At 44.0% G+C, this 285,155-nt stretch overlaps 15 protein-coding genes, 1 long non-coding RNA gene and 1 pseudogene across 34 annotated transcripts; 9 read left to right on the top strand and 8 right to left on the bottom strand.

Moving 5' to 3' along the window:
* Positions 1 to 1,062: 1,062 nt before the first annotated feature.
* rph3aa (rabphilin 3A homolog (mouse), a) lies at positions 1,063 to 22,885 on the bottom strand. Its single transcript, XM_064977640.1, has 15 exons — positions 22,742 to 22,885; positions 22,419 to 22,548; positions 19,429 to 19,512; positions 18,466 to 18,721; positions 18,105 to 18,317; positions 17,745 to 17,909; positions 10,888 to 10,967; positions 10,509 to 10,583; positions 9,943 to 10,052; positions 9,171 to 9,297; positions 8,241 to 8,297; positions 3,953 to 4,101; positions 3,728 to 3,809; positions 3,495 to 3,591; positions 1,063 to 3,299 (listed from the first exon to the last, which is right to left on the bottom strand). The coding sequence occupies exons 1-15, from the start codon at positions 22,870 to 22,872 to the stop codon at positions 3,163 to 3,165; spliced, it is 1,893 nt and encodes a 630-aa protein (XP_064833712.1). The 5' UTR covers positions 22,873 to 22,885; the 3' UTR covers positions 1,063 to 3,162.
* A 32,356-nt stretch (positions 22,886 to 55,241) lies between these two features.
* On the bottom strand, positions 55,242 to 75,223 carry ptpn11a (protein tyrosine phosphatase non-receptor type 11a). 3 transcript variants are annotated; one of them, XR_010456795.1, is made up of 17 exons: positions 74,995 to 75,223; positions 71,269 to 71,391; positions 70,810 to 71,004; positions 68,052 to 68,244; positions 67,586 to 67,705; positions 67,329 to 67,442; positions 66,804 to 66,900; positions 66,585 to 66,682; positions 66,100 to 66,258; positions 65,823 to 65,954; positions 65,568 to 65,722; positions 65,354 to 65,421; positions 59,578 to 59,729; positions 59,391 to 59,509; positions 58,274 to 58,373; positions 58,077 to 58,151; positions 55,242 to 57,974 (listed from the first exon to the last, which is right to left on the bottom strand). XR_010456795.1 is itself a non-coding variant. In XM_064977637.1 (16 exons), the coding sequence occupies exons 1-15, from the start codon at positions 75,006 to 75,008 to the stop codon at positions 58,304 to 58,306; spliced, it is 1,809 nt and encodes a 602-aa protein (XP_064833709.1). In that variant the 5' UTR covers positions 75,009 to 75,223; the 3' UTR covers positions 55,242 to 58,151; positions 58,274 to 58,303. The 3 variants fall into 3 exon arrangements, 2 of the variants coding, with proteins under 2 accessions (XP_064833709.1, XP_064833710.1); XM_064977637.1 differs by having other exon boundaries at positions 55,242 to 58,151; XM_064977638.1 differs by lacking the exon at positions 67,586 to 67,705 and having other exon boundaries at positions 55,242 to 58,151.
* A 41-nt stretch (positions 75,224 to 75,264) lies between these two features.
* tmed2 (transmembrane p24 trafficking protein 2) lies at positions 75,265 to 79,173 on the top strand. Its single transcript, XM_064977639.1, has 4 exons — positions 75,265 to 75,643; positions 76,251 to 76,443; positions 77,251 to 77,358; positions 77,515 to 79,173. The coding sequence occupies exons 1-4, from the start codon at positions 75,464 to 75,466 to the stop codon at positions 77,637 to 77,639; spliced, it is 606 nt and encodes a 201-aa protein (XP_064833711.1). The 5' UTR covers positions 75,265 to 75,463; the 3' UTR covers positions 77,640 to 79,173.
* A 159-nt stretch (positions 79,174 to 79,332) lies between these two features.
* Positions 79,333 to 83,825, top strand: ddx55 (DEAD (Asp-Glu-Ala-Asp) box polypeptide 55). The gene is made up of 13 exons (XM_064977634.1): positions 79,333 to 79,496; positions 79,630 to 79,680; positions 79,825 to 79,911; positions 80,038 to 80,129; positions 80,259 to 80,321; positions 80,753 to 80,902; positions 81,083 to 81,272; positions 81,697 to 81,779; positions 81,968 to 82,099; positions 82,179 to 82,386; positions 82,476 to 82,644; positions 82,771 to 83,069; positions 83,273 to 83,825. The coding sequence occupies exons 1-13, from the start codon at positions 79,389 to 79,391 to the stop codon at positions 83,462 to 83,464; spliced, it is 1,824 nt and encodes a 607-aa protein (XP_064833706.1). The 5' UTR covers positions 79,333 to 79,388; the 3' UTR covers positions 83,465 to 83,825.
* On the bottom strand, positions 83,773 to 89,075 carry LOC135548247 (translation initiation factor eIF2B subunit alpha-like). Its single transcript, XM_064977635.1, has 9 exons — positions 88,771 to 89,075; positions 88,428 to 88,529; positions 88,096 to 88,232; positions 87,737 to 87,853; positions 87,484 to 87,596; positions 87,308 to 87,376; positions 87,140 to 87,215; positions 86,914 to 87,039; positions 83,773 to 84,033 (listed from the first exon to the last, which is right to left on the bottom strand). The coding sequence occupies exons 1-9, from the start codon at positions 88,799 to 88,801 to the stop codon at positions 83,878 to 83,880; spliced, it is 927 nt and encodes a 308-aa protein (XP_064833707.1). The 5' UTR covers positions 88,802 to 89,075; the 3' UTR covers positions 83,773 to 83,877.
* Positions 89,076 to 97,670: 8,595 nt separating this feature from the next.
* Positions 97,671 to 104,531, top strand: LOC135547914 (B-cell CLL/lymphoma 7 protein family member A-like). Of its 2 annotated transcripts, XM_064977121.1 has the most exons (6): positions 97,687 to 97,848; positions 99,239 to 99,323; positions 99,908 to 99,992; positions 100,250 to 100,396; positions 102,798 to 102,898; positions 103,113 to 104,531. In XM_064977121.1, exons 1-6 carry the CDS (start codon positions 97,757 to 97,759, stop codon positions 103,185 to 103,187), a joined length of 585 nt encoding a protein of 194 aa, XP_064833193.1. In that variant the 5' UTR covers positions 97,687 to 97,756; the 3' UTR covers positions 103,188 to 104,531. The 2 variants fall into 2 exon arrangements, with proteins under 2 accessions (XP_064833194.1, XP_064833193.1); XM_064977122.1 differs by lacking the exon at positions 103,113 to 104,531 and having other exon boundaries at positions 97,671 to 97,848; positions 102,798 to 103,103.
* Positions 104,532 to 119,609: 15,078 nt separating this feature from the next.
* Positions 119,610 to 164,390, bottom strand: LOC135548244 (CAP-Gly domain-containing linker protein 1-like). Of its 3 annotated transcripts, none has more exons than XM_064977631.1 (20): positions 164,268 to 164,390; positions 158,991 to 159,241; positions 158,432 to 158,919; positions 158,152 to 158,276; positions 153,391 to 153,592; positions 153,105 to 153,302; positions 152,739 to 152,842; positions 152,595 to 152,655; positions 150,739 to 150,843; positions 149,719 to 149,880; positions 146,734 to 146,829; positions 145,960 to 146,017; positions 145,790 to 145,887; positions 145,165 to 145,239; positions 131,857 to 131,963; positions 129,920 to 129,976; positions 121,677 to 121,737; positions 120,551 to 120,769; positions 120,264 to 120,376; positions 119,610 to 120,116 (listed from the first exon to the last, which is right to left on the bottom strand). In XM_064977631.1, the coding sequence occupies exons 2-20, from the start codon at positions 159,076 to 159,078 to the stop codon at positions 119,882 to 119,884; spliced, it is 2,652 nt and encodes an 883-aa protein (XP_064833703.1). In that variant the 5' UTR covers positions 159,079 to 159,241; positions 164,268 to 164,390; the 3' UTR covers positions 119,610 to 119,881. The 3 variants fall into 3 exon arrangements, with proteins under 3 accessions (XP_064833703.1, XP_064833704.1, XP_064833705.1); XM_064977632.1 differs by having other exon boundaries at positions 158,991 to 159,214; XM_064977633.1 differs by lacking the exon at positions 150,739 to 150,843.
* LOC135548927 (very long chain fatty acid elongase 5-like) lies at positions 153,882 to 155,936 on the top strand (annotated as a pseudogene).
* Positions 164,391 to 165,777: 1,387 nt separating the features above from the next.
* On the bottom strand, positions 165,778 to 168,375 carry LOC135548242 (hydroxycarboxylic acid receptor 2-like). Its single transcript, XM_064977626.1, has one exon. It carries the CDS (start codon positions 167,752 to 167,754, stop codon positions 166,744 to 166,746), a length of 1,011 nt encoding a protein of 336 aa, XP_064833698.1. The 5' UTR covers positions 167,755 to 168,375; the 3' UTR covers positions 165,778 to 166,743.
* A 101-nt stretch (positions 168,376 to 168,476) lies between these two features.
* Positions 168,477 to 177,243, bottom strand: LOC135548243 (density-regulated protein-like). Of its 4 annotated transcripts, none has more exons than XM_064977630.1 (7): positions 177,047 to 177,243; positions 174,920 to 175,038; positions 174,510 to 174,614; positions 174,322 to 174,402; positions 169,357 to 169,473; positions 169,108 to 169,247; positions 168,477 to 168,789 (listed from the first exon to the last, which is right to left on the bottom strand). In XM_064977630.1, exons 2-7 carry the CDS (start codon positions 175,026 to 175,028, stop codon positions 168,745 to 168,747), a joined length of 597 nt encoding a protein of 198 aa, XP_064833702.1. In that variant the 5' UTR covers positions 175,029 to 175,038; positions 177,047 to 177,243; the 3' UTR covers positions 168,477 to 168,744. The 4 variants fall into 4 exon arrangements, with proteins under 4 accessions (XP_064833702.1, XP_064833699.1, XP_064833700.1 ...); XM_064977627.1 differs by having other exon boundaries at positions 174,322 to 174,412; positions 174,511 to 174,614; XM_064977628.1 differs by having other exon boundaries at positions 174,322 to 174,412; positions 174,511 to 174,614; positions 177,078 to 177,243.
* A 10,839-nt stretch (positions 177,244 to 188,082) lies between these two features.
* On the top strand, positions 188,083 to 190,207 carry LOC135547913 (uncharacterized). Its single transcript, XR_010456749.1, has 3 exons — positions 188,083 to 188,418; positions 188,610 to 188,668; positions 189,303 to 190,207. It is a non-coding gene; the product is annotated as an uncharacterized LOC135547913 (long non-coding RNA).
* A 3,458-nt stretch (positions 190,208 to 193,665) lies between these two features.
* On the top strand, positions 193,666 to 207,796 carry LOC135548240 (RILP-like protein 1). 3 transcript variants are annotated; one of them, XM_064977622.1, is made up of 10 exons: positions 193,666 to 194,277; positions 196,655 to 196,802; positions 199,372 to 199,490; positions 199,905 to 200,003; positions 200,110 to 200,256; positions 204,215 to 204,265; positions 204,359 to 204,513; positions 204,683 to 204,790; positions 205,120 to 205,207; positions 205,961 to 206,042. In XM_064977622.1, the coding sequence occupies exons 1-10, from the start codon at positions 193,990 to 193,992 to the stop codon at positions 205,964 to 205,966; spliced, it is 1,209 nt and encodes a 402-aa protein (XP_064833694.1). In that variant the 5' UTR covers positions 193,666 to 193,989; the 3' UTR covers positions 205,967 to 206,042. The 3 variants fall into 3 exon arrangements, with proteins under 3 accessions (XP_064833694.1, XP_064833693.1, XP_064833696.1); XM_064977621.1 differs by lacking the exon at positions 205,120 to 205,207 and having other exon boundaries at positions 205,961 to 207,796; XM_064977624.1 differs by lacking the exons at positions 204,215 to 204,265; positions 205,120 to 205,207 and having other exon boundaries at positions 205,961 to 207,796.
* A 28-nt stretch (positions 207,797 to 207,824) lies between these two features.
* On the bottom strand, positions 207,825 to 209,366 carry snrnp35 (small nuclear ribonucleoprotein 35 (U11/U12)). Its single transcript, XM_064977625.1, has 2 exons — positions 208,977 to 209,366; positions 207,825 to 208,883 (listed from the first exon to the last, which is right to left on the bottom strand). Exon 2 carries the CDS (start codon positions 208,850 to 208,852, stop codon positions 208,034 to 208,036), a length of 819 nt encoding a protein of 272 aa, XP_064833697.1. The 5' UTR covers positions 208,853 to 208,883; positions 208,977 to 209,366; the 3' UTR covers positions 207,825 to 208,033.
* Positions 209,367 to 210,184: 818 nt separating this feature from the next.
* On the bottom strand, positions 210,185 to 216,100 carry LOC135548238 (N-lysine methyltransferase KMT5A-A-like). 4 transcript variants are annotated; one of them, XM_064977617.1, is made up of 7 exons: positions 215,852 to 216,100; positions 214,157 to 214,313; positions 213,356 to 213,638; positions 212,706 to 212,793; positions 211,704 to 211,763; positions 211,310 to 211,500; positions 210,185 to 211,118 (listed from the first exon to the last, which is right to left on the bottom strand). In XM_064977617.1, exons 1-7 carry the CDS (start codon positions 215,858 to 215,860, stop codon positions 210,908 to 210,910), a joined length of 999 nt encoding a protein of 332 aa, XP_064833689.1. In that variant the 5' UTR covers positions 215,861 to 216,100; the 3' UTR covers positions 210,185 to 210,907. The 4 variants fall into 4 exon arrangements, with proteins under 4 accessions (XP_064833689.1, XP_064833690.1, XP_064833691.1 ...); XM_064977618.1 differs by having other exon boundaries at positions 213,356 to 213,635; XM_064977619.1 differs by having other exon boundaries at positions 214,163 to 214,313.
* Positions 216,101 to 218,017: 1,917 nt separating this feature from the next.
* On the top strand, positions 218,018 to 250,934 carry LOC135548237 (protein strawberry notch homolog 1-like). Of its 3 annotated transcripts, none has more exons than XM_064977616.1 (32): positions 218,018 to 218,283; positions 219,752 to 219,868; positions 221,670 to 221,756; positions 222,112 to 222,348; positions 222,574 to 222,712; positions 223,278 to 223,375; positions 223,535 to 223,625; positions 223,823 to 223,983; positions 233,927 to 234,060; positions 234,165 to 234,255; positions 234,444 to 234,605; positions 234,798 to 234,933; positions 238,076 to 238,181; positions 238,517 to 238,670; positions 238,781 to 238,963; positions 239,209 to 239,306; positions 242,573 to 242,718; positions 243,011 to 243,214; positions 243,296 to 243,472; positions 243,674 to 243,843; positions 244,041 to 244,172; positions 244,404 to 244,539; positions 244,982 to 245,094; positions 245,188 to 245,259; positions 246,218 to 246,317; positions 246,749 to 246,823; positions 246,907 to 247,053; positions 247,241 to 247,335; positions 247,458 to 247,544; positions 247,712 to 247,926; positions 248,083 to 248,276; positions 248,529 to 250,934. In XM_064977616.1, exons 2-32 carry the CDS (start codon positions 219,752 to 219,754, stop codon positions 248,690 to 248,692), a joined length of 4,221 nt encoding a protein of 1,406 aa, XP_064833688.1. In that variant the 5' UTR covers positions 218,018 to 218,283; the 3' UTR covers positions 248,693 to 250,934. The 3 variants fall into 3 exon arrangements, with proteins under 3 accessions (XP_064833688.1, XP_064833686.1, XP_064833687.1); XM_064977614.1 differs by having other exon boundaries at positions 218,018 to 218,333; XM_064977615.1 differs by having other exon boundaries at positions 218,018 to 218,399.
* Positions 250,935 to 251,142: 208 nt separating this feature from the next.
* Positions 251,143 to 253,787, top strand: LOC135548236 (cyclin-dependent kinase 2-associated protein 1). 2 transcript variants are annotated; one of them, XM_064977613.1, is made up of 4 exons: positions 251,143 to 251,370; positions 252,633 to 252,736; positions 252,878 to 253,004; positions 253,172 to 253,787. In XM_064977613.1, exons 1-4 carry the CDS (start codon positions 251,337 to 251,339, stop codon positions 253,237 to 253,239), a joined length of 333 nt encoding a protein of 110 aa, XP_064833685.1. In that variant the 5' UTR covers positions 251,143 to 251,336; the 3' UTR covers positions 253,240 to 253,787. The 2 variants fall into 2 exon arrangements, with proteins under 2 accessions (XP_064833685.1, XP_064833684.1); XM_064977612.1 differs by lacking the exon at positions 251,143 to 251,370 and adding an exon at positions 251,900 to 252,070.
* Positions 253,788 to 254,465: 678 nt separating this feature from the next.
* LOC135548235 (M-phase phosphoprotein 9-like) lies at positions 254,466 to 272,764 on the top strand. Of its 3 annotated transcripts, none has more exons than XM_064977611.1 (23): positions 254,466 to 254,576; positions 255,380 to 255,660; positions 255,765 to 255,912; positions 257,048 to 257,137; positions 257,227 to 258,078; positions 260,594 to 260,666; positions 261,152 to 261,255; positions 262,456 to 262,572; positions 262,645 to 263,132; positions 265,450 to 265,599; positions 265,799 to 265,886; positions 265,961 to 266,176; positions 266,448 to 266,495; positions 266,583 to 266,647; positions 267,117 to 267,218; positions 267,352 to 267,564; positions 267,687 to 267,823; positions 268,322 to 268,555; positions 268,746 to 268,863; positions 269,016 to 269,089; positions 269,176 to 269,381; positions 271,288 to 271,356; positions 271,607 to 272,764. In XM_064977611.1, the coding sequence occupies exons 2-23, from the start codon at positions 255,416 to 255,418 to the stop codon at positions 271,706 to 271,708; spliced, it is 3,939 nt and encodes a 1,312-aa protein (XP_064833683.1). In that variant the 5' UTR covers positions 254,466 to 254,576; positions 255,380 to 255,415; the 3' UTR covers positions 271,709 to 272,764. The 3 variants fall into 3 exon arrangements, with proteins under 3 accessions (XP_064833683.1, XP_064833682.1, XP_064833680.1); XM_064977610.1 differs by having other exon boundaries at positions 267,687 to 267,868; XM_064977608.1 differs by having other exon boundaries at positions 267,687 to 267,892.
* Positions 272,765 to 285,155: the final 12,391 nt, after the last annotated feature.

Here is a 285,155-nt window from a genome sequence, read left to right as displayed (position 1 = left end):
AGAGCACTTTTTGCCAGTCCTGTCTGGTCCAGCGACGGTGGGTTTGTGCCCATAGGTGACGTTTTTGCTGGTGATGTCTGGTGAGGAACTGCCTTACAACAGGCCTACAAGCCCTCAGTCCAGCCTCTCTCAGCCTATTGCAGACAGTCTGAGCACTGATGGAGGGATTGTGCATTCCTGGTATAACTCGGGCAGTTGTTTTTGCCATCCTGTACCTGTCCCGATCCTGTGCAAGTGTTGTTACACGTGGTCTGCCACTGTGAGGATGATCAGCTGTCTGTCCTGTCTCCCTGTAGCGCTGTCTTAGGCACAGTACAGACTTTACAATTTATTACCCTGGCCACATCTGCAGTCCTCATGCCTCCTTGCAGCATGCCTAAGGCACATTCACACAGATGAGCAGGGACCCTGGGAATCTTTCTTTTGGTGTTTTTCAGAGTCAGTAGATAGGCCTCTTTAGTGTCCTAAGTTTTCATAACTGTGACCTTAATTGCCTACCGTCTGTAAACTGTTAGTGTCTTAACAACCGTTCCACAGGTGCATGTTCATTAATTGTTTATGGTTCATTGAACAAGCATTGGAAACAGTGTTTAAACCCTTTACAATGAAGATCAGTGAAGTTATTTGGATTTTTAGGAATTATCTTTAAAAGACAGGGTCCTGAAAAAGGGATGTTTCTTTTTTTGCTGAGTTTAATGAACACAATTGTTTCTACTGGATGGATGATCAATGAAAATTATTACACTTGCTATCCTTATCATATAACATAAATTATGAAACATTAAAATGCTTATCTTTTATCTATTGGCCAGCTTCCAGAATATGAGGTGTTTCTGAACATGACAGAGTCAAATTCCGCCAGGAAGTAAACATAAAATCGATCTAGTTTTATAATTGTATCCTCCAATATTGACCAGAAAGAACCATTTCATTTATATTTCTATCTATTAACTATTTTTTTCACTCTAGGCCTATATTGTTAAACTAAATTATACAATGTCAGCATTATATCATTGAATATTATTAAACCATCAATGTCTCCATGAATGTCAAGGTGTGTTATACTGCACAGTGGAGTTCAAGTCTATACAGTCAGGCAGACTAATCCTTCAGAGGCCAACAGGACTGTGAACTTTCAACCAGTTGGAAAAGAAAAGAGAAGAGATTCACTACTGTGTTTATCAAGAGAGCCAAAGTCCACCTACATCCCACTGCGTGTCTACTCAGGCCACCAGTTCTCAAACCTCACCTGATTCTCACAAAGGTCCTGCCATGTCACAGACGCTGCTTATACAATGAGCGAACTTCAAAGAATGTCTATGCATTAACAGTGGTGGAAAAAGTAGCCAATACAGTATTGTCTGATCATTACTTCATCAGGCTTGGAGTAACACTTTGTTCTATGAGTGAGAGCGAGAGAGAGAGAGAGAGAGAGGGAGCGAGAGAGAGAGAGAGAGTGTGAGAGAGAAAGAAAGTGAGAGAGAGGGAGCGAAAAAAGAGAGCAACATCTAAATCAGTGTTTCTAAGATATCCCATGGTTCTTAGAGGAATGCTTCAATAACATGCAACATGTAATCAACCAAAACAGCTAGCATGTAATCAACCTAAACAGCTAATACTATGTAAATATCTTCATTCATAAATAACATCAACATATGTTCCATAACATCCAACACATGCTCCTTTTAACAAACTGTTTGTACATACAGTAGCACAAGTGAAGATCATATGCTTTGGCAGCACAAACACTAGTCCCAAGCAATCACAGTATAGAAGTGTACAAGACAGATTACAGATGTGGGAATTTAATTTGAGTCAATTTGCTACCGCAGGAAAATAATCCTGCAGCAACAGGAAATGTGAATTATTATGTGGATTATAATTAATGGAAATTTTGTAGAGATTGATACATTTTCCATTAGAGCAAATGTCACGTTCTGACCTTAGTTCCTTTGTTTTGTCTTTTGTTTTAGTATGGTCAGGGCGTGAGTTGTGTGGGTTGTCTATGTTAGTTTGTCTATGATTTTCTATTTCTGTGTTTGGCCTGGTATGGTTCTCAATCTGAGGCAGCTGTCAATCGTTGTCCCTGATTGAGAACCATATTTAGGTAGCCTGTTTTCCATTGTGTTTTGTGGGTGGTTCTTTTCAGTCTTTGTGTGTCTGCACCAGACAGAACTGTTTCAGTTGTTTCTTTGTTGTTTTGTTATTCAGTGTTCAGTTTACTTTATTAAAAAGATAAACATGTACCACGCTGCGCATTGGTCCTCACCTTCTTCCACCAACAACAGCGGTTACAGCAAATCAAGTCTGACATTTCAAAATGGAAATTACAAACTTTAGAAGCCTTTTTAAAACTCAAATACACTACTGCATAGCAGGATAATTCTCAGCAACAAAAGAGTGATACAATTAAGATCCTACATCTGTATGACTGTGTCATAACATCACAGTATTGAAGTATAGAACACAGATTATGACCACATCATAACATTGTACAGCAAAATCCAGGGTGGGGGTCAGAGACAATGATGCAATCTATATGATGTAATCTATATCATGTCTATGGTAAGAGAGGAGGGGAATTCCTTGCGTTGAGACTGAGATAGGTAAGGATGGTGTAACAACGCATTGTTTAACAACATACTTTAGCACCCTGTTCATTGAAATCCGGTTTCCAGGTTTTAGAGATAAGTGAAAGAGATCACTTTCCCCCAGAAGCAGTAAAGCATGCCTGAAATATAGGAGATATTCTGTTGCAGTTTCTTTTTGTTTCACTGGAAACACTGTGTTGATAAGTACATGAATCCAATAAGATTTCTGTCTGCACAAGAAGAATGAAGTTGTAAAAAGTGTGAGAGCCTTAATTTGCTGCTAATTCAGGTTCACATTACTGAAAGTAGGAAGACCTAGATTATGATTTGTGATTTTATTAGGATCCCATTTGCCGACGCCAATGGAGACAGCTTGTCTTCCTGGGTTCCGACACATAACGAAAAAACATTAGACAAAAATACTTTACAATTTAAATACATTTAAAAACAATTGGATGATTGGAAGACAAAATATTATATTTAAGAGGAAATTAGAAAACGCTATTTAGGAGGGAGGAGGAGGAAATGGGAGGAAGAAGAAGACAAGGGAGGAGGAGGACGAGGTCGTCTCTCAGTCGTCCGTGTCTTTGATGGTGTTGTCATTTAGGAGGACGTGCCAGCGCTCAATCTTCTTGTCTTTGTTCTTGAGACATTCGTACCAGTGCTTCAGACACTCCCCCTTGGCTGTGATGCCCAGCTGGCATCCACCTGGATGGAGATTTTTAAATATATTATTTTGAAGTCGGCTTAAAATCTGCACAATATTGTTTGTTAAGTATAAAAATCAGTAACTACAAGTACATTCATTATGCCATCTCAACTGAACTCACCAATTAAATTGCTGGATTTCTCAACTCACCAATGAAAAACGCTGTGTGTGCCCATGTTATAGACCCAACTCACCAATGAAATCGTTGGATGTTCCCATGTCATAGTCCCAAACGGAGATGTCCAGGATCTTCTTGGCCAGCTCACCATGTTTGATCTCATAGCTGAACTCCTGCCACACAACTTCAGCCATCAGACTCCATTTCTCAGTGCATAGACAAAGACTGCCATTAGACTCTGTATTAATAAAACAATGGCCTGGAACCTGATATTGTGCTGTTAGAGACAGATATGGAGGGGACACTAACCTCATTGAACTCTGGGTTGAGGGTCTTCTTCTTGATCTGTGTCTTGTTCTTGGCTTTCTTCCCCATGTCTGGTTTCAGGCAGCTGTAGGTCACAATCACAGGAAATAATCAATCAATAAACCAATCAATCAATTCATCCATCAATATTTTACTGCTGTAGGAAAAAGAGATATTAGAGAGAGGAAACATAATCCGTCATGTTGAGAGGTATGTTAGAACATGTACATCTTGACGAAAGGGTCTGAGTATCCATTAGAGTCCATAGCTGCCAGGTGAGCACAGCGCACCACTCCCACTATCAGACGACCCTGCTGGGTGCTGTAGGTTAAAGAGACCAGGATACGACCCCTCTCCTCGGCTTCATCCTCCTTTACCTGTAGGACACACACAGGCATGAACACACACACAAAAAGGTTTACAAGTACATTTACATCCACTACCATAAGAATTTTTCCCATAGAGATTTACATATCAAAGACAGTCATGTACAGTATGTATAGATATAATCTCTCTGCTACTGGTCATGTATTCACCTGGTCAGTCATGTACACTGAGTGGACAAAACATTAAGAACACCTGCTCTTTCCATGAGACTGACCAGGTGAATCCAGGTGAAAGCTATGATCCCTTATTGATGTCAACTGTTAAATCCACTTCAATCAGTATAGATGAAAGGGAGGAGACAGGTTAAATAATGATTTTTAAGCCTTGAGACAATTGAGACATGGATTGTGAATGTGTGCCATTCAGAGGGTGGATAGGCAAGACAACATATTTAAGTGCCTTTGAACAGGGTATGGTAGTAGGTGCCAGGTGCACCGGTTTGTGTCAAGCACTGCAACACTGCTGGGTTTTTCATGCAAACAGTTTCCTGTGTGTGTCAATAGTGGAAAGAAAGAAATCATGCAGATGACACCAGAATTCAGCTACTATCTTATGTGTGAACATCAAGTTTAAACCCTGAGTGCTGTGTCAGGTGTGAACATCAAGTTTAAACCCTGAGTGCTGTGTCAGGTGTGAACATCAAGTTTGAACCCTGAGTGCTGCGTCAGGTGTGAACATCAAGTTTAAACCCTGAGTGCTGTGTCAGGTTCCGACCTTGAATATGTGGACACCTATAAGTACCTAGGTGTCTGGCTAGACTGTAAACTCTCCTTCCAGACTCATATCAAACATCTCCAATCGAAAATCAAATCAAGAGTCGGCTTTCTATTCTGCAACAAAGCCTCCTTCACTCACGCCGCCAAACTTACCCTAGTAAAACTGACTATCCTACCGATCCTCGACTTCGGCGATGTCATCTACAAAATTGCCTCCAACACTCTACTCAGCAAACTGGATGCAGTTTATCACAGTGCCATCCGTTTTGTCACTAAAGCACCTTATACTACCCACCACTGCGACTTGTATGCTCTAGTCGGCTGGCCCTCGCTACATATTCGTCGCCAGACCCACTGGCTCCAGGTCATCTACAAGTCCATGCTAGGTAAAGCTCCGCCTTATCTCAGTTCACTGGTCACGATGGCAACACCCATCCGTAGCACGCGCTCCAGCAGGTGTAACTCACTGATCATCCCTAAAGCCAACACCTCATTTGGCCGCCTTTCGTTCCAGTACTCTGCTGCCTGTGACTGGAACGAATTGCAAAAATCCCTGAAGTTGGAGACTTTTATCTCCCTCACCAACTTCAAACATGTGCTATCTGAGCAGCTAACCGATCGCTGCAGCTGTACATAGTCTATTGGTAAATAACCCACCCATTTTCACCTACCTCATCCCCACACTGTTTTTATTTATTTACTTTTCTGCTCTTTTGCACACCAGTATCTCTACCTGTACATGACCATCTGATCATTTATCACTCCAGCGCTAATCTGCAAAATTGTAATTATTCGCCTACCTCCTCATGCCTTTTGCACACAATGTATATAGACTCGCCTTTTTTTGTACTGTGTTATTGACTTGTTAATTGTTTACTCCATGTGTAACTCTGTGTTGTCTGTTCACACTGCTAAGCTTTATCTTGGCCAGGTCGCAGTTGCAAATGAGAACTTGTTCTCAACTAGCCTACCTGGTTAAATAAAGGTGAAATAAAAATAAAAATAAATAAAAAAGATGTGAACATCAAGTTTAAACCCTGAGTATCAAATCAAATGTTATATGTCACATGCGTCAAATACAACAGATGTAGACTTTACTGTGATATGCTTACTTACAATCCCTTAACCAACAGATGTAGACTTTACTGTGATATGCTAACTTACAATCCCTTAACCAACAGATGTAGACTTTACTGTGATATGCTTACTTACAATCCCTTAACCGACAATGCAGTTTTAAGAAAATATGGTTCAGAAAATATTTACTAAATAAACAAAAGTAAAAAAGTATTATAAAAAAGTAACACAATAAAATACCAATAATGAGTCTATTAAAAGGGGGTACCAGTACTGAGTCAATGTGCGGGGATACAGGTTAGTCAAGGTCATTTGTACAGTCGTGGCCAAAAGTATATAGAATGACACAAATATTAATTTTCACAAAGTTTGCTGATTCAGTGTCTTTAGGTATTTTTGTCAGATGTCACTATGGAATACTGAAGTATAATTACAAGCATTTCTGTCACGCCCTGACCTTAGAGATCCTTTTTATATCTCTATTTTGGTTTGGTCAGGGCGTGAGTTGGGGTGCGCATTCTATCTTTTGTGTTTCTATGATTTTCTATTTCTATGTTTTGGCCGGGTATGGTTCTCAATCAGGGACAGCTGTCTATCGTTGTCTCTGATTGGGAACCATACTTAGGTACCCTTTTTCCCACTTGTGTTTGTGGGAAGTTAACTTCGCCTTAAGCTTCACGGTTTATTTTGGTATGGTTTATTGGCGACATCTACTATTAAAAGTATGTATGCTCACCACACTGCACCTTGGTCCTCTTCTTTTGACGGCCGTGACAATTTCATAAGTGTCAAAGGCTTTTATTGACAATTACATGAAGTTGATGCAGAGTCAATATTTGCAGTGTTGACCGTTCTTTTTCAAGACCTCTGCAATCCGCCCTGGCATGCTGTCAATTAACTTCTGGGCCACATCCTGACTGATGGCAGCCCATTCTTGCATTATCATTCTTGCTTGGAGTTTGTCAGAATTTGTGGGTTTTTGTTTGTCCACCCGCCTCTTGAGGATTGACCACAAATTCTCAATGGGATTAAGGTCTGGGGAGTTTCCTAGCCATGGACCCAAAATACCGATGTTTTGTTCCCCGAGCCACTTAGTTATCACTTTTGCCTTATGGCAAGGTGCTCCATCATGCTGGAAAAGGCATTGTTCGTCACCAAACTGTTCCTGGATGGTTGAGAGAAGTTGCTCTCGGAGGATGTGTTGGTACCAGTCTTTATTCATGGCTGTGTTTTTCGGCAAATTGTGAGTGAGCCCACTCCCTTGGCTGAGAAGCAACCCCACACATGAATGGTCTCAGGATGCTTTACTGTTGGCATGACACAGGACTGATGGTAGCGCTCACCTTGTCTTCTCCGGACAAGCTTTTTTCCGGATGCCCCAAACAATCGGAAAGGGGATTCATTAGAGAAAATGACTTTACCCCAGTCCTCAGAAGTCCAATCCCTGTACCTTTTGCAGAATATCAGTCTGTCCCTGATGTCTATCCTGGAGAGAAGTGGCTTCTTTGCTGCCCTTCTTGACACCAGACCATCTTCCTAAAGTCTTCGCCTCACTGTGCGTGCAGATGCATTCAGACCTGCCTACTGCCATACCTGAGCAAGCTCTGTACTGGTGGTGCCCCGATCCCGCAGCTGAATCAACTTAAGGAGACGGTTCTGGCGCTTGCTGGACTTTCTTGGGCATCTTGAAGCCTTCTTCACAACAAATGAACCGCTCTCCTTGAAGTTCTTGATGAACCGACGAATGGATGATTTAGGTGCAATCTTACTAGCAGCAATATCCTTTCCTGTGAAGCCCTTTTTATGCAAAGCAATGATGACGGCACGTGTTTCCTTGCAGGTAACCATGATTGACAGAGGAAGAACAATGATTCCAAGCTCCACCCTCCTTTTGAAGCTTCCAGTCTGTTATTCAAACTCAATCAGCATGACAGAGTGATCTCCAGCCTTGTCCTCGTCAACACTCACACCTGTGTTAACGAGAGAATCACTGACATGATGTCAGCTGGTCCTTTTGTGGCAGGGCTGAAATTCAGTGGAAATGTTTTTGGGGGATTCGGTTCATTTGTAAGGCAAAGAGGGACTTTGCAATTATTTGCAATTCATCTGATCACTCTTCATAATATTCTGGAGTATATGCAAATTGCCATCATACAAACTGAGGCAGCAGACTTTGAAAATTAATATTTGTGTAATTCTCAAAACTTTTGGCCATGTCTGTACATGTAGGTAGCGGTAAAGTGACTATGCATTCAGGTGTAAATCTTAGGCTTGAAAGTCAAGTGTAAACCCTGAGTCCTGTGTCAGGTGTGAATCCCGTCTCAGGTGAGTCTTACCTCCTCCTCGTAGAGAGCCATGCCCCGGGCTGAACCTCCTGTGCCTGCCTTCTTCACCTGGGACAGGAGGGAGTTTGGGGGTGAGATCACTTCTATCAGTATTATTAACAGTTGGATCCCCAATGTACAAGTGGTTCAGTGGTTAGACAACCGTCTCCAGACATCATGGACACCCACTGTTGTAGTTCCTACCTGGACCACCCTCTCTAGACACACGCTGTTGTAGTTCCTACCTGGACCACCCTCTCTAGACACACACTGTTGTAGTTCCTACCTGGACCACCCTCTCTAGACACACGCTGTTGTAGTTCCTACCTGGACCACCCTCTCTAGACACACACTGTTGTAGTTCCTACCTGGACCACCCTCTCTAGACACACGCTGTTGTAGTTCCTACCTGGACCACCCTCTCCAGACACACACTGTTGTAGTTCCTACCTGGACCACCCTCTCTAGACACACACTGTTGTAGTTCCTACCTGGACCACCCTCTCTAGACACACGCTGTTGTAGTTCCTACCTGGACCACCCTCTCTAGACACACACTGTTGTAGTTCCTACCTGGACCACCCTCTCTAGACACACACTGTTGTAGTTCCTACCTGGACCACCCTCTCTAGACACATACTGTTGTAGTTCCTACCTGGACCACCCTCTCTAGACACACGCTGTTGTAGTTCCTACCTGGACCACCCTCTCTAGACACACACTGTTGTAGTTCCTACCTGGACCACCTTCTCTAGACACACACTGTTGTAGTTCCTACCTGGACCACCCTCTCTAGACACACACTGTTGTAGTTCCTACCTGGACCACCCTCTCTAGACACACACTGTTGTAGTTCCTACCTGGACCACCCTCTCTAGACACATGCTGTTGTAGTTCCTACCTGGACCACCCTCTCTAGACACACACTGTTGTAGTTCCTACCTGGACCACCCTCTCAAGACAGACGCTGTAGTTCTTCATCTGGTTGGCTTTGAGTTTCTTCAGAGCAACACGCGTCTCTCCTATGAACTCATTGTGTCCAAACTTGTCCATATCACTCACCGACAGCCTGGAAGCAGGAAGAGGAGTTTTAATCTCTTATTATTTTGTAATTTTACCCCCTTTTTCTCCCCAATTTTGTGATATCCAATTGCGATCTTGTCTCATCGCTCCAACTCCCCAAAGGGCTTGGGAGACGCGAAAGTCGAGTCATGCTTCCTAACACCTGCTCACTTAACCCAGAAACCAGCTGCACCAATGTGCCGGAGGAAACACTGTTCAACTGACGACAGCTTGCAGGCGCCCGGACCTCCACCAGGAGTCGCTAGAGCGCGATGAGCCAAGTAAAACCCCCCCGGCCAAACCCTCTCCTAACCCAGATGACGCTGGGCCAATTGTGTGCCACCCTATGGGACTCCTGGTCACGGAGTCCCATAGGGACCGGTGGGATCGAACCCCAGGCTGTAGTGATGTCGCAGGCTGTAGTGACGACCGCTCCGCCACTCGGGAGGCCCAGGAAGAGGAGTTTTATTCTCTTCTTGCATCACAGAACAGTTTTTATTCTCCTTCTTCCCTTTAGCTCTGGGAAATCGTACTGATTTAAATGGAGAGCCACTGAACAAAACTGGACCAATATCAACGGAATCATTTCAGATGGCCCAGTGGGTCACTCATACAGTATATCCAGTAGTGGTATGGTTGAGGCTGTTATTACCGTAGTGTTTTGCGCTGCATGTCGTCATCAGTGATACCGTGGTACACCAGAGTCTCATTCCACACTGGGTTCAGAGTGCCCTTCAGGGTCTTAGTACGCAGCTTGTTAGACTGGAGGAAACGGGGAGAGGGGGAGGGGAGAGACAGGGGAAGAAATAGAGCAGGAGACAAAGGGAGATAGATGGAGAGAGACAGAGAGAGAGAAAGATTTTTCTTATTTTCACTTAGTGCAAAGTTTGTTCGACTTTTAGACTGTCTAACAGACTGTGGAGAGAAGATGAATAGATATACAGTACATGATTACTTCACCGGGGGAACGTCTGTGTCAACAGGAAGCAGGAGTACAGGCCTACTGTGTGGTCCAGTGGTTAAAGATCCCAGCACAGATGTACAGCCTAAGCTACCAGAGTCGGTATTGGGTTCGAATTCGACCCTTGCCCTTCTAGCATACAAACTCTCCTAGTTTTTCTGTCTCCTCTTCACTGTCATATCTCATTAAAAAAATACATCAAACCAGGGCTACAACACAAAGACAAGATTATAGGAAACCAGAAGTGTTGAAGTTACCTTACTAGCTCCAGGTAAGAGGTGCAGCTTGACGTAGGGGTCTGCTAGTCCGTTAGAGTCCATCGGCTTTAAACCCTGTGAGAAAGAGAGAGGGGGGGGGGTGAGAGAAAGCGAGAGCAAGATGTCATCAAGGCAAAGGGTGGCTACTTTGAAGAATCTCAAATATAAAATATATGTATATTTGTTTAATTTGTTTAGTAACTTTTTTGGTTACTACATGAGTCCATATGTGTTATGTCATAGTTTTGATGTCTTCACTAATATTCTACAATGTAGAAAATAGTACAAATAATTTTAAAACCCTGGAATGAGTAGGTGTGTCCAGAATTTTGACTGGTATTGTATATGCGTATCCACTGTGTCAAGTGTGTGTTTTTACCTTGGCTTTGACTATGTTGCAGTGCAGTGTGTTGTTCCCCTGTTCATAATGCAGAATGAACTCCAGCAACCCCAGCGTGGCTGATGGACAGAACAAAATAATGACAAAAGAAATTCAGATTGGTTTCTACTACCAACAAAGAGAGAGGGAGAGGGAATAACAGAACCACAGAGAGAGGGAGAGGAATGACAGAACCACAGAGAGAGGGAGAGGGAATAACAGAACCACAAAGAGAGGGAGAGTGAATAACAGAACCACAGAGAGAGGGAGAGGGAATAACAGAACCACAGAGAGAGGGAGAGGAATAACAGAACCGCAGAGAGAGGGAGAGGGAATAACAGAACCACAAAGAGAGGGAGAGTGAATAACAGAACCACAGAGAGAGGGAGAGGGAATAACAGAACCACAGAGAGAGGGAGAGGGAATAACAGAACCACAGAGAGAGGGAGAGGAATAACAGAACCGCAGAGAGAGGGAGAGGGAATAACAGAACCACAGAGAGAGGGAGAGGGAATAACAGAACCACAAAGAGAGGGAGAGTGAATAACAGAACCACAGAGAGAGGGAGAGGGAATAACAGAACCACAGAGAGAGGGAGAGGGAATAACAGAACCACAGAGAGAGGGAGAGGAATAACAGAACCGCAGAGAGAGGGAGAGGGAATAACAGAACCACAGAGAGAGGGAGAGTGTGTGTAAATTAGAACACGTGTATTTTATGGTTGTTCTACGCAAAGGAATTGTCTGTAGAGCTCTGAGACAGGATTGTATCGAGGCACAGATCTGGGGAACGGTACAAAATGTCCGCAGCATTGCCGGTCTCAAAGAACACAATGGCCTCCATCATTCTTAAATGGAAGAAGTTTGGAACCAAGACTCTTCCTAGAGCTGGCTGCCTGGCCGAACTGAGCAATCAGGGGAGAAGGGCCTTTGTCAGGGAGGTGACCAAGAACCCGATAGTCACTCTGACAGAGCTCCAGAGTTCCTCTGTAGAGATGGGAGAAACTTCCAGAAAGACAATCATCTCTGCAACACTCCAATCAAGCCTTTATGGAAGAGTGGCCAGACGGAAGCCACTCCCCAGTAAAAGGCACATGACAGCCCACTTGAAGTTTGCCAAAAGGCACCTAAAGGACTCTCAGAACATGAGAAACAAGATTCTCTGGTCTGATGAAACCAAGATTGAACTCTTTGGCCTGAATGCCAAGCGTCACGTCTGGAGGAAAGCTGGCACCATCCCTACGGTGAAGCATGGTGGTGGCAACATCATGCTGTGGGGATGCTTTTCAGCAGCAGTGACTGGGAAACTTAGCAGGATTGTTTCCTAATCAGGAAAGATGAACAGAGCAGTACAGAGAGATCCTTGATGAAAACCTGCTCCAGAGCACTCATGACCTCAGACTGGAAAACGACCTTAAGCACAAGTCTCAGAATACCCTGGAGTGGCCAAGCCAGAGCCTGGACTTGAATCCGATCGAACATCTCTGGAGAGACCTGAAAATAGCTGTGATCCGGGTCAACAGCATCAATGTAACAGTATAATTTTAAACCGTCCCCTCGCCCATACCCGGGCGCGAACCAGGGACCTTCTGCACACATCAACAACAGTCACCCTCGAAGCGTCGTTACCCATCGCTCCACAAAAGCCGCGGCCCTTGCAGAGCAAGGGGAACCACTAATTCAAGGTCTCAGAGCAAGTGACGTCACCGATTGAAACGCTATTTAGCGCACACCGCTAACTAAGCTAGCCGTTTCACATCCGTTACACATAGTCTATGGCTGCCTGAGGTGATTCTCAATCAGAGTCAGGTGATTATCGTTGTCTCTGATTGGGAACCATATTTAGGCAGCCATATTCTTTGAGTATTTCGTGGGTGATTGTTCCTGTCTCTGTGTTTGTTGTCACCAGATAGGCTGTATAGGTTGTCACGTTCCGTTTGTTGTTTTTGTATTGTTCGTGTTTTTTCGTCATCATTAAACATGTATCAAAAATACCACGCTGCATTTTGGTCCGCTTCTCCTTCACCAGACAAGAACCGTTACAGCTCCCCATCCAACCTGACAGACCTTAAGAGGATCTGCAGAGAAGAATGGGAGAAACTCCCCAAATACAGCTGTGCCTTGTAGCGTCATACCCAAGAAGACGCAAGGCTGTAATCGCTGCCAAACATGCTTCAACAAAGTACTGAAGAAAGGGTCTGAATACCTACAGTTGAGTCTGAAGTTTACATACACCTGAGCCAAATACATTTAAACTCAGTTTTTCACAATTCCTGACATTTAATCCTAGTAAAAATTCCCTGTCTTGGGTCAGTTAGGATCACCACTTTAATTTAAGAATGTGAAATGTCAGAATAATAGTAGAGAGAATGATTTATTTCAGCATGTATTTATTTAATCACATCCCCAGTAGGTCAGTAGTTTACATACACTCAATTAGTATTTGGTAGCATTGCCTTTAAATTGTTTAACTTGGGTCAAACGTTTCAGGTAGCCTTCCACAAGCTTGCCACAATAAGTTGGGTGAATTTTGGCCCATTCCTCCTGACAGAGCTGGTGTAACTGAGTCAGGTTTGTAGGCCTCCTTGCTCGCATATGCTCTTTCAGTTCTGCCCATAAATTTTCTATAGGATTGAGGTCAGGGCTTTGTGATGACCAATACCTTGACTTTGTTGTCCTTAAGCCATTTTGCCACAACTTTGGAAGTATGCTTGGGGTCATTGTCCATTTGGAAGACCCATTTGTGACCAAGCTTTAACTTCCTGACTGATGTCTTGAGATGTTGTTTCAATATATCCACATAATAAGCACCCCCACAACATGATGCTGCCACTCCCGTGCTTCACGGTTGGGATGGTGTTCTTCGGCTTGCAAGCCTCCCCCTTTTTCCTCCAAACATAATGATGGTCATTATTTTTGTTTCAACAGACCAGAGGACATTTCTCCAAAAAGTACGATCTTTGTCCCCATGTGCAGTTACAAACCGTAGTCTGGCTTTCTTAGGCTGGTTTTGGAGCAGTGGCTTCTTCCTTGCTGAGCAGCCTTTCAGGTTATGTCGATATAGGACTTGTTTTACTGTGGATATAGATACTTTTGTACCTGTTTCCTCCAGCATCTTCACAAGGTCCTTTGCTGTAGTTCTGGGATTGATTTGCACTTTTCGCACCAAAGCACGTTCATCTCTAGGAGACAGAACGCATCTCCTTCCTGAGCGGTATGACGGTCCCATGGTGTTTATACTTGCATACTATTGTTTGTATAGATGAATGTGGTACCTTCAGGCATTTGGACATTTCTCCCAAGGATGAACCAGACTTGTGGAGGTCTACAATTTGTTTTCTGAGGTCTTGGCTGATTTCTTTTGATTTTCCCATGATGTCAAGCAAAGAGGCACTGAGTTTGAAGGTAGGTCTTGAAATACATCCACAGGTACACCTCCAATTGACTCAAATTATGTCAATTAGCCTATCAGAAGCTTCTAAAGCCATGACATCATTTTCTAGAATTTTCCAAGCTATAAAGGCAGAGTCAACTTAGTGTATGTAAACTTTTGACCCACTGTAATTGTGATACAGTGAATTACAAGTTAAAAAATCTGTCTGTAAACAATTGTTGGAAAAATGACTTGTGTCATGCGCAAAGTAGATGACTTGCCAAAACTATAGTTTGTTATTAACAAGAAATGTGTGTAGTGGTTGAAAATCAAGTTTTAATGATTCTAAGTGTATGTAAACTTCCGACTTCAACTATAAATGTGATATTTCCATATTTTTTTTACAGATTTGCAAAAATTGTAAAAACATTGTTTTTGCATTGTCATCATGGGTTATTCTGTGTAGATTGATGAAGGGAATTTAAAAACAAATCTATTTTAGAACAAGGCTGCAACGTAACTAAATGTGGAAAAAGTCGAGGGATCTGAATACTTTCCGAATGCACTGTAGGTCGGTGTAAAGTGACGAGTCAACAGGATATATAATAAATAGGAGCAGCAGCGTATGTGATGTGTCAAAAGAGTTAGGACAAAAAGGTCAATGCTTTATGGCTTATGGGTAGAAGATGTTTCGTGTCCTGTTGGTTGCATACTTCGATACCGCTTTAAAAATATATATTTTATTTTATTTCACCTTTATTTAACCAGGTAGGCCAGTTGAGAACAAGTTCTCATTTACAACTGCGACCTGGCCAAGATAAAGCAAAGCAGTGCGACAAAAACAACAGCACAAAGTTACACATAAACCAATGTACAAATAGTAACACAATAGAAAAATATATGTATAGTGTGTGCAAATGTAGAAGAGTGGGGAGTTAAGGCAATAAATAGGCCAGAGAAACAAAATAATTAAAATTTAGCATTAACACTGGAGTGATAGATGATGATGTGCAAGTAGAGATACTGGGGTGCAAAAGAGCAAGAGGGTAAGTAACAATATGGGGGTGAGGTAGTTGGGTGGGCTATTTACAGATTGGCTGTGTACAGGTACAGTGATCGGTAAGCTGCTCTGACAGCTGAATCTTAAAGTTAGAGAGGGAGATATAAGTCTCCAGCTTCAGAGATTTTTTGCAATTCATTCCAGTCATTGGCAGCAGAGAACTGGAAGGAAAGGCGGCCAAAGGAAGTGCTGGCTTTGGGGATGACCAGTGCAATATATCTGCTGGAGTGTGTGCTACGGGTGGGTGCTGCTATGGTGAACGGTGAGCTGAGATAAGGTGGGGCTTTACCTAGCAAAGACGTATAGATGACCTGGAGCCAGTGGGCTTGGCGACGGATATGTAGTGAGGGCCAGCCAACGAGAGAATGCAGGTTGCAGTGGTGGGTAGTATATGGGGCTTTGGTGACATACCCAATGGCACTGTGATAACTACATCCAGTTTGCTGAGAAGAGTGTTGGGGGCTATTTTGTAAATTACATCCCCGAAGTCAAGGATCGGTAGGATAGCCAGTTTTATGAGGGTATGTTTGGAAGGAGGCTTTGTTGCGAAATAGGAAGCCGATTCTAGATTTCATTTTGGATTGGAGATGCTTTATGTGAGTCTGGAAGGAGAGTTTACAGTCTAACCAGACACCTAGGTATTTGTAGTTGTCCACATATTCTAGATCAGAACCGTCCAGAGTAGTGATGCTAGTCGGGCGGGAGGGTGTGGGCAGCGATCGGTTGAAGAGCATGCATTTAGTTTTACTTGCATTTAAAAGTTGGAGGCCACGGAAGGAGAGTTGTATGACGTTGAAGCTCCTTTGGAGGTTTGTTATCACAGTGTCCAAAGAATGGCCAGGTGTATACAAAATGGTGTTGTCTGCGTAGAGGTGGATAAGAGAATCACCAGCAGCGAGAGCAACATCATTGATGTATACAGAGAAAAGAGTCGGCCCGAGAATTGAACCCTGTGGCACCCCCATAGAGACTGCCATAGGTCTGGACAACAGGCCCTCCTTTGACACACTGAACTCTATCTGAGAAGTAGTTGGTGAACCAGACGAGGCAGTCATTTGAGAAGCCAAGGCTATTGAGTCTGTCGATAAGAATGAGATAATTGACAGTCGAAAGCCTTGGCCAGGTCAATGAAGACGGCTGCACAGTATTGTCTTTTATCGATGGCGGTTATGATATAATTTAGGACCTTGAGCGTGGCTGAGGTGCACCCATGACCAGCTCGGAAACCAGATTGCATAGTGGAGAAGGTACGGTGGGATTCGAGATGGTCGGTGATCTGTTTGTTAACTTTCAGAAAGGCAGGGCAGGATGGATATAGTTCTGTAACAGTTTGGGCCTAGAGTGTCTCTCCCTTCGAAGAGGGGGATGACTGCAGCAGCTTTCCAATCTTTGGGGATCTCAGACGATACAAAAGAGAGGTTGAATAGGCTAGATTTGGGTGAAGGAGAAGCGGGGGGGGGGGGCAAGTTGCTGCAGGGGGTGCTGAGATGTTGGCCGGGGTAGTGGAATGCTTATTGTAATTAGCAATTGCCGTGTGGCAGCAGAGAGAACAGTCTATGACTTGGGTGGCTGGAGTCATTGACAATTTTTAGGTCCTTCCACGGACACCGCCTGGTATAGAGGTCCTGGATGGCAGGGAGCTCAGCCCCAGTGATGTACTGCGCCGTACTCAGCACTCTCTGTAGCACCTTGCGGTCGCGTGCCTTGCAGTTGCCATATCAAATGGTGGTGCAGCTCTCAAAGGTGCAGCTGTAGAACTTTTTGAGGATCTGAAGGCCCATACCAAATCTTTTCAGCCTCCTGACGGGGAAGAGGCGTTTTTGTGCCCTCTTCACAACTGTGTTGGTGTGTGGGGACTATGATAGGACCTTAGTGATGTGGACACCTATGAAAGTGAAGCTCTCGACCCGCCCACTTCAGCCAAGTCAATGTGAATGAGGGCGTGCTCGGCCCTCCGTTTCCTGTAGTCCACGATCAGCTCCCTTGTCTTGCTGACGTTGAGGGAAAGGTTGTTGTCCTGGCACCACACTGCCAGGTCACTGACCTCCTCCCTATTGGCTGTCTCGTCGTCGGTGATCAAGCCAACCACCATTGTGTCGTCAGCAAACTTAATGATGGTGTAGAAGTCGTGGGTGAACAGGGGGTACAGGGACTATGCATGCACCCCTTACGGGCCACCGTGTTGAGGGTCAGCATGGCGGATGTGTTGTAACCTCTAACCCCTAACCCTAAATCTAAACCTTAACCCCAAACCCCTAAACCCTAACCCTAACCATTTTAACCCTAACCATCATTTTAACCCTTAACCTAACCTCTAAGCCTAAAATAGGCTTTTTCCTTGTGGGGACATTCAAATTTTCCTTGTTTTAGTATCTGGTCCCCACAAGGATAGTAAAACCAAAAACACACACACACACTCACTTACTGGATTCATCAGAGTCGTATTCGTTGTCATTGTCTTTGTTGGGAGCGGGGCCTGTGCGTGATGCCATGCTGGGTTTGGGGGCAGGAGTGGGTTTCTCCTCCCTGACTAGAGGTGGCGCTCTCTCCTCTCTCTGCTGTGGGCATCTGCTCTTCTGTGGTGCAGGGGCTGATGAAGAGAAATACAGACATCTAGCCAGTCTCAATTTCAAAGTAGAAGCGATTATGCAAGTTAGTCGTTGGTGGCAATTGGTAGGTTAACAAAACCAAAGTTGTTTCTTCTTATCCATTGACTGCTTTCAGAGGGGAGAAGGCAACACATATGCCATTTTGTAATTTGGGTGAAATGTCCCTTTAATCATACCCTGTGCTGTGACTGTGTCAGCTGGAGCTGGTGGGTTCTCTCTTCCCCTGGCTGTGGGAGGTCTGGAGCCTAACTGTCTTTCCATCTTCACCACCTCCTCCACCACGGCAGGGCTAACCTGGGCCTCAGCAACACCCTCTAGTGTCTGAGCAGAGCTATTGCCCTCTGGGTCCTGTTGCTCCGAACTGGAGTATGGGGGCTCATCAGTGGGCTCTGAGACGAGACAGAGAGAGGAAGATGACATTTTGAAATATATATGTCCTCGATACCCAACATTTGAGACAAACTGAAAGCTTTTGCTTTTACCTCTCATACAAGTCCAACTAGTAGTGAAATGGAAATGCTTGTTTCCACTGCTCACCTTGGTTTTGTATGTTGGAGTAGGAGTTATCCTGCTGCTCCTGCCGCTCTGTGTAGTCCTCTGCACCAGGGTCTGGCTGGTAGCTGGGCTGGGTACGGGGATAGGGCTGGGCACTGGGCTGGTGATGGGCATGGGTAGGGGTCTGGGTACGGGGGCTCTCTGTACCTGTCCCTCTGGGCCTGGAGATGGGCAGGGGAGCAGGGAGGGATTGCTGGGGTTGTCCCTTAAAGAACCATGCTCCAGAACGCTTCAACATCTAGACATAAAATGAGAGATGGAGAGACACAGAGGAAGAGAGAGAGAGAAGAGATGTAGAGAAAGAATGAGAGAGAGATTGTGGGAGATATAGTGAGAGAGAGAGGGAGAGGGAGAGAATTAGATGGAAGAAGAGAAAATGAGATGGGGGGATAGCGTGCTTAGCAGATGAGTTATCGCACATTGATTGACAAGTAGGACCATTTAATTAAAGGGTCTGAAACATAGTGACTGAACCAGCTGAACCCTCATCTCCCTCCTTCTCTCATCTACCCATTCACTCTCTTCCTCTCTCCCCCTTCTCTCTCTTCCTCTCTCCCCCTTCTCTCTCTTCCTCTCTCCCCCTTCTCTCTCTTCCTCTCTCTCCCCTTCTCTCTCTTCCTCTCTCCCCCTTCTCTCTCTTCCTCTCTCTCCCCTTCTCTCTCTTCCTCTCTCCCCCTTCTCTCTCTTCCTCTCTCCATCTGTCTCTCCATTTAGATTTTGAAGGGACAAACAACCACAATCGTTTCTCATAAGAGGGAATATTCAATGAAGGATAATTAGAGGGTACTGAGAATTATTATTAAAATGATTAAAGCTACTGACTGTCACTCCACCCCTTCTTTCCTCCCCTCATCACTCTCCCCTTGTCTCCTCCCCCTCTGCCCCTCACGCCTCTCCTCTCACTTCTTTCCTCTCTCTCTTTCCCTCTCTCTCTTTCCACCTCACCTCTTGATGTTCACTGCAGATCCTACAAACCCACACTGGAGATGACGAACGGTTGTTCTGAATCCCACACTTACTGCATATGTGCTGGAGGCAGAAACACACACACACACACACACACACACACACACACACACACACACACACACACACACACACACACGCACACACACACAGGTCTCTTGAGGCAGTGCAGGTACACACACAATTTTACAGTTCATGTTGTGAATGGACAGGATAATCTCTAAGTAACAAGAACTAGAAAATAGAACAAAAGAAAGTAACAGAATAATGAGTTACAGGAGTTACAGGAGTTACAGGCAGTGAAAATACTTCAAGGTACTACCTAAGTAGTTGTTTTGGGTATCTGTACTTAACTTTACTATTTGTATATTTTACTTTTACTTCACTACATTCTTAAAGTCAATTATGTACTTTTTACTGAATACATTATCCCTGACACCCAAAAGTACTCGGTACATTTTGAATGCTTAGTAGGACAGGAACATTTTCTAATTCACACACGTGTCAATAGAACATCCCTGATCATCCCTACTGTCTATGATCTTGTGGACTCCCGAAACACACATGATTTGTTTGTAAAGGATTTCAGAGTGTTGGAGTGTGGCCTTAATATCTGTTTAAAAAACAAGAAAATGGTGCCATTGGTTTGGTTAATATAAGGAATTTGAAATTATTTATACTTTTAATTTTTATATGTAAGTATATTTTAGCAATTACATTTACTTTTGATACTTATTATTATTAATTTGTTTATTTATTTTTTAACCCTTTTTCTCCCCAACTTCTTGGTATCCAATGCAACGTTCTGAGTGTAGTTTAAGTGATTTAGAATTTATCCAGAGCGACTTACAAATTGGAATTCACCTTCTGACATCCAGTGGAACAGCCACTTTACAATAGTGCATCTAAATCATTAAGGGGGAGGGGGTGCACAAATCCTATCCTAGGTATTCCTTGAAGACATGTCTCCGGAAGGTGGTGATTGACCCCCTGGCGAAAAGTTTGTTCCACCATTGGGGCCAACAAAACAAACGCGGGAACTTAAACCTCAGTGGTAGGGAGGCCAGGCAAACCCCCTTGCTTGGGTGTAGGGCCTGAAATGGGAAACACGTAACCCACAGCTCCGTGCACACCATGGTCTTGTACATGCAAAACAAAGTGGAGAGAGCGGAGGAGGTCAGAAGGTGACATCCAATCAGGCTGCGTTCTGGATGAGTTGTAGGGGTTTAATGGCACAGGCAGGGAGCCCAGCCAACAGCGACAGTAATCCAGACGGGAGATGACAAGTGCCTGGATTAGGACTCAGGAGGGTCGTAGGTGATGTTGGTCGAGCATGAACCTACAGGAACGGGCCACCGCCTGATGTTGGTTGAGAACGACAGGGTGTTGTCCAGGACCAAGCCAGGCTGCTCTGGGAGGAGGACACAATGGAGTTGACATGGCAATGCCCAGTCCTTAGGAAGAGCAGCTCCGTCTTGCCAGGTTCAGCTTGAGGTGGTGATCCAATGTGATATGGAGACATGCAGAATGCGACCGCCACCTGGTGACCGTGTCAGCTGCATAGCAATGATAGGAGAGACCCGGTTATGACAGAGCCAAGTGACTTGGTGTATAGCGAGAATCCCTAGGAGAGGGCCTAGAACAGAGCCCTGGGGGACACCAGTGGCGAGGGCGTGGCGAGGAGACAGATTCTCCCAACCTGGACGATGCTGGGTCAATTGTGCGCCCCCCATGGGTCTCCCGGTCAAGGCAGCCGATAGGTCTGAAGGATGAGAGCCTGGACTCTAGTGGCCCAGCTAGCACTGTTGTGCCTTGAAACCACTGATTTGGATCCATTCTGAGAGAGATAGCGGGAGAGCTGGCCAACGGCACGTTCAAGAGTTTTAGAGACCAAGAAAGAAGGGATACTGGTTGTAGTTGTTGACATCAGGGATCGAGTGTAGGTTTTTTCAGAAGGGGTGCTTTCTTGAAGACGGAAGGGACGTAGCCACGGTCAGGGATGAGTTGATGAGCGAGGTGAGGTCAGGGAGAAGGTCTTTAATGGTCTGGAGAAGATCTTTACCTTTACTTTCATCTGGAGAGAGTATGAACATTAGGGCAGTGTGAGCAGAACTTTTCGTTTGACTTAGCAAACGAGTTATGTCACCTTCGGAGTGTAGTGGGTGAGAATTCAGGCGGAGGAAGCAGAGGTTCAGTTACAGGAGCAAACATAAGCCAACAGGAGATAAAACAAACGGAGTTACAGGACTAAATGGGAAACACGTAACCCAGGAGTTACACAAAACAAAGGAACTAAGGTCAGAGACGTGACATCCAATCAGTAGTTACAGCCTTGTTATCACTGAGTATGGACAGGAGAGGTGAAGGTCGAGGAGTTACACAACCCAACCAAGGCACTGCTTACACAATGCCCACTTAACCCGGAGCCAGCCGCACCAATGTGTTGGAGGAAATACCGTACACCTGGAGACCGTGTCAGGAGATAAAGGAGTTACAGGAGATGGGACAGGAGATAAAGGAGTTACAGGAGACAGACAGGAGATAAAGTGCCTTAGTTACAGGAGAACTTTTGATACAGGAGATACTCAAGTTGTGTTTGAGTTAGTCAGAGACTAAGATCTTTACCTTTACTCAAGATGAACAGGAGTTACAGGAGTTACAGGAGATAAAGGAGTTACAGGAGATACAGGAGTTATAGGAGATAAAGGAGTTACAGGAGAGACAGGAGATACAGGAGTTACCGGAGTTACAGGAGAGGAGGAGTTACAGAAGATAAAGGAGTTATGGGAGATAAAGGAGTTACAGGAAATACAGGAGTTACAGGAGATACAGGAGTTACAGGAGATACAGGAGATAAAGGAGTTACTGGAGATACAGGCATTACAGGAGATACAGGAGTTACAGTAGTTTACCCCTGCGGGTCCAGTCAATGTGTTGTAATGGTCTCTGTAGGTAGGTGTGTTTGTTACCTTCTTGCAGTAGGAACAGAGTACAGAGGTGACTCCCTGCTGTCCAAACGTCTCTCCACACAGCAGACAACGAGACTGACCATCTCCACACGCCGTCTTCTTCATACTGTCCAACCTAGTGGCAAAACGCCTGCAGTACACACACACACGCACACGCACACGCACACACACACGCACACACACAAAGGAGACAGACTGTCCAGACAGGTCGCCAACCGCCTAGAGATCACACAGTATGCACACACACACAGTTTTCTATTTCTCTCTCGTTCCTCTCTCTCTCTCTCTCTCTCTCTCTCTCTCTCTCTCTCTGTCTGTCTCACCCGATCCTCTCCTGCTCCATGGCCTCTATGGTCTCAGCCCGAGCCAGAACACTGTTGATGATCTCCTTCTCTTCATCTGTTAGCGCGACCTCCTGAGGACCTCCTCCATGACCTCCACCATGCTGGTACATCCTGCTGACTGACCTGACAGACGGAACAGACACACCGGTAGAATTTGCCGGTCAACAGTACTTAACATCAGATTTGGTCCAGACCAGAACAAAAACCAATATCCGTGGATGTGGAAATCAAGACTAGTCTGGACTGCACCAAGAAAAAGATGTCCAAAAGGCTTCGGTGTTGGTCTGTGCTTACTGAGGTGTAGCCTACAGTACTGCCTGTTAAATCATTTTATGAATGCCCATCCATGTGGTCGGCCCACTGTTTGTAAAACAGGCCGTTGTATTGGCTTCATTAGTCCTGATTCCTGTGACTAATCAATGTGGCTATTTAGGCTCTGAATGTCAGCTACCCAACTTTATCAGGAGTTATTGTGAGCATATTTGCAATGTGACACAGTGGGAAATGCAGAAGTATGTTATTTTTTCGCTACAATCAGCTTGTCCAAAAAAATGTATGGATACAAATTTGAAACCACTGATTGTGACAATGGGGTGAAACTCCTGGCCAACAGTTGTTATGGTCCATTCCATAGTGTCCATTCTACTTTCACCTGTCCTGTTTTTAGGATATGTTGTTTGATAACATGACAGCAAATGTTTTGTTTGATTGAGCGCCATTTACTGTAGGTTAGGCTATTTGATGGGAGAAACCTGCATGATGTAAAAAGTGTCTGTGTCATTTGTCATCCATTTTATCTCCAGGGCTACAGAAAGGTGTCTGTCTCATGATCCATTTTATCTCCAGCCTCTAACAGAAAGGTGTCTGTCTCATTACATTGTCATCCATTTTATCTCCAGCCTCAAGGCTACAGAAAGGTGTCTGTCTCATTACATTGTCATCCATTTTATCTCCAACCTCTAGGCTACAGAAAGGTGTCTGTCTCATTTTGTCATCCATCTTATCTCCAGCCTCTAGGCTACAGAAAGGTGTCTGTCTCATTACATTGTCATCCATTTTATCTCCAGCCTCAAGGCTACAGAAAGGTGTCTGTCTCATTACATTGTCATCCATTTTATCTCCAGCCTCAAGGCTACAGAAAGGTGTCTGTCTCATTACATTGTCATCCATTTTATCTCCAGCCTCAAGGCTACAGAAAGGTGTCTGTCTCATTACATTGTCATCCATTTTATCTCCAGCCTCAAGGCTACAGAAAGGTGTCTGTCTCATTACATTGTCATCCATTTTATCTCCAGCCTCATTACATTGTCATCCATCTTATCTCCAGCCTCTAGGCTACAGAAAGGTGTCTGTCTCATTACATTGTCATCCATTTTATCTCCAGCCTGTCTGTCTGTCATTACATTGTCATCCATTTTATCTCTCCAGCCTCATTACATTGTCATCCATCTTATCTCCAGGCTACAGAAAGGTGTCTGTCTCATTACATTGTCATCCATTTTATCTCCAGCCTCTAGGCTACAGAAAGGTGTCTGTCTCATTACATTGTCATCCATTTTATCTCCAGCCTCAAGGCTACAGAAAGGTGTCTGTCTCATTACATTGTCATCCATCTTATCTCCAGCCTCAAGGCTACAGAAAGGTGTCTGTCTCATTACATTGTCATCCATCTTATCTCCAGCCTCAAGGCTACAGAAAGGTGTCTGTCTCATTACATTGTCATCCATTTTATCTCCAGCCTCAAGGCTACAGAAAGGTGTCTGTCTCATTACATTGTCATCCATTTTATCTCCAGAAAGGTGTCTGTCTCATTACATTGTCATCCATTTTATCTCCAGCCTCAAGGCTACAGAAAGGTGTCTGTCTCATTACATTGTCATCCATTTTATCTCCAACCTCTAGGCTAGAAAGGTGTCTGTCTCATTACATTGTCATCCATTTTATCTCCAGCCTAGGCTACAGAAAGGTGTCTGTCTCATTACATTGTCATCCATTTTATCTCCAGCCTATCTCCAGGGAGAGGCGAAGGTCTAGAGCCGTACAAACACAACCCAGCCAAGTCGCACCAATGTGTCGGAGGAAACACTGTTGGCGATTGTGTCAGCGAATTGCGCCCGCCATTTTATCTAGTGCGCGATGGGACAAGAACATCCCTAGGCCAAACCCTCCCTAACACGGATGACGATGGGACAATTGTGTGCCGCCCCATGGGTCTGTCGGTTGCGGCCGCCTGGACACACGGATCTCTAGTGGCACAGCTAGCACTGTGATGCAGTGTCTTAGACCACTGCGCCACGCAGGAGGCCACATGTTATTTCTACCATATCCTAGATCTGCTACATGATTTATGTTAGATTCATTGTGGATCCCTCATTAACAGAACCTTGTCAACAAGCAAAATATTTAGCGCCCCTGCTCTTGACAAAGTAGGCACTGCTTATCACAGGGCTATCAGCTCTTACCTAAAAAGCCCATATGCCACTGGTCTTGTTTTGAGGCAGAATTATGTGAGGTTTTATGTGTTGTTGTTGGAGGTGCATCTTGGTCAGTTTTATCAGAAAATGCCACCCTCATTAGGCTACTCCAGTTCTAATGAGGCTTTGTGGGCGTTGTAGAGGGAAACAGAAGACATGTTTCCTGAGAGTCTTATCTTTCAGTTATGAGGTCATAATATTCTATGAACCAAGAGCCATTATTGTTTTTATTCAGTTTTTCCTCAAGACACCATTTTCAAATCAGTGTATTATAGTGTTTGCTGTGGGTCACCAGGATCAGGGTCACGACCCCTCATTTGGGAAACGCTGCCCTATCCCCATACTGGGCTCAAACCAGTGAACCTCTTCTCGCAGACACACGTAAACGTCCTCCTTGACAGCGTACCAACTGATTGAGCTATACAACAGGTACCATTTAGTTAGCTCCATCGGCGACATTTCAAGCTCGCTGTGGAGTGAATTTAACTCGTTACAGATGCATCAGTCCTGTCTGTCTCAACCCTGATCCTGGTGACCCGCAGCAAACACTGAAATACACCAACCTAAAGGATACACGGCTGTAGATATTCTACTTGACAGTGTTCTAATCTAGCCGATGATAATGATGTGTGTCTCTGTTCCTTGTTCAGTGAAAACATCTAGAGGCATTTTCAGTTCCTGGTAGCAGGGTATTGAACCCTGAGTACAGATCACTCCAGAGGCGACGGTTGACTTGCCTTCTGGTGTGTGTTTCTCACTTTCTCTCTCTCTTGCCTACTCATTCTCTCCCCTCCATCTTTCTCTCCTCTCCCTCTCTCCTCTCTATTCTTTCTGTACTGTCACAAATGTTCTCTCCCTGATGATTAGAAATGTCAGGGGTTACTGTGACCGCCGGCGGCATGGCAACATGACTGATTGCTGTCACAGTGTGTGTGTGTGTGCATGCATGCATGAGTGTGTTTGAGTGACATTGGTGGGTTGAGGGGGCGAAGTCAGGGGAGGGGTCAGGGAGAATGTTCAAGAATGGCGTGACACTCTCACCCCATGAGACATCACTCATCATCACACACGCTCACGCACACACACACACACACACACTGTATGACATCAGTCTACAACCATAGAATGGTGCAGATGGAGAGAAGAAGAGATTAGTATATTGTGTAATATCTGTGGTGGCAGCCTTCAAATGGCTTGATGTCTCATGAACAATATGACACGGTCCCCTTGACTTGGTTACAAGGATTACAGATGTTCTAAAGAGGCGAGCCCTGCCCACAGTAGCTCTGTGTACAGAACACACACGACATGACATTACATCAGCTTCACTGCCCCCCTCCTACCCTGACACACACTAGCACACTACCATGGTTATATAGTCACCTCCAGCTACATAGTGGCTCATTCAACCCCACTTCTCTCCCCTCCCCTCCTCTCCACCTCTCCCCTCTACCTCTCCCCTCCTCTCCACCTCTCCCCCTCCTCTCCTCCTCCCACCTCCCTCCTCTCCTCTCTCCACCTCTCCACCTCTCCCCCCTTCTCTCCTCCTCTCCCCCTTCACCTCCTCCCCCTCCTCTCCTCCTCTCCACCTTTTCGTCTCCCCTCTCTCCTCTCCCTCTCCACTCCTCTCCTCCTCTCCACCTCTCCTCCTCTCCACCTCCCTCTCCCCCGCTCCACCTTTCCTCTCCCCCTCTCCACCTCTCCCCTCCTCTCCACCTTCTCTCCTCCTCTCCTCCTCTCCTCCTCTCCTCCTCTCCACCTTTCCTCTCCCCTCCTCTCCACCTCTCCCCTCCTCTCCACCTTTCCTCTCCCCTCCTCCTCTCCACCTCTCCCCTCCTCTCCACCTTTCCTCCCCCTCCTCCACCTCTCCCCTCCTCTCCACCTCTCCCCTTCTCTCCTCCTCTCCACCTTTCCTCTCCCCTCCTCTCCACCTCTCCCCTCCTCTCCACCTTTCCTCTCCACCTCTCCCCTTCTCTCCTCCTCTCCACCTCTCCCCTCCTCTCCACCTCTCCCCTTCTCTCCTCCTCTCCACCTCTCCCCTCCTCCACCTCTCCCCTTATCTCCTCCTCTCCTCCTCTCCACCTCTCCTCTCATCAGCTGATTCAAATGTAAAATCTCCCATCCAAAGCTGAACAAACACACGTACACACCAATGTGAAATGAGTTTGCTCTGAGTGGTTTGTATATAAACACTTGCACATACACACACACACACACACACACACACACACACACACACACACACACACACACACACACACACACACACACACACACACACACACACACACACACACACACAGTGTGCAGGACTAACGGGGCTGAGATCAAAGCCAGTCCTGTGACTAAAGGAAGTAAGTCTGTTGGAGAACCTGAAAGTAAACATGATATTAAAAACGACCGTGTGTGTTGATGGGAACTCTTTTCAATCAACACCTCTTCTCCGCTGACCCACTCAAAGGACACTTGCCACTAGAAAGACTTCTGTTTGATTCACACTTTTCTAATAACATGGCTGGGTCAAACAGGGACTGGTGTTTGCTTGTCGACAGTAGAACATTCTTTCATCTGGGAAAGGAGAATGAAAACTGTACAGAAAGTTACATTTTTCTCTCTTTCCAAACATTACAAAACAAAAACAGTTTTCAGTTCACATCTGGTTTGAGTCTGATTAGGAGATGAAAGAGCCAGGTCGTTTTAAAACAACATGCTGTGTGGTGTGTGTTGGTATGTCTGTGACAGCAGCTGCAGAGGCCTGCAGTGGACAAACAGACATACAAACACACACACATCAGCACACCTCCCCCTGCACACACTGCACACGCAACACCCACACACAGCAAGCTGAGAAAGAGGACCTGTCACCATGCATCTATCGACTGACACTTTCACTGGCCCAGGGAAAAACACACACACACACACACACACACACACACACACACACACACACACACACACACACACACACACACACACACACTTCAGGGAACTGCAGTCCAAGTCTCTGTGTGTGTGTGTGTGTGTGTGTGTGTGTGTGTGTGTGTGTGTGTGTGTGTGTGTGTGTGTGTGTGTGTGTGTGTGTGTCATCCCTGCGTCATCGTCCTGTTTCCCTCGTTTCTTTACATCTCACAATAGAATTCATTAACAAATGCTGTGGAAATAGGACATCAAACTCCATTCCATGTCATAATTTGGAGAATGTATGATTTCATGCATAAACAGCTGCAGTTATTTGTAATTTTCTACATAATTTGAGATGAGACTGTTGTTCTATCAAGCAGGGAACGCTGCATTCATAGAATTAGAATTAGCAGGAGGGGTATTCCCATTCCAATCAGTTCTAATGCAATGGATTGTCCACTGCCTGAAGAATCCCAACAGCTTCCGAAAACTCTCTGTGGTTAATACATACAGTTACATTCAAAAGTTTGGACACACCTACTCATTCAAGAGTTTTTCTTTGTTTTTACTATTTTCTACATTGTAGAATAATAGTGAAGACATCAAAACTATGAAAGAACACATTTGGACTCATGTAGTAACCAAATAAGTGTTAAACAAATATATTTTATATTTGAGATTCTCCAAAGTAGCTTGATGACAGCTTTGCACACTCTTGGCATTCTCTCAACCCGCTTCATGAGGAATGCTTTTCCAATAGTCTTGAAGGAGTTCCTATAAGGGCACAAGGTGAGACCCAAATGTAGACACAGGAGGCAGATGGTTGAGCTCCGATATTTATAATAACAAGAGGGGTAGGCAAAAGGCAGGTCGGGTACAGGCGAAAGTTCATAAACCAGGTCCAAACAGTACCAGACGATAGGCAGGCTTGAGGTCAGGGGCAAACAGAGTGGTCAGGCAGGCGGGCTCAGAGTCAGGACAGGCAAGGGTCAAAACCAGGAGGGCGAGAAAAGAGACACTGGGAAAAGCAGGAGCTGAGACACCACAAAAATGCTGGTTGACTTGACAAACAAGACGAACTGGCACAGGGAAACAGGAAACACAGGGATAAATATACCGGGTATGGGGGGTGGGGGGGTGGAGACAAGCACAAGAACAGGTGAAACAGATCAGGGCGTGACCGTTCCCACATATGCAGATCACTGCACCTGTTCATAGCCCATCTGTATAAAGCCCATCTATCTACCTCATCCCCATACTGTATTTATTTATTTTGCTCCTTTGGCACCACAGTATCTCTACTTGCACATCCATCTTAATGCACATCTATCATTTCAGTGTTTAATTGCCATATTGTAATTACTTCGCCACCATGGCCTATTTATTGCCTTAACTCCCTTATTTGACCTTATTTGCACTATAGACTTTTTTTTCTTTTTTTTCTACTGTATTATTGACTGTATGTTTTGTTCATTCCATGTGTAACTCTGTGTTGTTGCATGTGTCGAACTGTTATGCTTTATATTGGCCAGGTCGCAGTTGCAAATGAGAATTGTTCTCAACTAGCTTACCTGGTTAAATAAAGCTGAAATAAAAAATAAGTAAATACCTTGTCACAACACAACTGATTGGCTACAAACACATTAAGAAGGAAAGAAATTCCACAAATTAACTTTTAACAAGGCACACCAAGGCACGTCAATTGAAATGCATTCCAGGTGACTACCTCATGAAGCTGGTTGAGAGAATGCCAAGAGTGTGCAGAGCTGTCATAAAGGCAAAGGGTGGCTACATTGAAGAATCTCAAATATAAAATATATTTTCATTTGTTTAACATTTTTTAGGTTACTACATTATTCCGTATGTGTTACTTCATAGTTTTGATGTCTTCACTTTATTCTACAATGTAGAAAATAGTAAAAATAAAGAAAATCCCTTGAATGAGTAGGTGTGTCCAAACTTTTGACTGGTACTATATCACAGGCAGCCGGTGGCACTTTAATTGGGGGGGGACGGGCTCATAGTAATGACTGGAACGGAATTATTGGAATGGTATCAAACATGTGGTTTCCATGTGGTTGTTACGATTCCATTCACTCCATTCCAGCCATTATTATGAGATGTACTCCCCTCACCATCCTCCTGTGATATACACAACGTGTACCAAACATTAGGAACACCAACCTAAAATTGAGCTGAAAGCCCCCCTTGACACACACCGGTGCGCCTGGCAGCTACTACCTTAAACCGTCCAAAAGCACTTACATTTTTTGTCTTGCTCATTCACCCTCTGAATGGCACACATACACAAGCCATGTCTCAATTGTTTCAAGGCTTAAAAATGATTTTTTTTAACCAGTTTCCTCCCCTTCATCTGCACTGACTGAATTGGATTTAACAAGTGACATCAATAAGGGAGCATAGCTCTTACCTAGATTCATCTGGTCAGTCTATGTCATGGAAAGAGCAGGTGTTTTTAATGTTTTCTATAGTCAGTGTATGTACACTCAATGGCCAGTTTATTGGGTACACCACCCTGTTCACAAATGGTTCGCTCTTACAGACAGTGAGTCACATGACCGTGGCTTGCTAAATAAAGAAGGCAGACAGGCATCGAGACATTCAGTTATGGTACGATTGAAGGTTAGAATGGGCAAAACAAGTGACCTAAGCAACTTTGAGTGTGGTATGATCAATGGGTACCAGGCACACTGATTCCAGTATCTCAGAAACGGCAGGCCTGGGATTTTCACACACAACAGTGTCTAGGGTTTACTGAGAATGGTGCGACAAACAAAAAACATCAAGTCAGGAGCAGTCCTGTGGGCGAAAACAGCTCGTTGATGAGAGGTCGAAGGAGAATGGCAAGAAGAGTGCAAGCTAACACACGTTATGTCCCCAGATACCAATTGAGCAACGCTTCCATTCCCCGAAGAATTATGGCTGTTCTGTAGGCAAAGGGGGGTCTGTACCTAATAAATTAGCCACTGAGTGAATATACTCAGTATATTCTGAAGATATTCCACCTTTTTTATTATATTTCTTTAGCTTTGTTTTAATTTTTGCCCCCTTGGGAACCTTATTTGCCACACTGCTTGTCCTGGATTCTCTGCTTGTGGTATTATATTCTGGACTAGTAGGAGTCATTTCTGGAACACAGAACATTCTAGAGAATTCCATTCCCTTAGGATTCCATTTCTCTCCATCCTTATATCTCCACCCTCTTCCCTCTCCTTATCTCCTCTCCTCTCCTCCTCTTCACTCTCTCAGTGGAAGCAGATTATAAATCTTAGAGCTGTCCACATCACCTCCTTCTATCCCTGTTGATGACTCTCTGTGGTTACACACACACACGCGCATATGCACACGCACACACACGCACATATGCACACGCACGCACTCACACACACAAGTCTTATGACGCAAACACAGATTCACACTAAGTATTAAGTCTGCAGAAAGCACACACACACAAGCTAAAATCTCGTATGTGGCAGTGCTGTGGAGGAACATCTTCCTCCGTTGGTGACAGGAGGAGGTGACGGCACACACACACACACACACACACACACACACCTACTTCAGTGCACTAAAGGAGAAGACAGCGAACAAACATGTTTATAGGAATAGACAAACGGCTTTTAGATCCTGGTACTACGCAGTGACATCAGAGGGTTGTACATGGGGGAGGGAGAGAACACATACTGTGTACATGTGAGTGTGCGTCTCTCGCTCCCTCTGTCTCTTTCTCTCTCTGCGCTCGTGCCTGTCTGACCATCCGTGTATGAGTATGTGTGTGTGCATGGTTTGGGGGTGGGTTTGGGGGCCAAGGGAGTTCACAGCCCTCTTACATTTACATTTACATTTAAGTCATTTAGCAGACGCTCTTATCCAGAGCGACTTACAAATTGGTGAATTCACCTTCATTAGCAGAGGGAAGGCTACAGTACTCATATGCTGAGAGAGTGAGATAGTATGGGTGTGTCATACACCAGGGGCAGCAGTTAGTACGCCACAACAGCAACATAGGCCTTAGTGCCTAATTAATGCTCTCTCTCTCTTTCTCTCTCTCTCACCCACTCTTCCTCCCCTCTCGCTCTCTCCCCCTGTCTCTCCGCTCTTGCTTCACTCTCTCTCTTTTCTCTCTCCACTCTTTCTTTCTCCCACTCCCTCTCACTCTCTCAGACAGACAGCCCTTCTGCAATCACAGGTTGTATGACCTGAGGAGGTGGTCAGATAAAGGAGAGGAGGAAGGTCAGGAGTGGGTGTCCACTACCTCTCCAGGGACACATCTGCAGACAAGACAGGAGGTGTTAATGTCTTCACTCCTTCACCTTCGCCCTCCTTCAAACACCTCCACTCACCCCCCTCTTCCTCTTATCTTCATTCTTCCACCTGTTCCCCTTATCTCCAAACTGCCACTCAACTCAGTGGCTGCATTCCAACAGGCAAAATTGTATTTTGCTTCGTGTATTTCGAGGTGGTCAAACCCTACTCATGGGAGCGAAAAGTCCTGCGCATTCCTGCATAGTAGCTCTTCAGGAGGAGGGTTGGTCACCCTTGAAGGGTAGTTCTCAGAACCAGTAGGGTATATCTCTGTAAGACATGGGGTGTTCAATAGAGGAGTTATTTGTCAAAGATGTTCTGCCCATAAGCGTTCTTTGGTCACACTTTATTTGGATAGTCCAGACAGTCCATCTGTAGATGCTCTAAAGATGGTCATACTATCAACAAACTATATGTTTATAAGCAACTGCTTGCTAAGGTTACGATTAGAGATAAGGTAATGTATAGATTAAGGGTAAGGGTTAAGGTTAGGATTTGGGCTAGGGTTAAGTTTAGGGTTAGCATAAGGGTTAAGGTTAGGGTTAGGATAAGGGTTAAGTTTAGGGTTAGGATAAGGGTTAAGATTAGGGTTGGGATAAGGGTTAAGGTTAGGGTTAGGATAAGAGTTAAGTTTAGGGTTAAGGTTAGGGTTAGGATAAAGGTTAAGGTTAGGGTTAGGATAAGGGTTAAGGTTAGGGTTGGGATAAGGGTTAAGTTTAGGGTTAAGGTTAGGATAAAGGTTAAGGTTAGGGTTAAGTTTAGGGTTAGGATAAGGGTTAAGGTTAGGGTTAGGATAAAGGTTAAGGTTAGGGTTAGGATAAGGGTTAAGGTTGGGATAAGGTTAGGGTTAGGATAAGAGTTAAGGTTAGGGTTAGGATAAGAGTTAAGTTTAGGGTTAAGGTTAGGGTTAGGATAAAGGTTAAGGTTAGGGTTAAGGTTAGGGTTAGGATTAAGGTTAGGGTTAGGATAAGGTTAAGGTTAGTTAAGTTTAGGGTTAAGGTTATAAGGGTTAAGGTTAGGATAAAAGGTTAAAGGTTAAGGTTAGGATAAAGGTTAGGATAAGAGTTAAGTTTAGGGTTAAGGTTAGGGTTAGGATAAAGGTTAAGGTTAGGGTTAAGGTTAGGGTTAGGATAAAGGTTAAGTTTTAGGGTTAAGGTTAGGGTTAGGATAAAGGTTAAGGTTAGGGTTAGGGTTAGGATAAAGGTTAAGGTTAGGGTTAAGGTTAGGGTTAGGATAAAGGTTAAGTTTAAGGTTAGGGTTAATAAGGTTAGGGTTAGGTTATAAAGGTTAAGGTTAGGGTTAGGATAAAGGTTAAGGGTTAGGTTAGGGTTAAGGTTTAAGTTTAGGGTTAAGGTTAGGGTTAGGATAAAGGTTAAGGTTAGGGTTAAGGTTAGGGTTAAGGTTAGGGTTAGGATAAGAGTTAAGGGGTTAAGGTTAGGGTTAGGATAAAGGTTAAAGGTTAGGTTAGGAAGGGTTAAGGTTAGTTAAGTTTAGGGTTAAGTTAGGGTTAGGTTAAAGGTTAAGTTTAGGGTTAGGATTAAAAAGGTTAAGGTTAAAGGGTTAGGGTTAGGGTTAGGGTTAGGATAAAGGTTAAGGTTAGGGTTAAAGGTTATAAGGGTTAAGGTTAGGATAAAGGTTAAGGTTAGGATAAAGGTTAGGATAAGGTTAGTTAATAAGTTTAGGGTTAGGGTTAGGATAAGGGTTAAGGTTAGGGTTAGGATAAAGGTTAAGGTTAGGGTTAGGATAAGGTTAAGGTTGGATAAGGATTAAGGGTTAGGTTAGTTAGGATAAGGTTAAGGTTAAGGTTAGATAAGGTTAAGGGTTAGGATAAGAGTTAGGATAAGTTTAGGGTTAGGGTTAGGATAAGGTTAAGGGGTTAGGATAAAGGTTAAGGTTAAGGTTAAGGTTGGGATAAGGTTAGGGTTAGGGTAAGAAAGGTTAAGGTTAGGGTTAGGATAAAGGTTAAGGTTAGGGTTAGGGATAAAGGTTAAGGATAAGGGTTAAGGTTAAGGTTAGTTAGGGTTAGGATAAAGGTTAGGGGGGTTAGGATAAAGGTTAAGGTTAGGGTTAGGTTGGGATTGATAAAGTTGAAATGTTACTGATAGTCTGTAGAGCATCTCCAGATGGATTATGCAAATAAAGTGTTACCCATTCTTTTTGTTGCTATATTTCTGTCCAGTTTATTTGGATCTGTGTGTAATTCAGGAGGCCATGCAGCATCCGCTCAGGTCTCAGGCTCAGAATGGATATGTTGTTATGGTTCTCTTATAACCACATTACTTTTCCCAGCCAGACGACTGACATAAAACACATTAACAGTAACTCAGAGGGAATGGACATGCTTTAGTATTCACTAGGGATATGAAACAACCTGATTCAGCATCAAACACAAACTATACCATCTGCTACCACAACCACAACCCCTTCACGGTTATACACACTCCAAACATACTCATGGTGCATTGGTTATCAATCACCTCTGTTCACACTTTGTTGAGCGCATCTGTTTTTCAAAGCCCGTCATCAGAGAGAGCAGCCAGGGGAGTAGTGGATGGTATCACTGAGACAGGAAGTAAATTACTTTAGGTTCCAACTGTGTCAAATTGAGGAAAAAGGCATTCAAATATCCTGGATGAACTGAGGTGGAAAATCATAATTGAAAGCAATGGGAAACTGTCCAATTCATTAAAGTTGAGATGATGGTTAAGTGGATTTGGTTGGAATTGAGTTGACACCAACCCTGACCTCCACAGACCATTTCTGTCTGTTAAGGTCTGAAAGAGCAATGGCAGCAGATCATCCTTTGGCATTCTCTTCTACATAGGTGTGTGTGTGTGTGTGTGTGTGTGTGTGTGTGTGTGTGTGTGTGTGTGTGTGTGTGTGTGTGTGTGTGTGTGTGTGTGTGTGTGTGTGTGTGTGTGTGTGTGTGTGTGTGTGTGTGTGTGTGTGTGCGTGTGCGTGTGTGCGCGTGTGTGTGTGTGGCTATAACCTACAGCATAAAGCTTTCACACTCCACTGTATTCTGCTGAGATGGAGAAGATAAGGGGGCAAAGCTGCTGCAGCCTATAAGGAGGTATGACAATACAGAAGTACGAGTAGTTATAATGGTAGAATGAGAGTCTAGAGTAGTAGTAGTAGCATCAGTGTTAGTAGTATTAGTAGTAGCAGTATTAGCATTAGTAGTAATAGCAGCAGTACTAGTATTAATTGTAGCAGTAGCAGCAATAGTAGTATTAGTAGTAATAGTATCAGTAGTAGTAGTAGTAGTATCAGCAGTAGTAGTAGAAATAGTAGTAGTAGGTAGTGGGTAGTAGGTAGTAGTAGTAGAAGTAGAAGTAGAATTAGTGGCCGGTGACTGAATTACATTTGACCTAATTTCTACCAGCATGTCACCTGTGCAAGTAGAGGCAAAAAAACTCTAGACCACCTTTACTTCACAAACAGAAAAGCATACAAAACTCTCCCTCGCCCTCCATTTGGCAAATCTGACCATAAGTCTATCCTCCTGATTCCTGTTTACAAGCAAAAAGTCAAACAGGAAGTACCAGTGATGCGCCCAATACGGAAGTGGTCCGATGAAGCAGATGCTGAGCTACAGGACTGTTTCACGAGCACAGACAGGAATATGTTCCGGGATTCATCTGATGGAATTGAGGAGTTTACCACATCAGTCACCGGCTTCATTAAAAAATGCATTGAAGACGTTATCCCTATAGTGACTATATGTACATATCCCAACCAGAAGCCATAGATTGCAGGTAACGTCCACACTGAGCTAAAGGCTAGGACTGCAGCTTTCAAGGAGCGGGACACTAAACTAATCTGGGATTGGCAGATGCCAGGAGAACACTACCTGCCCAAATGCATAGTGCCCACTGTAAAGTTTGGTGGTGGAGGAATAATGGTCTGGGGCTGTTTTTCATGGTTCGGGCAATGCCCCTTAGTTCCAGAAAAGGAAATCTTAACGCTACAGAATACAATAACTTTCTAGACGATTCTGTGCTTCCGACTTTCTGGCAACAGTTTGGGGAAGGCCTTTTCCTGTTTCAGCATGACAATGTCCATACGGAAGTGGTCTGTTGAGATCAGTGTGGAAGAACTTGACTGGCCTGCACAGAGCCCTGACCTCAACCCCATCGAACACTTCTGAGATTAATTGGAACTCCGACTACGAGCCAGGCCTAATCGCCCAACATCAGTGCCTGCCCTCACTCATGCTCTTGTGGGTGAATGGAAGCAAGTCCCCGCAACAATGTACCAACATCTAGTGGAGAGCCTTTCCAGAAGAGTGGAGGCTGTTTTAGCAGCAAAGGGGGGGACCAACTCCATATTAATGCCCATGATTTTGGAATGAGATGTTAGACAAGCAGGTGTCCACATACTTATGGTCATGTAGTGTATAACTAAGTTATCGTTACTTACTGTGTATTTATTATTACTCCTCTATTTTCTTTCTCCGCTGCGTTGTTAGGAAGGGCCCGTAAGTAGACATTTATTATTAGATTTTTTTTTTTTGGCATTTCACTGTTAGTCCACACCTGCTTTTTACGAAGCATTTGAAGAATAACATTTGATTAGTAGTAGTAGTACAGTAGTTGTATAGTAATAGTAGTATAATTATTATTATTAGTAGTAGTATAGTAGTAGTCGTAGTAGTAGTAGTAATAGAGTAGTAGTATAGTAGTAGTATAGTAGTAGTATAGTAGTATAGTAGTAGTAGTAGTAGTAGTAGAATTAGTAGTAGTAGTACTAGTAGAATTAGTAGTATAATAATTAGTAGTAGCAGAAAAAAAGTCCTATTAGCACCACTTCTCCCATTTAGGAAGAATGTACTTATATGACTTGATATGTGGTTGTCTCACCTATTTATCTTAGGATGAATGACTTGATATGTGGTTGTCTCACCTATTTATCTTAGGATGAATGACTTGATATGTGGTTGTCTCACCTATTTATCTTAGGATGAATGACTTGATATGTGGCTGTCTCACCTATTTATTTTAGGATGAATGCACTAACCGAAAGTTGCTTGTCTCACCTATTTCTGCTTAATGACTGAATGACAATGTAAATGTAGTAATAGTAGCAGTAGTAGTATTTTATAGATGAATAGTAGTTGATATGTGGTTGTAGTAGCAATATTTATCTTAGGAATGAATGTACTTGAGTAGTAGTAGTGTTGTCTCACCTATTTATCTGAGTATGATATGACTTGATATTGTGGCTGTCTCAGGAACACAATGTTACATTTTGCAGGAGTGAATGACAGGAACACAATGTTACAGGTTGTCTCACCTATTTGATCCTAATACAGGAAGACAATGTTACTATATTGCAGGCTGAAACAGTCCTAATACAGGAAGCAATGTTCACCTATTTATCTAAGGATGAATGACTGTGATATGTGGCTGAAACAGTCCTATTTATCAGGAAGACAATGTTACAGGAGCGCTATGTGCAGGCTGAAACAGTCCTGTCTGTTACAGGAGCCTATTTATCTAAGGATGAATGACTTGATATGTGCAGCAGTGCCAATCAGGAACACAATGTTACAGGAGCTATTTATCTTAGGATGAATGTTACAGGACTTGATATGTGTGGCTGTCTCACCAATGTTATCTTAGGATGAATGACTTGATATGTGAAGACAATGTCTACAGGAGCCTATTTAGACTGCTCCTAATACAGGATGAATGTTACAGGATATGTGACTGTCTCACCAATGTTATCTTATTGCAGACTGCAATGACTGTGATATGTGGCTGTCTCACCTATTTATTTTAGGATGAATGACTTGATACAGGAAGACAATGTTCACCTATATTATTTTAGGATGAAATGTTACAGGAGCGCTAACAGGCAAAGTTGCTCTGGATAAGAGTGTCTGAAACAGTCCTAATACAGAACATGTACAGGATGTAAATGTAGTAATAGTAAGACAATGTAGGAGTAGTGAAACAGTCTAATAGTAGTAATGTAGTAGTAGTAGTAGTCCTAGTAGTAGTAATGTAGTAGTATTAGGCTGTAACAGTAGCAGTAACACAATGTTAGTAGTATATAGTGCAGTAATACAGGAGACAGTAGGAGTATATTGCAGACTGAAACAGTAGGAAGACAATGTTAGTACTGTATTAGTAGTAATAGTAAGACAATGTTACAGTAGCATATGCAGTAGTATGTAGACAATGTACAGTAGTCAGGAACACAATGTTACAGGAGCGCTATATTGCAGACTGAAACTGTCCTAATACAGGAAGACAATGTTACAGGAGCGCTATATTGCAGACTGAAACAGTCCTAATACAGGAAGACAATGTTACAGGAGCGCTATATTGCAGACTGAAACAGTCCTAATACAGGAAGACAATGTTACAGGAGCGCTATATTGCAGACTGAAACAGTCCTAATACAGGAAGACAATGTTACAGGAGCGCTATATTGCAGACTGAAACAGTCCTAATACAGGAAGACAATGTTACAGGAGCGCTATATTGCAGACTGAAACAGTCCTAATACAGGAAGACAATGTTACAGGAGCGCTATATTGCAGGCATTTTGTTGCCCTGGAACTTGATGTTCTAGTAGATTACCCCAGGGGAGAAAATACTGTGCATTTGCTGTATGTCTGGTTGAGATCTTCATAGTGCAGGTAACATATCTCTAACTCATTTCACATGAGATTACATACACATCTGCCCAGACCAGTTCTTTGCTCAGCAGCAGTGTGGAGTGAGTGATGTAAGCAGTCAGTCTCAGCAACTAAGTTAGAGCCTACCTCCCCATCCCAACCAACTATATATACACACACACACACACACACACACACACACACACACACACACACACACACACACACACACACACACACACACACACACACACACACACACACACACACACACACACACACACACACACACACACACACACACACAGCCCTGGTCAATGAGGCTGATCAGGGAATAATAATATATATCACAGGGGATTGTAAAGTAAAAAATAAGAGCTGATCAATATACTGCAGCCATGTTGTGGAGGGAATCATAACCTTATCATTGACCTCTACACACAGGAAAACATGTATTCTCTGGTTCTCCTCGCTCTCACACTGTTCTGTATCTGGAACTTTCTCTGCTGCAACTATGTGTTATAGTTAACAACTGAAGGCTCCGTCACCCCATTTACAGACTGACTGACTGACTTCAGTGTGTGTGTGTGAGACTGGTGACTGTGACTGACAGAGTCCATGTGTGTGTGTGTGTGTGTGTGTGTGTGTGTGTGTTGAGGATAGACTCCACACTGTCCGTCCTGACTCCCAGTCTGTTTCTGCCATAGCTGACTTGTCATTGTCTTGCCTTTTTTCTCACTGCAGCTTGACAGCTGGCAAATGCAAATAAGTCGCTAAAACCTGTATAAATAAAATATAAATAAATAATGAAAAGTCATAGGAAAGCAATACATAACACAATAGCATTGTTAAATAGAGTAACAGTCAGCTGTAGATGTCAAACAGTAAGAATAAGGAACTGAATAGGGAAACATGTATTTAGTATCTTACTCTCTGGAGAACTATTCTCCTTAGCCTCATCAATAAAGACTAATATAATGTAACACCAGTCAAGTTCAGACTAACACCACAGCACGGTTAACCTGTGAGTCTACATTGAAGGGAAGGGGGAGAATATGGCCTGAAGATATCTCAGCAGGAAAGCTGTGCTTTGTATATTGCCCCCATGAGAACCCTGTTCTGCTTCCTGTATTCCCAGGAGAGATTAAATAAACTATATTCCCATGAGCCTGGAGGTTGAGGTTACAGACATCAACCTCTCCTGTCACGACAGCTCAATGTAATAAATGATGTTCTGTCGTGATGACAGTGGAAAGTATGAACAGAATGAATAGAAGTTATTGTTTATGCTTCACTTAACTGGTTAACCAACAATTCTGTGTAAGATTTCACATTTTCTCAGAAATAGCACATGGTGATTATTTACATGCTGAATGATCGAGTCATGCAATCCATATTGGCTAAGTAATTAGTAGTCGAGTCCTTCCTTCTGATCTACTGTCATCTTTTTTTCAATCAATCAAACACAAACAGTTAAAATATTCTCCCATCTCATACCTGACATTCTCCAACAGAAGAGTTTGTGTTTTTCTTGCTCTGGCAGAGAGACTGGAGATGTGGTAGCCTATGAGATAAAGAGAGAGTGGAGAGAGAAATATATATATAAAAAAGCGTCCTCCTGGCTATGTGCTTCTATAGAAGTGCTCCTTCCACCCTGATCCACACACACACACACACACTATCTTCACTGGCACTCAACCTACTCATTTAAAGCTGTGAGCCCTGCACTCTGCCCCCGCGCGCTCAGTCAAGCGCTGAACGGAGGAACAGTGGAAGAGAGAGAGGAAGAGATGCGCTACTTGGGAGTGGAAAATAATGGAGACAGAGGCAAGTCCACACGACACAGGTGGGCTACCCACTGGAGGGAAACCCCTCCTACACAGGGGATGAAGGGTTCTTCTGTGAGGAGTGGAGGTGATCCCTATGACAACGGGGATAATAGTGAAGATGCCTTATAGTGTCTTACTTGTGAATTTATAGCCTAACCCTGGATTTTTTGTTATTTTTTATTTTGATGTTGCTTAAACTTGTGCTATTTATTGTTCTACCACAATTAACTATGACAGGAGGATGGTGAAGATGGTGATCATCCTCATCATCATCATTGCAGCTGTAACCTAATGATGATTCCTTGACACATGGTCCTCAACCAATCATGTGTATCTAACTGTGCAGTTTATCCATCATACCATATGGGACCAGACTTTCTATTTACTAGACTTCTATGTATAATCAGTCCTATTCTCTATTTCCCTCTGTGCAATGCAGCTGCATGCATCACTCTGCTCCAAACAATCTGAATACAATAATCCACAAGTCAAAATCACAGTCATATTCTGGTTCTGGAATGTTCTATTTCATTACTCAAAATAACCATCTTGACAGAGGCTGCTCATTCACTGATTCTATCTGAACAAAGAATGTCCTTACCAATTTGTGTGTGTGTGTGTGTGTGTGTGTGTGTGTGTGTGTGTGTGTGTGTGTGTGTGTGTGTGTGTGTGTGTGTGTGTCAGTGGAATGGAATAAATGGAATGGTATCAAACACATCAAACAGGTGGAAACCCCTTTTGACTCTGTTCCTTCTATTCCAGCTATTACAATGAGCCTGTCCTCCTTTAGTTCCTCCTACCAGGCTCTGCTGGTGACAATGTTACAGTTGGTGTGTGTGTGTGGTGTGTGTGTGTGTGTGTGTGTGTGTGTGTGTCTGTGGCCCTCTTGTGGATTTTATTGACCATGGCTGAGTAGTTCCAACACTACACTCGTCCCTGCAGTGCTATGGCATCTACAGGTGCATTGGCTGCCTAAATGACTCGGCATTTTGTTCCTATGGGAATTAAATGCAAGTGAATTACAGTGCCCCCTTGAAAAGCCTACATCAAAGGTGCACATTCCTGCAACACACACACACAACCACAGCTGTGACAACATGGAAATTAACAACAGGACAGACCAGAGAACGGACGCAACTTTACATAAGGATACATGATATATGGAGGTGGATCACATGCAATGTGTTTGAAAAAACATGACTTACACATAACACATTTTATGATGAAAGGCTTTGAGGCCGATACGTAAAGCTTAATAAAGAACAGTTAGACTAGCAAGAGCAGCATTTCTCTTTTCTCTCATGATGGAATAGCTGTCAAATAAATCAAAAACTCTCACAATGAATTACCCCATAATCATGTGGGGACATATTTTAGGGTAACACTGGCTCCATCAGGCTCTCTGGTTTCCTCTCAGTCTGACTAATACCCTGTTGGGGGGCAGTCTGGCTTCCCAGCATCCTCTGGCCACAGGAAGTGGAATCACCGCAGAAGAGTGACCAGGAAGAGATCCATGCGTGCCAGCAGCTCCCAGTCACATGACAACCTGACACACACACACCAGATTATGAGTTACATTTTGATTGCTGAATACAGTGTATAGTAGAGTACGAAACCTCACTGGTTGACGCTCCTAGTTGCATCATATTTCACTGTTACTGTTCTCTTTGTCTCTCAATGTTTGCTTATTAAAACAAGCTTCTTGCCCAGAGGTGGCTGATGCCTGACTTGTCATGTATACATTACTAACAAGTTACATAAAGTCATAACCAAACGCCAGTGACAAACAATTTACATAGCAAACCTCAGACACCTGTAGACCCACTGAGCAGCTCAGTTTCTCTTTAGAAATAAAGATGACAGTATTCCTGGACTCACATTCTAATGTGGCCATAGCCTCTCGAACCTTAGTTAGGTTGCACACCAAACCTTAGTCTGCATCTCAATAGTTTCAGTCTCCTCTCATTCAACTGCAAGGGTGTGATTGATAGAGCTGGTGTCAGAAGCTATTGATTATTAGTTGTGCCTGCGGAGAACGCTGAAGACGTCTGGTTTCACAAACTCATCGTTCAGGAAGTGGGCAGGTTAAAGTTATTGATATGCTCCCATTGGCTGCTCTCGAAGAGCATAGTGAGGTTGGTGATAGAGAGAGAGGGCAGAGAGAAAGAGAGGAGAGATAAGGAGGACAGAGGGATGGAGAGAGATAATGGAGAGAGTGAGGAGAGATAAGGGAGAGAGAGAAAGAGAGAGAACGTGAGATAGAGGAGAGATAAGGGAGAGTGAACGAGGACAGAGGGATGGAGAGAAAGAGCGAAAGAGAAGGGAGAGTGAAGGAGGACAGAGAGATAGAGTGATAAGGGGAAGACAGGAAGAAGAGAGGGAGTAGGAGACAGGGGGGGGGGAGCAAAAGAGAGGGTTCTAGAAGGGTTAATAACAGGATAAATGCCAAATTCATGACCATACTGTCAGGACCCGGTTTGAACCTGGGTCTCCGGAGTGAGAAACAGTCACTTAACCAACTGAGCCACGAATAGACAGCAGAACCCAGAAGATGAGGCTCAGACAGCAGTACTTAAGGAGTGTATTTAATAAAGAAAAAATCCTAAAAATAAAAAATGGCAAATCCAAAAGGTGGAAGGTAAAACACAAAAAGACCTAAAAAGAAACTCACCAAAACTAAACAAAAACAAAAAACAGAATACCACAAGAACGTTACCCGGAATCGACAAAAGCACACAGAACACTAGGGCAGGGTGCTAACATACAAACACAGAGCACAGAACTGAGGGAAACAAAGGGTTTAAATACAATCAGGGGAAACAGACACAGGTGCAAACAATAATGGGGATCAAGGGAAAAACACAGGGACAAAAAGCACAATGGGGACATCTACTGACAAACAACTGGAACAACCCTGGCCAAATCCTGACAGAATCCTCCCCCTAGGAACGGCTCCTGACGTTCCTACCAGCTCTCTCAGGGTGGAGGACCCTGAACTGACGAATGAGGTCAGGGTCCAGGATGTCTTTGGCAGGAACCCAGGAGCGCTCCTCAGGACCGTTGACCTTCCCAGTCCACCATGTACTGCCAGGACCGCTGCACACTGGGAATCCAGTATCCGGTGGACGGTATAAGCCGGCTGGCCTCCAATGACACGAGGCGGAGGGGGAGGTCTGTCTGCCGGGACAAGGGGAGAAAAACAACAGGTTTTAACAAAGACACATGAAATGTGGGATTAATCTTAAGGGATCTGGGTAAGTGTGGCGATAAGAAACTGGGTTAACTCTCCTGGCAACCTTGAAGGGACCGATGTATTTTTGGGACAGCTTGCTGACTTCCACCCGTTGAGGTAAGTCTCACTGGAGAGCCAGACTCTCTGGCCGGGGCGCAGGGTAGGCCCGGGACGGCGACTGTATAAATTGTTGTTGATACCTCTGTGAGGAAAATCAGATTAAGACGGGTCTTCCTCCACATAACACAACAGCATTGTTAAATCTCAAGGCTGAAGGCACTCTGCTGTGCCTCCTGGTCCGGGAACAATGGAGAGCATAGCCAAACTGACACTAAGGGACATACCAGTGGAGGAGGATCTTAAGGTGTTGTGCGCGATTCGGCCCAAACAATAAAGGATGACCATGTGGACGGGTTGTCACGAGTCATACATCGGAGGGTGGTTTCCAGCTCTTGATTCATCCTCTCTGTTTGGCCGTTGGACTCCGGATGGTACCCTGAAGATAGACTGGCAGAAGCCCCCATGAGTTGGCAGAAGGCCTTCCAAAACCTTGAGGCGAACTGGGGACCTCTGTCAGAAACCACATCTTGAGGAATGCCGAAGACTCGGAACACATGATTAATTACCAACTCAGCCGTTTCCTTGGCAGAAGGTAACTTAGTCAGAGGGACGAACCTGGCCGCTTTGAAAACCTGTTGATTATGACTAGGATAGTAGTATTGCCATGGGATGGAGGAAGTCCAGTAATAAAGTCCAATGAGATATGGGACCAGGGTCTGTGGGGAACAGGTAAAGGGTGAAGAAAGTCCTTGAGGGGCGGTGAGAAGATTTGCCCTGGCAGCACACGGGGCAGGCATTGACGAAAGTAGAACGTCTTCTCTTATGGTAGGCCACCAGAACTTACGCTGGATGAACCAACAATTCTGTGTACGCCCGGATGACAGGTGAGGCGAGAGGAGTGCCCCCACAGAAGAACCTGAGTCCTCACTGCCTTGGGGACAAACAATCCGATTGGCAGGGCCTAATTAGGGTCCGGTTCCTTCTTGAGCACGTCTCACGGTATCCTCAACTTGCCACGATCGGAGCCACAATCTTAGCAGCAGGAAGGACAGGCATGTCCGTGTCATCTCGAACGGCAGGAGCGTAGACTCCACAGGGCATCCGGTTTGAGATTCTTCGACCCGGGCCGATAGGTGAGGATAAACTGGAATCGATTGAAGAAAAGAGACCATCTAGCTTGTCTAGAGTTCAATCGTCGCCTGCTGGATATACTCCAGATTTTTGTGGTCCGTAAGCACTTGAAACGGGTGAGAAGCCCCCTCTCTTTCAGTGTCTCCATTCCTTCAATGCCATCTTAACCGCTAGAGTTCCCGATCCCCCATCGTACCTCTCAGTCGGGGTAAGCCGGTGTGGAAGAAAGAGAGGATGAAGCTTCTTGTCTTCACCCCTCTGAGACAGGACAGCTCCAACACCAACCTCTGATGCAACCTCCACCACAAATGGTTCCCATCCGTAGTCGGTAGTATCAGGATGGGAGCAGAGGATGCGCTGCTTGAGTCCTTGGAAGGCCGTATCAGCTTCTCTTCCCCAAAAAAACCTTGCATTGCCACCTTTGGTTAAAGCTGAATTTAGCTGCCACCAAACTGAAGTTCTTGATGAATTTGCGGTAAAACTTGTGAAGCCCAGGAAACGCTGAACATCCTTAACGGATTTGGGGGATGGGCCAATCCGCTGACCGCCCCTACCTTCCTAGGGTCCATTTGATGATTCGACACATGGTCCTACAAATCCCAGGAATTGTACCCGGGATGAATGGATCATTCCATATGGGACAGATGGCTGTCCAGGAGGCGTTTGAGTACTTGTCTGACATGCTTAGTGTGTTCTGTGAATGCAGCTCGAAAAGATGAGGATGTCATCCAAGTAAATCTGAATACAAATATGTCCACATATCCCTAAAATCGTTTATATTTGGAACACCGCTGGGGCGTTGGTCAGGCTTAAGGGCATCACCAAGTATTCATAGTGACCAGTAGGCGTGTTGAAAGCGGCTCCACTTCACCAGGTCTGATCCGCACAAGATGGTGTCCGTTCCCAGGTCAAGCTTTGTGAAAACAACTGCTTCCTGGAGCAGCTCGGAATGGCCATAAGGGGTATGGTAAAACACATCAAACGGTTATGTCATTGAGTCCCCGGTAGTCGATGCAAGGACGTCCCACCGTCTTTCTTGGCCACAAAGAAAAACCCTGCTCCCGCCGGGGAGTGGATGGACGCATGAGGCCTGCTTCCAGAGAGTCCTTGATGTAGGTATCCATAGCAGCTCGTTCGGGTGGAGATAGGGAAAAGATCCGACCCCTGGGGGCAAGTGCCCGGAAACAGGTCGATGGGGCAATCGTAAGATCTATGGGGTGGTAGCATGGTGGCCCTCTGTTTGCTAAACACCAGTTTGAGGTCATGGTAACATCTAACTCGGGTCAGGTCGATGGATTCTAAAGACTCGGGATTTTGAACTCGGGGAATTCTGGAAAATACAAGTAGCTTGGCACGTGGACCCCACTGCTTGATAGTGCCTACAGACCAGTCGATGTGAGGGTTATGGCTGTGAAGCCAGGGGTATCCAAGGACGAGAGGAACTCGGAACAGGAGATCAAATGAAAGTTCATCAATTCCTGGTGTTGTGAAACTGAAAGTCTCAAGGAGGTAGTGACATGAGTGACAAGTCTAGATCCCAAAGATTCCATCAATGTAGTAACCCTCATGGGGTCACTTAGGATTCAGATGCAATTCTCCTTCGCCCAGACACCATCCATGAAGTTACCTGCGGCTCCATGAGTCTAAAGGCTTGAAGGTGAAGCTTGTGGTTGTCCCAGGAGAGGGTGACTGGAATGAGCAGACGGGAGTTGGACGGATGGGAGGAGGTTATGCATTTCCCATTACAGTTCCCCCGGTCTGTACGGGACAGAGCGTTTCCCTGGAGCCCGGGACACGTGGAACGGAAATGGCCCGGTTTGCTGCAATATAGACAGCGTCAGCTCCCTCATCCGGTCTCTCTCAGCCTGGGAGATGCGTCCAATCTGCATGGGTTCCGGTGGAGCCAGTGATGATAAAATGGGGACTCGGAACTGGGATTGATAGGGGCTAGATCTACGGTTGAGTTCTCTCTCTCTCAGACGCTGGTCAATGCGTGAGGCCAACTTGATCAGGGACTCGAGATTGTCCGGTGGTTCCCGAGTGGCCAGTTCATCTTGGATAGTGTCGGAAACAGGCCTTTCAGAAAGCACACCGTGAGCGCCTCGTTGTTCCAGCCACTCGCTGCTGCCACCGTGCGGAACTGGATGGCATAGTCCGTCACGCTGCGCCAACCTTGGAGAGTCAGGAGCTGTTTGGCTGAGTCAGAACCACTGCTGGGCCTTGAAACACTCGTTTGAATTCCTCAGCAAAGGCAGAGTAGCTGGCACAGCAGGAACTATGGGCATCCCACAGCAGTAGCCCAGGCCAGGGCTTTTCCGACAGCAGGGTGATGATATATGCGATCTTAGACCGGTCGGTGGGAAACGACGAGGGTTGCAGCTCAAGGAGAAAGAACATTGAGTGAGAAACCCTTTACAAGCACTTGGATCACCTGAGAACCGTTGGGGAGGTGGAAGACGAGGTTCAGCCAGGGGGTTAACTGCCATGGGTACGTGAACTTGAGGTACTGGGACGGGAACTGTTGCCGGGGTAAGTCGATCAGATATTTGCTTAATGGAAGTCAGCATCTCCGACAGAAGATGAGAATGTCTAGCCATTAAGGCCTCTTGCTGAACCAGGGCGGCATGGCGTTGGACAGTGGTGGGACAGCGTGGCAAAAAGGTCCTGGGAACTGGCTGCCTCTGGGTTCATTTTTGGCTCTGTGTTTCTGTCAGGACCCGGTTTCGAACCTGGGTCTCCGGAGTGAGAAACAGTCACTTAACCAACGAGCCACGAATAGACAGCAGAACCCAGAAGATGAGGCAGACACAGCAGTACTTAAGACGGTGTATTTAATAAGAAAAAATCCTAAAAATAAAAAATGGCAAATCCAAAAGGTGGAAGGTAAAACACAAAAAGACCTAAAAACTCACCAAAACTAAACAAAAACAAAAAACAGAATACCACAAGAACGTTGGAATCGACAAAAGCACACAGAACACTAGGGCAGGGTGCTAACATACAAACACAGAGCACAGAACTGAGGGAAACAAAGGGTTTAAATACAATCAGGAAACGAGACACAGGTGCAAACAATAATGGGGATCAAGGGAAAAACAGGGACAAAAAGCACAATGGGGACATCTACTGACAAACAACTGGAACAACCCTGGCCAAATCTGACCATACATGTTGAATGCTAAAGGTTGACCAGATCTGCACCTTGTGTGCACTCGTCTGTGTGTGTGTTTATATGCATAGAATGACATATTACAAATAATGTATTAGTAATTTAATTGGATCTCTCTCTCTGTGTGTGTGCACCTCTGGTATGTCATAGCCCATGAGCTTGGTGGGTCTGATGGTAGAGTGGTGCGATGTTGGCTAGACGCTGGGTGTCGTGGATAATGGCCAACACATAGAGAATCCTGTCTGTCCTCAAACAACTCTCTACCTCTCCCCAGAACACTATCTACTGTATCTCTGTCTGGCATTGGGCTGGGGAGGGAGAGAGGGAGGGAGGGGGAGTCAAAGAGTGAAAAGACAAAGGGAGAAACATTTGTTTTAGTCTCCTTTGGGAGACTGGCTGCCTTACACTAATGATGTCCTGGCCTGTGTCACACTGTTCATGTAAAAAGAGTTTGCAGTGATGACAAACATAATAATAATCATTTACAGAGCGCTTTTCATTTACAGATGTAAATCAGAAAGCTCTGGTGTCAATACCACAGTTTGCCATCACAGCAGCAAGATTTGTGACCTGTTGCCACAAGAAAGGGCAACCAGTGAAGAACAAACATCATTGTAAATAAAAGCCATATTTATTTATTTTCCCTTCTGTACTTGAACTATTTGCACATAATTTGACAAAGGATCTCTATATTATTTTGGAGCTATTGTGAGTGTAATGTTCACTGTCCATTTTTATTGTTTATTTCACTTTTGTTTATTATCTAGTTCACTTGGTTTGGCAATGTTAACATATGTTTCCCATACCAATAAAGCCATTAAATTGAGAGAGGGAGTAGGAGACAGGCAGAAAGAGAGGGAGGGAGTAGGAAACAGGCAGAAAGCGAGGGAGGGAGGGAGTAGGAGACAGGCAGAAAGAGAGGGAGGGAGTGAGTAGGAGACAGGCAGAAAGAGAGGGAGGGAGTGAGTAGGAGACAGGCAGAAAGAGAGGGAGGGAGTGAGTAGGAGACAGGCAGAAAGAGAGGGAGGGAGGGAGTAGGAGACAGGCAGAAAGAGAGGGAGGGAGGGAGTAGGAGACAGGCAGAAAGAGAGGGAGGGAGGGAGTAGGAGACAGGCAGAAAGAGAGGGAGGGAGTGAGTAGGAGACAGGCAGAAAGAGAGGGAGTGAGTGAGTAGGAGACAGGCAGAAAGAGAGGGAGGGAGGGAGTAGGAGACAGGCAGAAAGAGAGGGAGGGAGTGAGTAGGAGACAGGCAGAAAGAGAGGGAGGGAGTGAGTAGGAGACAGGCAGAAAGAGAGGGAGGGAGTGAGTAGGAGACAGGCAGAAAGAGAGGGAGGGAGGGAGTAGGAGACAGGCAGAAAGAGAGGGAGGGAGGGAGTAGGAGACAGGCAGAAAGAGAGGGAGGGAGTGAGTAGGAGACAGGCAGAAAGAGAGGGAGGGAGTGAGTAGGAGACAGGCAGAAAGAGAGGGAGTGAGTGAGTAGGAGACAGGCAGAAAGAGGGGGAGGGAGTGAGTAGGAGACAGGCAGAAAGAGAGGGAGTAGGAGACAGGCAGAAAGAGAGGGAGGGAGTAGGAGACAGGCAGAAAGAGAGAGAGGGAGTAGGAGACAGGCAGAAAGAGAGAGAGGGAGTAGGAGACAGGCAGAAAGAGAGAGAGGGAGTAGGAGACAGGCAGAAAGAGAGAGAGGGAGTAGGTGACAGAGGGGGCAGGCAGAAAGAGAGAGAGGGAGTAGGTGACAGAGGGGGCAGGCAGAAAGAGAGAGAGGGAGTAGGTGACAGAGGGGGGCAGGCAGAAAGAGAGAGAGGGAGTAGGTGACAGAGGGGGCAGGCAGAAAGAGAGAGAGGGAGTAGGTGACAGAGGGGGGCAGGCAGAAAGAGAGAGAGGGAGTAGGTGACAGAGGGGGCAGGCAGAAAGAGAGAGAGGGAGTAGGTGACAGAGGGGGCGGGCAGAAAAAGACAGAAAAACAAAAAGAGAGGGGGAGAGAGGAGAGTCAGAGGGTTAATGACAGCTGAAGGATAAATGCCAATTTCATGACCATACATGTTGAACGCTAAAGGTCAATGAATTTGTGACGTCTGGTGGCAGAGCCACATGTTTTGATCCCCACCCATTTAGATAAAACATGTATTAATTTTTTTGTGTTTATTTTACCATTAATGTGTCACACATCAGTTTGCAATGTAAAAAAATAAATAATAATCATTGAGTTAATAAAGCTGCATGCAAACATGGTCTCTTTTTTGTTTTCTTGAGTAAGGCAGCTCCAAACTGCAGGTGTTTCAGCCGAGCTCAGTGCTTTCTATAGTGGTGGGGCAGCCAGTGAAAAATACAGAGCGTGGGGGTTAGTAACGTTCTCTAGTTGCGCCTTGATTGGCTCAGTGTTCTGTCACTCATGGGGACACTACGTCGCTGCAAAATCTACCGGGAGAGCTCGAAAATGTAAGCCCCTTGGGTGCTGCCATAGAGTCCCATTAGACGTACTCTACCATGAAGGCTCAATCAATGTCATTAGCCACAGCTAAAATTGCGTCAAATCACATACCTACGGTAGCTTTGATTGGACTAATCATGTCGACATCATACTTTCAAAATCTTAGCTAGCAAACTAGCAGTCATCATGACAATCTACTGGCAAATCATTTTCAATACTTGTCATATTAAAATAAATGATCAAGAAAATTACAGATAAAACATATCGGTGCTCATCAGCCATTCGACATAAACATTACACAAGTTGTAAATCTCAAATTCAATTTGGAAGGAATCAGTGGCTAACTGCAACCATTGCAAAGAAGTCACTAGCCTGCTATTCAGTGGAGTAGGTGTGAGGTCCAAATCTGGGTTTAATGGTCTCTTTTCTAAGCTTAAGGGAGAAAGATTGATCAAATTCATTTGGGACAGATTGACTGTCTCATGCTAATGATGTCCTGGCCTGTGTCAGACTGCAAACTGTTTCTACATGAACAGTGATGGCAAACATAATAATTTACATTTATAGAGCACTTCTCATTTAGACGTAAATCAAGGAAGCTCTGGTGTCAGAAGCTATTTATTATCAGTCTTACCTGTGAAGAACGCCAGGAAGGCGTCTGGTTGATAAGATGGTGCCGGAGAAGAAGGCTGACGTTTTATGTGTCCCCAACCAATTGTGTTTTTTTGCGTTGTTTGGAACTTATTTTTTAAAACTTATTTTGTACATTATGTTGCCGCTACCGTCTCTCATGAACGAAAATAACTTCTGGACATCAGGACTGCGATTACTCACCACGGACTGTCAGAATCCGTTTTTCCCCTTTAATGAGTCTGACGAGCCCAACGTGAAGGATATACTGCTCTCCCAGGAACAGGCCCAGATCCCTGTCATTTGCGTGAAGAGAAGGTGGAGAAAAGGGGGCCAAAGGGCAGGTGGCCGAGAATTTGTAGGTGACTGAATAAACCCCCACTTCCTTCCATTCTGCTAGCATACGTGCAATCTTTGGAAAATAAAACAGATGACCTACGCGGAAGATTAAACTACCAACGGGACATTAAAAACTGTAATATCTTATGCTTCACGGAGTCGTGGCTGAACGACGACACTATCAACATACAGCTGGCTGGTTATACACTGTACCGGCAGGATAGAACAGCTGCGTCTGGTAAGACAAGGGGCGGCGGACTATGTATTTTTGTAAATAACAGCTGGTGCACGATATCTAAGGATGTCTTGAGCTATTGCTCGCCTGAGGTAGAGTATCTTATGATAAGCTGTAGACCACACTATCTATATTTTCCGTAGCTGTTTACATACCCCCACAGACTGAGGCCACATTGAATGAGATGTATTTCGCCATAAGCAAACAAGAAAACTCTCACCCAGAGGCGGCTCTCCTAGTCGCCGGGGACTTAAATGCAGAGAAACTTATATCCGTTTTACCAAATTTCTATCAGCATGTTAAATGTGTAACCCGAGGGGGGAGAAAGAAAAAAAAACTCTAGACCACCTTTACTCCACACACAGACACACACAAAGCTCTCCCTTGCTCTCCATTTGGAGAATCTGACCATAATTCTATCCTCCTGATTCCTGCTTACTAAAATTAAAGCTCGATGCACCCGTGAATCGATCACTAAAAAAGTGGTCAGATAAAGCAGATGCTAAGCTATAGAACAGTTTTGCTAGCACAGACTGGAACATGTTCCGGGATTCCTCCGATAGCATTGAGGAGTACACCCCATCAGTCATTTGCTTCATCAATAAGTGAATCGACGACATTGTGCACACAGTGACAGTACGTACATACCCCAACCAGAAGCCATGGATTACAGGCAACATCTGCACTGAGCTAACGGCCAGAGCTTCCACTTTCAAGGAGTGGGACTTTTGAGAAATCTTGCTATGTCCTCTGACGAACTATCAAACAGGCAAAGCGTCAATACAGGACTAAGATCGAATCGTACTCCACCGGCTCTGACGCTCGTCGGATGTGGCAAGGCTTGCAAACCATTACAGACTACAAAGGGAAGCACAGCCGAGAGCTGCCCAGTGACACGAGCTAAACTACTTCTATGCTTGCTGCGAGGCAAATAACACTGAAACATGCATGAGAGCACCAGCTGTTCCGGAAGACGGTGTGATCACGCTCTCCACAGCTGATGCGAGTAAGACCTTTAAACAGGTCAACATTCACAAGGCCGCAGGGCCAGACGGATTGCCAGGACATGTGCTTCGAGCCTGCACTGATCAACTTGCAAGTGTCTTCACTGACATTTTCAACATCTCCCTGTCCAAGTCTGTAATACCAACATGTTTTAAGCAGACCACCATAGTCCCTGTGCCCATGATCACTAAGGTAACCTGCCTAAATTATTACCAACCCATAGCACTCACATCTGTAGCCATGAAGTGCTTTGAAAGGCTGGTCATGGCACACATCAACACCATTATCCCAGAAACACTAGACCCACTCTAATTTGCATACCGCCCCAACAGATCCACAGATGATGCAATCTCTATTGCACTCCACACTCCCCTTTCCCACCTGGATAAAAGTAACACCTATGTGAGAATGCTATTCATTGACTACAGCGCAACATTCAACACCATAGTGTCCTCAAAGCTCATCAATAGGCTAAGGACCCTGGGACTTAACACCTCCCTCTGCAACTGGATCCTAGACTTCCTGACGGGCCGCCTCCAGGTGTCAAGGGTAGGTAACAACATATCCGTCACGTTGATCCTCAACATAGAGGCCCCTCAGGGGTGCGTGCTCAGTTCCCTCCTGTGCTCCCTGTTCACTCATGACAGCACGGCCAGTCACGACTCCAATACCATCATTAAATTTGCCGATGACACAACTGTGGTAGGCCTGATCACCGACAACGAGTAGACAGCCTATAGGGAGGTGGTCAGAGAACTGGCCGTGTGGTGCCAGGACAACAACCTCTCCCTCAACATGATCAAGACAAAGGAGATAATTTTGGACTACAGGAAAAAGAAGACAGAGCACGTCCTCATTCTCATCGACGGGGCTGTAGTGGAGCCAGTTGAGAGCTTCAAGTTCCTTGGTGTACACATCACCAACAAACTAACATGGTCCAAGCACACCAAGACAGTTGTGAGGAGGGCACAACAAAACCTATTCCCCCTCAGGAGACTGAAAAGATTTTGCATGGGTCCTCAGATCCTCAAAAGGTTCTACAGCTGCACCAAAGAGCATCCTGACAGGTTGCATCACTGCCTGGTATTGAAACTGCTCGGCCTTCGATGGCAAGGTAATACAGAGGATAGTGCAAACGGCCCAGTAAATAACTGGGGTCAAGCTTCCTGCCATCCAGGACCTCTTTACCAGGCGGTGTCAGAGGAAGGCCCTAAAAATTGTCAGCCACCCTAGTCTTAGACTGTTCGCTCTGCTACCACACGGCGAGCTTGGTGTCTATTGTTAGCTAATCTAGGGGTTAAGGTTAGGGGAAGGACTAGCTAACATGCTAAGTAGTTGCAAAATAGTTAAAAAGGTCGTAAGTAGTTGCAGTTCCTAATAAGCTAAAGGTTGTCTGTGATGAGATTCAAACACGCAACCTTTGGTCTGCTTGACGTTCGCGTAATACGCCCACACATCCACCCAGACCTACCATCCTTTTTGCCATAGGTATCCTGGTTATGTAACCATACCAAACGTAAGATATCGTACTAACTTGAGGGTCCTGGATTTAAATGTACCCTGTTAAGTCTAGTCTATGACACCAGGGTGATTTTCTCTAACCCTAAAACAGCCTTTTTCTTGTGGGGACTGGCAAAATCTGCCCACTTTTTCCATTGTAAAGACTTCTGGTCACCACAAGGATAGTAACACACACACACACCTACACCTGGTTCTAGGCACGCCACAAGATCAATGATTGCTCAACAGTGCTGGCAGGTTTTCACAGCAGACTGAATGTAAGCATTACTGTGCTGCATTCAACAGCTCTGAGAAAATAATCAGTGGAAGGTGTTTATTATCATTAAGAGCCAACATGTTTCAGCATCAAGGTGCAGTTTCTTAAATTAAAGCACTACATTGCCACTCAGCAGGGGGCTTCATCAACTTGGCTGCATGGTTCTGTAGAAACAAGCCCGACCTAGAAAGACATCCTTGTAAATGCAGAACTGAAGCTTGGGGGCTTTAACTCTTTAATCAGTGTGTAACTATCAAGTGACATCATTCTATTCATTGGAATGATCTGCCAATAACAACAGGAGGGGGACTGAGGCATGAGCTTGCCGTTTATTATTGTTATCAAGAAGTTACCATGGTTACCTGCATTGAAATACAATACGATAAACCTCAAGCTTTGTGAGAAAGCTCCAACTCCATGACATGGGGTAGAGAGCTACTGGATTATTACACAGACAGTAAATCTTATTGGCAATTAGATATGTTTAGTAAGTACATTCTCCTCTACAAGATATTCATGTACAATATACAAGTTAAAAAATATAATTTGTTTGTTTGCATTGAGTTCAAAAAAATGTTGTGTTTTTTATGCTTTCCGGTTGACAAACTGTTTTCAGGTATGGAGAGCACTGGTTTGTCAAACAGAGTATAACCAACACATACTGTATAATGCATAGGGAGTCAGATCTATGCATGTAGATGCTTTACGTGACAGAAAGACAGGAAATAAGAGATGACGCCGTTTCATCATGAAGAGAAGACCAGGCATTGAGGAGCAGGCAGCTGAAACAGCAGTATTCTCTGGACACACACACACACACACATCCTTTCACACACAAATCCTAACACCACGATACATAAAATCACCAGAAGCAGGCCAGACTAGTGTTCGACAAACAAACACACACAATGAAAGGGCACACTACACACAGCAGATACTAAGGATCCCCTAACTCAGTCAATGGAGGGTCTCTACCCAGCAGAGAAACAAACAAACCATTCAGAAGAACAACAACTGCTGTGATACACAAGAAAAGGATGAAGACACTGATCTAAAGTGTTTCCCAGCACAGCTGATCCTAGATCAGTGGTTAGGGGTAACCTGGAGCCCCAGAGAGGCTGAGAAAAGGGATGTTCTCGTCCTCCCTCGTTGCTAAGGACGGCAAACTTACATCGACCAATCCAATAGTGTTTATATCATGAGGGGGAGTGAACAAGTGCACACTTCTGAGAAAAAGTGTGGAAAATTAGTATGTCCAGAGTTACATTCTCAAGACCAAAACAACTTCCTCCTCAACCCTACCTGCGTTACACAAAGGGCTGATCTGAAATGGCACCCTATTCCCTATATAGGTTAATACTTCTGTCCTCATAAGGCTCTGGACAAAAAGTGTGCATAGCATTACATTGGGAATAAGGTGCAATGGCAAACAAAGACAAAGGGCTTTAACCAGTAATCATGTGTACAATGGTGTGTTGTGTGTTCTCAGTGAAAAAAAGCTAATGTTAGATTGTTACCATGATAAAGTACATACAAAACACATATATTAAATGATTGTATCAACCTGGAAACAACCCTTTCCAGAATACTGTAGTCGACAATAAGCACTTATTTCCATATGGACAACAGACTGAGAAAGCAATGTGGTTAAGTGTGATGCAAAACTGCACATTCAACTGTGTAACACCAATGTAGAACAAAGGAATTTGCAACTGACTCCAACTGTGTGTGTCCTTGACCAAATGCAGCCAACCAACAGTGGGCCTGTAGTTTCCATGACAACCACAACAATGAATACTAAAATTGCCAGAGATAACAAATGTGGGTAGCTTCTCGAAACAGAGAAAGTTAAAGATCATGTGGTGCTTAAAAAGTACACAACAGGCATTCATCTTTAAAAAGAACAGAAGAAGCACAAAATGTAATAGTATCATTACGATGTTTGTTAAGAAAATAAAGAAATGTAAAACTTTGGGGGGGGGGCGGGGGGGCAGCTACGCTTCAGTGGCGATGCCTGCTGCGGACTGGCATGAAGAACAAGTTACCCCAGAAACTCTGAAACCGTTTCCCGGGTAACTTTAACACAGAAGAGCCTGGGAGGAAGCACCCAACCTATTGCCTCGTCCCCTACTGTCTGTGCTGTAGACAACTCTTCTAACGTTTGTTGTCAAAACAGGACTTACATACAGTATGAGGCGAGGCTACCCCACCAAACCTCCAGAAACTACCAACTACCCTCAGACCCCACATTAGAGCTTAGTGGGACCACAAGGCACCCAGGGAAACAGAGTTCTAGCCAACATCTCCCCCCAGGGTACATGACTTGGGCTGTAGCCATTACTTTGCTATGGGAATGCTGCGTTAAGGACATCAGTGTGAGGAATGGTAATTAAGGGAGACAGTATTACATAGTGTGGCAACAACAAAAAACATGTCAACAAAAACATGAAATAAAAAAAAACATTAAAAAAATACTAAAATGTCTTTAAAAGGCAAAACCAATATCCTCCCCAACATACTGAATAGTCATCCACTGGTAAGTTAGAGACTACAATACCCAGAATTCTTCCTTCGGTAACAGAAAACATGACACTTAACATTATCACTGGAAATATCCCTTTTTTCTCAAAAAATGGTTTAGCCGGGCAGAGGGAAACCACTGATTGGCTGAGACGTTGGATGATACCATTTTGGTTTTTGGCACAGGACTTTTTTCTCAAGTGAGAAGGGCTCACTCATCTCACTAGCTCCCAAAACAAACTAGCTACGTGTTTCTTTCCTTTAGTTAATAAGAAAAAAGACAATAATTCATGGCAAAAAAGGGAGAGAGAATGGAACAAAGACAAACAGAACAGGTTAGCTAAGTTGTTCTCCCTCTGGTGAGCAGAGTGCCGCTAGTCTCAGCCTGGGTCTGGTCTGAGACAGGTTTAAACTCAGGCTGAGCTTTAGTTTAGGGGTTTAGGCTTGTTATTAAGTTCGGTCATTAAGCCCGTTAGGGCTCTCCAGATATTCACAGTGGTTTATAAGGGGACGAGGCGGCTACTGTTCCTAGAGAGAGAGGGATGAGAAGGAGAGAGGGAAAAAAAAACCCTCCGTTAATCTCGGTTCTCTTGTAGACCTCTCTCAGATTTTAGTTTTTCGTAATTTTACATTTTCTTCTTTTCATTGTAGTAATTGTGATCACGTCTCAGACGTTCAGGTGCAGCTGGCAAAAATATGTAATTCCTGAGAGGCAAAGGGAGAGAGATGTCAGGTCATTTACAAATAACAAAACAAATATTTAAAAAAAAGCTTGTTCCAAAAGATCCAACCACAACATGAACTCAAGACATAGTTCCTGTAGTTACCTGGGACAGCACTGGGGTCAAAGGGCAATCTCATCTGTAGCTCTTCTGCTGCTGCATCAGACCGACATTCTCATACACTCTGGAGCAGTCCTCCCTCATTCTACACACACACAGACACACACCCCCCCCCCCCGAGAGAAACACATCAGCCAAGGTACTTCTCAACTGAAGCTGACTAGCTGAGTGCTAGTTTGATTAGACACAGAGTATACCAAACATTAGGAACACCTTCCTAATATTCAGTTGCACCCCCTTTTGCCTTCAGAACAGCCCAATTTGTCAGAGCATGAACTCTACAAGGTGTGGAAATCTTTCCACAGGGACGCTGGCCCATGTTGACGACAATGCTTCCCACAGTTGTGTCAAGTTGGCTGGATGTCCTTTGGCTGGTGGATCATTCTTTTTACCCCTTCATTCTCCCCAATTTCTTGGTATCCAATTGGTAGTAGTTACAGTCGTCTCATCGCTGCAACTTCCGTATAGACTTGGGAGAGGCGAAGGTTGAGAGCCATGCGTCCTCCGAAACACAACCCAACTGCTTCTTAACACAATGCACATCCAACCCAGAAGCCAGCCGCACCAATGTGTCGGAGGAAACACCGTACACCTGGCGACCTGGTCAGCATGCACTGCGCCCGGCCCGCAACTGGAGTCGCTAGTGCGCGATGAGACAAGGATATCCCTGCCAGCCAAACCCTCCCTAACCCAGACAACGCTGGGCCAGTTGTGCGCCGCCCCATGGGCCTCCCGGTCGCGGCCGGTCACGACAGAGCCTGGGCTCAAAACCAGAATCTCTGGTGGCACAGCTAGCACTGCGATGCAGTGCCTTAGACCTCTGCACCACCCGGGAGGCCATGGTGGACCATTCTTGATACATACGGGAAACTGTTGAGTGTGAAAAACCCTGCAGCGTTGCAGTTCTTGACACAAACTGGTGCGCCCGACAACTACTGCCATACCCCGTTCAAAGCCACCAAAATATATTTAACAAGTGACATCAAAAAGGGATAATAGCTTTCAACTGGATTCATCTGGTCAGTCTATGTCATGGAAAGAGCAGGTGTTCTTGTTTAGGTTGTATACTCTGTGTAGTAGCTGCAAGTTGGTAGGTACTCACTCTGCACAGGTGGGGCTGGGGGTGCAGGGAGGCAGAGGGCTCTGCAGCTGGTCTCCACCCGTCAGGTCAGATAGAGAATACTTAATGTTGGTGTACTCCCTCCCCTTTATCTTACTCTTCTGTTAGAGAGAGGAAGGATGTTAAAGAAAGACTTCGACGGACACGCACACACGGGACACACACGCACCTGTTCCTCCTCTATGCGTCTCTGCAGTGTCTCTATGTAGTGCTGGACAGCCATGTAGATGAACCTGTACTGGGCCTCAGTCTGAACCATCCCAGACCGCTGGGAACGAACCATCTGGATGCTCTTAGGAACGTCTATGTCACAGTCCACTCCTACAGAGAGAAGAGGTTAGACTAGGAACGTCTGTCACAGTCCACTCCTACAGAGAGAAGAGGTTAGACTAGGAAGGTCTATGTCACAGTCCACTCCTACAGAGAGAAGAGGTTAGACTAGGAAGGTCTATGTCACAGTCCACTCCTACAGAGAGAAGAGGTTAGACTAGGAACGTCTGTCACAGTCCACTCCTACAGAGAGAAGAGGTTAGACTAGGAACGTCTGTCACAGTCCACTCCTACAGAGAGAAGAGGTTAGACTAGGAACGTCTGCATCACAGTCCACTCCTACAGAGAGAAGAGGTTAGACTAGGAACGTCTGCATCACAGTCCACTCCTACAGAGAGAAGAGGTTAGACTAGGAACGTCTGTCACAGTCCACTCCTACAGAGAGAAGAGGTTAGACTAGGAACGTCTGTCACAGTCCACTCCTACAGAGAGAAGAGGTTAGACTAGGAACGTCTGTCACAGTCCACTCCTACAGAGAGAAGAGGTTAGACTAGGAACGTCTGTCACAGTCCACTCCTACAGAGAGAAGAGGTTAGACTAGGAACGTCTATGTCACAGTCCACTCCTACAGAGAGAAGAGGTGAGACTAGGAACGTCTGTCACAGTCCACTCCTACAGAGAGAAGAGGTTAGACTAGGAACGTCTATGTCACAGTCCACTCCTACAGAGAGAAGAGGTTAGACTAGGTCTGTCACAGTCCACTCCTACAGAGAGAAGAGGTTAGACTAGGAACGTCTGTCACAGTCCACTCCTACAGAGAGAAGAGGTTAGACTAGGAACGTTGTCACAGTCCACTCCTACAGAGAAGACTAGGAACGTCTGTCACAGTCCACTCCTACAGAGAGAAGAGGTTAGACTAGGAACGTCTATGTCACAGTCCACTCCTACAGAGAGAAGAGGTGAGACTAGGAACGTCTGTCACAGTCCACTCCTACAGAGAGAAGAGGTTAGACTAGGAAGGTCTATGTCACAGTCCACTCCTACAGAGAGAAGAGGTTAGACTAGGAACGTCTGTCACAGTCCACTCCTACAGAGAGAAGAGGTTAGACTAGGAACGTCCACAGTCCACTCCTACAGAGAGAAGAGGTTAGACTAGGAACGTCTGTCACAGTCCACTCCTACAGAGAGAAGAGGTTAGACTAGGAACGTCTGCATCACAGTCCACTCCTACAGAGAGAAGAGGTGAGACTAGGAACGTCTGCATCACAGTCCACTCCTACAGAGAGAAGAGGTTAGACTAGGAACGTCTGTATCACAGTCCACTCCTACAGAGAGAAGAGGTTAGACTAGGAACGTCTGCATCACAGTCCACTCCTACAGAGAGAAGAGGTGAGACTAGGAACGTCTGTATCACAGTCCACTCCTACAGAGAGAAGAGGTTAGACTAGGAAGGTCTATGTCACAGTCCACTCCTACAGAGAGAAGAGGTTAGACTAGGAACGTCTGCATCACAGTCCACTCCTACAGAGAGAAGAGGTTAGACTAGGAAGGTCCACAGTCCACTCCTACAGAGAGAAGAGGTTAGACTAGGAACGTCTGCATCACAGTCCACTCCTACAGAGAGAAGAGGTTAGACTAGGAACGTCTGTCACAGTCCACTCCTACAGAGAGAAGAGGTTAGACTAGGAACGTCTGCATCACAGTCCACTCCTACAGAGAGAAGAGGTTAGACTAGGAACGTCTATGTCACAGTCCACTCCTACAGAGAGAAGAGGTTAGACTAGGAAGGTCTATGTCACAGTCCACTCCTACAGAGAGAAGAGGTTAGACTAGGAAGGTCTATGTCACAGTCCACTCCTACAGAGAGAAGAGGTTAGACTAGGAAGGTCTATGTCACAGTCCACTCCTACAGAGAGAAGAGGTTAGACTAGGAAGGTCTATGTCACAGTCCACTCCTACAGAGAGAAGAGGTGAGACTCCTGTGTCACAGTCCACTCCTACAGAGAGAAGAGGTTAGACTAGGAACGTCTGTCACAGTCCACTCCTACAGAGAGAAGAGGTTAGACTAGGAACGTCTATGTCACAGTCCACTCCTACAGAGAGAAGAGGTTAGACTAGGAACGTCTGCATCACAGTCCACTCCTACAGAGAGAAGAGGTTAGACTAGGTCAACCACTCCTGAGAAGAGGTTATCACAGTCCACTCCTACAGAGAGAAGAGGTTAGACTAGGAACGTCTGCATCACAGTCCACTCCTACAGAGAGAAGAGGTTAGACTAGGAAGGTCTATGTCACAGTCCACTCCTACAGAGAGAAGAGGTTAGACTAGGAACGTCTGCATCACAGTCCACTCCTACAGAGAGAAGAGGTTAGACTAGGAACGTCTGTCACAGTCCACTCCTACAGAGAGAAGAGGTTAGACTAGGAACGTCTGCATCACAGTCCACTCCTACAGAGAGAAGAGGTTAGACTAGGAACGTCTGCATCACAGTCCACTCCTACAGAGAGAAGAGGTTAGACTAGAACGGTCACAGTCCACTCCTACAGAGAGAAGAGGTTAGACTAGGAACGTCTGTCACAGTCCACTCCTACAGAGAGAAGAGGTTATCATCACAGTCCACTCCTACAGAGAGAAGAGGTTAGACTTATCACAGTCCACTCCTACAGAGAGAAGAGGTTAGACTAGGAACGTCTGCATCACAGTCCACTCCTACAGAGAGAAGAGGTTAGACTAGAAGATCACAGTCCACTCCTACAGAGAGAAGAGGTTAGACTAGGAACGTCTGTGTCACAGTCCACTCCTACAGAGAGAAGAGGTGAGACTAGGAACGTCTGTCACAGTCCACTCCTACAGAGAGAAGAGGTTAGACTAGGAACGTCTATGTCACAGTCCACTCCTACAGAGAGAAGAGGTTAGACTAGGAACGTCTGTCACAGTCCACTCCTACAGAGAGAAGAGGTTAGACTAGGAACGTCTGTCACAGTCCACTCCTACAGAGAGAAGAGGTTAGACTAGGAACGTCTGTCACAGTCCACTCCTACAGAGAGAAGAGGTTAGACTCGTCTATGTCACAGTCCACTCCTACAGAGAGAAGAGGTGAGACTAGGAACGTCTGTCACAGTCCACTCCTACAGAGAGAAGAGGTTAGACTAGGAAGGTCTATGTCACAGTCCACTCCTACAGAGAGAAGAGGTTAGACTAGGAACGTCTGTCACAGTCCACTCCTACAGAGAGAAGAGGTTAGACTAGGAACGTCTATGTCACAGTCCACTCCTACAGAGAGAAGAGGTTAGACTAGGAACGTCTGTCACAGTCCACTCCTACAGAGAGAAGAGGTTAGACTAGGAACGTCTGCATCACAGTCCACTCCTACAGAGAGAGAGGTGAGACTAGGAACGTCTGCATCACAGTCCACTCCTACAGAGAGAAGAGGTTAGACTAGGAACGTCTGTATCACAGTCCACTCCTACAGAGAGAAGAGGTTAGACTAGGAACGTCTGCATCACAGTCCACTCCTACAGAGAGAAGAGGTGAGACTAGGAACTCCACTCCTACAGAGAGAAGAGGTTAGACTAGGAAGGTCTATGTCACAGTCCACTCCTACAGAGAACTAGGAACGTCTGCATCACAGTCCACTCCTACAGAGAGAAGAGGTTAGACTAGGAACGTCTGCATCACAGTCCACTCCTACAGAGAGAAGAGGTTAGACTAGGAACGTCTGTCACAGTCCACTCCTACAGAGAGAAGAGGTTAGACTATCTGTCACAGTCCACTCCTACAGAGAGAAGAGGTTAGACTAGAGGTTAGACTAGGAACGTCTATGTCACAGTCCACTCCTACAGAGAGAAGAGGTTAGACTAGGAAGGTCTATGTCACAGTCCACTCCTACAGAGAGAAGAGGTTAGACTAGGAAGGTCTATGTCACAGTCCACTCCTACAGAGAGAAGAGGTTAGACTAGGAAGGTCTATGTCTGTTAGACTAGGAAGGTCTATGTCACAGTCCACTCCTACAGAGAGAAGAGGTTAGACTAGGAACGTCTGTATCACAGTCCACTCCTACAGAGAGAAGAGGTTAGACTAGGAACGTCTGTCACAGTCCACTCCTACAGAGAGAAGAGGTTAGACTAGGAACGTCTATGTCACAGTCCACTCCTACAGAGAGAAGAGGTTAGACTAGGAACGTCTGCATCACAGTCCACTCCTACAGAGAGAAGAGGTTAGACTAGTCCACTCCTACAGAACGTCTGTCATCACAGTCCACTCCTACAGAGAGAAGAGGTTAGACTAGGAACGTTATCACAGTCCACTCCTACAGAGAGAAGAGGTTAGACTAGGAACGTCTGTCACAGTCCACTCCTACAGAGAGAAGAGGTTAGACTAGGAACGTCTGTCACAGTCCACTCCTACAGAGAGAAGAGGTTAGACTAGGAACGTCTGCATCACAGTCCACTCCTACAGAGAGAAGAGGTTAGACTAGTCTGCATCACAGTCCACAGTCCACTCCTACAGAGAGAAAGAGGTTAGACTAGGAACGTCTGCATCACAGTCCACTCCTACAGAGAGAAGAGGTTAGACTAGGAACGTCTGTCACAGTCCACACTCCTACAGAGAGAAGAGGTTAGACAGTCCACTCACAGTCCACAGAGAGAAGAGGTTAGACTAGGAACGTCTGTCACAGACCACTCCTACAGAGACTAGGAACGTCTGCATCACAGTCCACTCCTACAGAGAGAAGAGGTTAGACTAGGAAGGTCTATGTCACAGTCCACTCCTACAGAGAGAAGAGGTTAGACTAGGAACGGTCCACTCCTACAGAGAGAAGAGGTTAGACTAGGAACGTCTGCATCACAGTCCACTCCTACAGAGAGAAGAGGTTAGACTAGGAACGTCTGTCACAGTCCACTCCTACAGAGAGAAGAGGTTAGACTAGGAACATCTGTCACAGTCCACTAGGAACGTCTGTCACAGAGAGAAGAGGTTAGACTAGGAACGTCTGTCACACCACTCCTACAGAGAGAAGAGGTTAGACTAGGAACGTCTGTCACAGTCCAATCCTACAGAGAGAAGAGGTTAGACTAGGAACGTCTGTCACAGTCCACTCCTACAGAGAGAAGAGGTTAGACTAGGAACACCACTCCTACAGAGAGAAGAGGTCTAGGAACACAGTCCACTCCTACAGAGAGAAGAGGTTAGACTAGGAACGTTATCACAGTCCACTCCTACAGAGAGAAGAGGTTAGACTAGGAACGTCTGTCACAGTCCACTCCTACAGAGAGAAGAGGTTAGACTAGAACGTCTGTCACAGTCCACTCCTACAGAGAGAAGAGGTTAGACTAGGAACGTCTGTCACAGTCCACTCCTACAGAGAGAAGAGGTTAGACTAGGAACGTCTGTATCACAGTCCACTCCTACAGAGAGAAGAGGTTAGACTAGGAACGTCTGTATCACAGTCCACTCCTACAGAGAGAAGAGGTTAGACTAGGAAGGTCTATGTCACAGTCCACTCCTACAGAGAGAAGAGGTTAGACTAGGAACGTCTGTATCACAGTCCACTCCTACAGAGACAGAAGAGGTTAGACTATAGACACATATACCCTTGGGGTCTGAACAAGGCAGAAGCTTTCTTTATGGAAATGATCTCATGTAGCAGAAATAGATGAAGTATTTGCACTCACCTTTTTCCCTGATGACGTCAATGAGGATGTCAATCACTATGAACGTTCCTGTCCGTCCAATACCAGCACTGGAGAGAGAGAGAGGGAATTAAGAGAGCAACATTACATATAACTGGCTGTGTGTGTGTGTGTGTGTGTGTGTGTGTGTGTGTGTGTGTGTGTGTGTGTGTGTGTGTGTGTGTGTGTGTGTGTGTGTGTGTGTGTGTGTGTGTACCTGCAGTGCACCACTATGGGCCCAGCCTCTAGAATGCTCTCCTGTTTGAGGTTGACCTCCTCTAGGAAGTCCAGAACACCCCCGGGGTCTGTAGGGACCCCATGGTCCGGCCACGCTCTGAAATGGTACTGCCACACTGTCCGCTCTGTGTTACCCTGAAACACACACACATTTTGAAGTAGCATGCATGCTCACATACACAGCTAAGGACACACTTGCCAAAAAAAACACCAAAAAAACAGTCCCTCCTCTTACCTGTCCGACCTTGGACAGTTTGAGTTCTCGTAGGATGTAGTCGTGAGCGGACGTCTCTTTGACGTTGCGGACACGCATGATTCCATACTCCTTCAGAGATGACATGTCTGGCCAGTACTTCACACACTTACTCTGTGGGGAGACAAAGTATCTCAATTGACGTGCACACTTCTGCCCCAAAGCCACAGCAGCAGTTCACACTGAAACCTATGAAGAAGCTCTCCTGGGTTTCAGAGATGCACAAAATGGAGAACCACAACAGCAGTCAGCCAGTTACCTTTCCCCTCTCCACCTCCTTGGTGGTCATGACGATGACCCGAGAGTTCTCCTGGAAGACCATCCTCCAGAAGTCACTGATGGTGTTCTGTAGACAGCCCTGCGTGGCGATGTACGACTTCTTCAGCTTGGTGCTGTTACACTTCCACTCCAACTCCGGCTAGAGAGAAAGAACAGTTCCACAGAGACAGGCGCTGGATGTAGTAGTGTGTAGAAGAAAGCAGACTTAAGTGCAACGCAAGCAAAGTAACATACAGCAATTGTCTTAGCAGACCACATCACGCACTCAATGAATGAAACGACAAGACAAACAGTAAGCTTGCGTATTCATTTGTATTTCGTAGAGCTGTCACATACAGGAAATTGCAGATTGTGCTTGAAATAGAGCTGTACGCAAGTGTGTGGAGTTTACAGTGAGGTTATTTCGATACCATATTGTGTGTGTCTGACAGGTGTGTGTGTGTCCTGAGAATGAAGTGAATTTACCATGATGTCAGTTACTACCATGATGAGATTGGCGTTAATATAGTCCGAGCCAGCCTCAGATCCATCCCCATCATTCAGCACCACACGAGTGTGATCAACTAGAGAGGGAAAGAGAGAGAAAGAGAGAAGAGTCATGATTAAAATCAGACCAAAATCAGGGGGGGGGGGTATGATAGGGTATGATGATGATGATAGGGTATGATGCGTGTGTTCTCTCACAGGGCAGGATGTTCTTGTATCGGTTCTTGTTCTTGTTTTCAGCTCTCTGCCCCTCCTTACGGCTGTAGAGAAGCTTACACTCCTGCTGCTGCAACGTCTGGGCGGGACAAAGGAAAAGGGATACTTGTTAAAAGTCTATGGGTATCTGCTAGCATGCTAGCAGATACCCATAGAACTCCAGTCATTGCGCTAATGCTAGTTAGCAATTGCGCAAGGTAACAACTTCCTTCAAGCTGCACACAGAGACATAAATATTGTATCCATGAGTTCATCCGACTCTGTGGAAGTAGATAAAGGGCATCATTGTCAAAATCCCAAAGTATCCCTTTAAAAATGTATCCTCAACGTATTGCTTTAATCCATTTCAATAATTCAGATGTGGAGCGTGGCTCGGTTATTGGGAGACAGACAGATGACATGTGAGAATGGAGCTAGAGCATGTACAACGGTATAAAAAACTCTTCCTGACATAAGAACAACACTACATTAAATACTTATTTTGAAACGCAATGGAGCGTCTCTTACCTCAAACTCTTCCCAGAAGCCCTGTTTGACCTTGTCCGTGGCCTCGGCCAGTTTACTGAGCTCTCTCACTCTGCTCTCTATCTCTGCTGCATTGATACGCGTGGTGTTCAGGGGCTGGGGAGAGACGCATGCAAGTTTAGAAACAAGAAATCTATGGATTATTAAAGCTTCTGAAACACAAAAAGGGCATAAATGATCAAGATCAGGGGAATGACATGTAGCTTGCTGACAAGAGAGAGAGCAGGCTGAAGAGCGACCTGTTTGAGTTGCAGCACCGTGCCCAGTGTCTCCACCATGGGATTCTTCTTATAGTGCTCCACCAGGTCTGTCAGAGAGTCAAACTTCTCTCCTCCACCAACGTCATACTTTAGGTCATGCTGAGAAACACACACAATGTGGACCGTCCCTTCACCCACAGAGATATGTGAGAGGCTCTTTGACTATTTTAAATATCATGTAGTGTATCTGTGGTCATAAGCCACATCTTTAGCTCGAGGGAGGGGAGGGAAGGAGGAAGGGAGGGAGGGAGGGAGGGAAGAAGGGAGGGAGGGAGGGAGGGAGGGAGGGAGGGAGGGAGGGAGGGAGGGAGGGAGGGAGGGGAGGGAAGGAGGAGGGAGGGAGGGAAGGAGGAAGGGAGGGAGGGAGGGAGGGAGGGGAGGGAGGGAAGAAGGGAGGGAGGGGTGTAAAAAAAAAAAGGACAAAAAAAAGGAAATAATCCTTTACCTGGCAGCGGATCATGACATGTGTCACCTTGGGCTTGTTGTCGCTGCTGTCCGTCTTGTCGTCGCCGGTGCGGACGGACAGAACAAAGTCTCCAGGGTGGCTCTGGCTCTCTCTGACCAGGAAACTACCGTTCTTTCCCTTCTCTGTCAGCAGCTTCTCAGCCTCCCGGCCTGACAGGTGACCATGGAACCACCTGGGACACACACACAGTTTATAGAACTCCACTGACATAGCCATCAAATCCACTGGATTGGTGGCTAAAGCAGAGACGGACTGACACTCAGGCTAGAGAGGTACACACACAGACAAGCAGAGACGGACTGACACTCAGGCTAGAGAGGTAACACAGACAAGCAGAGACGGACTGACACTCAGGCTAGAGAGGTACACACACAGACAAGCAGAGACGGACTGACACTCAGGCTAGAGAGGTACACACACAGACAAGCAGAGACGGACATGTGACACAGGCTTGACACTCAGGCTAGAGAGGTACAAGCAGAGACGGACTGACACTCAGGCTAGAGAGGTACACACACAGACAAGCAGAGACGGACTGACACTCAGGCTAGAGAGGTACACACACAGACAAGCAGAGACGGACTGACACTCAGGCTAGAGAGGTACACACACAGACAAGCAGAGACGGACTGACACTCAGGCTAGAGAGGTACACACACAGACAAGCAGAGACGGACTGACACTCAGGCTAGAGAGGTACACACACAGACAAGCAGAGACGGACTGACACTCAGGCTAGAGAGGTACAAGCAGAGACGGACTGACACTCAGGCTAGAGAGTGACAAGCAGAGACGGACTGACACTCAGGCTAGAGAGGTACACACACAGACAAGCAGAGACGGACTGACACTCAGGCTAGAGAGGTACTGACACTCAGGCTAGAGAGGTACACACACAGACAAGCAGAGACGACAAGACTGACACTCAGGCTAGAGAGGTACACACACAGACAAGCAGAGACGGACTGACACTCAGGCTAGAGAGGTACACACACAGACAAGCAGAGACGGACTGACACTCAGGCTAGAGAGGTACACACACAGACAAGCAGAGACGGACTGACACTCAGGCTAGAGAGGTACACACACAAGCAGAGACGGACTGACACTCAGGCTAGAGAGGTACACACACAGACAAGCAGAGACGGACTGACACTCAGGCTAGAGAGGTACACACACAGACAAGCAGAGACGGACTGACACTCAGGCTAGAGAGGTACACACACAGACAAGCAGAGACGGACTGACACTCAGGCTAGAGAGGTACACACACAGACAAGCAGAGACGGACTGACACTCAGGCTAGAGAGGTACACACACAGACAAGCAGAGACGGACTGACACTCAGGCTAGAGAGGTACACACAGACAAGACACTGACACTCAGGCTAGAGACACACACAGACAAGCAGAGACGGACTGACACTCAGGCTAGAGAGGTACACACACAGACAAGCAGAGACGGACTGACACTCAGGCTAGAGAGGTACACACACAGACAAGCAGAGACGGACTGACACTCAGGCTAGAGAGGTACAAGACAAGAGACGGACTGACACTCAGGCTAGAGAGGTACACACACAGACAAGCAGAGACGGACTGACACTCAGGCTAGAGAGGTACACACACAGACAAGCAGAGACGGACTGACACTCAGGCTAGAGAGGTACACACACAGACAAGCAGAGACGGACTGACACTCAGGCTAGAGAGGTACACACACAGACAAGCAGAGACGGACTGACACTCAGGCTAGAGAGGTACACACACAGACAAGCAGAGACGGACTGACACTCAGGCTAGAGAGGTACACACACAGACAAGCAGAGACGGACTGACACTCAGGCTAGAGAGGTACACACACAGACAAGCAGAGACGGACTGACACTCAGGCTAGAGAGGTACACACACAGACAAGCAGAGACGGACTGACACTCAGGCTAGAGAGGTACACACACAGACAGAGAGACGGACTGACACTCAGGCTAGAGAGGTACACACACAGACAAGCAGAGACGGACTGACACTCAGGCTAGAGAGGTACACACACAGACAAGCAGAGACGGACTGACACTCAGGCTAGAGAGGTACACACACAGACAAGCAGAGACGGACTGACACTCAGGCTAGAGAGGTACACACACAGACAAGCAGAGACGGACTGACACTCAGAGCTAGACAAGAGGTGACACACACAGACAAGCAGAGACGGACTGACACTCAGGCTAGAGAGGTACACACACAGACAAGCAGAGACGGACTGACACTCAGGCTAGAGAGGTACGCACACAGACAAGCAGAGACGGACTGACACTCAGGCTAGAGAGGTACGCACACAGACAAGCAGAGACGGACTGACACTCACTGACAAGCAGAGACGGACTGACACTCAGGCTAGAGAGGTACGCACACAGACAAGCAGAGACGGACTGACACTCAGGCTAGAGAGGTACGCACACAGACAAGCAGAGACACTGACACTCAGGCTAGAGAGGTACGCACACAGACAAGCAGAGACGGACTGACACTCAGGCTAGAGAGGTACGCACACAGACAAGCAGAGACGGACTGACACTCAGGCTAGAGAGGTACACACACAGACAAGCAGAGACGGACTGACACTCAGGCTAGAGAGGTATACACACAGACAAGCAGAGACGGACTGACACTCAGGCTAGAGAGGTACACACACAGACAAGCAGAGACAAACACCGTGTTGTTTCAGTGTCAGAGCTCACCTCTCAGAGGTGGGGTCAGCACAGTTGAGGGGGTATTTGAGCTCGATGACGTCTCCATTCTTCTCCTTGAGTTGGCCGTGGTGCTCCATGTAGTACTGAACCAGCTCAGCCAGGGTGGCAAACTTCTCCCCCCCGTACAGGTCATAGTAATCCCCTGTATTCTGGATCTTAATGTGGGTGACCGCTCCGTTACGTCTGCCCAGGAGAATACAGGATTGAGAGAAAAAGGAAATATTAAAACACACCCCTCATCTAAAGTGGAAACAGTCTGGTACCCAGGCCATTATCTTCAGTTGGCCTAATCAATTACAATAAAGGGAAATGGTAGAGTATAAATTGGGAAAGTGTTTTCTTGTATGCTGTCAGCCTGACTAAACTAAATAGGCCCCATAGATATTTACTCCTAAAATGTCAACCCAGCCTACGGTAGCTCCTGTGTCTGGTGGTACAATAACTCACCTGACAGAGAGGGTGAAGTCTCCAGGGTTGCTCTTGCTGGGTCGGGCCAGGAAGCTCCCGTCCACCCCCCGGGTTAACAGCAGGTTCTCAGCCTCCACCCCTGTGATATTGGGGTGGAACCACCTAAACAACACATCATCATCATCACAGGTCAACTAGCTAGCTAAGTGCATTTGGAGAAATAGGCTACACAGCTTAAAAACAAAAGAAACATTTCCAGCCACGACAGATTCATGGACCACACCACACCCATTACCAGCTTTCACAACAAGGTAGCTGTCATTGTCCTGGCTATAGTTTAATTTGTATTTCATCATAACTCTATTGTAATTGCCAGTGAGTCATCTTCCCAACTTGGTTCAAGGCCCTCGACTTAGCCTCTGGGAGATAACAAGCAGTCATAAATCACAGAGATCACTGGCTGCCTAGAGAACATATGTGGCCTGAATATAACGGTGTGTTGTTTCAAGTTTTAATGTCACAAGCAAAAGTACAGTGAAATTCCTTTCTTGTAAGCTCCAACCTCAACAATACAGCAATAAATAACAATGTAAAATTAAAAATAACAAAAACATGCATTTTTGTTGTAATAATAAGATGAACATGATAAAGTAAGCAAGCATAGAATACAGGGTCAGTTCCAGTACCATATTTACAATGTGCAGGGAAACTGGACGGTGAGGTAACTAGGCATCAGGATATATGATAAACACAGTAGCAGATGCGTATATGATGATTATATGTGAGTGTGTGTGTAGAGCCAGTATAAATGTATGTGCATATTATCCATAAAATGGAGTGTTTGTGCATTCGGAAAGTATTCAGACACCTTTCCTTTCACTACATGTTAAGTTACAGACATATTCCAAAAGGAATTTTAAAATCCTCAATCTACACACAATACCCCATTATGACAAAGCAAAAACAGATTTTTTAGAAATGTTTGTAAATGTATTAAAAATGTTTAAATAGATATATATATATTTGTTTTACATAAGTAGACACACTGCTATGAGACTCAAAATGTAGCTCAGGTACACCCCGTTTCCATTGATCATCCTTGAGATGTTTGTACAACTTGATTGTCATCCACCTGTGTTCAATTCAATTGATTGGACATGATTTGGAAAGGCACCTGTCTATATAAGGTCCTACAGTTGACAGTGCATGTCAGAGGAAAAACCAAGCCATGGGGTTGAAGGAATTGTCTGTAGAGCGCCGAGGTAGGATTGTGTCGAGGCACAGGTCTGGGAAAGGGTACCCAAAATGTCCTGTAGCATTGAAGGTCCCCAAGAACACAGTGGCCTTCCATTTAAGAATGATGGAGAAGTTTGGAACCACCAACACTCTGCCTAGAGCCGGCCACCTGGCCAAACTGAGCAATCGGGAGAGAAGGGGCTTGGTCAGGGAGGTGACCAAGAACCTGATGTCTACTCTGACAGAGCTCTAGAGTTCCTCTGTGGAGATGGGAGAACCTTCCAGAAGAACAACCATATCTGCAGCACTCCACCAGTCAGGCCAGCACAGAGATCCCAGGACTGGGGCGAAGGTTCACCTTCAAACAGGACAATGACCCTAAGCACACAGCCAAGACAACGAGTGGCTTCGGGGCAAGTCTTGAACATCTCTGGAGAGACCTGAAAATAGCTGTACAGCGACGCTCCCCATCCAACCTGATTGAGAGGATCTGCAGAGAATGGGAGAAACTCCACAAATACAGGTGTGCCAAGCTTGTGTCATACCCAAAAAGACTTGAGGCTATAATCACTTCCAAAGGTGTTTCAACAAAGTACTGAGTAAAAGGTCTGAATAATTATGTAAATACTGTATTTCAGTTTTTATTTGTATACATTTGAAAAACTATGGGGTATTATGTAGATTGATGAGAAATAAGGTTGTAATGCAACAATGTGGAAAAAGTCTAGGGGTCTGAATATGAATACTTTCCGAATGCACTGTGTGTTGGAGTATTTGTGTGTAGGGCCCTGTGAGTGGGCATAGAGACAATGCAACAAATACTATAATATACAGAAGTTCAACCTGGATAGTCCATGTAGAAATTGTATTAGCTATTTAGCAGTCTTATGACATGGGGATAGAAGCTGTTCAGGAGCCTGTTGGTGTCAGACTTGATGTACCGCTTGCCGTGTGGAAGCAGAAAGAACAGTCTATGACTTGGGTTGTTGGAGTCTTAACAATTTTCCAGCCTTCCTTTCACACTGCCTGATAGAGGTCCTGGATGGGAGGGAACTCTGCCACAAACCCATGGCAAGATTAGACAGATGAGTATACAGATTATATTTACTTGGGTCCCAGCCCATGTGGGGGTGAAGGGGAACGAGGCAGTTGATGTACTGGCTAACCAAGCACTTAGAATTGTTTGTAGCAAGGCAGAGGCAAAAAAGCCTGATATGGACAGTGATGGTGCAGAGATGGCAAGGAGCAGTGGAGGAGATACTAAGAGCAGGCATTTATTTAAAGTACAGAGGAAAGTCTGAGGTCGGCAAGAAGAGACAAAGGAGAGGATATTATAAGATTAAGGGTGGGACACAGCTAGTTGAATACGTCCTTAAATGTGATAGGAAAGCATCCAACAGGAAAGTGTGATTATTGCCAGGAAGACCGTGGAGCTTGTATAACCACAGTGTGGGCAGTATGAGAGAGAGTCAGATCTAGTATGAGGGATAAGGGGATACAGGAAATTAGTTGAGTATATTGAGTAGAACGCCATTAGATAGTCTCAGTGTTTTTTTTAAAGAGCAACAGGGCTGGCAGGTAGGATTTAGTTCTCCCGGTCTCTGGCACACTCCAGTACCGTAGGTGGCGGTAATGTACCATGACGTTGGATGCCATCCTGCCGCTAAACCCCTACAGAAGGAGGAAGCTCAGCCCCAGTGAGGTTCGTACCACCCTCTGTAGCGCCAAACGATTGAGGGCGGGGCTATTGCCATACCAAGCAGAGATGCAGCCAGACAAGATGCTCTCAATAGTACAGCTGTATAACTTGTACTCAGATGTCATGGGCACAACAATGCAAATCAGGATAAAGAAGATTGATGTGGGGGAGGGTCAAAATCAATGTACGACTAAAGGATAATGTGAGAATTATCAGAATCCTGATTTAATCAGAAAATCACGTGTATAGTGATTGACATTGAACAATTGAAGTCTGTATCCATTTACTGAGTATATTGAGGTTGGTATCTTTCCAAAGAGCATACAAGCCTATCGTTCAAACTGAGCCAGATGTATTGAACCCCCTTGGCTTCTCAGCTGGAACTGACAGCTAGGTCCCCCAATGGTAGCTAGTTAGCTAGATTTTCTTGTTTGCTTATTAGCAATTGTTAGCTAAGCATTCATATTTATAATTGATAACTAAACACATCTCCAAAAATGTTATGGGCAGATAGCTTGTGAATAGCTCACACGCAGAATTTAAAAGGTAACTGCATTGTGGGCTTCAATTTCACGGATGCCCATTGCCCAATAAAGAACCTAGTTAACATTACCACATACTAGTTACCGTAATGTTGCTAGCTCCAAAACACCGACAAGGCACATCCTTGTCAAATACGACTTGTTTTAGGTCGTTAACTGACGATCACATACATTCACCATCAATGAGATTATCTTGAAAATGTAAACAGTTCTAGGCTAATGTTAGCCGACAGGCTAAATAGTTGATACCTAGTTTCCATCAGATTGCTTTCCATGATCAGTCCTTACCTCCGAGATGTCATTTTTTCAAACCTTGTTTCCTCGCGCTGGCTTTTCCAACTATTGTGTGTGTCTTCGGCAGTCTACTCCAAGCAAAAATGCCTCATAAGGTCCAGACTCCGCTCAAAACGGGAAAATGTTTCGATTAGAATTTTTTACAACAACAAAAAGTCCATAGGCCTCAGCCCGGAGACTTCAGAGAGCGAGTCGATTGTTGAAACGTCACCAGACATGCGACACTTTAATTTGTTTTTTTCAATCGCATAGTGCTGACTAAGTTTGACCCTCGCTTTTTCCCGTTTAAATCCTTACGTGGCAATCTCGCCGAAGCTAGCTAGGAAGTTTACAAAATATCCTCAATAATTTGTGCTTGTTCTGATCCTCCTGCTGCGATATATGTGCAATTTTAGGGGATATTTGGAATCGCTGGTACACAGAAAATCTACAATTGTCACGTAACGCTAGCTAAAATCTAAGCATGTTCACTGCTTCAGAGATCGTTGTTCTTCTTGTGTTCATGTCTGCCACAGCGTCTGGCTACTTCGTTAGTATAGACGCTCATGCAGATGAGTGCTTCCATGAGCGGGTTAACTCTGGAACCAAGATGGGCCTAATGTTTGAAGTTGCTGAGGGGGGCTTTTTGGACATTGACGTTGAGGTGAGATGGTATTTGTGCTTTTGTGATTGATTTGGTTTGACTTGCGCAAAGGTGGTGGGGGTGGCTAGCGAGATGGCTATTGTAGCTAGCCAGTTAGCTTAATTGCTAGTCACAAGCCAACTCGCATGCCATTTCGTATAGTTTAATTTATGTTCTTGGTAGTTTAAAGTTAACCCACTGCTGGTTGTGATCAATTATTTTAGCTTAGTTGGTAGCTAACTAACTAGCCAGTTCGCCTCTTGATTTTACTTATCTGTCCCGATTAGTGATACGGGAAGTTAAGTTAGCTAACTACTCGCTGCCATTCCTAACAGCTGTAAGTGTCACATAACATAAAACAGGTCATCCACATTTGTTTGACAGCTGACTATAGGTACTGCTCCACCACATGATGTATTCACCACCATATAGTTGAGAATTGTAGTCATGCAAATAAGATCCATATTTTTAAGGGATTTCACAAGTGTGGTGCAGACTGCCCCAATCCATCAGCCACTAAATGAAATATGTTGCAACAACAGTCCAGACAAAAAATATTGTCTTGCACACCACAACTATGTTCCAACATGAGTTAGATAATATGTGTATGATATTGTCTACTATGTAGATAACAGGACCTGATGGCAAGCAGATCTACAAAGGAGATCGAGAGTCCAGTGGAAAGTACTCAGTGGCAGCTCACATGGACGGGACCTACAAGTTCTGCTTCAGCAACAAGATGTCCACCATGACACCCAAGATCGTCATGTTCACCATCGACATCGGAGAGGCACCAAAGGGACAGGACATGGAGACGGAAGGTAGGCTTTAGTGTGTGTGCGAATGAAAGGCAGACCCAGTGAAATGACGCTGCCATGAGCAGCACTGCAGATATTGAGATGAGCGAGATGTATGACTTTGTTTTCACATGGTCACACAGTATCTGCGCATGTGCACAGGTTCGCTTCCTGCTGGTGACAGTGTGGTAGCCAGGGCACCAAAACAGCAGAGAAGTTGAGCTTTGCACTTCAATGCTCTTAGTTGTTGTGGAGATTTACCTACTATGCTGTTGATGTTTTCTGGATCTACATCATACCGTGAAATCTACTTTTAAGCTCTTCATATTTGCCAATTGCTATAACGGATTATCACATTTCTGTTTTCACATACTATTCCTCTTTTATTTATGGTTCTATTGTTGTATCTTTCTCTTCATCCTTTTGACTGGGTTTGACTGGCTTTCACTTCACCCAGGTGGAGAGAGTTGGGATGGTAGGGTTCTCGCCTCGCCTGGAACTATGTTTGCCCAAATGCATTCGGTTTCCTCTAACCTAAGTTGAATGAGTTTTTCAGTGCAATCTAATGTTCACAAATCACCACTTAGTTACATTAGTATATGTTGCCTGGAATAACCCCTCACAATTTATAGATGCAGGAATATGTTGTGTGCATGATTTGAGACATCTAAGACATATAACTAGTAATGTATTGTAGAGCATTTTATATGACAAAGCACAACTTTGTTTGGAAGTTGTCTTTATTTTTTACTCTAATATGCATGTAATTTTCACTAGAGTGTTGTGGAATCTACAATGATCCTAATTGATTGGTTGTGTGTTCTGTTCCAGCTCACCAGAACAAGCTGGAGGAGATGATCAACGAGCTGGCGGTTGCCATGACGGCCGTCAAGCATGAACAGGAGTACATGGAGGTCCGGGAAAGGATACACAGAGCCAGTGAGCTACACACACGCCGCACATTAAATAAAATGGTGTCAGAATAGACTGTAGTTAAGAACCTGTTAACTTAATTGTTGTGGGTACTGCAGTGTTTAGTGCTGACAGCCAGTCTTGAACTTATTTGTAATTGTTTTCTGTTTTCTTTCCATCCAGTCAATGACAACACAAACAGCAGGGTGGTTCTCTGGTCGTTCTTCGAAGCCCTGGTTCTGGTGGCCATGACTCTGGGACAGATCTACTACCTGAAGAGGTTTTTCGAAGTGCGCCGAGTTGTGTAACACCTCAAACCTTCCCCCTGTGACTTCCTGTTGCACTGTTATTTCAGCACAGAGACAGCGAAACAGTCACTCCTTGGAAATGAGACTCTTGGTAGATTTCATTAAAAGTCTGAGTACAAATTGGATCCCTATTATTTAAAAATAATGTTTTACCCTGTTAACCCATCTATTATTTCCATCTTTATGTGCTTGTTACTGGTGTATCTGTTTTGGACTCTAGACCTTTCAAAGATCACAGGGTTGATGTTAAGTTTGATTTATTTTCTCATCACTGCGTAAACAAATGATTTGTTATGGATTACTCCACCCAGCTTGGTCAACAGCAACTACTAGCCATGCACTAGCCAGAGAGGTTGTCTGTCTGTCTCTAGTCAGTGGATGGGATGTATAAAGTAACAAAACTGGGACCGGCATTTGAGAGATGCAGACTGATGTTTATGCAACAGGGTGTCCCTTATTTTACCCATTTTTTTGACACCTTTGCAATTGATATGACCAACTAGTTAATATACAGTATGCATAAGCTCAAGGTGAGACACTTGGGGCTTGTTCAGGAGAGTGAAATATCCCAGAACGTTCATGTAGAAATGTATTGTGCAGAAGCGACATGCTTTTCTGGTATGTAGAATAAAGAGTTGTGTTGACTCTATTGATCATATTTCTATCTGCAACCTTCTGAACATAGCATCCTGCTAAATATCCCTGAATATCTGAAGGTGTTGTATTGTCTGGGAAGCAGATGTATTTGCTTTTGAGTCAAAGATCAATGACATATAATCCTTCTGAATATGTACACAGGCAGCGTAGGGGAAACCTGTATACTCCCATTTTACCACAGATGGGTTATAGTAGGTCAGTGTTTACTCAAACCTGGCCATGGGGATCCACTGGGCGTGCAGGGTTTATTCTAGCTCATCACTCACACCTGTTGCAACTAATCAATTATTAATTTAACCCTGGATTAGATGATTCAGGTGTGTTAGAGCTGGGCTGGCACAAAGACCCGGACCCCTGTATTTGCCTAGAATCAGGAAGGAAGAACACTGTAATAGATTATATTGGATGTGGGCAGGGGGCTGAAACTATATTATGATTGCCAAGGTGAGGTAGTTGCTTCAACATTTTGTTGTGGTGACTGGTTGTAATTTGGGGTGGGGAAGTTTGGGGGCTCTACTTTGTGGCAATAAGCTGTTTTTTTTTCTTCTGCAGCATATTCAGTGTGGTGCAACATTCAGAACATTGGTATGTCGATGAATAAGAATGGACATGACTAGAGGATTAATTGTAGGCCTATCCTGTCTATAATCTATTTGAAACACCATAAATGTTGTGTCTTACTGAATATGCCTTAGTTTTGTACTTTACATGTTCTGATAAGCTCAGCTATAACTGTCACGTGAGACTGGAGTGACGACTGAGGAGAAATTAGGTCAAGTCACTCCTGAACGTCATCAATGAAATTCTGCAGCATGTAAAGAAATATGCTTGTCTGTGGATGCAGGTTTATTAAAACAAATACAATATTCTTTAAAAATGCTGTTTGGTTTCTTTTTGTTTGTCTTGACATGTATTATTTATTGGTAAAAATATATTTTACAAATATTGTGGTCTAAAGAAACCTGAAATTATTCAGAATGATGAACTGGCGCTGGCGGTACAAACATGTACAGTGCTTCAGATTTCCAGGCGGACTGTAAACATCGATGTACAGGAAGTCGGTACAGCGTGGATTGTGCCTGCATTTCCAACATGGACAACACAACTGAAGGAAAATGGGATAGTTTACCCGTTAAACTTAACGACGGTATTACGCAAACTCTCATTGAGCTTGGATTTACACATATGACACCAGTTCAGGTATTAACATTTCTTTACAGTTTTCGTTTATTTCACTCACATGCCATAGCTAGCTATGCTAACAAGCTAGATAACGAATAACGTTAGCTCTAATTCAACCTCCACAATAATTTAAATATGTTTTATATTCCAGTCTGCCTGTATTCCACTGTTTATGCGAAATAAAGATGTGGCTGCCGAGGCTGTAAGTATGACTTGACACACATTATTGTTTACCATGTACCTCGGATGTTTTGGGTACTGCATTTCTCCAGAACCAGATTGCATAGGTAGCTAACTATTGGAGGGAGAAAGGTCTAAGCAACACATCTTATCGTTGCTGTTACAGGTGACTGGCAGTGGAAAGACATTGGCCTTCGTGATTCCCATCATAGAGATACTTATAAAGCGAGAGGACAAATTGAAGAAAATGCAGGTAAGGTTTGGGTTATTCAGTGTCTTAAACGGTAACCATTGCAATAAGTCTTGAGTATATGTGTATGGTTGTGTGTCACTTTGACTTTTGATATACAGTATTAAACTGAGACGTTATGTTTCACAGGTTGGTGCTCTGATCGTCACGCCGACCAGAGAGCTGGCCCTGCAGATCAGTGAGGTGATGGGCCAGTTCCTCCAGAAGTTCCCTCAGTTTAGGTAGGGGGACAGCCAGCGGAGAGATAAAACCAGAGACATGAACAGCAAACTCTGTTCCAGATCTAAAATGTTAATTCTTCCAAGACTCTTATTGTAATCCTGTTATGACCCGAACTCTTCCTCTTTCAGACAGATTCTGTTGATTGGAGGGAGCAACCCCATTGAGGATGTGGAGAAGTTTAAGGAACAGGGGTAAATATGCTCTTCCTCTGATCTCACACAAAGATGGGAGCTTTTTTGTGCCACGTGTTTTTATGTCCAGATCTGATGCTATACAGCAAGCCTGTAAAGGTACATAAGGATTTCCAGCCCCACTTTAAATGAAGTACAACTTATAAAGGCCTCATATATTATACATAAATGCTTCACAAACAATCTATAAGCTTTTGTATAAACATTAAACGTTATGTCACATTTGGCGGCAATTCACCCCACATTAGGAATGGTTATGTCACCCTTTATAGAGTGACACACACTTTTATAGTTGATTTGAGAAGCATTTATGTAGTGCTTATGAATCCTTTATGTATGCTATATAAAGCCTTTATATACGTTGTACTTGGTTTAAAGTGAGACTGGATTCCCTAACTGATAATTATTCTAATCAATGTTGTCTTTTCCAGGGCCAACATATTGATTGCCACCCCGGGGCGTCTGGAGGACATGTTCAGAAGGAAGGCAGACGGTCTGGACCTGGCCTTGTCAGTCAAGTTTCTGGAGGTCCTGGTCCTGGATGAGGCTGACCGCCTACTGGATATGGGCTTTGAGGCCAGGTACTATAGTGCAATACAATAGACTACAACTATGCAATACAGTACACTATTGGACATATTAATCATGCAATATGATTCAGTACAGTACAATCACCAGGCTGTTGGACATTGGCTTTGATGTCAGGTACAACAGCACAGTACACTTTAAGTACCTGACTCCCTCCCTTTCTCTCTCTCCAGTCTGAATGTTATCCTGGGGTACCTCCCTAAGCAGCGTCGTACAGGTCTGTTTTCAGCCACTCAGACTCAGGAGCTGGAAAAACTGGTGAGAGCTGGTCTCAGGAACCCTGTACGAATCACAGTGAAGGAGAAGGGCGTGGCCGCCAGCTGCACCCAGAAAACACCTGCCAGGCTCTGCAACTACTACACAGTGAGTAACATACACTGTTGGGGATTTGAGTAGTTCAGGTTTGGAAATGCTGGATTCAAAGGAAAAAGTGGACCACGACTGTGTTTTAATAAATGTAACTACATGTAATCCCCAAAAGTAATTATTTATCATGAGAGGACCATAAACAATAACTAGTAATGCTGCATAGTCCAAGAAAGGTTCAAATCAAAATAAACAGTTTGTTCACAAAACAGGATGACCGGAATGTTCTCTTAGTCTGAGACATTTTTCCAAGACACATCATCAGAGCATCCTTACCGGTTTCGCTGTCTGTGCCAGCCCGTGCCATAAAATTCTCAAGGACTATAAACCATCTGTGTGTAAGTGGAGACACAAACACAGGAAAAAAGACAAACCATGACTGATCACTTTTTATTTTCTGTTATTTCTTGTCGTTTGTCAGATCTGCAGAGCAGAGGACAAGTTTAACAGTCTGGTAGCGTTTCTTAGACAACACAAACATGAGAAACAGCTGGTGTTCTTCAGGTATGTATCCTGGCTACACAGCCCTCCATGTTAGTGTCTCACCATGACTACAGCTACCTCTAGTATTCTACTTAATGGCCGACTATATTCATCAACACTGCGGACTGTGTGTTGTTTCTCTCCCTCAGTGTGTGTGAGGACGACACTGTCAGAGCTGTGTGTGTTAATGTGTTGCTTCTCTCACTCAGTACATGTGCGTGTGTGGAGTACTTTGGCCGAGCCTTGGAGGCCCTGATTAAGAGCGTCACCATCCACTGCATCCACGGCAAGATGAAACACAAACGCAACAAGATCTTCTCAGAGTTTAGGAGCCTAAAGAGGTATTTTATCCCTTGTTGTTAGCTCAGCTGAGGAGAGCATGGGTTTGATTTTGAATTGAAATGTGACGTTGTGTTTCAGTGGTATCCTGGTGTGTACTGATGTCATGGCCAGAGGCATTGATATCCCAGAAGTCCACTGGGTATTGCAGTACGACCCCCCTAGTTGTGCCAGTGCCTTTGTGCACCGGTGTGGACGGACTGCGCGCATTGGTAACAAAGGCAACGCCACAGTCTTCCTGCTCCCCATGGAGGAATCTTACGTTACCTTCCTGTCCATCAACCAGAAGGTATGCCCTTTGTGTTTCCCTCTCCATCTTGCCTGCCTTCCATGCTCTCTCCATTTAAAACCAAGCTGCCCCTCCCTGTCTCCTGATAGTGTCCTCTGGAGCAGATGGCCCCAGTGAGTGACGTGGTGGATGTTCTGCCCAAGGTGAAGGCCCTGGCTCTGGCAGACCGGGCCATGTTTGACAGGGGCATGAGGGCATTCGTCTCCACCGTACAGGCCTACGCCAAACACGAGTGCAGCCTCATTTTCAGGGTCAAAGGTGAGAAGAAATCCCTTACCTTCCCTGTGTACAGACCCTCAAGTATGATGGTGTTGTTAGATTGTTTATGCTATGGTCTGAGGAGAATTATGTTTACAATGTCATCCTCCTCCTGTCATTGGTCAGATCTGGACTTTGTTGCGCTGGCCCGTGGCTTCGCCCTCCTCCGCATGCCCAGGATGCCCGAGCTGAAAGGGAAGAACTTCCCTGACTTCATAGAAACGGCCATAGACACAGACAATATCCGCTACAAGGACAAGCAGCGGGAGAAGCTGAGGCAGAAGCTGCTGATTGAGCTAAAGGAGAAGAGGGAGGAAAGGGCCGCTGCCCCCAAGAGACACAACGATAAGAACAAAGCCTGGTCCAGACAGAAGAACAGGAAGGACCGCAGGAGGAAGACTGCTGCCAAGAGGAACCGGGATGAGGTATTTAGTCTTCTAGAGAATTAAGGGGAGGTTTTCCTGACTCAGATTAAGTATAGTCCTGATCTAAAATGCACTCTACATGGAGATTTCCCATTGACATACATTTTTAGTCCAGGACGAGGTTTAATCTGGATCCAGGAAATTGGCCGTAAAATGCTTTTAGAATATCAGATGACTGTTAATTAACCCTTTGTTCTCTTCAGGGCTCGGAAATGGACGATGAGGACATGAAGGAGCTGTTGAAAGACACTCGTCTCCTGAAGAGATTGAAGAAGGGACAGATCAGCGAGGAGGACTTTGAGAAACAGGTGACAGCAGGACCGAAGAGCCAGAGGAAGACAGCAGCAGGCCCCTCAGAGGACCCACCCAGCTCAGCGGGAGAGGAGGGCGAATGAAACAACACACCTGTCAGTGTTCCCCCCCCCCCCCCGATGTTCTAGCAGCAGGTCAGGCTGTCCCACCCAGCCCTGTTTACCATGGAAAAAAACAGAACATGTTATATATTTTAGGGGGGCCTTTATGCCCCACCTACAGAACAACCATAGGGGAAATACTGCCTGTTGCAATAAGACGCAGGTCAGAACCACCCATTGAACTTTGAATACACTTTTAAAAAAGAGCCAATTGTTTTACATCTATTATTCTGTTATGAACCAGAGATACATCGCCTTTCAGGAATGTTATGTATACAGTGTAACGTTATGCGTATCGCCATATTTTGTAATTAACAATCTATAAAGATACAAACTGATCCCAGTCAGTGTCCCTTTTGAGTTTTTTTATTAAGGTGTTTTGTTTTAAGGCACTGTTATAAATAAAGTTTGATAAGTTCATCGCTGACGGCAGAGGGGGTGAGGACCCCCAGGTCTGTGAAGAGGAGCGTGATGAGGGAGGGAGGGGTGTAGTCGATCATGGGGTGTTCATCTGACAGATCAGACACAGTCCTCAGGGTGTCGGCTTTGTACTGCACAGAGAGGAGTGAGATGGGTTAAACAGTACCGAAGAGGACGAGAGAGAAAATGTACTGCACAGAGAGGAGAGAGATGGGTTAAACAGTACCGAAGAGGACTAGAGAGAATGTACTGCACAGAGAGGAGAGAGATGGGTTAAACAGTACCGAAGAGGACGAGAGAGAAAATGTACTGCACAGAGAGGAGAGAGATGGGTTAAACAGTACCGAGAGAGAAAATGTACTGCACAGAGAGGAGAGAGATGGGTTAAACAGTACCGAAGAGGACGAGAGAGAAAATGTACTGCACAGAGAGGAGCGAGATATGGGTTAAACAATACCGAGAGAGAAAATGTACTGCACAGAGAGGAGCGAGATATGGGTTAAACAGTACCGAAGAGGACGAGAGAGAAAATGTACTGCACAGAGAGGAGCGAGATATGGGTTAAACAGTACCGAAGAGGACGAGAGAGAAAATGTACTGCACAGAGAGGAGCGAGATATGGGTTAAACAATACCGAAGAGGACGAGAGAGAAAATGGAAAGACACGGCGCGTCTATCTGAACTGAGATGGAGCCAAATCGGCATAATAGTCATAAATTACACACGAATGTCAATGGGAGATGTGCACATAATTTTGAATTGCATATGTATATCTCCAATCAGCCCATGGCACAACATACAGTGAGTGCCTTCAGAACGTATTCATTCCCCTTCACCACATTTTTTTGTTAGCCTAAATTCAAAATGGATTAAATTAATAATAATCCCTCACCAACCTACACACACATAGAAATGTTTGCAAATGTATTAAATTAAATACAGAAATATTGAATTTATATAAGTATTCAATCCCCTGATTACAGCTGTGAGTCTGTCTGGGTAATTCTAAGCATTCCACACCTGCATTGTGCAACATTAGCCCATTATTTTCTAAATTCTTCATGCTCTGTCAAATTGGTTGTTGATCATTGCCAGACAACCATTTTCAGGTCTTGCCATAGATTCTCAAGTAGATTTAAGTCCAAACTAACTCAGCCACTCAGGAACATTCACTGTCTTTTTGGTAAGCAACTCCAGTCTAGACTGGTCACGATGGCAACACCCACCCGTAGCACGCGCTCCAGCAGGTGATTGGTTAGCTGCTCAGATAGTTGATGTTTAAAGTTGGTGAGGGAAATAAGTCTCCAACTTCAGCGATTTTTGCAATTCGTTCCAGTCACTGGCAGCAGAGATCTGGAAGGAAAGGCGGCCAAATGAGGTGTTGGCTTTGGGGATGATCAGTGAGATATACCTGCTGGAACGTGTGCTACGGGTGGGTGTTGTTATCGTGACCAGTGAACTGAGATAAGGCGGAGCTTTACCTAGCATAGACTTGTAGATGACCTGGAGCCAGTGGGTCTGGCGACGAATATGTAGCGAGGGCCAAAGATGACTGCAAGAGCACAGTGTAGAATGCTCAATGAGGTTAAGAAGGATCCTAGAATGTCAGCTAAAGACTTACAGAAATCTCTGGAACATGCTAACATCTCTTGACGAGTCCATGATATGTAAAACACGGAAGAAGCCACTGCTGTCTAAAAAAAAAACATTTCTGCACGTCTGAAGTTTACAAAAGTGCACCTGAATGTTCCACAGAGCTACTGGCAAAATATTCTGTGGACAGCCAAAACAACAGTTGAGTCATTTGGAAGGAACACTATGTGTGGAGAAAAAAAAGGCACAGCACACCAACATCAAAACCTTATACCAACTGTAAAGTATGGTGGGGGGAGCATCATGGTTCGGGCTGCTTTGCTGCCTCAGGGCCTGGACAGCTTGCTATCGGACGGAAAAATGAATTCCCAAGTTTATCAAGACATTTTGCAGGAGAATGTTAGGCTTTCTGTTGAAGCTCAACAGAAGTTGGGTGATGCAACAGGACAACGACCCAAAACACAGAAGTAAATCAACAGCAGAATGGCTTCAAGAGAAGAAAATAGGCCTTCTGGAGTGGCCCAGTCAGAATCCTGACCTCAACCCGACTGAGATGCTGAGGCATGACCTCAAGAGAGCAGTTCACACCAGATGTCCCAAGAATATTGCTGAACTGAAAAGGTTTTTTAAAGAGGAATGGTCCAAAATTCCTCCTGACCGTTGTGCAGGTCTGATCCACAACTACAGAAAACGTTTAGTTCATGTTATTGCTGCCAAAGGATGGTCAACCAGTTATTAAATCCAAAGGTTCACATACTTTTCCAACCCTGCACTGTAAATGTTTACACAGTGTGGTCAATAAAGACATAAAAACGTATCATTGTTTGTGTGTTATTAGTTTAAGCAGACTGTTAGTCTCCTTAAATTTCCTTACATTTTATGACCAATTCATGCACAAATCCAGGTATTTCCAAAGGGTTCACATACTTTTTCCTCCACTGTACCAATAGGTACCCTTCTTCGCAAGGCATTGGAAAATCTCCCTGGTCATGTGGTTGAATCTGTGTCTGAAAATCACTGCTCGACTGAGGGACATTACAGATAATTGTATGTGTGAAGTACAGAGATAAGGTTGTCATCAAAAATTATTGTATTATATTGCACACAGTGAGTCCATGCAACTTACTATGTGACTTGTTAAGCACATTTTTACTCCTGAACTTATTTAGGCTTGCCATAACAAATGGGTTGAATCCTTTGACTCAGCTTTTAATTTTTTATCAATTTGTAAAAAATGTGACAACATAATTCCATTTTGACATTATGGGGTATTGTGTGTAGGCCAGTGACAAAAAAACAAAACAATCAAATTCAAATTCAGGCTGTAACAACAAAATATGGAAAAAAATCAAGGGGTGTGAATACTTTCCGAAGGCGCTGTATATATTGCTGGCAGGCCCTGAATGGTTAACTCTCACCTTAAATCTGTCTGGGACGTCCTGCTGGTTAAGAGGGTAGAGACGGACAAACTTGAAGCTCTCCGCTACCACGTAGAAGGGCTTGTTGTGGGCTTTGGAACACACTGCCATCTGATAGGTTCCAATCTGTACAGACATATCAACCAACACTGTTACTTGCACACTGCTACATACTACAATACATGTTTGACTTTATTATTATGAGTTCATTGTTCCCAGAACACACCTTGTTGATGATGCCTCCACTCTCAACGACTCCTTCTGCTCCTACAATAACCAGGTCCACCTTCTCCAGGACATAACTGTAGGTGGAAAGATATAGAAAGGAATATGTATCTTTAACCTTTATAGAGAAAGGTAAGCCATGGTAGTGTTTGGTACAGTCAGTATTTACCCCACAGCAGCATCCAGGACCACTGTCACAGGAACATTGAGTCTCCTCAGCGCATCAGCCATCTGTTTCCTGGAGAAGACAGACAACATGTCACACGAACTGTGTGTGTGTGTGTGTATCTTACGTGTTCAGTTCCCCCATAAACTTGTTTTCTTTGGAAATGTGTGTTGTCTCACCCGGCTGTATCTGGCTGGGACTCTGTGACATAGACTGTGAAGCGTTTCTTCTCGGCTGCAGCTTTCTCCAGCACCCTCAATACTACTCTGGAGGAGGAATGAGTCAGGATTTTCTAAGGGAGAATGAAAGAGATTTGTTCTTCAAAAATACATATTTCTTATAACATTCTTGGAATTTTATATTTTGGGGAATTTTTGGTCAGGTTTGCCAAACTGAATTTGACCTAAAATGTCTGCCGCCATGATCACTCACCGCCCCGTCTTTGATGAAGGTGTGGCAGAGTTTGGCCACCTTGGTTCTGGAGAGGGAGATCTTCTCCAGGAACAGCTCTCCTCTCTCCTCCATCACCTTCTTACAGCGCGACAGGTCCTGAGACAAACATGGAGGGGGAAGTGAGGCCTTCAGAGAACTCTGACCTCTTCTGAGGTGGGGTGTATAGGGGCATGTCTAGACATTTTTTTCTGTTCATAAAATAAACTAGTGCAAATAAGCTGAAGTTTATTTGTGGTGTATTTCTAATAGAATTACAAAATTAGAAGGGATTGAATGGAGAGTATTTAAACTTGGTTTATATTTCATGGCAAAAATCTATGGCTGTGTATGGCCCTAACCTGGTGCTCCAGTGATGTGAGGCTGATGAAGCGAAGGAACAGCTCCCCTCCAGAGGACACGGCTACAGAGGAGTCCACCTCCGTCAGACAGTCTGTGGCCCACTTCAGGCTCTCCCTCAGACCCAGGATTGTCTCACCTGAGCAGGGAACAGAGTAACATGGAGGGGCCGATTGTATCCAGAGATCGAATTACGGGGATCATGCGAGCTTCCATAACAATTCAGGGAAACGTAGTATGAAATATGAAACTTGTATGACAAAACACACTATTTTGCTTGGTATGATTTTGACATTAGTATGACTAATTGGCAGAAAGAAGAGAGTGGTCAGACCTTTGTCTCGTCTGAGGAACTCCAGCAGGGTGCGGATGGCTGCTACAGCAGAGGCCATGTCAGCGTCTGTCCTCATCTGGGTCCTGAAGTACTCCACCAACTCTGACAAGAGTGAGGGAGAGCAGTCCTGGGTCACACTAATGACTAGCCTACTCAGGAGTACTCTACTAATGAAGACAACAGCCATGTTTGTCTGTTCAGTTGGTTCGTTTATCTCACACACACACACACACACACACACACACACACACACACACACACACACACACACACACACACACACACACACACACACACACACACACACACACACACACACACACACACACACACACACACCTACCTTCTTCGTTCATTTTCGAGGGCTGTTGCATCTGAAATCTAACTATCGGTAGCTAGCTAGCTAGCTATATTCTCGAAGTTTAGTCAAAGATTAGTCAGTGGCAGCAACTGGAAGTAGCTACGAGGCCGAAAGTTGGTTTCTTATTTCTTCGCAGGATGGCAAAAATGCAGTCTAACGTTAAAAACACATGTATCAGAAATAGAGGTCAGTTAAACCAGAGAGTAAACCCATGCAAAATCCTTTTTTCTAGATGTATTTCTGACAATTTCAGTCATCTGTCATCATGTCGCAATCTGATGACGTAAACTATTTGAAGGATTCTTCTTCTCCTTCTTCGATTAGGTTTAACGGCAGTTGGCATCCAACACACGTTGCATTACCGGCACCTACTAGACTGGAGTATAACTCCCTTATAGGTTGCTTAAAAAAAATAATTTAATAATAATAAATGATCAACCATTACCTTACAATCTAACCCTACACTCACTAAAAATCCACCACCCTACTATTTAAATATATTTACTCCTACTTCAGGCCAACAGCTTGAAAGGATGGGACACCACCACTTAACACACCCTGTAACTCTTCTGATGTCAAGTCTCGCACACCCAAACACATCTCTGCAGCTACCACCACAACCTCAATTATCTGTGACTTACGTTCCATCCCTGCAGTACAATTGATAACCATTGTATAAATGCTAAAAATCCAATCTTGCTGAAACATTTATCACTTGTTGTCCTATCCCTCTGTACTGGTACAGTAAATAAATAAATTCAATAAAGTCAAAATTGGCTACAAAGTATGTGGACACCTGCTCATCAAACATCTCATTCCAAAATCATGGGCATTAATATGGATTTGTTCCCCCCCTTTGCTGCTACAACAGCCTCTATTCTTCTGGAAAAGCTCTCCACTAGATGGAACATAGCTGCAGGGACTTGCTTCCATTCAGCCACAAGAGCATTAGTGAGGGTGGGGACTGATGTTGGCCGTTTAGGCCTGGCTCGCAGTCAGTGTTACAATTCATCCCAAAGGTGTTCAATGGGGTTGAGGTCAGGGCTCTGTTCAGGCCAGTCAAGTTCTTCCACACTGACCTCGACAAACCATTTCTGTATGGACTTCGCTTTGTGCATGGGGCATAGTCATGCTGAAACAGGAAAGGGCCTTCCCCAAACTGTTGCCACAAAGTTGAAAGCACAGAATATTCTAGAATGTCATTGTATACTGTAGCGTTAAGAATTCCTTTCACTGGAACAAAAAACAGCCCCAAACCATTATTCCTCCTCCCACCAATCTTTACAGTTGGCACTATGCATTGGGGCACGTAGAGTTCTTTTGACATCCTCCAAACCGGGGAGGCAGCGTAGCCTAGTGGTTAGAGTGTTGGACTCCATGAACGCCCTCCAACAAATTCTTATTTTCAATGACAGCCTAGGAACAGTGGGTTAACTGCCTTGTTCAGGGGCAGAACGACAGATTTGTACCTTGTCAGCAAGTTCAAATCCCCGAGCTGACAAGGTACAAATCTGTCGTTCCACCCCTGAACAAGGCAGTTAACCCACTGTTCCTAGGCCGTCATTGAAAATAAGAATTTGTTCTCAACTGACTTGCCTAGTTAAATTAAGGTAAAATTAAAATTAAAAAACAAGATTTGTCTGTCAGACTGCCATATGGTGAAGTGTGATTCATCATGCCAGAGAATGTGTTTTCACTGCTCCAGAGTCTTATGGCGCTGAGCTTTACACCACTCCAGCCGATGCTTTACATTGAGCATGGTGATCTTAGGCTTTTGTGCGGCTGCTCGGCCATGGAAACCCATTTCATGAAGCTAGCGAATGGTTCTTGGGCTGACGTTGCTTCCAGAGGCAGTTTGGATTTTGGTAGTGAGTGTTGCAACCGAGGACAGACGATTTTTACACGTTACGCGCTTCCACACTCGGCCGTCCCATTCTGTGAGCTGGTGTGGTCTACAACTTCGTGGCTGAGCCATTGTTGCTCCTAGACGCCTTGGCTAGGGATGTTAAGGTTTATGTCTCTTCCTGTTCAGTGTGCGCCCAGAGTAAGGCTCCTAGACACCTTCCTAGAGGGAAGATACAACTCCTCCTCGTTCCACAACGGCCATGGTCTCACTTATCAGTGAATTTCCTGACCGATCTTCCCCCCTCTCAGGGGAATACTACGGTTTTGGTGGTTGTGGATCGGTTTTCCTGCCGTTGCCCGGTCTCCCTACAGCCCTACAGACTGCGGAGGCGTTATTTACCCACGTCTTCCGGCACAGGGTGCTGGAGGACATCGTCTCTGATCGGGGTCCCCAGTTCACGTCCCGGGTATGGAGGGCGTTCATGGAGCGTCTGGGGGTCTCGGTCAGCCTGACCTCCGGTTATCACCGGAGGTCAGGTACGGGGTGGGACCTGCACCAGCCTGCACCAGCTGTGACTGTTTGAGGTTGTGGACAGGAGTCTTTTATACTGATAACAAGTTCAAACAGGTGCCATTAATACAGGTAACAAGTGGAGGACAAAGGAGCCTCTTACAGAAGAAGTTACAGGTCTGTGAGAGCCAGAAATCTTGCTTGTTTGTAGGTGACCAAAAACTTATTTTCCACCATAATTTGCAAATAAATTCATTAAAAATCCTACAATGTGATTTTCTGGATTTTTTTCTTCTAATTTTGTCTGTCATAGTTGAAGTGTACCTATGATGAAAATTACAGGCCTCTCTCATCTTTTTAAGTGGGAGAACTTGCACAATTGGTGGCTGACTAAATACTTTTTTGCCCCACTGTACATAGTCATTCCTCTTTATGTAAATGATTCACAGCCTTTGGCATTCAGCCACCATTATCTCTTCATCTTGTTTCTAACTTGTTTATGCCCTTGTTTATCTTAACTTGATTACCCTTCCTCTTATTGGCACAGACTTCGGAGCATAGATTCTATTGGTGGCGTAACCATAGCAATGATACAACAAAAATAATACAGACACACATTCCTAATGCAGGTGCATGTCTAATGGTGCCTATAGGGTTAGCTAATGGCTTCCGAGCACATGTCTAATGGCCCTCACGGGACTGGGTAATGGCTTCCCTTAGCCTAATGACCCTTCCCTTAGCCTAATGACCCTTCCCTTAGCCTAATGACCCTTCCCTTAGCCTAATGACCCTTCCCTTAACCTAATGACCCTTCCCTTAGCCTAATGACCCTTCCCTTAGCCTAATGACCCTTCCCTTAGCCTAATGACCCTCCCTTAGCCTAATGACCCTTCCCTTAGCCTAATGACCCTGACACCCGCATACGGTAAAGCCTAAATTATTTTGCTTACTACTCTAAGATGCATAACACATGTACTGGAAAATCCCCTATACCAGTTGGTCCGCGCATGCTTTGAGTACACATCCTGGTAATCTGTCTGGCCCCACAGCTTTGTGAATGTTGACCTGTTTTAAAGGTCTTGCTCACATCGGCTGCCGAGAGCGTTATCACAGAACAGCTGGTGCTCTCGTTCATGCTTCAGTGTTGCTTGCCTCGAAGCGAGCATAATTGGAAGAACTCCCAGAATATGTCATGGAAGTTAAGATAGGAGACATTGCTCAGTTTCTTGGGGAACGGAGCCCACGTGATAACAGCCAGTCACCTGCAGGAACCAACCTTATGAACCATGCCTACAGTATATAGATTTTTGTGTGGCAGTACATAAGAGGACTGAAGGGACAGCACACGGTGGAGCTTGTGGCAGACTTGTGTACATGTGTTTGTTGTAACCTCTCCAGTTAAATGATAATCAAATCAAATCGTATTTGTCACATACACATGGTTAGCAGATGTTAATGCGAGTGTAACGAAATGCTTGTGCTTCTAGCTCCGACAATGCAGTAATAACCAACAAGTAATCTAACCTAACAATTTCACAACAGCTATCTTATACACACACGTGTAAAGGGATGAAGAATATGTACATAAATATATATGAATGAGTGATGGTACAGAACGGCAACGGCATAGACTCACATTGACAGTGGAGCGTGAAAACCGTACAGTATTATTTTCACTGTGAGAAACTGATCGATTGAAGAGACAATGGGTCTATGATGTTTATCCAACACCTGCTGGGACTTCCTTGTTTTGTTCCCTTCCTATACTACAAATGGTTCCAAAATCTGTAGCCCGACTCCTGACTCACCAAGTCCTGGCAGAAACTTGGTCTGGTCCACAGGATTATCACTGACTCAGCCACCAGGTACCTATCCAATTAGTTTTATTTTGTTAGATGTCCAGCATAATACCACAGCCAAAGACCATAATATTCAATGTTTTAAATGTAAGAGTTTATCTGGCAAGAACACCTTTTTATATACCTGCACTGTTGAGTTGAACAAACTACTACAGCAACTCAAAGCCATACCAACCATAACCAATTTTTATTGAAGTCAAAAGCTGCCTAACGATTGAACAGTATACCATTGTTCATGTCTGTATCTACAGTTCTGTGTAAATGTATTCACCCCTTTGGCATTTTTCCTATTTTGTTGCCTTACAACCTGGAATTAAAATAGATTTTTGGGGGGTTTGTATCATTTGATTTACACAACATGCCTACCACTTTGAAGATGCAAAATACTTTTTATTGTGAAACAAACAAGAAATAAGACAATTACAGCTGCAAGTCTCTTGGGATATGTCTCTATAAGCTTGGCACATCTAGCCACTGGGATTTTTGCCCATTCTTCAAGACAAAACTGCTCCAGCTCCTTCAAGTTAGATGGGTTCCTGCTGGTGTACAGCAATCTTTAAGTCATACCACAGATTCTCAATTGGATTGAGGTCTGGACTTTGACGAGGCCATTGCAAGACATTTAAATGTTTCCCCATACACCACTTGAGTGTTTCTTTAGCAGTATGCTTAGGGTCATTGTCCTACTGGAAGGTGAACCTCCGTCCCAGTCTCAAATCCCTGGAAGACTGAAGCAGGTTTCCCTCAAGGATTTCCCTGTATTTAGCACCATCCATCATTCCTTCAATTCTGAACAGTTTTCCAGTCCCTGCCAATGACAAACATCCCCACAGCATGATGCTGCCAACACCATGCTTCACTGTGGGGATGGTGTTCTCTGAGTGATGAGAGGTGTTGGGATTGTGCCAGACATAGTGTTTTCCTTGATGGCCAAAAAGCTACATTTTCATCTCATCTGACCAGAGTACCTTTTTTCATATGTTTGAGGAGTCTCCCACATGCCTTTTGGTGAACACCAAATGTGTTTGCTTATTTTTTTCTTTAAGTAATGGCTTTTTCTGGACACTCTTCCATAAAGTCCAGCTCTACGGCTTAAAGTGGTCCTATGGACAGATACTCCAATCTCCGCTGTGGGGCTTTGTAGCTCCTTCGGGGTTATCTTTGGTCTCTTTGTTGCCTCTCTGATTAATGCCCTCCTTGCCTGGTCTGTGAGTTTTGGTGGGCGGCCCTCTCTTGGCAGGTTTGTTGTGGTGCCATTTTCCATTTTTAATAGTGGATTTGATAGTGCCCCGTTTAAAATCATTTTTATAATCCAACCCTGATCTGTACTTCTCCACAACTTTGTCCCTGAGCTGTTTGGCGAGCTCCTTTGGTCTTCATGATGCAGCTTGCTTGGTGGTGCCCTTTGCTTAGTGGTGTTGCAGACTCTGGGGCCTTTCAGAACAGGTGTATATGTACTGACATCATGTGACAGCTCATGTGACACTTAGATTGCACACAGGTGGACTTTAATTAAATATGTGACTTCTGAAGGTAATTGGTTGCACCAGATCTTATTTAGGGGCTTCATAGCAAAGGGGGTGAATACATATACACGCACAACTTTTCCAGATTTTTGTTTAGAATTTGGGGATTTTTTAAAATGTCACTTTACCAATTTGGACTATTTTGTGTATGTCCATTACATGAAATCCGAATAAAAATCCATTTAAATTACAGGTTGTAATGCAACAAAATAGGAAAAATGCCAAGGGGGTGAATACTTTTGCAAGGCTCTGTATGTAATGTTACGTGAAAAAATAAAAACAAGGACCACAATGGAAATAAGTCTGACTTTATTCTGCCATCCCGGTCACATTTAAAAAAAATATGCACTCTGTATACAGTGCATTTGGAATATATTCAGACCCCTTCAGTTTTTCCACATTTTGTTACTGTCACATCCTGACCATAAGAGCCCTTGTTTCTCTATGGTGTAGTAGGTCAGGGCGTGACTAGGGGGTATTCTAGTTTATATTTTCTATGTTGGTGTTTTGTGTGATTCCCAATTAGAGGCAGCTGGTAATCGTTGTCTCTAATTGGGGATCATATTTAAGTAGCTATTTTTCCCACCTGTGTTTGTGGGATATTGTTTTGTGTTTCTGCACCACGTAGTCACGTTTAGTTGTTAGTTTATTGATTTGTTTTTTCTTTAAGTTTCACTTTGCAATTGTTACGTTTTCTTCTGTCGAAAGAGAGGAGGACCAAAATGCAGCGTGGTTATTTATAAACATCTTTAATAAAGATGAAAATACAAACAATATACAAAAACAAGAAACATGAAAAACCGAAACAGCCCTATCTGTTGCAATAAACACAGAGACAGGAACAATCACCAACGAAACACTCAAAGAATATGGCTGCCTAAATATGGTTCCCTATCAGAGACAACGATAAACACCTGCCTCTGATTGAGAACCCCTCTAGGCAACCATAGACTTACCTAGACTACTTCACTAAACCACAATCCCATTACCTACAAAAAAAACCTAGACAAAACACACCACAATAAATACCCATGTCACACCCTGGCCTGACCAAAATAATAAAGAAAACACAAAATACTAAGGCCAGGGCGTGACAGCAATAAATATGAGGAACTCAACATCCGCTGCGCCTTGGTCCCGTTCTTACGACAACCGTGACAGTTACAGACTTAATCTAAAATTGGTTAAATAGACTTTTCCATCATCAATCTACACACATATTGTTTTTCTAATTTATTATAAATAAACTGAAATATCACATTTACATGAGCATTCAGACCCTTTACTCAGTACTTTGTTGAAGCACCTTTGGCAATGATTACAGCCTCAAGTCTTCTTTGGTATGACGCTACAAGCTTGGCACACCTGTATTTGGGGAGTTTCTCTCATTCTTCTCTGCAGATCCTCTCAAGCTCTATCAGGTTGGATGGGGAGCGTCACTGCACAGCTATTTTCAGGTCGTTCCAGAGAAGTTCAATCGAGTTCAAGTCTGGGCTTTGGATAAGCCACTCAAGGACATTTAGAGACTTGTCCCGAAGCCACTCCTGCATTGTCTTGGCTGTGTGCTTAGGGTCGTTGTCCTGTTGGAAGGTGAACCGTTGGCCCAGTCTGTGGTTGTGAGCGCTCTGGAGCAGGTTTTCATCTAGGATCTCTCTGTACTTTGCTCCGTTCATCTTTCCTTCTATCCTGACTAGTCTCCAAGTCCCTGCCGCTGAAAAATGTCCCCACAGCATGATGCTGCCACCACCATGCTTCACCGTAGGGATGGTGCAAGCTTTCCTCCAGACGTGACGCTTAGCATTCAGGCCAAAGAGTTCAATCTTGGTTTCATCAGACCAGAGAATCATGTTTCTCATGGTCTGAGAGTCCTTTATATGCCTTTTGGCAAACTCCAAGTGGGCTGTCATGTGCCTTTTACTGAGGAGTGGCATTCTGCTGGCCACTCTACCATAAAGGCCTGATTGGTGGAGTGTTGCAGAGATGGTTGTCTTTCTGGAAGGTTCTCCCATCTCCACAGAGGAACTCTGAAGCTCTATCAGAGTGACCATTGGGTTCTTGGTCACTTATGCCCTTCTCCCCTGATTGCTCAGTTTGGTCGGGAGGCCAGCTCTAGGAAGAGTCTCGGTTGTTCCAAACTTCTTCCATTTAAGAATGATGGAGACCACTGTTTTCTTTGACCTTTAATGCTACAGAAAGTTTTGGGTACCCTTCCCCGGATCTGTGACTGGACACAATCCTATCTTGGAGCTCTACAGACAATTCCTTCAACCCCATGGCTTGGTTTTTGCTCTGACATGCACTGTCAACTGTAGGGCCTTATATAGACAAGTGTGTGTGTGTGCCTTTCCAAATCATGTCCAATCAATTGAATTTACCACAGGTGGACGACAATCAAGTTGTAGAAACATCTCAAGGATTATCAATGGAAACAGGATGCACCTGAGCTCAATTTTAATTCTCATAGCAAATGGTCTTAATACTTATGTAACTAAGGTTATTTAAAAAAAAAAACTTCCACAAATTTCAAAAAAACAGTTTTTGCTGTCATTATGGGGTATCTGTGTAGATTGATAAATTGTTTTATCCATTTTTGAATAAGGCTGTAATGTAACAATGCATGGAAATAGTCAAGGGGTTTGAATACTTTTCCGAATGCACTGTATAATAATTAAAAAAAACTTTAGCTAGCGTTTACTACAGCCTATATCAACGAGCGTTAGCATTCTAGCGTACAACTGCTGCATCCAAAATAGTTATTTATTAAAGACCACAAACAAATCTAATCTCAGCAACTGTTCAAGCAAGATTCAAAACATAATTGTAAGCATAAGAGAAACCCAACATTTGATTTTGTTTAGAAGTAGCCTAATATAAACGTAAACGTTTAATGGGCGCAGATAATATTACGAAGAGTCCTGCGTAATAATATAAATATTGTCACTTTTGCCACGAGTACTGTCGTGCAAAAAAATAATGACCCTTTGTTTTACCTATAATATTATTTCAGACTCTTCAGGCAAAGTTTTCCATAGTTGAGTTTGTGTGGCTTTGTTCTGCTGTCTGTATTACTGCGGGGAAACGAGGCGCATCTCTGCAGCGGGCCCTACTCGCTCCTCTCCACTTGGCGCAAGCGCGCTGGTTCATCTGTGCGCTCTGTACCGTGTGTTTGCATTGTGTCAGAACTGCCGGCGAGCTTTAAAATATTTCCAATCCTTCCAACCACGGCAATGTCAGGCAGGTCCGTACGAGCCGAGACTCGAAGCAGGGCGAAAGATGACATCAAGCGGGTTATGGCCGCGATTGAGAAAGTACGGAAATGGTAAGACAGAGGGGAAAAAACACCATTCGTTACCAAACATGAGAAAAAGCCTTGCCTGTTTTGAGAGGGAAATAGAACGAATGAGCATGCGATTGAAATATGGGATTTAGGACAGTATCTCTACTCATGTGCGCAGGGCGCACTCGTGGTGTGCGTGGCTACGTATATCGAGTAGCCTACAAACCGAGATCCCTATTATTCCAGAGAATTTCCCACCAAGGTTTAATGTGGGTTAAACCCAGAAGCCATTTCGTTGCAGTCACATGAAGCCATTCCTTTCTCCTAGCTGCTGTAGTGGCAGAGGGAGAGAGCCAACAGAACACTGGCTCGACGCAAATCATTCATTAACACACTTCAGGACTATGACAAGTGCGCTCTAGAGCCGGAGTAGTTTTTAGACCGTCTGGAGTTTTAAATTAAGCGCTTTGGGTCGCCCTTTAGGTCGAACAGAGATTGCGCGGTGGGGTCTGGGAGAGGGAGGGCGTAGGATTGCTGAACAAGCAGTCAGTCTCAGGGTTTTAGAAATAGAAATCATTGTTTTTAAAATCTTAGAAATAACACTGGAATTTTTACATTTTATTTCAAAATTATGTTTATGAACTTTATATCAAGGCAACATTTATTTTCACCAGTGGATTCGGTTGATTTGTTTTATGAATTAAAATTGAGATTCTGCACCCATGTCTCCATGAAATAGAGTAATTCTGCAAAATAATTGAAAAGATATGACCTTAATGTCCTTTGCAAATTACAGTTAGGAAACTTTCGAGATGGAAGGAATGTAAACAAAATCTAATAGCTTACTTCAGTTTGTTTTCATATGGATATGTTTACTTGTACCCCTTGAATCAAAACTATTTTGATTTTCAATTGTAATAGGCCCACCTTTGTATTGGATCACGTTTGCTATTGCAAAAATGTAATACTATTTTATTATTATAATGCAAAAAGTCCTATTTTTTTTACCTTTTATTTAACTAGGCAAGTCAGTTAACAAATTCATATTTACATTGACTGCCTACTCCGGGCCAAACCCGGACGACGCTGGGCCAATTGTGCGCCGCCCTATGGGACTCCCAATCACGGCCGGTTGTGATACAGCCTGGAATCGAACCGGGGTCTGTAGTGACACCTCTAGCACTGAGATGAAGTGCCTTAGACTGCTGCGCTACTCAGGTTTAAACCAGGAGTGTTAGGAACTATGTTATTCTATAACAAAAGTCTGGGACTGTCTCCATGTTGTTGTTTATTTCCGACTGAACTTAGTCTGTATTGTGTTTTGTGGGATGCCCTGAGAGAGCTGTTATCACTAAAGGAACATTGAATGCAAATCGAATTGAACCATTTAAATAATTGTGTGTGTGCGTGTGCGTGCGTCTCTCTCTACCAGGGAGAAGAAATGGGTGACAGTTGGAGAGACATCCCTGAGGATCTTCAAGTGGGTTCCAGTGACTGAGCCCAAAACAGCAGATGAAGTAATGAATACAGATGAAGATACATAATACACAGCACACACCACCACACCACCACACACCACCACACCACACCACACCACAGCCCACACACACACCACCACACCACAGCCCACACACACACCACCACACCACAGCCCACACACACACCACCACACCACACCACAGCCCACACACACACCACCACACCACAGCCCACCACCACACCACTGCCCACGACACACCACCACACCACAGCCCACCACACACCACCACACCACAGCCCACCACACACCACCACACCACAGCCCACCACCACACCACAGCCCACCACCACACCACTGCCCACGACACACCACCACACCGCAGCCCACCACACACACCACCACACCACAGCCCACGACACACCACCACACCACAGCCCACGACACACCACCACACCACAGCCCACCACACACACCACCACACCTCTGCCCACCACACAGACCACCGACTCATTCAAGTTCAGTGTCTAGTTCTTTTATAGAATTCTCTCAGCATCTCAAACTCATGTCACGTCATTGTGTTGTATGTAAACAGTATTTCTACCCCTGTCTGTTGTCTTGCAGAAGAAGAAGGGGAAGGATGAGAAGTATGGGTCAGAATTGACCACACCAGAGAACAGCTCTTCTCCTGGGATGATGGACATGAATGGTGAGTAAAAAGCTCAATTCAGAGTCCATAGCTGCGAAACTCTGACAAACGGTCCATTATTACATATTTAATTGGCTGTTATCTAGTGGCCGCCATATCTCAAAGTAAATAACACGGCTCCGCAGCTTTGAACTCTGTAGGACGCTTAACGTCCAGTGTGTGGGTCAGTGTGTATGCCTGTGGACCCATAATGAAGTTAAAGGTTAAACAAATGTAAAAACCTTCTGTCTTCTTCCCTCTCCCCTTCTTTTTCTCAGACGACAACAGTAACCAGAGTTCTATCGCTGAATCCTCCCCCGTCAGGAAACAGGAAACCAGCACTAGCCCAGCCCCCGAACCCACCACCGTATCCCATGGCGACAACAGTGAGGCCAATAGCGACCAGAGCCCTGACTGCAAGAGGGGTGAGACACACTACCACTACCACCAACATGGGGAATCACACTCAAATTCCCAGCCTGAAATCCCCTCCTGTAGTGGCCCATCCATACACTTTTAATAGAACTGGATGCGTGAACCCTGTGGTAGGGTTTAGTGTTTCTTCAATTCCTGCTTGGTTAGCTGGAGAGCTCCAGTCATTAGGCCTGAGGTCACAGGGCTGTACTCAGAGGCTCATCACGCTGGGAGACTGTGGGAGAGAGAGAGAGAAGGAGAAAGGGTTATCTTTTCTATCCCGCTGAGAGAGGGAGTGCAGCTGTGACCAGACCCTCGAGGCTTCAACTGCCAACCCTCCATCTGCACCCCTGCTAACAAGAGACCTCTCTCAGCCTGGTACACTCTTTCTCTCTCTCTCTCCCCCTCTCCTTTTCTCTCTCTCCCCCTCTCCTTTTCTCTCTCTACCCCATCACTCTTTCTCTCTCTCTCTACCCCATCATTCGTTCTCTCTCTCTCTACCCCCTCTTTCTCTCTCTACGCCCTCTCTTTTTCTCTCTCCCCCTCTCTTTTTCTCTCTCTCTCTACCCCTCTCTCTCTATAGCTCTCTTTCTCTACCCCCCCTCTCTCTACCCCTCTCTTTCAAGTATGCCTATATTTATTATTCTCTACCAGACATGCCCTTTTTATCTGAGCACAAGTAATTACTCCATATCACCACACAGGAGCATTAGTCCGTTACAGTTGCCCTTGACTTGAGTTGTTTACAAGTAGCAAATAAAACTGTAAACATGAATACTGCATGATTTATCTGGGCCTTTGGTAGCGGCCTTTACTGGTTCTAACAGCAGAAACATAAGCTTCAAACCAGCTCTTAGCAAACCTTTGGAAAAAAATTGTGTTTGACCAAATACAATGCTATTTCTCTGTAAACAATTTAACAACAGACTTTCACCATGCTTATAGAGAAGGGCACTCAATATGCACTGCACTGACACAAATGACTGATGATTGTTTGAAAGAAATTGATAATAATAAGTTTGTGGGAGCTGTACTGTTAGATGTCAGTGCAGCCTTTGATATTATTGACCATAACCTGTTGTTGAAAAAACACATGTATTATGGCTTTTCAACCTCTGCCTTATCGTGGATTCAGAGATATCTATCTAATATAACTCAAATAATGGAAGCTTCTATAATGACAAACATGCAAATTGTTGTGTACCGCAGGGCAGCTCTCTGGGACCTCTACTCTTTTCTATTTTTACCAATGACCTGCCACTGGCATTGAACAAAGCACGTGTGTCCACGTATGTGGTTGATTAAACCATATACACATCAGCAACCACATCTAATGAAGTCATTGAAACTCTTAAGAAAGAGTTACAGTCTGTTTTGGAATTGGTGGCCAGTCCTGAACATCTAAAACTAAGACCTCAGAATCTGGTAATGAATGGTGTGGCTGTTGAACAAGCTGAGGAGACTAAATTACTTGGCCTTACCTTAGATTGTAAACTGTCATGGTCAAAACATATAGATTCAATGGTTGTAAAGATGGGGAGAGGTCTGTCTGTAATAAAGAGATGCTCTGCTTTTTTTGACACCACACTCCAAAAGCAAGTCCTGGAGGCTCTAGTTTTGTCTTATCTTGATTATTGTCCAGTTGTGTGGTCGAGTGCTGCAAGGAAAGACCTAGTTAAGCTGCAGCTTCAGCTGGCCCAGAACAGAGTGGCACGTCTTGCTCTTCATTGTAGTCAGAGGGCTGATGTAAATACTATGCATGACAGTCTCTCTTGGCTAAGAGTTGAGGAGAGACTGACAGTATCACTTATTTTTATAAGAAAATGTGTTGAAAATCCCAAATTGTTTGCATAGCTTACACACAGCTCTGACACACACACTTACCCCACCAGACATGCCACCAGGGGTCTTTTTACAGCCCCCAAATCCAGAACAAACTCAAAGTGTACAATATCATCTAGAGCCATTATTGCATGGAACTCCATTCCATCTCCATATTGCTCAAGTGAACAGCAAACCTATTTGACCGAGATAGTTTGTGTGTATGTATTGATATGTAGGCTACATGTGGCTTTTTTATGTAGTTCTTGAGCTGTTGTCTATTAATGTTCTCTATTATGTCATGTTTTAATGTTCTTTGTGGACCCCGGGAAGAGTAGCTGCTGCTTTTGGGGATCAGTAGCAACAGCTAATGGGGATCATACCAAAATACCAATACTAATTGATGTTCAAATATACAAATCAAATGTATTTCTAAAGCCCTTACACCAGATGTCACAAAGTGCTATACAGAAACCCAACCTAAAACCCCAAACAGCAAGCAATGCGGATTTACAGACAGTCATTCAACAGTTGAAGATCTGACAGTTTAATAGGTATTTAATATGGTGTGTTATTGTGCGTTTGGTGCAGTGAAGAGCAACCCATCAGAGAGAGGACAGAGGGATAAGAGAGACAGCAGCCAGACTTCCTCGGGAGAAAAGGACACCTCAGACAGCCGCAAAGCCACTCTGGTACTCTACTCTATATTCCACCATATACCCTGGCCAGTCTGGTACTCAATATTCTACTCTTCCTCCACAAAGAATATGAGTGACATGAGGGCCTTCTTAAAAATCAAAGCCTCCTTAATCTCTTTTTATCCCATCCACATTTTTTATTGAATAAATGGACAAATTGATTTCCTCAGATATGGTTGTGTTTGTATGTTCGTCTGTTGGCTGGCAGGATCCGGAGGAAGAGGCTCCTCGCAGTAAGAAGAACAAGCAGGAGTCTCCATCTCAGGACTACGAGGAGAAATAGTCATACTGCATCCTTTCTTCTCTCTATCCTCTTCCTCCCCCACGTAGCCCCTAACACTCCTCTGAGCAGAGGGAGAAAGGACTTTACCTCCCTTCACTGAGCCCCTCTTCTCTTCTTCCACACTCACTAATGCCAAGAGTAGCTCTGTGATCCAGCCTGTTATCCCCTCCATGATCAGGAGTTGCGCAGTGTGCTCAGCTCAGCCCAGGAGAGAAAAACACTACAGCGTCTCAAAATGGACAAACTGCTATTGACGCTTTTTCTCATTTTTTTAAGCAAAGGTCTTTTAAGGGAGTATGTAAGCACACTCGTTCAGTTTGGCTAGCCGAGTTCGGCTAAGCACCAGCCGAACTGAAGCATGCCAGTGGTGGGCCGTCAGGGCCAGCAAGGCCTTCTCTGCTGGCCTAAACACCATCAGAATAATTTTTAAAAATATATATTTTCCCACATATGTATTAAATTATTCCCCAGAGTAAGAGTTACACTCTTCATTTCATAGCATTCCTCTTGGTTGCACTGCTTCCAGCCCCAGGTTTAGATTTGGAGGGCTGGTCTTTATGTTAGATATTTTATCCAATCATATTCAGCCATCATGTGTTGCCAGGGGTCTAAAATCTGCCCTCAGGCCTTCAGAATCAACAGTGCGGGCGCTTGTAGCTTAAAGTGAATGGAAATTAAAATTTAGTGTCAACCAATCAGCTTCAGAGTTGGCTATTGTACGCCTGCTGGCTGGCTCCAGTGTTACACAGGAGCCAGCTAGCAGGCGTAGTGCCTGCACGTCTTTTGATTGGATTGCCAATATTGAGAGGCAGGTCCTATATGGGCAGGTCTCAGAACTAGGAAACTGAAATGGATCAACGAATTACTACTAAGCTGTTTTTTCAACCCACAATGGCGGAAGGAGAAGATATCGATTTGGTCGAGGATATAATTATAACGCCATTCTCAAGACAAACTTTTCAAGAAAAGTTAGACATTGTCAGGAGAGGTAGACGCCGACGCTACAAAGCCGACGCTACAAAGACAGGCTCCGAGAAGCACTGCAAACTGTACTGCTGGGAATGCCTATTATTTGCAAGTGATCGATTTGGTGTTTGGAGCCACACTGGCTTTGCAAACCTGAGTTGTCTAACCAAGGCACCGACGAGACACCAAAGTACGGCTGGGCACTTACAAACAATGGTGCTTTTGAAAACTTTTGGGGACACCCGAGTGGATCTACAGCTCAACGAACAAGCGCGCAGGGCAACGAAGCTGCACAATGAAAAGGTATTGTACTCTTCCCCTGCAATTCTCTGAATAAAAATGTCAATTTCAAGGTGACGCAACGCCTGGTTATACTGCGTTTCTGTCTAAATGTATAGTGTCTAGAGCCATGGCATCATAGTGATGGTAATAAGAGGTGGATTAATTTGGGTGGGACTGTGTAGGACTTCACTGAAGGCCCAGGCCCCAGAACCACGGCACGCAACTAAAGCATGCTGACGCCTTAAGGGCATCTTCTAACCCAAGAGCCACGTCAAACCTCCCCCTAACTCACCTCTGGTTGATACAGTGTTTGTTTAGGTCAGTTTCCAGTTGTTACGTTTAGTTTTGGGATTTTGTTAGCTCAGGAGGGTCAATGCACTGCTACGATATAATGTCACACAAACAACACACCATGGTTTTACTGCTGCTGTACTGGGTGTGGATTTGTGTATTTTTTTTACAAAATGGCTTGTGAAAGTATTCACCCCCTTGGCATTTTCCTATTTTGTTGCCTTACAACCTGGAATTAAAATGGATTTTTGGGGGGTTTGTATTAGAGGTTGACCGATTATGATTTTTTAACGCCAATACCGATTATTAGAGGACCAAAAAAAGCCGATACCGATTAATCGGACAATTTAATTTTTTCAAATGTATTTATTTATTTGTAATAATGACAACTACAACAATACTGAATGAACACTTATTTTAACTTAATATACACTGCTCAAAAAAATAAAGGGAACACTAAAATAACACATCCTAGATCTGAATGAATGAAATATTCTTATTAAATACCTTTTTCTTTACATAGTTGAATTTGCTGACAACAAAATCACACAAATTATCAATGGAAATCAAATTTATCAACCCATGGAGGTCTGGATTTGGAGTCACACTCAAAATTAAAGTGGAAAACCACACTACAGGCCGATCCAACTTTGATGTAATGTCCTTAAAACAAGTCAAAATGAGGCTCAGTAGTGTGTGTGGGCTCCATGTGCCTGTATGACCTCCCTACAATGCCTGGGCATGCTCCTGATGAGGTGGCGGATGGTCTCCTGAGGGATCTCCTCCCAGACCTGGACTAAAGCATTCGCCAACTCCTGCTCAATTGGATTCAGGTCTGGGGAACGGGTGGGCCAGTCCATAGCATCAATGCCTTCCTCTTGCAGGAACTGCTGACACACTCCAGCCACATGAGGTCTAGCATTGTCTTGCATTAGGAGGAACCCAGGGCCAACCGCACCAGCATATGGTCTCACAAGGGGTCTGAGGATCTCATCTCAGTACCTAATGGCAGTCAGGCTACCTCTGGCGAGCACATGGAGGGCTGTGCGGCCCCCCAAAGAAATGCCACCCCACACCATGACTGACCCACCGCCAAACCGGTCATGCTGGAGGATGTTGCAGGCAGCAGAACGTTCTCCACGTCCATCTCCAGACTGTCACGTCTGTCACATGTGCTCAGTGTGAACCTGCTTTCATCTGTGAAGAGCACAGGGCGCCAGTGGCGAATTTGCCAATCTTGGTGTTCTCTGGCAAATGCCAAACGTCCTGCACGGTGTTGGGCTGTAAGCACAACCCCCACCTGTGGACGTTGGGCCCTCATACCACCCCATGGAGTCTGTTTCTGACTGTTTGAGCAGACACATGCACATTTGTGGCCTGCTGGAGGTCATTTTGCAGGGCTCTGGCAGTGCTCCTCCTGCACCTCCTTGCACAAAGGCGGAGGTAGCTGTCTTGCAGCTGGGTTGTTGCCCTCCTGACAAGTGCGACGGCCTCCTCCACGTCTTCTGATGTACTGGCCTGTCTCCTGGTAGCGCCTCCATGCTCTGGACACTACGCTGACAGACACAGCAAACCTTCTTGCCACAGCTTGCATTGATGTCCCATCCTGGATGAGCTGCACTACCTGAGCCACTTGTGTGGGTTGTAGACGCCGTCTCATGCTACCACTAGAGTGAAAGCACCGCCAGCATTCAAAAGTGACCAAAACATCTGCCAGGAAGCATAGGAACTGAGAAGTCTGTGGTTATCACCTGCAGAACCACTTTTATTGGGGGTGTCTTGCTAATTGCCTAATTGCCTAAAAATTGCCTAAAATTTCCACCTGTTGTCTATCCCATTTGCACAACAGCATGTGAAATTTATTGTCAATCAGTGTTGCTTCCTAAGTGGACAGTTTGATATCACAGAAGTGTGATTGACTTGGAGTTACATTGTGTTGTTTAAGTGTTCCTTTTATTTTTTTGAGCAGTGTAATACATCAATAAAATCAATTTAGCCTCAAATAAATAATGAAACGTTCAATTTGTTTTAAATAATACAAAAACAAAGTGTTGGAGAAGGAAGTAAAAGTGTGCCATGTAAAAAAGCTAACGTTTAAGTTCCTTGCTCAGAACATGAGAACATATGAAAGCTGGTGGTTCCTTTTAACATGAGTCTTCAATATTCCCAGGTAAGAAGTTTTAGGTTGTAGTTATTATAGGACTATTTCTCTCTCTACCTTTGACTATTGATGTTTTTATAGGCACTTTAGTATTGCCAGTGTAGCAGTATAGCTTCCGTCCCTCTCCTCGCCCCTACCTGGACTCGAACCAGAAACACATCAACAACAGCCACCCTCGAAGCATCGTTACCCATCGCTCCACAAAAGCCGCGGCCCTTGCAGAGCAAGGAGAACTACTTCAATGTCTCAGAGTGATTGACGTCACCGATTGAAACGCTATTAGCGCGCACCCTGCTAACTAGCTATTGGTTACACCAGCCTAATCTTGGGAGTTGATAGGCTTGAAGTCATAAACCGCTCAATGCTGGCAAAACGCACGGAAGTGCTGTTTGAATGAATGCTTACGAGCCTGCTGCTGCCTACCACCGCTCAGTCAGACTGCTCTATCAAATATCAAATCCTAGACTTAATTATAACATAATGACACGCAGAAATACAAGCCGTAGGTCATTAATATGGTCAAATCCGGAAACTATCATTTCAAAAACAAAACGTTTATTCTTTCAGTGAAATACAGAACCATTCCATATTTTATTTAACGGGTGGCATTCCTAAGTCTAAATATTTCTGTTACATTGTACAGCCTTTAATGTTATGTCATAATTATGTACAATTCTGGCAAATTAATTACTGTATTTGTTAGGAATAAATGGTCTTCACACAGTTCGCAACGAGCCAGGTCGCCCAAACTGCTGCATATACCCTGACTGCTTGCATGGAACGCAAGAGAAGTGACACAATTTCCATAGTTAAAATAAATTCATGTTAGCAGGCAATATTAACTAAATATTAAGGTTTAAAAATATATACTTGTGTATTGATTTTAAGAAAGGTGTTGATGTTTATGGTTAGGTACATATTGGTGCAACGACAGTGCTTTTTTTGTGAATGCGCTTGTTGTTTTTTTTCACCCGTTTGGCGAAGTAGGCTGTGATTCGATGAGAAATTAACAGGCACTGCATCGATTATATGCAACGCAGAACACGCTAGATAAACTAGGAATTTCATCAACCATGTGTAGTTAACTAGTGATTATGTTAAGATGGATTGTTTTTTATAAGATAAGTTTAATGCTAGCTAGCAACTTACCTTGGCTTCTTGCTGCACTCGCGAAACAGGTAGTCAGCCTGCCACGCAGTCTCCTCGTGGAGTGCAATGTAAGGCAAGTGGTTAGAGCATTGGACTAGTAAAAAGAAGGTTACTAGATCAAATCCCGAGTTGACAAGGTAAAAATCTGTCATTCAGCCCCTGAACAAGGCAGTTAACCCACCATTCCTAGGCCATCATTGAAAATAAGATTGTGCTCTTAACTGACTTGCCTAGTTAAATAAAGGTAAAAAATAAAAATAAAAATGTCGGCCACAATCGGTGTCCAAAAATGCAGATTACCGATTGCTATGAAAACTTGAAATCAGCCCTAATTAATCGGCCATTCCGATTAATCGTTCGACCTCTAGTTTGTATCATTTGATTTACACAACATGCCTAACACTGTGAAGATGCAAAATATGTTTTTATTGTGAAACAAACACGAAATAAGACAAAACAGTCAATACTTCGTAGAGCCACCGTTTGCAGCAATTACAGCTGCAAGTCTCTTGGGGTATCAAATCAAATCAAATTTATTTATATAGCCCTTCGTACATCAGCTGATATCTCAAAGTGCTGTACAGACACCCAGCCTAAAACCCCAAACAGCAAGCAAAGCAGGTGTAGAAGCACGGTGGCAAGGAAAAACTCCCTAGAAAGGCCAAAACCTAGGAAGAAACCTAGAGAGGAACCAGGCTATGTGGGGTGGCCAGTCCTCTTCTGACTGTGCCGGGTGGGGATTATAACAGAACATGGCCAAGATGTTCAAATGTTCATAAATGACCAGCATGGTCCAATAATAATAAGGCAGAACAGTTGAAACTGGAGCAGCAGCACGGCCAGGTGGACTGGGGACAGCAAGGAGTTATCATGTCAGGTAGTCCTGAGGCATGGTCCTAGGACTCAGGTCCTCCGAGAGAGAGAAAGAAAGAGATAATTAGAGAGAGCACACTTAAATTCACACAGGACACCGAATAGGACAGGAGAAGTACTCCAGATATAACAAACTGACCCTCGCCCCCCGACACAAACTACTGCAGCATAAATACTGGAGGCTGAGACAGGAGGGGTCAGGAGACACTGTGGCCCCATCCGAGGACACCCCCGGACAGGGCCAAACTGGAAGGATATAACCCCACCTACTTTGCCAAAGTACAGCCCCCACACCACTAGAGGGATATCTTCAACCACCAACTTACCGTCCTGAGACAAGGCCACGGCACAACCCAAGGGGGGACGCACCCCTCCCAGGGACGGTATGAAAGAGCCCCAGTAAGCCAGTGACTCAGCCCCTGTAATAGGGTTAGAGGCAGAGAATCCCAGTGGAAAGAGGGGAACCGGCCAGGCAGAGACAGCAAGGGCGGTTCGTTGCTCCAGAGCCTTTCCGTTCACCTTCCCACTCCTGGGCCAGACTACACTCAATCATATGACCCACTGAAGAGATGAGTCTTCAGTTAAGACTTAAAGGTTGAGACCGAGTTTGCGTCTCTTACATGGGTAGGCAGACCATTCCATAAAAATTGAGCTCTATAGGAGAAAGCCCTGCCTCCAGCAGGGACAATTAGGAGGCCTGCGTCTTGTGACCGTAGCGTACGTGTAGGCATGTACGGCAGGACCAAATCAGAGAGATGGGTAGGAGCAAGCCCATGTAATGCTTTGAAGGTTAGCAGTAAAACCTTGAAATCAGCCCTTGCCTTGACAGGAAGCCAGTGTAGGGAGGCTAGCACTGGAGTAATATGATCCATTTTTTTGGTTCTAGTCAGGATTCTAGCAGCCGTATTTAGCACTAACTGAAGTCGATTTAGTGCTTTATCCGGGTAGCCGGAAAGTAAAGCATTGCAGTAGTCTAACCTAGAAGTGACAAAAGCATGGATTCATTTTTCTGCATAATTTTTGGACAGAAAGTTTCTGATTTTTGCAATATTACATAGATGGAAAAAAGCTGTCCTTGAAATGGTCTTGATATGTTCTTCAAAAGAGAGATCAGGGTCCAGAGTAACGCCGAGGTCCATCACAGTTTTATTTGAGACGACTGTACAGCCATTAAGATTAATTGTCAGATTCAACAGAAGATCTCTTTGTTTCTTGGGACCTAGAACAAGCATCTCTGTTTTGTCCGAGTTTAAAAGTAGAACGTTTGCAGCCATCCACTTCCTTATGTCTGAAACACATGCTTCTAGCGAGGGCAATTTTGGGGCTTCACCATGTTTCATTGAAATGTACAGTTGTGTGTCATCCGCATAGCAGTGAAAGTTAACATTATGTTTTCGAATGACATCCCCAAGAGGTAAAATATATAGTGAAAACAATAGTGGTCCTAAAACTGAACCTTGAGGAACACACATTTTTGAGAGGAATGGAAGATTCGATATAGGCCGATAGTTTTTTTATATTGTCTGGGTCAAGGTTTGGCTTTTTTAAGAGAGGCTTTATTACTGCCACTTTTAGTGAGTTTGGTACACATCCGGTGGATAGAGAGCCGTTTATTATGTTCAACATAGGAGGACCAAGCACATGAAGCAGCTCTTTCAGTAGTTTAGTTGCAATAGGGTCAAGTATGCAGCTTGAAGGTTTAGAGGCCATGATTATTTTCATCATTGTGTCAATAGATATAGTACTAAAACACTTGAGCGTCTCTCTTGATCCTATGTCTCTATAAGCTCGACACATCTAGCCACTGGGAATTTGCCCATTCTTCAAGGTAAAACTGCTCCAGATGCTTCAAGTTAGATGGGTTCTGCTGGTGTACAGCAATCTTTAAGTCATACCACAGATTCTCAATCGGATTGAGGTCTGGACTTTGACTAGGCTGTTCCAAGTCATTTAAATGTTTCCCGTTAAACCACTCAAGTGTGGCTTTAGCAGTATGCTTAGGGTCATTGTACTGCTGGAAGGTGAACCTCCGTCCCACTCTCAAATCTCTGAAAGACTGAAACAGGTTTCCCTCAAGAATTTCCCTGTATATAGCGCAATCCATCATTCCTTCAATTCTGACCAGTTTCCCAGTTCCTGCCAATGATAAACATCCCCACAGTGAAGCATGGTGGTGGCAGCATCATGGTGTGGGGATGTTCTCGGGGTGATGAGGTGTTGGGTTTGCGCCAGACATAGCGTTTTCCTTGATGGCCAAAAAGCTGAACTTTAGTCTTGTCTGACCAGAGTTCCTTCTTCCACATGTTTGGGGAGTCTCCCACATGCCTTTTGGCGAACACCAAACGTGGTTGCTTTTTTTTTTAAGCAATGGCTTTTTTTGGCCACTCGTCCGTAAAGGCCAGCTCTGTGGAGTGTACGGTTTAAAGTGGTCCAATGGACAGATACTCCAATCTCTGCTATGGGGCTTCGCAGCTCCTTCAGGGTTATCTTTGGTCTTTTTGTTGCCTCTCTGATTAATGCTCTCCTTGCCTGTTTGTGAGTTTTGGTGGGCGGCCCTCCCTTGGCAGGTTTGTTGTGGTGCCATATTCCTTCCATTTTTTAATAATGGATTTAATGGTGCTCAGTGGGATGTACAAAGTTTCTGATTTTTTTATAACCCAACCCTGATCTGTAGTTCTCCACAACTTTTTCCCTGACCTGTTTGGAGAGCTCCTTGGTCTTCATAGTGCTGCTTGCTTAGTGGTGCCCCTTGCTTAGTGGTGTTGCAGACTCTGGGTGTAACGTTCGTCATCGTCTGATGAGAAAAAAATCGGACCAACGCGCAGCGTGGTAAGTGTTCAGGATTTTATTGAAAAACTGAACACTAGAACAAAATAACAATGTGCAAAATGAAACCGAAACAGTCCTGTCAGGTGCAGAACACTAAACAGAAAACAACTACCCACAATCATAGGTGGGAAAAAGCTACCTAAGTATGGTTCCCAATCAGAGACAACGATAGTTAGCTGTCCCTGATTGAGAACCATACCCGGCCAAAACAAAGAAATACAAAACATAGAAAAAAGAACATAGAATGCCCACCCCAAATCACACCCTGACCAAACCAAAATAGAGACATAAAAAGCTCTCTAAGGTCAGGGCGTGACACTGGGCCTTTCAGAACAGGTGTATATATACTGAGATCATGTGACAGATCATGTGACACTTAGATTGCACACAGGTGAACTTTTCACGCACCACTTTTCCATTTTTAATTTTAATAAATTTTTAAAACAGGCTATTTTTTTCACTTCACCAATTATGACTATTTTGTTTATGTCCATTCCATGAAATCCAAATAAAAATCCATTTAAATTACATGCAACAAAATAGGAAAAACGCCACAGGGGGTGAATACTTTTGCAAGGCACTACATACAGTGCCATGCAAAAGTATTATTTATATATATATATATATATATATACACACACACAATACCAGTCAAAAGTTCATTCAAGTTTTTTTTATTTAAAAAAAACTATTTTATCTATTGTGGAATAACATTGAAGACATCAAAACTATGAAATGAAATCATGCAGTTTTTGTATTTTAGATTTTAGATTCTTCAAAGTAGCCACCATTTGCCTTGATGACAGCTTTGCACACTCTTGGCATTCTCTAAACCAGCTTCACCTGGAATGCTTTTCCAACAGTCTTGAAGGAGTTCCCGCATATGCTGAGCACTTGTTGGCTGCTTTTCCTTCAGTCTGCAGTCCAACCCATCCAAAACCATCTCAATTGGGTTGAGAACAGGTGATTGTGGAGGCCAGGTCATCTGATGCAGCACTCCATCACTCTCTTTCTTGGTCAAATAGCCCTTACACAGCCTGGAGGTGTGTTGGGTCATTGTCATGTTGAAAAACAAATGATAGTCCCACTAAGTGCAAACCAGATGGGATGGCATATCTCTGCAATATGCTGTGGTAGCCCTGCTGGTTTAGTGAGCCTTGAATTCTAAATAAATCACAGTGGCACCAGCAAAGCACCATCACACCTCCTCCACCATGCTTCATGGTGGGAACCACGTATGCAGAGATCATCCGTTCACCTACTCTGCATCTCACAAAGACACGGCGGTTGGAAACAAAAATCTCAAATTTGGATTCATCAGACCAAATGACAGATTTCCACCAGTCTAATGTCCATTCCTCGTGTTTCTTGGCCCAAGCAAGTCTCTTCTTCATATCGGTGTAATTTAGTAGTGGTTTCTTTGCAGCAATTCGACCATGAACAGTTGATGTTGAGATGTATCTGGTACTTGAACTCTGTGAAGCATTTATTTGGGCTGCAATTTCTGAGGCTGGTAACTCTAATGAACTTATCCTCTGCAGCAGAGGTAACTCTGGGTCTTCCATTCCTGTGGCGGTCCTCATGAGAGCCAGTTTCATCATAGTGCTTGATGGATTTTGCGACTGCACTTGAAGAAATGTAAATATTTCAACATTTTCAGATTTGATGTCTTAAAGTAATGATGGACTGTCGTTTCTCTTTGCTTATTTGAGCTGTTCATGCAGTAATATAGACTTGGTCTTTAACCAAATCGGTCTATCTTCTGTATAGCACCCCTACCTTGTCACAACACAACTGATTGGCTCAAACGCATTAAGAAGGAAAGAAATTCCACAAATTAGCTTTTAACAAGGCTCACCTGTTAATTGAAATGCATTCCAGGTGACTAACTCATGAAGCTGGTTGAGAGAATGTGCAAAGCTGTGATCAAGGCAAACGGTGTCTACTTTGAAGAATCTCGAATATAAAATGCATGTTGATGTGTTTAACACTATTTTTGGTTACTCCATGATTCCATATGTATTATTTGATAGTTTTGATGTCTTCACTATTATTCTACAATGTAGAAAATAGTAAAAATAAAGAAAAACCCTTGAATAAGTAGGTGGGTCCAAACTTTTGACTGGTACTGTGTGTGATTTAAAAATTTTTTTTACTGTCTTTGTTTTCTAGAGGTAGAACAACACAGTGGTACTGGTCTCATTTACAGATTAAGTTTACATAAACTCAGGTTGGAGTCATTAAATCTCGTTTTTCAACCACTACACAAATTTCTTGTTAACAAACTATACTTTTGGCAAGTCGGTTAGTACATCTACTTTGTGCATGACACAAGTCATTTTTCCAACAATTGTTTACAGACAGATTATTTCACTTATAATTCACTGTATCACAATTCCAGTGAGTCAGAAGTTTACATGCACTAAGTTGACTGTGCCTTTTAAACAGCTTGGGAAATTCCAGAAAGTGATGCCATGGCTTTAGAAGCTTCTGATAGGCTAATTGACATCATTTGAGTCAATTGGACATGTACCTGTGGATGTATTTCAAGACCTACCTTCAAACTCAGTGCCTCTTTGCTTGACATGGGAAAATCAAAAGAAATCAGCCAAGACCTCAGAAAAACAATTGTAGACCTCCACAAGTCTGGTTCATCCTTGGGAGCAATTCCTGAAGGTACCACGTTCATCTGTAGAAACAATAGTACGCAAGTATTAACACCATGGGACCGCGCAGCCATCATGCCACTCAGGAAGGAGACGCGTTCTGTCTCCTAGAGATGAACGTACTTTGGTGCGAAAAGTGCATATCAATCCCCGAACAACAGCCATGGACCTTGTGAAGATGCTGGAGGAAACAGGTACAAAAGTATCTATATCCACAGTAAAAATAGGCATATATCAACATAACCTGAATGGCTGCTCAATAAGGAAGAAGCCACTGCTCCAAAACCGCCATAAAAAAAGCCAGACTACGGTTTCTAACTGCAAATGGTTTCAAAGATTGTACTTTTTGGAGAAATGTCCTCTGGTCTGATGAAACAAAAATAGAACTGTTTGGCCATAATGACCATCGTTATGTTTGGAGGAAAAAGGGGGAGGCTTGCAAGCCGAAGAACACCATCCCAAACGTGAAGCACGGGGTGGCCGCATCATGTTGTAGGGTTGCTTTGCTGCAGCATGGACTGGTGCACTTCACAAAACAGATGGCATCATGAGGCAGGAAAATGTGTGGATATATTGAAGCAACATCTCAAGACATCAGTCAGGAAGTTAAATCTTGTTCGCAAATGGGTCTTCCAAATGGACAATGACCCCAAGCATACTTCCAAAGTTGTGGCAAAATGGCTTAAGGACAACAAAGTCAAGGTATTGGAGTGGCCATCACAAAGCCCTGACCTCAATCCTATAGAAAATGTGTGGGCAGAACTGAAAATGCGTGCGTGAGCAAGGATGCCTACAAACCTGACTCAGTTACTCCAGCTCTGTCTGGAAGAATGGGCCAAAATTCATCCAATTTATTGTGGGAAGCTTGTGGAAGGCTACCTGAATCGTTTGACCCATGTTAAACAATTTAAAAGCAATGCTACCAAATACTAATTGAGTGTATGTAAACTTCTGACCCACTGGGAATGTGATGAAAGAAATAAAAGCTGAAATAAGTAGTTTTCTCTACTATTATGCTCACATTTCACATTCTTCAAATAAAGTGGTGATCGTAACTGATCTAAGACAGGGAATTTTTTACCTGGATTAAGTGTCAGGAATTGTGAAAAACTCAGTTTAAATGTATTTGGCTAAGGTGTATGTAAACTTCAGACTTCACCTGTATGTTTTCCCGTAAGAACAGGCTTGTAGCATAGGTAGGTTTTATCGGAGGGTGTGTCTTGGTTGCTATATTAAAATGTACTTCGTAGGTAAAACAGTTTAACTAATTAATAGTGCAATGTTTTTATTTAACTTAAGTTTTAAACATGTCACTGAGCTGACACTAAATAATTGTATTAAATATTTACATTTAACTATGAATGACAGGTTCAGTACATTTAAACTACAGAGTTGAGAATGGAGACTGTAACTGAATGACATCATATAAAAACCATCACTGTAGTTCACCAAGTTGGAATTTAGCCTGGATTCCATCCTGTCTCTGCTGAACTTCTCAACTCTTTTGTGTTTATCATGTCTTTTGATAGGAAAGGAGCTGGTTAAACAACACAGACTGGCACCCAGGCTAGTGGGAAGCTGCTGACTCTCAAAGTCAATTCTGCTTTCAGAGGTTTGCAGAAATGGTAGTTCTCATCTACAGTATGCAGCTTGGTACATACAGGACATGTTGAGATTGTTCTAACTGTATCTTGTGTAATACCTTTTATCATCTCCACTCAGCTCACAGTCAGTCTTGTAGTTCAAACCGTGTCTCAGATTCTCATTCAAGGTGCTCTCTGTCAGTTGCAACCTAGCTTCAGAATAGGGGGAGGAATGCATATTCGAACATCTATCAAATCTAAATGATCAACCTCAAGCCTATTTATGTATGTGTTTTTATTCAGGCTCAACACTTAGTATTTAAAAGTGATCAAGCAATCAATAATTATTCATTTTTCAGGAAATCAATGAGTTCAGATGGCAGATGATGTAGACATGTGGATCTCAGAGCATGAGCCTACCTGACCCAATGTTTATCAGTGGGTGCACACATCCAAACATCAGTTCAATGGAGAGAAATGACATTTCAGTGGAGACAGAGGATGGCTTAGCATATACTTAATTCCCAGTACAGCAGTGCTGGTACTAGTGATGTTATTGACATGAACAGTTAGAAGAACAGCATTATGTACAACACTCAGTGTTAGATCTCTATTTATCTTTATTATGTTGTAGCTTTCACCTGATTCTGATTAAGTCAGTTAATGCTTCTAGTTTAACTCATAAACTGTGTGTACAGAGCTGGGAGATGTGAAAATGTCCGATATTTTAGTGTGTTTTCCTGGGACCATGTTTGAGTTTAGAATGATCTTGTACAGATTGATGGTTCGTTTGGATGTATTTATTACTTCGCTGGTGCTTGGATTTGATTATGTCCAATGATTTTGTTTTATTAATAAAAATCCACAAATCATTCTGTTACCCGTTCACATGATGTCAGACATACTAACTCCAGTACTAGCCAACTATTCAACAGTCAGGTAAGCCTCAGTATTTCTGTATTTTTCTTTCTGTTTGAGTTATAGGTCAACATAACTAAACTTTTCCACAGAGTTTGAGGCCTGCAGATTTCTCCTAATGCATATTTTGTGTTGATAATCCAGTGTGAATGAGGATCCCATTAGACTTAGAGAGAAGGGAATCAGTGGTAGCATCTGGCTCTGTGTGCAGTACAAAAATACTTCCCTAATCCCCTCTCCTTCTCTTTTAGAGGCCTGTGGTTGTTTAATGATTCTTTTCCTTCTGTTTTGTTTGACTACATTGGCTGGGAGGGGAACTCATTAAAAATTAAGAGGGTTATTTCAGTTCCCCTTGTCCTGTCAGGGGTAATGGATCTGGGGATGAATGAATCATGAGCAGCTCCTGTACTTATTGGTCCGAGAGATGTAAACAGCCTGGTAGGTAGTTAGTATAGGTGTGGCTGGCTGGTGGCCTTGGGTTGGGGGGGGGCTGAGCAGAGAGTAGTCTTATCCAGAAACAATCCCTACTCCTACCCACTGGACACTGTGGGGAAAGGGTGGATTGGATACGCAATATGGTTGTTGTTTATTCCATATTTTCTTGATAGATTGTTTGGACTATAGGTGACATCATCAGACAAGAGAAAATCAAGACGCCACAGGTGGAGTATTTGTTATCATGATTTATATATTTTTTATTTGTTGTATTGAATCATTAGGTGTATAGATTTGATTTGATACAGAACATAGAAAAACAGTAGCATTTTTTTAAGGGTCCTCATCTGTAAAGGGTTTATAAGTTTAACTATTTACAAACCCTTTATAAAGCCTTTATAAATGATGTTAAGTGTAACATAGAAAACAGTGCACTAATCAGACACGTCACTTAGTAAAGTAGAAATAGTCAACAATGTGCTTATAGATTTAATAACATCTTTACAAGTGTGTTAAGTTTGTTCCCTGGAGTCGATACGGCATTATCATACAACAACATACAGGTCCGGTTCCTATCAAGACAAAGCAGAAGAATAAAATACGCATAAAATATCCTTTTGTTTCCATGGCACCGTGTGCACATTTAGTTCTTTCAGAAAACGTGTGATGGGTATTTACAAAGACAGGTGTCATTGGTTAGTCACATAGATCTAGCATACATATCTTTGATACACTGGGAGATTCAATATGATCCAAACTGTGCGCTTCAGTACATATCTATACAGGTAGTTTTTAAAAGACAATACATAAAAAACATAGGCATTACATAAAACGTGAAGTAACTACTAGGTACCATTCTGTCTTGACATTTATTATCAAATCAATAAGTTAGAAACTGCCATTCTAAAACAAAAATAGTCTAAGTGTGTCCTGTAGTCTAAGAGGGCGTTTTAAAGTGAGTAGTGCAGTAAGTTAGTAGTGGCTGGCTTCTTGTTGACATGAATTGTTATGAGTCTTGTACTGAAGAGATTTCCCCTTAGATAGGCCAGCTACAAAGTCAAAATTAGCTATATTGTGAACATTTATGAAAACAAAAAATTTGCTTTTTGGTCTTAATTTAAGGTTAGGATTAGGCATTAGGGTTAGCAGTGTGATTAAGGTTAGGGTTCAAATCAGATTTTATGACTTTGTGGCTGTGCCAGCTAGTGACCACTGCAGAGCTGCCTCCAGAACAAGATTCATGATGGTAAACACAAACTTGTGCAACTAGCACCAGGTTCATGTTGAGTGGACATGAAAACAGAAAATGTTTTTAAACTGAAAATGAGCTTTTTTTTTGTTGAGAATTTCCCAAAATATCTCCAGTTCTAAAATGTTCTCTACCATTTGGTGCCTACTGAACACAACCTAGTAGTACAAGTAGATGTGTCCTGTGGTACTAGCTTGTTCCCTTTGTGGAGTGGACATCCCTAGGGTCCTTGTCTGGGCCTGGATACAGTACACTGACTGGGAATGTGACATGAAAGACAGGAATGTGTTAGAGAAACATTAATAGCAGTGAACCAGTCTGGTGCATCCAGGCCATTTACCATGCGTATGTCTGCGTCACATGCCCTCCCTCTTGCCCGGTTACACATAGGAAGTTTAGTTCCCGTAGGAACTGAAGTCGAAAACAAACAAACAAATACATAAAATAATGAACTAATAACAAAAGACTTAGATTCCTTTATGAAAGAATACTGATTCCTTCATGAACTAATAACAAAAGACGGATTAATTTAGGAACAAATCACAGAAGGCTGATTCATTTATGACTAATAACAGAAAACTGATTCCTTTCAATCCTAAAATTGATCTTGCACCTCAGCAGTATATCTCTGGACGTAGGAGAAGGAGTTAGAGAGAGGAGAGGGATAAGAGGAGAGTTAAAGCAAGGAAGGAGAGTTAGAGAGGGATGAGAGTTAGAGAGATGGAGATGAGTTAGAGGGAGGGAAGGATAGTTCGAGAGAGAGGGAGGAGAGTTATGGAGGGAGGAGAGTTATGGAGGGAGGAGAGTTATGGAGGGAGGAATGTTAGAGAGAGAGGAATGTTAGAGAGAGAGGAGAGTTGGAGAGTTAGAGAGAGAGAGGGAGGAGAGTTAGAGAGAGAGAGGGAGGAGAGTTAGAGAGAGAGGGAGGAGAGTTAGAGAGAGAGGGAGGAGAGTTAGAGAGAGGGAGGAGAGTTAGAGAAAGGGAGAAGAGTTAGAGGGAGTTAGAGAGAGCTAGGAGAGTTAGAGAGAGGGAGAGTTAGAGAGAGCTAGGAGAGAGAGAGAGAGCTAGGAGAGTTAGAGAGAGCTAGGAGAGTTAGAGAGAGCTAGGAGTGTTGGAGAAGAGTTGGAGAGAAGGAGGCAAGTTGGAGGGAGAGTTAGAGGGAGGAGAGTTAGAGAGAGGAAGTATTAGAAATAGTAGGAGAGTCTTTTGTAGCGGGTGATTAGTGTGTGTTGGCGGTCTGTGAAGGGTCCTAAAGCTAGGCCTGGCATGGTTGGGGTGAGAAGATGAGTGTCTAGAAGGTCTGGTCTTCCTGGCAGGACTCTTTGGAGTGACCGAAGGCCTCACAGATGTCGCAATACGGCCGCTGGTCGGCAGGTTTGCCCTTGAAGGAAGAGTGGGGGACTGAGTCTGGGCTCTGGGCCTGGGTTGGACAGTCCTCAGTGTCATGCAGGTCAAAACAGTCACAGATATCACAGAACAGACGAGGAGGAGCCTTCTTGTCCTTCTTAGATCCACCCTCCTCCAAACTAGAGAGAGAGAGAGGTAGAGGGCGAGAGAGAGAGAGGAGTGATTAGGTAGATGCTAAATAGTGCATTTTGAGGGGTCTGTCAACAACTGTAACTAAGGACTACATTTGGAGTTAGGGTTCAGAGGTTATTGGTTATAAGACTGACCCATCAGTGCCGTCATTGCCATTGAACTCCGCCAGAGCCATCTTCTTCAGCTTGACCTTCAACTCCTCATTCTTCCTCTGTAAGTCCACGATCACACTGTTCAGGAAGTTAATCTAAAGGAGGGAAATAGATGGAGGGAGAGAAGAGAGACCAGTCAAGTTTAAAGTAAGAAAGAGCGAGGTGGAATGAGAGACAATGGTGGAAGCGCAGATATCTTTCTATGCAAATGATATACTACATTAGTGACAAGCAGATGGTGAAATTGTTTTACGAATTGCCAATCATACCTGTCCCTCTGCAAACTCCTTCTCTTCTCTCAACTGGTCCAGAGCTGTGTCACCTGAGGAAGGCACTCCACTGTCCCCTCCCTCGGAGGCCTGCCGTCCCAATAGCCTCTGCTCCAGGCTGGTGACGCGTTCATGTAGCTGGGCCTTGTCTCTCTCCAGCGTCTCCACGGCAGACTGCAGCGTCTTGGCCATGGCGTTCTCACCTCGCAGCACCGCAATCTACAGGGAGAGGGAGACAGAGGTTTCAGCTAATATACAGATACAGCAAAAAAGCTTTGGAACCAATGCCAGTTCAAAAGACCCAGAGTCTCCAGAGTTGTGTATATACACTATACCTCATCCCTCAGTCTCCCAGAGTTGTGTATATACACTATACCTCATCCCTCAGAGTCTCCAGAGTTGTGTATATACACTATACCTCATCCCTCAGTCTCCAGAGTTGTGTATATACACTATACCTCATCCCTCAGTCTCCCAGAGTTGTGTATATACACTATACCTCATCCCTCAGAGTCTCCAGAGTTGTGTATATACACTATACCTCGTCCCTCAGTCTCCCAGAGTTGTGTATATACACTATACCTCATCCCTCAGAGTCTCCAGAGTTGTGTATATACACTATACCTCATCCCTCAGTCTCCAGAGTTGTGTATATATACCTCATACCTATCCCTCAGTCTCCCAGAGTTGTGTATATACACTATACCTCATCCCTCAGAGTCTCCAGAGTTGTGTATATACACTATACCTCGTCCCTCAGTCTCCCAGAGTTGTGTATATACACTATACCTCATCCCTCAGAGTCTCCAGAGTTGTGTATATACACTATACCTCATCCCTCAGTCTGCCAGAGTTGTGTATATACACTATACCTCATCCCTCACAGTCTGCCAGAGTTGTGTATATACACTATACCTCATCCCTCAGAGTCTGCCAGAGTTGTGTATATACACTATACCTCATCCCTCAGTCTCCCAGAGTTGTGTATATACACTATACCTCCTCCCTCAGAGTCTCCCAGAGTTGTGTATATACACTATACCTCATTCCTCAGAGTCTCCAGAGTTGTGTATATACACTATACCTCATCCCTCAGAGTCTCCAGAGTTGTGTATATACACTATACCTCATCCCTCAGAGTCTCCAGCTCCTTGTCCTCATCTGTCTCCTGGTTGGACAGAGTTTCCCTGAGGAGGAACAGAGGCAGAGAACCGCTTAATACAGAACTCACCCAGCAACACTGGGCCTGTCAGGAACAGTGCAGTACTGTGTGTGTGGATAATAATAGTTGTGGTCGTTAATAGTTGCCATTATGCACAAATTCTTTGCAAGGTGTTCGCCTAGGCTACGCAGCAGAACATTGTAGCGAATTTGGAGGGCAGACAAACAGGGTCTCAACCCAAGTTCCCGTTGTGCAGTGACGGTGCCAATAAAGTTTTTGTTTGTGCTCATAATGCACCCATGGCCGTTAGAAGAGTGTATGCCTATAGTCTGAAATTGCCATGGGGAAACTTGGTGTGTGTGTGCGCACGCATACATGTCTCTATGGGTACAGTGTCTGATGAAGGTCTCTGACTGTAACGTCACACAATGTTTTTTACTTTTGATTTACCATGAATAATATATTTTTTATAATGGAGAGTTTCACACCTTAATTTATTTGTAAAAAAACTTCATACAATAGTTTGTAGTGATACTCAAAGAAGTGAGACAAGCTTCACCAAAACATACAGAGAGCAGTTAGCTCATTTTCACTCACTACACTGGGGAGCCCTGACGACACTAATCCAGATGTTGAAATCATCAGACTTGACAACCAGCAGCAGGGGGAGGAGTCAGATTACAGTGGATTAACCTGTCTGTGGATGGCATTACCCTGCTGGGTCTCATCCAATACAACCTCAATCACAACGGATGTAGCTTTTATGTCTCTCCCTAAACAAAGTCTGTACAATAGATACACGTCTAGATGTATACTATTGTACATCAAATCTTTATCCATTCCTGTCTGGATTAGCGATCATACACTGTTTACCAGGGGGCAGGGCTACCAACATTAAGGCTAATCGGAAGATGGGGCTGGCTAAGGCTAAAACTGGCAAGTTTAGAGAGTATAGGAATATTGTTATCCACATTGGCACCAACGGTGTTAGGATGAAACAGTCAGAGGTCACCAAGCGCAACATAGCTTCAGCGTGTAAATCAGCTAGAAAGATGTGTCGGCATCGAGTAATTGTCTCTGGCCCTCTCCCATTTAGGGGAGTGATGAGCTCTACAGCAGAGTCTCACAACTCAATCGCTGGTTGAAAACTGTTTTCTGCCCCTCCCAAAAGATAGAATTTGTAGATAATTGGCCCTATTTCTGGGACTCACCCACAAACAGGACCAAGCTGTTTGAGAAGTGACGGACTTCATCCTAGCTGGTTGGGTGCTCTCATCTTATCTATGAACATAGAGGAGTTAGACAGGGCTCTATCTCCACAATGAGAGGGTGCAGACCAGGCAGCAGGCTGTTAGCCACCCTGCCAGCTTAGTGGAGTCTGCCACTAGCACAGTCAGTGTAGTCAGGTCAACTATCCCCATTGAGACCATGTCTGTGCTTCGATCTAGGTCGGGCAAAAGTAAACATGGCGGTGTTCACCTCAGCAATCTCACTGGAATAAAGAGCTCCACCATTCCTGTCATTATTGAAAGAGATTGTGATGCCTCACATCTCAAAATAGGGCTACTTAATGTTAGATCCCTCACTTCCAAGGCAGTTATAGTCAATGAACTAATCACTGATCATTATCTTAATGTGATAAGCCTGACTGAAACATGGCTTAAGCCTGATGAATTTGTGTTAAATGAGGCCTCTCCTCCTGGTTACGCTAATGACCATATTCCCAGTGCATTCTGCAAAGGCGGAAGTGTTGCTAACATTTACGATAGCAAATTTCAATTTACAAAAAAAACGACTGCGTTTTCATCGTTTGAGCTTCTAGTCATGAAATCTATGCAGCCCATCACTATTTATAGCTACTGTTTACAGGCCTCCTGGGCCGTATACAGCGTTCCTCAATGAGTTCCCTGAATTCCTATCGGATCTTGTAGTCATGGCAGATAATATTCACATTTTTGGTTATTTTAACAGACCCACGCCAAAAGGCTTTCGGAGCCATCATCGACTCAGTGGGTTTTGTCCAACATGTCTCCGGACCTACTCACTGCCACAGTCATACTCTGGACCTAGTTTTGTCTTGTGGAATAAATATTGTGGATCTTAATGTTTTTCCTCATAATCCTGGACTACCGGACCACCATTTTTTATTATTTTTGCAATCGCAACAAATAATCTGCTCAGACCCCAACAAAGGATCATCTAAAGCCGTGCTATAAATTCTCGGACAACCCAAAGATTCCAAGATGCCCTTCCAGACTCCCTCCACCTACACAAGGACGTCAGAGTACAAAAAAAAAAATCAGTTAACCACCTAACTGAGGAACAAAATGTAACCTTGCTTAATGCTAGATGCAGTCGCACCCCTAAAAACAAAAAAACATTTCTCATAAGAAACAAGCTCCCTGGTATATAGAAAATACCCGAGCCCTGAAGCAAGCTTCCTAAAAATTAGAACTTTACCCCAAACTGGAAGTCTTCCAACTATCTTGGAAAGACCGTACCGTGCAGTATTGAAGAGCCCTCACTGCTGCTCGATCATCCTATTTTTCCAACATAATTGAGGAGAATAAGAACAATCCAAAATGTACAGTGCCTTGCGAAAGTATTCGGCCCCCTTGAACTTTGCGACCTTTTGCCACATTTCAGGCTTCAAACATAAAGATATAAAACTGTATTTTTTGTGAAGAATCAACAAGTGGGACACAATCATGAAGTGGAACGACATTTATTGGATATTTCAAACTTTTTTAACAAATCAAAAACTGAAAAATTGGGCGTGCAAAATTATTCAGCCCCTTTACTTTCAGTGCAGCAAACTCTCTCCAGAAGTTCAGTGAGGATCTCTGAATGATCCAATGTTGACCTAAATGACTAATGATGATAAATACAATCCACCTGTGTGTAATCAAGTCTCCGTATAAATGCACCTGCACTGTGATAGTCTCAGAGGTCCGTTAAAAGCGCAGAGAGCATCATGAAGAACAAGGAACACACCAGGCAGGTCCGAGATACTGTTGTGAAGAAGTTTAAAGCCGGATTTGGATACAAAAAGATTTCGCAAGCTTTAAACATCCCAAGGAGCACTGTGCAAGCGATAATATTGAAATGGAAGGAGTATCAGACCACTGCAAATCTACCAAGACCTGGCCGTCCCTCTAAACTTTCAGCTCATACAAGGAGAAGACTGATCAGAGATGCAGCCAAGAGGCCCATGATCACTCTGGATGAACTGCAGAGATCTACAGCTGAGGTGGGAGACTCTGTCCATAGGACAACAATCAGTCGTATAGTGCACAAATCTGGCCTTTATGGAAGAGTGGCAAGAAGAAAGCCATTTCTTAAAGATATCCATAAAAAGTGTTGTTTAAAGTTTGCCACAAGCCACCTGGGAGACACACCAAACATGTGGAAGAAGGTGCTCTGGTCAGATGAAACCAAAATTGAACTTTTTGGCAACAATGCAAAACGTTATGTTTGGCGTAAAAGCAACACAGCTCATTACCCTGAACACACAGGATTCCCACTGTCAAACATGGTGGTGGCAGCATCATGGTTTGGGCCTGCTTTTCTTCAGCAGGGACAGGGAAGATGGTTAAAATTGATGGGAAGATGGATGGAGCCAAATACAGGACCATTCTGGAAGAAAACCTGATGGAGTCTGCAAAAGACCTGAGACTGGGACGGAGATTTTTCTTCCAACAAGACAATGATCCAAAACATAAAGCAAAATCTACAATGGAATGGTTCAAAAATAAACATATCCAGGTGTTAGAATGGCCAAGTCATGGGAAAAAATTTCAGTCTCTCGATGTGCAAAACTGATAGAGACATACCCCAAGCGACTTACAGCTGTAATCGCAGCAAAAGGTGGCGCTACAAAGTATTAACTTAAGGGGGCTAAATAATTTTGCACGCCCAATTTTTCAGTTTTTGATTTGTTAAAAAAGTTTGAAATATCCAATAAATGTCATTCCACTTCATGATTGTGTCCCACTTGTTGTTGATTCTTCAGAAAAAATATACAGTTTTATATCTTTATGTTTGAGGCTTGAAATGTGGCAAAAGGTCGCAAAGTTCAAGGGGGCCGAATACTTTCGCAAGGCACTGTATTTTTGATACGGTTGCAAAGCTAACTAAAAAGCAGCATTCCCCAAGAGAGGATGGCTTTCACTTCAGCAGTGATACATTCATGAACTTCTTTGATCTAAAGATCATGATCATTAGAAAGCAAATTACAGACTCCTTTTTAAATATGCGTATTTCTCCAATGCTCAGTTGTCCTGAGTCTGCACAACACTTCCAGGACCTAGGATCAAGGGAGACACTCAAGCTTTTTAATAGTATACCTCTTGACACATTGATGAAAATAGTCTTGGCCTCTAAACATTCAAGCTGCATACTAGACCCTATTCCAACTAAACTACTGAAAGAGCTGCTTCCTGTACTTGGCCCTCCTATGTTGAATATAATAAATGGCTCCCTATCCACCGGATATATACCAAACTCACTAAAAGTGGCAGTAACATTTTATTGCATCATAATGGTATTTGAAATGACTGAAGATCCTGCTCTCTTCACATTGAAAAAGCCAAACCTTGACCCAGAAAATATAAAAAACTATCTCCCATTCCTCTCAATGTTTTGGGAAAAAGCTGTTGCGCAAAAACTCACTGCCTTCCTGAAGACAAACAATTTATACTAAACGCTTTAGTCTGGTTTTAGACCCCATCATAGCACTGAGACTGCATTTGTGAAGGTGGTAAATTACCTTTTAATGGAGCAGACCAAAACTCTGCATCGGTCCTCGTGTTCCTAGACCTTAGTGCTGCTTTTGACACCCTCGATCACCACATTCTTTTGGAGAGATTGGAAACTCAAATTGGTCTACACGGACAAGCTCTGGCCTGGTTTTGATCTTATCTGTTGGAAAGATATCAGTTTGCCTCTGTGGATGGTTTGTCTTCTGACAAATCAACTCAACATTTTGGTGTTCCTCAAGGATCAGTTTTAGGACCACTATTGTTTCCACTAGATATTTTACCTCTTGGTGATGTCATTCGGAAACATAATGTTAACTTTCACGGCTTTGCGGACAATACACAGCTGTACATTTCGATGAAACATGGTGAAGCCCCAAAATTGCCCTCCCTGGAAGCCTGTGTTTCAGACATAAGGAAGTGGATGGCGGCAAATTTTTTACTTTTAAACTCGGACAAAACAGTTCTAGGTCCCAAGAAACAAATGGATCTTCTGTTGGATCTGAAAATTTATATTTGTATTGTTGTACAGTCATCTCAAATAAAACTGTGAAGGACCTCAGCGTTATTCTGGACCCTGATCTCTCTTTTGACGAACATATCAATAATATTTCAAGGACAACTTTTTTTCCATCTTAGTAACATTGCAAAAATCTGAAACTTTCTGTCCAAAAATGATGCAGAAAAATTAATCCATGCTTTTGTTACTGCTAGGTTAGATTACTGCAATGCTCTACTTTCTGGCTACCCAGATAAAGCAAAAAATAAACTTCAGTTTGTGCTAAACATGCCTGCTAGTATCTCGACTAGAACCAATATTTTTATCATATGACTCCAGTGCTAGCCTCTATACACTGGCTTCCTGTTAAGGCTAGGGCTGATTTCAAGGTTTTACTGCTAACCTACAAAGCATTAAATGGTAGCTCCTACCTATCGATAGCTCCTACCTATCGTTCTGATTTGGTCCTGCCGTACATACCTACACGTACGCTACGGTCACAAGACACAGGCCTCCTTACTGTCCCTAGAAATTCTAAGCAAACACCTAGAGGCAGGGCTTCTCCTATAGAGCTCCATTTTTATGTAATGGTCTGCCTATCCACGTGAGAGACGCAGACTAAGTCTCGACCATTAAGTCTTTATTGAAGACTCATCTCTTCAGTAGGTCCTATGATTGAGTGAAGTCTGGCACAGGGGTGTGAATGTGAACGGAAAGGCACTGGAGCGATGAACTGCCCTTCTGTCTCTGCCTGGCCGGTTCCCCTCTCTCCACTGGGATTCTCTGCCTCTAACCCTATTACGGGGGCTGAGTCACTGGCTTACTGGTGCTCTTCCATGCCGTCCCTAGGAGGGGTGCGTCACTTGAGTAGGTTGAGTCACTGACGTGTCCTTCCTGTCCGGGTTGGCGCGCCCCTCGGGTTCATGCCGCGGGGAAGATCTTTGTGGGCTATACTCGGCCTTGTCTCAGGGTAGTAGGTTGGTGGTTGAAGATCCCTCTAGTGGTGTGGGGGCTGTGCTTTGGCAAAGCTGATGGGGTTATATCCTGCCTGTTTGGCCCTGTCCAGGAGTATCGTCGAACGGGGCCACGGTGTCTCCCGACCCCTCCTGTCTCAGCCCTCAGTATTTATGCTGCAATAGTTTGTGTAGGGGGGCTAGGGTCAGTCTATTATATCTCCTGTCTTATCCGGTGTCCTGTGTAATTTTAAGTGTGCTCCCTCTAATTCTCTCTCTCTTCTCTCAGAGGACCTGAGCCCTAGGACCATGTCTCAGGACTACCTGGCCTGATGACTCCCTTCTGTCCCCAGTCCACCTGGTCATGCTGCTGCTCCAGTTTCAACAGTTCTGCCTGCGGCTATGGAACCCTGACCTGTTCCCCAGACGTGCTACCTTGTCCCGGTCCTCCTGTTTTGGACTCTCTCTACCGCACCTGCTGTCTCTAACTCTGAATGATAAGCTATGAAAAGCCAACTGACATTTACTCCTGAGGTGCTGACCTGTTGCACCCTCTACAACCACTGTGATTATTATTATCTAACCCTGCAGGTCATCTATGAACGTTTGAATATCTTGGCCATGTCCTGTTATAAACTCCACCTGGCACAGCCAGAAGAGGACTGGCCACCCCTCAGAGCCTGGTTCCTCTCTAGGTTTCTTCCTAGGTTCTGGCCTTTCTAGGGAGTTTTTCCTAGCCACCGTGCTTCTATATCTGCATTGCTTGCTCGGTTTTAAGCTGGGTTTCTGTATAGCACTTTGTGACATCGGCTGATGTAAAAAGGGCTTTATAAATCAATTTGATTGATTGATTGATTAGGTAGTGCTGCTGAATCACAGATCATAACTGACTGTCTGGGTGTGAAATAGTCACCTGATGAGGTAGTTATCCCCTGATGTGTCCTGACTGATTAGTTCTGCTCTACATAACATTCCTCTCATCATTTCCCTATGGCTTAAATAACCTTTTTAACGCCATTCTCCTCCCTTCACTCCTCCCTCTTCTCCCTTCCTCTTCTCCTCCCTCCTCCCTTCCCCTGCCCTACTTTTTCCTCCCATTCCATCTCCCTTCCTCCCCAACCTTTTCTCCCCCTCCCATCTCTTCTCTTCTTCCTTCCCATTCTTTCTCCTCCCATTCCCTCCTCCCCAACCTTTTCTCCCCCTCCCATCTCGTCTCCTCTCCTCTCTTCTCCCTTCCCATCCTTTCTCCTCCCCAACCTTTTCTCCCCCTCCCATCTCTTCTCTTCTCCCTTCCCATCCTTTCTCCTCAAATTCCCTCTCCTCCCCAACCTTTTCTGACCCTCCCGTCTCCTCTCCTCCCTTCCCTTCTCTTCTGTCATTAGAAGTGTTCGTGATGGGTTATACAAAGACATGACTTTATTGTATTTATTTACTGTGTTATTGACTGTATGTTTTATTCCATGTGTAACTCTGTGTTGTTGTATGTGTAGAACTGCTTTGCTTTATCTTGGCCAGGTGGCAATTGTAAATGAGAACTTGTTCTCAACTAGCCTACCTGGTTAAATAAAGGTTAAATAAAAATAAATAGAAATAAAATAAATGACTTTACTGTAGTGGTAGTAGGTGCAGTGCAGGCTTTTTGTCTTCTGAGTCCATTCTGAGCCCCAGATGAAATGTACTGACTGACTGAGTGACTGTCATCACACTAAAACCCCATCTGTCTCTGTCCACTGCTCTCACTGTCTGTTTTACTGTGTCTTAATCATTTTTACAGGACCTGATCACATCAACTAAATCAACTGTGTTTTTTATAAACCTTAATTTATACTAGGACCCGATGATAATTATGATCAACTATGCACAGCTGTTGGAAAGGAAAGCTGTAGATGTCTACGCTATAAGTGCAGCTACTTCCATAGTTAGAAATACTGAAAATGTTTACACTCAACCTGGTCTTCCTAAGGCAGCAGAGAATACATTGTGCAATACATGTGTTACCTGTCTTTCATGTCTGGCTGGTTCTGAGACGTCAGACTGGCCAGCTTCAGTACCTCACTGAGAGAGAGAGCGGGAGAGAAAGAGAGAAAGGGGGAGAGAACAAGGGAGAGAGAGGGTGAGTTGCCTACCAGGGACAGTCAACATGCATTATATCTCGAGGTACTTTCTAATAAAGGACAATCGACATCAATAATAATACATTTATACAGAAATAACAATGACCTCTGCTTGGCTGTGGGGCTGATATGGGTGTACAGGTTGTCATGGCTATGTAGTGATGAGTGTAGAGGTCATGTCTAACTCTCAGTATGTGTGACCCCCCCGTTTGGGTCGGATGCAGCTGTTCTCCCAGACGAGATGTCTCTGGCGGCACAAAGCTGCGCTTGCTCGCTCTCACACACACCCACAAACACGCATGCACACACACACATGCTTGCAGGCCTGTGCACTTGGGCTCCCGAGTGGAGCAGCGGTCTAAGGCACTGCATCTTAGTGCTAGAGGTGTCACTACAGTCCATGGTTTGAATCCAGGCTAAATCACATCTGGCCGTGATTGGGAGTCCCATAGGGCGGCGCACAATTGACCCAGTGTCGTCCGGGTTTGGCCGGTGTAGGACGTCATTGTAAATAATAATTTGTTCTTAAAGGACTTGCCTACTTAAATAAAGGTTCAATAAATACAAATGTAAATAATGCAAACATCATGGAGGTCATGAGATGCGATGCATGGTGCGGCCATGTTGGAGGCAGGCGGTTCTAGGAGAAGATGTGATTATGTAACACCCCTCCCTTCACCTTATGGGTGGAGGGAGAGAGGGATGAATCTGTCTCTTTATAGGATGAAGAGAGAGAGGGATGAATCTGTCTCTTTATAGGATGAAGGTAGAGAGGGATGAGTCTGTCTCTTCATAGGAGGGAGAGAGGGATGAGTGTCTCTTTATAGGATGAAGGGAGAGAGGGATGAGTGAAGGAGAAGAAAGATGTATGGCCAGTAATAGATAAATCAGGACAAAGTGAATAATAAAGGACCTGATGACACACACACACAACGTTAAACATGCACTTCAACGTGTACACACACAGACGTGTGCACTCACGCACACACACAGAATTATAAATAGAACTCTACGTCATGCATGACGCTCACCATAACAAAGAGAGATTTCATATGGTCTTTCTCTCTCTGTGGCAGCCTCGCTACATACCTGTACCTTTCAGTAGCATACTGCTGTCTCGTAAGGCACAGAGGGAACTATGCCATCATTACTGGTTACTGGTTTTCAGGTTCTAATATCAGAGGACTACGTTCTACACAGCATGCTTACACACTGGTATTACAGGCTGACTATACAAGTGAATTGTACTTCAAGTTCTCTCAATCTCTCTCATGATCTCCCTCTTAAGTCTCCCACTCCATCTCTTGATCGTTTTATTTCTCCCTCAATCTACCTCTGTATCTCTCACTGTGTGTCTCGGCCACATCATCAGTATGAGTAAGCAGCATGAGTCAGATTTATATATGAGTCTATGACTCTATTTGAATAAGACCTTGATATGAGCCTCTCTCACGTTTCCCTGCACGGGCTTCTGAAGTGCTGGTCTAACCCACACACTGAAACAACTCAAAGCCACATAGCTTACACTCCTCTCCTCCTGTGTGTTTTGGGCCCAAAGAAGCTGGCATGTTGGCTTTAGTCGCTGTTTCCAGGGCAGTCTGTAGTCAATGTATAAATTGAACGCTGAATGCCACCGTATCATCTGAAGAACCATCATTTCCATGCATAGAATTCTGATATGCCGGTACTCCTGGTTCTAGTTCTACTCATCTTTACTAGCACAACATTCCAATACTCTGGTTTCAGCCGTTTACACACACATTCCATCAACAATGCTGTGCAAGCAACAAGCAAGCGTAGGAAACCTTCGTCCATACTCACATTTCCTTGCACAGAGTTCCGATGTGCTGGCTTTCTGAGCTGCCTCGCACCTGCGAGAGACTGAGTTCTTCCTGGAATTTGGAATTCTGCTGTTTCAGTGCCTCGAGCTGGAAGATGATCCACAGATGGATGGAAAGATGAAAGGAAGGAAAGAGAGACAAAAGAGAGAGATTTAGACACACTGTAAACAGTAAAAGCTGTATCTTCTTCACGCCTCTCTAACAGTCTTAGTCACGAACATTAACATGAAGCCACAGTGCTGCGTTACGCTGCTCCACTGGAACAGCCGCTTCCTCGGTATACAAAGATTAACATTACTCATTATATGAGCTGTCTGCCAAACATAGGTACAGAGACATACTGTGAGTGTGTGAGGGATGGAGTCACTTCTAGCATTAATGTCGATGGACGAGATGGTTCCTCCCTCGTCAGTTAAACCACCATTAGGGAGATGGTTCCTCCACCGTCAGTTAAACCACCATTAGGGAGGATATGGTTCCTCCCTCGTCAGTTAAACCACCATTAGGGAGCAGATGGATCCTCCCTCGTCAGTTAAACCACCATTAGGGAGATGGTTCCTCCATCGTCAGTTAAACCACCATTAGGGAGGATATGGTTCCTCCATCGTCAGTTAAACCCCCATTAGGGAGGAGATGGTTCCTCCATCGTCAGTTAAACCACCATTAGGGAGGAGATGGTTCCTCCATCGTCAGTTAAACCACCATTAGGGAGGAGATGGTCCCTCCATCGTCAGTTAAACCCCCATTAGGGAGGAGATGGTTCCTCTGAGGCAAAACCAGCAGAGACCACGCAGAGATAATGATAATGACTAAAAGATAATGTTTGTTCCTAAAGGGACAGCAGCACAGGGGGGGATCAAATCATGAGTCAAATTCTAAGTCATTTTAAGCTTTCACTACTACCAAGACGGGGTCCGTAAATTCCATTCAGCCACGGGCTGATGTTTTCTTTAGGATGGTTGGGTTGCCAGAACATAATTATAAATAATTTGTACACTGCAGATTGACCGCAAGAAGTCCAAACCAATATATTATTTGACAAAAACAGTATTTTATGTCCAACAACAAAAATAACATTTTTTTTTTTAATGAAAACTTGGGGGGCCTAAGAAAAGCCCCCACGGCCCGCCTACACACACACATCCAACAAGATACAAACAACCAGACAACAAACACATCCTCAGTCCCAAAGGCAAAAACAACAATCTCTCTTCCTAAAAATACAATCATCTAAATCAGTAACCTCAAGTACTTTCATATTCAAATCATCCTCACTCATCCTCCCTCAAATACCATTCAAGAACAAATCGCCCCCTAATAGAACACAACTGCAGCAGATTGAAACACAGGGTCGAACTAAAAAACAATCAGCTAAAACATCACCATTCCATTTGAATGACGACACACAGATGTAAGAAATCTGATGCGAGGAACCAAACAACTGTGTTTACCTGGTAGTGAGAGGAGTAGACACTGCTTGGATAGCCCTGGTGCATAGCAGCCACATCCATGCCTGAACAGCTCTACCATACAGTGTGGTCCTCTGTCAGAGCTCTCTCTCTTCCCCAGTACTGGTCTGTCTGTCCCAGTGGCAGGACCGTCCCTCGAAATGTCAATACTGTACTATCCCAGTGTTCTCACCCAGTGACACACACAATAAAGCAGCCTCCCTATCAATAAACCATCCGCTCCCACCCCCTAACGTGCCCACCAGAGAGAGAGGTAAGAGAAAGAATGTGAATGTGTGTGTGTGTCGCCTGAGCACACGCTCGCTAGCTGGCTGGCTCACACACACACGCTTGCACACGCAACAGAGAAGAGCAGCGCCTTCATTATGTAAGTCCCAACAGGCTCTTCCCACCCTCACGCACACACTCACTCTCTTTCTGGCACACACAATATCACTCACACAAATGCATAATCTCTCACTCATTCAGTTAGTCACGCAATGCACACAGACACACACACTCTCACAGACATTTACAATCTCTGCTGGACTCGATGGGTCCCACCTTCACACTTCGTTCACAGTCGGTCAGAAAACCCTTCAATCAATCAGCCTCCCACGTCCCAACCAGTTGACTGACTGAAAGACCAACAGTTGTGATCCAGGATAGATAGGTAGATCTTTGGATCGCTACATATCTGGCACTATTACAGCTCTATATTATATCTATACAGTGCATTTGTTAAGAATCCAGACCTTTACTTTTTCCACATTTTGTTACATTACAGTCTTATTCTAAAATGGATTAAATAAAAATGTTTCCTCAATGTACATACAATACCCCATAATGACGAAGCGAAAAAAGATTTTTAGAAATTATTGCAAATGTATTGAAAATAAAATCAGAAAGTATTCAGACCCTTTGCTACGAGACTCAGAATTGAGCTTAGGTGCATCCTTTTTATATATATATATAAAAAAAATAATATGATATATATATATATATATATATATATATATATAGTTGAAGTCGGAAGTTTACATACACTTAGGTTGGAGTCATTAAAACTTGTTTGTCAACCACTCCACAAATTTCCTATTAAAACAAGTCGGTTAGGATATCTACTTTGTGCATGACACAAGTGATTTTTCCAACAATTGTTTACAGACTGATTATTTCACTTATAATTCACTGTACCACGTTCATCGGTACAAACAATAGTATGCAAGGATAAACACCATGGGACCACACAGCCATCATACCACTCAGGAAGGAGTCGCGTTCTGTCTCCTAGAGATGAATGTACATTGGTGCGAAAAGTGCAAATCAATCCCAGAACAACAGCAAAGGACCTTGTGAAGATGCTGGAGGAAACCGGTACAAAAGTATCTATATCCACAGTAAAAACGAGTCCTTTATGGACAAGGAAGAAGCCACTGCTCCAAAAACCGCCATAAAAAAGCCAGACAACAGTTTGCAACTGCACATAAAGACAAAGATCATACTTTTGGAGAAATGTTCTCTGGTCTAATGAAACAGAAATAGAACTGTTTGGCCATAATGACCATTGTTATGTTTGGAGGAAAAAGGGGAATGCTTGCAAGCCGAAGAACACCATCCCAACTGTGAAGCACGGCGGTGGCAGCATCATGTTGTGGGGGTGCTTTGCTGCAGGAGGGACTGGTGCACTTCACAAAACAGATGGTATCATGAGGAAGGACAATTATGTGGATATTTGTATTTTTGTATTCCACCTTTATTAAACCAGGTAAGTGATTGCCTATCCAATATGCTGTGTCTATGGGGCCAGATTGCACTTCCCAAGGCTTCCAGCAGATGTCAACAGTCTTTAGAAAGTTGTTTGAGACTTCTGTTGTGGAAGGGTGTCGAATAAGAGCTGTTTCAACAAGTGGACTAGGCTGAAATCAATCAGTTGTTTAACGCGAGGTCACTCGGGCGTGCGGTTCCCTCTATTTCCTCTGTAATGAATACGCTATTGTCCAGGTTGGAATATTATTGAAGATTTATTATAAAAAGACCCTAAGGATCGATTGTAAACTGTCGTAGCAGAATCAGAATTAGTTAGGTAACATTGATAAATAACATATTTTATCTACTTTCATAAATATGCTTATGTGGGAAAAGTCACTTGGGGCCCAGAGCGGGGTGAGGTCAGGCTTGTCTTTTATCTGTCTGGTAATATGCAGAATATCAGAAAGGGAGAAGTCAGAATTGAACAGTGTCTTCCAACGTATCTGTTAAACCATGTGAAGGGCTCCACAATGTCTGTGTGCCAGTCACTCCCCTCTGTGAGTATATCCAGGAGGGGGTGTATTTGAGATGGGGGGTTTCTAGAATGGACAATTGATATATGCCATTGGACGAGGTAATGTTTTGGTACTAAGAAGTACCAGGAACGAGATTACAATCTCGGTTTAGGAGACCAAACTGAACAATAATTTATAGCTAATGCTATCTGGCTATGGGATACTCCTCTTTCAAGTAAAAGGCACTTTGTGAAGTTCCTAAGATCTGTGGTTCGTCATTGTGAGTTGAGAGGGGGGGGGGGGGGAATCTTTGCTATAAAAGATCTCAGTTTCCATTTTGTAAGCACCCTCAGAGAATTAATTTATAGACACTGAATTGATCTGAGAGTCATAGGGCTATGGTGAAGCTCATCTAGTATTAAAAGATGAAGTTTAAAATATAACTCTGACGTGTGTGGTTTGTAAACTCTCCTTTCACTTAGTAATACAGGAAATTACCACGACAAAACATCGTTTGACATGTTTCTACAAACTGCAACGGATTTTGTCTGGATTTTGCACTCGCGCATTGTGCCTTTGGAATAGTGAACTAAACGCGAACAAAAGAGAGGTATTTGGGCATAAATATGGACGTAAACGAACAAAACAAACATTTGTGGAAGTGGGAGTCCTGGGAGTGCATTCCGACGAAGATCAGCAAAAGTAAGTGAAGATTTATAATGCTATTTATGAATTTTGTTGACTCCACAATTTGGCGGGTAACTTTATGTGGCTGAACGCTATTCTCAGATTATTGAATATTGTGCTTTTGCCGTAAAGCTTTTTTAAAAATCTGACACAGAGGTTGCATTAAGAACAAGTTTCTTTAATTGTATGTAAAACATGTATCTTTCATCAAAGTTTATGATGAGTATTTATGTTATTTGATGTGGCTCTGCAATTTCTCCGGATGTTTTGGAGGCATTTCTGAACAATGTAAACTGAGGTTTTTGGATATAAATATGAACTTGATCGAACAAAACATACATGTATTGTGTAACATTGAGTCCAGGGAGTGTCATCTGATGAAGATCGTCAAAGGTTAGTGATTAATTTGATCTATATTTCTGCTTTTTGTGACACCTCTCTTTGGTTGGAAAATGGCTGAATGCTTTCTGTGACTAGTTGCTGACCTAACATAATGATATGTTCTGCTTTCGCCGAAAAGCCCTTTTGAAATCGGACACTGTGGTTGGATTAACGAGAAGTGTATCTTTAAAATGGTGTAAAATGCTTGTATGGTTGAAGAATTTTAATTATGAGATTTCAGTTTTTTTATTTTTTTTATTTCACCTTTATTTAACCAGGTAGGCTAGTTGAGAACAAGTTCTCATTTACAACTGCGACCTGGCCAAGATAAAGCATAGCAGTGTGAACAGACAACACAGAGTTACACATGGAGTAAACGATTAACAAGTCAATAACACAGTAGACAAAAAAAAGTCTATATACATTGTGTGCAAAAGGCATGAGGAGGTAGGCGAATAATTACAATATTGCAGATTAACACTGGAGTGATAAATGATCAGATGATCATGTACAGGTAGAGATATTGGTGTGCAAAAGAGCAGAAAAGTAAATAAATAAAAACTGTGAGGATGAGGTAGGTGAAAATGGGTGGGCTATTTACCAATAGATTATGTACAGCTGCAGCAATCGGTTAGCTGCTCAGATAGCTGATGTTTGAAGTTGGTGAGGGGGATAAAGGTCTCCAACTTCAGCGATTTTTGCAATTCGTTCCAGTCACAGGCAGCAGAGTACTGGAACGAAAGGCGGCCGAATGAGGTGTTGGCTTTAGGGATGATCAGTGAGATACACCTGCTGGAGCGCGTGCTACGGATGGGTGTTGTCATCGTGACCAGTGAACTGAGATAAGGCGGAGCTTTACCTAGCATGGCCTTGTAGATGACCTGGAGCCAGTGGGTCTTGCGACGAATATGTAGCGAGGGCCAGCCGACTAGAGCATACAAGTCGCAGTGGTGGGTAGTATAAGGTGCTTTAGTGACAAAACGGATGGCACTGTGATAAACTGCATCCAGTTTGCTGAGAAGAGTGTTGGAAGCAATTTTGTAGATGACATTGCCGAAGTCGAGGATCGGTAGGATAGTCAGTTTTACTAGAGTAAGCTTGGCAGCGTGAGTGAAGGAGGCTTTGTTACGGAATAGAAAGCCGACTCTTGATTTGATTTTCGATTGGAGATGTTTGATATGGGTCTGGAAGGAGAGTTTGCAGTCTAGCCAGACACCTAGGTACTTATAGGTGTCCACATATTCAAGGTCGGAACCATCCAGTGTGGTGATGCTAGTCGGGCATGCGGGTGCAGGCAGCGATCGGTTGAAAAGCATGCATTTGGTTTTACTAGCGTTTAAGAGCAGTTGGAGGCCACGGAAGGAGTGTTGTATGGCATTGAAGCTCGTTTGGAGGTAAGATAGCACAGTGTCCAATGAAGGGCCGAAAGTATATAGAATGGTGTCGTCTGCGTAGAGGTGGATCAGGGAATCGCCCGCAGCAAGAGCAACATCATTGATATATACAGAGAAAAGAGTCGTTGTTGTTTTGAATTTGGCGCCCTGCAATTTCACTGGCTGTTGGCGAGGTGGGACGCTAGCGTCCCGAACGATCCCGGAAAGGTTAAATAACATTTTCCCATTAACAAACATACAATTATAAAACTTTAGAATCTATTTTGAACACATTTTCTTGGTCACAGAGTCATGAAATGTTCAGAGGACATTGAGGGGAGTTATCGCTTTCAATAAATGTAAAAAATAAAATAAAAATTGGCAAAAATGGAGTTACGAGGTTTTCATCAGACAGTGACGATATACAGTAGTCTACACATTAGTGTGTGTACAAGCAATGTAATGTTCTACCTATCCATGCATGGGGCACACACACAGCTGCCGGGGCTCACACTGACATACGCACGATTACATCACAGCCTGCGGGTGAAGAGGAGAGCGAGGGCAGTAAGAGCATCATAGCACTTAAAATAACGTGTTAGAATAAGAGTGAGTGTGAGTTTGAGAGAGTGAAAGAGAAAGAGTGTGTGTGTGTGTGGCTAAGCACCCTTCACTAAAATAAAACCACTGCTCTCCAACAGCCTCTCTATTTAAAGGGATTTTTCTAATCTCATCAGCACCACATCGGATCCCTCTTCAAGATGGACCTCTTTAACAACTCTTTCAGACTCCTTTCAGTATTCCTATTCCTTATATTCAAAAGACTCAGGCATTTTCAAAACGTCTGTGTTATATTTTGCAGCTGAGCTGAATAATTACACCATTGAGAGCATCCTAACTGGCTGCATCACCCCTTGGTATGGCAACTGCTTGGCATCCGACAGGAAGACGCTACATATGGTAGTGGGTATGGCCCAGTACATTACTGAGTCCGAGCTCCCTGCCATCCAGGACCTCTATACAAGGCAGTGTCAGAGGAAGGCCTTAAAAATGGTAAAAAACTCCAGCCACCCAAGTCGTACACTGACCCTTTCTACACTAACTCTTTTGACTCATCAGATATGCTGCTGCTACTGTTTATTATATATCCTGTTGCCTTGTCACTTTATCCCTACCTATACAGTGCATTAAAAAGTATTCACACCCCTCGACTTTTTCCACATTTTGTTGCGTTGCATCCTGAATGTAAAATTGATAAAAAAATAGATATTTTTTTGTCACTGACCTAATGTCAAAGCGGAATTATGTTTTTTTACGATTTTTTTTTACAAATGAATAGCTTACCGTAATTTCTGGACTATTAAGCGCACCTGAATATAAAACCGCACCAACGGATTAAAAAAAAAAAAAAAGGATTTTGTACATAAATAATCCGCACATGTCTATAATCCGCAGGTGCCTACCGGTACATTGAAACAAATTAACTTTACACAGCCTTTAAACGAAACATGGCTTGGAACAAAAATAAATAGGCTTTAACGAAACACGGCTTGTAACCAAAATTAAACAGTAGCCTACCAATAAAGTCATTGGTCACTATCTTCCTCCTCCTGTGCACTGAAACCACTGAAGTCATCTCCTTCGGTGTCGGAGTTGAATAGCCTCAGAATTGCTTCATCCGATGTTGGATCATTTTCATTGTCGCTCTCGTCACTTTCATCTGGAGGCAAATTCCCCGCTGAACTGCCCTCAACAACACGCAGCAGTCCAGCCTTTCGAAACCTGTTGATGATAGTGGATTTTTCGGCAATGCTCCACGCTGTCAGGACCCACTGGCAGACTTGACCATAAGTTGCTCTTCGCATGCGGCCCGTTTTAGTGAAGGATTTCTCCCCACTTGTCATCCAAGCATCCCACTGAACACGGAGCGCCACCTTAAATGCACGATTTTCACTGATGTCAAGTGGCTGCAAATACTTTGTTGTGCCCCCAGGAATCACAGCTGGAATTGAGTTTGTCCTCTTGATGGCTTCTTTCACGGAATCTGTTATGTGGGCCCTCATGCTGTCCAACACGAGCAATGCCTTGTTCTTGTGAAAGAATCCTCCCGGTCGCTTGCCGTAACACTCTGTATGCCATTCATGCATTAGGCCTTCCGTCATCCATCCTTTCATAACAATTCCTCTCGGGAATTTTTCTTTTGGCATCGTCATGCGTTTAAAAATCAACATCGGTGGAAGCTTTTCTCCCAATGCCGTGCAGCTCAGAACACAGGTGAAGTGTGTTTTTTCATGCCCATTTGTTTTCAGCGTGACGGATGATTCGCCTTTCCTGTTGACAGTCCGAGTGAGAGGCAGGTCAAACATCAGAGGAACCTCATCCATATTTATGATGTCGTGCGGGCAGATGGAATGCTCCTCTATCTTTGCATCAGTGAATTTGAGGAAGTTTGAAACTTTTTCCTCGTAGTCGGGAGGGAGCTGCTGACAGACTCGTCCGTACCCTGATGGACAGGCATTTACGTCTCATAAATCTTAGACACCACGATGGTCCACCTCTAAAATCCTCAAACTTCATTACGGTGGCGGTTTTGGCTTTCAGTCGGATCTGCACAGTTGAAACACCTCGGCCGTCTGCTCTCTGTGTGTTGACCCAGTCTTCAAGCTCATTTTCTAGTTTGGGCCATCTGCTTTTCTTCCCTCTGAAAGCTTTTGTTGTCTTTTTGCACTGAGTCAGTTCCTCACGCTGCTGTTTCCAACGTCTTATCATCGACTCATTAAGGCCAAGCTCCCGTGCAGCAGCTCTATTTCCTTTTCCAACAGCCAGATCAATCGCCTTCAAATTGAAAGCTGCATCATATGCATTTCTCCGTGTCTTTGCCATGATGAGGGTGACAAAATGACTACCGTAATCAGAATGATGGGAAGTTTGAGCGCGCTCGATTTACGTCACATTATGTGACAGTGCTCAGTTTTTTGGCGGCATGAATCTTGTGAAAGCTGGAAAAATCCATAAATTAGCCACGTCATTGTATAAACCGCGAGGTTCAAAGCATGGGAATAAAGTAGCAGCTTATAGTCCGGAAATTACGGTAAGTGTTATGGCAAGCCTACGTTAAGGAGTAAAATGTGCTTAACAAGTCAATAATAAGTGTGCAATAATAGTGTTTAACATGATATTTGAATGACTACCTCATTCATCTCTGTACCCCACACATACAATTATCTGTAAGGTCCCTCAGTCGAGCAGTGAATTTCAAACACCGAAAAAAACAAAGACCAGGGACGTTTTCCAATGCCTTGTAAAGAAGGCCACTACTGGTAGATGGGTAAAACAAATACAACAGACATTGAGTATCCCTTTGAGCATGGTGAAATGACTAATTACACTTTGGATGGTGTAGCAATACACCCAGTCACTACAAAGACACAGGCGACCTTCCTAACTCAGTTACCGGAGAAGAAGGAAACCGCTCAGGGATTTCACCATTAGGCCAATGGTGAGTTTAAAACAGTTACAGAGTTTAATGGCTGTGATAGGAGAAAACTGAGGATGGATCAACATTATATTTCCTCCACAATACTAACCTAACTGACAGAGTGAAAAGAAGGAAGCCTGTACAGAATAGAAAAATGTGGCAAAGCAATTAACTTTTTGTCCTGATACAGAGTGTTATGTTTGGGGCAAATCCAATACAACACATTACTGAGTACCACTCTCCATATTTTCAAGTATAGTGGTGGCTGGATCATGTAATGGTTATGCTTGTAATCGTGAAGGACTGGGGAGTTTTTCAGGATATAATTTTTTTTTACTGAATGGAGCGAAGCACAGGCAAAATCCTAGAGGAAAACCTTGTTCAGTTTGCCTTCCAACAGACACTGGGAGAAGAAATCACTTTTCAGCAGGACAATAACCTACAACACAAGGCCAAATCTACACTGGAGTTGTTACCAAGAAGACAGTGAATGTTCCTGAGTGGCCGAGTGACAGTTTTGACTTAAATCTGATTCAAAATCTATGGCGAGACCTGAAAATGGTTGTCTAGCATTGATCAACAACCAATTTGGCAGAGCTTGAAGAATTTTGAAAAGAATAATGGGCAAATGTTGCACGGGTATGGAAAGCTCTTAGAGACTTACCTTTAAAGACTCACAGCTGTAATCGCTGCCAAAGGTGCTTCTACAAAGTATTGACACAGGGATGTCATAAGAGATTTCTGTATTTCATTTTCTGTAAATTTGCTTAAATTTCCAAAAACATGTTTTCACTTTGTCATTTATGGGATATTGTGTGTAGATGGGTGAGAACAAAAATCTATTTGATACATTTTGAATTCAGGTTGTAATACAACAAAATGTGGAAGTTCGCCAAATACAGGTGTGCCAACCTTGTAGCGTCATACACAAGAAGACTCGAGGCTGTAATCGCTGCCAAAGGTGCTTCAACAAAGTACTGAGTAAAGGGTCTGAAAACTTTAGGGTCTTGTGTTGTAGATTGATGAGGAGAAAAAAAAACAATTTAATCCATTTTAGAATAAGGCTGTAACATCACAAAATGTGGAAAAAGTGAAGGGGTCTGAAAACTTTCAGAATGACCAGTATTTACCTCTTTTACCCTGGCACATCGACTCACGAATGATACCCCTACAGATGTGGAATCTTTTAAAAACATTTTTTTACACCTTTTTCTCCCCAATTTCGTGGTATCCAATCAGTAGTTACAGTCTTGTCTCATCGCTGCAACTCCTGTACGGACTCGGGAGGCAAAGGTCGGAGGAGGCGAAATATCGTACACTTGGAGACCGTGTCAGCAAGCACTGTGCCTGGCCCAGCCACAGGAGTCGCTAGTGCGCGATGGGACAAGGACATCCCTGCCGGCCAAACCCTCTCCTAACCCGGACGACGTAACAAACTGGATCAAATTAAGATCCTACATCTGTAGATAGCCCACCTTGCAAGGCGGTACGCCCCCTGCCTAAGACTGAGTGAGAGAAATTAGGGAGAGGTACTAATAGTTCATTACTAGATTAGGACAGTAGAACAGAAGGAATGGCTCAGTTCAGATCTAACTGGAAACTACACCCACAGTCACTCACAAAGCAATTCACTCCCCAGATTATGAGTGTGTGTTTTCCCCTCTAATCTGTTTCCCTGCGGTCATCAGACTAACCATCTGGAGCACACAGACACAGCTAGGTCACTATGTCCAGAGAGAGGGGGTGAGGAGATTTTATTTGTATTTAACTAGGCAAGTCAATTAAGAACAAATTCTTATTTACAATGACAGCCTAGGAACAGTGTGTTAACTGCCTTGTTCAGGGGCAGAACAAGATGCATTGACAGAGAGAAAGAGTGGATGGATGGAGTTGAGGAGAGGGGTAATAAGATATTTAGAAGGGGGCAATAGGGGGGGGGGGGGGGCGAGAGCGATAGATAGATATAGAGTTTGCTGATGATCTGGTGCTTCAGTCACCAACTAAGGAGGGCCTACAGCAGCACCTAGATATTCTGCACAGAATCTGCCAGACCTGGGACCTGACAGTAAATCTCAGTAAGACCAAAATAATGGTGTTCCAGGTAGTCGCCAGGACCCCAAATACAAATTCTATCTAGACGCCAGAGCACACAAAAAACTATACATACCTTGGCCTAAATATCAGCACCACAGGTAACTTCCACAAAGCTGTGAACGATCTGAGAGACAAGGCAAGAAGGGCATTCTATGCAATCAAAAGGAACATAAAATTCAACATACATATTAGGATCTGGCTAAAAACACTTGAATCAGTTATAGAACCCATTGCCCTTTATGGTTGTGAGGTCTGGGGTCCGCTTCCCAACCAAGAATTCACAAAATGGGACAAACACCAAATTGAGACTCTGCATGCAGAATTCTGCAAACATATCCTCCGTGTACAATGTAGAACACCAAATAGAGCAGAATTTGGCCGATACCCGCTAATGATCAAAATCCAGAAAAGAGATGTTAAATTCTACAACCACTTAGAAGGAAATTCACAAACCTTCCATAACAAAGCCATCACCTACAGTGAGATGAACCTGGAGAAGAGTCCCCTCAGCAAGCTGGTCCTGGGGCTCTGTTCACAAACACAAACACACCCTACAGAGCCCCAGGACAGCAACACTATTAGACCCAACCAAATTATGAGAAAACAAAAAGATAATTACTTGACACATTGGAAAGAATTAACAAAAAAACTGAGCAAACTAGAATGCTATTTGGCCCTAAACAGAGAGTACACAGTGGCAGAATACCTGACCACTGTGACTGACCCAAACTTAAGGAAATCTTTGTACAGACTCAGCAAGCATAGCCTTGCTATTGAGAAAGGCCGCCATAGGCAGACATAGCTCTCAAGAGAAGACAGGCTATGTGCACACTGCCCACAAAATGAGGTGGAAACTGAGCTGCACTTCCTAACCTCCTGACAAATGTATGACCATATTAGAGACACATATTTCCCTCAGATTACACAGACACGCAAAGAATTCGGAAAAAAACTGATTTTGATAAACTCCCATATCTATTGGGTGAAATACCACAGTGTGCCATCACAGCAGCAAGATGTGTGACCTGTTGCCACAAGAAAAGGTCAACCAGTGAAGAACAAACACCATTGCAAATACAACCAATATTTATGCTTATTCATTTTCCCTTTGGTACTTTAATAATTTGTACATCGTTACAACACTGTATATATACATAATATGACATTTGTAATGTCTTAATTCTTTTGAAACTTCGGTATGTGTAATGTTTACTGTTCATTTTTTATTGTTTATTTCACTTTGTATATTATCTACCTCACTTGCTTTGGCAATGTTAACATATGTTTCCCATGCCAATAAAGTCCCTTGAATTGAATTGATAGATAGTCATGCATAAAATACTCCTAGGCATCGATTTATGTGGTGACCAGACAGTCATACAACACTGTGTGTAATACTCAAGTGAATATAAAACAATTGGTCCTCAGGACACCCACAAATATGCGCACACACACAGACACATATGAAGTTCACATAAGCACACATATGAATGCATTAAAGCCTACTTTACATCAGTGATATGACAAACTGACTTTTCATTGCAGCTACCCTATCCTCACCTGAGCCTCTAGCGCTGTCTTCTCAATGATCAGCTGCTCCAGTGAGTGGGCGGTCCTCTCTGATGACTCAGCAGCCTGGGGGAGGGGACATGTTTAGTAAACATGATATAATTTATTTTGATATATAACTAACTTTTGTTTAAAACTATCGATCTTTACTACAAACCGACCATTGATACAAGTCCCATTAATAATACATAATGATTACTCTAAAGGTATAACACCAATGAATCATTCTACTTCTACAATTAGCCTCTTAAAGGTTCATTGAAAGTTCATTGTTAAAACTTAATTTCAGAGATCTAGCTTCAGCCTCAGAGATCTAGCTTCAGCCTCAGAGATCTAGCTTCAGCCTCAGAGATCTAGCTTCAGCCTCAGAGATCTAGCTTCAGCTTCGGTGGGTCTGGATGAATATCATGTGACCTTGTGCGTCACAGCTGCTGTTTTCAAGCATACATCATGCTACAAACATTACATATACACATTTCCACCTGCACACATACAGGCACACACACAACCGAAAGAAAGACAATTGATTTCATACAACACACCCTCGCCAACACACGCACGCAGGCACGCGCGCAGACACACGCAGGCACGCACATAGATGCACAGACACACACACCTGCGTCAGTCTATCCTGAAGCTCTTTCTCTTTGCGTTGGTTCTGTTCTCTCTGTGCCTCCCTCTCTTTTTCCGTCTGCTCTCCTCTCTTCTCCAGCTCTGCAACAAAAGTCGGAGAGACTCTTCATGATGAATCTTCACCAGTGCCTCTCTTAGGGCCGCTTTGCTTACCTTGCATGGTTCGTTCCGTCCTCTTGTTCTTTTCCTCTGCTACGTCCAGTTTCTGTCTCTGAAATGGCAAACAAAGAACACAACAACAAACGTCACTCTTCAGTAGGTCCTATGATTGAGTGTAGTCCGGCCGAGGGGTGCAAAGGTGAACGGCAAGGCACTGGAGTGACGAACTACCCTTGCTGTCTCTGCCTGGCCGGCACCCCTCTCTCTCCACTGGGATTCTCTGCCGCTGACCCTATTATGGGGGCTGAGTCACTGGCTGCCCTCGCTCTCCCATGTTGTCCCTAGGAAGGATGCATCAGGTTATGCCAGGATTTTTTCGCTATACTCGACTTCAGTGGGTTGAGTCCCTGACGTGATCATCCTGTCCGGTTTTGCGCCCCGTCAGGCTTGTGCGGTTGGGGAGAGCTATGTGGGCTATACTCTACATTGTCTCAGGGTAGTAAGTTAGTTGTCTGTTGATATCTCTTTGGTGGTGTGGGGGCTGTGCTTTGTAAAAAGGGCTCTATAAATATATTTGATTGATTGATTGATTGATTGACTAGAGAGCAATAACATTCTTTCTCCATGAGCTATACAGGGAAGGATAACAACTTTTATCATCATGACCGCGTGTGTACATATGTGTGTGTACACGTGCGTGTGTGTACACGTGTGTGTGTACACATGTGTGTGTGTACACGTGTGTGTGTGTGTGTGTGTACACGTGTGTGTACATGTGTGTGGGTACATGTGTGTGTGGGTGTGTACACGTGTGTGTGGGTGTCTCACCAGGCTGGTTAGCTGCTGTTCCAGGGAGCTCTTGTCCTCTTCTACAGAGCATAGCTGTTTCTGCCTGCTGTCCAGATTCACATTCAGTTCACTGATCTGGAGGGGAAGACAGACAGGAGACATAGTAATGTCCAAAGGGAGGCAAACCAGAAAAAACAGATGATTGTAAATGCAAAGACCATGGGAATGACCGGGCTGGAACGAAAGCCTACACACACAGGGTGGAACAAAAGCTGTGCGCACACAGCAGGCCGGACCTGGCAGCCTGCCCATATTAAACAGACATCGGCTTCGGAACATATACCCAACAAAAATGCAACATGCAACAATTTCAATGCTTTTACTGAATTACAGTTCATATAAGGAAATCAATCAATTGAAATCAATTCATTAGGCCCTAATCTATGGATTTCACATGACTGGGCAGAGGAGCAGCCAAGGGTGGGCCTGGGAGGGTATAGGGGCGAAGCCAATCAGAATGAGTTTTTCCCCACAAAAGGGCTTTATTACAGACAGAAACACTCCTGTTTCATCAGCTGTCTGGTCTCAGACGATCCCTCAGGTGAAGAAGCCAGATGTGGCGGTCCTGGGCTGGAATGGTTACACGTCATCTGCGTTTGTGAGGCCGGTTGTACATACTGCCAAATTCTCTAAACTTTTCTTTCAGCTCATGAAACATGGGACCAACACTTTACATGTTGAGCTTATATTTTTGTTCAGTATATATTTGTGTTCCTCGAATTTAGTATGAATGTTACCTTAAGTTACAAATGGAATAATGGTCTGGTTACTTATGACAGAAACAAAAGATTGGTCGGGGAGGATGGGTGGGAGGAAAAGTGGTCCCAGAGCAAGACGTATAATATTATACAGTGCATTCGGAAGTATTCAGCCCCCACATTTTCAGACCCATTTTGTTACATTACAGCCTTATTCTAAAATGTATTAAATAAAAAAAATCCTCATCAATCTACAGACAATAACACTTTGCAAATATATGAAAAATAAAAAACAGAAATACCTTATTTATGTAAGTATCCAGACCCTGAGATATGAGACTCGAAATTGAGCTTTGGTGCATCTTGTTTCCATTGATCATGTTTCTACAACTAGACTTGAGTCCACCTGTGGTAAATTAAATTGACTGGAAATTATTTGGAAAGGCACACACCTGTCAATATAAGGTCCCACAGTTGACAGTGCATGTCAGAGCAAAAACCAAACCACGAGGTTGAAGGAATTGTCTGAAGAGCTCCGGGGCAGGATTGTGTCAAGGCACAGATCTGGAGAAGGGTAACAAAACATTTCTGCAGAATTGAAGGTCCCCAAGAACACAGTGGGGTCCATCATTCTTACATGGAAGAAGTTGAGAACCAACTAGACCATTCCTACAGCTGGCTGCCCAGCCAAACTGAGCAATCGGGGGAGAATGGCCTTGGTCAGGGAGGTGACCAAGAACCCGCTAGTCACTCAGAGAGCTCGAGTTGCTCTGTGGAGATGGGAGAAACTTCCAGAAGGAGAACTATCTCTGCTGCACTCCATCAATCAGGCCTTTATGGTAGAGTGGCCAGACGGAAGCCAATCCTCAATAAAATACACATGACAGCCCACTTGGAGTTTGCCAAAAGGCATATAAAGGACTCTCAGACCATGAGAAACAAGATTCTCTGATCTGATGAAACCAAGATTGAACTCTTTGGCCTAAATGCCAAGCGTCACATCTGGAGGAAACCTGGTACCATTCCTACAGTGACACATGGTTGTGGCAGCATCATGCTGTGGGGATCGAGGGAAAGATGAACAGAGCAAAGTACTGAGAGATCCTTGATGAAAACCTGCTCCAGAGCGCTCAGGACCTCAGACAAGTCTCTGAATGTCTTGAGTGGCCCAGCCATAGCCCGGACTTGAACCTGATCAAACATCTCTGGAGAGACCTGAAAATAGCTGTGCAGCGACACTCCCCAACCAACCTGACAGAGCTTGAGAGGATCTGCAGAGAAGAATGGGAGAAACTCCCCAAATACAGGTGTGCCAAGCTTGTAGCGTCATACCCAAGAAGACTCAAGGCTGTAATCGCTGCCAAAGGTGCTTCAACAAAGTACTGAGTAAAGTGTCTGAATACTTATAAAAATGTGATATCAGTATTTTTATGTTTATAAACTTGCAAAAAAAATTGTTTTTAAAGTTTGATTGTCATTGTGGGGTATTGTGTGTTGACTGATGAGAAAAAACATGGAATCCTTTTCGAATAAGGCTGCAACGTAACAAAATGTGGAAAAAGTCAAGGGGTCTGAATACTTTCCGGATGCACCGTACGTTTCCAAATGCACTCCAAGATGTATGATACATTACGTCATCTAATTTGTATGATTTGTACGACCAGACAAGATGTATGATACATTACGTCATCTAATTTGTATGATTTGTACGACCAGACAAGATGTATGATACATTACGTCATCTAATGTGTATGATTTGTACGACCAGACAAGATGTATGATACATTACGTCATCTAATGTGTATGATTTGTACGACCAGACAAGATGTATGATACATTACGTCATCTAATGTGTATGATTTGTACGACCAGACAAGATGTATGATACATTACGTCATCTAATGTGTATGATTTGTACGACCAGACAAGATGTATGATACATTACGTAATCTAATTTGTATGATTTGTACGACCAGACAAGATGTATGATACATTACGTAATCTAATTTGTATGATTTGTACGACCAGACAAGATGTATGATACATTACATCATCTCATTCGTATGATATTGTACGACCAATACTCCATTCATAATGTAACGTAACACAACATCATACTAAATAGAGGGATAAAAATGTATGTCCCAAATCCTACAAATTGCCCTGAGGCCAGGTTGGGATTTGAGTTGCCCATCCCTGGTAGAGGGGTAGGAGCTAAGGGGTTATTAAGGGGATGTTTTTTGACCATGATTATGAGACCCCCCACCTTCTTCTCCTGGGACTGGGCCCGTGCCTTAAGGTTGCTGAGCGCCTCTGGTGACAGCGACACAGCGCCCCCTGTCTGCTGGGAGGAGCGTAGTCTCAACTGCAGCGCCGCTACTTCTCTCTCCAGCTCCATGATCATGGACTGCTCAGACACTGTTGCCACCTGAGGAGAGAGAGAAGGGGGAGGTAGAATAAGAGGGGGAATGAGAGGGCAGAGAGTAGAGAGAGCCAGCCCTAGCCCATCCAGCTTTTTTGAGATAGGGCAACAATATATTTTAAAATAAATCCAATATAATTTATGCCCTATATGAAGAACAGTATCAAGGCAGGGTAAGAATGTGCAAGTCGCAGCAGCATGAGAAAAGCTTTTTGTTCCAGAGAGTTTGGAGCATCCAGAAGAAACATTGTGGAATGCTGTGGCAATTTGAGTATTTCCTCCTGAGAAAAAGAGTCCTTTTGATTACATTTCTTCAACATTCTGTCTATAAGAGGTCTAAATGAAGAACTCGATAGAAAAAAATTCGGTAAAATGTGCTCTGCTCACAAGGGGCTACTTTCTTCTATTTCCCCTATATAATATTGTATACAAAATGATTGACGCATTTTTCTCCCAGTTTTTTATCTATTGTACTTGACATGGATAAAAAAACTAAATATATTAATGTTTTTCCATATATGTCTAATGTGTAATATTTATTGTGATGTTAATGTACTATATGTATTTAACTGACCGGATGTACATGCCTCTAGAGGTATTTCAGTAAGTGTGTTTCACAGTGGTGTATGACCTGACGAAGAACCAAATCGGATCAAAACGGTCTGATTAAATCATCATGGGAACATACCAGAGTTACAAACATTCATTTTTTTTATTTGCCAGGTGGCTGTGGACATCTATATCGAAAACTACATTGATCCGCAACATACACCCCAACCCTACTGTGTCTGGAATGTAAGATCCAGGAATATCCAGAAGTAGTACCCAATGATGTTGCATATCTTATGTCTATGATGGCATTACCCTAGTGTCCTCTAAATCCCTCTGCAGTTTGTCAGCTTTGGTCTTTTCAAACAGAAGGCTCTGCTCAAGCTCCTTAATATGGGCATGCTCCAGTTTGGTCTGCGTCTGTTAGTCAGAGAGAAGAAGAGGAGGAAGAGGAGAACACACCAACACCGCCGTCACATGCCAGCACCATGCCACACACAAGGATAGGACAGCAAACAATGATGTCATAGTAGAGACCAGGAAGTCGGAAGTGTATATGAGAGCCAAAGGTTTTATTTCAGTGGGTTCTATTTTATTTCAAATGTTATATTCCAAATATTCTATTAGGGCAAATCCTCAATAAGCAGACCCATATATAGAGGCATATAGAGCAGACCCATATATAGAGGCATATAGAGCAGACCCATATATAGAGGCATATAGAGTAGACCCATATATAGAGGCATATAGAGAATATGGTGCCATTTGAGAAACAGCCTAAATCTTCTAAAAGGACTCTTAACCCTCTAAAGTGAACCTCTATGGTACTGAGCTGCACACTAACCACCTCTGTTTGGGTCTTTGGTTTATTGAGTCCCAGATGTACAGAGTTCTGCTAACTATCCTCCATGTTGGAACCAACAGCTACATGAAGACAACAGTCTTATCATTCTAAGCATTTGTCTTGCAACTTTTCATGAATTGCCTTTGCCAAACTGTGTCTACTGTATCTATGGATCTGCTTAGATCTATTTTCAGGACAGCTCCATCTTGTGGATTCGGTTCTGTTCACTTTGGCTCCCAGTGCTCAAACCCTTTCTTGACAAGGTCTTACAATCAGTGACATCATCACTCTATCCTTCTTGCTCTTCTGTAAGCGCCAAAAGGGAGAGAGAGCGACAGATGAAGGCTTTGTGACATCATCCTCTCCATGAGCGAGGAAGAGAGGGAGCGGAGGCGAGAGGGAGAGTTGAAAGAATGTGAAACGAGAAGAGGCGTGGCAAGGAGAGAAAAGAGAGCTCTCAGGGAGGCGATGGATAGATAAACAAAGAAAGAAAAAGAAGAGTGGCAGAAGAACTGAGAGGAACAAATAAAAGAAAGAAACAAAACAATGTAATCATGAATGAGTGAATTGATGAGGCCTGGGAAATGAAAGAAATTAAGGGAATAGATGATCAGATTAATAATTTAATTTAATGAATGTGTGAATAAGCAAAATCCTTGAAAATAGCATTGGTTTCTTTATTAGTCCAGCAGCAAAAGCCAAAATCAAGAGAAGAGTATTGTGAAAACCATTAATTCATAACCATGCCAACATATGCACTGAAGTGGGTAGTAGTGAATAATGGTTAAAATATGTATATCCCCAAACTGCTGGAGCTACTGAACCAGAACTTCCAGAGGAGATGTATGAAGTGGGATAGTGAGGAGAGACTATTAAAAAGATGTTCAGCTAACCAATAGGACGAGTGAGAGAGCTTCAGGTAACCAATCAGATGAGCGAGAGAGCTTCAGCTAACCAACCGATATGATGAGAGCCGTGGTCAACTGGTGACCTATACTGTATTAAAACCCAGCCTTGTTCTCTGAGTGTAGGGTGTGTTATAGAACAAAACATGGAGTCATGACATAGTACAGATGAGGGTATGACGTGTAAGATAGACCAAATTAAATATGTGATAAGACAGAATGATGTGTCAGTGTTTCATGAGGGGTTGAAATGAGAAAGGTTTAACAACTGTGTAACAACATCAGCTCTATGTGGTTTTCACTATGTCAAATAACATTTTCTGGGTTCTGTTAGCTTAGCTAAAAAATGTAATCTGTGTGTGTGTGTGTGTGTGTGTGTGTGTGTGTGTGTCAGAGTAGAGAGTACTGAAGCATTTGTTTACCTCCAGGTCACCTTTAGTGATGCAAGCCTCTTCCACAGTGAACTGCAGGTCTTCCACTTTCCTGTCAGACAGATAGAAAGAGTCATCCTATCCGCCTCTCCTCCAACATCCCAGGCTCCAGCCCCTACCATGCAAGACACACACCTCTTCTCCTCCTCCAGTTGGCTGAGCAGCTCCACCTTGTCTCTGTCTGCTGACTCCACCAGTTTACGCAGCTGGTCCAGCTTATCTTCCATCTCCATAGCCTTCTAACACACACACACACACACACACACACACACACACACACACACACACACACACACACACACACACACACACACACACACACACACACACTATTAACGCATTTTGATAGTACAGTACAGTGTCAAGACATTGCAAAGTAGACAGTGAATCGTAAGTAAGGTTTTCTATGGTCAACAACATAACGCCTGTGTGGGAGACGAATAGTCCAGGTGTGTATTGTATTTTTCTCTCTCTGAGTGTATGTTTGTTTTCTCCCCTCACCTGCTCCTGAACCTTCCTGAGCAGAGACAGTTCCTGCTGCACCTCTCCAGCATGGCTGGTTGCTTTGGCGACCTCCCCGCGTTCCATGTCCCTCTCGGCCAATAGCTGCTCGATGTGCTGCTGCTTCTCCTTCAGTGCTTCCTGTAGCGCTGTGGTGCCAGAGATCTTACGAGCATACCGTGACGAGGTCTCTGTCAACTGGGGGGGAATAGAGAGACGGACACATTCAGAGAGCACAGGAAAGAAAAAAAACAGACTTGCTCGTGTGCGTTTGTGTTTGTCTCACCAGGCCAGCCCGGCTGGGTTTCCCACTAACAGAGGAAGTGACAGAGCTCAGGGAGCTCATGGAGGAGGCACTGGGACTCCTCTTCATGGTGGAGCGTCTCCGAGAGGAAGCCTTGGCTTTAGCCAGGGTGCTGGGGAATCCGATACGAGTCACCTTATGGACTGGAGCAAACAGACCGTATCGCGGCAGGCACTGGAAATACCTGGAGACAACAGATAGGAAAAACAGAGGACGTCAACAACACTGATTCAGTGTAGAGGGTCCCCACTCAAAAAGGAGTGTTTCAAAGTTATTTTATGCTATTTATTCAATTCAGAGGCAACAAGAGCCAAACAAATGTTGCATATCTAAAACAATGAACACTGACTGCAATTCTCATACTGCCCCAATAGATCCACAGATGACGCAATCTGTTCTGCACACCACACTGCCCTTTCCCACCTGGACAAAAGGAACACCTACTTAAGAATGCTGTGGGTGCTTAGGGACCCGTCAGCCAAGGCTACGCATCTTCCAGGGGTCGGAATTTGAGACTTTTAATTATAAACTAAACATGTACATAGACTCATGGATGGGTCCCAGAGATGGCTGCTTCTGGACAACTACCCTCAAACCTTTGCACTAACAGTCATGTACCTGCTGATCGTATGGATGGGGCCCAAGTACATGAGACACAGACAGCCGGTGTCTTGCCGGGGTCTCCTCTTGGTCTACAATCTGGGCCTCACGATCTTGTCCTTCTATATGTTCTATGAGATGGTGTCTGCTGTGTGGCACTGGGATTATAACTTATTTTGCCAAGACACACACAGTGCAGGAGAAACCGATACCAAGATCATAAATGTGCTGTGGTGGTACTACTTCTCCAAGCTCATAGTTTATGGATACCTTCTTCTACATCCTACGGAAGAACAACCACCAGATCACGTTTCTGCACATCTACCACCATGCTCAACATCTGGTGGTTCGTCATGAACTGGGTGCCCTGTGGTCACTCCTACTTTGGTGCCTCCCTAAACAGCTTCATCCATGTCGTGATGTACTCTTACTTTGGGCTCTCTGCTGTTCCGGCCCCATCTATGGTGGAAGAAATACATCACACAAGTACAGCTGATTCAGTTCTTTTTGACCATGTCCCAGACGATATGTGCAGTCATTTGGCCATGTGATTTCCCCAGAGGGTGGCTGTATTTCCAGATATTCTATGTCATCACACTTTTTTATTGCCCTTTTCTCAAACTTCTACATTCAGACTTACAAGAAACACCTTGTTTCATCATCAGAATGGCTCTGTTGCGTCATTGAAAGGCCATGTGAATGGGGTGACACCCACAGAAACCATTACACACAGGAAAGTGAGGGGGGACTGAATCTTGAATACAGTTACAATCTTAACTGTAGGACATATCTACTGTATGTAATGTTGCTAGGAGAGAAGGGATAATACATTTCTTCATGAGGATTACTAATGAAGAAATGTATTAGAAGAGTCTAAGCTAGTTCATTCACAAAAGACAAGACATGTTTATCTGAAAGAGATTCCTAACATTTTGCACACTGCAACCGGTTATTATTCATATTGAATCAAAGTTCATTAGAGTTTCTAAACAAGCATAGCGTAGGGAGTAAACTATAGCACAGTAACCCCAGAGACCCACTTCCTTTTAATGCTGCACAAGATGTTCAACTTTGTCTGTCTTCAGTGTGGTGGGGACAAAGCTTTAAATCAACCTTGACCCATACAGAAATAATAACATATGCACCTGTCTACATGCTTGTCCATGGGAAAAATATATATTTTGGGGATTCTGATTTTTAAAAGGTACTATATCTGTTTTTTTTTCTCAATATATATTTTACTTGACCACATGGTCATACAATCATTTATAAGTATGCAAAAGAGTTGCTTCAAAAAAAATGCATTAAAATACATAAGCTGTACAATATCCACATAAATAATTAGATATTGATTTGTGTTCCAAAATGGATTTGCATAGAAGAAAGGAAAGATAAAAAACAAACAGGATTGTCACTTATGGCTGAGCATTATTACCTAACATACCAGTAATAGATAGTGATCTTTTTATTTTTTACACCATGTGTCCGTATCATTCCCACCCTCCCTTCCCAATGTTCCTCAATGTCACGTTCTGACCTTTATTTCTGTTGTTTTTGTCATTATTTAGCATGGTCAGGGCGTGTGTTGGGGTGGGCAGTCTGTGTTTGTTTATCTATGATTTTGGGATTTCTATGTTTCGGCCTAGTATGGTTCTCAATCAGAGGCAGGTGTCATTAGTTGTCTCTGATTGAGAATCATACTTAGGTAGCCTGGGTTTCACTGTTTGTTTGTTGCTGATTGTCTATGTTGATTGCTTGTGTCAGCACAGTTCTCATTAGCTTCACGGTCGTTATTTCATTTATTGTTTTTGTATAGTGTTTCAGTGTTTTCTTTATTAATATTCATGATGAACACATACCACGCCGCATTTTGGTCCTCCGATCCTTCTCGCCTCTCCTCTTCAGATGAAAAGGAGGACGACCATTGACACTCAAGGATTTTCTTTTCTTTGTAACCTCTTATTGAGGTTCCCGTCATGAGTATATACACACTAGTACAAATCTAAACTCAGGTACATAATCAATCTGACACCGGTTTCGGTTTCAACAAAAAAAATAAAAGTTTGCCATGTGTTATAAAATAAAGTTGTGGATACAACATAAGGGAAAAAAAGAATGCTGTGCATTGACTACAGCTCAGCGTTGAACACCATATTACCCTCCAAGCTCACCACTAAGCTAAGGACCCTGGGACTAAACCCCTCACTCTGCAACTGGATCCTGGACTTCCTGACACGTCTCTTCCCCCTCATGGGGTTGAAAATATTTGGCATGGGTCCTCAGATCCTCCAAACGTTCTACAGTTGCACCATTGAGAACATATTGACTGGCTGCATCACCGCTTGGTATGGCAACTGCTTGGCATCTGACCGCATGGCGTTACAGAGTGTAGTGTGTACAGCCCAGTACATCACTGGGGCCAAGCTCCCTGCCATCCAGGACCCCTATACCAGGCGGTGTCAGAGGAAGGCCCCAAAAATTTGTCAAAGATTTCAGCCCCCCAAGTCACAGACTGTTATATCTGCTACCGCACGGCAAGCGGTACCAGTGCACCAAGTCTTGCACCGAAAGGCTCCTGAACAGCTTCTACCCCAAAGCCATAAGACTAATGAACAGTTCATCACATGGCCACCCGGACTATTTACATTGGCTCTATACACTCACCGGACTCTACCCACACACTCACACATACTACACTGACACTCCAACACACACACACTACATACTCTCACACACAAAAAAACACAGACACACATGCATATTGACACAAACACACACACACACATAGACACACTTTCACACTCTTCACATTGGCTGCTGCTACTCTGTTTATTATCTATCCTGATTGCTTAGTCACTGTTACCCCTACTACCTACATACAGACCCATATCAAACATCTCCAATCGAAAATCAAATCAAGAGTCGGCTTTCTATTCCGTAACAAAGCCTCCTTCACTCACGCTGCCAAGCTTACCCTAGTAAAACTGACTATCCTACCGATCCTCAACTTCGGCGATGTCATCTACAAAATTGCTTCCAACACTCTTCTCAGCAAACTGGATGCAGTTTATCACAGTGCCATCCGTTTTGTCACTAAAGCACCTTATACTACCCACCACTGCGACTTGTATGCTCTAGTCGGCTGGCCCTCGCTACATATTCGTCGCAAGACCCACTGGCTCCAGGTCGTCTACAAGGCCATGCTAGGTAAAGCTCCGCCTTATCTCAGTTCACTGGTCACGATGGCAACACCCATCTGTAGCACGCGCTCCAGCAGGTGTATCTCACTGATCATCCCTAAAGCCAACACCTCATTCGGCCGCCTTTCGTTCCAGTACTCTGCTGCCTGTGACTGGAACGAATTGCAAAATCGCTGAAGTTGGAGACCTTTATCTCTCTCACCAACTTCAAACATCAGCTATCTGAGCAGCTAACCGATCGCTGCAGCTGTACATAATCTATTGGTAAATAGCCCACCCATTTTCACCTACCTCATCCCCAGTTTTTTTTTATTTACTTTTCTGCTCTTTTGCACACCAATATCTCTACCTGTACATGATCATTTATCAATCCAGTGTTAATCTGCAATATTGTAATTATTCGCCTACCTCCTCATGCCTTTTGCACACATTGTATATAGACTCCCCTTTTTTTCTACTGTGTTATTGACTTGTTAATTGTTTACTCCATGTGTAACTCTGTGTTGTCTGTTCACACTGCTATGCTTTATCTTGGCCAGGTCGCAGTTGTAAATGAGAACTTGTTCTCAACTAGACTACCTGGTTAAATAAAGGTAAAATAAATAAAAATATTATTTTTTTTACCTCAATCACCTTAACTACATCGTACCCCCAGCACATTGACTCAGTACCAGTACTCGTTCTATATAGCCTCGTTATTATTATTTATTGAGGTACTATTTTCTATTATATTTTTTGCTAATCTTCTTACTTTTTAACTCTGCATTGTTGAGAAAGGGCTTGTGAGTAAGTATTTCACTGTAAAGTGTGACAAATAAAATGTGATTTGATGAATTTATTTTTTACTTGCATCACACCTGAATCTTAAGAGGAGGACAGGTTTTTATTCAGTATCATTATTTTTAAGGTTCTCTGTCTATACGTGTGTCATAATATATCTAACCTGGTTCCAGCCACGGCTCCATCATTCTTCCCAAGAGGTTCGTCCAGCTCCACTCCACACCACTCCGCCTTGGCAAACTCTGTCTCTCCCATGAACCTCACCACCCCTGCCTTAGTACCCCCCACCTTGAGAGAGAAATAGAGGTGGGAGAGAGAAAGAGAGGTGGGTAGAGAAGGAGAAAGAGCTGTGAGTTAACACATCTGTGAGCCAGAAACACAAACATGAGCACACATACATCAACATAAACACACACAAACAAAACAGACAGACACACACTTACCAGCACGCGGTCTCCCAGTCTTAGTTCTCTTCTGGTCTTCCTGGCTGAGTCGGTCTCAGAGAGGTTGGACATTGACCCATTACCGGTCACGGTTCTACTCAGCGGTGTCTTGGTGCTGTTACCAGTGGTAGTAGCAGCCCCAGCAGCAGCAGAGCTAGGGGACTTGGCCCTTGTCTCGCCAGGGTTAGGCTGCCCACCATTGGCCTCCCTCTCCAGCATAGCTGTCTTGGTCAGCTTGGAGGGCCGTGTGAATATCCCTCTGCCGTCCTCACACTGGAAATACTGGACACCTGCCACCGACCCGTCGTTCTTCCCGATAGCCTCATCCAGGACGATGCCGACCCACTGGCCCGGGGCAAACTGTGTATCCCCCAGGAAGTGGACATATCCTGGCTTGTTGCCGTTGACCCACACCTTCTCCCCCACCCGGTAGTCCACTGCTCCATCCTGGGTGGGAGACTTCTCAGGGGGTACAGGCTTGGAAGCAGCTGGAAAAACAATCATCATCATCAGCAGCAGCAGCAGCACATACATGATGAGCCCTGCGGCTGATTCTTACCAGAGGAAGGGGAGGTGCATGTTGGTAACCCAGTTGGCCTGCTTATCTTACTGGGGGGCTTGATTCCGCTGGGCTTGCCTGTGCTCATGGTCCCTTCTCAGTCCTGGAGGGGCTTAAGCTAGGGGATACTGGAGCGGGAGCTGGGGCTGGCCTCTTGCAAGGATGGGGGCTAGGCCTTCCTTCCCCACCACCCACCTCACTCTGCCCCACCTTGAGGCCCAGGCCTGGGAGACACAAGACACAGGATAGGTCTACATAGATTTAATTTGGATTTTGTTTTCACAAAAATAACATGCAATTCATTATGAAACTCATTATTGAATAATGATAATATGCACAGTGACAGTTTCTGTGGTAGTATGATTATGTAATTACAATGTTTATACATCAGGAATTAGTAGGGGACTAGAGAGAGAGCAGAGAGAAACAGACAGACAGAAAGACTGAGAGGGAGAGAGGGACAAAGAGAGAGGGGGAAGAGATGAAGAGAGAAGGGGACAGAAAAGGAGAGACCCACAAAGCAACAGCTCAGTTTAAGGTCAAACACAATGGACAGGAAGTCAAGACATTTTAAACCAAACCAGCAGCATTTCACTTTTTTAATTGAACCTTTATTTAAAACCTCTTGATGCTATGGGGGCGCTATTTCATTTTTGGATAAAAAGACGTGCCCGTTTTAAGCTCAATATTTTGTCACAAAAAGATGCTCGACTATGCATATAATTGATAGCTTTGGAAAGAAAACACTCTGACGTTTCCAGAACTGCAAAGATATTCTCTGTGGGTGCCCTAGAACGGGAGCTACAGGCAAAACCAAGATGAAACGGCATCCAGGAAACCAGCAGGATTTTTGAGGCTCCGTTTTCCATTGTCTCCTTATATGGCTGTGAATGCGAGAGGAATGAGCCTGCCCTTTCTGTCGTTTCCCCAAGGTGTCTGCAGCATTGTGACGTATTTGTAGGCATATCATTGGAAGATTGACCATAAGAGACTACATTTTCCAGGTGTCCGCCCGGTGTCCTCCGTCGAAATTGGTGCGTCTTTTTCAGCTGCTGGTATTTTTCCATGCGATTCTGAGGGGAAAGCAGGCTTCCACGAACTGCATATCAATGAAGAGATATGTGAAAAAACACCTTGAGGATTGATTCTAAACAACGTTTGCCATGTTTCGGTCGATATTATGGAGTTAATTCGGAAAAAGTTTGACGTTTTGGTGACTGAATTTTCGGTTCGTTTCGGTAGCCAAATGTGATGTACAAAACGGAGCGATTTCTCCTACACAAAGATTCTTTGAACATTTGCTATGCAACTGAGAGTCTCCTCATTGAAAACATCTGAAACTCTTCAAAGGTAAATGATTTTATTTATTTGGTTATCTGGTTTTTGTGAAAATGTTGCGTGCTAAATGCTACTCAAAATGCTAAGCTAGCTTGCAATACTCTTACACAAATTAGTGATTTGCTATGGTTCAAAAGCATATTTTGAAAATCTGAGATGACAGTGTTGTTAAGAAAAGGCTAAGCTTGAGAGCAGGTGCTTTATTTTCATTTTATTTGCGATTTTCAGAAATCGTTAACGTTGCGTTATGCTAATGAGCCTGAGGCTTTATTCACGATCCCGGATCCGGGGTGGGGAGTATCAAGAGGTTTTAAGAGATGTTGATTGATATTGTAAGTTCTATTCAAGATGCAACATTTGTGATAAATTGGGTTTGGCTTATAGAACCCGTACCTGCTGCTGCAGTCAGCCAACAATGATGATTTGCAATTCGCTGAAGTTACTGCTGCCTGGGCACGGGCTGAGCGCCTGTTGCTGACATCACTCACAATGCACTTTTGCAGCCAGGCAATGAGTTTGTGACTGAGGGTGACAGAGAAAATCGTTTGTGTCATTTAGAGGGAAAATGCGTGCATTATAGCTTTGAGTCACTTTTCAAAAGTTGCTAAAAGTTCCAAATTAATTTAAAAAGTAGCTGAATATCGTCAGGGTAGTCTGAAAAGATGCTAAAACTAGCAACAAAAAACTAGCTTTGTCCTTGTCGGAGAGAAGGAGGGACATTTAAGACGCTATGACGAGATGTGATCAGATAAAATAGCCTTCTAGCTGTGCATGCGTTTCTACTTGAGCTCTACATACACATTCCAGAATCATTTAGTTCTTAATGAACACAATTATTTTGTTCATGTTCAAACAAGTTGGCCATAATTAATACTTTTCCACTAATGTACAGTTAATGTGCCTCCCAATACCTAGAATGTTATATTCAAATCTGCAGCTAAAATCTTAATTGAAAGCTTTTGGAGATATTGAAAGCTTTTTGGAGCAGTGGCTTCGTCCTTGCTGAGCGGCATTTCAGGTTATGTCGATATAGGACTCGTTTTACTGTGGATATACAGTGGGGGAAAAAAGTATTTAGTCAGCCACCAATTGTGCAAGTTCTCCCACTTAAAACTCATCATAGGTACACTTCAACTATGACAGACAAAATTAGAAGAAAAAAATCCAGAAAATCACATTGTAGGATTTTTAATTAATTTACTTGCAAATTATGGTGGAAAATAAGTATTTGGTCACCTACAAACAAGCAAGATATCTGGCTCTCGCAGTCCTGTAACTTCTTCTTTAAGAGGCTCCTCTGTCCTCCACTCGTTACCTGTCCTAATGGCACCTGTTTGAACTTGTTATCAGTATAAAAGACACCTGTCCACAACCTCAAACAGTCACACTCCAAACTCCACTATACACACTTGTGTGTGTAACAGTATAACTTTAGACCATCCCCTCGCCCATACCCAGGCGCGAACCAGGGACCTGCTGCACACATCAACAACTGACACCCACGAAGCATCGTTACCCATCGCTCCACAAAAGCCGAGCTAGGGGAACTTCTACTTCAAGGTCTCAGAGCAGGTGACATCACCGATTGAAACGCTATTTAGCTCGCACCACCGCTAACTAAGCTAGCCATTTCACATCCGTTACATGTGTATAAGGTAGTAGTTTTGAAATTGTTAGGTTAGATTACTCGTTGGTTATTACTGCATTGTCAGAACTAGAAGCACAAGCAGCAAGGTGGCAGGGTACCCTAGTGGTTAGAGCAATGGACTAGTAACCGGAAGGTTGCAAGTTCAAACCCCCGAACTGACAAGGTACAGATCTGTCGTTCTGCCCCTGAACAGGCAGTTAACCCACTGTTCCTAGGCCGTCATTGAAAATAAGAATTTGTTCTTAACTGACTTGCCTAGTTAAATAAAGGGAAAATATAAAAAAATTCACTACACTCGCATTAACATCTGCTAACCATGTGTATGTGACAAATACATTTGCTTTGATTTAATTTCCAAAGGCAAGCATAGGAACGCAGAGCTTTCTAAATAAGAGTCCCTTCCTGATTGGATTATTCTCAGGCTTTCGCCTGCAATATCAGTTCTGTTATACTCACAGAAAATATTTTTACAGTTTTGGAAACTTTAGAGTGTTTTCTATCCTAAGCTGTCAATTATATGCATATTCTAGCATCTTGTCCTGACAAAATAGCCCGTTTACTTTGGGAACGTTATTTTTCCAAAAATGAAAATAGTGCCCCCTAGTTCCAAGAGGTTAATAGAACTGCGGAAAAACAGTGAACCGACAGGCAGGGACGAAGGACACTGTCTACCGCTGTACGGCTAGCTAGCTACCGTTGTCGCCCCAGCCCTGTGTGGGGTTTATCTGCGGCTGGCATCCAACATTATTGTGCATTGACGCCATCTAATGTACTGGAGTTCTCCCGTCCTAGCTTAAAAATCGACCAATAAAAGTATAAAGAGGGGTTTGTGTAGATGCTGGAATGTAGGAACGTCCGGAATTGCAGGCTGCAATTGCAAGGTTCTCCCTGCATGGTGATGTAGACAGGAACGCTCCTCCCCCTCGGTGTTAGAACAAAACAATTCTAGTATGATGCTGTCAAATAGAGCTGTTATTGTCTCTGGCTGCTATTAACTCTGTATAACCACTCTCCAGATCGTAATACAAGTATTATAACACATGAATATTGAAACAACGCCAAGTTAGCAGATAAGCTTAAAAGTAACGGTTGATAAGAAAAAGTAAGAAAATGTAGGCACTCACTACTGTAAGTCGCTCTGGATAAGAGCGTCTGCTAAATGACTAATATCTAAAATGATGATCTTGTAACGATTCTTGTCCTCCTCTTCTGACGAGGAGGAGTAGTAAGAAGGATCGGAGGACCAATGCGCAGCTTGGTAAGTGTTCATATATTTTAATTAAGTAATAGAAAACTTGAACAAAACAATAAACGACAAACGAACAGTCCCGTAAGGTGAATGACAAAAAACACTAAACAGGAAAATAAACACCCACGAACCACAGGTGGAAAAAGACTACCGAAGTATGATTCTCAATCAGAGACAAGTAACGACACCTGCCTCTGATTGAGAACCATACCAGGCCAAACTCAAAACACAACATAGAAAAACGAACATAGACAACCCACCCAACTCACGCCCTGACCATACTAAAACAAAGACATAAATAAAATAACTAAGGTCAGAACGTGACAGATCTTACCATAGCATAGGTGTGTCTACGTCAAATAGATAGACAGTGGTCCGAGTAATGATTGAGGAATGGCTTGCTATTGCCAGTCAAATATCTTGCTAGCTGACCAAAGCATCAGTTACAGGACAGCTTTACTGAGGATGGATACAACTTGCCTTTGCTGACCTCAATTTACTATAAATTCAGTCTCTCCAAGCAGGTGCATCTCTCCTCATCCCAGTCTACACCCACACTCACTGCAACTTTCCATAAGGGCTATAAGTAATCTAGCTATATGGCTCTTGAGTGATGATATTAATAGATATTAGATATGTTACTTTTAATAGTTTCTGTTCGCTGGGTATTTACTGCTAGCCACCAGCTGGTTAGAACAGAGGAGGAATGATGGCATATCCTGGTCTGAATGTGACTGACGCCTGCTTGGCAAGCTGACACACCTAGCGCGAGCTGCAACATTATTGAGCAATTTTGATAAATTGAAAGAATGTTATATGCTCTCATCCACTCATGTATTGTATGGGAGAATAATCACTTGCGGAGATAACTAGCTAGCTAACCCGCTACGCACTTCTGCTTTGGACCAGTGGAATTAATTCCCGATGCCTTCGCTTCTTTCCCTCCCTGTCGGAATTTTGGTGGCTAGCTAGGCAGCTTTCCATTGCATAAAAAGAAAAACAATGGGGATATGCGTGTTATGTAAAAACATATATTACTTACCTGAAGCGTTGTCGATAAATCACTGTTTGTTTTGATCGAAACGATTAAGATAACCAGGTTGACGCTGCAGTAAGCCCGACAATACCCAAACCTTGCGCCGCTAGTTTTCTTGAGCAGCCAGCCCTTCCCCCGACTGACGTCAGTCGAAGCATCCTCTCTCGTTTGACAGTCTGAACTTTCTCACTCCATCCATCCACTGTGTTATTTCCACAGGCATAATAAAACATAGCCCAAATATAATCAAAGGATGTGTTAAATGTAGAGTGATCACTACAATCATGTTGTAATTATTATAAAACAACAAGCAATGAAATGTGCTTTTATGCAAACACTTAAATATTCCACATTATCTGTGATCTTTTTTTACAACACTCATTCATGCATTGCTGAGCACTTATAAAACCCTAGACAACCTCACAAAACAAATTTGTATCACTTGGAAAGCCATTGTATTCGACAAGTAAGCCTTTCATTGTAAATAATCCCTCTGGAAATATTTTGTGGAAATCACAATTCATTCACAAATAATTTACTTTAATCATAAGCATATAAAAAAACGAATCAAAGACTAACTATTGTAAATATGAAATACTACATGAATGATTGCCGTGTTATACAGCATGCAATTTGTTAATTGTTCAAACCTATTTATTTGTACTCTCAACTATCGAACACAAACATAACATTTGGTTGTTGGCTATATACAGCAACCAATATTCAGCAACAAAAATGATTATCTTTCATGTTAAAATAGGCATTCTTCTCTGCAGACGCCTATCCACCTCCTTAGCCTTCACGTCTGGTTCGAGATTCGTCACTGACCATGTTTACATGCACACCAATATCCCTTTATTATTCGGGATACTCAAGTATTCTGTTTTTGAGTTGATGCATGCCTGGGATATGCTGATGTAAAATGGGATACTGTGACACGCAAACATTTGATCCCGTTTACTGTTGTTTTTGCCGCCTTCGCAGGCTCAGTTTCGCATATCATGGGGTGTTGTGTGATGATGTTTTCATCTGATTGTCAAACAAATCACTTCAAAATGTAGACTACCTGCGCAGTTCGAGCCAAGATAATTACGTAATAATTGTGCCTATAATTAATTTACTATCATTTACTACTGGCTACTTTCACCCCTAATTTTAACACGTTTCTGCTTATAATTTTCGACATTTGGTAAACCATATTATAATTTCCGACATTTGGTAGGACATTGTCAACAGTTTGATACATGCAGCTTCTCTTCTGTCATAACCTTTTGCCCCAGAAGACTAAATAAAGGAGTGTTCACCAGAATAATGTCTCACATCGATAGAATGAATGCATTAGTAATCTAGTTAAAACCGGTAAAGTTGTCTGTTTCGTTTAGGGACTGGGGAGAAAACTCCTAAAAAGTGGTAAGATTGGTCCTGTGCAAAATGTCCAAATGTCATCAGTTTGACCGTTTTTAAGGAAATGATCAACTGAGAAAAACTACAAAATATGTTTCTGATAAGACTTCAGTTCGTCTTGGCTGCATATTTTATTTTGTTGAAATACCATCTGCTTGCATTACAGTGTCAAAGATAACACATTACAAGCACATTAACATTTTCTCAAGAGATGCTGAAATAAATAAATAATATTTCTCCACTTCTGTTCCCTAGACAAAATGTACATTTGAGTTATAATTTCACTGCAAGATATGCATATTTCCGCAGGAGTTACTATTATATTACTCTGCATGTGAGAGGTTACAGGCTTACAGTCAGTGTCCATATTTCAGATACTATTCCATTTAACCAGTATACTTAAATTAGGAATATTATGTTTATTCATGTTTAAACGGATACTACTGACTGGGATATCAAAGGTGCATGTAAACAGCTTGTCCCGAATAAGATCTTAATCAGGATATGAGCTACTGTCCGGAATACTGTGCACATGTAAACGTGGTCACTGACAGATAACAATATTCCACTAGAACAGGAACATCAATTAGATTGAGCCGCAGGCAGATTTATTCTTGAGCATGGTCAGGGGGCCAGAACATAATTATAAATAAAACAATCATTTCAAACCTTGCTTACATTTACATATGATCCCATATATATTGTATTTGTCTTTAATGTGTGGGAATTCTTTGGAACAGATATCCCTAATTAAAATCACTTGATTTATTTTTGCTGGTGTTTTTACAATATTTTATGTCCAACAACAATAACTCCAAAAAATAAAATATCTATATAGAAAACTTGGGGGGCCAAATAAATTCACCTGTGGGCCACCAGTTGGGGAACCCTGCACTAGGAGTAGAAATAACCACACCGAGTCAGATACTTCTGGGTCCATATTCACAAAGGGTCTCAATGTAAGAGTGCTGAGCTAAGATCAGTTTTGTATTTTAGACCACAATGAATAAGACTTACTCTGAGACACTTTGCGAGTACATGCCCAGGCAGTGGTGGTTAGAAGTGACTAACTACCACTTCAGATCCTCCCTGATACTGTGTTCGGACTGCAGATCCCGGTCCCATTCACAGGCGAGGCTGACTGTTCCTCCTCCTCTTTCCTCCCTAGCAGTCTGTTGAACAGCTTTAGGAAGGTCCCGTTGAAGGCCGGGCTGGAAAAGTAGTATACGATGGGGTTCAGCACGCTGTTGAAGTAGGTGAAACACACAGAGGTGTAAAATGCCAGATTGGCCTCTTGGAAATACCGGCATTCGTTGTACCAGGCCTTGAGGATCCACACAGCGATCCGAGACACCGTACTGGGGAAGAAGCAAATGATGAAGATGAGTGCCACGGCCATGACGAACTGCACCGCCCGCTTGATCTTCCCTCTGGTGTCAAGCGTCTTGCTCTTCAGCTGCCAGGTTATGCAGACGGTGCAGAAGGTGACGATGGTGGTTGGCAGGAAGAACTGGATTACGTAGAAGGTGTTGTGCCACGTAGACAGTGGGCTGAAGCCCATGCAGATGTTGAAGCTCTCGCACTGAGTCCGGTTGTTGCGGTAGAAGAAGTGTTCATTGGCCAGCAGGTACCCGGTTGCAGCGATGATCAGGCCCCACAGGCCCAGAGACACCCACAGAGCATAGTTCAGGCCCATCCGGTTGATCTTGTTCATAGGGTGAACGATCTTGAAGTAACGGTCTACGGCCACCGCAGTAAGGAAGAAGATGCCAGCGGCACGGTTGGCCGCCAACAGGAACAGCATAAGCCGGCACAGGACATCACCATGGATCCAGTGTTTGCCACGTCTGTAGTAATCGGCTCTGAAGGGCAGACAGAACAGGACGATGGAGTCAGCCACGGCAAGGTGTGTGAGGTAGACAGAGTTGGGCTTCCAGGTGTCCATGTGGAAGATAAACATCCACAGAGCCACAATGTTCCCCATCAGCCCGAACATGAACTCCAGCACCAGGATAGGAGGCAGGACCAGGTCCAGAATGGGAGATTCGAAGGCGCAGCAGTTGTCGCCCATAGTAGTGAAGTTCGCCATGGGTCAAACGATACGCTACGGACTAGAGAGCGTCTGTGTGCAACTTTGCTCCCCTCTGAAGAGTCAACCTGGAGATAGGGTGTACTACGCACCTCATGGGATCAGGGATTTTATTGTTTGTGCTCATGCAAACAATCTTCCAGCGCCAACAACTTGGAGAGAGTGTGTACGTAGTGTGTTCTCTCGTGGGGTGCTATTTGTCCATAGGGAAATGGCTCTGCGTGTGTACACTAACAGCCCAGGGATTATGGCTTCATTATAAAACTATTATGCTGGTGGAAATATTATACTCATGGGTATATAAGGGACATCAAAGGGTTCCCAGAAAACAACAATAAAGGTCACAAACAGGGTCATGTTCAGTAGGCATGAAATGGAAAACACTCCGAATGAAGACGTTTCAAAGTGAGGTACTCTCAGACCTTGACCTGTACCAATGTATTTTTATCATTGTTTTAGGACAGTGGTTCCCAACCAAGGGTACTAGGACCACTGGGGGTACTTGGCCTATCCACAGGATGTATTTGAGAAGACTCATTAGACCATAGACTTACTGGTAAAATGCACGAGTGGATGACCCTGCCCCTTGCCCACAGAATGACCACAGATGTGTCTTATGAAATTAACTTACACAAAGGCAGAATGAACACAGTGCAGACAGTATAGTGAGACGTGTACATACACAGAGTGATATGATGAAGGACTAAAGCGTGAACAAGTGATTGAGACCGACATTTATTACCCTACAAGCTTGCCGAGTGAAAAGCGTTTTGGAAGGATTCAGATCATCAGACCAGACCTTTGGCAAACAAGAGAGCAGCTATCAAAAACTGAAAAATGTCAAGTGGGGTGGCCGAGTCCACAGTTTCTATACAGTAAATAAAATAGATATAAAACGACTCCTTTTTTAATGTTAATGTGTACATTTGGCCAGGTTATTGTTGTTGTTACAGGTCACATCCATTCTCACTAAAAGCACACGTCGGGTCTTCACTTCTTGACTTCTCCAAGATCATCAATACTGTCGTCATCCACCTACAATGAACAGAAAGACAGATGGCTAGAGCGTGTGTAGGGCTGTGATGTCTCATTGAGGTTTTGCACTAGTTACCACAGCCACAAAAGGAAAACAATTAGCTTTTGGGGTTTAAGGTTAGGGTTAGGCATAAGGTTAGCAGTGGGGTTAAGTTTAAAATCACATTTTAAGAAAATAAATTGTAGAAATGGGCAGGGTTTATTACTGTGGCAACTAGTGATGGCCCTCATTGAGTTACACACAGGCTAATCTTTCTATTTCCTGTAACTATTTTCCATCATCTATGTGATGAGGGAGAGTAAACGCAGCTTTCTTACCTCAGGCCACTTCTCCTGAATGACATCGATGATGTCATCTGTAAAATCTCCCTGAATGATGATTTCATCCTCCGCCGTCACAGAGGCGCCGCAGGAGAACTTCTGAGCAAAGAATCTCTGAGCCTCTTTAAGGTCAATGTCTGCAGAGGACATCCACAGTCACAAGCAAGAAAAACAAGGTTACTGGTCTGTCCATGTCTTTAAAGAGGTGGTTACAGTAAAGGTGTGTGTGACAGTCAGCAGTCTTACCAAATGTGTTCATTCCACAGACCCGTGTGACGTATTTCTTCTTGGCGCGGGGGATTTTAGCTATTGTTATTTTCTGAGGCACAGTCTTCTTTTTCTGTTTGATCTGTCCTCTGCCACCTGGACAGACAGAACAAACAGATTAGAACAGGAGTCTCCAAAACCAGTCCTCAGACACCCGTAGCCGTTGCACGGTTGTTCTATACCAGGACTAACACACCGAACTCAACAGTAGTCATGGATGCCAAGGGAGGCCAGGATTCCCAAAAATTTGACCAATAAAAAAAATTATAATACAAATATTGTCTCTCATCAGAGCAAGGGAAACAGCGCCCCTCTGTCTCAGTAGGTGTAGCCCATGTATCTGATACTGTCTGGCCAAAAAGCGTATGACATGTTTCTGCCCGTAGCATAGACAGGTTTAGATGCATATTTTATTAGGATGCCCCTTAGCTGACGCCAATGGCAACAGCTAGTCTTGCTAGGGTCCAACCAATGATGTATATAAACCCTCTATTGCTGTCGCTACGTACTGGCCATTGAGCGGCTTTGAAGCTACCAGTCGGCATTTTTGGCACACCCTAGTAGGAGCAGTCTGCCATAGGAATGAATGTAATTCTACAGTATTTCAGTTAAAATGTGTCAAGGACAAAATTACATGTATTTAAATATTTTGTTGTTGTAGTGGGGACAGTAACATTAATATTCTCAGCAAAAAAAAATGGAAAACCTTGTTTCTATTTAACTCTCATAATATAATTTTAAAAGGTGCGCATTGAGGTGTCTAATGTAATAAATGTGTCAAAAACATATGTAGACATTAGGGTTGAAGATTTCGGGGAATATTAAGAGGTGGAAATTTTCCGTGGGAATTAACGGAAATGTATGCCATTTAATATTAATACCCTTTAAATGTAGATGTTTTTTTGCATTGTATATATTTACCATATCAAATGGAGACAGAAACCTTTTACCTTATCATAAGTAGACATAATTGCAAATGATTAAATCCTTCCAATAGAAATGTTAAAAAACAATTTACTTATGAATTGAACTTTAATTAAATGAGTTGACACTTCACACGGGATGATTTCACTGAACAACAAAAGGGATTTTTTATTTATTTTACCCCCTTTTCCTCCCCAATTTCGTGGTATCCAATTATTAGTAGTTACTATCTTGTCTCATCGCTACAACTCCCGTATGTGCTCGGGAGAGACGAAGGTCGAAAGTCATGCGTCCTCCGAAACACAACCCAACCAAGCCGCACTGCTTCTTAACACAGCACGCATCCAACCCGGAAGCCAGCCGCACCAATGTGTCGGAGGAAACACCGTGCACCTAGCGACCTTGGTTAGCGCGCACCGAGCCCGGCCTGCCACAGTAGTCACTGGTGCGCGATGAGACAAGGACATCCCTACCGGCCAAACCCTCCCTAACCTGGACAACGCTAGGCCAATTGTGTGTCGCCCCAAGGACCTCCCAGTCGCGCCCGGCTGCGACAGAGCCTGGGCGCGAACCCAGAGTCTCTGGTGGCACAGCTAGCGCTGCGATGCAGTGCCCTAGATCACTGCGTCACCTGGCCCCAAGAAAGGGAATATTGAATGATCCATCGCATCTCATAAAAACATACATATGTACAATTATAGTCTAGAAACTAAAGCTTTTGTTGTCTTCCTCTCAGGCTTCCATGTCTTCTCCCTGGGCCTCCTCAATGTCCACCTCTTGAACATCAGACTCTGAGGCCTTATCTTCACTGTCACTTTCCAACCTTGTTGAGGATGACTTGTTGTCAGGCTCAAAAAGCCTCAAATTTGCCCGGACGGCCACCAATTTTTCAACCTTTCTATTGGTCAGCCTGTTGCGTGCTTTGGTGTGTGTGTTCCCAAACAAGGACCAGTTGCGCTCTGACACGGCTGATGTTGGTGGGATTTGGAGGATGATGGAGGTAACAGTGAAAAGAGCCTCAGATCCACAAAATCCATTTCCAACAGGTGGCTGATGTTGGCACGACTGCCATATTGCATCTCCATCCCAAAGCCCTTGCTTGGAAATGTACTTCGCCAGACTGCCAAGAACCTTGCACTCATCCAGGCCAAGGTGGCGAGACACAGTAATGATGACACCATAGGCCTTGTTGATCTCTGCACCAGACGTGATGCTCTTGCCAGCATACTTTGGGTCCAACATGTACTCTGCAGCGTGAATGGGCTTCAGGCAGAAGTCTTCACGCTTTTTGATGTATTTCAAAACTGTAGTTTCCTATGCTTGGAGCAATAGTGAAGTGGGCAGGGCAGTATGGGTTTATTCTCTTACATCTGCAAGCAGTCTGAACATCAGACAGGATGGCATTGTCTCCCTCAATCCGTGCAATGTTTAGTGCTATAGGTTTCAGGAGATTCGGGCTGCTTCCCAATCTCTCCCAAAATACATCATCCTGGAGGATCCTCTTGATGGGGCAGTCCATAATCGGCAGACTGTGATACAGCCATTTCTTGGAGACTGTATCCATTGTTTCAGTGCCATGATGTCTTTGAGGAGCAGATTCAATGCACGAGCAGCACATTCAATGGGTGTGATGTGAGGGTAGGACTCCTCCACTTCAGACCAAGCAGCCTTCATGTTCGCAGCATTGTCTGTCACCGGTGCAAATACCTTCTGTGGTCCGAGGTCACTGATGACTACCTTCAGCTCATCTGCAATGTCTGTTGTCCCTTGTGTCTGTGTTCTTGTAGAACACTGGTTGAGGGGTGGAGATGATGTAGTTAATTATTCCTTGCCCACAAGCATTCGACCACCCATCAGAGATGATTGCAATACAGTCTGCTATCTCTATGATTTGCTTGACCTTCAATTGAACTCTGTTGAACTCTGCATCCAGCAAATTAGTAGATAAAGGATGTCTGGTTGGAGGGGTGCATGCAAAAATCTCTTCCAATACACATTGCCTGTGAGCATGAGGTGAACCAGTTGCATACACAGCCCGAGCAAGACATTCATCAGCATTTCTCTAACTACATTCCTCCATTGAGTCAAAAAAAACTTCTGATTCCATGAGGACCATGAGCTATATCGATAAAGTGTCTCATTCATCATTTTCACATCAAATAGAAGTAGAGGGACTTTTGTCAGAGGTTGCTTGTTGTGAGCGCTGTGGGAACTTTATGCACTTGGCCAGATCATTCTACATCTTTGTTGCATTCTTCACATATGATTTGGTACATTATTTGCAAATGTACACAGATTTTCCTTCTACATTAGCTGCAGTGAAATGTCTCCACATATCAGATAGTGCCTGTGGCATTTTCCTGTAAAGATTAGAAAAAATTAGTAAAAACAAAAAACTAATACAATTCCATGTACAGATAAATATTTAAGCAGTTCGATTAAACAACTCCTTTGTAAGATGCATGTTTTAAATTATACATGTATGGAAACAGGTGAATTAACACTCCTCAGTTAGCAGGCTCAAGCAAGCTAAAACCCACATGGTAACAAAAACTAACTAGCAAAAATTTACAAGTTAGAAATTATTTAAACACTTTGTTGTAGGCTACTACTTACTAGTTAACAAAAAATTCTGTCATAAAAAAATACATTCACCCCACCCAGTATTGTAATCAAAACTTACCAGAAAGCATGTAGTCCTTGCGCAGACAGTGTAGTAGTGTGGGTTCAATAGCATCTCATTAGTGCGCAAGATCTTGAGAATCAGCTGTACATGTGATGGAAGAGTGCACTGCACATGTGATGGAAGAATGCACTGTGCATGCAGAGGGTTGCGATTCCATTGAATTGGGGATAATTTAACCAAAATATGCCACAAGACCTAGAATTGCCTTATGTGTATCCCACAAAAAAAGGTTCACTGTTACAAGCTAACTTTGTTGATGAATTTAATCAAAATTCCCCAAATTCCAGGGCTTCACTTCCCATGAAAAATGTCTGACCCTTTGCAAACCTAGTAGACATCAATAAATGGATTTCTATAGTGCCAAGATGGCTGTGCGTGGGGCTGCAGTGGCTCGCTGTCTGCGTACCCACAGCCCTACACTTTTGTGAGCCCTAAAATGTACGTTTTAGAGTTAATTTCCTACAATTCTAGATATTTTGCCATGGAGCATAGAGAAAACGTTGCAGTTTTAAAGCAAGTTCACTGCAATTCTACACATTTTGCCATAGGGTGGAGAGAAGATTTTGCAATTTTATAACTGATTTCATGAGATTCGACTCATTTTGCCATGGGGCAAAGGGGGACAAATGGACGTTTTACAGCTAATTCTGCAATTCTACACATTTTTCCATAGGGTGAAGAGAAATGTTTGCAGTTTTTAATGATATCTGAGTGAGCGTGACTTACAAAATCAATGGGGCCCACCCCGGACAGTAACTCGATCATGACTACTAAAAGTTTAGATCGCTGGCTGCTAGACTAACTTATCAATAAAAATGTTTTTGCTGACATTGAGTGGCTAATTGAGTGACTGTCAGTGACTGACAAACATAAGAGAAAAACTGCTGAGGCAGAACCAAATTTCAAAATTACACCTTGTCTATTCTACGATTCTAACTCTAAACAGTAAGCCGAGCCCCCGATGGAGTTCCTACAAAAGGGGGGCTGTGGGTCGTAAATCGCCCATCCCTGCTGTAGGTCATGTAACTATTTGTTACATGCAATATTTGCATTGTGGACTTCACCGGAAAGACACTACTCTCTGGTTTTGTTATGAAACAAAAGTGTGGTTAAATTTATTCAGCCACTGTGTGACTTGTCTTTGCCTAACGGGTTACAGTAATTTTAAACACGCAATGCAACTGCCAATTAAGAGCATGACCAAAACAATAGTCTGGAATATAACAAGTATGTAGACTGGCTAGGGGGTCCCTGAAGAGTATGCCGGGAAACACTGGGTTAGGATTTGAGTTTTTTAAGAATTCAAAACTAAAAATGAAGAGTTGAACTCAGACCTCTCTTCTGCTTCTTCCTCTCCTCCTCCTCTCCAACAAGTGGCGCCTCTTCACAGCCGGTGTCCTGCTTGGGAGCATTTCCTACCGGACCAGTAAGGCAGAAAAAAAAAGTATTTTAATATAACAACACCCATCTTCCTGATAGGAAAAATAAGGGAGGGAGTTGGAGACTGTCTGATGGAACACACCTACACTCATTCTGGCAAACAAATCTGGGAAGTTCTTCTCCAGCCACTGCCTGCATTTGGCTGGCTCAGGCATGTACTCACAATACTCTGTTGGCAAGGAGCACACTGCAAAAAAAAAAAAAAAGTAAATGGAGAAGTGTTAGATGTGACATTACAAAACAATGTTTTAGGAATTGGCCATGATCATCTATAGATCACTAGAATAGTGTGCCAGGGTAGCCTAGTGGTTAGAGCGTTGGGCTAGTAATCGAAAGGTTGCAAGTTCGAATCCCCGAGCTGACAAGGTACAAATCTGTCCTTCTGCCCCTGAACAGGCAGTTAACCCACTGTTCCTAGGCCGTCATTGAAAATAAGAATTAGTTCTTTACTGAAAAAAATAAATAAAAATGCGGACACAGTCATACACTTACCTCCACAGTACTGGACTTTGGTTGGGTGTTTTGTGTTCGGGTGAGCAATCCCATGATGTTCTCCTTTGTTTTCTGGTAAACCCGTCTCTGCATTCTCAGTAGTAGCCATGATCGATTATCTGAACAGAGGAGAAAAAGGTTCATTAGGTAAAGTATGCCTTCAAATCGAACGAACAGTGAGAATCATAGACAATCAGTATTTTACCACTAACAACATGGCTTAGTCATGATCCTGGACCCTCAACAATGGATTGGTCTGATGACAGCAAACATACATTGTCAAAGCACTGAAAACAGAAGCCTGTCATGGCCTGCCATGTCAGTCAACATGGATGCATAACACCAAACTTCACCACGTAAACTGCTGCAATATATTTTTGGCAGAATAGTGCTGCTGCTGCTATTGCAGTGACATTGCAACTCAATAAATTAGCCAACACCCCCATCTTCAGCGAAGCAGCTACATGATGTCATATATCAAATTAGTGGATTTGGCTAGTTCAGCCACACCCATTGCTGACAGGTGTATAAAATTGAGCACACAGCCATGCAATCTCCATAGACAAACATTGGCAGCAGAATGGCCTTAATGAATAGCTCAGTGACTTTCAACATGGAAACATCATAGGATGCCACCTTTCCAACATGTCAGTTAGTAAAATTTCTGTCCTGGTAGAGCTGCCCCGGTCAACTGTAAGTGCTGTTATTGTGAAGTGGAAATGTCTGGGAGCAACAACGGCTCAGCTGCGAAATGGTAGGCCACACAAGTTCACAGAACGGGACCACTGAGTGCTGATACGTATAAAAATAATCTGTCCTCACTTGCAACACTCACTACAAAGTTCCAAACTGCCTCTGGAAGCAACAACAGCACAAGAACCGTCCGTCGGGAGCTTCATGAAATGGGTTTCCATGGCCGAGCAGTCGCGCACACAAGCCTAAGCTCAACATGCGCAATGCCAAGTGTTGGCTGGAGTGTTGTAAAGCTCTTTGCCATTGGACTCTGGAGCAGTGGAAACGCGTTCTGTAGTGATGAACCACACTTCCCAATCTGGCAGTCCGAAGTACGAATCTGGGTTTGGCGGATGCCAAGAGAACGCTACCTGCCCGAATGCATAGTGCTAACTGTAAAGTTTGGTGGAGGAAGAATAATGGTCTGGGGCTGTTTTTCATGGTTTGGGCTAGGCCCCTTAGTTCAAGTGAAGGGAAATCTTAACACTACAGCATACATTGACATTTAAGACGATTCTGTGCTTCCAACATTCTGGAAACAGTTTGGGAAAGGCCATTTCATGATTCAGCATTACAATGCCCCTGTGCACAGAGCAAAGTCTATACAGAAATGGCTGGTCAAGATCTGTGTGGAAGAACTTAACTGGCCTGCACAGAGCCCTAACCTAAACCCCATCGAACACCTTTGGGATGAATTGGATCGCTGACTGCGAGCCAGGCCTAATCACTCAACATCAGTGCCCGACCTCACTAATGCTCGTGTGGCTGAATGGAAGCAAATCGCTACAGCAATGTTTCAAGAATCTAGTGGAAAGCCTTCCCAGAAGAGTGGAGGCTGTTATAGCAGCAAAGTGCGGGGGACCAACTCCATATTAATGCCCATGCCTTTGAAATGATATGTTGTTCAAAGACCAGGTGTCCACATACGTTTGGTCATGTAGTGTACCTCGGTCTTAGCTGGCTTACAGGCTGAGGATCAATCTCTAGCAACAAAGATGATTGATATTCATTCACGAAGTCAAAGATAGGTAGAATTATATGACAATTTCCTTACATCTGCTGTTAAAACTCAGTCTATCAGACATAATTAGCCAGCAATTGCGTTAAATTGCTAACTTGCGTGGTGCCTTTGCCAGACAAAATTGAAGGTAACATTTTATTGTAAACGGTGACCAATCATACAGACATAATCATAGCTAGGATATATCCAAGACTAGCTACAAGTTAGATCGCTATGGTAACTGGCGAGCTAGCTTCAAGAGCTGGTGGGATAGCTAATATTTTTGACAACTGCCTGGTTTCTTGGCTGAGACTTCATTCATAGCTGGCTAGTTACCTAGCTATACTAACTAACGGCGCAGTCAATGTTACACAGCAGTAGCTAGCTTGCATTACCTCCAAGTCAATCAACGGAAAGACAACATACCCCTCGAATACGACCTTAATATTGTTGACTGTTTAACAAACCCGTAAGCATTATCAAGTAAAGTTAAAGCAAATCGTTTAATTAGAATAATGCTTAGTTTATAACCACTGGTTTTAACAGCTTGAGGCTCACACCTAAAGCCTGATTTGGCTAGGGGTCCTATCAATGCCTCTTGGAACGCACGCAAGTCTACGGCAATAAATAGTAGGCGTTGTCTTCGTTGCCTGCATTATCACCATTATAAAGACAAACAATTTGTCAAAGAAATAGCAAAAAATTGCATTTAATATAAAAATGACAATGAAATGAAAAATAAAGTTGAAAATATCGAACACATGTAACTCCTATTATGGTTTTATATTGATGTTATACGACAGGCATTCGCATGTATGTCTTGACACTCATCCGCACCCATCACAAGTTTATTTTTTTTTGCGTTACACCAGCGTTTCTTAAAGTATGTGTCGCGGACTTGTTAATGGTGGGTCGCGACGTAAATGTATAATTACTTCATTAATTACTGGAATTGATTTGGCAAAGTGAACTGCGCTCTCGGTTCAGTGCGCTCTCTGCTTAGCGGTGGTCTCTGCTCAGTTTGGCAGCTGCGCAAGTGGGAGAGGGAGATGCCCGGGTGCTTCGCGGTTTACCGGATCCTTTTTCTGCAGTTTTCTTGAAGATCACTCCGCGACCCACACACTGCAGCGCTGTCGTTCAAGCAACTGACTAGTTATTCCCGCTCGGCATCGCTCACCGCTGGCGTGCTAGCCACAAGTTCTGACTGAGCCCAATCGTCATGAAACGCAAATACAGTGACGACTTTCTGTCTCTTTCATACACATTTTGAGAAATAACGAGGAGCGCCCACAATGTGTTTTGTGTGGGGAAGTGCTTAGTAATGAGTCTCAACGAACAAGTTAATAAAACGACATGTCCTGGCCAAATATGCACGTACAACATGACGGTAAACCAGTGAGTTCTTTCAGAACGGGGCAGAACGCTTCGAAAGTGAAAAAATAAGTAAACTACCAAGGCATTGTTGTCATTTTATAGCAGGTTATGATAAGCAGAAATAAGGGAGTCCTATCGTAGTAAATGTGAGTTTATCTTTCAAGCAATCCTCGTTAGCCAAAGCAAGCTAGCTAGCTACTGATAGTGCACCCCTAAGAAACAGTACAGATGAAGATGAAAATTCAGGCCTACTGTACATTTTACTGTAGAAATTATTATTGAAAACAAGTCTAGGTTGGAACAGTTTGCTGTTGAAAATACAAGTAATAATTTATATTCTGAACTGGAATAAACTGATTGAAGCAAGATGCTTGAGGCGACCACACACAGTTCTGGGTTGCTCATCTACAGTAGGAAGCGTCTCCTGCCTAACTGAGAAAGCAGTAGATGTTCTGATCCAGTTTGGCACCACATACCTCTGCAAGTCGGGGTTCTCAAGTACAGAAACAGTGTCAATGCTGAGCATGACCTCAGTGTTTCACTGTCAAAAACAGCCCAGAATAGACATGCTTGTTGAAAACTTCAACCAGCCCACACACCTCTCATTAGGACTGTGTGTATATGTGTTTTCTGGGCTACATCTATGTGATGTGATCAATCAATTTATTCCAGTTCAGAATTAAGTTATTTATTGTATTTTAACAGCAACAGTCCCAACCTAGACAGGAATACTACCGTTCAAAAGTTTGGGGTCACTTAGAAATGTCCTTTTTTTTAAAGCACATTTTCTTGTCCATTAAAATAATATTACATTTATCAGAAATACAGTGTAGACATTGTTAATGTTGTAAATGACTATTGTAGCTGGAAACTGCTGATTTTTAATGGATTATCTACATAGGCGTACAGAGGCCCATTATCAACAACCATCACTCCTGTGTCCAATGGCACGTTGTGTTAGCTAATTCAAGTTTCATTTTAAAGGGCTAATTGATCATTAGAAACCCCTTTTGCAATTAGGTTAGCACAGCTAACAACTGCTGTTCTGATGAAAGAAGGAATAAAACTGGACTTCTTTAGACTAGTTGAATATCTGGAGCATCAGCATTTGTGGGTTTGATTACAGGCTCAAAATGACCAGAAACAAAGACCTTTTTTTCTGAAACTCATCAGTCCATTCTTGTTCTGAGAAATGAAGGCTATTCCAATGCGAGAAATTGCCAAGAAACTGAAGATCTCCTACAACGCTGTGTACTATTCCCTTCACAGAACAGCGCAAATTGTCTCTAACCAGAAAAGAAAGAGGAGTGAGAGGCCCCGGTGCACAACTGAGCAAGAGGACAAGTACATTAGAGTGTCTAGTTTGAGAAACAGACGCCTCACAAGTTCTCAACTGGCAGCTTAATTAAATAGTACCTGCAAAAAAACAGTCTCGACGTCAACAGTGAAGAGGCGACTCCGGGATGCTGGCATTCTAGGCATAGTTCCGAAACCGATATGATGGCTGGTTACACAAAGAAAGGGAGGTGGGTTTGAATGAAAGAGCGGGAAAAGTGAGGAACAAAAGGATTGGGTCTCTATCGGACCTTATAAAGCTATGCTAGCGTAAATACAGGATCTTATGCATTCAAAATATCCGCCCATTCAGAAAAGGAAAATGCAAGAAATATATTTACTCTGAGCTGCGCTTCGATAGATTGGTCGAAGATGGAGGGCTGGGTTGCCCAGCTGAGATCTCCCTTGTCCTTTGAAGAATATTTCTGGGCGGATACGTTGTAGTCTGTTGTTGTGTGGTAGAATGGATACGTTGTAGTAACCTGTCGTTTTGAAGAGATTGTCCGTCCTTTCCTAGGCCATGCACGTTTACAGCTGCAGCTGATAACTCAACATCTAGGATGTATCACTTCTTTAGTGAATAAAAGTTCAATGTTCATACCAAGTTGCCATACTCAACTCATGCTATATTCTGGCTGGTGTAGTCAAAATTAATCCTTCCAGCGTGGCGATCTTCACCTCCACGTTGAAATTAGCCCTTTTAAATGTATGGACATCAATCCTCACGTCATCGGGAACACAATGTTAATTTCGTTAGGTTGTAGTCATTCAACCATTAGCAACCACAGCTCACGCTGGGGTTGGCTTAGTCTGCCGTGAATTGGGTCACGGGGGCTCTTATAGAAATGTAGAAACGGGGTTGGTTCATAATTTCCAACCAATACCTATTTACTTGGGCGTGGCCACTGCGTGAGCATATTTTACTTGTGAAAACAATTATCTCATTTTAAAAACTCAAATTACATTAAATCTTTTCACAAATAGTATCATATTTAAACATTTCAATTGCACAACAATTTCATGTGAATACAATAACTAGAATGTGTAGACTTTCCAAGATATAATTTATGTCGTCCTCTCATCAGTAATAATGTTTCAGACTACAACTGATCTGACATCATATTCTTTAAGTACCAACAGATACATTCAACTGGTTGGATTACAGAAATATTGTTCCGTTCCCAACCTTTTGATGTTACCATACTCTCTCTATGTTAACAAAGGGCTTTCTAAGAGTCCATTCAGTAGAGTAGAGAGAGAAAAGGGGAAAGGTATTTATGGGTGGGTCATAAACCTCAGCAACAGGACAACGTCATGACACCACCTGGGTTCGGCCTGTCAGAAAGTCCAGGATCCAGTTGCAGAGGGAGGTGTTCAGACCCAGAGTCCTAAGCTTGGTGATGAGCTTGGAAGGGACAATGTTGTTGAACACTGAGCGGTAGTCAACAGCATTCTCACATAGTTATTACTCTTATCTAGGTGGGTGATGGCAGTGTGGAGAGCAATTGAGGTTGAATCATCTATGGATCTGTTGGGGCGGTATGCAAATTGGAGTGGGTCTAGGGTGTCTGGGATGGTGGAGTTAATGTGTGCCTTAACCAGCCTCTAAAAGCACTTCATGATTACAGAAGTGAATGCTACAGGGTGGTAGTCATTGTGTCATGAAGCCTTAGAGTTATTGGGGACAGGAATGTTGGTGGTCATGTTAAAACGTGTGAATTACAGATTGGGACAAGGAGAGGTTGAAAATTACAGTGAATATGCCTGCCAGCTGTTCTGCGCATGCTCTGAGAACACGCCCTGGAATACTGTCAGGCCCCGTGACCTTGTGGGTGTTAACCTGATCAAAGACCTTTCTTACGTTGGCCTCAGAGCGCGAGATCACCCAATCCACTTGGTCGGTGACGGCCCTCACACCCGGCACAATGTTGTTGTCAAAGCGTGAAAAAATTGCATTGAGTTCGTCTGGTAGAGAGGCATCGTTGGGCAGATCACAGTTGGGTCTTCCTTTGTCATCTGTAATGGACTGTAGCCCCTGTCACATCAGAGCCTGTGTAATATGATTCCACCTTATTCGTATATTGTACTTTTGCTCCTTTGATGACTCTGTGGAGGTCATATCGGGACTCCTTGTACTTATTCCTGTCCTCAGGGTTGTTTGCGATAGCCCTGTGTGCGGTAACTCTGTCCTTTAGTTTAGCGCCAACCTCTGTGTTAATCCAGGGCTTTTGATTGGGGAAGCAGCGAACTCTCACCTTGGGACAATGTTGCCGATACATGAAGCCGGTGACGGAGGTGGTTAGCTCCACAATGTTATCGGCGGAGTCTCTAAACATATTCCAATCAGCGCTAGCAAAGCAGTCCTGTAGCATAATTTCTGATTCTGGTGATCATTTCTCAATGGCGCAAATCAAATCCAATTTTATTTGTCACATACACATGGTTAGCAGATGTTAATGCGAGTGTAGCGAAATGCAGGTAGTCCCTGTTTGTGTTTCTGCTTGTAAACCGGAAGCAGTAGTATGGAGTCATGATCTGATTTGCCGAATGGGAGATAAGGGAGGGCCTTGTATGCTTGCTAGTGGGTAGAATAAGAGTGGTCTATGACTTTATCGTCCTTAGTGGCATTGGAGACGTGTTGATGGAAGTTGGGCATCACGTGACTTAGTGACGTGGAATTTAAATCGCCAGCAACCAGAAACGCAGCTTTTGGATGTAGATTTTCTTGCTTATTTATGGCCTTGTACAGTTCATTAAGTACCAGCTTGTTATTTTCCTTGTCCTGAGGTGGAATGTATACAACAGTCACGATAACAGCTGAAAATTCCCTCGGGAGGTAGAAGGGTCAGCATTTGACCATCAAGTATTCCAAGATGGGTGAACAGTGGATCGACATTTCCACCGTGCTGGAGTTAGCACACCAGTTGGTGTTGATGTAATCCCCTCCTCGGTTTCCCTGACTCCACTGTCCTGTCTGCCCTGTGAATGGAGAATCCATTGAGTTGGATAGTCATGGGCGGTATCTTGTCCGAGTCATGTTTCAGAAAAGCAAAGAATATTGCAGTTTCAAGAGTCCCGTTGGTAGCAAATTCGCGATTGGAGGTCCTCCATCTTAATATCGAGTGACTGTACATTGACTGTCCACCCAAAGACATCCAGCCAATTTGACACAACTGTGGGAAGCATTGTAGTCAACATGGGCCAGCATCCCTGTGGAACGCTTTCAACACCTTGTAGACTCCATTACGCGACAAAATGAGGCTGTTCTGAGGGCAACTCAATACTCCCAATTAAGTTAGCCTTAGTGACAGAGTCTCGAACTACAGCCATCAGGGATCGTCAGGAAAATAATGCAGGGAATCGTTGTGTGAGGGGGGAATCAGTACGAATGCCGGTTCTCTAGTGGAGAGGATGGAGTCCCCTGAATATGGGTGTAAGAGTATGATTAAGGGACAGACAGGACCTGGCTCCTATAATACAGCTAGTTGTGGCTGTGGTAGTATGACTGACGGACAGGCAAGGCAGAGCTGTAGGTGTAGTTGTACATCTGAAGGCCAGGAACAGTGAACCTACCCCATCTGAAGCAGACAACTCTCAGACAGGGACAGGGATAGAGCTCCTAGTTGTGTTTAATGGAGGACACCTCCATACTGCTGGTGGACATCAGCCCCAGAGCTCTGAAAGACTCAGAACACCTGGTAGGGACAGACTATACAGAGAAAGAATGGTACACTCTTTTATGTTGACCTCACATTTCTCTCAGGGATAGTAATTGCTTGATTGATTGGCTGATTAAATGATTGACTGACTGCTTTCCCAGCCAAGGTGATCTCACCTGTGTGTACATGGATAGCCCCTCCGCTTCCTCTCGGAGTAGGAGGAGCCCCAGTCCTGCCAATGACTCAGCCTCTCCACCAACCGCTATGAATCAAATCAAAATCAAAATCAAACTAGGACTGAAGGCTATAACTGGTTCTCACAAACGAGCTAGGAAAATGCTTTGTACAGTCAAAACAAACAATACCTCACAAGGGCCCAAACAGAATGAACTGAACTAAATAAGGAGTTGATGAGACTAGGTGAGTAACAAACACAGGTGAAATCAATGAACAAAAATTAAAGACAGGACTACGTTCAAGAACACAATGAAACAGAACACAAGGTTGACAAATAAAATAAATACAGAACCTTACACATTCCAGGGTTTTTCTTTATTTTTACTATTTTCTACATTGAAGAATTATAGTGAACACATCAAAACTGAAATAAAACACATGGAATCATATAGTAACTAAAAAAGGTTAAACATAGTCCCGGACTTGAACCCGATCAAACATCTCTGGAGAGACCTGAAAATAGCTGTCCCCATCCAACCTGACAGAGCTTGAGAGGATCTGCAGAGAAGAATGGGAGAAACTTCCCGAATACAGGTGTGCCAAGCTTGTAGCGTCATACCCCAAAAGACTTGAGGCTGTAATTGCTCCCAAAGATGCTTCAACAAAGTACTGAGTAAAGGGTCTGAATAAGTTTGTAAATTTGACATTTCTATTTTAACATTTTTATAAATTAGCAAAAATGTCTTAAAACATGTTTTTGCTTTGTCATTATGGGTATTGTGTGTAGATTGATGAGGAAAAAAACGTTTAGAATAAGGCTGTAACCTAAGAAAATTTTGAAAAAGTCAAGGGATCTAAATACTCTCCGAAGGCACTGTACACCACCTAGTGTATCCTTACCTTCAATATCCTATTATGTTAACTTATGGTAGCTTATGTAACATATTACATCAAAATACTTTCTCCTGTAGACACTCCTTTCTGGTATGAATAAGTACATGGATTCTTTCCTCCCCAGCACAAGGTTATTCCAGGTGACCTGGAGGCCACAGACGAGACGGTGGAGAAAGAGGCAGGGATTGACGCAACAAAATGTGAGTTTCTGTCCCCTCTGACAAAATAGTAATTAGCAGCATACTGTACCCCCAAACTCCTATAATAGTATGGATGCAAATGTCTTTCTCATCACCAAATCGGGGGTTGTCGAGTTGTTTCTGAGGTGAGCTACGTTTGCAGGTGTTAAGTGTTCTCTGTAACACTATAAGGGGTTCTCTTCTCTATAGATTTGATATCACTCAGGGGCTGCTACATTACTTGGATGCTACCTCTGTCCCAGCACGAATCATTACATTTACATTTAAGTCATTTAGCAGACGCTCTTATCCAGAGCGACTTACAAATTGGTGAATTCACCTTCTGACATCAGTGGAACAGCCACTTTACAATAGTGCATCTAAATCATTTAAGGGGGGGGTGAGAAGGATTGCTTTATCCTATCCTAGGTATTCCATGAAGAGGTGGGGTTTCAGGTGTCTCCGGAAGGTGGTGATTGACTCCGCTGTCCTGGCGTCGTGAGGGAGTTTGTTCCACCATTGGGGGCCAGAGCAGCGAACAGTTTTGACTGGGCTGAGCGGGAACTGTACTTCCTCAGTGGTAGGGAGGCGAGCAGGCCAGAGGTGGATGAACGCAGTGCCCTTGTTTGGGTGTAGGGCCTGATCAGAGCCTGGAGGTACTGCGGTGCCGTTCCCCTCACAGCTCCGTAGGCAAGCACCATGGTCTTGTAGCGGATGCGAGCTTCAACTGGAAGCCAGTGGAGAGAGCGGAGGAGCGGGGTGACGTGAGAGAACTTGGGAAGGTTGAACACCAGACGGGCTGCGGCGTTCTGGATGAGTTGTAGGGGTTTAATGGCACAGGCAGGGAGCCCAGCCAACAGCGAGTTGCAGTAATCCAGACGGGAGATGACAAGTGCCTGGATTAGGACCTGCGCCGCTTCCTGTGTGAGGCAGGGTCGTACTCTGCGGATGTTGTAGAGCATGAACCTACAGGAACGGGCCACCGCCTTGATGTTAGTTGAGAACAACAGGGTGTTGTCCAGGATCACGCCAAGGTTCTTAGCGCTCTGGGAGGAGGACACAATGGAGTTGTCAACCGTGATGGCGAGATCATGGAACGGGCAGTCCTTTCCCGGGAGGAAGAGCAGCTCCGTCTTGCCGAGGTTCAGCTTGAGGTGGTGATCCGTCATCCACACTGATATGTCTGCCAGACATGCAGAGATGCGATTCGCCACCTGGTCATCAGAAGGGGGAAAGGAGAAGATTAATTGTGTGTCGTCTGCATAGCAATGATAGGAGAGACCATGTGAGGCTATGACAGAGCCAAGTGACTTGGTGTATAGCGAGAATAGGAGAGGGCCTAGAACAGAGCCCTGGGGGACACCAGTGGTGAGAGCGCGTGGCGGGAGACAGATTCTCGCCACGCCACCTGGTAGGAGCGACCTGTCAGGTAGGACGCAATCCAAGCGTGGGCCGCACCGGAGATGCCCAACTCGGAGAGGGTGGAGAGGAGGATCTGATGGTTCACAGTGTCGAAGGCAGCCGATAGGTCTAGAAGGATGAGAGCAGAGGAGAGAGAGTTAGCTTTAGCAGTGCGGAGCGCCTCCGTGATACAGAGAAGAGCAGTCTCAGTTGAATGACTAGTCTTGAAACCTGACTGATTTGGATCAAGAAGGTAATTCTGAGAGAGATAGCGGGAGAGCTGGCCAAGGACGGCACGTTCAAGAGTTTTGGAGAGAAAAGAAAGAAGGGATACTGGTCTGTAGTTGTTGACATCGGAGGGATCGAGTGTAGGTTTTTTCAGAAGGGGTGCAACTCTCGCTCTCTTGAAGACGGAAGGGACGTAGCCAGCGGTCAGGGATGAGTTGATGAGCGAGGTGGGGTAAGGGAGAAGGTCTCCGGAAATGGTCTGGAGAAGAGAGGAGGGGATAGGGTCAAGCGGGCAGGTTGTTGGGCGGCCGGCCGTCACAAGAAGCGAGATTTCATCTGGAGAGAGAGGGGAGAAAGAGGTCAGAGCACAGGGTAGGGCAGTGTGATCAGAACCAGCGGTGTCGTTTGACTTAGCAACGAGGATCGGATGTCGTCGACCTTCTTTTCAAAATGGTTGACGAAGTCATCTGCAGAGAGGGAGGAGGGGGGGGGGAGGAGGATTCAGGAGGGAGGAGAAGGTGGCAAAGAGCTTCCTAGGGTTAGAGGCAGATGCTTGGAATTTAGAGTGGAAGAAAGTGGCTTTAGCAGCAGAGACAGAGGAGGAAAATGTAGAGAGGAGGGAGTGAAAGGATGCCAGGTCCGCAGGGAGGCGAGTTTTCCTCCATTTCCGCTCGGCTGCCCGGAGCACTGTTCTGTGAGCTCGCAATGAGTCGTCGAGCCACGGAGCGGGAGGGGAGGACCGAGCCGGCCTGGAGGATAGGGGACATAGAGAGTCAAAGGATGCAGAAAGGGAAGAGAGGAGGGTTGAGGAGGCAGAATCAGGAGATAGGTTGGAGAAGGTATGAGCAGAGGGAAGAGATGATAGGATGGAAGAGGAGAGAGTAGCGGGGGAGAGAGAGCGAAGGTTGGGACGGCGCGATACCATCCGAGTAGGGGCAGTGTGGGAAGTGTTGGATGAGAGCGAGAGGGAAAAGGATACAAGGTAGTGGTCGGAGACTTGGAGGGGAGTTGCAATGAGGTTAGTGGAAGAACAGCATCTAGTAAAGATGAGGTCGAGCGTATTGCCTGCCTTGTGAGTAGGGGGGAAGGTGAGAGGGTGAGGTCAAAAGAGGAGAGGAGTGGAAAGAAGGAGGCAGAGAGGAATGAGTCAAAGGTAGACGTGGGGAGGTTAAAGTCGCCCAGGACTGTGAGAGGTGAGCCGTCCTCAGGAAAGGAGCTTATCAAGGCATCAAGCTCATTGATGAACTCTCCGAGGGAACCTGGAGGGCGATAAATAATAAGGATGTTAAGCTTGAAAGGGCTGGTAACTGTGACAGCATGGAATTCAAAGGAGGCGATAGACAGATGGGTAAGGGGAGAAAGAGAGAATGACCACTTGGGAGAGATGAGGATCCCGGTGCCACCACCCCGCTGACCAGAAGCTCTCGGGTGTGCGAGAACACGTGGGCGGACGAAGAGAGAGCAGTAGGAGTAGCAGTGTTGTCTGTGGTGATCCATGTTTCCGTCAGTGCCAAGAAGTCGAGGGACTGGAGGGAGGCATAGGCTGAGATGAACTCTGCCTTGTTGGCCGCAGATCGGCAGTTCCAGAGGCTACCGGAGACCTGGAACTCCACGTGGGTCGTGCGCGCTGGGACCACCAGATTAGGTGGCCGCGGCCACGCGGTGTGGAGCGTTTGTATGGTCTGTGCAGAGAGGAGAGAACAGGGATAGATAGACACATAGTTGACAGGCTACAGAAGAGGCTACGCTAATGCAAAGGAGATTGGAATGACAAGTGGACTACACTTATCGAATGTTCAGAACGTTAAGCTTACGTAGCAAGAATCTTATTGACTAAAATGATTGAAATGATACAGTACTGCTGGAGTAGGCTAGCTGGCAGTGGCTACGTTGTTGACACTACACTAATCAAGTCGTTCCGTCGAGTGTAATAGTTTCTACAGTGCTGCTATTCGGGGGCTAGCTGGCTAGCTAGCAGTGTTGATTACGTAACGTTACGTTAAAAGAACGACAATAGCTGGCTAGCTAACCTAGAAAATCGCTCCAGACTACACAATTGTCTTAGATACAAAGACGGCTATGTAGCTAGCTAGCTACGATCAAACAAATCAAACCGTTGTACTGTAATGAAGTGAAATGAAAATGTGATACTACCTGTGGAGCGAGGCGAAATGTTGACCGGGTTGTTGAAGTTCAAATCGGAAGACGTTGGCTAGCTGTTGGCTAGCTAGCTAGCAGTAACTCCTACGTTAAGGACGACAAGTAGCTGGCTAGCTAACCTCGGTAAATTAAGATAATCACTCTAAGTCTACACACTCTAAACTACACAATTACCTTGGATACGAAGACAGCAAAGACAACTATGTAGCTAGCTAACACTACACTAATCGAGTCGTTGAGTGTAATAGTTTCTACAGTGCTAGTGGACGAATCCTTTCCCCTTCCAAATAACTCACCAAGCCACCCTCCACTTCAAGGAAACCTTCCATCTTCCACAAAACAGGAACCCTGTTCAGTAAGGTAAGAATCATAATTAACTGTTGTAGCTAGTATTCATCAGCCTCATTTTCACAGGCATCAAGGTTATCAGTATATGAACAGGTCAAGGACCTAAGGATGGGAGTGAGTGATTGTGTTGGAGCCAGGTTGAATACCCAGAGGGATTGAATTGTGATGTCATTGGGGATTTGTTTTTCCTCTCTTTGTTGCAGTTCCAAAGACGTGGAACAGACGAATCCTGACTCCGGAATGTTAGAATCCTGACTCTGGAGTAAGAAGATTCTACCAGTCTGGATACCTTATCATACCTGTAACATCACCTGTGTACATAATGGTTAATAATAATATTATGATTAATTACTAAAATAATTCTCAAAATGTGCTAATTTATATGCCTTTACTCGCTTTAATCTAAGAATGTGTATTATCTTTCTACTTGAAAGAGCAGTCATCTCTTATGATGCAGTGCTTTAATGATGAATGGTGTCTAAACCAACATCCCAATGCCTTGTCCAAATGCCTTCAAACTGCTTGAATAGGCAACATGATAACATGATAACGACCAATCAATGTACAGCTGACTATTAGACAGATAAAAACTTTACATAGTTCTTTGTATGTGAGTAGACTTACTTTACATAGATTTTGATATTTGTAACATTTATTTAGATAAACAGACATTTTAAATAAATATATGCATTTACATATGTTCTGAAGTATAGATTTAGTCTTTGTGATTGACAGGAGAAATGACCAGTGGGGCTTTATTGCGACTGTGATTGACCCCTGGGCTGAAGTATGGATTGAGTGTGTCAGCAAAGTTTGTATTCGTATTTATTATGGATGTATTTGTCACGCTCTGATCTGTTTCACCTGTCTTTGTGCTTGTCTCCACCCCCCTCCAGGTGTCACCTATCTTCCCCATTATCCCCTGTGTCTTCTGTTATCCTGAGCCTGCCTGCTGTCAGGGACCTTTACTCCACCTCTGGTTTACTGAACTCTGCCTATCCTGAGCCTGCCTGCCTTGACCTGTTGTTTGCCTGCCCCTGGTGTTACAAAAAACTTCACACAGTCTGCACTTGGGTCTCACCTTGATTCCAGATATTATTATGCCAAGGCAGCAGCTACTCTTCCTGGGGACTCGCAAAATTAAGGCAGTTCTACAATTTGATGCCTTCAAGTTGTAGCCCATGAAGAAGTAGATATGGCATTGAGCTCCCACATCATAAAAGGATACCCACCCTTGTTCATAGTCTACGTACACCCCGACCCTGGGGTCAAGGAGAGAGGAACAGGAGAGTCACCAAGAGCTTTGTATGTGCTCCCATCTCTCAGCCATATCAACTAGTATCCATTCTCAGGGTTTAGTAAAACACTACCCTTCCTGTTTATGGACACTCTCGCCACTCCTAATGTCCAGGCAGTCTTCCCCGTCACCATTACTTTGTAATAACACCACCCTGTGGAAAAGCCCTCCTTTCCCAGGATACTGACGCTCAGATTAAATTATCCTGGGTAGTCTGGAAGATTCTTTCTTTGCTCTCCTCTTCTAGGGTCTCTCCGGGTCACTTGTTTCCCGTCTGCAGACAGGAGGAGAGAGAGATGAGCCGTATCTGGATCCAGAATCACATCCACTGTGGAGAATCAAGAAAGACAGAGTTTCCCGCTGAGCAAAGTGTACATAGTGAATACAGTGTTTGTGTAGTTTTATAAACTGGGTGGTTCGAGCCCTGGATGCTGATTGGCTGACAGCCGTGGTATATCAGACCATGCACCACGGGTATGTCAAAACATGTATTTTTACATTGGTAACCAGTTTATAATAGCAATAAGGCACCTTGAGGGCTTGTGGAATATGGCCAATATACCACGGCTAAGGGCTGTATCCAAGCACTCCATATTGTGTTGTGCTTAAGAACAGCCCTTAGCCATGGTATATTGGCCATATACCACACCCCCTCGTGCCTTACTGCTTAATTATACAACAGGTGGGTCTAATCCTGAATGCTGATTGTGTACAGTGATGAATGTATTGTACTGGTTCATTCCAGTATGTTAGGTACAGTATGGTTAGGTACAGTAGGTACGGTGGGAATGTGCCTGCACTTTTCTGCAACTCTGAAAAATGCACAACATACAAAAAGCACTATATGAATAAATGCTATATTTGAAGAAGTAAAAAAATATCCACAGAAACAAACTCAGACTAGCACAATACACAGACTACACATCTCAAAGCATTACTTCCTTACCTGTTGTAAACCATGACATTTTATTATTGAATGCCTTAATCTTTCCACTGTTGCACCAGTCTGGAGATTCCCTGTTCCCTAAGGAACAGCTGCAGGAAGAGAGGCTTTGCCACCAGACCGCTTTGGGGCCTCGAGCCTCTCCTCTAATGCAACAGGAACAGCACCAATGCTGATATCTGAGAAACTATGATGAGTTCTTGGAATGTTATCTCATCTGATGTTGTACAGTAAAAAATGACAGTATGACAACACTCCTGCTATTTCAGTTCACAGAGCAAATCATAAAGTCAACAAAAACTGAAACGTCCCTTTTTCAGGACCCTGTCTTTCAAAGATAATTTGTAAAAATCCAAATAACTTCACAGATCTTCATTGTAAAGGGTTTAAACACTGTTTCCCATGCTTGTTCAAAGAACCATAAACAATTAATGAACACGCACCTGTGGAAGGTTCGTCAAAACACTAACAACTTACAGATGGTAGGCAATTAAGGTCACAGTTATGAAAACTTAGGACACAAAAGAGGCCTTTCTACTGACTCTGAAAAATACCAAAAGAACAATGCCCAGGGTCCCTGCTCATCTGCGTGAATGTGCCTTAGGCATGCTGCAAGGAGGCATGAGGACTGCAAATGTGGCCAGGGCAATAAATTGCAATGTCCGTACTGTGAAAAGCCTCAGACAGCATTACAGGGAGACAGGACAGACAGCTGATTGTCCTAGCAGTGGCAGACCACGTGTAACAACACCTGCACAGGATCGGTACATCCGAACATCACACCTGTGTGACAGGTACAGGATGGCAACAACAACTGCCTGAGTTACACCAGGAACGCACAATCCCTCCATCAATGCTCAGACTGTCCTCAATAGGCTGAGAGAGGCAAGACTGAGGGCTTGTAGGCCTGTTGTAAGGCATGTCCTCACCGGCAACAACGTCGCCTATGGGCACAAACCCACTGTCGCTGGACCAGACAGGACTGGCAAAAGTGCTCTTCACTGATGAGTCACAGTTTTGTCTCACCAGGGGTGACCGTCAGATTTGCGTTTATCGTTGAAGGAATGAGCATTACACTCTGGAGCGGGATCGATTTGTAGGTGGAGGGTCCGTCATGGCCTGGGGCGGTGTGTCACAGTATCAACGGACTGAGCTTGTTGTCATTGCAGGCAATCTCAACACTGTGTGTTACAGGGAAGACATCATCCTCCCTCATGTGGTACCCTTCCTGCAGGCTCATCCTGACATGACCCTCCAGCATGACAATGCCACCAGCCATACTGCTCGTTCTGTGCGTGATTTTCTGCAAGACAGGAATGTCAGTGTCCTGCTATGGCCAGCGAAGAGCCCGGATCTCAATCCCATTGAGCACGTCTGGGACCTGTTGGATCGGAGGGTGAGGACTAGGGCTATTCCCCCCAGAAATGTCTGGGAACTTGCAGGTGCCTTGGTGGAAGAGTGGGGTAACATCTCACAGCAAGAACTGGCAAATCTGGTGCAGTCCATGAGGAGGAGATGCACAGCAGTACTTAATGCAGCTGGTGACCACACCAGATACTGACTGTTACTTTTGATTTTGACCCTGCCTTTGTTCAGGGACACATTATTCAATTTCTGTTAGTCACATGTCTGTGGAACTTGTTCAGTTTATGTCTCAGTTGTTGAATCTAATTATGTTCATACAAATATTTACACATGTTAAGTTTGCTGAAAATAAACGCAGTTGACAGTGAGGACATTTCTTTTTTTGCTGAGTTTATCTATCCACTAGTACACAAAGTACTGTACCTCAACACATTCGATAGCCTTAAACCATAAGTTCAAGTACAGTATTAAATTATGCACTAATATCACATTTTGTGCTGTGTTTTATCCTCACAATCTGATTTTTGGTAAGATAAACTCAACTATCCCTCAATGGTAACATAAAAACTAGAAAAGCCCATTGCATGTATTCTATTGTTTTTAGGTATTTCTGTCTTTCCACTTACCAGTATGTTGTTTTAAGGTCTAGTCAATCAGTACCAAGTTCCAGTGTATCATCATGTAAATTTCCTGTTTAGTTTCACCTCCCCACACTTATGTCATTACCCCTCCCATTGCACCTTGCTTTGTTTGTTTCTCTCTCCTCCTCCTCCCTTCTCTTCCTCATCTTCCTCCTCCTTCCTCCTCACCATCCTCTTCCTCCTCCTCTTGAGTGGCGCAGTGATCTAAGGTACTGCATCTCAGTGCTAGAGACATCACTACAGATCCTGGTTTGATTCCAGGCTGTATCACAACATGCTGTGATTGGGAGTCCCATAGGGCAGCGCACAATTGGCCCAGCGTTGTCCAGGTTTGGCCGGGGTAGGCCACCATTGTAAATAAGAATTTGTTCTTAAGTGACTTGCCTAGTTAAATAAAATGTAAATAAATTCCTCCTCCTTCTCCCACAAAACTCACTCAATGAAAGAAAAGAAGTGTGGTTAGCCAAATTTTCGGAATAGTTTTATCTGTGAATGTGTTAAGCCTTATAGTCTACTACTTGAAGTATGTGTTTACATATTGGACCAATGTATGTATTTTATTGATTACTATTTTAAGTTTATTATATTGTACATTTTTCATTTGACAGTATACTGTAGTGCAGAGTAGATTTCCATAGTCAATGTTATCCTTTCTATAATAAACACAATCCAGTCATTACACTGATCTGATTTCTAATATTGTGGGATTAATTATGATGCCTATGTCTAATCCTTCTCCCCTCATTAATTATCATCATAGGATGGCAGGTAGCCTAGTGGCTAAGGCTGTTGTGCCAGTAAACAAAAGGCTCACGGTTCAAATCCCTTTGCCGACTAAGGGGAAAAATATGGCTATGTGCCCTGTATTCTGTCACAACTGAATTTTTTTTGCCACTAGTGGGAGATAATATACCACTCAGACTGAGATGTCATGTTCTATTATTTTTTCCAAATTCAACCTAGCAGCGACCTCATGCGATTGATATTCGTGACATGCGCATTACAAACTGCAATCTGACCACAGAATCGGAAAAGAACGACAGCAAAGACAAGACCACAATGGGACAGCGCCGGGTGATTTCATCAAATTTATCAAAAATCTCTTACAAGACGTCCGACAGGTGTAGAAAAACGCAATCGATACGCATTTAAGGACTTATTCAAGTGGATCAGATACACACAGAACGAGCCGAACGACGAAAAGTCAATAGTTTTTCCTAAGGGAGGAAGTTTATTGTGGCGAAGGAAATATAATAGACCGGGTAGGCAGGGTGGGTCTGCGGAAAGCAGCCAGAGCGGGGTACAGTCAGAATACAAACTCACCCTCCCAGCCAGACATGGAGGAGTTCGGGTCAGCGTTGGAAAAGAATGTGACCGATTTAACGGTTATGGACGTGTATGACATAGCCGCGGTAGTGGGCCAAGAGTTTGAGAGGATCATTGATCAGTATGGCTGTGAGGCTCTGTCTAGGCTCATGCCCAAAGTAGTGCGGGTGCTGGAAATCGTGGAGGTGATGGTCAGTAGGAACAGCATCAGCCCGGAGACAGATGAGCTGAGGCTGGAGCTGGATAAACTACGGCTGGAGAGGATGGACCGGCTGGAGAAAGAGAAGAAACACAAGAAGGTTACAATGATCTTATACAGGATGAGATAAATCATAGGCCTGAGATTAATAATAGGGGTAGTTGTTACCAAATGTAGCCTAATTTAAAACAGTAGGCCTAATAATAGGCATAATAGCCTAATCATTTAAGGTGAAGATATGACAATACTGGTAACAAAAAATAGAAAAGAAAGAAAGAACACGAATAGAAAGAACAGAAAGAGAAGACAACTAATTTGCCATCATGAGAATAATGCAATTACATTGTTATAACAATAACTTTCAAAAGTGTACTAGGCATTTTGAATAGTTGGCCGATACTATATATTAATATAATTGAAAATCTAACCACTGATATACCCCCTCTAAAATATGAATCTGACATTAATGACAACTTGATTGACTGTGGATAGGCTACATTGTTACATTTCACTTATTGTATTGCTATGTGGGCAATCGTTGCACGACTGTACCTAACCATAAACATCAATGCCTTTCTTAAAATCAATACACAGAAGTATATATTTTTAAACCTGCATATTTAGCTAAAAGAAAACCAGGTTAGCAGGCAATATTAACCAGGTGAAATTGTGTCACTTCTCTTGCGTTCATTGCAGGGTATATGCAACAGTTTGCTCCCTCTGCTGTTTCCTGAAGTTCATGATCATCTCCTTTGTTTTTTTGACATTGAGTGAGAGGTTATTTTCCTGACACCACACTCCGAGGGCCCTCACCTCCTCCCTGTAGGCTGTCTGGTCGTTGTTGGTAACCAAGCCTACCACTGTAGTGTCGTCTGCAAACTTGATGATTGAGTTAGAGGCGTGCCTGGCCACGCAGTCATGGGTGAACAGGGAGTACAGGAAAGGGCTGAGAACGCACCCTTGTGGGGCCCCAGTGTTGAGGATCGGCGGGGTGGAGATGTTGTTTCCTACCTTCACCACCTGGGGGAGGCCCGTCAGAAATTCCAAGACACAGTTGCACAGGGCGGGGTTGAGACCCAGGGTCTTGAGCTTAGTGACGAGTTTGGAGGGTACTATGGTATTAAATGCTGAGCTGTAGTCAATGAACAGCATTCTTACATAGGTATTCCTCTTGTCCAGATGGGATAGGCCAGTGGGACCTATTGGGTCCAGACCTATTGGGGCGGTAAGCAAATTGGAGTGGGTATAGGGTATCAGGTATGGTAGAGACGATATGCTCCTTGACTCTCAAAGCACTTCGTGATGACAGAAGGGAGTGCAACGGTTACCTTAGCCATCATTGTTCCTGTTTCCAAGAAAGCTATCTTGAAGCATGTGGGGACAACAGACTGGGATAGGGATTGATTGAATATGTCCGTGAACACACCAGCCAGCTGGTCTGCGCATGCTCTGAAGACCCGGCTTGGGATGCCGTCCAGGCCGGCATCCTTGCGAGGGTTAACACGTTTAAATGTTTTGCTCACGTTGGCCACGGAGAAGGAGAGCCCACAGGCTTTGGTAGCAGGCCGTGTCAGTGGCACTGTATTGTCCTCAAAGCGAGCAAAGAAGTTGTTTAATTTGTCTGGGAGCAAGACGTTGATGTCCGCAACGGGGCTGGTTTTCTTTTTGTAATCTGTGATTGACTGTAGACCCTGCCACATAGGTCTTGTGTTTGAGCCGTTGAATTGCGACTCTACTTTGTCTCTATACTGATGCTTTGCTTGTTTGATTGCCTTGCGGAGGGAATAGCTGCACCGTTTGTATTCGGTCATGTTTCCAGTCGTTTTGCCATGATTAAAAGCGGTGGTTCGCACTTTCATTTTTGCGTGAATGCTGCCATCAATCCACGGTTTATGGTTAGGAAATGTTTTAATAGTCACAGAGGGTATGACATCTCTGATGCACTTGCTAATAAACTCGCTCACCGAGTCAGCGTATACATCAATGTTGTTGTCTGAGGCTATCTGGAACATATCTCAGTCCATGTGATCGAAGCAGTCCTGAAGAGTGGAATCCAATTGGTCAGACCAGCGTGGGACAGAACGGAGCACGGGCGTTTCCTGTTTTAGTTTCTGTCTATAGGCTGGGAGCAACAAAATGGATTCATGGTCAGATTTGCCGAAAGCAGGGCGGGGGAGGGCTTTGTATGCATCGCGGAAGTTAGAGTAGCAATGATCCAGAATGCTAGCAGCCCGTGTCGCACATTCAATATGCTGATAGAATTTAGGAAGTCTAGTTCTCAGGTTAGCTTTGTTAAAATCCCCGGTTATAATAAATGCAGCCTCAGGACGTATGTAAAGGCTGTATGTAAAGGCAGCCTCAGGATGTATGGTATCCAGTTTACATACAGTCAAGTGAAGTTCTTTCAGGGCAGACGAGGTATCTCTGTGTGTGTGTGTATGTATATGTTAACTCGGTGTGTGTGTGTGTGTGTGTAGGAGTTGGAGCTGGTAGAAGATGTATGGCGAGGGGAGGCCCAGGACCTGTTGTCTCAGATCGCTCAACTTCAGGAAGAGAACAAGAGTCTTCTCACTAACATGTCCATCAAAGATCCCATGAGTGAAGAGGACCTACAGAGGCACGAAGGTACTCAACCCTAAACCCCTCTCTACACCCTGGACTCTTAACCCACACATGCATTATTACTTTAAATGTTTATCTGGTACTGACTCAAAACTTAATAAGTCACATAAACTCCATTTAAGTTTTGATAACAAATGAACTTCTTTAAAATAGTTTTTAAAATCTGTGTTTTTACATGTACATTGATTGATTAATCGTATACTAAACTAATCCAATCATTTAGTTAGATTTTTTGCACCCATTACTGAAAATGTTGTTCCAGTTTATATGGCTTCGGTTGCCTGCTCACACGGCTCCTAAACATGTCAGTCATTATGAATGCAGGTTTCGGGTGAATAAACATTGAAACTGTTGGATATCCTAACTTCAGCTGGACACCAATAGGAATTACACATCACTTTGAAAGCCAATATAATGTGACTTGCACCTGGGGTTGCTTAATTCTGGTAAATTTTCCAAGTTTTCCAGAAATCACGGTTGGATTATTCCTGGAAATCCTTTGTGGGATTTAAAAAAAAATTCATATGGGAATTTCAATAAAGTTACCGGAATTTTGTAGGCCTGATGTGGCCTGTAAACCATGGGTTTCAGGCCACTGTCGTAGGGTAATGTAACGGTTGTCTTCGGTGGAAGAAGGAGAGGACCAAAGCACAGCGTGGTTAGTGATCATCTTGATTTAATAATAATCAAAAAACTGAACACTTCAAATTACAAAACAACAAAAGTGACAACCGAAACAATTCTATCTGGTGCAGACACACAAAGACTGAAAACAACCACCCACAAACCCCAACAGAAAACAGGCTACCTAAATATGGTTCCCAATCAGAGACAATGACTAACACCTGTCTCTGATTGAGAACCATATCAGCCAAACAAGAAACCCCACATAGAAACAGAAAACATAGACTGCCCACCCAACACACTAAAACAAAGAAAATACAAAAGAACTATGGTCAGAACGTGACAGGTAAAGCTTGGCCTCAGAGTAAGACTTTATGAGATATGAATGTATTGTTATGAGTTTAATTATAATGATAACATTCACCTAGGAACTCACAGTGACTATCAGTTTGAGTAATGACTACAAAATCATGTATTAAAAGATACAGTATATTAAATGCAACAGGTTTCCTCAAAGGTTTTTAGTAATGGGGCACATTGGGTTTACAGTGCACACACAATAACAATGTTGAAAGAATGTGGGTTACACATACATACTATACAAACACCCTCAGAACAGCTTCAATTTGTCAGGGCATAGACTCTACAAGGGGTCGAAAGCATTCCACGGGATGCTGGCCCATGCTGACTACAAAACATCCCACAGTTGTCCTTTGGGTGGTGTACCATTCTTGATACACACGGGAAACTGTTGAGTGGGAAAAACCCAGCAGCGTTGCAGTTCTTGACACACTCAAACAGGTGCACCTGACACCTACTACCATACCCTGTTCAAAGGCACTTAAATGTTTAGTCTTGTCCATTCACCATCTGAATGACACACATACACAATCAATGTCTCAATTGTCTCAAGGCTTAAAAATCCTTCTTTAACCTGTCTCCTCCCCTTCATCTACACTGATTGAAGTTAGTGGGATCGTAGCTTTCACCTGGATTCACTTGCTCAGTCTGTCATGGAAGTAGTAGGTGTTCCTAATGTTTTGAACACTCAATGTACACCGTCGCTCTCTCTCTCTCTCTCTCTCTCTCTCTCTCACACACACACACACACACACACACACACACACACACACACACACACACACACACACACACACACACACACACACACACACACACACACACACACACACACACACACACACACACACACACACACACACAAAGGAGGCCTTCTCTGTGTTTGAGGCTGAGCCAGTCTCATCACTGTGAGTGGCTCTGTTGTGATGTCACAGAGGGGATACAGTCCCCCTGACGCATGCGCACACACACACACACACACACGCACACACACACACACACACACACACACACACACACACACACACACACACACACACACACACACACACACACACACACACACACACACACACACACACACACACACATACAAGAAGACAGGCACAGAGACAGACCACCCTCAGTGTTCCTTACACCTGCTAGACACACACACACACTGCATAATCATGCTTCATGCACACGTAAGTCTCCGCAAAGTCCCCCCAGTCCCCTCTCCACCTGCTCAGTGAGTCCTGACTGAAGTTTAAAAGTCTTGCTTCCTCCATCGTTTATATTCAGGGCAGTGTCAGCCAGGGGTACGCAGTGTCTGTGTCAGAGAAATCAGGTGTGTGTGCTGTTTTCTATTTTAAACCTAGTCGGGCTCACAGACAGGAACTCCACTGCTGTGCTCATATTCACTTGATGTATTCTCCCACGCAGTTCAACATGTGTACACATAATACACACAGGATTTTCATGTTGTTCTATCTTGGCTCCTTTCTCCTGTGTCTTGGCTGCCAGGCCTTTATATTGTTCCTTTATACTTAACCCTCTCTGCTCTGCATCTCAGGTTGTCAGATCTGATGTTGATTTGTTGCGTTGCCAGGTATGTCGGAGCGGGAGCGTCAGGTGATGAAGAAGCTGAAGGAGGTAGTGGACAAGCAGAGAGACGAGATCCGAGCCAAAGACCGCGAGCTCACGCTCAAGAATGAGGACGTTGAGGCAGTAAGGGCGGCAGGATGGGTGCTTGCTTGGGGTAGAAGTTGTCCCTCCTTATACATAGACCTAGGATCAGCTAACCCTTCCCCAATTCTACCCTTAGCCATTAGGAGGGAGAACACAAAGCTGACCTGAAGTCAGTGGTCAGGGGTCAGGGACTCCTTGTAGGGTGTGGGGAATCTGTTTATTTATTCAAGTGTATTGATTTGATGGATCAATTAACTCTCTTCTCTTTCTCTGTTTCCCTCTTTATTACATCCTCCTGTACTTGTTCTCTCTCTGTGACCCACTCTCTGTTCTGCCTGTCCCCTAACTCTCTCTCACACTTCTTCTCATTTCTCCCCCCTCTATCTCTATCTCCACCCCATCCATCCATATCCCTGCATCTCCCTTCCCCTCCATCCCTTCACCTCTTTCCAGCTCCAGCAGCAGCAGTCTCGTCTGATGAAGATCAACCATGACCTGCGCCATAAGATCTCTGTGGTGGAAGCTCAAGGGAAAGCCCTCATCGAGCAGAAGGTTCCAAGTCCTTAGGATGTGTAATACATATTGTTTTACCAACTGTATTTGCAAAACAAAAGAGTTCAGAATTATTTTTAAAATTTATTATATTTGTATGTTTAAGGTGGAACTGGAGGCGGGAGCTCAGGCACGGTCACAGGAAATGGGAGCACTCCGGCAGGAAGTTACACGTTTAAGGGAGCGACTGCAAGGAGACATGCCCCCTCAGGGTCCAGAGGTGCCTCCTCCCCAGCTTCCATCCCCTGCACAGGTAATAACAACACCTGCTCAGGTCACACAAACCCAGCCAGGCACAGCTACACAGTAAACACTCACCTGCATATGTAACTATACAGTTTATACAGGCAGACATGCTCCCAGCAGACCCAGGTGCTACATTATAACCCTGGCAGCCTCTGGTAGAGTCACACGCAGTGTGCTGGTATTCTCTCTTCTTTCCACATCTATGAGAGTATCTTTGCAGCCTGAGTTCATTTATAGCAGTCTGACTCACAGCCTGTAGAGCCTGGCTGTAGCTAGTGAGTCAGGGAGCATGGAGTCTCTGCCTCATCGGAAAACATGACCTAGCTATCATATGAAGGGTTGGAGGTGGAGGGAGGGGGCCAGGACAGAAATAGCCATCCTCCCTTCTACCCCTCCACAGTCAGCCAACCAGCCAGCCAACCAGCCAACCAACCAGCCAACCAGAGGGATATAAAAGAGACAGAATGGCAGCCAGACAATTCAGGACAGCTAAAAGGGACCTGACAATGACCCGTATAGTCACCAAATGGGTTCACTGGTAGCCAAATTAAACACTGATTTTTCACAGACTTCATACAGCAAGTGTAACACGTACACTGAGTGGACAAAACATTATGAACACTTGCACTTTCCATGACACGGATGTCATTTATTAAATCACATTCAATCAGTGTAGATGAAGGGGAGGAGGCAGGTTAAAGAAGGACTGTTAAGCCAAGAGACAATTTAGACATGGATTGTGAATGTGTCACTCAGAGGGTGAATGGGCAAGACAAAGGATTGAAGTGCCTTTGAATATAGTATGGTAGTAGGTGTCAGGTGCACCGGTTTGTGTACCTCAAGAACTGCAACACTGCTTGGTTTTTCACGCTCAATAGTTTTCCATGTGTATCAAGGATGGTCCACCACCCAGAACATTAAGTCAACTTAACACAACTGTGGGAAGCATTGGAGTCAACATGGGCCAGCATCCCTGTGGAAAGCTTTCGACACCTTGTACAGTCCATGCTCTGACAAATTGAGGCTGTTCTGAGGTGCTGTGCAACTCAATATTTAGGAAGGTGTTCTTAATGTGTTGTACACTCATCACCCACAATACTCTGCAGTACGATTTATGTTTTCACTTTCCTTTTACAATGTCTGTAAGAATTTTCTAGAGAGATTTGATCTCAGTGAGACTAACCTGGATAAAAAAAAGGTACAATAACTCCCCTCCCCCTCCCCCCAGCCTGGTATTCCCTCCTCAGAGGCGGGGATTCAGGGTGTGGGCTGGCCCGAACCAGACAGACACTACCCCCCAGAGCTGCGGTTGGGGCGTTACGATCCCGCCCCGTGTCTCCCGTCCCTGGATGCTGATGAGGATGTAGAGGAAGAGGCAGTGTTGCTATGGGTAACACCGTAGTGCTAGCTAGCTAGCCGCCCCCAGAATGGTGTGTTTGTCGTGACCTCTAACCTTTGCACCGCCACGTTCCCCTAAACAGTGTTCTATAGATGCTGGTTTAGCTAGAGAACAGAGTGCTGCCTGGGTGACCGGTCAAGGACTGTGTTTTTGATCCAGCAAACCTTGGTAGTTCAGCATGTGAATAAGTGAACTCTTTTCCCAAACTAAACTTTACCACATAAGTGTGTGTTTGAGAGTAAGATGAAGAGTGAGGGATTGTGTATGGATACAGTATGTGTTGGAGTGTGCATATGCATACGTTACAGTCAGTGTGTGTGTCGGGGAAGGATATATACAGTATATACAGTGCCTTGCGAAAGTATTCGGCCCCCTTGAACTTTGCGACCTTTTGCGACCTTTTGCCACATTTCAGGCTTCAAACATAAAGATATAAAACTGTATTTTTTTTAGAAGAATCAACAACAAGTAGGACACAATCATGAAGTGGAACGACATTTATTGTAGAATAATAGTGAAGACATCAAAACTATGAAATAACACATATGGAATCATGTAGTAACTAAAAAGGTGTTAAACAAGTCTAAATATATTTTATATTTGAGATTCTTCAAAAGTAGCCACCCTTTGCCTTGATGACAGCTTTGCAAACTCTTGGCATTCTCTCAACCAGCTTCATGAGGTAGTCACCTGGAATGCTTTTCCAACAGTCTTGAAGTAATCCCACATATGCTGAGCACTTTTTGGCTGCTTTTATTTCACTCTGGTGTCCAACTCATCCCAAACCACCTCAATTGGGTTGAGGTTGGGTGATTGTGGAGGCCAGATCATCTGATGCAACATTTCGCCTTCTTGGTCAAATAGCACTTACACAGCCTAGAGGTGTGTTGGGTCATCGTCCTGTTGAAAAACAAATGATAGTCCCACTAAGAGCAAACCAGATGGAATGGCGTATCGCTGCAAAATGCTCTGGTTGCCATGCTGGTTAAGTGTACCTTGAATTCTAAATAAAGTGTGTCACCAGCAAAGCACCCCCACAACATCACACCTCATCCATGCTTCATGGTGGGAACCACACAAGGAGATCAGCCGTTCACATACTCTGCGTCTCACAAAGACACAGCTGTTGGAACCCAAAATCTCAAATTTGGACTCATCAGCCTAAAGGACAGATTTCCACCAGTCTAATGTCCATTGCTCGTGTTTCTTGGCCCAAGCAAGTCTCTTATTTCTATTGGTGTCCTTTAGTAGTGGGTTCTTTGTATCAATTTGACCACGAAGACCTGATTCACGCAGTCTCCTCTGAATAGTTGAGGATGAGATGTGTCTGTTACTTGAACTCTATGAAGCAATTATTTGGGCTTCAATCTGAGGTGCAGTTAACTCTAATTAATGAACGTATCCTCTGCAGCAGAGGCAACCGTAACTTCCTTTCCTGTGGCGGTCCTCATATTTCATCATAGCGCTTGATGGTTTTTGCGACTGCACTTGAAGAAACTTTCAAAGTTCTTGAAATATTCCGGATTGATTAACCTTCATGTCTTTAAAGTAATGAAGGGCTGTCGTTTCTCTTTGCTTATTTGAGTTGTTCTTGTCATAATATGGACTTGGTATTTTACCAAATAGGGCTATCTTCTGTATACCAATTCCACAAATTATCTTTTAACAAGGCACACCTGTTAATTGACATGCATTCTAGGTGACTACCTCATGAAGCTGGTTGAGCAAAGCTGTCATCAAGGCAAAGGGTGGCTACTTTAAAGAATCTCAAATATATTTTGTTTGTTTAATACTTTTTTGGTTACTACATGATTCCATATGTGTTATTTCATAGTTTTGAGGTCTTCACTATTATTCTACAATATAGAAAATAGTAAAAATAAAGAAAACCATTGAATGAGCAGGTGTGTCCAAACTTTTGCCAGCTATTGTACATGCACAGTGTGTATGTGGGAGTGTGTGTGTGCTCCTGGCTGCAGTTCTACTACCCCAGTTTGAAATGTTGATTTAGATGGCACAGAGCATGTGTGAATTAAGTGTCCCTCTACCAACTATGTCAGTGTGTGTGTGTGTGTGTGTGTGTGTGTGTGTGTGTGTGTGTGTGTGTGTGTGTGTGTGTGTGTGTGTGTGTGTGTGTGTGTGTGTGTGTGTGTGTGTGTGTGTGTGAGATAACTGGGTCAGACTGTACCACTGCAGCTTTCGCATCTAAACATAGACTGCACTGGCAACCCATGGACTAGTTTAGTCCCTTTCCTTTCATCTGCAATGGCAAAGTATGTAGTTGGCACCAACAGAACTTAGAGCATGAGAACGTTAGTTTAGCCAGTCATGATAATAGCATGACTGGTTGTTCATGCCTCTTTTTTTCACGCTTCATTTTCTACACAGTGACTTGCTAAAAGACTGTTTGCTGCATGACTGACCTCTGTTGGTTGCAAGCAATGAGTTTGTCTGAAGCTCAGTATCTGAGGTAAGGAAGGAAGGCAGGAAGGAGAGAAGGGTGCATTGCCTTAGTATTGTAACAGGGCCCAGGGTCTGACCTACAGTTCTCTTCCTGTGCCACCAGGAGGCGATGTGTGATCAGGACACACCTGCTCTGTTTCAACATTTTACCAAGGTATCCCTCCTTTCTTCTATTCCTTCCTTTCCTTTCCTGCGCTCCTCTCTTCCTTTCATCATCCCATGGTGTAATATGGCTGTCCCCCACTAGGAGGCACTATGTGATGAGGAGGTGGACGGCCTGGACCAGAAGGATCCCAACAGGCCCCGGTTCACACTACAGGAGCTGAGAGACGTTCTGCATGAGAGGAACGAGCTCAAGTCCAAAGTGTTCGTGCTGCAGGAGGAGGTCGCCTACTACAAAAGGCAGCCATCTTTATTTTTACCATACAAACAGAACATGTTTAGAAAAACATAAACAATCAGATGAGATTATCGCAGTTTGTCAGGTTTAATTTAAGAAGTTAAAAGTGAACAATATTGACAATGCTGATGATGATGGTAGTGGAGTGATGACTGTTCTTCCTCTCTCCAGTGAAGAGGTGGAGGATAAGACCGGGCCTCCCACTCCTTCCCCATCCCCCGAACAGCTGAGGACACGGCCCCGACACAACGCACAGCCTGAGTCAGGAATCAAACGCCTGTACGTACCAATCACACAGATACACTGGATACCTTTAATATATCGCATTTATGATGCGTACGTGCATTTATCTCCTGGTCAACTAAATCAGCATGTGTGGTTTAAAGTAACCACCATCTGGCAACAACACCAGTAACATGGCTACATCTCACAGCAGAAGAATATAAATGAAATGGGCTGTGGTTGATGTGGTCCCTCTTCCCTCTCCCTCTATCTCTCTCTCTCCGCTTGCCTCTTTGTGAATGTCTGTGTGTGTATGTGCTTGTGCGGGTATACGTGTGTGTGTATTTATACCTGTGTATGTGTGTGTGTGTACCTCTGTGTGACAGGATCTTCACAGCCATAATGCCGATGGTGGCGGCTGGGTTGATTCCAGATGACCCCACTTTACAGCCAATCAGACGTCTCATATCCCTTGTACGACCCCTGTCATTGGTTGGCCTCTGTGTCACACTCACTGTCTTAGCTAACACCCCCCCATCCAATGCTTTTATTCGTGTGGCCAGGAGTTTTTTCTTACCTTGTGATCTAACCAGTAAAAACTCTGGGCCCTGTTTATCGGACCTGCATGGACCCTCCCACCCCATGTAGGTGTTTGTATTCTGATTGGCTGATTGTAGGGATATCTAAATCACTGTCCAGTGTGAAGATGGTAGATCATTAGAATCAGCCAATCAGAATAGGATGTTTATTCACTCCCGTTTCCAATTCACTAACAGATTTGTATAAAACTTTTGCTATTGCTCTGCTCCTGTTGCTTTGTGCTCTAACCCAGATGCACTTTCAGTCTCCACTCATAACTCACTAGGTAGAAATCACAGGAGGTTGGTGGCACCTTAAATGGGGAGGACGGGCTCGTGGTAATGGCTGAAGCAGAATAGGTGAAATGGCAGCAAATACATCAAACACATGAGCCATTCCATTAGTTCCTTTCCTGCCATTATTATGAGCCGTCCTCCCCTCAGCAGCCTCTACTGATAGAAATGCATCTCACTTCTATGTATTTTAACAGTTATAACCAGTACTCTAAATAATATGTCTGGAGAACATAAAGGAACAATGACGCTGAGTAGTGAAGTCCACTTTTTTGTCTCTATTTTTCTCTGTCCTTCTCGACTCTTCCCTCCTCTCTTCCTCCTCTGTTCTTCCTTGTTTCCTCTTCTCTCCCAGGTTTAGCTTCTTCTCTCGTGACAAGAGGCGGAACTCCCAGCGGAATGCACAGTTTGATGACAGCTTCATCTCGTGGGCGGGGAATGATGAGGTGTACACAGAACAGGCCCAGGAGGCTTTGCAGCACATGTAGTGATTGGACAGCGTTTGATGATGTCACTCAGAACTCTTTCCCTGTTACGTTGCAATGCACTTAAAGGCATCGTAAAGGTTAGCTTATTGCACAGTACACACACCTACAGCTCAGCACAGACATCCTACTTCTGAAATACATACTGACACTGAAATACCATCAGCTCTAAGTAACAGAGTCATTCACCCAGCATCCAGAGTAGTGAAACCTAACCATCCTGGCTTTGGCAGTAAAATCCTTGCCTTGCCTTGGGACTGTGCTTAGTGTGCCTGCTGCAGCACAATGGGATTGTATGACATTTTTGCTTCTAAGTGACAGGAATCACAGAAGGTTGAGGTTGAAGAGGAGCCTTTCTTTATCCCAAAGTGAAACCCACCAGAATTGATGGATGCTCAGAGCGGTTCCCTTTGTGTTAGAACAGGCAGGGATACACTAGGCGTGTGAGAGATACACAGTCAGGCTTGTGGAACGAGGTGACAGGAGAGCGAGATAGAGGAACCACACAAGACACTCCAGATAGAGAATCATGGGACACAGAAGAAGAAAGAAGAGGGTTCAATCCAGTAAAAAAACCTTGAAGACAAGTGGGCATGTTTTTTTAAATTATTCAAATAATGGTGGCAGTGCTGACCCAGATGTAGTAGGCTCGGAACCATCTTTATACTCCCTTGGCCCTGAGCTAGACTAGTCATGTCCTTAGAGGCAGCTAAGGCACTATGGCTAGGCACTCCTCACCAGCTAAAAAGTGTGTGAACAGATGTGGTGGTTTTTTTACAGATCGACCTTGCACATAAATTAATACGTTACTGGGTGTTGAGATGGGATTGCCCAATTTAAAGAAAATGTTATGGGTTTATATTTTTCCAATGGTGAATGAAGCACAGAAGGTTGTAGTTTTACAATGTCTTATGGAAAGACAGTATTTTTGTTTTGGAATTATTTGACTAGATGCTGCTTGCTGCTGCTTTTTGTTTTCAGGACTAGCCAAGTGGTGTACATATGAAGCAAGAGAGACAAAAATATGCAAGTTTGGCTAACTGTATTTGATATATACATGTACATTTTGAATGGGCGCCATGTTGGAACCAAATGTGACAACACAAACTAAAAAGAGAATGCAAATTTGAACGTCGTTGTGGAATATTTGGTTTAAACATGGATGACAGTTTGCCAAACTCTGTGCTGTGGCCGCAAGATGGTTTGTGAGAAGTAAAATGGTTAGTGTGGATGAGGGAGGTTCTTGATAATGAGTAGTCCTGACTTCAGCAGTCAGGCAGACATAACGCCTCAGCCTCACTATGCTAAGAGATCATTAATACTATTACTATGACTGGACAACTTCTCAATCGTTTATTTTATGATGCAAGACACTTAATCAAGGCGCAAAACTAGGCCAACACTTATTTGTGACAAAAGGGATTGATAGTCGAGAAAGGTTGTATCTTGTCTGGTGGCAACATCTACACCAAAATGTACACAAAGGGGAAATAAATACAGAATCTATCCAAACAAGGGAAGATGAGGGAAGATGTCAATATATGCAAGACATCCTTCTTTTGCAACAAACTTTATGGACCCGCTTCACACCAAGTAGATTTCTATTGGAAGGATTTTAAATATGATAAATGTCTCAGTTTTCATACAGCTTGTTGCCTTTTTTTCAGACATGCAAACTCAATAAATATGGTGATCCCCAGAATGTTTCATGTATTATGTCAACTTTCTTCAAAATCAGACTGTAAAACAAACTTTATTCACTGCATAAAGAACAACAGGTAGATAATAACACCCTGCTGAGCCAGGCCAGCAGAAGGTTACAGATGTCCACACCATCCAGGTGAGAAAAAAAAGACCAATGTAGTCCACACGTTTTTGTATTACTTGCTCCACCTCACTCTCCACCCATGCATCCTTTCAGATGTCAGAGGAACCACTGAGTTTCATCTCCTGTCTCTGTGTCTGAACTTATCATCCCTGTGTCTTCTGTCATCCCTCTCTCTCCTGTCAACCCGCTCTCTCGTTGACTCCCGCTCTCTCGTCGACTCCCGCTCATAACTCCTATCCCTCCTCTCTCGGTGGTACTCCCTTTCTACACCCCTCTCTCTCCCTCTGTCTCGGTCATCTCTCCTCCCCTTACTCCCCCAATCAGTCTCTCTCTCACGGCTCAGGGACCCATCTCTGTAGCGCTCCTCCCTCTCTCCTCCTCTCTCACACTCTCTGCTACCACCACCCCATTCCTGGTTCATGGTGACAGGAAGGTTGATGGGTTTGCGGAAGGGTCTGTCCTTCCCACCAAACCGCAGCTGACCAGACTCCTTCTTGCCCCCCTGCCCTCCGCCCAGCCGACGAGGTACCCATCCCTTCAGGGTCCTCTCCTGCTCGAAGTCCACAAACAACTCACTTTGGTCCACCACTAGTTTGTTGGCGTCTCGCCTCGCCCTGACCACGGACCTCTCCTCTTTGTATTCAACGAAGGCATAGCCTTTAGAGAACCCAGTCACTATGTCCCTCACCAGGCGCAGCCGGCGGATATCCCCGTAATTGGAAAACACTTCATTCAGCTTCTCCTCCGTTGTTTGAGGGTTTAAGCGGGCCACGAATAGAGTGAGGAGCGGGTCCCCCACCACGGCTTTGTTGGGTTTGTAGCGGGCGACCATGGCTCTCCAGACGGCCCGGTCATGGGGCTCCACGTCTGTGCCATCGATGCTGCCCGCCTTGAGAGGGTCGTAGACTTTTGCCACTGGACTCCAGTCGTTCATAACTCTCTTTCTCTGACACTAAACAATGTGGCTGAAAAAAACAAATAGTTTAAAAAACTGTACATAAAATGTACATTTGTTTGCAACATAGCTACTGATCATTTTTGTGTGGGTCATTACTTACAAGACGTCGCTGCAAGTTGGACACCAGTCGGAATCTAAATAATTGTGCATCACTCAAAACAGTCCGTGTAGGAAATGTTTTAATTCAGTACGTTCCGGTAAGAAATGTGTCTCAGTAAGGCCAGCTTTCTTCTTCTTCGATATCATGGCGGTCCGCAAACAAACGTTTAAAGTACATGCTGCCACCTACTGTGCTGAAATGTACGATCAGTCATGATCTGCCCAATTCTGTACTTCCATGAAAAATATACAAGTAAAAACAAAATAAATCGCTACTAACTTCTACCACAACCTCAAAATTCTCTGACATTGAAACTAAGGAATCCTATATATACTTTTCCCAGCAAAACTTTCTCAAACCTCAGCATCACTGATAAGCTTTTACTTATTTGACCCGCTTTCCTACCGATCAACCTTTTGGCCTTCGTCACTTTGCCTCCCTTAACATTTTCTTTAATATCATCTGTGGACATAGATATTGGGACCACCGTGACGACTCACCTCAACCTAGCATAAGCTCCAGGTACATTGCTTTTAATCTTCCCATTAAGCTTTTCCATTTGCAGGAGATTCCCTTGCTGAGCCTTGCTCCAACAAAATATTATCAACCTACCATTTCTAATGAACTGGGCTCTCTTTCTATACGGCATTAGTTAGACGGATAGGTTGTAAATGAGTCCATGTGACCTCATCAAACCATTCACTCGGACACATTACTCTTTTGTCCTACCTTGACCTTTTTGCTTTCTACACTAGACTCTCCACTGCTTTCTGTATGATCCCTCTTCTTCCTTTCTTTCCACTAGACCATTCAGATCCTTGACCCTCATCCTCCCGCTCCATTTCATCAGCACGGTCATCCATATTGATCGCACTCCAGCACAGCCGTTGCTTCTCCAACCTTTTCTCGATTTCTTCCATTTTGTCCACAATTCTCGCCATTTCCCTTCCCGACCATCGCAGAACTTCTCTTGGTGACACCTATGAACAAGCCCACCCCGTAAAGCCAGTCCTTCTATAGACGTTGTTTTTAAATAGAAACAGGTGTTACTGTGCCTTTAAACCGTGTATTTATTTATAAAACCTTTTATATCAATGTGTTTCAGGGAAGGACAACCTCATGCAATCATCACATCAAATAACAGAGGTGATCTGTCTGATGCTCTCAGGACAGTAGTAATACAAGTAATAAAATAGAGAAAAAATATATACTTTGCATAAAACATGTTTATTCAACAATGCCTCCACCCCAGCATACATATTTATTTAAATACTTCCTTGTGGAGCATTTGTTTGTGGACATTTTTACAGTTGTGTGTTAAGATCGGTATAGATTTGTTCAAGTTCATAAAACAACTCTACTTAACATGGCATAAAATTTACATTTCAAATATTGTAAGTTCCAATGGTTGGAATCATATTCCAGTTTTTGGAAACATTTCAAGAGGGCTCATAAGTTTGCATCTCATATTTCTGCATCAATCAGAAAGGGCTCTGACACCATAAATATAATTATTGCTGACCAACTAACTACTATACAACCGATTATGAAAAACTTTGTATAAAAATGCATTACACTAAACTACAACCTGCATGCCGTGGAAGCACTGGTCTACCAGTAATACAAAATATACAAAAAGAAATGTGCTGGAAAAAAACTAGCATGTTTCATATAGACGGATAAATATATTAAAAAGTATTGATGTCAGCAAAAATTTAGAAGATGTATCTGGATCTAAATGTGTTTAAGTCACTGTAACCTAACCCATCCTCGAAACTGCCTCCTCCTAGGTTGTGCGCACACACACGCCCATTCCCCTCTCTGAAAAAAATGTGCTAACACATTCTGTTGCTAAGGCAATTTTTACATAAAAAAAAACTATCTATTAAGAAACCATGGTGTTGTTAGCATTCTTCTTCGAACTGTCTCCATCAATGTTTAAGCCAGGGGTGGGATGCGATGGAAGATTTGCTGCGGTCGCCGTAGTCGTAGAGCAGCTCCTCGCCCTCATCGACGTCTCGCGATGCCACCAGGATGAGGTGAGGTATCCCGTTGATATCATGGAGTTTGGTTTGACAGTTGCCGTTCTTACTGTGGTTGATCAGACGACCCATGCGACCCGTTTCTTTCGTAGCGTCCACACTAGAGGGAGAAGCAATTGAAAGAACACTGATATTAAGTTAATCTAACATGTTGGTTATGGTTGAAAAGATATTGTATCATGAAACTAAAACAAAGACTGCATTAGAGCTGCAAACATTGAGAACACTGAAATTGCTTTGCGGCTATGCCAGAGATACCACACACATAAAAGAGGAAGTGTTTTGACCTACCAGTAGGTTTTGCAGATATACTGAAAGTAGTACATGTAGCAGCCGGTGGTAGGGTTGAGAGCGTATTCGGCCTCCTTTGTTTTGGCATCGGTGATCTGCAGCAGGTCTCCATGGTACTCCACTACATACTGGCCCTTCTGGAAACACTGGGTGGCAAACACTCCTCGACCCTTCCCATCAATATGCTGCACCTGAACCAGATATATTTCACTCAGATATTGGAATACAATATAGTCCAAAAGTCAAGCTAAAGAAAATGACAAGCTACAAAAAGGTAACAAAGCATTTCTAATTAATCAGGGGAGGGACATAGTGTGTGAGATGCATTTCATGTCTGCAAATAAACATGCCAGTCTGATAGTGAAGTTTCAAAAGCTGTGATCAATGAGTGTACCTCCATTCCTTCCTCGACCCCATTTATGATCAGATCATCGATGTGTTTCTTTTGTTCACACTATGAGAAGACAAGCACAGAGGACATGTAATGATCACTATGTCATAAGACTAATTGAAGAACACAAGTCCTTATAGTTGCTAATGCCATTATAGTCAATTTCATCTTATACATTTTATGAACCTTTTCCATTTAGGAAGAACAAAGTTACACTGCAAACATAAAAAGGTCAGCTTTGTTTGATATTTTGTTTGGTCAAAATATACCAAATCCTTGTTGATAAATAAACAACCAAAAAGCCCTCAAACCAGTGTTTCCTCTGAAAATCAGCTGGCGGGTGGCCTGAACACATTCTTTCAACCCGGGGGTTGGGTTGCGGTTCACAACAATTACATTGTGGGTCGAAAACATTTGAACACTTTAAAAACCCGGGAGCTTGTTGTGTTGCAAATTCCATTCTGTGAGCGGCGAGGCAGACATACAGTGCATTCGAAAAGTATTCAGACCCCTTCCACTTTTCCACATTTTATTACGTTACAGCCTAATTCTAAAATGGCTAAATGACTGCAGCAGAAACACTGCATCAAACAACTTAATGGCATGCAGGTGATGTGCGCAAACACAGACACGCTAAATTGTCATTGCGATCCTGGTTGATATGTTGGTTTTTGTTTGATTGATCAAACATTTTATAAACGCGCGTAAATAAATTACATTAACAGAAATTATTAAATTAATATCCATGACTTTCCCAAAACTTTTCAGATTTGATAATTTTTCAGGGTTGGAAAATGCAATTTTAAAATTCCATGACTTTTCCTGACCTTATGAACCCTGAGTGACTGACAAAACAGAATGATGGGTCTTCAAACAACTAGGTTCTCATTCCACACTAGCTTTGTTTATCTTTCAATACGCTGTACAAGACACTGCTTAATAACAACAGCATGATATTGGTCAATATTTTAGTGGTACAAGGTAATACATGCCCTTTACTCTCACCTTCAGCTCTGATCTGCTTTTCCTGGAGCTTCTCCTTATAGGATAGTAGTCTGTTACTTTGCGGTTTTGGGAATTTCCGCTCTCTGCCCTGGAAAGGAAACGTATGAACTGACATTAACAATCAATACCATTTTTAAATCTACGGGTACATATGAGCCATGACCACATTCTTGTGAAAGTGAACAAACAGAAGCACAATGTGTCCAACAGAAGCACAATGTGTCCAACAGAAGCACAATGTGTCCAACAGAAGCACAATGTGTCCAACAGAAGCACAATGTGTCCAACAGAAGCACAATGTGTCCAACAGAAACATATATGGGTGCTAGCCTGTTTCTACTTCAGCAAATCTGTAACTTTTTTGCCAAACAGGTTTTGACAAATTGATTCTGTTTGGCAAGTCAACAATGTAGGCGTTGTTGGAAGCAGAAAAACACAAGTACTCAAGCTTCCACTACCTCAAGTTCAGTTTAGTGTACTCCAGATAGGTACACATGGGAAAAGTGCCAACTATGTGCAGTTCACCAGTCTCAATCCAAATACACCCTTTTACTTAATGATCTACATGCTCCAGATTAGTGCATGCATTTATGACATCCCAAGGTATGATAACACCAGATTTGTTTTGATGATATCCAGTGGTAGCTTACATTCTAAGTGTTGACTTCTTTCCTTTGGCCTTGCGTCGGATGTCCCTCCTTTGGTTGGCGAGGTGAACGGTGGTGCTGTTGGCGAGGAGGGTGTGGGTGATGTTACTGGGGGCAGGAGGGGAGGAGTGCTCGGATGGGGCGTGGAGGCAGGAGACTGGGGAGAAGTGGAGAAGCTGCTGGGGGGCCTGGTGCTCTTCTGTCCTGTAGGGCCGCTGGCTGTGGCTCTCCTCACGATCCGCCAGCTTCAGGACGAATGCCGCCTCAGAGTTCAGTTTCCTGGCTACTGGGTGGGGAAAGCAGAGAGGAAAGTCTGCTTACGAACACCAATGTAAAATGTAAAATGAGGAGAGGAAACGACTTTAAACTGTTAAGATGCTGCTCAGACCAAATCCCCCAGCTCCTTCTTACTTGTGATGAGAAGATGTGACTTATAAAGGAGGGCTGAAGGGATGGATCCTGATGAAGCCTCATAACAAACCTTTTAAGTTTACCTACTCGGCATTCACAATGCAAATAAAAGTCTCTACACTGAATTTACACATCTAGGCCTTTTCAATTATATACAATACGCTGATCAAACACTTGCAACTTGAGTGGATTAAGCTAATTGATCAAGAATTTACATTGATCTAGTCCTTTTCAATTCTATACAATACATTGATCAAACACTTGCAACTTGAGTGGATTAATCAACAGGCTCTGTTGCACACTTAACAAGATAACTGATCAAGCAGAACTGCATAATGGAAAGAGTAGGACGTGAATGCACTGCAGTAGTTAAATGATCAGGCTACTACACACCGTCACCTTGTCTCTGTGCATCATTCTGTATAGAGCAGCGTCCTGTGTACTTTCCCTCCTGTATGAGTTTGATGGTCATCTCATCAAGGGCAGGTGATTTGGACTTGCTGTGGTTCTGGTTTCGGAGAGTGATGGAGTGGCTGTTTAGTAACATGTCCTGTCAAAGAAAGAGGTGGACGCCATCAATTATTTGTTGTGTTGTGTATGCGACTGTCAAATCAAAGTTTATTGGTTGTGTACACAAATTTGCAGATGTTATCACAGGTGCAGTACAATGCTTGTGTTTCTGTGCAGTAATATCTAGCAATACACACATAATACAAAAATAAATTAAGAAATATCAGAACAGGGCCTCCCGAGTGGTGGAGCAGACTGAAGGCACTGCATCGCGGCATCACTACAGCCTGGGGCTTGATCCCAGGCTGAGTTATAACCGGACGTGACCGGGAGTCCCATAGAGCGGCGCACAATTGGGCCAGCGCTGTCCGGATTAGGGGAGGGTTTCTTCTGACACAATTGGTGCGGTTGGCTTCCTGGTTAAGCGAGTGGGGGTTAAGAAGCGCGGTTTGGCAGGTCATCTTTCAGAGGACACATGACTTGACCTTCGCATCTCCCAAGCATGTTGGGGAGTTTGCAGCGATGAGACAAGATTGTAATATCACAAAATTGTGGAGAAAAAGGGAGCAAATTTACAAAGCAATTTAAAAAAATAATAATATCAAAATGAACAATAACATTAAGAACACCTGCTCTTTCCATGACAGACTGACCAGGTGAAAGCTTTGATCCCTTATTGACGTCACCTGCTAAATCCACTTCAATCAGTGTACATGAAGGAGAGGAGACAGGTTAAAGGATTTAAGCCTTTGGACATGGGATTGTGTATGTGCACCATTCAGAGTGTGAATGGGCAAGTCAAAATATTTAATTAAGTGTTTTTGAACAGGGTATAATAGTAGGTGCCAGGCGCACCGGTTTGAGTGTGTCAAGAACTGCAAATGCTGCTGGGTTTTTCACACTCAACCATTTACTGTGTGTATCAAGAATGGTCCACCACCCAACTTGACACAACTGTTGGAAGTATTGGATTCAACATGGGCCAGCATCCGTGAGGAATGCTTCAACACCTTGTAGAGTCCATACCCAACAAATTGAGGCTGTTCTGAGGGCAAAAGGGGTGCAACTCAATATTAGTAAGGTGTTCCTAATTATTTGTACACTCAATTGTGTGTGTGTGTGTGTGTGTGTGTGTGTGTGTGTATACAGTATATTAATAGAACGTGTGTACAGCTGTGGTTATGTAGGATGAGCCTTGACTAGAATACATTATATAGATAGAGTGGGTAAAAGTATGTAAACATGTTGTAAAGTGACCAATCAGTTGTAAAGTGACAAATCAGACAAGCTGATTTCTCAGTCTCAGTCACAGTTTTGATGCACCTATACGGGCTCCATAGTTGTTAGCTGAATCCCTTCATTTATCACGTTAAATTGTGACACGGCTGTTTTCGAGAACATGCCAAACGTGACTGGATAATTCAGCTACAAATGCCTATTGCCCACTGAAAGCGACTAACTTTTAATTTCGACCATTCGCTAATTCAACCGATAGAGTAGCTAGCTAGTGCCGGGTTAGAGAGGATAACATATACAGCTAGATTAGCTGGCTAACCATGCTAGCTACAGCCAACGTACCCCGTTCATTTCTGTCTTATTTTGTTTTTTGTCTTTTTATGCGAAAGGCTTTCGGTCCACTCTTCTGTTGCAGTAAAAAAAATATCCAACAGCCACGGCGTCACACAACTGTCATCTCTCCTCTGCCTTTGTACACTCTCCTCCGTCTCCACAAAGGATACTTTTTTGTATGTTTTGCTTTGAAATTATTCAGCCCATATAATTTCCACGGTTCCTTCCCTCCGCCATCTTTTATTGTAACTCATTCTCTCGAGGGTCCATGTGAACATTTGTGACTGTATTTATAACGTAAGGTCAGCAGGAGGCGCTGTCTGACAGTGTTTCGGGGATTTGGCTTCCGAGAGCTTTCACACAAAGCATTTGATTTTATTAATCAACATGAATCATTATCATCAATCATCATTAAAAAATCTAAAGAGCGTTAAACCAAGGCCTTATACATTTTAAAGGGTTAATAAATTATGTTATGATAAACTGTAAGGTCTCCTCATCAGGAGACCTCTGTGTGTGTGTTAAAACCTGTTTTGAGTGTTGTGACCTTCAGACACTATCAGAAGGCGTAGACATTCAGACTCCTCCTGTCTGGATCCCACTGTGGTTATCTGGTTTTATGAGAACACAAGGCTGCCACAGACCTGATGAAAATAGCCACCTGTCTGAAGATGCTTACACTCGTTCATCTTGTCATGACCCTATCTATACTTGCGATGAAAGGTCAAGTTTCGGTTAAACCCACTTCTGAGTTTTCACTTGCTGATGAGATGGTTCCTGCTGTCAGGGGAGGTTAGATTTATTAAAATGTTGTTGCCAGGGAAAGTTACGTAAGGGGGATTTGGGAGGCTGTATGAGTTACAGGATGTCTTAGACATTTTGCAGAACTTGGGGAGAAAATATAATATACTGTTATACTGCATTCTTTACCAACTTCTACCTGCAAATGATATTACTGAAGGAGTATTTTTTAATACGTAAACAAAGAGTCTATGTTTCCTTTCCATTACTAATGTATGTTTGATACTTATGTAACCCTGATCATTCGTTGAAGAAAATAATCGTTTACAGAATCTGAATATTCTGACTAAACTGTGCAAATGCTCTTTCTCAATTAAATTAAATTAAATTTTTAGGGCTTTATTGGCATAGGAAATATATGTTTACATTGACAAAGCAAGTGAAATAGATCATAAACAATAGTGAAGTAAACCAAAAAACGTACAGTAAACATTACACTTAAAAAAGTTCCAGAAGAATATTCATTTCAAATGTCATATTATGTATATCAGCAGTGTTGTAATGATGTGCAAATAGTTAAAGAACAAAAGGGAAAATAAATAAACATAAATATAGGTTGTATTTACAATGGCGTTTGTTCTACACTGGTTGCCCTTTAATTGTGGCAACAGGTCACAAATCTTGCTGCTGTGATGGCACACTGTGGTATTTCACCCAATAGATATGTGATTTTATCTCAATTTGATTTCGAATTCTTTGTGTGTCTGTGTAATCCGAGGGAAATATGTGTCTCTATTATGGTCATACATTTGGCAGGAGGTTAGGAAGTGCAGCTCAGTTTCCACCTCATTTTGTGGGCAGTGTGCACATAGCCTGTCTTCTCTTGAGAGCCAGGTCTGTACATAGTCAAATTCATAGTCATATCTCTCTCTTGCTCTCTGTAGTTTTGTGTTCAGGTGTGTCATGTTTTGTTTGTGGCTTTTATATTTTGTTTTCATGTTTTGTTTGTAAGCAAACTTTTCAGACCGCCTTTTTCAAAATCTTTTACAGCATTTTTTTTACTTAAAAGGCATTACATTTCATGATTGTGTAAAATATTATTTTATTATGAATCATATAAATTTATCTGTTTATTATTGCTGCTAGTAAGAGCATGAATTGAAAAGCCTGAGGGGTCCCCATCTGAGTCTGGTTCCTCTCAAGGTTTGTACTTTCCAGGGAGATTTTCCTTGCTTTGTGCTGCTGCTTTGGGATCTCTCTCGCTCTCTCTCTCTCTCTCATGATTTGAAATCATGACACACAGACCTCTAATAAAGACCGGCTAGCGTTTTAATGTGATTATTTATATATATATATTTGACCTTACCAACATGGGCGTTCCAAATGACATATGTTGCAAAATGTGTGCTAAACGTCACTTCCTCCAAAGACACGTGGTCACGTGACATGGTTTTAGCGCTCGGTTTCTGGACTGTGAGGTTTAAAAAATTATGCTTGAAATGCCAACATTATTTTCTTTATCGATTGAGGATCGCCAACGGGCGCCCCGCGGCCATTTGGAAATACTTTTTTGTCGACGGAGCAGAAAGAATTCTCGACTGAAAATTCCAGCGCTCGGGTTAAACGTCACGTGACCAACCCGCGACTGGCTGCTTGGTAAAGATGGCGGAAGGTGGTTAGAAAACAGAGGAGCGAAGAGGGTAATATCCCGGTTAAGGCAGCGATTAACGGAACGCCCGTTCACTGATATGTGAGTGTTGTTACCAGGCACAAATGTCTGAAAAAGGTTGAGGATTTCCCGAGGATCACAGTAAAAGTGAGGCAGTGACGTGTTGCTTTCGTGAAATTGAAGTTTGGTGTCTTCTTTCAATTCATGCCAGTTACCTTTAGCTGTTAGCTAGCTACTGTACAGTAAGTTAGACGCTATCTTTAGTAACTGTGACTGAACATAACACAAAACATCTTAGTTTGATATTAGCTAGGTAACTTGAGCTAACTAACTTTGGGTAGCTAAATACTCTTGTAACAGTACTAGTAGCAGCTAGCGAACTGTTTATTGTTATTGTAGATACATTAGCTATGGCTAATAATGCTAGCGACTGCGTTATATGGGGGTTATCTTTTAGTAACGTTACATTGATTTGCTGAGTGTAGTTAAATTCATAGGGGTTAGCCAGCTAACTAGGTTATTCAGCAAGCTAGCTAACAGCCAAGCTAACGTTAGTTATGTTGCATGCAAACAAATGTTTCCCACAGAAACAGTTGCATATCGATGTTTGTTGATACGATAGTAACTTTGCTTATAAATTATGTGGCCAGTTACTATAACGTTAACTGTTATTAATGATCAATTTAGTTGGAAGCATGCTAGCTAGTTAACTAACGTGAGTTAGCTGATATTGCCACACAGTGAGTACGAATATTGTAATGCTGTTCACTTTTTTTAGAGGGTGTGTGGTTTCCTAGCTGGCCTATTCATAATTTGACTGTCTTTGCTTAATAAACTGTTTAGAATACGTTGTTCGATTTGACATTAGCGAGCAACCACGTCACACCAGGAAGTTGAGACTAGGGAGTCGGTCAGTGCAAACACGTGCCGGGGTCTGAGTCACTTTGTAACCAGGCAAGTTCTCAAGATCATACTCCTGAATCTACACATTGCATTTAAGTGTGTACACACAGAATATTATTGCGGTCTACCTTGACAGCAACAACCAACACTGTACTTTATTGGTGCACAGCTAGTCACTAGGTAGCGGAGTGAAGTTCTCTGGTCTGATGGTTTTATTAACTGTTAGATAAATAAGGTTTACACAGTCAGTGATCACACCCCTGCCACATGGTGCTGTGCATTAGATGGTCCTAATGTCTGTGAGAAATATGTTGCTAATTATTTATGAAAATTGTTGATTGAAAACTCCCAACCTTTACTCGGTGTGGTTTGAATTATTTTCTTTGCTCTATAATGCTTCTATTTCCCTGTGTGAAATAGTGTGTTGTAGCAGGGTGTGCTACAGATAGTAAACTGTTAAATCCAAGGTGTCAGAGTCCAATGTACAAAAGTCTTAACTAAAGATGGTTGTTTTGGTCAGATCACTAGCACTGGATAGAGGCCTTGTCCTACCTGTCCTCCGCGGATGTCACTCACCAGTTTGTTGCTGTTTGCAGATGATGGATCCTGGACAGGATTTGCTCCTAGCAGCCCTGAGCGAGAGCGGAATCTGCCCTAACGACCTGTTTGACTTTGACCCTCAGGATGCTGCAATGCCCTCTCCCACCCCACAGGTAGGTGAAACTGAGGGAGGCATCTTCCCAGTAGTCCAAAGTGTCTTTTTAGCTAGAGCTGTGACGGTCATTGATCAGCCAAATGACCACTGGCACTGTTATAACCATTTGACTAGCTTATTTTATTTTCATCCATCTTCATACATAACTGTTGGTTACACAGTATTTGTGCCACCTCTACTTCTAGTTCTTCTGAATGAAAAGCACTATATAGTAGAGGTTGACCGATTCATCAGAATGGCCGATTAATTAGGGCCGATTCCAAGTTTTCATAACAATCGGAAATCTGTATTTTTGGGCGCCAATTTCCAATTTTTTTACACCTTTTATTTAACTAGGCAAGTCAGTTAAGAACGCCATTCTTATTTTCAATGACTGCCTAGGAACTGTGGGTTAACTGCCTTGTTCAGGGGCAGAATGACATATTTTCACCTTGTCAGCTCAGGGGTTTCAATCTTGCAACTGCACAGTTAACTAGTCCAACGCTCTAACCATTGCACTCCACGAGTAGCCTGCCTGTTACGCGAATGCAGTAAGAAGCCAAGGTAAATTGCTAGCTAGCATTAAACTTATCTTATAAAAAACAATCAATCATAATCACTAGTTATAACTACTAATCCAGTTTAGCAGGCAATATTAACCAGGTGAAATTGTGTCATTTCTCTTGCGTTCATTGCACGCAGAGTCAGGGTATATGCAACAGTTTGGGCTGCCTGGCTCATTGCAAACTAATTTTCCAGAAATGTATGCAATTATGACATGCATTGAAGGTTGTGCAATGTAACAGCAATATTTAGACTTAGGGATGCCACCGAATGGTTCCGTATTTCATTGAAATAATAAACGTTTTGTTTTCGTAATGATAGATTCCGGATTCGATCATATTAATGACCAAAGGCTCGTATTTCTGTGTGTTATTATGTTATAATTAAGTCTGATTTGATAGAGCAGTCTGACTGAGCAGCAGCAGGCCCGTAATCATTCATTCAAACAGCACTTTCGTGTGTTTTGCCACCAGCCCTTCGCAAGCACAGCTCTGTTTATGACTTCAAGCCTAATGGGTGGTGTGACCAATGTGAAATGGCTAGCTAGTTAGCTGGGTGTGCGCTATTACTGTTTCAAACGTCACTCGCTTTTAGATTTGGAGTTATTCCCCTTGCGCTGCAAGGGCCGCGGCTTTTGTGGAGGGATGGGTAACAATGCTTCGAGTGTGGCTGTTGTTGATGTGTTCCTGGTGCAAGCCCAGGTAGGGGTGAGGAGGGGGACGAAAGCTAAACTGTTACACTGGCAATACTAAAGTGCCTATAAGAACATCCAATAGTCAAAGGCATATGAGATACAAATGGTATAGAGAGAGAGAGTCCTATAAATACTATATTAACTAGAACCGAAAACCTCTTACCTTGGAATATTGAAGTCTTATGTTAAAAGGAACCACCCACTTTCATATGTTCTCATGTTCTGAGCAAGGAACTTAAACATTAGCCTTTTTACATGGCGCATATTTTACATGGCACATATTACTTTCTTCTCCAACACTTTGTTTTTGCATTATTTAAACTAAATTGAACATGTTTCATTATTTATTTGAGACGAAATTGATTTTATTGATGTTTCATATTAAGTGAAAATAAGTGTTAATTCAGTATTGTTGTAATTCTCATTACAAATAAAAAAAAATCGGCCAATTAATCGGTATCGGCTTTTCTGGTCCTCCAATAATCGGTATTGGTATCGCCGTTGAAAAATCATAATCGGTTGACCTCTACTATATAGTTATCTCAATTTTGTTTCTCTCCAGTCTATCTCCATCAGTGCCCTGGGTGTTGACTCGGGGATGGAGCCAACAGGAGTCACAGCTCCACCCAATCCTACAGGCACAATCAGGGTAGGAACTCTATTCAACTAAATATTGTTTAGTTAGCTGTTACTAAGAAACCTATTCAGTCAACTGGTAAACAGGGTTTTGAAATGGAGAAGCTAGCCACTGCCTAAACTTGCCCAGCAAGTTTGCTTTCCGTTTGAGAATGTTTTCACATGTTTGTTCCCATTTAAAAAGGACTCAGAATATTTGTGCGTTGTCTACACATTTTGAGAACATAGACCATCAATTAAAAACTATTTGACCTATTTGCAATTAGTGTATGACTCTAATTGTCTAGTGTTGTACTGTAGTATATTTTCTGTGTGGTAACATCTCACCCTCTTCCCCTGTCTCTTTACTCTGCTCACTGGTCCACCAGCACAAACCTCAACCCTCAACCACCACATTTGTCTTAAATCAACTGAATCAGTTGCCATCGCTGGGAACAATCGTTGTGACCAAGCCCTCAACTGGAGGCACTACCAGACATACCATCACAGTCACCAAGGTAGTCCATACCACTCCCTCAGCCCTGCGGGGATCCACTTCCACACTCACCTCCTCCACGGCTCTCCCCTCCGCAGTCTCCACAGTGGTTTCTTCCAGTCTAGAGCAGGTCAGTGGAGGAAATGCTTTTGCCCTTGGACAAAAATGCTGCTGAAAATGAAAAATATACAAATGTGTGTGTGCTCTCTGATTTGGTAGAGTTCATGAGGGCTGAGAGGTTCTTCACTTCCTGTGCTGCCTCTTGCAAAATATATTTTTTTAAATGTAGGGACTACTGAACTTTAGATATAGAGCCTTCCGTGTTATAACATATATCTTTCCTCCTGTGTGTCAGATGCAGCTGAAGGACCTGTTGAGGACAGGCGGTCTGAAGGGCAGCACCATGAAGGGTAGTAGTCTGGTGGAACTCATGAGGCTCAAGCCGCCTCACGACATCGCCCAGCCGGTCGCCACCGCAATAGCCACAGGCACCAGTGAGTCACAGTACTAATTGAACCGTGACTGGGTTCCAATGGCTCCAAAAATGGCTTTTCTTTTCCCAGCCTTTTGCATTTTGAGAAAACAAGAACACTTGGTTGGAAAAGGCTGACCAGGATGTAACAGCCATGTCAAAACCCTTCACTGTACAGAGTATTAACTTAACTCACAGGATCATTAATGCGTACCAAACATGTCTATGTTCAATGCTCTCATTCTCGCAGAGATAATACTGGTCTCGACAAAGATGATGCATAAAACAGGTATGGACAAGATGATCAGGAATCCTCTCAGAAACTAGTGTTGTGTATCACAGGATGGGAAAGGAAAGGGTTGTTGTAAAAGGGTCCATTTTTCACACCTGTATGGCACTTCCACAGTTCACGCCCACTTTATTTAAGGTTGGTTTACACTTGGGAAGCAGTGAAGTGACTTAAGAAGTGACCTTGGGCTGTTCAGTTCAAGTGAATCATGTTTAAGTGTGTGAATGTCTTTGTTTATAATGAACTTGGTCAGTTGTCTGTTTTTACACTAATGATTCCTCTCTTTCTGTTCTCACAGCGGAACTGAACAACGGGATAAAGGAGGTGTCGGGTGAAGACTCCGCTCGGGTCTGGGTGAACGACGACGTGAAAGTGCGGAGCTTCTCACCTACACTAGTGAGTTTGCGGCATCGTCCAATCACTGACTCTTAACCAAAAGGCAGAGGTCGTGGTAGTCCTAATAAAATCTCTACCCGTTCCCCATGTTGAATGACAGAACCTGAGTTTCTTTGAAATACTTCAGTCCGCTTTATAATCAGTGATATGTTTTTATAGAAACTCTCAGGAATGGAGGAGGAGGCTGAGGAAGAGGAGGATGAAGAGTTGGGTCATGCTGAGACATATGCCGAGTACATGCCCATGAAATGTAGGCTTTAATCTGAGTACTCCCAACTATTTAGTGTTATTTCACCTTTACTGAAGCTATTGACTGATGAAAGATAGGTGGAGCCCATGGAGAGGTTCACACTGAGTCACTTTGTTTTTGGGGAGCAGAGGAGTTGATTCAAAATTAAGGTTTCATTGATCAGTTGGTTGACTGACTGATCATGTTGATTGTTCCAGTGCGGATCGGGCTGCGTCACCCAGACCCGGTTGTGGAGACAAGCTCCCTGTCCAGTGTGAATCCTCCCAACGTGTGGTACAGAATGTCCATACCGGAGGAGACCATCGACCGCGGCTGGCTGTCTGCTCTGCAGCTGGAGGCCATCACATACGCTGCCCAGGTAAAGATCCTACACCTTTACACTACTGCTCACCTGGCCAGATATAGACCCTACAACAGCTTGGCACTACTTTATGATCACCTGGCCAGATATAGACCCTACAACAGCTTGGCACTACTTTATGATCACCTGGCCAGATATAGACCCTACTACAGCTTGGCACTACTTTATGCTCACCTGGCCAGATATAGACTCTACTACAGCTTGGCACTACTTAATGCTCACCTGGCCAGATATAGACGCTACTACAGCTTGGCACTACTTTATGCTCACCTGGCCAGATATAGACCCTACTACAGCTTGGCACTACTTTATGCTCACCTGGCCAGATATACAGACCTGCCAACATGCACGCATTTTGCGTACCAACAACGTAATTCTCTGTCCAGGTACGAGATCAGAGTAAAAAAATTAAGCAGAAATTAATAGGGCCTGATTTTTTTTATTTATTTTTATTATTATTATTTTTTTATATATTTTTTTTTAGTTATTTTTATTATTATTATTTTTTTATATATATTTTATTTTATATATATAACATTTTAATAAAAATGATATTGAGTAAATCTAACATCCCGATTCTCGAGCTGCAACACACAGACGTGTACAGAGTTTGTCAACGGACATGGAGATGAGTACATCATTATTGGACGTAGCTACCCCGTGTTTGTTGTGATGCAGAGTTTTCTGACTGTCAGCTGTACATAAACACATGGACAACTCCCTTTTCGACTCTGTGTTGTGGAAAGTAATTGTTTCAAGCTAAATAACGTTAGCGAATATAAGATGAACTTTCAGTGGGCTCTAAAGTGCCAGCAGTTCACTCGCATTTGCTAGTGAGAGAAATTAAATGCAAATGTGAAAAATAACTGGTCGCATTTATGCGAGTGTGATATACATTTAAATCTGCGTCCCATTGGTTGTATTTTCCATGTAACATTACGAGGATCACACAACCTGATAGTCTGTAACTGTAATTATGATCCATGTGACAAAAAGCATTACAAAAGTATAATAAAAGAAAACATCTTGGCATTAAATGGAGTGAGGAGTTTAGAAGACTGTGTAACTAAGAATGAATGAGTGTCCGGTATTCGCTAAAGAGGCAGTTCTTCTAAAATACCTTGGCACTAGATTTAAGATTTTATCAATATCATGTATGTGCTGCAAAGAAATACAATAGGATTTTACATAGGCTGAAACAGCAGACTCTTCGAGCGAACAGCGTTCAGATTCCCTTTGCGGTAGCCTACTGAACATTGTGTAGCCAGTTTGCGGTCTGTGTCGATGCGATCATTTGTTTTTTTTGTTTTCAAAATGATTTAGTTTATAGTTTTGATTAGGAAATGTGTCTAAAAAGCAATTAAATATATTTTTTAACCTTTATTTAACCAGGGAAGTCAGTTAAGAACAAATTCGTATTTACAATGACGGCCTAGGCCTAGGAACAGTGGGTTAACTGCCTTGTTCAGGGGCAGAACGACAGATTTTTACCTTGTCAGCTCGGGGATTCTATCTAGCAACCTTTCGGTTACTAGTCCAACACTCTAACCACTAGGCTACCTGCCACCCCAATACTTGTGAGCTGGCCCTAGTGATTGGCCCTGTTTGAGAGGTGACAAGCGTTCGTCTACTATAGAGACTAAACTTGGGGGCATGTGCAAAGAAAAACATTATGTATATATTAAATAAAATATTTATCTATACTGTACATGTAATGGAATAAACATACAGACAATCTGTGCTATTTCCACAAAACGTATTTATTTTGTATGTTCTGTACTTATCAGTATGAATTTTGTAAATACCTTTTCAGAAGACTGAACTGAACCAGGTGTGATCCATAATGTTTGTCTAAGCACGTGCTCTTGAAAAACAAGTAAGTGTAGGTTCCATGCAATAACAAAATGAGCAGCTAATTTGGCAAATCATTGTTACTGCAGCCAGTCAGTAAAGCGATGTCACACTGAGAGTGAGGAGACTGAGAGAAACAGACAGAGCAGCAACAGTAGCCCCGAACCCAAAAAAAGCAGAGTACACGGGCCTCAGACCTTCCTTCCTCGATACCAGGAGAAGTGGTCATGCTTGACGCAATCCAAGCTACCATATCATGCTTTTTGTACTTTGTGCAAGTATGATGTTGACATCAATTATCAAGGAAGCTCCGGTAAGGGCTTTCATATAAGGATGCTAAATGATTTGATCCTAAGATATATTGCATAATATTACTATTGCCTTTAAGTGACCCATACAGTGGGTCAAAAAAGTATTTAGTCAGCCACCAATTGTGCAAGTTCTCCCACTTAAAAATATGAGGCCTGTAATTTTCATCACAGGCACACTTCAACTATGACTGACAAAATTAGGAAAAAAATCCAGAAAATCACATTGTAGGATTTTTAATGAATTTATTTGCAAATTATGGTGGAAAAATAAGTATTTGGTCAATAACAAAAGTTTATCTCAATACTTTGTTATATACCCTTTGTTGGCAATGACAGAGGTCAAATGTTTTCTGTAAGTCTTCACAATGTTTTCACACACTGTTGCTGCTATTTTGGCCCATTCCTCCATGCAGATCTCCTCTAGAGCAGTGACGTTTTGGGGCTGTTGCTGGGCAACACGGACTTTCAACTCCCTCCAAAGATTTTCTATGGGGTTGAGATCTGGAGACCGGCTAGGCCACTCCAGCACCTTGAAATGCTTCTTACGAAGCCACTCCTTCGTTGCCCGGGTGGTGTGTTTGGGATCATTGTCATGCTGAAAGACCCAGCCACGTTTCATCTTCAATGCCCTTGCTGATGGAAGGAGGTTTTCACTCAAAATCTCACGATACATGGCTCCATTCATTCTTTCCTTTACACGGATCAGTTGTCCTGGTCCCTTTGCAGAAAAACAGCCACAAAGCATGATGTTTCCACCCCCATGCTTCACAGTAGGTATGGTGTTCTTTGGATGCAACTCAGCATTCTTTGTCCTCCAAACAACGAGTTGAGTTTTTACCAAAAAGTCCTATTTTGGTTTCATCTGACCATATAACATTCTCCCAATCTTCTTCTGGATCCTCCAAATGCTCTCTAGCAAACTTCAGACGGGCCTGGACATGTACTGGCTTAAGCAGGGGGACACGTCTGGCACTGCAGGATTTGAGTCCCCGGTGGCGTAGTGTGTTACTGATGGTAGGCTTACTTTGGTCCCAGCTCTCTGCAGGTCATTCACTAGGTCCCCCCGTGTGGTTCTGGGATTTTTGCTCACCGTTCTTGTGATCATTTTGACCCCACGGGGTGAGTGGGAGTTTGGAGTGTGACTGTTTCAGGTTGTGGACAGGAGTCTTTTATACTGATAACAAGTTCAAACGGGTGCCATTAATACAGGTAACGAGCGGAGGATAGAAGAGCCTCTTAAAGAAGTTACAGGTCTGTGAGAGCCAGAAATCTTACTTGTTTGTAGGTGACCAAATACTTATTTTCCACCATAATTTGCAAATAAATTCATTAAAAATCCTACAATGTGATTTCCTGGATTTCTTTTTTTCATTTTGTCTGTCAACTGTCTGAAGTGTACCTATGATGAAAATTACAGGCCTCTCATCTTTTTAAGTGGGAGAACTTGCACAATTGGTGGCTGACTAAATACTTTTTTGCCCCACTGCACATTACTTAATGACTTGAATAAATGGATCCTGAAAATTTTAGATTGTAAAAGTCATGTGGATGGGGAAAAAGCATCAGAAGCTACTGGCAGCTTCAGCATCAACCCCAGCTATAACAACCTTTTTCCACCAAGCCAGTGATCTGAAACCCATCCGGGCTGAAACCCTCTTTACTACATACACTGCCTTTCAAAAGTTTGGGGTCACCTAGAAATGTCCTTGTTTTTGAAAGGAAAGCACTTTATTTGCGCATTAAAGTAACATAAAATTGATCAGAAATACAATGTAGACATTGTTAATGTTGTAAATTACTTTTGTTGCTGGAATTGGCAGGTTTTTAATGGAATATCTACATGGGTGTAAAGAGGCCCATTATCAGCAACCATCACTGCTGCGTTCCAATGGGACGTTGTGTTAGCTAATCCAAGTTTAGCATTTTAAAGGGCTAATTGATCATTAGAAAACCCTTTTGCAATTATGTTAGCACAGCTGAAAACTGCTGTTATGATTAAATAAGCAATAAAACTGTCCTTTAGACTAGTTGAATATCCAATTTTATTTGTCACATGCATATGGTTAGCAGATGTTAATGCGCGTGTCGCGAAATGCTGATGCTATCTGGAGCATTAGCATTTGTGGGTTTGATTACTGGCTCAAAATGGCCAGAAACAAAGACGGCAGGGTAGCCTAGTGGTTAGAGCGTTGGACTAGTAACCGGAAGGTTGTGAGTTCAAACCCCCGAGCCGACAAGGTACAAATCTGTCGTTCTGCCCCTGAACAGGCAGTTAACCCACTGTTCCCAGGCCGTCATTGAAAAATAAGAATGTGTTCTTAACTGACTTACCTGGTTAAAAAAAAAAAAAAAAGGTAAAAATTAACTTGTAAGTCGCTCTGGATAAGAGCGTCTGCTAAATGACTTAAATGTAAATGTAAATGTTTTCTTCTGAAACTCATCAGTCTATTCTTGTTCTGAGAAATTAAGGCTATTCCATGTGAAAAATTGCCAAGAAACTGAAGATCTTGTACAATGCTGTGTACTACTCCCTTCACAGAACAGCGCAAACTGTCTAACCAGAATAGAAAGAGGAGTGGGAGGCCCTGGTGCACAACTGAGCAAGAGGTGCGGCAGTGTAGCCTAGTGGTTAGAGCGTTGGACTAGTAACCGGAAGGTTGCAAGTTCAAACCCCCAAGCTGACAAGTCACAAATCTGTCGTTCTGCCCCTGAACAGGCAGTTAACCCACTGTTCCCAGGCCGTCATTGAAAATAAGAATTTGTTCTTAACTGACTTGCCTGGTTAATTAAAGGTAAAATAAAATAAGAAAGAGGACAAGTACATTAGTGTCTAGTTTGAGAAATGGACGCCTCACAAGTCCTCAACTGGCAGCCTCATTAAATAGTACTCGCAAAACACCAGTCTGAACATCAACAGTGAAGAGGTGCCTCCGGGATGCTGGCCTTCTAGACAGAGTTGCCAAGAAAAAGCCATATCTCAGACAAACCAATAAAAATATTTAAGATGGACAAAATAACACACTGGACAGAGGAGTGGCTTGCACAGTAACCGGATCTCAACCCTTTTGAGCTGTTGTGGGAGCAGCTTGACCGTATGGTACATAAGAAGTGCCCATCAATCCAACTTGTGGGAGGTGCTTCAGGAAGTATGGGTGAAATCTCTTCAGATGACCTTAACAAATTGAATACTAGAATGCCAAAGGGCTGTAATTGCTGCAAATGGATTTTTTTTTGATGAAGGCAAAGTTTGAAGGACACTTATTTCAAATAATAATAATTATTTATAACCTTATCAACGACTTGACTATATTTCCTATTCATTTTGCAACTCATTTCATGTATGTTTTCATGGAAGAAATGTCCTTGTTTAAGTGACCCCAAACTTTTGAACGGTAGTGTATATTGTTGAACACAACCTGCCATCGGCTGTGGCAGACCATGCAGGGCCACTTTTTCAAAAGATGTTTCCCGACAGTGACATCGCAATGCAGTATGGCTGTGCCAGGACGAAGACTGCATACATAATCAAAACACTGGCCCTTGATGATGAGCAAGGAATCACAGAAGCGATGAAGAGGTGTCCTTTCAGCCTGGCTACCGATGGCAGTACTGATATGGAGGTCAAAATGTATCCGATTGTATTACGGTTCTTCAGTGCAAATATCAGCATGGTAGTAGTGTTATTGCTTAAGCTATGTGAATCGAGAGAGTCTACAGGAAGAGCTGTATTTGACATAATTGACACTGAAATGAAGAAGAACATTCCGTGGTCCAATTGTGAGTTTTGCAGCAGATAATGCTGTTGTCATGCAAGGTCTGGGAAAAGAGGTGGCAGCATTTCTGAAGACCCGAAATGAAAATTAGTACTTGGTTGGTTGTGCCTGCCATTTGATACACATAGCTGCAGAGAAGTTGTCGAGGCAGCTCAGTGTTAATACTGAAGACTTTCTCGTAACCATCTTTTACTATCTCGACGAGTAGCAAGAGAAAGGCTTCTCTGCGTGACCTACAGATCCTGTAGGACACTGATGTCAGGAAGATTTTGAAGCTGGTATCTACAACACTTTAACTTAATATAATACATAAAATAAATGTAGCCTCAAGTAAATAATGAAACGTTCAATTTGGTTTAAATAATGCAAAAACAAAGTGTTGGACAAAAGTAAAAGTGCAATATGTGCCATGTAAAAAAGCTAACGTTTCAGTTCCTTGCTCAGAACATGAGAGCATGTTGGTGGTTCCTTTTAACATGAGTCTTCAATATTTCCAGGTAAGAAGTTTTAGGTTGTAGTTATTATAGGATTATTTCTCTCTATACGATTTGTATTTCATATACCTTTTGACTATTGGATGTTCTTATTAGCACTTTAGTATTGCCAGTGTAAAAGTATAGCTTTCTCCTCGCTCAAACCAGGAACACATCGACAACAGCCACCCTCGAAGCATCGTTACCCATCGCTCCACAAAAGCCACGGCCCTTGCCGAGCAAGGGGAACAACTACATCCAAGTCTCAGAGCGAGTGACGTTTGAAACGCTATTAGTGCGCACCCCGCTAACTAGCTAGCCATTTCACATTGGTTACACCAGCCTAATCTCGGGAGTTGATAGGCTTGATGTCATAAACAGCTCAATGCTTGAAGCACAGCGACAAGCTGCTGGCAAAACGCACAAAAGTGCTGTTTGAATGAATGCTTACAAGCCTGCTGCTGCCTACCACCACTCAGTGAGACTGCTATATCAAATCATAGACTTAATTATAACATAACACACAGAAATACTAGCCGTAGGTCATTAATATGGTCGAATCCGGAAACTATCGTTCAGTGAAATACAGAACCGTTCCGTATTTTATCTAACGGGTGGCATCCATAAGTCTAAATATTCCGGTTACATTGCACAACCGTCAATGTTATGTCATAATTACGTAAAATTTTGGCAAATTAAGCGGCCCAAACTGTTGCATATACACTGACTCTGCATGCAATGAACGCAAGAGAAGTGACACAATTTCACCTGGTTAATATTGCCTGCTAACCTGGATTTCTTTTAGCTAAATATGCAGGTTTAAAAATATATACAGTGCCTTGCGAAAGTATTCGGCCCCCTTGAACTTTGCGACCTTTTGCCACATTTCAGGCTTCAAACATAAAGATATAAAACTGTATTTTTTTGTGAAGAATCAACAACAAGTGGGACACAATTATGAAGTGGAACGACATTTATTGGATATTTCAAACTTTTTTAACAAATCAAAAACTGAAAAATTGGGCGTGCAAAATTATTCAGCCCCCTTACTTTCAGTGCAGCAAACTCTCTCCAGAAGTTCAGTGAGGATCTCTGAATGATCCAATGTTGACCTAAATGACTAATGATGATAAATACAATCCACCTGTGTGTAATCAAGTCTCCGTATAAATGACCCTGCACTGTGATAGTCTCAGAGGTCCGTTAAAAGCGCAGAGAGCATCATGAAGAACAAGGAACACACCAGGCAGGTCCGAGATACTGTTGTGAAGAAGTTTAAAGCCGGATTTGGATACAAAAAGATTTCCCAAGCTTTAAACATCCCAAGAAGCACTGTGCAAGCGATTAATATTGAAATGGAAGGAGTATCAGACCACTGCAAATCTACCAAGACCTGGCCGTCCCTCTAAACTTTCAGCTCATACAAGGAGAAGACTGATCAGAGATGCAGCCAAGAGGCCCATGATCACTCTGGATGAACTGCAGAGATCTACAGCTGAAGTGGGAGACTCTGTCCATAGGACAACAATCAGTCGTATATTGCACAAATCTGGCCTTTATGGAATAGTGGCAAGAAGAAAGCCATTTCTTAAAGATATCCATAAAAAGTGTTGTTTATTGTTTGCCACAAGCCACCTGGGAGACACACCAAACATGTGGAAGAAGGTGCTCTGGTCAGATGAAACCAAAATTGAACTTTTTGGCAACAATGCAAAACGTTATGTTTGGCGTAAAAGCAACACAGCTCATCACAATGAACACACCATCCCCACTGTCAAACATGGTGGTGGCAGCATCATGGTTTGGGCCTGCTTTTCTTCAGCAGGGACAGGGAAGATGGTTAAAATTGATGGGAAGATGGATGGAGCCAAATACAGGACCATTCTGGAAGAAAATATGATGAAATGTGACAAAAGGTCGCAAAGTTCAAGGGGGCCGAATACTTTCGCAAGGCACTGTATATTTCTATTTTATTGATTTTAAGAAAGCCATTGTTGTTTATGGTTAGGTACAGTCGTGAAACGATTGGTGCTTTTTTCGCAAATGCGCTTTTGTTAAATCATCCCCCGTTTGGCGAAGTTGGCTGTCTTTGTTAGGAAGAAATAGTCTTCACACAGTTCGCAACGAGCCAGGTCACACAGTTCGCAACGAGTCATGTTAGCAGGCAATTAACTAAATATGCAGGTTTAAAAATATATACTTGTGTATTGATTTTAAGAAAGGCATTTATGTTTATTTTTAGGAACACGTTGGAGCAACAACAGTCCTTTTTTGCGAATACGCACCGCATCGATTATATGCAACGCAGGACACGCCAGATAAACTAGTAATATCATCAACCATGTGTAGTTAACTATTGATTATTTTTTATGAGAAGTTTAATGCTAGCTAGCAACTTACCTTGGCCTCTTACTGCATTCGCATAACAGGCAGGCTCCTCGTGGAGTGCAATGAGAGGCAGGTGGTTAGAGCATTGGACTAGATAACTGTAAGGTTGCAAGATTGAATCCCCGAGCTGACAAGGTAAAAATCTGTCGTTCTGCCCCTGAACAAGGCAGTTAACCCACTGTTCCTAGGCCGTCATTGACAATAAGAACGTGTTCTTAACTGACTTGCCTAGTTAAATAAAGGTGTGTTAAAGAAAACAATCGGCCAAATGGGTGTCCAAAAATACAGATTTTCCGATTATGAAAACTTGAAATCGGCCCTAATTAATCGGACATTCCGATTAATCGGTCGACCTCTACTTCAAACATTTGTTATCATATCAGAGTTAAATTATATTTTTTATCGTAGATAAGACTTTTGTACCTAAACAAATAACTTGTTATTATTTGTTTAATAAAATAAAATCTCCAAGAATTAAGGACCTTTGTGTTCTTTCTAATTAGATGTTAGTGACTTTAACCATGTGTGTAAATGGAATGCTGTCAAGAAAAAGTATTCCAACCTTTTTTATAGATTTGATTTGGTACAATTCTATAATTGCAATCAGACTCTCAAACGAGAGTGCTGGGGGAAAGAACTCCAATTTGTCACGCGTTTCTGGTACTCTAAAAAGTTGGACAGGGTTGGCAGGTCTGAATATAGACCCTACTTCAGCTTGGCGTTATTTCATGCTCGCCCGGCCCGATATAAACCCTACCACAGCTTGGCACTACTGCATGCTCGCCTGGCCCGACATAAACCCTACCACAGCTTGGCACTACTGCATGCTCGCCTGGCCCGACATAAACCCTACCACAGCTTGGCACTACTGCATGCTCGCCTGGCCCGATATAAACCCTACCACAGCTTGGCACTACTGCATGCTCGCCTGGCCCGACATAAACCCTACCACAGCTTGGCACTACTGCATGCTCGCCTTGCCCGGCATAAACCCTACCACAGCTTGGCACTACTGCATGCTCGCCTGGCCAGATATAGACCCTACCACAGCTTGGCACTACTTCATGTACCAGTGTAGATGAGTATTCGCATACCTTGTACTGGGAATTAACTGAACGTACTGAAATGTTTCTTGTCTCCATAGCAACATGAAACATTCCTCCCTAACGGCGACCGAGCGTCCTATCTGATAGGAGACGGGGCCGGAGTGGGGAAGGGCCGGACCATTGCTGGGATAATCTACGAGAACTACCTCCTGGGCAGAAAGAGATCACTCTGGTAACACCACAACTAGGATTACATGATACGTCCTGCCAATTAAGGGGGGTGATGGCACACACACACTTTCCCATTTCACAAAAGCTATTCCATCTCCTTCACAGGTTCAGTGTTTCTAATGACCTGAAGTATGATGCAGAGAGAGATCTGAAAGACATAGGAGCCAAGAACATTCCAGTCTATTCCCTCAACAAGGTAAGAGGTTGTCCAGTGGGTGCAGATGTACATCACCATGCATGTTTCTTACGTGGTAAAAAATTGAGGAGGTTCCTTTACACTGGATATCCTTTTCATATTTGCCTGACAAAAAGACATGTTAACATGCATAAAAGGGTATCGTTCTCCTTCACTCAAAAACATGTCCTATTTTGTCTGTTTCCCAGTTTAAGTATGGTAAGATCTCGTCCAAACACAACGGCAGTGTGAAGAAGGGGGTGATCTTCGCTACGTACTCCTCTCTGATAGGAGAGAGCCAGTCTGGAGGGAAGTACAAGACCCGCTTCAAACAGCTGCTCCACTGGTGTGGACAGGTCTTCGAGGGAGTTGTATCTTTTCGTTGGCTGACCACCAGACTACTGTAAAAAAAAAAAAAAAAAACTTAATTGCCCTTTTGATACAATTTGTCCAAATTATATTGAGAGTATGTCATCTGGGTCTATGTAACTGCCCTTAGAAGTAGTAGTAACCGGTAGTTAGAAATGTCAATTGTTTAGTTTCCTTAACCCAAGCCCGTTCAGATTGTGTATGACGAGTGTCACAAAGCAAAAAATGTCTGTCCCATCGGCTCGTCCAAACCCACCAAGACTGGACTGGCCGTCCTGGAGCTGCAAAACAAACTGCCCAAAGCGCGGGTGGTGTACGCTAGCGCCACTGGTACGTCACTAAGCACAGGCTTCTGATGTTGTCACACTTTCAGTGTTGAGCGGAGTCAATATTACAATACCAGTCAACAGTTTGGGGACACCGTCTTATTCAAGGCTTTTTATTTTGACTATTTTCTACATTGTAGAATAATAGTGTACAGTCGTGGCCAAAAGTTTTGAGAATGACACAAATATTAATTTTCACAGTCTGCTGCCTCAGTTTGCATGATAGCAATTTGCATATACTCCAGAATGTTATGAAGAGTGATCAGATGAATTGCAATTAATTGCAAAGTCCCTCTTTGCCATGCAAATGAACTGAATCCCCCCAAAACATTTCCACTGCATTTCAGCCCTGCCACAAAAGGACCAGCTGACATCATGTCACTGACACTCTCGTTAACACAGGTGTGAGTGTTGACGAGGACAAGGCTGGAGATCACTCTGTCATGCTGATTGAGTTTGAATAACAGACTGGAAGCTTCAAAAGGAGGGTGGTGCTTGGAATAATTGTTCTTCCTCTGTCAATCATGGTTACCTGCAAGGAAACACGTGCCGTCTTCATTGCTTTGCAAAAAAAGGGCTTCACAGGCAACGATATTGCTGCTAGTAAGATTGCACCTAAATCAACCATTTATCAGATCATCAAGAACTTCAAGGAGAGCGGTTCAATTGTTGTGAAGAAGGCTTCAGGGCGCCCAAGAAAGTCCAGCAAGCGCCAGGACTGTCTCCTAAAGTTGATTCAGCTGCGGGATCGGGGCACCACCAGTACAGAGCTTGCTCAGGAATGGCAGCAGGCAGGTGAGTGCATCTGCATGCACAGTAAGGCGAAGACTTTTGGAGGATGGCCTGGTGTCAAGAAGGGCAGCAAAGAAGCCACTTATCTCCAGGAAAAACATCAGGGACAGACTGATATTCTGCAAAAGGTACAGGGATTGGACTGCTGACGACTGGGGTAAAGTCATTTTCTCTGATGAATCCCCTTTCCGATTGTTTGGGACATCAGGAAAAAAGCTTGTCCGGAGAAGACAAGGTGAGCGCTACCATCAGTCCTGTGTCATGCCAACAGTAAAGCATCCTGAGACCATGTGTGGGGTTGCTTCTCAGCCAAGGGAGAGGGCTCACTCACAATTTTGCCTATGAACACAGCCATGAATAAAGAATGGTACCAAAACATCCTCTGAGAGCAACTTCTCCCAACCATCCAGGAACAGTTTGGTGACGAACAGTGCCGTTTCCAGCATGATGGAGCACCTTGCCATAAGGCAAAAGTGATAACTAAGTGGCTCTGGGAACAAAACATCAATATTTTGAGTCCATGGCCAGGAAACTCCCCAGACCTTAATCCCATTGAGAACTTGTGGTCAATCCTCAAGAGGTGGGTGGACAAACAAAAACCCACAAATTCTGACAAACTCCAAGCATTGATTATACAAGAATGGGCTGCCATCAGTCAGGATGTGGTACAGAAGTTAATTGACAGCATGCCAGGGCAGATTGCAGAGGTCTTGAAAACGAAGGGTCAGCACTGCAAATATTGACTCTACATAAACTTCATGTAATTGTCAATAAAAGCCTTTGACAGTTAATGAAAAGCTTGTAATTATACTTCAGTATTCCATAGTAACATCTGACAAAAATAACTAAAGACACTGAAGCAGCAAACTTTGTGGAAATTAATATTTGTCATTCTCAAAACTTTACGCCATAACTAGACATCAAAACTATGAAATCAAACATATGTAATCATGTAGTAACCAAAAAAGTATTAAACAAATCAAAATATATTTGAGATTCTTCAAGGTAGCCACCCTTTGCCTTGACAGCTTTGCACACGTTTGGCATACTCTCAACCAGCTTCACCTGGAATACTTTTCCAACAGTCTTGATGGAGTTCCCACATATGAGCACTTGTTGGCTGCTTTTCCTTCACTCTGCAGTCCAACCCATCCAAAAACATCTCAATTGGGTTGAGGTCAGGTGATTGTGGAGGCCAGGTCATCTGATGCAGCACTCCATCACTTTCCTTCTTGGTCAAATAGTCCTTACACAGCCTGGAGGTGGGTCATTGTCCTGTTGAAAAACAAATGACAGTCCCACTAAGCGCAAATCAGATGAAATGGCGTATCGCTGCAGAATGAGGTGGTAGCCATGCTGGTTCAGTGTGCCATGAATTCAAAATAAATCGGTGTCCCCAGCAAAGCACCATCACACCACCACCATGCTTCACGATGGGAACTCCACATGCGGAGATCATCCGTTCGCCTACTCTGCGTCTCACAAAGACATGGAGGTTGGAACCAAGAATCTCAAATTTGGACTCATCAGACCAAAGGACAGATTTCCACCAGTCTCTAATATCCATTGCTTGTGTTTCTTGGCCAAAGCAAGTCTCTTATTGGTGTCCTTTAGTGGTTGTTTCTTTGCAGAAATTCGACCATGTTGAGATGTTTGTTAATTGAACTCTGTGAAGCATTTATTTGGGCTGCAATCTGAGGTGCAGTTAACTCTACTGAACTTATCCCTGCAGCAGAGGTAACGCTGGGTCCTCCTTTCCTGTGACAGTTTCTTCATCACGCTTGGTGGTTTTTGCGACTGCACTTGAACTTTCAAAGTTCTTAACATTTTCTGGATTGACTGACCTTCGTCTTAAAGTAATTGACTGTTTCTCTTTGCTTATTTGAGCTGTTCTTGCCATAATATGGACTTTATAGGGCTATCTTATGTATACCACCTCTACCTTGTCACAACACAACTGATTGACTCAAACGCATTAAGAAGGAAAGAAATTCCACAAATGAGCTTTTAACAAGGCACACCTGTTAAATGAAATGCATTCCAGGTGTCTACGTCATGAAGCCGGTTGAGCGAATGCCAAGAGTGTGCAAAGCTGTCAGGGCAAAGGGTGGCTACTTTGAATAATCGTTTTGTGTAACACTTTTTTTGGTTACTACATAATTCCATATGTGTTATTTCATAGTTTTGATATCTTCACTATTATTTTACAATATAGTAAAAATAAGGAAAACCCTTGAATGAGTAGGTTTGTCTAAACTTTTGATAGGTGCTGTATATCGTGCAGGAATAATATTGTCTTAAATGAATGGAAGTGTTCTCCATCTAACTGTATGTATGTGTGTGTCCGTGTCCAGGTGCGTCTGAGCCCCGTAACATGGCCTACATGAGCCGGCTGGGCATATGGGGGGAGGGGACCCCCTTCAGAGAGTTTAGCAACTTCATTCAGGCTGTGGAGCGCCGGTGAGCGAGACAGAAACTAGTAACTCGTCGTAGTGGTGCAGAGTATGTGTCTTTTAAAAAACAGCCACAAAATGGATGCAGCAAGCCACCTTAAAGTTATGACTTTTGGCAGATGGAATCTGTATAGGCAGAACGTCTTCAACCCATTAGAACTGTTACAAAACACGAATATGCCAATAAGTCTGTTGGTAGGACAACTTCTCTTGCAAAAGTCTTGTTACACCTCACCTTCTCTATACCTATTGATATCTAGTATATCACAAATTACATTTCTCCTTAACTAAATACCTATTCAAAATGTTTTTAAATCCTCCCTTCTATTGCCTTGTCCTCAGAGGTGTGGGTGCTATGGAGATAGTTGCCATGGATATGAAGCTGAGGGGGATGTACATCGCCAGGCAGCTGAGCTTCACGGGTGTCACGTTCAAGATTGAGCAGGTTCCTTTGACAACCCACTACATCAAGATGTACAACAAGTCTGTACACCTGGTAAGGAACCTTGACCTAATCCCAAACCTAAACATAAGTTTTCCCTGGGCTCTTTTCAGTAGGCTTGAAATGGAAACTGTTGTTTTAACCCCGTCCTCTCCATGTTTCAGTGGGTGGCTGCGCGGGAGAAGTTCCAGGCGGCTGCTAACCTGATGGATGCAGAGCAGCGGATGAAGAAGTCCATGTGGGGTCAGTTCTGGTCGGCCCACCAGAGGTTCTTCAAGTACCTCTGCATTGCGTCCAAGGTCCGCAGGGTGGTGCAGCTCGCCAGGGAGGAGGTCAAAAACGGGAAGGTGGGTGGGAGGTTTCAGAAGGTAGAAAGATGAGATTGTTATTCCAGGAATCTTACATTTTCTGACTTCAGATTTTAGAGATCAGTAATACTGACACCTTCGTGTCATATTACTGCATATTGGTTCTGGTGTATTTTAGTTCCTTTGGTTGGTTTGAGGAGAGGTGACTGGTGGTCTCCCAGACATTTTGCTGTTTACCGTCAGACTGTGTGCGACTCGAGTCCTGTCTTTCTCGCTCTCTGCAGTGTGTTGTGATTGGTCTCCAGTCGACAGGAGAGGCCAGAACACTGGAGGCCCTGGAGGAAGGAGGAGGAGAGCTCAACGACTTTGTCTCCACCGCCAAGTAATTTTTCACCCAGACTTATATACTTGATTAGTCCATACGTGATGGACACGTCTTCTGCTTGAATCCAACCACTGATATACAAACACGCATACACACAAACCAGGGTTTCTGTTAGGAAAATGTGGCACCGGACATTTGAGAAATGTACTGGACCCATATGCATTGAGTGTTTAACCTGATTAGGGCGTCTACCCACGGTGCTCAGGATGATGGTAATTACATTTAGATTATGGTAATTCATCTTAACAGAACGTGCAAGTAAAGGATGCAATGACTTGTGACCTTACTGTGCACTTTGAAGATGTTAGAATTACTGTCCACATTTCCTTTTCCTCAGTCAAGACCAGTAACCAACAGCAAAGTCACTATCCTATACATAGGCGGCACGCAGGTTTCAAGTTTGGGGATGCACATTTTCGCCATAACAATGCACCTTTATAATAATGCATTCCATGCATCATCGCATTTACATGTAAAAAAGCCTACTATTCGTAATGTGATGAGTAGATTGAATAGTCATAATGTAGTAATCTACAATGCATTCGGAAAGTATTCATACCTCTTGACTTTTTCCACATTTTATGTTACAGCCTTATTCTGAAATGGGTTAAATAAAACAAATGTACTCCTCAATCTACACACAATACCGCATAATGGGTTTTTATAAATGTCAGGATTTTTAAAATTTTTCCCCTACGTATTGTATGTAGATTGATGGGGGGGGGACTATTTAATCAATTTTTCTGTAAAAAGTCGAGGTCTGAATACTTTCCGAATGCACTGTAACTCAATCATTGTTTGCAAAAAGACCATTCAATGCATGGCTGAATGTGTGTATCGTAGAGGCCTGGGCTATAGGCTATATCAAACATTTTATTTTCATGGGAAAAAAACACATGGAGACATTACCAGATTGTTATTTTTTATATATCCCAAACGACGGGGTAGCCTACTCTGCTGACACTGACTAACAGATCAATAAAACCACCTTGTATGTATAATAGGCCTATGAGAAGGGGAGACACAAATAGAATGACATCCGTCTAAACTGGAGGAAGAAATTATTGTCCAAAAACTAACTTTAAAGTGGAACTGACCCAACAATGATGGAGTGAATATGTAGAGTGCGCACTCACCGGGGACATGGCCGATTTGCTCTGCTGGTGTCAATAAGATAAGTCTATAGGCCTGCTGTTGTTCACTCCATTTAAGTAGAGAATTTTGATAAGACGTTAGTCTTTCTTTACAGTAATAGCCATTTGCTTTCCAAGCTGTTGTCCCACGATTGAATTTTAAAATATTTCGATATGCCTGGCTGGGCCTCTACTTTTCACTGACAGTCACAATCATCTATTTGGTATTTGTGTGCACTGCTTTTCCTTCCGACTGTTTGTAATGAGATTTAAAACTTGTTTCTTTTTTAAGGCTAGACAACGCTAATGATCTTGTGTGGCCAAATCATGCTTTAGTGGCCTAATGAATGATTTTATGTATTTCTCTATAGACCGGAGGAGGCTAAGTAATATTGGCAATATAATTCAATTCAATAGGGAATGTTTCCCTTATGCTCATAGGTGACGTGTCCATAAGGCTATGTCAATCTACCATCCCACATAGTAGAAACGTGTACCCATTCTATTGGTCAGACTGTTGAGAAGGAAATAGTCCAAACAGACTCGGGGACAGTTGTTGGACGGTAGATCCCAAATTCATCCAACCAGCTGGCCTAGGATACATAACAATGTTGAAAAAGCAATGAATCTGATGTGACAGATCAGAACATTTAGTTTAAAATGTTGATAAACTATTTTTCTTTTTTAATTATTACCAGAGCAATGTGCACAAGGCAGTAGGCTACTGGCTTCCATGGCATATGGAATGTCTTCATAAAATAACTTCCTCCACAGACATGGTGGTATTTTACCTAGGCTACTTTGAAGCAAGGTAAAACATGCCTCATAATGTTGTAAAATGTTCAGGTTTCAAACAATTAAGTAGTTCTGTTTTCAGTTCTCTGCTGCCTGTGACTGGAACGAATTGCAAAAATCCCTGAAGTTGGAGACTTTTATCTCCCTCACCAACTTCAAACATCTGCTATCTGAGCAGCTAACCGATTGCTGCAGCTGTACATAGTCTATCGGTAAATAGCCCACCCAATTTTACCTACCTCATCGCCATACTGTTTATATTTATTTACATTTCTGCTTTTTTGCACACTAATATCTCTACCTGTACATGACCATCTGAACATTTATCACTCCAGTGTTAATCTGGAAAATTGTAATTATTCGCCTACCTCCTCATGCCTTTTGTATATAGACTCTTTTTTTTTCTACTGTGTTATTGACTTGGTAATTGTTTATTCCATGTGTAACTCTGTGTTGTCTGTTCACACTGCTGTGCTTTATCTTGGCCAGATCGCAGTTGCAAATGAGAACTTGTTCTTAACTAGCCTACCTGGTAAAATAAAGGTGAAAAAAACAAATGCATACTGCCTCCAGCACATTGCAAAGTGGTGTGTGACGTGCTGATGAAGCCTGCCTTCCATTGCCTATGCATTTGCATGGGAAGCACACTTCAATTACCAGTTGAGAAATAAAAAGTGCTGTCTGACAGATTTTCCTCTCAAAGGCTCTAACTGTATACTGTGAGCGTGTGATAATTGCGATACAAAATGTGATTAAATAAGATGCATAAGGAATATACCCACTCCAATTTAATTCCACTAAATTATGCAAATTAACCCATCGACCGATAAGCATGACCGGTCAAATGTATTTAAAGCAATAAATAGACTAAAAAGCATTATTTTGCCATGGGATTTTTTTTCCTTTTCCCGGACAACTTTATTTATCGGCTTTTCAAAAAAAATGTATGGACAAAAATTGTCTATTACCGGCTAACAGAAACCCTGACATACACATTAGGTTGGAGATTGGCTGGTCCCCTGTAGCTCAGTTAGTAGAGCATAGCGCTTGCTATGGTAGTGGGTTTGATGCCCGGGACTGCCCATACGTAAAATGTATACGCGCATGACTAAGTCGCTTTGTGTAAAAGCATCTGCAAAAGGGCATATATTAGGCTGGAGCAGAGGGCAGCCACAGTGCAGCACCCAATGAGTAGTTAAGTTCCTTCCTCAAGGGAACATCAGCGAGGGAACATATTGGGGAAACAACTTGGAATCTATTGAGCAGCTGTAATGCCAGGTGTATGCTAGTAGCATCTATAACAAGGTGTTTGCTCTCTTGCCCTTTCCCTCTCAGAGGTGTGCTCCAGTCCCTGGTAGAGAAGCACTTCCCAGCTCCAGACAGAGAAAAGCTGTTCAGCCTGCTGGGCATTGACCTGCCGGCCATGAAGACCCCCTTCCCCAGCGAGGCTGCAGCAGAGCAGAGGGGAAAGAAGAGGAAAGGTACTCCAGGGCAGTTAGCCAGGAAAGGACAGTCATTGGGTCTGTAATGAGACAGTGAAGAGTTTGATCTCGGTATTCTTCAGTTGGTTACTTTAGCAACAAGAGATCTCTTCATGCATTTCCAATGTTCTTTTTGTGTGAACCTGTGACTCATCGTAGGTGTTTTATGTAATGTTCTGGCTTACTGTTTCACACGAGAACTCTTTAAAAAAGACCTCTATCTCCCAACACTAATGTAGTGTTTTGGCTATGTTTACCAATGTTAATGTTCCCTCTCTCTCCTTCCCTGCAGGTGCCAACATAAAGAAGGCGGCAGAGAAGAGGAAGAGAAAATCAGGTGGTCTGTCGGGGAACAGCTCTGATGACAGCAAATCAGAAGAGTCTCATAAGGACGATGCGGAGAGTGACGACAGCTTCAAGTCGGTCAGCTCGGGAGAAGATGACGAAGACGACTTCAATCCCTTCAAGGATGATTCCAGCGAGGATGAGGAGGATGGTGAGTGAGGGAGTTTGATGATTTAAGATTGATTATGAGCTAACCACCTACCTAAGTCTCATAATTTTTCCCATCTCCCAGACCCCTGGCTGTCTGGAAAGAGGAAAGGGGTGAAGAAATGCAAGGAGAAGAAAAAGAAGAAGAAGAAGAGCATTGACCCAGACTCTATCCACAGTGCCTTGTTAGCTTCTGGTCTGGGCTCCATCAGGCCTGCTTTCACCACCCCCCCAGTCAAGACCTCCAGCACACCTGCCATAGGTAAGTGAGTAGCAATAACACACTTTCCGTAAGTGAGCGTGGAGTCGGACTTCTGTGCAAATCTCCCATTGCCATCAATGTATTCTCTACAGTCTGAGTTAGGATTGTATAACCAGCCAGAATGAGTAGATGACGATGAACATTCAACATTTTTTTGTATTTTTTACTCCCTCTTTCTTACCCCTCTTATCCATCCATCAGCCAAGGTAGAGGTAGATGACAGCTGTATGACCAGTCAGGATGCTGTTGAAGATGCTCAGCAGATGAAGAGAGATCTGTTGGACCAACTAGATAAGCTGGCTCAGGATCTACCTCCCAACACTCTGGATGAACTCATAGATGAGCTGGGAGGACCTGACAACGTGGCTGAGGTAATGGGTTCAATTAAATATGGATACAAAGAACAGTGGCCCAGGATCTGGACAAAATATACATTATTAAAAGAAGCTTAAAGTCCACTCATTGTTAACTGCAAATGTGTACATTTTTTAAGAAAGAGATGGCCCTCTTGACTATCTTATCATATTTTAGATTCTTTATTTGTTCTCACATCCTCTCTGTGTTCCAGATGACTGGGCGTAAAGGCCGGGTGGTCAGTAACGACGATGGCAGCATCTCCTACGAGTCTCGGTCTGAGCTGGATGTTCCTGTGGAGATCCTCAACCTCACAGAGAAACAGAGGTTCATGGACGGAGAGAAGGTACGGGAGGATGGGAAGAGAGAAATAGGAGGAGAGAATGGAACAGTATTACCCCATGTTTCTGATTTAGGCGAGGGGTACAAGCACATTGACTTGAGAAATGTAGGTTGTGTGCAAGGCAGTGGGGGGCAGTCTGCTTGTTTGAGTCACATATCTATAGAATCAGTTGACTAGAGTAGTCACAAACGATGGCACAAAACCATTCCTAAGCTTGTTCTTCTCCCTCTCCAGAACATAGCCATCATCTCGGAAGCGGCCAGCTCGGGCATCTCCTTGCAGGCTGACCGGCGAGTAAAGAACCAGAGGAGGAGGGTCCACATGACCCTGGAGCTGCCCTGGAGTGCAGACAGAGCCATACAGCAGTTTGGTCAGTTAAGTCTTTCTGGCTGTGGTTTCATTACTCCCATACAGTCTCAAGCACTGAGACTTAAAGATGCAGTCCGGGATCTTAAGCCGTTTCGCATATATTGTACAAATTGCAATCTGTCACGTCATAAGAAATGGATGACTTAGTACACAATTGTGACCAATTTTGGCTTGTGGGCACTTCTTTCAAAACCACTAGCAGATATTATACAAAACCTTTGACGTTTCACCAAGTGAAAATGCTATAGAAATTAAGTCTAACTTTATTTTCACTCTAGTCTTTTGGTGTTTACTTGTCTTGATAATGTGGCTCATGGTAGTTAATTTAGCTGGCGTGTCTCCTCTGGCTTTTTCCACTCTTATACAATGGGAACAGCAGGTGTGAGGTATTTAGACTAATTAAATGTGTGTTCTGCTTAATGTTGCCAATGTTTCTCTCTCAGGGAGGACCCATAGGTCTAACCAGGTGACTGCTCCTGAGTATGTGTTCCTCATATCTGAGCTGGCTGGGGAACAGAGGTTTGCCTCCATTGTGGCCAAGAGACTGGAGAGCCTGGTAAAAACCTGTCCTGTCAGTGGTTCAATTGAGCTGAGCAGTGGAAAACGTGTTTGAGCCACTGATGCTACATGTGATATGTGTGTTCCACAGGGTGCCCTCACCCATGGAGACAGAAGAGCGACAGAGACTAGAGATCTCAGCAGGTTCAACTTCGACAACAAAGTAAGCAGATATACACTACCATTCAAAAGTTTGGTGTCACTTAGAATTGTCCTTGTTTTTGAAAGAAGAGCAAATTGATCAGAAATAGTGTAAATGTTATCAATGACTATTGTAGATGAAAACTGCTGATATTTTATTTTATTGAATATCTACAGAGGCCCATTATCGGCAACCATCACTCCTGCGTTCCAATGGCACGTTATGTTAGCTAATCCAAGTTTAGCATTTTAAAAGTCTAATTGATCCATTAGAAAACCCTTTTGCAATTATGTTAGCACAGCTGAAAGCTGTTGTTCTGATTAATGAAGCAATAAAACTGGCCTTCTTTAGACTAATTGAGTATCTGGAACATCAGCATTTGTGGGTTTGATTACTGGCTCAAAATGGCCAGAAACAATTAACTTTCTTCTGAAACTTGTCAGTCTATTCTTGTTCTGAGAAATTAAGGCTATTCCATGTGAGAAATTGCCAAGAAACTGAAGCTCTCATATAACGCTGTGTACTACTCCATTCATAGAACAGCGCAAACTGGCTCTAAGCTGAATATAAAGGAGTGGGAGGCCCCGGTGCACAACTGAGCAAGAGGACAAGTACATTAGTGTTTAGTTAGAGAAACAGATGCCTCAAGTCCTCAACTGGCAGCTTCATTAAATAGTACACACAAAACACCAGTGTCAATGTCAACAGTGAAGAGGTGACTCTGGGATGCTGGCCTTCTAGGCAGAGTTCCTCTGTCCAGTGTCTGTGTTCTTTTGCCCATCTTAATTTTATTTTATTTTATTGGCCAGTCTGAGATATGGCTTTTTCTTCTCGCAACTCTGCCTCGAAGGCCAGCATCCCAGCGTCACCTCTAAGTGACCCCAAACATTTGAACGGTAGTTACCACTAAATATAATTTGTATGTGTGTGTGGTTTCCTGTAGTTGTAGTTGTAACCTCCTTTCTTCTCCAATCCACAGTATGGCAGAAATGCTCTGGAGATTGTGATGAAGTCCATCGTTAACCTGGACTTTCCGTTAGTGAATCCTCCATCGAACTTCGAAGGGGATTTCTACAAAGGTATGTCTCGTGTGGACAGATTTTGGGACTCGGTTGTAGGATTTATGTCCCTATTTTGAGCCAAGGGAAATTCCATTCTCCTGCTTAATACTGGGGATTCTTTCATGTCTAGAATTCACATGACTGGCTAAGTCCACAAGCTGAGTGAATCTATTTCTGGTGCATGGCTGTTGTCTTACTTCCATCTGTGGGCTCCTGGGTGGTCAGCGGTCTAAGGCACAGCATCTCAGTGCTAAAGGCGTCACTACAGACACCCTGGTTCGAATCCAGGCTGTATCACAACCGGCTGTGATAGGGAGTCCCATAGGGCGGTGCACAATTGGCCCAGCGTCTTCCGGGGTAGGCCGTCATTGCAACTACGAATGTTATTAACTTACTTGCCTAGTTAAACTTAAAAAATGTGGTTCTGTCTTCATCCTATTCCCTGGCAGAAATCCTTCATGGGTTGATCGGAGTGGGTCTGATCCATGTGGAGGGCAGATCAGGGATCCTGTCTCTGGACAAAGGTGAGACTGGCTCTGACTTTAAGCCTTGTCAGATTACATTAAAAAGTATTAGACTGTACGGTTCTTTCCCCTCTTCTTCCCAGACTACAACAACATAGGGAAGTTCCTGAACCGTATCCTGGGGATGGCGGTGCAGGAGCAGAACGCTCTGTTCCAGTACTTTTCTGACACGCTGGCAGCCGTCATACAGAATGCCAAGAAGAATGGACGCTACGACATGGGCATTCTGGGTAAGACGGGAGAGGAATAGCCTTAAACTTCTTCTGTTAAAGGAGACTAATGTCAACTACTGTGAATGAGGGACTATACTCTAAATGACACCTACAGTATTAAACTACCCAAGATTTCAGACTGGGTCTGGACAAAATGGCTGCTATGTGGATCTGATTAGTATTGTTTATCTCGGTCTCTTTCTAGACCTAGGTTCTGGGGATGAGAAGGTGAAGAAGATGGAAGCCAAAAAGTTCCTGACTCCAGGCTACTCCACCTCCGGACATGTGGAGCTCTACACGGTACAGCCGACTGTTGTTTTTCCTCACTAGACAGGAATAGAAACTGGTTTAACAAGGAACTCTCTTGCTACAACGGACCGGTAGCCATTTTCCATTTTGTAAATACTGTTTGTGTGTGTCAGGTGAGTGTGGAGAGAGGCATGTCCTGGGAGGATGCTACCCATGCCTGGGCTGAGCAGAGTGGACCCGATGATGGCTTCTATGTACAGGTACTAAAAGACCAACCAGATGTTTCCTTCTCTACAGAGTTTGGCAAACACTACATATTAGCACCAAATATGATAACATTCTGATTTTCATAGTTTTGATTGCCATAACATTTCCCTATATTTAGTTTTGTTTTACTAACTCTATAAATATTTTGCTGATCCCCCAGATAAGGAACAACAAGAAGACTGCTATCTTGGTGAAGGAGGTGAACAGTAAGAAGAGGCTGTTCCTGGTCTACAGACCCAACACAGGCAAACAGCTGAAACTGGAGGCCTACGCTGACATCAAGAAGAAGTGTAAAAAGGTGCTGTCAGATGATGCCAAGCAGCACTGGATGGACCAGTACCAGTCTTCAGCTGAGATCTGCTCTCATGCTTACTGGTAGGTGTTGTTTCTCATATGACTGTAAAGTTGTAGTGGTGGTTTTGGCAGAGTTGTCAAGTTCACTAGCAGGTTTTACTCTTTACCTGTATAGTTTAATGAACTAGTCAGAAAAAAGTTTGAATCGTGTTTATTAACCCCCTCTCCTCCCTCCAGGCGTGGTAACTGTAAGAAGGTGTCGGTGGGTCTGCAGTGTGAGGTGGGTCTGCGCTGCAGGACGTACTATGTGCTGTGTGGATCTGTGCTCAGTGTGTGGACCAAGGTGGAGGGAGTCCTGGCCTCCGTCAGCGGAACCAACATCAAGATGCAGATCGTCCGTCTCAGGACGGAGGACGGGCAGAGGATTGTGGGTAAGTTGATGCTGGAAGTCTTTGGGCAGAAGCAGTTTACGAAAAATATATATTTTTAGTCACAACCTGTAATGTATTTTACCAGAGGAGTATTGTACATAAGTAGAAGCTGGTCCCTCTCCTCCCCAACAAGTGAACTGTAAATTAACAGATGTTGAAATGAGGTTGGACTACGAGGTAGCTAGAGAAGTGCATTATTTTCCTTTGTTCTAACGTGGTTATTTCCCATCTCTCTCTCTCTCTTGTGTCCAGGCCTGATCATTCCAATTAACTGCGTCTCTCCTCTGACCAACATCCTGTCGTCGTCTGACCAGTCTCAGCAACTGGCCGTTCAACAGCAGCAGAAGTGGCAGCAGCTGCACCCTCAAAGCCTCAGCCACATGCATAACATGGGTTCACCACCCAGTCTGACCTGATGGGCTTCGACAACATTTCCATCTGAATCTCTACCGTGACACTACCCACCACCTCTTCTCCTCCCTCTCCGTTCCTCCTAAGGTGCTGAGTTGTGGTTTTCCCTGAAGCTAAACCACAGTGGCAAAGTTAAGATTTCAGGGTTTATGTCCAAAGAGGAGACAGTCTCCCTTTTGACACCCAGAGGAGTTGGCTTGATGAATAATATTCTTCTGAGATTCAGAGCTGAAGATTTAGAAGAGGCTGCGGTGATGAAGGGGGGGAAGAGTAGAGGACGCATGGAGAAGTGGCATTATTAAAAATGCCAGAGACTGTTTTTCCTGTTGCACCCCTCTCCCTCCCCTCAGCTCTATGTAAGCGATGGGGTGTGCCTTCTCTACTGAAGGATGGGGGATGTCACCCAGGTTTTTGTTTTCAACAGGTGACTGGACAGTGCTCAGGTGTTCGTTAAACTACACAGTGATTTTTTAAATTTTTTTAAACAGGTGTTTTACAAAATGTCTACCTGAGATGCATGACCACACACCAACTGCTTGCTTTCTTCATTTTAGATTTTACTCTATCACGACTCAAGTCTCAGGCATGATGACGACAACTCTCACCATAACTACATTTAAAATGGCACCCTATTCCATAGGTAGTGCACTACTTTTGTTCACCATCGAGAGTAGGGTGCAATTTCTGAAACAATCCTTGTTTCTATCAAACATTGGTGTATCCTTTCTACCTACAGAATTGTTTACAGCTTGACTATCAAGAATTGTGATTGTGCATGGTTTAAAATAACTTCATTTTCCTGTATTTATTCCTCTGCATTCAAAAGATGTTCAGAATGGGTTGTTTGATATGTGGCATCAGATTCGATATCTTGTACTATCAAACTACAGCAGATACACTCCTGGAGTGTTATTATAAAACTGCACGTGAACCGACAGATCTTGTTTGTCAATACAAGCTCTCTAATAACACTACATTAAAAGCTAGTATTCAAGATAGTTTGTTGTTGAATTCAAAACGGATCCCTTTTACCTCATGGAGGTGTGTGTAAATCTGAAAGGATTGGATCTGTGGTAAAGCTTGCACCTCGGAGGCAAAGGTGGTATCAATTAGCATATTCACTGGTATCTATTTTATCCTTTAGGTCATATGTCAAACTCTTTGCACAGAGGGCCGAGTGTCTGCGTGTTTTCTCTCCCTTGTACTTGATTGATTAATTAAGGTCACTAATTAGTAAGTACACTCCCTTACCTGGTTGTCTGTCTTAATTAAAGGAAAAACCAGCAGACATTACTGCCCTAGGCCCTCCATGGAATGAGTTTGACACTACTGCCCTAGGCCCTCCATGGAATGAGTTTGACACTACTGCCCTAGGTACTTCATGGAATGAGTTTGACACTACTGCCCTAGGTACTTCATGGAATGAGTTTGACACTACTGCCCTAGGTACTTCATGGAATGAGTTTGACACTACTGCCCAAGGTACTTCATGGAATGAGTTTGACACTACTGCCCTAGGTACTTCATGGAATGAGTTTGATACTACTGTCCTAGGCACTTCATGGATATCTAAAACAGGTGTTTCAAACTCATTCCATGGAGGTCCTTGTAGTGTCTGCTGGTTTTTCCTTTTAATTAAGACTTAGACAACCAGGAGAGGGGAGTTTCTTACTTATTAGTGACCTTAATTAATCAAGTACAAGGGAGGAGTAAACACGCAGACACTCAACCCTCCGTGGAATGAGTTTGTCGTGTGACTCAGGATTCTTGGGATTGGGCACTTGTTCCCTCACTGATTCTGAACTGGAATCTAACCTCGAGTCTACCAGTCAGCAACATTGCTGCTTGATCTCTGGTACTTTTTATCTGTTTTGTCACTTGAGACAGGATGTACAGGGGCAGAAGACTTTCTAAAAATATTTTTTTTAAATGAAGTGATGTAAAAAGCCTGAGTTTAGGATGCTACTTTGCTATACCAATTGTGTATAGTGTTGTTTGGACATAAGAACAGTTTTTTGCTTAAATAGCCGTTAACACTTGAAGGATGGTGTAATTTCATTTTTGCACGAGTTGCACTACTGACATGTTCTACAACAAATCTGTATTAAATCATTTTAACTGAGTGCAAGATTTCTACCTCTTAATGACTAATAAATACCAAGGATAAAGTTAGAAAACTATCTGTTTTTATATCATTCCTCAATGGCATTTTCCTCAATCCTATTAAAAAAAAATCTGTATACTTAATTGTCCACGTATTTTATGATGTGCTGTACTCCTTAATCATCACCACTCATAACAGGTCCCCTCTACTTTGTGGTTTTTCGGCCATCACTTGGGGGTCAATCCCATCCCACAATTTCCATGGGGTAATGACGCTGAAAGCTATGATTGGGCAATAGAACGTGGCCGCTGCCTGTCCACCAATGGTCAAGAGAATGACCGGGTCCTATACCACAAATTGGAGGGGTTACATCGTATCAGCACGGGCCCAATCACAGCTTTGAGAGAATACGGGAGAATCTTCAGAAGAGGGGCCTCCAGTGCACGTGTGTTTGTAGTAGATAAGATTTTGTTTGATCTTTATGCTTAATATTTAGGTAAGAGTTAATTTCTAGGAGGGGAAAGTGTGGCCAATTCGAGGCAACAATGGATGCGTCTCCAAATCCCCAGACAAAGACAGGTAATCTTAAATTGACTTAGTTTTATGTTGTTGTTTTTTTGGCTGTGCTATGGTGGTCTACTACAAAGTGTTACGAACAAAAGCAATACTGTTGCACGAGTCGCTACCATCTGACCAACCGTGTAACTGGAAAGGTCGGTAGAGTTTACCCCACGCTCTAGTATCACACGTTAGAGGAGCTTGTATAGGCTAATTATATTATTTATTTTTTACTTTTATTGTTTTGTTATATAATTAAGACGAATCAAAATGAAATATTTTCTTAGTCCATTAGGCTTGAAATTCTACTAAAACGTTAGTTCTATGTGGTCTAGAGATGTGTTCTGTGCAGCCGGACAATTTTAAAAATATTTTCAATAAAATAAATCCAACGTGAATTAGTTACAAAATATGTAATTTAAATAAACCTAAAAGTATTTTTGCTTTTCAAATGTACTGAAAGTTGTGTAAATCGCGTTGGACGCATTTTCGGTCAGATTATCCGGGATTGTCTATTGTGGTGATAGAATGCATTGTGGGTGTCAATATAAAGTGACGGCCATATTTGCCGGGTGCCGTTGCTGTAAACAAAAAGTGAGAGACAGACGCTTCACTGAATTTGATTTTCGGGTCATTTTATTTCTTTAATTTACAATGTCTCTGGGAATGTCTTACAAACCCAATGTCCACCAGCACATTCCAGGAACTTCTGGGAACCAGGGTAAGGGAACAATATCGGTTAAACTCAACCATCCATCCGTTAAATTCGGTCTTTTGGAGAATAACGTTACCTGGAGAAAGACCGTGTCTGTAGTTTTTGTCCAGTTCTATATAGGGTCAGATCCTGGGAGCTAGGCTAATTCATATCCGCCATTATTACTAATGTAAAAAACCACATCCTCGTCTTCATTGGCTATAACGGCAGAGGTGGGAAATTCCATATGTTCCGAAAAATAATCTCTGTCGTTCTGTGTCCCATGCCATCCTGGAGGGTGTCGTTACGTTGTGACAAAAATGTATCACTTTGGCTTCTTTAGTCAGCCCTGTTCCGCTTCCTCCATGATAGTCTCTTGCGGAGCTGTTGATTGATCTGCCAGGGATATTCCTTTATGAACCTTCGAGGACATCTAGTGTTTAACAAGGCTTATTGCATAAAAAAAACATGCGCACTACAACTGTGGTCATTGTTGGCTATGTGAACATGCAATATGTAGAATTTGTACTATTTGGTGAACGGTAATGTCATATTTGACCCTAGATTTGTTTGTATTTGTCCCCAACAGTTGGAAACATTCCGTCTCCGTCAGCAGCCAACTTGGCCACGTTGCAGTCCTACAGGCCGCTGGTGAACGATGTTTACGCGCCACCCTCCTTGGGCTTCACACAGGTTCAGGCATACACCCAAATTGCTTCTTCTAATTCTACAATGCAGGAAATAAAACTGACATTTTAAAACAAATGCGTAGTTACATCGTAGGTGTCTCCTTTGGTAAAGTGACTTATTCCTCTCCTGTCCCTGTGTGGTCAGGGATCCAGCAGCAGCCAGGTACCCCAGAGTAAGTATTCAGAGCTGCTGGCCATCATCGAGGAGCTAGGGAAGGAGATCCGGCCCACCTACGCCGGCAGCAAGAGTGCCATGGAGAGAATAAAACGAGGTAATGTGGAAACTTCTGTAATAATACAATACCTCTATTGTGTGGTAACACAAACAGCATTATCTAGACTACACATTAGTCCTCTACCTACTAACTCGGTTAGAGAGTTGTCATTCAGTCGGTGAATGACTGTTGTTCATTTTGGTGTAACCTACTTTTCCCCAAAGGTATCATCCATGCCAGGGGACTGGTGCGGGAGTGCTTGGCAGAGACTGAGAGAAATGCCAGGTCCTAGCTACAGAAGCACTACCCTCTCCTGTAGAAGAACCAATACTCTCACTCACCATGTCAAAGACCACTGCATGGCACATCCTCTAAAAAGAGGAATGGGAAACAAAATAAGGGATGGTTAAAAAGGTCAAGAAAATGTTTCTGAAAGGTTAAGATTTGAGAAAAGGAGGGAAAGGGGACACTAGAATAGAATTCAGAATTCAACGGATTTGGTTTTTCTTCATGCCTCGTTTTGGGGTCACAGTTTCCTGACTTCATATTTAAAATTAATAGTAATTTTTGCATGCAAATGTATGGGTCCATCATGGCCTTCAGTTAATTGTAGACATTGCATGACTTGTACCGGATTAGACTAGGAGAGGAACACTTTTTGGTAGATGTTGGTCTGAATTCCAGACCCTTAATGGTTGACCAAGTGAAGGACAGAAATGTGCCAAATACATTGGTTCATTCATGTTGAGGTTCTTTTTTGGGATCAATAATGAAAATGCTGTTACTTGCATCTTTGTATGTATTTATTACTTGTGTAATAAAATGTATTTTCAATACAAATGTAATTGTTTTGAAAATGTGTGAAAACAACCCTAGTGGTCTCCTATAACCTTGCTCCTTAGGAGGAAAATACAGATATATCACCCAACTTGAATAGATTAGAAGGTGGCAGTCATTGATAAGTCAAAACTTGTCTTGGTTGAATAGAGGGAATACACTGTAGGATGGACATATCTGGAAAATAGCAAGCAGGACCACTGATTTAGGCTCATCTACAGTGATTAATTCCTTGGATTGTTGCATAAACCAGCAAGATTTAGGCAATAAGCACTGATTGAACTAATTGACCAGTGGTGAACAGCAATACTTGTCACGGATAATGAATGAATTTGAAACTTGAACAGGGCCTGAGAGAGACTAGTATTTACCATGAATACGGGATATAACACATTATGTAGACGTGTAACTATCAATTTTGGAATCGCAGATAACAATGTAACATTAGCAATTGCACATTTGTAACGTAACAATTTGGTATCCTTGCGCGTTTCATTGGACTTCTACCCTTGCAGCGAATGTGTCACTTCCTACAAGTTCTGCCAATCATGCCCATTGTTGTGTACTGCCATTGTGCATCATAGCCAATCATAAGGCTTAAATAAGAGAGACAGCCAATCAGGTAACTCGTGTTCTATTCCATTTGGCCAATTAGACATTGCGTAATGTTTTGCCATTGAACATTGTGCTGCAGCACTGCTTGCCCGAGTAAAAACTACATTAGATGCAGTAGACTAGCTGGTTAGTATTGTTGAGAGGCAATATGGGTGAAGTTACGTTACAAGTTAACTGGTAAGTTAATTGTAGCTTTATTTATCATCTAATTCACCTACTTTACACATTAACTCTGAATCGATTATGTGCTTATTGCGCGTATAACTAAGGCGCTAGTTTCAATCATTGTCAATATGTAACGTTCGCTTGCTAACGTTACACGTAAACGTTGAAGCCTGCAAACTTGTCAGTTAGGCTAACATGGTTAGCTAGCTAGACAGTAGGATCCAGCCAGCAACCAAACTGGAAACTGGCCAGGCAATCAATAGGTTGATACTGTATTAGCGAGCAGAAGGGTACTTACTAGCTACGATATCCAGGCATATTTCGCTGGAAACCTATGTAGCGGAGTTTATTCCCTTATCAAGGAGAGAACAATATTACATCAAAGCAGCTGGTCGTGTTGACTGTGGCGGTTATGTTGCATGGTCAGTTGTTGTGACATGATGTCATTCATGCAAGCTTCCTTCCCTGTGAGCTATTTAATGGAAGCTATGACAGTTTACCTGTTTAATGCTGGTTAATGCTCTTGTCCGCTATATATCGCAAGCCTTCTCTAAGCTGATCCAGAAAGGGTATGCAAGTTAATCTGCCCCAGTAAAATTGAAAGTTTTCATCTCACATCACAGGCCTGGTTACTGTCTGTCTGGAGTTTAAAGGGACAGTTCAACCTGAAGTCCATGTTTGTCATATGTTACTTTAGACCTTTCTCCTCTATCTCCCGCAGGTATTAGACCCTCCCCCTCAATCTCCTTGTAGGTTGAGGGGGAGCTGTCTCCCTCCTTCCACCCATTCATTGACCCCCTCTATCTTCCCTGTAGGTATCATACTCTTCCCCAGGTCGTGAGTCCATAAGCATGTCCACAGATGACACTATCTCTGAGGATGTTTCAAGCTTGAGCCACTGCCTTGGCGATGCCAACGGGGAAGGGGGCAAGGAGAGTGAGTCCTCAGAGGGCACCTCAGCAACCTCGGGTCTGGGGCTTGGGTTGGGGCTAGCCGTGCCGGAGGAATGCAAAATCACCTCCAAGACTGCAGGGGGCGCTGTGGATGGGAGAGCTTATGACATGACCCCAGCATGCAGCCTCCCCCAGAATATCAGGTGTGTGTAGAGACCTCTCTGACTAGAGGTGTTAATGTAGGAGGTATGAAAAGTACAATCCATCCTAATCCCTTGTCCTAACTCCTGTGTGTTGTGTTCCTCAGGAGTCTGTGTCTCAGTACAGAGGAGGCCTTTGTGTCTGGGAAGTGTCTTCCCTTCATCAACCCCTCCTCCCTGGAGACCCTCAGTGCCCTGGTCCAGGAGATACAGAGTAGTGGGGAGACTGACCCGGAGATGTGGAAGGACTGTGAGGTAGGAATGTGTCTGTTTGGCAGTGTTGGTGTGTAACTACAAGATAGGTGGACAACACGGATATGTAGGAGACTTTGTATGTAGTGTGGAAGGACTTTCAAATAGTAATACAGCAACTGATGGAGAAATCTCCATGGCAATTCATTTTTCAGAGAAGCGTGTGTTCTCTGAACTTCTCCCCGTGAAGGGTGACGTTGGGGTTAGCTGGCATGGTCATTATTCTCCTGCAGTGTGTTGGGCAGCTTCATCTCTCTGCTGTTGCTTCTGCTGTCCCTGTGGATCTCAGCTGACCGCACACAAAGATACATGCACACAATCGGCCCCCAGACTGCACACATCACACCACTGCAGCTGATCTCTTCAGACACGGGAGATGATTTGTGATGCAGCAGTGCCATCTCATCTCACACACAGAGGAAAACACGCCTGGGAGATACATAGTACTGTATTCCCCAGATTTGAATACAGGGATCTTTCTCAATTGTCTTAATGACCTGCCCTTGTCTCCTCTTGTTCATTTTTCCTGATCTAAAAAAACACATGCTAGATTTCATGTGTCTAGTTTAGACTATTGTTCTGAAGCCCAGGTCTGGTATTGTACCCTGAAATATCTATATATTTTTTGCGTATGAATATGCGCAAACAGCAGTCTCAAAAAGCAATCTGTTTTTTGTTTTTGTTTTTAATGGACTGTAATATCAGGTGCATACCCCCCTCCCTGGGTGCATACCCCGCCTCCCTGGGTGCATACCCCGCCTCCCTGGGTGCATACCCCGCCTCCCTGGGTGCATACCCCCCTCCCTGGGTGCATACCCCCCTCCCTGGGTGCATACCCCCCTCCCTGGGTGCATACCCCCCTCCCTGGGTGCATGGCATAGTACAACGCTTTCCCCTTTCTCACGTCATAACTGGAGCACAGCTGCTTCCGGGTGCGCCTCACACACACAGACCCCAGCTGCAAGCCTAACTCCCAGCTGTCACTATTCTACCCTCCAATCAGAACACTTTGACTATTTGCTATATTTATATTCACGCTGGACACCCATACTTCCAAGAACAACTCTTCCAGTGCTCTCTCTTGTGCTATGGTTTACAGACCTAATGTTGAAGATGTGTACGTGTGTTTGTTGAACAGGGCCGATGGCTGCATCTGTTTCAGCTAGTAGAGAAACAATACCAAGAGCAGATCTTGGCTCAGCAAGAACAGTACCAGTGCCAAATACAGGTCTGTACTACTATACTTGGCCTGTTCTAGAATACCCGATGATGCATGTAATGATGGCTGTTTACACTGTGATTGTTTTTCTCCTCCAGCTGATTCAAGATGAGATCAAAGCCTTAGTTCAGCTCCAGAACCGCCAGACCAGCACACAGACGCACCACGATTACCCATATACCCCTACTGCTACCACCAACACACAGACACATCACGATTACTCATCTACTCTGTCTACTGTCACACAGACACACCCAGACTACACCTCTTCCCCTGTTGTTACTACCAAGGACTACCCTTCACCCCCCACTTCCAAACCCAACCACCCCTCAACCTGCACGGACCTTCCCAATGGGAACTCGCCCCTCTCTGCTCCCCTCACCTCCCTCTTTGTCCCCCAACCCATTTTGAGCTCCACCTCCCCTCAACCCCCACCCCCCCGGCCAGAGCCGGTCACCCGAGGAGAGAGGTGTGCTTATGGGGCAGGGACGGTGCTATGCAGTGGGTACGGGACCCTGTCGGCCTGTGGCACAGTGCTGGAGGGGACAGTGACTCTGGGGGGAGCAGAGGAGACTGGCCAGATCGAAGAGGAGCCTAGCTGGTCCCTTCACCTCCAGGACGACACAGACATCACTCTGATTGGCCAGGAGGGTCAACAGAGGAGCGCCTCGGCCAATGAGGTGGCTCCTAGACCTAATCCTAGTCCACCACCTGAGCAGCAGAGAACCTCCAGCCAACCACTGACATCCTGGGCTCAAAGACAGAGATGCAGCAAACCCAAGAAGAGCAGGCTAGGGCAGGCCCAACATCCCCAGGCCTCCCCCTCACCCCTTCAGGCCCCGTACCTGGGCCAGAGCGACCCTCAGTCCTCTTCCCCCCAGGAGCAGCAGCCCAGCTCCAGGAAGAGCCCCAGAGACAGCCCCCTGGACGACACTGACCTCCAGGACCAGGTATGCCTAGCACCGGCCTGTTCCATTACAATTTATTGTAGCTATATAGAATGATCTTTGGATTACTAGAGTCAGTACAGTGCTCTGGCATTTTGTTATATCACCATGTATTTTGTCTATGTGTTTCACTGTTATGGAGCGACTTCAGTGCCAACAGAAATTGTATTTGAATTTTATAATTTATAATTTGTGTTAGGTTATTGAATTTGAATGTAATATTTTTGGATGTTTAATGCACAAATTGAATCATTTAATTCATAAATGTAACTTTTATTTCATGATTTGAAACTCAATGAATATTGCATTCAGTTTAAAATGTTTAATTGAATATTCAAATTCAATATTTATATATTCAGTTTCAATATGGTAGATATTGCATTCGTTGACTGTATCAAGTTTTCAAACCATCCATTTCAAGTTAATCAAAGTTTCATATATTCAACTTCTCATATGCATTCAGATTCAGTTCTCTAAATTCAGATTCAAAACCAGAGACAACATCCTGGTACTTTGCCAGCCAGGAATCAAACGCTCTCTGTGGTAACAGAAGCTTCTGGTGGATTCTGAAGCCAATGTGCTATGCTGTATTTATGTTCTTCTTATGAATTTGTCTCTAGCGTTTGAACCGCTTTGCCTATAAACTATTATGACCCCATTGCTGGAAGCTAAGAGACTCTAGAGCATGAATGCTTTTTCTGTTCTCCTATATGATGATCACAGGCCATACTATAAGGGAGTGTCACAAAAATGATTTGGCCACCATAAGAATCCAGTGGAAGAGCACAGTCATAGTCCTTCTAAGGATACCCTTTCCACTCTCTATTTAATCTTGCCTCTTGTGACTTACTGGGTTCGAACCAGGTCTCCTGCGTGTCACAAGACTGTGTTAGCCCACTTAGCTTCCTAAACAAATCCCCATGGGCTTTATCTAACACAAGTCTACACGTCTCCAGCAAGGTTAATCGAACCACCTCGGTTACATTTCACCTCCCTTTGATCTCCTACTCAGAGATCACGGCACCAATATAACTGATTGGGTTCGAAATCAGGCCTACTGCACAACAACAACCCTTTCTGTGGCATACAGAAGCAGAAGGATCTGTGCACCCCATTTAATGAGAGTGCGACAGAGGTGGTTTGGTGATCCAGCCATGTGAGGAGTAGCCTCGTAATTACCAGACCTATTACCGTGTGTAGCGAACCATTCATGTAAGCTCACGAGATCAGCCTGCTCGCGAGGCTATGTGATGAGCAGCCTTAGCTGAGACATGACGACGTGGAAGTTTGTCTGAAGGGGTTCTAACCCAAGGCTCCTGTGTGCCAGACAATGTAACTCTTCAGGTCTCAAGACAAGTTACTCATCAGAGAAGGGTGGCCACTTCACCCCCCTTTCAACTCATCCTTGAAGAGACTCCACCAAGTCACAGGATCAATGCCTAAGCTTTAGCTTAACTAGCTAACACAGTTTTGACCATATAATGACTACCCTTGACAGAGACTTGAAACCATTGGTGGACTGGGACCATAAATTGTACCTGGCATTTCTAGCACACTGGCCAATACTTTTCTTGAGGTCCCCACACCGGCCCATTATTAGCCCCAATGTGCTAAAAATTGACCAGCCCGTCTGGTATTTGCCCGAAATGCCAAATGGCCAGTCCGCCCCAACTTGAATCTATCACAAAATAACACCTCAAACTTGCACATCTCCAGGTCTTAGGCAAGGTTCTCATCACATAAGCATGGATCACCAAACCAGGTGAGTAACCTTGCTGGATCTTGAAGACTTGTATTAGTGTAGCAGATGGGGATCAATGAAACACACTCCTCAGCCTGAAGTGACTACCTTTGCGCAATTGAAGGCCTTTTTCAATAGCGCAGTTGGTTATAATGGTTCATAGCCAAAATGGTTAAAATGCTAGAGACAAATTCGTTGGAAGAAAATAAAATAAATTCAGTATGCCACTTTGGCTTCAGAAACCACAAAAAGTTTCTGTTTCCCACAGTGAGTGTTTGATTCTATTTGTTCTCCTATACCTTTCCTGGCTGAAAAAGTACCAGCATGTTGTATCTGGTTTTCAATCTGAATTTAGAAAACAGAATTTGATAATTGAATCGGAATACATCTGAAAAGTTGAAAATATGACATTTTGATCAACTTTAAATGATCGTTTATAAACTACAATCTACCATATTGAGCTTGAATAATTAAAAATAAATGGCATTTTAAAACTGAATGCAATATTCATTCAATTCAGTTTTAAATCATGAAATACAAGTTACATTTCTGAATTCAATGATTCAATTTGTGCATTTATAAATAAAAAATATTGGAATTTAAATAATTTATTTTGGCACTGAAATTACCTCCATACATTGTCTGCCCTGCTTTGGAAGCATTTAGAAAAGGACTCGACACTGTGTCTGCCCTGCTTTGGAAGCATTTAGAAAAGGACTAGAGAAAGCTTTGGGTCTCCTTCTCTTCTCTCTCTTCATTTAATCTCTCTGTTTTCAGCATGGGTGGGCTGCTCCCTCTACCAACTCCTTCCCTCTGAGGAGGAGTGACAGCCTCATGTCTGAGGTCTCAGGTAACAACACACACCGCTCTTTGTATTCGTATTCTAACAAGCTGTTTCCGTGTTCCAACACATGGTTTCTGTTTGATTGTTGTCACAAAGGCCACGTTGAATTGAGTTTTTTTTGTTTTTACATATAGCCTACAGTAAACAAATGAAAATGTTGTTTTATTATTTAAAATGAAAAGAAGTATATTCTGATGTTACTGAACACCTTCATGAACACAACCAAGTTATTATTTTAGAGAGAGCATATATGAAATGTATTAATTACACTTTTAGAATGTTGCAGTCAGAATGACTGCTAGTTATATTGATGAGTGGTGCCTCGCAGCCCAGCGGTTCTAGTGTTAGACATTGGCCTACACACTGAGTGATCTTGTTGAATCACACTGTTGCCTTCACTGCAACACTAAGTGTTTGAAGTAAAGTAGTTATGAAGCAGTAGAGGACTGAGGTTGTTATAATGTAGTAAGAGGTGCCTTCTTGTCCTCCAGGTCTGACATACTGGCGTCTGGATGAGAGTGAACTCTACTGCCCTCTACCTGACAGCTTTGACAGTGGAGCCGACCTCCTGCTGCAGGAGGCCTCTATCAGTCTGGTAGGTGAATGACAAAAGGACAATCCAAACTTGTTCCACCTAAAAACAATGTTTGTTTTCATTGTGCTGAAAAAGTTGAAAAAGAGTGCGCGTGTGTCTCCCAGGTCTCTCCAGAGTGCACGTGTGTCTCTCCAGAGTGCGCGTGTGTCTCTCCAGAGTGCGCGTGTGTCTCTCCAGAGTGCGCGTGTGTCTCTCCAGAGTGCGCGTGTGTCTCTCCAGAGTGCGCGTGTGTCTCTCCAGAGTGCGCGTGTGTCTCTCCAGAGTGCGCGTGTGTCTCTCCAGAGTGCGCGTGTGTCTCTCCAGAGTGCGCGTGTGTCTCTCCAGAGTGCGCGTGTGTCTCTCCAGAGTGCGCGTGTGTCTCTCCAGAGTGCGCGTGTGTCTCTCCAGAGTGCGCGTGTGTCTCTCCAGAGTGCGCGTGTGTCTCTCCAGAGTGCGCGTGTGTCTCTCCAGAGTGCGCGTGTCTCTCCAGAGTGCGCGCGTGTCTCTCCAGAGTGCGCGCGTGTCTCTCCAGAGTGCGCGTGTCTCCAGAGTGCGCGCGTGTCTCTCCAGAGTGCGCGCGTGTCTCTCCAGAGTGCGCGCGTGTCTCTCCAGAGTGCGCGCGTGTCTCTCCAGAGTGCGCGCGTGTCTCTCCAGAGTGCGCGCGTGTCTCTCCAGAGTGCGCGCGTGTCTCTCCAGAGTGCGCGCGTGTCTCCCAGAGTGCGCGCGTCTCTCCCAGAGTGCGCGCGTGTCTCTCCAGAGTGCGTGTCTCTCCAGAGTGCGCGCGTGTCTCTCCAGAGTGCGCGCGTGTCTCTCCAGAGTGCGCGCGTGTCTCTCCAGAGTGCGCGCGTGTCTCTCCAGAGTCGCGTGTCTCCCAGAGTGCGCGCGTCTCTCCAGAGTGCGCGCGTGTCTCTCCAGAGTGCGCGCGTCTCTCCAGAGTGCGCGCGTCTCTCCAGAGTGCGCGCGCTCTCCAGAGTGCGCGCGCTCTCCAGAGTGCGCGCGCGTCTCTCCAGAGTGCGTCTCTCTCCAGAGTGCGCGCGCGTCTCTCCAGAGTGCGCGCGCTCTCCAGAGTGCGCGCGCGTCTCTCCAGAGTGCGCGCGCGTCTCTCCAGAGTGCGCGCGCGTCTCTCCAGAGTGCGCGCGCGTCTCTCCAGAGTGCGCGCGCGTCTCTCCAGAGTGCGCGTGTTGTTCTGACAGTGTCTGTGTCTCTATCTTCCTCCTCCAGACCTCTCCAGAGGAAGAGAAGCTGTCTCTCAGAGAGATCTACCACAACAAGCAGAGAACTGAGTCCAAACGCACCAACTGGGACCTCTCTCGCACATGCAGCCCCACATCACCACAGGTATACACACACGCACACACGCACAGACGCACAGACACTAGCTCTAACTCTCTACTCCTCTCTGTGTTCTAGGTGTTAACTCTAGATCCCACTGTTCACCTCCGTCAGTCAGACCGGACCTCCGGCTTCACCTCGCCCTCCCACTTCAGCAGCCCATCGTACCCCACCCTGCCGCACCTCTACCCCCGCGTTGGCACCCCCTGTACCCCAGTTAGCCCAGCCAGCATGGCTGAGGGCAGTGCCAACCCCGGGGACACAGACTGCCCCTCCAATGCCTCTAGCCTCTCTGCCACCGCACCTACCCCAGCCAGGGTAGCCTCTGCTCAGATAAAACTGGCCCCATCATCCCCCTCTACTTCCAAGCCCCTGGTGCTCCCCAGCAGCCAGCAGCGCAAAGCCTTGGCCACTCAGGCCAGCAAGGAGGAGTGGAGCCACACACACACCAGCAACCTGATGAAACTGGCTGTGTCTGGAAAGCACACGCACTCCCACACACTCTCCCGGGGCAAACCTCGTATGGAGAAAGCGGCATCGCTGGAAGACCCTGTGGTCGTCTCTCTGTGAGTGGCCAGGGGCCGGTTATGTTTTTATACACTGCTCAAAAAAATAAAGGGAACACGTACACTTAAACAACACAATGTAACTCCAAGTCAGTCACACTTCTGTGAAATCAAACTGTCCACTTAGGAAGCAACACTGATTGACAATAAATTTCACATGTTGTTGTGCAAATGGAATAGACAACAGATGGAAATTATAGGCAATTAGCAAGACACTCCCAATAAAGGAGTGGTTCTGCAGGTGGTGACCAGACCACTTCTCAGTTCCTATGCTTCCTGGCTGATGTTTTGGTCACTTTTGAATGCTGGCGGTGCTTTCACTCTAGTGGTAGCATGAGACGGAGTCTACAACCCACACAAGTGGCTCAGGTAGTGCAGCTCATCCAGGATGGCACATCAATGCGAGCTATGGCAAGAAGGTTTGCTGTGTCTGTCAGCGTAGTGTCCAGAGCATGGAGGCGCTACCAGGAGACAGGCCAGTACATCAGGAGACGTGGAGGAGGGCAACAACCCAGCAGGAGGACCTCTACCTCCGCCTTTGTGCAAGGAGGTGCAGGAGGAGCACTGCCAGAGCCCTGCAAAATTACCTCCAGCAGGCCACAAATGTGCATGTCTGCTCAAACGGTCAGAAACAGACTCCATGAGGGTGGTATGAGGGCCCGACGTCCACAGGTGGGGGTTGTGCTTACAGCCCAACACCGTGCAGGACGTTTGGCATTTACCAGAGAACACCAAGATTGGCAAATTCGGCACTGGCGCCCTGTGCTCTTCACAGATGAAAGCAGGTTCACACTGAGCACATGTGACAGACGTGACAGTCTGGAGATGGACGTGGAGAACGTTCTGCTGCCTGCAACATCCTCCAGCATGACCGGTTTGGCGGTGGGTCAGTCATGGTGTGGGGTGGCATTTCTTTGGGGGGCCGCACAGCCCTCCCATGTGCTCGCCAGAGGTAGCCTGACTGCCATTAGGTACCGAGATGAGATCCTCAGACCCCTTGTGAGACCATATGCTGGTGCCGTTGGCCCTGGGTTCCTCCTAATGCAAGACAATGCTAGACCTCATGTGGCTGGAGTGTCAGCAGTTCCTGCAAGAGGAAGGCATTGATGCTACGGACTGGCGCGCCCGTTCCCCACACCTGAATCTAACTGAGCACATCTGTGACATAATGTCTCACGCCATGCACCACAGACTGTCCAGGAGTTGGCAGATGCTTTAGTCCAGGTATGGGAGGAGATCCCTCAGGAGACTATCCGCCACCTCATTAGGAGCATGCCCAGGCGTTGTAGGGAGGTCATACAGGCACGTGGAGGCCACACACACTACTGAGCCTCATTTTGACTTGTTTTAAGGACATTACATCAAAGTTGGATCAGCCTGGAGTGTGGTTTTCCACTTTAATTTTGAGTGTGACTCCAAGGGTTGATAAATTTGATTTCCATTGATAATTTGTGTGTGATTTTGTTGTCCGCACATTCAACTATGTAAAGAAAAAAGTATTTACTAAGAATATTTCATTCATTCAGATCGAGGATGTTATTTTAGTGTTCAATTTATTTTTTTGAGCAGTGTATATTCAGCCTCACTAATATTGCTAAGTCTATATACCAGAGGAACTAGCAGTAGAATAACCCGTGTAACTGCTGATGCATACGGAGCAGTAGAATGACCCGTGTAACTGCTGATGCATACGGAGCAGTAGAATGACCCGTGTAACTGCTGATGCATACGGAGCAGTAGAATGACCCGTGTAACTGAACTGCTGATGCATACGGAGCAGTAGAATGACCCGTGTAACTGCTGATGCATACGGAGCAGTAGAATGACCCGTGTAACTGCTGATGCATACGGAGCAGTAGAATGACCCGTGTAACTGCTGATGCATACGGAGCAGTAGAATGACCCGTGTAACTGCTGATGCATACGGAGCAGTAGAATGACCCGTGTAACTGCTGATGCATACGGAACAGTAGAATGACCCGTGTAACTGCTGATGCATACGGAGCAGTAGAATGACCCGTGTAACTGCTGACGCATACGGAGCAGTAGAATGACCCGTGTAACTGCTGACGCATACGGAGCAGTAGAATGACCCGTGTAACTGCTGACGCATACGGAGCAGTAGAATGACCCGTGTAACTGCTGATGCATACGGAGCAGTAGAATGACCCGTGTAACTGCTGACGCATACGGAGCAGTAGAATGACCCGTGTAACTGCTGATGCATACGGAGCAGTAGAATGACCCGTGTAACTGCTGATGCATACGGAGCAGTACTCCTTTTTTCCCTACTTCCTATCCGCCCCTCTTTCTCCAGGCTGAGAGAGAATCTGAGGGAGAAACACTGTCGTCATGTAGCTGATCTGAAGGCTTACTATGAGGCGGAGATCAAACTCCTCAGAGACAAACTGGACCTGAGAGACCTGCCACACGACCTAGAGCAGAGCAACCGCGCACTCAGACAGAGGTGTGTGTGTGCGTGCGTACACTTGTTTTACTATCCTCGTGAGTACCGGAAATCCCCAAAGTCCCCACATGAATAGTAAAACAAGGAAAATTCTCCCTTGTGGGGACAAAGACCATTTTTGGGTTAGAATTGGGGTTAGGGGTTAAGGTTAGGCCTGTGTGTGTGTGTGAGATCTAATCTGTGGTTGTTGTAATACCAGGTGTGCTCAGCAAGAGAGGGCTCTGTCTGAAGCCAGCAGCTGTATCCAGGAGCTGGAGAACAAGAACTCCATCCTGGAAAAGCAACTGGTAAGATGCCTTTAATACTCCTAGAGGTGTGTGTGTGTGTGTGTGTGCATAACAAGCTCTGCTTTCTCTGACAGGCTGACTGGCCGATGCGCTACGACACAGCCTGCTCCACGGCAACGTCCCTGCAGCAGCGATTGGACGGAAGCAGGCGGTCAGTCAGAGAGAAGGACGCCTCGGCTGGCCGCCTCAGGACCCGGGTCCGGCAGCTAGAGGAGGCCTTGGAGAACGCCTGCAGAGAAACGGAAGAGAAGGAGGCCAGGAGGGAGAGGGAGTACAAGATGCTGCAGGACGTGAGTTCTGCACTTATACTAAACTAGTTAAGTAAACCCAAATCTCTGGTCTCTGACTGTCTGGGAAAGACTACTTTCTAGGTGTTGTAGTTTGAGCGATCTCCTGCAGAACTGTATCTCTGTCTTTTCAACACCAACCAATCTTATCTGAGCAGCTTATTTATTACCTACTGATGTGTGCAGATGGTCTTGTAATAGGCTATTTGGCTGTAGCTCAACAGTGTGTGTGTGGCCATGATGACTTAAGTGTTGTCTGTTTCTGCCTCCTCAGCTTCTGGGGGAGTATGACTCTCTGAGGAAAGAGCACGAGGGCGTGAAGGTATTAGTGATGTCTGTTATTCCACCTCGACAAGAACAGGTGACACATTGTACTACTAATATTTCAACCTTATTTCTCTGTCAACAGGACAATCTGGTGTCTTCAGAGAACCAGTTGTTTGATGCCAACGAGCAGATCTCTAGACTAAACAGGTAACATCAAGCATCCAACACCAAGACCTGGAGGGACACATTATTTCTTTGTCTTGTCTATGAAAACCAATATCTATAGGATGGATAAGCTAGGTGAATCATGACGCCATATCTGACATCAGAAGTTGAGTGACATAATGCGGGATCTTTTATGACTAAGAGAGTGTTCTTCCCTTGGTGACTGTCTATTTTGGCAACCAAGGCATAGACGGGACCTGCATGTATCGTGTGCCGCTTTTCTTTCTTTGTCATTTCTTTGGACCCAGCAACAGTGGAGAGATATAGGATGTCTGCCCTATCACTCACACTCTTCCCTCTATCTGTCTGTCTGTCTGTCTGTCTGTGCTCCTCTCCTCCTCAGGGTGATCTGTAACAGTCTTCCCCCTCTGTCGGTCTGTGCTCCTCTTCTCCTCAGGGTGATCTGTAACAGTCTTCCCCCTCTGTCTGTCTGTGCGCCTCTCCTCCTCAGGGTGATCTGTAAGATGGAGAGCCAGGTGAATCAACTGGATTATGTGAACCAGGCCAGGAGTCGCCAGGCCGTCCACAACCACACACAGTCCTCTGGAGCTGGGTAAGGTCTCCTCAACTCATGCATCCATGTTGTGCTTTCATTCGGTCCAAAAGCAGGTCTGACAGTAGCTGTTGTTAACCCCCTCCAGTCTGTCTGTTTGACAGAAGCTGTTCTTACTGTTATCCCTCTCCAGTCTGTACCACCATCCGGACCTGCTGCTGTCCGCCAGCAAACACCCTCGCCAACCAGAATCCACATATAGGATATCTCCTTGCCCTCAAACTGACCAATCACATAGCATCAGGAAGTCTCCTCTTCCTCAAACTGACCAATCGCAGAGTTACAGGAAGTCTCCCTGTCCTCAAACTGACCAATCAGGCAACCCGGGACACACTGGCAGCAGAAGGTATGGTTGAGGTTAAATTGTGGTTGTAGTGTTAACTTAAGAATACTTCCTCTTAATTCCTTTTCCCCTTGATTTAGCCACGATTACAAAGCTGACCAGTTGACCTCACCCTTGTCCTGTAGGTGTTCGTCCCCTCCAGAGAATGAGCAGCCCCAGAACCAGGGTGGGGGTATGAGGGAAGCTCGGGGGCCTCTGACCCCACTGATGAGGGCCCTGATAGAGCTTGAGGAGACCAGGACCACTGAGGGCCGGGCCCCCTGTAAGACCAGCCACAGTACCACTGACTCACTTTCACTGGCCTACTGTAAGACACAGTCCTCATCCCACAGTAGGCCTTCCACTCACTTACTAACTCGTGTCACTCTCCACTCAATCGTTAGTGCTGGGCTGGAACACTGGCCTTCAACGTGACTCATTCATTGGCTCCAGTCTTGCATTTTCTGCTAACGCTAGCTTTTACCATGGAGGTTGTGTTTCCCCTGACCTCAGCCGTTTGGATATTTGTTTTTCATGTCATCTGATACCAGCATTTTAAGATTCTCTGTCTTGTGAAAATGTAGTGATTTGCAAACTGATATTATCTTGGCAGTGCTAAGGAACCAAGCAGGTCTAAGTTGAAACAACCTGTTTGATTCTCAACTCTGAAGTTTTTTTCTGTTGATGGGTCATTCAATGTGGTTCACTCTGAAAGCATCTGTTTCTGGGAGTGTTTCTCTAAATTCTGTCATTTGTCTCTATGTATCTGTCTGTGTTGCAGGGTTGGGCAGCCGGAGGCCTACTGTTGGCCTTTTAGAGAGAAACCACAGAGAACCACAAACACAGGACCGTGACAGGGCTATGGAGGATGTGGCTGGCCTGGAGACGGGAATGTCCGGGACAGTCAGGGGTGTGCCTCTGCTGAGAGCCCAGAGAAGTCTCTCTCCAGAAGGCCACAGGTCCTCTTCTCTGCCCCCCCGCACCCAGAGGACCACCTTCCCCCCTACTACACCCAGTACGTCTGTTTTTCTCATCACTCCTTTATCGGGGTTGAATGCATTCAGTTGTGCTACTGACTAGGTATCCCCTTTTCTCTTCCTGGTGTATCTCAATACTCTATTATTACCTAATATGTACATTTGTGTATGTGGAGACTAGTTCATTATGTTAAGTGATTTCACTAATCTAGTGTTATTTTGTTTTAGCTAAGAGGGAGACCCTAATGATGCCTCTGTCAGCTAAGTCCAGCCCCAAACGCTGCCCTGCAGAGAACTACTCCACTGCCTTTGGCAACCCACCACCACGACAACAGCTACGCAACAGGTACCCGTGGACTACAGGACCCTTCCTTAGCTGAATCTTTGCACCCTTGGTTAAAATGCTTACTGTTTTTTACGTGTGTGATCGCTCCAACTCCAGCTACGGTATTTGATATGTTGAGCCTTAGAGTTCAGAGTTGTGATTGTCTGTTTCAGGTTTGACGTGGCGTTAGACCAGAGACGCCACTCCTTCCACAACTCCAGCCCCAGGAAGAGACTGTTCCCAGAAGGTTTTTGACTTACCTCCCTGACTCCTGGTTAGTGTGTTCAGTTGAATAGTTCCCTAACACTACTGCCCTGTTTCTTCCTCCTCCAGCCTCCCAGCGGTCGTCTGGTGGCTCAGTGGAGTCCTCAGGCAGTGTTGTCCCCCAGGAGGGTGTCTTTGGGCTGGGCTGGCAGGAGCAAGAGACTGTGGGGTCATGCTCAGACCTCCAGGACCCAGGGACAGACCTCCAGACCAGGCTCCACTCCCTGGCCGACGCTGAGAGGATGTTAGACGAGCTCACTATGGAGAAACAACAGGTGAGACAGACTGTTATAAGGTTCTTATAGATACACTCTGACAGGCCACTCACTAGCAATGTCCAATTTCCACAAGATCAAACATGCCTTTTAACCATAGCCCTACCCCCTAGACACCTGAACAGTGCATTTGGAAAGTATTCAGACCCCTTCCCTTTTTCCACATTTTGTTACATTACAGCCTAATTCTAAAATGGATTAAATAATGATAAAGCAGAAACAGGTTTTTAGATTTATTTTTTTTGCAAATGTATAAAAATAAAAAAAACTGATAGCTTATTTATAAGTATTCATATCCTTTGTTATGAGACTCGAAATTGAGTTCAGGTGCAACCTGTTCCCATTGATCATTCTTGAGATGTTTCTTCAACTTGATTGGAGTCCACCTGTGGTAAATTCAATTGATTTGAAAAGGCACACACCTATCTATATAAGGTCCCACAGTTGACAGTGCATGTCAGAGAAAAAATCAAGCCATGAGGTCGACGGAATTGTTCGTAGAGCTTCAGAGTCAGGATTATGTCGAGGCACAGATTTGGGGAAGGGTATCAAAAAATGTCTGCTGCATTGATGGTCGACAAGAACACAGTGGCCTCCATCATTTTTAAGTGGATGAAGTTTGGAACCACCAAGACTCTTCCTAGAGCTGGCTGTCCAGCCAAACTGAATAATCGAGGAAGAAGAGCCTTGGTCAGCAATGTGACCAAGTGCCCGATGGTCACTCTGACAGAGCTGGCAGCATCATGTAGTGGGGATGTTTTTCAGCGGCAGGGACTGGGAGATTGGTCAGGATTAAGGGAAAGATGAACGTAGAAAACTACAGAGATATCCTTAATGAAAACCTGTTCCAGAGTGCTCAGGACCTCAGACTGGGGGCAAAGGTTCACCTTCCAACAGGACAACGACCCTAAGGACACAGTCAAGACAACGCAGGAGTGGCTTCGGGACAAGTCTCAATGTTCTTGAGACCCAGCCAGAGCACCAACTTGAACCCGAGAGACCTGAAAATAGCTGTGTAGCGACGCTCCCCATTCAACCTGACGGAGCTTGAGAGGATCTGCGGAGAAGAATGTGAGAAACTCCCCAAATACAGGTGTGCCAAGCTTGTAGCGTCATACCCAAGAAGACTCGAGGCTGTAATCGCTGAGGTGCTTCAACAAAGAAAAGGGTCTGAATACTTATGTAAATGTGATATTTCAGTTTTATTTTTTTGCAAAAATGTCTAAACCTGTTTTTTGTTTTTGGTGTGTGTGGTGTTGATGAGGATAAAAAAATAATCTTTTAATCAATTTTAGTATAAGCCTGTAACGTAACGAAATGTGGAAAAAGTCGAGGGGTCTGAATTCACTGTAGATCTGTAAAGATTGGATGGCAATAAGCAATGCCGTGGAATCGACCTACCAGAGCAATATTACCTTCTAGTTCATATCCATCCAAACTCTTTGGAATCGACAGGGAGTTCCTAGGGACAGGGGCTAGGAGTTTAGTTTGGCTAACGTTGATTCTGGTATTGCATTGCTTCATTGCTTCATATTTTATTAATGGTTTATATCTATTAATGACGGAGGCAGTCCTCCTAATATATTCCGGTTATATAACCTGGCTTTATGGTTTTACAACCACTCCACTCTTAATGACTTCTATTTATAGCTGGATTCATATATTCCCCCTGTCCCGCTCTGTCCTTTCCTGCTCTGTTTTGACTGAGGGGTGCTAACCCCGTTACCCTTTAGCAAGCTTACGTACACTCCTGAGTCTGTCCAGCGCAACACACACAAACACACACACACACACACACACACACACTGCAGGGCTGCCTGCCTGGTTAATCTGATTTAATCTGAGTGCTGTGAAGTGAGTTCATGCGTTGGTTATATATTTATTAATTTGTGTGTGTTTTGTGCAGATTGAGTCAGCGTTGAGCCGGATGCCTGGATCTGGTGGGAGGGTGAGCCTGCAGACCAGGTTAGATGAGGTAAGGTCACAGTCACACCAAACCTGCTAGGCCTCATATCAGTAAAAACCATTACTGGTTTGAAAATTCATATTTTTGTTGTCATGAACATGTTTGTTTGAGGAAGTAGACTCTCTTGTATGGCAATTTGAATAGTATTTTAAACGGAACATTACAGAGATGGGATATCACTTCAAAACAGAGGTCTTTGTGTACGGTATGTGTGAATGTTTAAAGCTATTCCAGCTAAATGACTTCCCATACTCCCCAGGTGGCCTTAGAGAACCGTCTAGAGAGAGTAAACCGTGACCTGGGTTCCATCCGCATGACCCTGAAGAGGTTCCACGTTCTACGCTCCTCTGCCAACATATAGCAATGTTTTTATTAGATGACATCATAGAGTTTTTCTGGTCAGTTTGCATGGTCAGGAAATACTCCTGGTCCAAGCTATAGATGACTAGATATCAACTCTCCTAGTTATAGAACTAGTTATAGTTTTCTGTGCTGTAGATTGATACAGAGCCCATATTGTTCTCTCTTAACTCTCTGTATCATGACCCACAGTCTTTTCTACACATATAACTCAGGGATATTTTTCTATGTGTTTGAGAGCTCACTATTTGTGGAGTATATTTTTTTTTTAAATGCTCAGATTTGTAAAGTCGTTTACTTTTTTTTTTTTGGATGTTTAAAAAATACAAATATGATATGCTTTGCTTGCCATATTCAGGTCAATTATGTCGATTTTTCAATATGAATGGAAGAACCTCCTAATATCCAGCAGAGACATGTACCCATCTGGAATGTGCCACTGCCACCTCTGTCTACATTTTTATGCATTGTTTTAAAATGTTTTATTCATCGCACACCGCATACAATTGTATTTATTACATTGCATTTTTATGTGTTCATTACAATGGTGCATTTAAAAAAAAAAGTTTTTTATAAAAATAATCTTTATAGCCTACAATGTTCAATTCTACAAGTTTTGTATTACCCAGCTAGTATTATATTCTTCAGTTTCACCATTACTTGATATTTTACAAAAACCTTGTACTGTAGCACATTTTTAATTGCTTTCCTTTTTCCATTTTTATATATAATTTTTTTATCTCCTTTGAACATTTGTTTTGTGTTAATTCCATGTAGTGAAGGGAGGGATTTCACCAGTACCTAACCACCCTCTCTTCTCTCTATACTCTGGATCTCATGCAAAAACCAAACCAGCACACATTTGAAATAATAAACACACACAAGTACACTGCTCCACAAATTATTATAATGCATGTTAGTTGCACTGTTTCAGTTTCTTTGGTCAAATTGTGTTTTATTAAAAAATGTTGCAGTTTGCAATGACTTGAAATGAACCTCACTGGAACAAAAAATGCACTGTTTGCTCACAATAAATAATACTTACATTATTACAACACCTATGGGTTGTCATTACCAACTTTTTTTTTTTTTTTTTTACCTTTAACTAGGCAAATCAGTTAAAATAAATTCTTATTTACAATGAAGGCCAAACCCGGACGACACTGGGCCAATTGTGCACCGCCCTATGGGACTCCCAATTACAGCCAGATGTGATACAGCCTGGATTCAAACCAGGGTGTCTGTGGTGACACAGTCAGAGGCCTCATCTATATAGAATAAATAGTTTCTGTTACAGTTTAGTTTCTGTTACAGAGTACAAATATACTGAATCAACAGTAGTCATGGACCCCGTTTTGGACACTTGGCCAAATTGAATATCTTTATATTCAATTTGGCCAACAGTGTCAAACGGGGTCCATGACTACTGTTGATTCAGTATATTTGTACTCTACTGTAGCCTTCATGTTTTATAAAGCATCTTGTAGAGGTACCGTTCAGGTCTGTGATTAATCTGTAGCCACTGGGGGGCGCTTTCTGTCTAGTTGACAGTACAGGACATGTATATGAAATCGGACATACTGTATGATTAGGATTGCCAATGCTTTAGCGACGTAACATGTAGCATACAACCACGACTTGGTAATTTGCCACGTCATTTTCCAATAGAAGGAAAATGTTGCACATGACTTTGTTTTGGCTGTCAATGAACGGTAGAGTGAGCCCGGAGGAACATAAGCAGTCCGCTTTATTCTCAAAGGGGAAACAGCAGGCAGACATCCAAATAAATGGAATGGCATTCAGACTAGAAAAGCCGGACAAATAGTCTATGTCAAAGGAACTTGATGTAGAGAGGTCTTGGGATAGATAGTCTTCTTTCTGGTGCCTGTCGTGGTCAGGCAGACAGTAAAGTGACACTCAATGCGTTGACGGCAGTGCCGCTATTGGAGCTAAAGACGTGGATGGATGCGGAATAATTTGCAAATTTGCTGGGTTAGCTTGCTAAATTATTTTATTTAGGTGTCATTGGTTATAGTTAAGACATTTCTTAGCCAATAAACTGTGAATTTGGACAAATTCCAGAAAATCCAACAGCGCATTGGAAGAATGCAGTGAGGAGTTTCCATCACATTGCTGGTGAGTGTTCTTAGAATCTTGACTTGGCGTTTGGTTTTCGACAGCGAGCAGCTCGAGAGCTGAGGCCATATGCAGTGGTGTAGTGGAGGTTATACGCATGTATACGCCACGTATTTTTCATTGGACATTGTGTATACACATCGTGGGGATTAAGCAGTGTATCAAAATAGTATTGTGGAGGTATACACCATATCAATGAATAAGGCTGATTGAACAGATCAGAATGTCAGACCCGGCGCCAGGAAAAGGTGACTAAGGGCCCATTTGAAACCGGCGAGGGGGCAAATCTATTTGTGTGTGTGTGTGTGTGTGGGGGGGGGGTGCATTGGAATTATATTGAATTCTACTTATATCACAATAAACATGAAGTTCAAATGCCTAGACTCTGAGATCATTGAGTGCTTTTGAAGTGACAAGTAGGCTACAGATTTCGTGCCAATCCGCTGCAGTTTATCAACACAATGAACAGCGCTCTGCACAATAAAGCAAGGCCGTTTTGGTAATGAATGTAGGCCACAAGAGATATTCCCCTATTACAAACAGCCTATGTGAATGCAGCCATACACACAGCTGTCTAACCAAAATAATGCCAACTAAAAGCTGAAAGTAGTTGCCTAGTTAATCATGCATGCAAACAAAAATAGTGAATAACAGTTTGGTTTAGAATACTGACAACTGCGAATGGAACAAATGAACGCCAACACACCACGGTCCCAGGTAGGCAAGTCGGCCCAGTAAACAAAATATCAGAATTATAAAGGCATGGCACAATCTATATTTAGGTTAGTTACTTAAACAGTTAACAAAATATCAGATTTATAAAGGCATGATTCAGTCTATATTTAGGTTAGTTACTTAAACAGTAAACAAAATATCAGATTTATAAAGGCATGACAATCTATATTTAGGTTAGTTACTTTAACAGTAAACAAAATATCATCTATAAAGGCATGACAATCTATATTTAGGTTAGTTACTTAAACAGTAAACAAAAGATCAGATTTATAAAGGCATGACAATCTATATTTAGGTTAGTTACTTTAACAGTAAACAAAATATCAGATCTATAAAGGCATGACAATCTATATTTAGGTTAGTTACTTTAACAGTAAACAAAATATCAGATCTATAAAGGCATGACAATCTATATTTAGGTTAGTTACTTTAACAGTAAACAAAATATCAGATCTATAAAGGCATGACAATCTATATTTAGGTTAGTTACTTTAACAGTAAACAAAATATCAGATTTATAAAGGCATGACAATCTATATTTAGGTTAGTTACTTTAACAGTAAACAAAATATCAGATTTATAAAGGCATGACAATCTATATTTAGGTTAGTTACTTTAACAGTAAACAAAATATCAGATTTATAAAGGCATGACAATCTATATTTAGGTGAGTTACTTAAACAGTAAACAAACGCAGTAAACAAAAGGCAAATGAAAATCTAAATAACCAAAACATAGCCTACAGCCCTAAACTCAATGTAGGACCTCAACCATTTCCACTGCATTTTTCATTATTTCCCTGTAATCATAGGTCTGACAGTGGTGTAAAGTACTTAAGTCGTTTTTTGGGGTATCTGTACTTTACTATTTTTTATTTTTGACTACTTTTACTTCACTACATTCCTTCAGAAAATATTGTACTTTTTACTCCATACATTTCTTTTTTTTTATTTTACCTTTATTTAACTAGGCAAATCAGTTAAGAACAATTTCTTATTTTCAATGACGGCCTAGGAACAGTGGGTTAACTGCCTAATATAATGTATATAAAAATGTCAGTCTCTCAATGTGCAAAACTGATAGAGACATACCCCAAGCGACTTACAGCTGTAATCGCAGCAAAAGGTGGCGCTACAAAGTATTAACTTAAGGGGGCTGAATAATTTTGCACACCCAATTTTTCAGTTTTTGATTTGTTAAAAAAGTTTGAAATATCCAATAAATGTCGTTCCACTTCATGATTGTGTCCCACTTGTTGTTGATTCTTCACAAAAAATACAGTTTTATATCTTCACGTTTGAAGCCTGAATTTTGGCAAAAGGTCGCAAAGTTCAAGGGGGCCGAATACTTTCGCAAGGCACTGTACGTATACATATGAGATGAATAATGTAGGGTATGTAAACATTATATTAGGTAGCATTGTTTAAAGTGGCGAGTGATATATTTTACATCATTTCCCATCAATTCCCATTATTAAAGTGGCTGGAGTTGAGTCAGTGTGTTGGCAGCAGCCACTCAATGTTAGTGGTTGCTGTTTAACAGTCTGATGGCCTTGAGATAGAAGCTGTTTTTCAGTCTCTCGGTCCCAGCTTTGATGCACCTGTACTGACCTCGCCTTCTGGATGATAGCGGGGTGACCAGGCAGAGGCGCTGCTGCGCCTTCTTCAAGATGCTGTCTGTGTGGGTGGACCAATTCAGTTTGTCTGTGATGTGTATGATAAAGGAACTTAAAACTTACTACCCTCTCCACTACTGTTCCATCGATGTGGATAGGGGGGTGTCCCCTCTGCTGTTTCCTGAAGTCCACAATCATCTCCTTAGTTTTGTTGACGTTGAGTGTGAGGTTATTTTCCTGACACCACACTCTGAGGGCCCTCACCTCCTCCCTGTAGGCCGTCTCGTCGTTGTTGGTAATCAAGCCTACCACTGTTGTGTCGTCCGCAAACTTGATGATTGAGTTGGAGGCGTGCGTGGCCACGCAGTCGTGGGTGAACAGGGAGTACAGGAGAGGGCTCAGAACGCACCCTTGTGGGGCCCCAGTGTTGAGGATCAGCGGGGTGGAGATGTTGTTGCCTACCCTCACCACATGGGGGCGGCCCGTCAGGAAGTCCAGTACCCAGTTGCACAGGGCGGGGTCGGGACCCAGGGTCTCGAGCTTGATGACGAGCTTGGAGGGTACTATGGTGTTAAATGCCAATCTGTCGTCGATGAACAGCATTCTCACATAGGTATTCCTCTTGTCCAGATGGGTTAGGGCAGTGTGCAGTGTGGTTGAGATTGCATCGTCTGTGGACCTATTTGGGCGGTAAGCGGGTGGAGTGGGTCTAGGGTGTCAGGTAGGGTGGAGGTGATATGGTCCTTGACTAGTCTCTCAAAGCACTTCATGATGACGGAAGTGAGTGCTACGGGGCGGTAGTCATTTAGCTCAGTTACCTTAGCTTTCTTGGGAACAGGAACAATGGTGGCCCTCTTGAAGCATGTGGGAACAGCAGACTGGTATAGGGATTGATTGAATATGTCCGTAAACACACCAGCCAGCTGGTCTGCGCATGCTCTGAGGGCGCGGCTGGGGATGCCGTCTGGGCCTGCAGCCTTGCGAGGGTTAACACGTTTAAATGTTTTACTCACCTCGGCTGCAGTGAAGGAGAGTCCGCATGTTTTTGTTGCAGGCCGTGTCAGTGGCACTGTATTGTCCTCAAAGCGGGCAAAAAAGTTATTTAGTCTGTCTGGGAGCAAGACATCCTGGTCCGTGACTGGGATGGTTTTCTTTTTGTAGTCCGTGATTGACTGTAGACCCTGCCACATACCTCTTGTGTCTGAGCCGTTGAATTGAGATTCTACTTTGTCTCTATACTGACGCTTAGCTTGTTAGATAGCCTTGCGGAGGGAATAGCTGCACTGTTTGTATTCGGTCATGTTTCCAGTCACCTTGCCCTGATTAAAAGCATTGGTTCGCGCTTTCAGTTTCACGCGAATGCTGCCATCAATCCACGGTTTCTGGTTTGGGAATTTTTTTATCGTTGCTATGGGAACGACATCTTCAACGCACGTTCTAATGAACTCGCACACCGAATCAGCGTATTCATCAATGTTGTTGTCTGACGCAATACGAAACATATCCCAGTCCACGTGATGGAAGCAGTCTTGGAGTGTGGAATCAGCTTGGTCTGACCAGCGTTGGACAGGCCTCAGCGTGGGAGCTTCTTGTTTTAGTTTCTGTCTGTAGGCATGGATCAGCAAAATGGAGTCGTGGTCAGCTTTTCCGAAAGGAGGGCGGGGCAGGGCCTTATATGCTTCGCGGAAATTAGAATAACAATGATCCAAGGTTTTGCCAGCCCTGATTGCGCAATCGATATGCCGATACAATTTAGGGAGTCTTGTTTTCAGATTAGCCTTGTTAAAATCCCCAGCTACAATGAATGCAGCCTCAGGATGTATGGATTCCAGTTTGCAAAGAGTCAAATAAAGTTCGTTCAGAGCCATCGGTGTGTCTGCTTGGGGGGAATATATACGGCTGTGATTATAATCGAAGAGAATTCTCTTGGTAGATAATGCGGTCAACATTTGATTGTGAGGAATTCTAAATCAGGTGATTTGAGTTCCTGTATGTTTCTGTGATCACACCACGTCTCGTTAGCCATAAGGCATATGCCCCCGCCCCTCTTCTTACCAGAAAGATGTTTGTTTCTGTCGGCGCGATGCGTGGAGAAACCCGCTGGCTGCACCGACTCCGATAGCGTCTCTCCAGTGAGCCATGTTTCCGTGAAGCAAAGAACGTTAAAGTCTCTGATGTCCCTCTGGAATGCTACCCTTGCTCGGATTTCATCAACCTTGTTGTCAAGAGACTGGACATTGGCGAGAAGAATGCTAGGGAGTGGTGCACAATGTGCCCGTCTCCGGAGACTGACCAGAAGACCGCCTCGTTTCCCTCTTTTACGGAGTCGTTTTTTTGGGTCACCGCCTGGGATCCATTCCGTTGTCCTGGGTGAAAGGCAGAACACAGGATCTGCTTCGCGAAAGTCATATTCTTGGTCGTACTGATGGTGAGTTGACGCTGCTCTTATATTCAGTAGTTCTTCTCGACTGTATGTAATGAAACCTAAGATGACCTGGGGTACTAATGTAAGAAATAACACGTAAAAAAACAAAATGTCATGTCTTGTTATGTCTGTTCCTGTCCTTTCTCTTCACTCTGTCTCTCTCTGCTGGTCTTTTTAGGTTACCTTCTCTGTCTCTCATTCTTCAGCTGTTCTACATCTCCCCTAACTAGCTCATTCACTCTTTCCCACCTGTTCTCTCTTCCCCCTCTGATTAGGTCTCTATTTCTCTCTGTTCCTGCTACTTTCAGTGTCTGATTCTTGTTTGTGTTTTTGATGCCAGAAGCAAGCTGTCGTCCCGTTTGCTTCCACCTTGTCCTATCCTGTCGGAGTCTGCCTGGCAGGTGCATCCTGCATTATACTAACGTTCTTTTTGTTCCATTGACTACGTTGGAAGAGGATTTATGCCATTCCTGTTTTTCATTAAAGAACTCTGTTTTCTGTTAAAACCGCTTTTGGGTCTTCACTCAAGTACATAACAGAAGAATCAGACCAAGAATGGACCCAGCGGCTCCGGACCCTTTTCACTCCGCCGTCGAGATCCAGGGAGCGATGCTAGGCAGACACGAGGAGGAATTGTCTGCTGCTCGACATGCCGTTGAGACCCTGGCCGTCCAAGTCTCCGACCTCACAAGACAGGTTCACCAACTCCACCTCGATCCACCGCCCACTTCCAGGGTTTCCGAGTCTCCGGAGCCCAGGATCAACAACCCGCCGTGTTACTCTGGGGAGCCCACTGAGTGCCGCTCATTCCTCACTCAGTGTGATGTGGTGTTCTCTCTCCAGCCCAACACTTACTCCAGGAGCGCAGCCCGCATCGCCTATGTCATTTCTCTCCTTACCGGACGGGCGCGTGAGTGGGGCACGGCAATCTGGGAGGCGAGGGCTGAGTGTATTAACCAGTATCAGGACTTTAAGGAGGAGATGATACGGGTTTTTGACCGTTCTGTTTTTGGGGAGGAGGCTTCCAGGGCCCTGTCTTCCCTATGTCAGGGGAATCGATCCATAACGGATTATTCTATTGAGTTTCGCACTCTCGCTGCCTCTAGTGACTGGAACGAGCCGGCTTTGCTCGCTCGTTTTCTGGAGGGTCTCCTCGTCGAGGTTAAGGATGAGATCCTCTCCCGGGAGGTTCCTTCCAGTCTGGACTCCTTAATAGCTCTCGCTATTCGCATAGAGCGACGGTTTGATCTTCGTCGCCGAGCTCGTGGAAAGGAGCTCGCGTTCTCCGTTGCTCCCCTCTCCACATCACTGCCACCTGCCGCATCATTACCACCCTCCTCCGCCGGCTCGGATGCTGAGCCTATGCAGCTGGGGGGTATCCGCATCTCGGCCAAGGAGAAGGAACGGAGAATCACCAATCGCCTCTGTCTCTACTGCGGCTCCGCTGGTCATTTTGTCACCTCATGTCCAGTAAAAGCCAGAGCTCATCAGTAAGAGGAGGGCTACTGGTGAGCGCAACTACTCAGGCCTCTCCTTCTGGATCACGCACTACCTTTCCGGTCCATCTCCGCTGGCCCGGTTCATCTGCTTCCTGCAGTGCCTTGATAGACTCTGGGGCGGAGGGCTGTTTTATGGACGAGACCTGGGCTCGGGAACATGACATTCCTCTCAGACAGTTAGGGAGCCCACGGCCTTGTTCGCTTTAGATGGTAGTTCTCTCCCCAAGATTCAGCGTGAGACGCTGCCTTTAACCCTCACTGTCTCTGGTAATCATAGCGAAACCATTTCTTTTCTAATTTTTCGTTCACCTTTTACACCTGTTGTTTTGGGTCATCCCTGGCTAGTGCGCCATAACCCTTCTATTAATTGGTCTAGTAATACTATCCTATCCTGGAATGTTTCTTGTCATGTGACCTGTTTAATGTCTGCTATCCCTCCTGTTTCCTCTGTCTCTTCTTCACAGGAGGAGCCTGGCGATTTGACAGGGGTGCCGGAGGAGTATCACGATCTGCGCACGGTGTTCAGTCGTTCCAAGGCCACTTCTCTCCCTCCACACCGGTCGTATGACTGTAGTATTGATCTCCTTCCGGGAACTACTCCCCCGGGTAGATTATACTCTCTGTCGGCTCCCGAACGTAAGGCTCTCGAGGATTATTTGTCGGTTTCGCTCGACGCCGGTACCATAGTCTCCTCCTCCTCTCCCGCCGGAGCGGGGTTTTTTTTTGTTCAGAAGAAGGACGGGTCCCTGCGCCCATGCGTGGATTATCGAGGGCTGAATGACATAACAGTTAAGAATCGTTATCCGCTTCCTCTTATGTCTTCAGCCTTCGAGATCCTGCAGGGAGCCAGGTTTTTCACCAAATTGGACCTTCGTAACGCCTACCATCTCGTGCGCATCAGGGAGGGGGACGAGTGGAAGACGGCGTTTAACACTCCGTTAGGGCACTTTGAATACCGGGTTCTTCCTTTCGGCCTCGTTAACGCTCCAGCTGTCTTTCAGGCACTAGTTAACGACGTCCTGAGAGACATGCTGAACATTTTTGTTTTCGTTTACATGGACGATATCCTGATTTTTTCACCGTCTCTCTCGATTCATGTTCAGCACGTTCGACGCGTCCTCCAGCGCCTTTTGGAGAACTGTCTTTATGTGAAGGCTGAGAAGTGCACTTTTCATGCCGCCTCTGTCCCTTTTCTCGGTTCCGTTATTTCCGCTGAGGGCATTAAGATGGATCCCGCTAAGGTCCAGGCTGTCATTGATTGGCCCGTTCCTAAGTCACGCGTCGAGCTGCAGCGCTTTCTGGGCTTCGCTAATTTCTATCGTCGTTTCATCCGTAATTTCGGTCAGGTGGCAGCTCCCCTCACAGCCCTTACTTCTGTTAAGACGTGCTTTAAGTGGTCCGTTTCCGCCCAGGGAGCTTTTGATCTTCTTAAGAATCGTTTTACATCCGCACCTATTCTTGTTACACCTGACATCTCTAGTCAGTTTGTTGTTGAGGTTGACGCGTCAGAGGTGGGCGTGGGAGCCATTCTTTCTCAGCGCTCTCTCTCTGACGGCAAGGTCCATCCTTGCGCGTTTTTCTCTCATCGCTTATCGCCGTCAGAACGTAACTATGATGTTGGTAATCGCGAACTGCTCGCCATCCGCTTAGCCCTAGGCGAATGGCGACAGTGGTTGGAGGGGGCGACCGTTCCTTTTGTCGTTTGGACTGACCATAGGAACCTTGAGTACATCCGTTCAGCCAAACGACTTAATGCGCGTCAGGCTCGTTGTGCTCTGTTTTTCGCTCGTTTCGAGTTTGTTATTTCTTATCGTCCGGGCTCAAAAAACACCAAGCCTGATGCTTTATCTCGTCTCTTCAGTTCTTCTGAGGTCTCCACCGACCCCGAGGGGATTCTCCCTGAGGGGCGTGTTGTCGGGTTGACTGTCTGGGGAATTGAGAGGCAGGTAAAGCAAGCACTCGCTCACACTCCGTCGCCGCGAGCTTGTCCTAGGAACCTTCTGTTCGTTCCCGTTCCTACTCGTCCGGCCGTTCTTCAGTGGGCCCACTCTGCCAAGTTAGCCGGCCACCCCGGCGTTCGGGGTACGCTCGCTTCCATTCGCCAGCGTTTCTGGTGGCCCACTCGGGAACGTGACGCGCGATTTGTCGCCGCTTGTTCGGTCTGCGCGCAGACTAAATCTGGGAACTCTCCTCCTGCCGGCCGTCTCAGACCGCTTCCCATTCCCTCTCGACCGTGGTCTCACATCGCTTTAGATTTTATCACCGGACTGCCTTCATCAGCGGGAAGACAGTTATTCTTACGGTTGTCGATAGATTCTCTAAGGCGGCTCATTTCATTCCTCTCGATAAGCTCCCTTCTGCTAAGGAGACGGCTCAGATCATTATCGAGAATGTTTTCCGAATTCATGGCCTTCCGTCTGACGTCGTTTCCGACAGAGGCCCGCAGTTCACGTCTCAATTTTGGAGGGAGTTTTGCCGTTTGATTGGGGCTTCCGTCAGTCTCTCGTCCGGCTTTCATCCCCAGTCTAACGGTCAAGCCGAACGGGCCAATCAGACTGTTGGTCGCATTTTACGCAGTCTTTCTTTTCGTAACCCTGCGTCTTGGTCAGAACAGCTCCCTGGGCAGAGTACGCCCACAACTCGCTTCCCTCGTCTGCTACCGGTCTATCCCCTTTTCAGAGTAGCCTCGGGTACCAGCCTCCGCTGTTCTCATCTCAGCTCGCCGAGTCCTGCGTCCCCTCCGCTCAGGCTTTTGTCCAGCGTTGCAGCGCACCTGGAAGGGGGTCAGGTCGGCACTTTGCCGTAATAGGGCGCAGACTGTGAGGGCCGCTAATAAGCGTAGGACCAAGAGTCCTAGATATTGTTGCGGTCAGAGAGTATGGCTCTCCACTCAGAACCTTCCCCTTAAGACAGCTTCTCGCAAGTTGGCCCCGCGGTTCATTGGTCCGTTCCGTATTTCTCAGGTCATTAATCCTGTCGCAGTGCGACTTCTTCTCCCGCTATCTTCGTCGCGTCCACCCGGTCTTCCATGTCTCCTGTGTTAAGCCCGTTCTTCGCGCCCCGCTCGTCCCTCCCCCATCCTTGTCGAGGGCGCACCCATCTACAGGGTTCGTAAGATTTTGGACATGCGCCCTCGGGGCCGTGGTCATCAGTACCTAGTGGATTGGGAGGGGTACGGTCCTGAGGAGAGGAGTTGGGTTCCCTCTCGGGACGTGCTGGACCGTTCGCTGATCGATGATTTCCTCCGTTGCCGCCAGGTTTCCTCCTCGAGTGCGCCAGGAGGCGCTCGGTGAGTGGGGGGGGGGTACTGTCATGTCTTGTTATGTCTGTTCCTGTCCTTTCTCTTCACTCTGTCTCTCTCTGCTGGTCTTTTTAGGTTACCTTCTCTGTCTCTCATTCTTCAGCTGTTCTACATCTCCCCTAACTAGCTCATTCACTCTTTCCCACCTGTTCTCTCTTCCCCTCTGATTAGGTCTCTATTTCTCTCTCTGTTCCTGCTACTTTCAGTGTCTGATTCTTGTTTGTGTTTTTGATGCCAGAAGCAAGCTGTCGTCCCGTTTGCTTCCACCTTGTCCTATCCTGTCGGAGTCTGCCTGGCAGGTGCATCCTGCATTATACTAACGTTCTTTTTGTTCCATTGACTACGTTGGAAGAGGATTTATGCCATTCCTGTTTTTCATTAAAGAACTCTGTTTTCTGTTAAAACCGCTTTTGGGTCTTCACTCAAGTACATAACACAAAAACAAAAAACTGCATAGTTTCCTAGGAACGCGAAGCGAGGAGGCCATCTCTGACTCATCCAGCTATAACGCATAAAATTCACTGGCTTGTATGTGTAACCGATGTGAAATGGCTAGCTAGTAAGCGGTGGTGCGCGCTAATAGCGTTTCAATTGGGTGACCTCACTCACTCTGAGACCTGAAGTAGTTGTTCACCTTGCTCTGCAAGAGCCGTGGCTTTTGTGGCGCGATGGGTAACGATGCTTCGTGGGTGACTGTTGTCGGTGTGCAGAGGGTCCCTGGTTCGAGCCCGGTTCGGGGCGAGGGGGACGGACGAAAGCTATACTGTTACATATGCAAAGCAGTAATTGTTCCAAAACATCTCCCACCATGTCACTGATGTGTCGTGAAACAGTGTTGTTCGATGAAGACATTGTCTGTATAGTTTTGTTTGTTTTTCCCTCAGCATTGTCCCAGCCATAACCATAATAGAATGTATCTATTTCTATGATGAAACATACCGATATGTAGCTATATACCCAGGTGCGTCATTTGAGTTATTGCATTGAAATTATATTAAATTCTGCTAATATCACGCTATACCCCAAAAAACATTAAAGTTCCAATGCTTTTGACCAAGAAGTGACAGGTTGGCGTGAAATCTCTGCGGAGCTCCATGGACAACGGCCTACACACTAAAGCAGCTAGACTGTTTCTTACCTTTTCAGGAGATACACATTTCCATGTCCTTTCAAACAGCCTATAACTAATTACAAAAACACTATTCCTTGTGTTTCGATCAGTAGCATATATGCTAAACGTTATAGCCTATTGTTTGATTGGTTTTTACTTTCCTAAAACAATAATTGTCCACCTCACGCTGTCAGAGATTTGAGTACTGAATGCATCAGGGCATTGCATGCATAGGCCTCTTAGCTTAGACGTCCACTGTATTACACTAAAATTACCAAAAGTATGTGGACACCTGCTCGTCAAACATCTCAATCCAAAATCATGGGCATTAATATGGAGTTGTTCCCCCCTTTGCTGCTAGAACAGCCTCCACTCTTCTGGGAAGGCTTTCCATTAGATGTTGGAACATTGCTACCGAGGCTTCCATTCAGCCACAAGAGCATTAGTGGGGTCGGGCAGCGATGTTGGGCGATTGTAGGCCTGGCTCGTGGTTGGCTTTCCAATTCATCCCAAAGGTGGTCGATGGGGTTGAGGTCAGGGCTCTGTGCAGGCCATTCAAGTTCTTCCACACCGATCTCAACCAACCATTTCTGAATGGACCTCGCTTTGTAAACGGGGGCATTGTC

The sequence above is a fragment of the Oncorhynchus masou genome, chromosome 11 (assembly GCF_036934945.1).
Source record: "Oncorhynchus masou masou isolate Uvic2021 chromosome 11, UVic_Omas_1.1, whole genome shotgun sequence".
In the NCBI taxonomy this organism is placed as follows: Eukaryota; Metazoa; Chordata; class Actinopteri; order Salmoniformes; family Salmonidae; genus Oncorhynchus; species Oncorhynchus masou.
Note: the sequence above shows the minus strand (reverse complement) of the source record. Positions and strands in the feature narration are given on the sequence as shown.

Coding starts and splice junctions, on each gene's coding strand:
- LOC135548240 (XM_064977621.1), top strand. CDS start 193,990: ATGGAGGAGTTCGGGTCAGCGTTGGAAAAGAATGTGACCGATTTAACG. Junction 200,257..204,214: donor AGCTTCCATCCCCTGCACAG/GTAATAACAACA, acceptor CTGTGCCACCAG/GAGGCGATGTGTGATCAGGA. Junction 204,791..205,960: donor GAGTCAGGAATCAAACGCCT/GTACGTACCAAT, acceptor CTTCTCTCCCAG/GTTTAGCTTCTTCTCTCGTG.
- LOC135548238 (XM_064977617.1), bottom strand. Junction 213,639..214,156: donor TGCACAGAGACAAGGTGACG/GTGTGTAGTAGC, acceptor TTCCCCACCCAG/TAGCCAGGAAACTGAACTCT. Junction 211,119..211,309: donor TATATCTGCAAAACCTACTG/GTAGGTCAAAAC, acceptor TTCTCCCTCTAG/TGTGGACGCTACGAAAGAAA.
- LOC135548244 (XM_064977631.1), bottom strand. CDS start 159,078: ATGAGCACAGGCAAGCCCAGCGGAATCAAGCCCCCCAGTAAGATAAGC. Junction 145,888..145,959: donor GACGGAACGAACCATGCAAG/GTAAGCAAAGCG, acceptor CTTTTGTTGCAG/AGCTGGAGAAGAGAGGAGAG. Junction 120,770..121,676: donor TGGAGACTCTGAGGGATGAG/GTATAGTGTATA, acceptor CTCTCCCTGTAG/ATTGCGGTGCTGCGAGGTGA.
- LOC135548236 (XM_064977612.1), top strand. CDS start 252,004: ATGTCTCTGGGAATGTCTTACAAACCCAATGTCCACCAGCACATTCCA. Junction 252,071..252,632: donor AGGAACTTCTGGGAACCAGG/GTAAGGGAACAA, acceptor TGTCCCCAACAG/TTGGAAACATTCCGTCTCCG. Junction 252,737..252,877: donor CCTCCTTGGGCTTCACACAG/GTTCAGGCATAC, acceptor CTGTGTGGTCAG/GGATCCAGCAGCAGCCAGGT.
- LOC135548235 (XM_064977608.1), top strand. CDS start 255,416: ATGTCCACAGATGACACTATCTCTGAGGATGTTTCAAGCTTGAGCCAC. Junction 260,667..261,151: donor CCTCATGTCTGAGGTCTCAG/GTAACAACACAC, acceptor CTTGTCCTCCAG/GTCTGACATACTGGCGTCTG. Junction 261,256..262,455: donor AGGAGGCCTCTATCAGTCTG/GTAGGTGAATGA, acceptor TTCCTCCTCCAG/ACCTCTCCAGAGGAAGAGAA.
- LOC135548243 (XM_064977627.1), bottom strand. CDS start 175,028: ATGGCTACTACTGAGAATGCAGAGACGGGTTTACCAGAAAACAAAGGA. Junction 174,615..174,919: donor CAAAGTCCAGTACTGTGGAG/GTAAGTGTATGA, acceptor TTTTTTTTGCAG/TGTGCTCCTTGCCAACAGAG. Junction 168,790..169,107: donor TTCAGGAGAAGTGGCCTGAG/GTAAGAAAGCTG, acceptor TGTTCATTGTAG/GTGGATGACGACAGTATTGA.
- LOC135548237 (XM_064977616.1), top strand. CDS start 219,752: ATGATGGATCCTGGACAGGATTTGCTCCTAGCAGCCCTGAGCGAGAGC. Junction 242,719..243,010: donor GAGGGGAAAGAAGAGGAAAG/GTACTCCAGGGC, acceptor CCTTCCCTGCAG/GTGCCAACATAAAGAAGGCG. Junction 245,095..245,187: donor CCAAGAGACTGGAGAGCCTG/GTAAAAACCTGT, acceptor TGTGTTCCACAG/GGTGCCCTCACCCATGGAGA.
- ddx55 (XM_064977634.1), top strand. CDS start 79,389: ATGGACAACACAACTGAAGGAAAATGGGATAGTTTACCCGTTAAACTT. Junction 80,130..80,258: donor CAGAAGTTCCCTCAGTTTAG/GTAGGGGGACAG, acceptor TTCCTCTTTCAG/ACAGATTCTGTTGATTGGAG. Junction 82,387..82,475: donor TCCTGTCCATCAACCAGAAG/GTATGCCCTTTG, acceptor GTCTCCTGATAG/TGTCCTCTGGAGCAGATGGC.
- rph3aa (XM_064977640.1), bottom strand. CDS start 22,872: ATGTACCAGCATGGTGGAGGTCATGGAGGAGGTCCTCAGGAGGTCGCG. Junction 9,298..9,942: donor ATGCAGCGCAAAACACTACG/GTAATAACAGCC, acceptor TCCTGCTTCCAG/GCTGTCGGTGAGTGATATGG. Junction 8,298..9,170: donor GTCTTGAGAGGGTGGTCCAG/GTAGGAACTACA, acceptor CTCCTGTCCCAG/GTGAAGAAGGCAGGCACAGG.
- ptpn11a (XM_064977637.1), bottom strand. Junction 66,259..66,584: donor TGGTAGTAACTGACATCATG/GTAAATTCACTT, acceptor CTTTCTCTCTAG/CCGGAGTTGGAGTGGAAGTG. Junction 65,955..66,099: donor AGGAGGTGGAGAGGGGAAAG/GTAACTGGCTGA, acceptor GTCTCCCCACAG/AGTAAGTGTGTGAAGTACTG.
- LOC135548242 (XM_064977626.1), bottom strand. CDS start 167,754: ATGGCGAACTTCACTACTATGGGCGACAACTGCTGCGCCTTCGAATCT.
- LOC135548247 (XM_064977635.1), bottom strand. CDS start 88,801: ATGCAACAGCCCTCGAAAATGAACGAAGAAG. Junction 87,854..88,095: donor TCACATCACTGGAGCACCAG/GTTAGGGCCATA, acceptor TGTTTGTCTCAG/GACCTGTCGCGCTGTAAGAA. Junction 87,597..87,736: donor CCTTCATCAAAGACGGGGCG/GTGAGTGATCAT, acceptor ATTCTCCCTTAG/AAAATCCTGACTCATTCCTC.
- LOC135547914 (XM_064977122.1), top strand. CDS start 97,757: ATGTCAGGCAGGTCCGTACGAGCCGAGACTCGAAGCAGGGCGAAAGAT. Junction 99,324..99,907: donor AGCCCAAAACAGCAGATGAA/GTAATGAATACA, acceptor GTTGTCTTGCAG/AAGAAGAAGGGGAAGGATGA. Junction 99,993..100,249: donor TGGGATGATGGACATGAATG/GTGAGTAAAAAG, acceptor TCTTTTTCTCAG/ACGACAACAGTAACCAGAGT.
- tmed2 (XM_064977639.1), top strand. CDS start 75,464: ATGTTCACTGCTTCAGAGATCGTTGTTCTTCTTGTGTTCATGTCTGCC. Junction 75,644..76,250: donor TTTTGGACATTGACGTTGAG/GTGAGATGGTAT, acceptor TCTACTATGTAG/ATAACAGGACCTGATGGCAA. Junction 77,359..77,514: donor GGAAAGGATACACAGAGCCA/GTGAGCTACACA, acceptor CTTTCCATCCAG/TCAATGACAACACAAACAGC.
- snrnp35 (XM_064977625.1), bottom strand. CDS start 208,852: ATGAACGACTGGAGTCCAGTGGCAAAAGTCTACGACCCTCTCAAGGCG.